Raw genomic sequence first — 288,358 nt, 5'->3', positions numbered from 1 at the left:
CATATGCTCAGCTTGTCCCATAAAGGCACAGAAGAGAGTCTGAGCTGCAGAGAAGAGCATTTGTATGTTTTTTCTTTAAGGAAAATTGGAGCTTAACACTGATACCTCCCAGCTTAGCTGCCAAGTTAGTACCCTGCATGTGCTTGGAAGAGGATTTAACTGGCAGCCTTAGTAACACTAAGGACTGTGGTTTAGTTTGCACTGTACTTTTTTGATGGTTTGATAATTACTTCTCAATAAATATACAAGTAAAAAAATCAATGGATTGTGAAAGCATAGTAAGAGTAAACAAGCAGGAAGGCTTAGAAGATGAAAACTCTTCAGCCAGGTCATAATTTTGTAGTTATTCTGCCCAGTGTATAAGATGAGAAAATCATTGTATCTTGCATGTGGTATTAGGTTTTTAGAGTGAAGAGTTTTTAATGTAGGAAACATTGGTTTTAACTATAAAATGGAAATCCTTTAATGCATGTGCTCTGGAAATTGCACTAACATTCAAATGGAAAGAAATATCTGTCAAGTTCACTCTGCTAAATCCAATCTCCAGACTAAGTTAGTGGTAAATTAATATATTTTTATCCTGGTGCTTTGCTAAATGTGTGCTCTTCTTGATGAACCCTACCCTGCATCCACAAACCTCACAAAACATGCAGAACATTTGTGTGAATACATATAGAAAAATAAGTACAAACATACAATTATTAATTTTTTTTTCTCTTGAAATAATATTGTAGCATGATCTCTGTAACTGTGAAAGGTCAAGAAAGCTTTCTGATTCTTCAATCCTTGCATTTTGTAAATATTTTGTTTGGCTAATTTTGGGGGGTAGAGAAAAGGATGCTTGGTGCAAAAGGTACTTGAGAATGAAAAAAAGCCCATAATGCAGATCCTTATCCATCTGAAACTGATGAAGAAAATCTTGCTGACAATAAAAGAAAATATAGTCTGGCTTTTTCCTTTAGGAGCAAATAAATTCATCTTAGTTCTCACTGTACAGGATAGACTGGAGACTGAGACAATCATAGAATTGCCAGATGGTCACAAGAAGAGGATGGAGTGGGCTGCTGTTGTGGGACTAGGGGATATTTAGTTTGTAGAAAAAGATGAGACACAAGTGAAGGCAGCTTAGCATTACTAATGGTAACTGTGCAAGCAAGTAAAAATGAGAAAGTATCATTTTATGCCCACTCAACTTCACATTAATTCTCACTGAGCATTAATAAACAGTACTGTAATGATGGATCATCATTATCAATCTCTGCAGTGGTGCTGTCAAACAAAACATTAGCATTGTAAACAGAAAATGTTCCAGGATGTTGTCAACATGCTTGACCCCACATAATTACATTTGGCTTTTTGGTATTCATGAATTCTGTGCATATGGCTCTGCTCTGCCACTGTATGGGCTCATAACTGAGAATTAAGAAGTTTAGGTAAGAGGTAGGGGAGAATGAGAGACTCCTTAAACTGGCTGAGTATTTCTAGTCTGCTTCAGGGCAAAGTGTCAAATCACTGGTGAGGGTACACCTGAAATTCAGGTACCTTTTCATTGCTTCTTGGCTTTGGGTCTCATCCAGGAGCTGATGGATGCCGTACCACCAAATCCTTCCTTCTGAAGGAACCTGTGGAAAGGGAATGGGCTCTTGGAGGCAGAGATTGGCTGCAGTGTGAAGGCAGAAAGTGTAGGATATTGCTGTGCTTGCAGCTCTCCAGGCTGAGTGATACCCATGGAGGTGATGGCTTGTGACTGGGAAAAGCCATTTTCCAGTGAAGGAAAATGCCATCTGCAAGATGGTGGCAAATCAATAGCTGAGAGCAGTGGGTGCCTGCTGCCTTCCAGGTGGGGCTGGGGTCAAGGACAAATGTTCTCCCTCCATCCAGCATCACCCATGGTTTGGGGTCCAAAGCCTCATGTGTGCTTTTAGTGTAGTGGGACGTTGTCTGTTTGTGCATGCATTTGTTTTTTTGTCATCTTCACTGCCTCATGGCAAAACTGCAGTGGGATGGAGGGATTTTGTACTGTCTGATTCTCTCCCAGGTGTGGAGATTTCTGCTCAGGGAGGTACTTGCATCCTGTTACTGAGGGGTAGCAGTTATTGAAGCAGTTTAAATGCTTTGTTCAATATTTGATGAATAATTCAAGCTAATCTATAGCTATTTTACCATGACATTCTTTAGATTGCTGGTTAGACTTTAACTGACAGATTTTTTTCTTGAGGTTTTTTAGGGAAAATAAGCCAGTTTGCTGTTGATGATTCTATTTAATTCTTTGAAACTACCTTACCTCTCTGGATGCTATTTCTTATATGGCTAGCCCTCAGTCCTAGGGATAAGGTGAGCACAAGCTATTTCATATTGTGTTCCCAAGTACCATGAGGAATTTGCTGAGCAGTTCCCAAGCTGGATGAAATTTTCTTATTTTTGTTGGTTACCCTGACTTTTGAAGAAAGAAAATGAGTTTGTTTGCTTTTTACAGTCTGTTGAAATCTCAAGAAGCGGACAACATGAAAAACAAGCACTGGTGACTCAATGTGTAAACCAGATGCTTCCTTGAATACCTTTCAGAGAATATCATCAAGGCACACTGATTGGAATGCTGCTGATATCCTTAATGGTCTTTAACCTGTTTTCTGTCTTTTCTGACCTACATTTGTACTTAACAGTTAAAAATAATTTTGTTGATTCACCCTCTTGGGGCTTTTTGTGAGGATCAATGCAAAATCGTTACTTTATCAATCATTATTTGTTCTGTCTTTCTAACAAAAAGAATACCTTTAGACAACTGGAGAGATAAACAGCTCAGTCTCGTAGCAGGATAAGATTTATGGTACATTTTCTACTTAACTTTCCATGACACCTTAAATGATGATTTTTCCCTGGCACTTTTACGAATACCTTTTCCTTGAGTATGCACCTGGTTTTTGTCCCATTTTTTTAGACTGTTTTTTCCCCATCCTTACATATGTATTTAAATTTCTGGCTGTAACTATAGCATTTCTTTCTCATGTTCTACCTTTGCATTGGAATAATTTCTTGCTCTATGTTGAAAACTTACTGGTTTGTTTAGCTCTAGCCTCTGTTGCTACTGACTTCACAGGAACTGACATTTTCCACCTAAGTTTTTATCTGGAGTGAACTCTGTTCCTGGTGGTTGTTAGGGGTGTGTGTCTATTCTTTCTTTACAAATGAGAAAAAAAGGAGATCATTATTTAAGGGTGCTACTTCAACAGAAGTAAATATTTTGCTTCACTTTGCTTAATTAAATTTATGTTCATTCTCACTTAGATTGATTTGGGCTGATAAATGTGTATTGTACTCTACATCAGAGGTGATTTAACTCTACTGGTGTTTGAAGGGGTTTTGACAAGAGGCTGGAGAGTGTAGAGAAGTTCTTTATTGTGGAAAGTGCTGTATAATCTTAAGTGATCCCAGCTTTGCCTGGACATCTCAATGCCTTGGCTGTACTTTATAAATAGTCATTTCCCAGAACTGCAAAGTGCATTTTCTAAGAAATGTGAGCTCAGGAGAGGTGAGTGAATTACTCTGCTTGGAATAACGTGAAAAATCTAACTCTTCAAATTTTGTGCACCCTCAGTTTGGAGGAATATGTAATGCCATGCTCTCCTTAAGCTGATACTTTGACATTCCTCAAGTTTCCTGCCAAATTTTTGCATCATCTTCTCTGTATTCTCTGTATTTCTCTGTAATTAATTTCATTAATTACATACCTTTATTTCAGAGATCCATTGAAGTATGTTTTGTTGATTTTGGTTTAAATTTGAAGACCCAAGTCTTCACTGACTTTGAGTCTTTGAACATTATTCTGGTCACACACAAATTTGTATTTTTGATGCACCCTAGTGAAAGTCTTCTGGCACCTTGATTTCTGTTTGTGTGTAGAACCATACAGCCCAGTGAAGCAAAGGTATTTCATGGTTTGGTGAAACTGCTGTGTGGTCTGTGGATACTAACAGTGCCCTTGGACATGCACGTGTACAAAGGGATATAAAAATGCAGAAGAATTATCAAACTCTCTACAAAGGAGTCTGCAAAGATTAAACAGTCTTTCTGTTACCTAGCAAATTTTAGAGGGCCATTCAATTTTATTACCTTGTCTCCAAGCAAAAATGGTTTAATGAGGAAAATAAATAGGTTCTGTTGTAGTGACTGTGTTTTGTGCACTCGTTTGACAGAGGCTTGCTGGAAAAGGTAGCTGTTAAGTGCATGGTGATGAGTGTATTTTAAACATCTGAATTCACACATGCAGATGAATCCACATATTTTCTGATGTACCTGGCATACTAAGATTAGCAGAACAGCTAAATAGCTTGTGCTTACACCTGTGGAATTTAAATCAGCTTTCTAAGAGAAGAGAGAAAATACAGTACTTTATTCTTGGTGTGGTGAAAGCAACAAATGACACATATTTAACAGCTTTTCACTAACTGTAGCACAAACAGTTTGATATATGCAGGCATATGCAGAGGAAAAGCTGGATCCTGTTGCTTCAGAGAGGAGGGATGGCAAGGGATGAGATTTGTTGCAAAGGTTTTATTTGTGTAGGAAATTTTTGCCTATGCAGCCTCCAGTTGAGGTATGCAGAGTTCTGAATTTTGAGCTGGGCTCTCTGGTATAGAAATAGTCCAGATTATCAACTCTCTAACACAATTTGAAGTATTAGAAAGCAGGCATTCTTTATTACAGCACTGGACACATTTGGAAGATTTTTCCTCTGATTGAATGTGTGTTGTGAAACTTTACAACAGTATTTAATCCATTGTGGTCATACACATTCATTACAATGTACTTCGTAGCTGATACATAAAAATCCCTTTCGTAGAAGTAATTTACATGCCTCTGCCTCTTACTGGAAGTCTTTTTATGGGTCTAGAGGGTCATCTAAAGGGGTCTAAAGTGGTCATATTTACTGAGCCCCTAGTTTTGCAAATGACCTTACCTTGAACTTCTATTAGGGCATGCACTGTTTCTTGTTATATACCTTTGCCACAGAAACCACTTAGGTTCCTCATGATCTGTTTATCCACTGCTTCCAACTACATTTAACATCCTGTGTGTCTACTTCTACATTCTTTAATCTGATTTTTCTAGCTAGTCTTTCAGCTTTATTTCATAACTCCAAAGGAACTAAAAGTTTTTATTCTCTGTGTTGTCTGTCAAGTCCCCCCTTTTCTTGGGACTGTGTCTCTTTCAGACAAGTCTCAATACTTCATTTTCCAGCACAAAGTGTTACATTATCTATAACATTGAACCATAATACAAGCAAGTACTACAGTGATTACAGTGACTGCCACGACTGCATTTCTAACAGTCTCCAATTTGGTAGCCATGAAGTAAGCCAATGCCACCAAGAAGAATATTCCTCTCTCTGCTAGTCTTCTACTGCTCTTTCTGTTGGAATGATTCCTGTCTGTTGGGCTTCAAACCCATCACTGATGTAAGTGCAAGACTCCTGTCCTAAAATAGCACACATTGCTCCCTGGCTAGCAAGCCGTTAATCTGAGGCTGCGCAGTTCTGTACAGCCACCATTCATGTTTGTTGGAGCTCTAGGATGTGCTATTTGATATTTTAATAATACTGTTCACCATTTCTTCTAATAATCACTTTAGCTTGTTAATATAAATTCCATAGTGCAAGGCAGCATGCACGGGACATAGAGTGAACCATAATCTTTTGCTTCCCAAAATCAAAGGAGTTTATTGTGGCTCGTCCTGGACTCCCTGGATGGAAAGTGTTCACCTGGCCCTAAGTCTTCCTTGTGGTTGTTGCCAAAGTTCCTTAAGGGGAGGCATTAATACTGCTTGGAAACAGGAACCAAGCCATCCTTTATGGGCATTGTCTTTGCATATCCAATAGGTCCCATTCCCAGTATCAGAGGTCTGATTTCCTACGTCCCACTATTGCACTGCTGGTGGATCTAGGGCTCCTACGTGGGCTTCTGTTGTGTGCTTGATGCAGTGAGGCCAATGGAGTTTCACATGGCATTGCAGCTGGGAGTGGTATAATACTGACACTGATTTGTTTCAGCACAAGTTCCATTTTCATTTTGAATAAAATTAAAGCATGTAAGTCGTTTCACTTTATGACCCCTAACTACAGCAGGTTTAGGTTTCTTCTTAAGGGGAATGTTACTAAATCCTGTTCAATTGATAACTGTGTTTCTGTGTTCTGTTGTACAGTTCTCTTTTACTATTCCTTCATTGACTCCATTAAAAGTCATAGCCCATTAACAAAGTTCTTGCCAGCCCATAAGCGTGGACCATCCAAAGGAACTCTGTTCCTCCCAACATTATTTGGGAACATATTCAGCAATTAGTTTCATTTAATATTTTAGCTAAAACTTTAATAAGAATTTTCAGGACTAATCTCTTGATGAAACTCTTAAAGTCTCTTTGGCAAGCAAAGACTTTGATTAGTTATCAAGGTACAACTCATAGGTATAAATAATACTTTAGGTAAAAGGTTACTCATTCTCTTTCCTCATTGTTTGTGTTGGGGACAATAGTTCCACTGTCCATGGAGCTGACACCTTTTCGATTCTAGAATAATATACCTGAGGTCCTTTACTGCTCAGTTTTATTGTGATGTATGTGGGTAACAGTATTTGCTGGTGTCCCTTTGGCTGGAGAGGTGCTGGATCCCTGTCCCTAAAGTACACCCAGTTTCATGGCTGGAATTTGTGTGCTGGTGCCTTCATTCCCACCATTCCCCATCTGGTGATGACAGCTGCCTGTCATAAATCCTGCAGAGTTTTACCTGAAGATATGAGATAATTATTGAGGTCTTGTCCCACCTTTAGCATGCATATCCCGTGTGATGTGTGGAGTTTGATAGGGCTGACCCTAGAGCAGCTTGTAGGGGCTTCATTTTTCCCTGCCCTTAGGTTGGATCCTAATTCTCTACAATGCAACTGGGAGAACTTGAACCCAAGTCAATGAGGTTTCTTGACAGATTTTATTGAGTTGCAGCTTAATAGTGTAAATCATCCTTTCTGCTTTTCTGATAGCTTGTGGTCAATAGGGAGCATGTAATTCCCACTGAATTTCTCTGTGTTGTCTGTCTCATCCAGTGTAAGAGGTGGGAGAAGTAAAGAAAATAAGTGGGGAAAAAAAGAATTATTTTGTTGATGGTGTTGCTTATGCATTTTGTCTAATGATTGTTTAGAGCACAATGAGCAATTCCTGGTGCAGAAATCGGGACTGGAATATCTGCACCTCTCTGGGTAATGCCCTAGCCACAGACTTGTTTTTTTCTTGCATATTCACTCTTTGTATCTCATTTATTTTCTGCCTGGTGGCAGCCTGGTAACAGACAGCTGGAGCACTCCTCTGAGAGGCAAGATATGTTGGTCTCCCTGGCAAAGAGCCTGACCTCTACCATTTTGTAAGCAGAGAGTGACAGTGCTATTAATATATCCCTCTTCTAGCTGTGTTTGCAGAGGAGTATATAGCCTGCCTGTTGTGCTGCTGAGCCTAGATACCATCAGCACAGGGTAGGTGTGTTGTGAATATCAGGAGTGAATTGGGCCCCTGAGGGGAGGTGAGTTCAGAGCAGCTTCAGGGGGCTCTGCAGATCCTTATGAGAGGAGGCAGGAGACACAGCCATCTACCACCCAGGAGCTGAGCTGTAGGTACTTAACTCTAGGTTGTTTTGGTAATAACACTTAGGCTTCTGCTGTCAGCAAAATGTTTGGGGTGCTGGTTTAAACTTAATGGTATAACCAGTCTTTTGGCTCTTGGGTCATCTGGAAGCTGTCCCATTTCCATTCTGATCAAAGGCAGCTCACTGGTAGTTTTGCATTTGACTGCAAACAGGTGGTGGTAGGCAGGGTTTCTTTCTTTCCCCGATACAGCTGGAAGAAAACTCAACACAGCAGTCCATCAGTAATGAAACTTTTTCCATTAGAAGGAAATATTATGATTTAGATTAAAATTTCATTTTAAATAAATGAATCTCTTTGAAAACATTAGCTTCCTTGGAAGAGTGAATTCAAAATGATTTATTCAGTGTTCTGCAGTTACCTGCCCTTTGACATATGGACTCGACTCATTGTTTTTTGTCTTGAATGCAAGGGAAGAAATGTACTTTAAACACTTCTCAGTTTTTTGGTAGGAAACTTCACACTCAATCTTTGCTGGGAAACATGCTAACAGTTATGAAGTGAATGAGAATTCAGGTCGTATTTGTAAAGCTGAGTGTTCTTGCATATGAGTATTCTCATTAATGCTTTGTAAACCAAATGGACTTAATTTCTCATTAAACATTTTTGTGGTAATGCAACAAGACTTGCCTGCAGCCAACATCAGCTTAAATATTTTAAAGGATCTGCATTTGTCAAGGTCTCTAAACATCAGGTTAAGCTGGTGAGGTGAAAGAGTCTCTTATAGAGCTTAAAAAGCTTTGCCAACAGCCAGCAAAATTGCTAGGCTGTGAGAAATGGAGTTTAACAGAACAAGGCTTAGTCTCCTAATGAAAACTTTGCAAAATGGTATTCCAGATATCTCTGGTTATTTCTTTATTTCAGGTGCAAATATGAATAGCTCAGTCTTCAAAGTCATGTTTATGGGAGATGTTTCTGTGATGTAAAACAAATTATTCCTGTAGGACCCAGTCTTGCAAAGACTTAGAGGTGTGCTTTATTTATGGACTTTGAGTAGCTCCGTTCAAGTCAGTGTCAAAAGTGAAGTGACAAAACAGGAATCGTGAGAACTCACCCAGAAGGAGGAATTTGCAGAGCTGCACCTGACACCTTTTAATTATGCAGCAGAAAAAAATCAATGGTTTAAGGCCATGAAGAGAGTATTAAAACCAAATGAATTAAGGAAGCCCAGCACCAGCATAATGCTGCCTGGACAAGATTCTTCACATGTGTCCACAGATGAGCACCCTCCCTGTACAGAGCCTCAGGTGCTTTCTGGTGTCAGGATGCAAGATGAAAACTGCATTATTGCTTTTTAAATTTTTGCTGTGTTGTCTCTGTAATTGCGCAATTCAAAACCCTGTGATGGTCACACACTTAACCCTTGAATGCTTGAAACTTACAGAGACATTGGAATGTTCCCTGAAATAAAACACAAAATCCCCATATATTAATTGTATTTACTTCACCATTGCAAGCAAATTAACTTTTTCTTTTTTTCCACATTTCACCTCATTCTGGATTAGATGTTCCAAGATCAATGCCTAAGAGAGGGGAAAAAATCATGTATAGCATGCACCTTGCTTTATTACCTTACTTCAGGAGGAAGTTCAGGCACATGTTGAAGAAAGGTCCTGGACAGAGCAGCAGTTAAATGGGTGCTTTACTTGCACTTTCTTCAAAATTTAAATATGTTTAAAATTACATGTGCAAGTAAGAGCAGTATGTGGAGGTCTCAAGGAATAATAGCCCTCCTGAATGATTCTTAACTGATTAAAAATGCTTGTTTTAGAGGTCTTCTGAAGTTACCAGAATAAAAACTTTATAATGTAGTGTGTTTTTCAAGGCAATGCTTGTCAGATCTCTTATGATTGTTCTGGAGATTACCACTTCAAGAAAACTAACAAAATGGTTATTGGATTTAGAAGGTATTCTCTGTAAGTAAATGTCACTTTTAAATACTTCAGCTATTATGTTTGTGTTTGCATTACTGTAGGGATTTAAATGGTACCATTTGCATATTTTATCCAATTCTCTAATGTTCGCTTAGTGAGTTAAAATGAAGATAAGTTGTGTAAATGAAACAGCTTGCTGGCTGTGGATAAGGTAATTTAAAGTGCTGTACCTGGACTAAAAGTAATGCACTTTGGGAAAAGCACATTCAAAGGATGCCTTGTTTGTGAAAGCAGCATGTCTGATTGCATGTAAGTTTTAGTTTGAAATCAAAAGAGAAATAGAAAGATAGAAAACACAGAGATATGTTTAAGTCTGACATCTTTGCCTTGGGAGGGGAAGGCTAGGAATGTATGTTTGGTCATGTCAGGTATGGGGGTGTGCGTGCGAATAATTTTTACTATATAACATTCTCTCAATATTTGTATTTATGTGCTTCTAACACACCCCAGATGTTTTGAGATTCTAATGACATGGAGTTCTCTTCCCCCTTCTCTCCATGTAATATGCATAACTTTTTCTTCTGACAGCATGAAGTACCTTCCCTTGTTGTCCTTAAGGGAGGTCTGGCCAGCCCCAGCCCAGGGATGGTTGGCAAAGCCTGGCCTGAGGTGTTTCCATGTTCCCCTCTGATAGTCTGCCTAGAAATTGCTGTTCCTTCACCTTCAAATTTCTCCTTTGAAGCTCTGGCAGTGACTGACTTTTGGCCCCCTAAGTTAATGTTTTATTTTTAAATACTCACCTAGCCTGCATTTTTTTGATACCAAGCATTTTCCACAGGTCTAATCTTCTTGTCTGTAATTTTCATGGATTTTAAGGGGCACCATTGCTGGCCATCCCTCTAACACAGCCTGGAGGGACATGACCAATTACTACCCTCAAATCTACTTAACTCAACATCCTTTTCTCCTTGCGAAATATTTTGCTGCTTTCCTTTGTTAGTCCACTTTTGGCTTATTTACCACCAAGTAACTGCTGAGTTTTCTTTTTCTGCATGTGAGTTAAAATAAATTTGTTGTATATTGCTGCCAGATTTTTCAGCTTTTCTGCCCTCCTTACACTTGTAGAATAAATGTGTCATCTGTTCAAGACCTGTTAAGAAACTCTACTACAGGGGTGTTCCTTTGAGTTGAGTTAGGCTGTCATGAGTACCCATGGTTACTTTTATGTGCTAATAGACTCCAAACCAGGGATTTTGAACTTCTGTGTGGATTTTCTGTGATTAGAAATGGGAATAATCTTAAAAGCTGCATGGAAGCTTAAAATGAGATATTTATGTAATGCTGTTCTACTTATGGTGCAGCAGGTCAGCATGTTCTACAGCAACCTCTCCATTTGTGTAAACCCTGAGTAAAGTACAGGGTTTACAGTACAGAGGGACTGCAGGGAAAGATTGCAGGTAGATAGAAGCATTGGTAAGAAGAAGAAAAGTTAGGAATCATGCAGATATAAAAGACATTGATTTGTAGTAGCCATTACCCCTTAAACTCTTTCCCTGCCTCCTTCCTTCCCTCCTCACAGATTTCCTTACTAAAGTGGAGGGCAGCACAAGCTTCTGAATGCACTGTAAGAGGTTCCTTTTCTTCCCATGGGGAAGGGTGAACGAGGGGCTGTGTAGGGTGTAGGTGCTGGACAAGGTTAAACACACCAAATTGTTAGTTACAAACTGTGTGTTGTGTTGTTGATAATACAGAACTAATATCTTCTATCATCTGGCTTAATAATGCTTTTCCCAGGGTTATTCTCCCTCACACTTAAGTGTTTGTGCAGCTTTTTGTAATCAAATGAGTATTCTTCTGTGTAAACACACAGGGGAAGTATAGAGAAATGAGATTCTCAAACTACCAGGTTGCTCTAAAATAAGGAAAATGCATCTTTGCAGCAAGGAGAGTTCTGGCATGGTTGTTTTGCAGGACAGTTTTGGCTGTTGGAGTGTTTTGGTAATGAGAGAGCACAGAGTGCCTGGTGTTGAGCCATGCTCTGCCCCTGCAGAGTTGCCATTGCTTGTAGGCAAGCCTGCCAGTGCAGCAGGGCATGCACACCTACATCACTGCCTGTGATGTGCATGGATGATAAGGCAGCAAATACTTTTTTCCCCTGACGTGTTCTGTAATGACTTTTTCACAAGATTTTCCTGAGTGAAAAATACTGAAACTTACAGAATTGCTCTTCACTCTGTTCAAGAGAAATGACTCAACATCTATCAATCCTTTATAATCTCTGTAAAACTGCCCTGACAGGGGAAGGCAAGACACATGGTCTGAGAGTGGCCACTGCCCTTGTGACAAGGAATGGCAGCCAGCTGCCTGTCCAATTCCACGTGGCACTAGCAGGGAAGGAGAGAGGCTTTGCTTTCTGCTTTCCATTTCTCCTCTGGGCAGGGAGGCAGGCTCTCCACAGTACTGGAGGGGAAGGTCAGAGTGTTAGTAAAGATTTTGTTATTCCTTTTGCCTGCTGTCCTTCTCCAAACAGGTTTTCAGGTAGTGGATTTTCAGTTGCACGTTTGCCATCAGCCTCCCTACAAGCTAAAACTTCACTAACCTTTAACATTAATCAGAATTATGAGTTGTTGCTGCTCAATTATCTAGCTGCTGTTGTCAAACACTAAGAATCAGAAAATAGCCTATTTTTCTCTGCACAGTAAGTTGAAAGCCCTTCAGGCCAACCTAAACTGAGCTGCAATTGGAAACAAATGTGTTGATGCTGCTGAGCTCTTCCTGGCAATGCCATTGCCAGTGGAGGCTGCCTGTGCAGCTCTGCTGTCTTTATCCTCTGTGTCACAGCCCTGCAGGACACTCACTGCCTGCAGACTGCTGGGATAAACCCCTCTGCCATTAGATTAATGGATTGCAATTGCAAGTGTCTCTTCAAACATAGGAAGGGGGGAGAGAAGAAAAGCACAACATAAATAGAAGCTATTGATCTTAATTTCTATTTATTTTTCATATGCTTAGTGAAAAAGCACACCTATACTGAAAAACATGTAATCAGATGTTCCCTGTAGCAGATTGAATTAAAAAGCTGTATTGATGTTATGCTAAGAAAGAATTTAGAGCATTTGACACTTGTTTTTTAATGACTTTTTGTTTACCCTTTAATTATGTTCATCACTGTATTTTTCCCCATTATTTATTTTCTTACTTCCTAAGATTAGAAGTAAGCAGTGTGTTAATTTCCCTTTTAAATTTTTAAAATGATATTTATCCCTGAATATGAAAACTGATAACTAGAGATAAAAATTTCACTGGAAAATAAAAAATCCCTGAATTACCTTAGTTAGTAGGAATAGTCTCAGATATGAGTACAGACTTTCATGCCAAAGGAATGACAGCTGAGGAGAGCTGTCACTGGTGGTTCTCAGATACCACATCTCCTTGCTGGTACCCATGAGCTGGGTGGTGACTCCCCTGCCTGATGGGCTTCTTCAAAGTGTTGACAGAAATATGTAACTCTTTCAGACAGTGTCTGGCCAGTGGTCATGCCTTAATCAGAAAATGATGGGAGTGGATGTAGCTCTTCAGGCTGGAAGTGAAATGACCCACAAAATAGTGTCAGCTTTCAGAATCCCATTGCTTCTGATATTTTTTCTGAAGCAGCACTGCTTTCTGGACACTTATAAGCATCAATTAATGACTAAGGTTATGACTCCTGAGTTCATTTTAAATGCAGAATATAATTGCATGGAGAGTGTTTCATATGGGTTTCCAGGCGTTTTTGGTACGAGTCCCCCAAAGGTCATATGACTGACATGATCCTGAGAGTGTAATAGAAGAACCAGATAGGAATTATTTACAGTTCACATAATTTTTAATGAAATATTTCAAAGGAAAGAAATTACAACCTTTTAGTAATAAAGTATGTTTGCATGCATCTACATTCCTGACATATGGGTTACAGTCGTCTATGGGTTGTGACTGTATGTGACTTTATATAATGTTTTAAATTTTTTGTTAATAATCTTATAATTCAAATTCACATGAAGATTACAGGTAATTTCTGTAGCTGACTTACAACTATTCCAATTTAAAAAATTGAATATTTGCTAATTTCAGTTTTGAGAATATAGTTTGTGCTAAGTATTTGCCTAATGCAGAGTTCCCAGGACCACAAAATTGTCCTTTTGCCAAATGGTACATGCACATGTTTCATGAAGTGATCTGCAGCTTTGCAGAAAATAGGGCAAGCTCTGTAAATAGAACACATCAGGTAGTTTTTTCACATTCTTTTTTATGCTACAAATTGACACATTTGTTCTGTGGTGGATGTTTTTCTGAGATTTCTGTGAAATCTCTAACAGCACTGCATATTTGTCATTTCACCTGCAGGTACATTTATGTTCCAATGGGAGGATCTCAGTCCAGTTTGCTTGGAACACTGTTATCTACAGCCCTCACTTTTGCCTTTGTGAGCTACTGGCACGGAGGTCAGAGTTATCTGTGGTACTGGGGTGCACTTAATTGGCTTGGAGTAATTGTGGAGAATGGCACCAAGAGGATACTTTCCATTTCACTTATTCAAGATTTAATTGTAAGTTGAATCTTTCTCCATTTCATATTCTTGTTTCCTGGCTCCATGCTCATCTGAAGTTGCTGGTTACCAGTTTGGTTTAATCAAGATTAAAAATCATGGATAACAGAATTAGGATTCCCTTGCCCACCCTCCAGTATCTGAGGTAATAATAGTTCATATCACTGGAATTTTGCAAAGTAGCAGCAAAGTAGATGGTGAAATATGCATGGTCTTAAAAGCTTCCTCTGCAGTCCTAGAGTAAGCAAATGCTTGTCACGTTGTGTAGGGATGAACAGAAGCCAGTTTTAACATTTGTATTCCGATTTCACTCAGGATGGCCTTAAAATATTCATCTTCACTAAAATTAGGAGTGTATGTTTCTAACCATGTGTTTCCTGGACAAATGTGTGTGTAGCAGCTGCTTGCATCTGGGAACAAGCTTACACTGGGAAATCTTATGCCACTAAAGAGCCAAGTAAAGAAAATGTTATTTTGCCTTGAAAACCTCTGATATTTTCGTTTTACTTATACTTTTGATCTTCATGCTGTAATTTCCAAAGAGCAAAATTGACTTTGATGTGCAAATAGATGCAAAAACCACTGTTTTAATTTTGATGGTCATTTTAATCTGCAGGTTTGCTCACTACTAAATCCCAAATCTTCTAATAACTGTTTGTAAGACTAATTTTTAAGTCTTGCTTCCTTACTAGTGATAATTGCACAGAATTCATAATCCCATATATTGTTGTTTTGGTGGGGATTCAGTCTGCAGCCTGATGGAGTCCTGATGCTCAAGGAATGATGCTTGTTGTCCATCCCTACCCATTTCAGTTTTCACTGTTGTGGCATCCTGTGTGTAGCAGCTGATGCAGCTCAGTAATTTAGTAGCCAGTGCTACCTTACATCACCCAATTGTCCATCACTGCAATTTCAGTGATAGTCTGGAAGCAGATTTTTACCTTCCTAGAGAATGAATTTATCAGATCTATAAATCCTCCCTCTAGGGGGAAACTGAGCTTCACCATCTGACCAGCTGCACATGTTTGTCTCTGGACTGCAAGACAGCACAGTTTTTTAGGCATCCAGCTATAGGAGGAAATAAAAGTGTAGGGGCTTGCTTTTTGTATCTGATGTCATTGTATTACAAATTTTAATAAAACTCCTAGGGAATTAAGTTCTTAAATATCATAGAAATTATAATGATAATGACATTATAAAGGTGAGGTTATATATGTTGGATTAATTTCTAACATGTAGTTCTAATTATAGTTAACTGATGCTGGCAGTAGGGTTATTTTTGTATAAATTAAATCCCTAACCAAGTGCATTTTACCCTTTTCCTCCACCTTATTATCATCCCTTGTTTTTAAAGGCCTATCCAGTGTCTTCCATGTCTCCTTTGTTTCTCATTTCTTTTGGGAAATATGGTTGTAGACCTACTTTAGAAGATGCTTTCGTATCTTTTCCTGAAATAATTCTGAAGCCAGAATTTTTAATATGCATAGTTTTGGCATCTACATTAGAGCATGAGGCAGATCTCACTGCAGCTATGGCTGAGTTATGGTTTGCCTTGTGCCTTGAAGGTTTCTCTACAAGAACATGAGCTACAAACCACTCATTGTGGCTCTCTCCTCACTTTTCTAACTAACTCCCATTTTCTCCTCGAATGCTGATGCTGGGGGGCAGATGAGTGGTTGGACTTTGCATTTTCCTTACCAAGGGGTGGAGTGATATGACATTTTCTGAGATGTACCACATTTAAAAGAAACTGAAAATTTCCCAGTGCCCTGTATAAATTTCATCTTCCCCCTGTTAATCTGTTTTTTGGAAACATTCTTGTAATCCTTCTTGGTGAGGAGTGTGCTGCAAGTCCAATCACTGTGGTGTTGAAGACTTTTTTTGGGGGGATGGGTTTTTCACTTAAATTTCATCTGTTGGCAAGCTGACATCCTTTGCATTCTTGTGCTTCACTCAGTTGCTTTGTTGGCTCTTGAGAGCTATTTTTGAAAAGGAAAGTCTATTTTTGTCTTCAGAATAGCAGATGAGTTTTTGAAAAAATACAGAGCACAGGTTTATGCTTTTTTTAACCCATTCTGTTCAGCAAACCTCCTCATATATTATTCTTAAAGTTGAGATATATAATTCAGTTGAGCAGGAGGTGCTTAGTAACAAAAAATAAAAATCTAGAGGTATAAGTTTAATTTCAATTTTACTCTGTTTTTAAGACTGAATTGATCACTAAGAGTACCAAGAATGGTATCAAAACTGGCTCCTTTTTTTTTCCTTACTCAATATTGTTTCAATTCTCTTGTGAAGGGAAGATTAAAAATCAAAAAGAGCATATTCAGCTCTCATATTTCCCTGAATTCTTGTGCTAACTAAATATATATATATATATGTGTGTGTGTATGTGTGTATCACCTATATTTACGCAGATTTTACAGTAGTTTCAGTCCCAGTGCTTGAGACCAGCACAATATGAGGAAATGACACTTCTGTAGCAGTCTGACAGGTTTAAAATATTATCTCAGGCATATTGAGCTAGAATGAACAAAGCAGCACTGTCATTATTTGTGAGAAGTAAAATCAGCATATAAACAAATATGTACTGAAAACAGTAAATTCCCTGACCCAAAAAACTGGTTCGAGAACTTTTAATTTGAACTGGTTTCAAACCGGTGCCTGGTTCCTGCATTCAGCTCTAGAAGAGATGATGAGCTTTCTTACATCCTTTTCAGCTTCCACTCTCCTGAACTTTAGTGTTTCAGTAAGTTGTCTGAGGAGAAGTTATCTCCATGCCTTTTTTTCCTTATTGATTACTTGTTAGTTCTCAGTAAATTAGAGGTGAATTAATTAACATTTTCTTTTCAGCAAAATGTTATCTATACAACAACAATAAATTCTAGCCTTCCTAAGGTAGGGTGAATCTATATTATATTAAATGGGAGAAGTTTCATTGTGTTTTTGTCAGATATTTTTTCCTTTCTTTTTCAGGTGATATTTAGATCTGTACTGAGCAAGGTAGTTCTTTGCTTCACTGTTTCTATATTAATTTCTTACAGTAGTAACTCATTTGAAATCAATGACAGAATTTATATTAATTTTTAATAAATAATGTGTCTGATTTATAAAAGAAAATGCTAATGGCTAACATTGTCCTAGTGATTTCAAGTTTTTCCCTCTCTTTCCTTAAGGAAAATGATCTATAAAAAAGCAGATCTATGAAAAAAATTAGATCTTGGTATAAAAATATATTTAGAATGAGTTACACCTTAGAGTAGCTGGCAACACCTTTAAATCAATGGCTTTTTGAAAAAGAAATATTTGGAGATTATCCAAAAGGAAGATGTAGCAAAGGGAGTGAAGCTGGCAGATTGATAAAATTAATGTTTTAATCTAAATTGAAATAGCAACATTTATCTTTTTAGTTCTTCAGTTAAGTGAAAACATGTCATTCAGTCTAGTAAGATTTTTTTAAATTGAGACATAAAGATCTCTCTTCTCAAAATCATACTATGATGAAGTTCTAGTTTAAGATCTTATTTTTAGATTTATTTGGTAAGAAACTCAATACATTATAAGCAATTCATTTTGGGAAACCAACTACTTTTAGATATGGCATATTTTAAATTTTTACTATCCTTGTGAGTGTTTTGCTTTTTTAAAATATAGAATACTTTGATTTCTGCATTTTCATTTATGGCTGCAATGAGGTGCACGAATTAAGTCCATTTCAATATGCTGTCATTTCCTACTCAGCCCCCCTTTGCAAAAGGGGAAGCATTTTATATGATGTCCATGTTTTTCTTAGTGGTTTAGATTTGATCTCGTTAGTGTGTTAGATTATTATTTTCCCCAGAGGAATGAACTCCATACATTTGTCTCTGCAGTTAAAAGATCACCATTATTTTGTGCACCAAAGATGGGGGCAATGACAACTGGTATCCTCAGCTTTCCAGAGAGCAGAATTTTAGATGATTTCCATAGTTTGGGTGGGGTGAGGCATTTTTTGGCTTTTTTTTTTTCTCTGCCTAATTTTGTTTGCCCTGTTTGTTCTTCTAGATGCATTAAAATTTCTACATTTACTCATAATAAGTTATGCATTGTCCAGTGATCCTGCAGACAGCTAGTGTGGAGCATGGAAAGGTTCTGACTGGTTAGCCGGACCTCTGGTTCCGCAGGGAATTAAGCTGATCCAAAAGCTCATTGCTGTTGAAGGGGAAAGGTTTAATTTCTCTTTCCTGCCTTCCTTGCAGTCTCACCACTTCCTCCTCCTCACACCTTCCTGCTGGAATCTTTGCTCAGCTGATCTAGCTCCTTATGCCTGCAGAAAGCTCTACTTCCTTGGGTTGTTTTATTGCTAGATGCTTTAGCTCATGGAGAGGGATCTGAAAAGCACCCACAGCAATACAGGGTAAGAGACAAAAGCCAAGGAAGGGAAATGGAAGGGGAGCAGCTCAACTGCTTGGAACCTCCCCCTTGTAAATGTGCATAAACAGTGTGGGGTAGCAGACTGAACCTCTGTACTCAATAGCAGTGAAACAAAGAAGCCAGTTGGGTTCTGCTGCATTAATCACTCAGGCTGTGCTAGGGTACACACTCAGCCTGACCAAGATGAAAGTGCCTGTGTATTTCACAACCATGTACATATTCAATGTATGTGTCCTATATGTATTGAAAAATTAGTAATTATTTCCTTTTGTTCTTTTTTTGCAAGTATAACTGACTTTGAGTTATAGAGTAGTGAGACAAGTAAAGTTTCCTTCTTCAGTAGAGACAAGATCTGACTAAACATTATGAAGTCATTCAAGGGAGATGTGTTTGTTTGTTACCTTGGAAGATTAAATCATTAATAAGATCTCTGCAATAAATAAAGATGCTAACAGCTGTTCTTCAGCATGCACTGGGCTTTGATCTTCTCTTCGTTCATTTGGTGGAAAAAGTACTTATATCTCTTGTATACTATTGTGAAGCCAGTCTGGCCTTTTCTTTTTTTCCAATAGTTTTGTGTAATTCTTACACATTTTTATTACAGCATGGTGATTTGGTTAAGTGACAAGCATTACCAATGGTACTTTCTTCTTAACATCTTTATGTACTTGCTGTAGAATTGTGTTTGAGTTTGTTGCTTCACTTTCTAAGAATGAACAAATTCCCTTAAGCAGACTCTTATTCTCTAATGCAGAATTGATTTTTGAGACTAGGTACCAACCATAATGTCAAAACCCAGGCTAGGGGAAGGGGCTTGGGGCTTGCCGCTCACTCCCTACTGCCCACCGGACCTTGAGTTCAGCCTTATCATTGCTGCAGCCAGAAATCTTTACTATCCAAAGTGGACATACTCTGACTCAAAATAGGTGGAAACGTGTTCTTCTAGATGTGAACATAGGGCAGATTTGTGACTACTGGTCTTTGATATTCAGAAGCAGCAGGCTGAGTCAAGGTGCTGTTTTGTACTGAGATTGTGAGTGACCATCAAAGATAAATATGGGTTGCCTGATGTATCCTAGTCAGTTCAGTGATGTCAAGCTTTGCTAACAATAGTTCTGAGTCAAGCAATTCTTGCTGTGTTTCTGCTTTTGCTTGATTTTATTTTCTTCTCTCTTCTCCACCCTTTAGTGGTAAGGTTTCATTTGTCTTAATGGAAATAAATCCCATAACCTTTTGAGTGCCCTACTCAAAAGTCTCACACAGTCTCACACTTGCACTGTGGCACTGATTTTCTTTGCTGAGGGATCTTCTCATCTCAAGCTCAGTAACAAAGACTGGAAATGTAGTAGAGGGGCAAGCATATGCAATGTGATATGGAATTCTGTGTGGTGAATTACAAAAATGGCTGCAGAAATAATTCAGAGATAACATTCTATTGTTTTCTAGCTTTTGAGGCTTTTTTGGTCTAATCTTTGCAAGAAATATTATTTTTGATGCCAGAAGTGGAGAAACCATTGTGATTTCTCTGATATGATTACTGCTCTGCTCCAGACAACAATGTCAGCTGGGAAGCCCCTGGCATTGCTGCTTGGTTGTCATAAAAAACCCCCAAAAACCATTTATCCCACCTACCAGCATTATTTACTTCCTCTTCCATTTTGGAGACATTGGGCAATTTTCTGGTGCTAGGTCATAAATGCTGTTTGAAAAGCAACTAAATCATGCTACAGTGTGAAAACGAGGCAGAATGATGCTGGTTATGTGCTTCTTTGTTACTGTTACATGAATACAGCCTCCCTCTGTGGTTTGCCTCAAAAATTAGTCCAGGCAATGGATGTCAGCAGTTACAGAAATACGAGTTGAAGTCCTGAGGAGTGGTTGCACTCTTTTCTTCCTGCTCTGCCTTGAGCTACAGAACATTGCTGCAGGGAAAGAATGGTCTTTATTTGCTGAGAGTGTTTGTCAAATGTCTCCATAGGGATTATTACTGTGTATTATTTATTTGGTAACAGTCATAACAGGCAAGATCAAAATTCAGCACTAATGATTGGTGAAGTTGGATCCCTTCCCAACTGGCTTACAATTTAAAGGTAAAAATCCTAAAATGTGAATGAGAGAACTGAGAGAACAACGTGGGCAGAGTGAGAACCCAAAGAACAAAAACAGGGACGTCAAGGACTTGGAGACAGAGAAGAGTGCACAAATCTCTCGATCAGTGAGAGCTGAGACACATTTATAGGAGTATGTACACTGTCATTACTTGGCTAAATTTCCTGCTTTAAACATAAAACAGAAAAGAGGATGGTGAATTTCAGTGCTGTTCACTTTGCACTTTTCACAAGCTGCCACTTAAAAAAGAACAAATGGGCAGGTTCTTTGAGAGTGAAGAGTTAAATGTAGAAGTACAGAAATCTCCTTGTGTGTATGTCAAGCTTCCACACATGCATCTGTGAGTGTAGTGGATACATACGAGCTGGTAGGAGGCTTTCTTCAAACAGAAGGGGGAGTTGGCTCTTTGCTGAGAGATGCTATAAATGTAGATCTTTTGGAAAATCTAAAAATGAAATGGTGCTAGTGCAAGACAGCGTTTTGTTGAGTGAATGTTTAGTAAGATATCAATAGAGAAGATGAGTATCTTCTCAAATACTATATATAGCATTTATTCCTAAATTCAGAATCAAGTTCTATTTGTGAAAATAGATCTTAACTGACAGCTGCTTGATTTTAATTGTGTGGTCCTCTTTTTATAGGAGTTATGTAGGGAATTACAGGTTGTTTGCATCATCCTGTCTCTTGGAAAAATGCTGTCAGTTCCTGCTTTTGTGTGTGAACCTTCCAGGAGCTAATTTTTATCTTTGCTTTGCAAGGAAAGTATATAACTTGAAAAGAAATGGGATATGACCTCAAGCCACAGTTCAGGTTGGGCAGAAGGGAGGGAAAAACTGCAAGCAAGATGAAATGCCAGAAAAATGAAGCAAACTGAAGTAAAGGGGATGTTTCTGGGTTAGAGTTAGGTGAAGAACAGAACAAACAGGATTGATTGCCATGATTACTGAAGGGTACAGTGTATGTTGATGAGGGAGTAAATTTATTCTTCTGCTTAGTGTGGAAGTTATTGATGGATAAGATCTGGTAGCACATCTTGTTCACTTTCCTCTCGCAGACCTGTTCCTTTCTTGGTACGTTGCAGCCCTGGGGATTCCACAATTTCTTTAGATGATTTCATAAATTAATATTTTGTACATGCGTTCAACCAGAATTCTTTATTTTTGTTGCTCTTCTCTTCTGTGCTACAGTCTCTACTCTTACTCTGTTGAACATCTGTCCCTCAGCTTCAGAGTGCAGGAATGTGTACCATATTGAGGTGTCAGGCTCTCATGAGCTGCCTTTCCCTGGCTCCTGTTGATCTTCGAGCATAACTTCTGTTATCATTAATGAGCACGTGTAGTCCCTCCCTTTGTTTCTGCAGTCTCCCAAACGCACTTCTGTCGCTATGACCCTCTGCCGACAGCGTGTATTAACAAACATAAGATGCTCCATTGCTTGGACCCAACCCATCTTTATTTCTACTGCTCACTTTAAAAATTAAATAAATTGACATTCTGTTTGGCAGAGCTTTGTCACAATTTTCAGCCTTTCCTCCGTCCCATCTGCTCCCCCAGCTGCTCAGTCACACCCTGCCCTCCATTTTCAGTGTGCAGATAGATAAAATAGCCAGGAACTGTTAGTCAGGATGTGTCGCCTCCCTTCCCACTGTCCCATCTGCTCCTCGCTCTCTTTCAGCTTTTCACCCATGCTCCTGGTTTCTGCTGTCCTGTTATTTTTGGCAAACGGCTGCATTGCGGATGACCCAGATTCAGGATATGTATTGGGGTGTTCACTCTTGCCGTAGTGTGGTGATTCGTGGGGTTCAGGGCATTGAAGAGTTGGCTTGTCATTTACCTGAGCACATTTTCTGAAAGAAAGCACTTGAGGAGGGCTGCCACCTTTAAGATTGATTGAGTGGTATCCCTTCTGTCAAAAAGTATGGATGTTGTGAGGGGGGCTTAATTCTTTAGTGGAGGGTAAGAACTGAAGCTCAGAATATTGCACTAGTAAAAAGAACTTTGAGGCTTTTTCCAAGCTCTTTGCTGATATGCATAAGAACACCACCTGTACCCTTCCTGTACTGAGCAGCTTTACTCCCATCCATCCATCCATCCCTCCATCCCTCCATCCATCCATCCCTCCATCCATCCATCCATCCATCCATCCATCCATCCATCCATCCATCCATCCATCACCCCCCGCAGAAATCCTTGTAAACCATAAATAACAGACTATTGCAACGAACATTTAATTTTGGTTTCGTGACGTAAAGATGAGTCAACCTTGCATCAGATTTTAAGCATTGTTTGTCTAATAAAAACCTTGAGGAAATTGAAAGGATGGAATTGTAGGAAGCACACTTAGTCTCCTCTCATACACCAGGAGAGGCAATGAAAGATAATGCAGGACTAGGTGTTATTTTCATGGGAGTTAATTTGCTCTATTTCTTCAACACAAAAATAGTGCCTTTTCTATATCTTATTTGGCTGATAGATGTGAGTGGGAGAGAATGAAGTCTGTAGAACAGATAGTAATAAAATATTGTATACTTTTAGAAGAAGAAAGTTGTTCTAGGTTATCTTGATCCTTAAAAAACAAAGGCAGATAAAAATAGAATAATGTAATCTCTAGTTTGCAGTTTGTAGTATCAAGTATGTTTCATGTCACTCTGGTCATAGTATCTGGCAGTCTTCTTCCACAGTGCATATGTTCACATAAGAGATAATTCAGCTGCTTCTCCAATTTTATCACACACTCTTGTTTTACCATGTGCTTGGATCATCAATTGTCTGGATGGGTAGTTCATAAAGATATAAATGTAGTGAATCTCTGTTTTACTCCACGAAGATAGACTCTCGCTTAAATTGCAGGAAATTTAATTCCTTTACATGGGACTTGTTAAAGTATTTTCAGTATAAGCAAGCTCAATAACGTCACTGACTTAATGGTGAAGTTTTCTTTAATCTGTCCCAGAACAGCTCTATAAATGAGATGTTTTGCAAATGCAGCACACATGGATGTTTAATGTCTTATGAGTGTTTGCCAAGAAGGTACCAGCTAATGTCTGTCAGGGGAGACTGCCTGCCACTTGTCACTCTGCCACTGAGCTGGGTTTGCAGCGTGGTGGCAAACATGTGCCCCTGTTCCTGAGCCCTCCCTAACCCAGTGTGCTGCTGTGGACCTGCTCCCAGGCCAAGCCCCTGCAGTTGGATTTGGGAGCTCTCTCAATGAAAAGCCTTTGGGAAATGTCAAATCACCATGATGCCACCACTTCTGCTAGAAAAAGTTCAAGAGTGATTGGTGTAGGAAAATGTGGGCTTGCTTCCCTGATAAAATACTGAGGGATCTATTTCTGTAAAAAACTTCAGTGTGATATTGTGTATGGGACTGCCTACTTTTGACTGCTGTACGGAATTCAGTCTTAGGTGTCTCCTCAACTTCATAGAATTACAGAATAGTTTGAGTTGGAAGGGACCTTAAAGATCATCTAGTTCTAACCCCCTGCCATGGGCAGTGACACTTTCTACTAGATCAGGTTGCTCAGAGATCCATCCAGCCTGGCCTTGAACACTTCCAGGGATGGGGCATCACAACTTCCTGGGCAACCAGTGCCTCACATCCTTACAGTAAAGAATGTTTTTCTGATACCTTATATAAAGCTATGCTCTTTCTGTTTGAAGGCACTCTGGCTTGTCCTGTCACTACCAGCTTCCATTTGGAAGGCTGGATTTCTTATCCTGGTCAGTCTTCCCCACAGCGTTTTCTCTGTTGTTGGCTAGCTCCAAGAAATAAATGCATTTACCTGGACCCTCACTTTAATCTCTCCATGCCATTCAGTGCTATCTTTGTGAACAGTCCTGTAAAAATGCAAATTTACTGTCGGTAGCTCTTAAGTGACACTAGAGAGAAGTTCCTTTAAATTCTGCTCTGCTGCCTGAAGCCATGTCTTCTACCATGTTTGTGTATTTTGTGCTCATAGTGGTGTAATTAACTTGCATAGCAAATTAAATAAGTATTTTCTCTCTAACTCAAAATTAACTCAAAATTCCACCATGTCCTTTACCTTAACTCTTAATTCTCTCCTATTTATCTATTCTGGTGTGTGTTATCCTTCATCAGCTTTCTCAAGAGACAACCATTATACAAGCTTCCCATTTCTAGCTTGGTTTTCTCTTAGAGGCTGAATGTGACATGCATGTGTAAGTGGAAATGGATTTAGGAATGGAAATGTTTGGACTGTGCAGTTTTTTTTCACGCCTGTCTTCCTCCTCCACTCTCAAACGCGTAAGATTTGCTTGTCAAGGTACTCTACTACATGATACTGCCATTTATTTTTGTAAGATAGCTGCAAAGGCTGCAACACTGGGAGAGCTCTGATGGCAGCCAGTTTTGCTAGACCAAACAGTGTGCAGAGGGAAGTTTTTCCCAATGTCTGGCAAAAATGTCCGAGGCTGATCTTCATGAACAGCAGGAATGGGTTTGGAATAACAACCTGAACTCCATTCAGTTCCAGAAAGGTTGCCTGAGCCAATGTTTTACAAGTCACTTTCTATGTCATGCTGCATGCAATTGGGATGAGTATCATGATAGTATGTCTGTTTTTTGGGGGGTTTTGGTGCAGTTTAAGTGCTACAGTCTATTTATTTCACAATGTGTGGGGGAGGTGAGGATGCTGGTGATTACTAAAGGTGAAGTATGGTAAAGTATTGATGTGAGGTTATAAGATGAAGCATTGAGGAGGGATGCAAACCAGGGTTTCAGCCAGGCAGCCATGGTTTCATTGTCATTTTAACACAAGATTGCCATTCTTCTGGCTGTATTTCCAATAAGAAAGAGGAGAGAGAAAGAGACAGCACTAAAATCCAGAGAAATGCCACAAATCCATAGCTGTAATGGAACATATTGTGAAAAGCATTAAATGGCATAATGAAGAGTTATGGGTGTGGAGAGGTTTTTTTAAGTTAGCTTTGATGTAAACAATTTGCTGTACATTCACAAAATTTACAAGCTTGTAAATATTTAAATAAAATTGTTGTTATGGGTTATGTAGACCTCTGTAATTTCTTTTTCATTGCTAAATAATGCTTTCAGTATATTAATTTGAGCACACTACCTGCTCAGGTACTTTCCCAGTTAGCTTAGTCTAGATGGCTTGAGATGTTTAAGGAAAGTTTTCTTTTTTACTTTTATAGCAGCTGAGCAAAATCTGCATTGACATCAAAGACTGTCAGGAAAATGTTTACTGCTTTTTAGATCAATGGCTAGCCAAGCTAATGGAAATTAGCTACAGCAAAACCCAGTGAAGATTCAGTGCTTGTCTAAACTGTGTCTGTCATAAACTGCTCCTTTATACCCTATAAATGGCGAAGGGCTTTTATGGTCTATACTACATTTAACTTGCCTTGTTTAATGTGCAGCACTTCTGTAAAAGGTGATGTACTATATGTGACAGTTTAGTTTTTTAGTAACTCTACTCATTAAAACAAAAAAAGGTAGCAGAGCTTTTTTAGCTATTTATGTTGTTTTAGTTGTACTGCTTTGGGTTGTAAAACAGGCAAACTTTAGAAACTTAACAAGTCTGATCATTACCTTGATGGAAAATGCAGTTAAACACCAGCTGTCTGATGGGCTGTCCATCTCCAACTCTTTCTATTGTTTAGCAGAGGATTTTTTACCTATCTTAATTAAAACTTTTTAATTAAGTTGTTTTTAACTTATTTTTCCTTAGATTTGACAAGTAAGTTTGATAGGCAAAGGGAGAGTGAAAGGTAGATCTGATGATAGAAAATGCCCTATTTGAGCTGTAGCTTAATTTGAGCTACCATGAACATAACTTGTCCTTTTTTAAACTTTGCTGTTAACATGGATTTCATAGCAAGATTTCAAATGTTTTCTCTGTGTGCCTACACTTACACATTCTGAAAAGACATACATTTTTCATGTGTGGGACCATACATCGAAACTATGCCTTTCAGAAGGGACAAACTTAAGTTGTCCTCTGTCTGTGTGTGAACAGAAGGAGAAGGTATTGGAAGTCCTTGGATAGCTTTGGAGATGTGAAGTACTAGAAAGGGAAAAAGTTCTTTCACTAACTCAATTGTTTGTGTCTGTGAATATTTATATAGTTTTTATATTCTCTACCTCTTCCTATCATGCCCTAGTTTTCATCCAGAATTTTCAGAGAAAAATCTCCATCTCTGTTTTCATTCATGACTATTCTTCATAGCATTGTGTGGAAGATTGGCTATTGCTCTGTTGTACATACTGACTGATATGGAGCACTTGTCCTTAAACCTTATCTGTCCTCATTCTTGTGCTGACTCAGGCTGACTCATATACTAGATATAGTTCTGACCAAGGCTAACGTTCAATTTCCCAGAGATTACTTTGCAGTAATATTTTGAAATTGTATTTCTATGCCTGTAACTGTCATTTATTTTAAGATTTGTCTCTATAATCAAGCACTTGAAACATTTGTTTTGATGCTTACAGAAGAAGCAATTTAATTGTCTAGAAATGTATTTTTAGGTGTGTTTTGAGCATGTGTTTATGTTGTTTCAGGTATCTGAGCATGAATTCTGGACTGCCTGTAGCTATTAAAGATTAATTACTGCCTTTTTTTTTTTGGTGCTGCAGTCACAAGACTTTGCTTTCTGCAACGTCACCATTTATAAGGTGAAGGCTGAGCAGTCCCTGATACTTCCCTTCTTTTCCATGCCCTGGAAAATGGTCATCACTTCGCACAAAGCATTCAATCTTTTGTAAATTCAAGCACCATGTACAGAGGCTTTCAGCCTGGGGCCATAATGTACAGGATATTTTTCCTTGTGTAGTAATGAGACAATATTTCTTGGTGAAGTGCTGTAAATGTTCTTTAAATTTTCCTCTAGCAACTGAATAATGGAGGAAGCTAAAACTCCCTCATTCTTCTTTTTACCATGTTCTTGCAGTCCCCATGCTGCACTCACACCTCAGGTGATAATGCAAAATACAGATTCAGAAAAATGCAAACTAGTAAATAGAGATCTCCTTTATTTGTGTCATTGGGACAACAGTACCAAAATCTGGATAATTACGCTTCTTGAACATGAGCAGTAACATTTGCACTGAAAAGAAAATTTGAGATTACATGTATATGTGAACTTTTTTTTAGAGGTATCTATTTGTTAAGAGTCATTTCTATAACCAGATCTAATCTGATCCTAGAATCTTTCAATGATGTCTTATTAATGAACCACAGGATTAATGACTTCTGAAGTTGTTTGGTGCTGTTTGCTGTGCACTGAAGGGTTTTAACTCTATACTGGATCCCATTGGAAGTATCACCCACCCTAGAACATTGCTACTGTTCACATCTGTCAGCAAAAATTCATCAAGGAGCATATTTTGTAAAATAAGAATTAATCCACTGAATGTATGGAACTGTGTCCTGTTCTGGGCTGCCCAACCAGGGACATGGACATGCTGGAGTGAGTCCAGCCAAGGGACTGAGAGTAAAGGGACTGAAACCTCTGCTGTAAGAGGAGAAGCTGAGAGAGCTGGGACTGTTCAGCCTGGAGCAGAGAGGGCTCAGAAGAATCTTAACCATGTGTATAAATACCCATTTTCTAAGTGGTACTCAGTGAAAGGACAAAAGGCAGGGGGCACAGACTGAAATCCCATTTAAACATAAAAAAATACATTTAAACACAAAAAATCTCTTTTATTGTGAGAAGCTGCCCAGTGAGGTTGGGCAGTCTGCATCACTGGGGATATTCAACACCAAACAGATATTCAAAAACCAAACAAAACCCTGAGCAGCCTCTCTAGCTGACCCTGCTTTGATCCTTCAGAGGTCATTTCCAGCCATAACTATGATTCAAAACTGCTTTTAATCAGGAAGCTTTACTCAAATGGCATTGGTGAGAGGTTCTGTTAGATATTTTAAAATCTTTGGGACCTGTTCCATAAGGAGTTGAACTTCTGTATGAAAGTTGTTTGTTGTAATGGCAATGTCTTTTTCTAGTGCTGCTTCAAGATTTGCAGGGATTGTTAACTTCATGTGCACCTTTTGTTTTGCCCCTCAGGAACGTTTCTTCTCGCCAAGATTTCGTCGTCGACTTCATGCTGTCCTAGCATCTGTTAGCACTTCAATGCTGATTTTATCAAATCTAATATTTCTTGGAGGAAATCAAGTTGGAAAAATCTACTGGAACAGGATCTTTATGGAAGGTAAGTTTATTTTTATGTGCTTTCTATATAACAGAATGTTCCAAATGTTACCTTGGGTGGGCTGAGCCAGGTTTGTCTCTCAGTGCACTAACTGGGAGTTAATTTTTTTCTGGTCAAAACTATCAAAAAATCTGAGAAAATTCAAATAACTCTGCAGGCTGCATGACTACAAAGAAACGTTGCTTTTCTCCCATTCAAGCCTAGAAGGAGGGCTGTCAGGCTCCTCTGACAAGAGAAATCACTGAAGATCAAGTAATAAATGTGCAACAAGTTACCAAGCTGAATTTTTTCCCCGCTCTGCATTTCACACACGTCTGTAAGGATGGGTGTATTAAAGCCAACCCCATACATTCTGTGGATGGCTAGTGGGTAAGATCTGCATAGTGCAGCATAATTGAACAAGCATTCATGGCTTTTTTTTTGTAGTGAATGTGATTTCAGGCTGGGGACCTGCTGACTATTGAGAACAAGTGTGGGGACAGGAGAACTTGGGTGACAGTGTCAGCCTGTGGTGCTGCTGAATAAGCAGTATGGGATGTGCTCTGAGCTGACTCAGGAGACAGAGGGAGCTTTAATTGTTTCGCCAGAGGTCAGCATAAGTAGGACCAGTTTTCTTTTTAGGTTCTTACTGCTGCCAGGGAAATGAAGATCTTGTAGAGGAATATTGCTTCCTCAAGAGGGAAGTACTAATAGGCTTCTGTGCCTAGAAGTGTTCTCTTAAAAAGACCACCACTGTCTATTGCAGTGTTTTCTCCTCTTGTTCCTTTCAATGGCTTAGAAGTCAGCTCTGGAGTTCCAAGATCCTACTTAAGCATCCCAAAATAGTGAAACTCTTAAAGAGTAAGTTATGTATATGAGTGAAGCGATTTATCTTCTGAACTAAAGGAGACAAACCATTCCATGAGCTTAAAGAAAGGGACATTTTTAGCATGAAATATAGTGAAGCTTTTTGTTAATCCTGGGAAGGAAAGAGGGAGTACCTGATTTTGCTCTACAAAGCATAAAATGCTTGTTTTCTGTTTTTTGAAAGGCTTTGTTTTCTCTCTTAAATGGTTTCTTTCCAGTTAGTTGGCCAATAGTAGAAAATAAGCTGAGAGAAAAAGTTGAAAGTAAATTTGAACATCTCTTCTTATTTATTAAAAGAAAAAAAAAGGAGTAGTGAAGTTACCTATCTCAGCCTTACAGCCCCATACAAATTACTTCCATAATGTAATCTGTGTATTAAATGAGAATATATATCAAGTATGCCTTCCTTGTTAGAAGGGTTAGTGGTTGTGCAGGGGTTTGCAACTGATGAAGGATAATGTTTTATGAAGTATAACAATATTTAATTAAAACAGAATCAATCAATTATTGATTGTTTTTCTAGGTTTGTTTTTTTTTCTTGGTGGGGGTGTAGTTCTTTGGTCCATTCCTCCTGCACTTGAATATAAAGAGTTACTTAAGGATTAGGTACCAGTCATCTAAGACAGGAATAGGAAATTAGTTTAGTCATTTGCATCTTTGTTTCCATGATGTTTTAATCAAATTAACTTTATTTTTAGAACATAAAAGCTTTTGCTTAGCACAGCTCATACTCCAGCAGTAGAAATCTCAGTGTCTCAGTGTTCAGCTTTGTGAGCTTTGCATGCCTCTAGTATTTGATCACTCAGAGGCCTGTGAGTAGATTGTTTAACTGCATTGTTGTTCTGACAACTCCCATGTATAAACTGAAACATCCATGAAAATTTTATTGCATCTACACACCTGATCCATTGTGGTTTTCTTACTGTGGAGCAAATGGGGTGAACTCTGGTGTCACTCCAGGCTGGGGATGAACAGACCAAGAGCAGCTCTGCAGTGAGAGGCTTGGGGGTGCTGGTGGATGAAAAGCTGGACATGGCCCAGCAATGTTCACTGGCAGCCCAGAGAGCCAAATGTGCTTTGGGCTACATCAGAAGGAGCCTGGGCAGCAGGCCAAGCAAGGGGATTCTGCCCCTCTGCTCCCCTCTGGTGAGACTCCTCCTGCAGTGCTGTGCCCAGCTCTGGGGTCCCCAGCACAGGAAGGACAGGGACCTGTTGGAGCAGATCCACAAAAATTAGAGAGATGGAGCACCTCTCCTGTGAGGAAATGCTGAGAGAGTTGGGATTGTTCAGCCTGGAGAAGAGAAGGCTTTGGGGTGCTCTAATTGTGGCCTTCCAGTATCTGAAAGGATCCTACAAGAATGATGGAGAGGGACTTTTTAGAAGAGTTTGTAATGACAGGACAAGGGGGAATGGCTTCAAACTGAAAGAGGGTAAATTTAGATTAGGTACTAGGAAGAAATTCTTCCCTGCAAAGGTGGGGAGGCTCTGGAACAGGTTGTCCAGAGAAGTTGTGGATGCCCCATCCCTGGAAGTGTCCATAGTCAAGCTAAGTGGATCTCTGAGTAACCTGGTCTAGTGGGAGGAGTCCCTGCCCATGGCAGGGGTTGGAACTGGGTGGCCTTTAAGATCCCTTCAATCATTGAATGGCTTGAGATAAGATAACTCAAGCCATTCAATGATTGAAGGCCAATCAAATCCAGAAGGACTATTCAAAACTTCGTCTTCAGTTTCAACTAAATTTAAGTGCTGGTCTGTAAGAGAGACAATAAAAATCTACATTTGCAGTGTGCAATGCTAAAAGCTAAAGTTAGATAAATTTGTTTGTAGTCTGCACTGTTCTGGTGAATCCAATTCATCAATATTTACAGACTAAACTAAACACTACAAATATGTACTCTTTGATCATTCCTTTGTCAGCCCAAGAATAGATGAGATGATCTAGCTACTTAGCTTGCACTCAAGATTTTGTCTTCACCTTATAAAAATTCAGTGGGGGTATGCTTGACTTGTTAGAACTAAGGGTGGTGGTGGTGAGTGGGTGTTCTGTTAGGCAGGAGGGCATTTGTGTGGGTTTTTATCTTTGTACTTCATTTCTGGTGTTATGCAAGCAACATAAAGTTCCCAAGAATTAAGATTTTCTTTTGTACATTACGATTCTGTAGAGCTTTAATTAGAACAGATATTTATATTCTGTCGTTGACCTGGGAAAAATAGTCTAGAAATCTGGCAAAGGACCCCAGTGCTCTTTTGTGTGTAATACCCAAATCTGAGTCATTTCACTTGGTAGACAAAGCAATGTTACATTGTCCAGTAGGCTACTGAGATCTGCTGAATATGTATCTAGTTGCTTTGAGTCAGTAATTGTTAGCTTTGGGTCAAGAAGAAAGAAGATATTCTGTGAAGTTCAGGTTAAAATATTAGAAATAATGTTCTCTATTTAAAAGCTTTTTGATCTCTTTGAAATTTACCTTGGTTTAGGAAACCTAAGCAGGGTTTTGCACCACTCTAAAACCAGAGAATAGACATTGGCATTGGGAGGACATCTCAACATTCTCAAGAACCCCCCAGCAGGACTTGAGATTGGCTGACTGAGGTGGCAGAGGGCTCTGCAGCACTAGTGTGACATGAAATCGCTCTGAGGTCAGGAGCAGAGAGATGTGGAAACAAAACTGCCCACCTGAGCACTATCAGCTGCAAAGAGTAGTCGGTTCCTTTCCTTTGTTCAAATGCCACAGAATTATCTCTATAAAGATCTGTACATGTATGGGTAGGAAAAAATAGGAGAACAGATGTGTGCTTCACAGTTTGTTAGTGCAATTGGCATTTGTAGATCACTAAAAAGCAGACAAGAACATATAGGCTAAATTCCAGCAATAAAATACATCTCAGAGCAGAATTCAGATCTGCAGGTTTAGGTGCAACATAAGATGTTGTGTGTGGCATTTTCATGTCTGGCAAGTAAATGAACCTCAGAATATCAGTATTGTAAGGCCCTAAATGCCCAGCCTACAGCACTTCATAGTCAGAAATTAGCAGTTCTGTTGTATAATGCTGAAAAACAGAACACTAAGGAGCATCTTCCTGCTAGCATGTGTGTGACTGATGCAAATTTAAACCAACCAGCTCTTAAAGGAAAGTTTTACTGAAGCTTAAGATGTAAGAAATGCACTTCTAGTTTTGCTCTTTAGTTACTGGAGAGAATCTAGTCTGTTCTTTTGCAAAGACTGAGAATTATCAAAAATCTCTACAGTTTTGGAAAGCGAAGAAAAGATATGGATGTGAAAGCACTTAAACCTCAGGGCCAGCACAGTCAGTTCAAGGAGAACCATGCAAGTGGGATACCTTTGTTATCAAAGGTTTGTGAATTGCATTTGAAGAACAGGATTTAGATGAAGTTTCCTGGGATTCTTGTTTGATACTTGTTTTGAAGTGCTTTGGCAGTGTTTTCCACAGTTCCCGTACCACAAACAAGGAGAGTTAATACCTGAGCATGTATTCTTTAGTATTTTTTTTTGTTTCCTCTTGTGAAAAATAGATTAAATGTATCTGACTTTAAAAATAATTTTGTGCATCCTTAAAATCACTGGTGCAAAATTATGAGAGCAGAGGTCTGTGTGTCTTGTGTGTATATTTGTTCTTAATTTTGTTCTGAAAAATCTTTCTGTTCTTTCTGTTCAGACCAGCCTTGGTGCTTGTTTCTAAAATGTAATTTGGCCCTGTTATGTGCAAAGAAAAAAGTTCCTATAGCAAGGATTTACTTTGATCTTTCTTAGCAAAAATTTTCTCATGAGGAAAAGTGTCACATGTTTAATAAGGAAGTGGGAGAAATATCTTCTATGTAACAAACCAATTTTAATCCTGTATTCTCCATAATTCAGTAATGCTTCACTTCAAAATGAGATGCTCCAACAAGAAAGGTTCTTTTTGGAAGGGCTCACCCCTGCAACCAGCACAGTGCAGTGCTTTTGGTTAAGAGACTGAAATATTTTATCAAGCATGGATGAAGGCATTGGACTGGGAGGGGACGTAAGTGTATTGGGTGATAAAAGTCTAAAATTCTTCCTGTTCTATTTCTGGTTTACCAGGAACTGTGTCCAGATCACTGAGGAGAGCACACAGTGCATTTCAGGTGTATTTTGCTTTGAACAGCTGTCTGAAAATTGGACAGCCATGATTTAACTTAACTGTAAGCCAGTACTTTAGCTATCCAATTTACCTTGCCAAATTGTGAGGAGTGCCTCTCTGGAGGGCAGTTCAGCCCATGTACATCTGTCTTAGCATGGGATGAGATGCACTGTCACTCTTCACTGCATTCAGGGGCATTTTGTGCAGCCTAGTTTAGATTAGATTGAACATTCAACCTTTGAGAAGGTGTCCTTTAGTAGACATCCAGCAAAGAGTGAATTTCACCCTCACTTAGGAGTGATTTACTGCAGGGGTACAGAATGGCTGGCTGGGCAGAAGTCCTGCAGGAAAGGATGTCTGACTGCTCTACCAGATTGTGAACTTCCTGCATCAACAGCATTGTACCACCTACAGCAAAAATAGACCTTGTGCAAAGATGCATTGACAGCAGTGCAAAATGCATAAATGCTCTTCTCCTACGTGATGTTCTGAAGGCTAAAGTTAAAATACGTGCACTTTTGGTTACTGCAGTTTAAAAAAGCAGTAAGCTGACAATTAGGAAGAAGGAAATACAGCAACACAATTGGAAGTCTAGAGCCATGATCCTGAATAAATGATATTGCTATGTTTTGAGAGAAAAGTATTGAGGGGAGAAATGGATACTTAAAAGTTTCTGCGAGATGTTCTGATCACCGGTGGGTGAGGAGAAGGGAAAAAACCCTGTAAAATGTAGCAAGTACTTGCATTTTGGTGATCCTTATGGGTCCCTTCCACTTCCAGCTCTGGATATTCTATAATTATATGACATTACCTAGATAAACTGTTGGATTGCCAATTTCAGGGAATGGTCTTCAGGTGGAAAAAAATCTGTCCAGCAATGCAGAAAATACTGATGTCATCATGATGTAGAGGTAATCTCTTAATTGCCTCCAGACCCATTCCAAGCCCTATTTTCATTAGGCAGTTTATCAGCAATTAGAGATGTTTAAAGCAAAACTAAAATTTATTTCTCCAGGTCTAATATTTGTTCACTAAATGAAGATGGTGATGCCTTTATTTTGCCTCCAGTTTTCCCTTTCTGGCTTGCTTTGAAGCAAAATCAGATCCTCTGCTAATCAGAATTCAGATAATTGATTAATTTATAGGGAAAAGAAAAGATGTTCTCATTAGCGCCTTACCTACTTTACAGAGGGAGAAAGCGTTTGGACTTCTCCCCAGCTGTGCAGCACAGCAATCTCAGATTGTGTTTCAGGGCATCTTAGGCACTGATTTGCAAATGGGAATTTCCACAATCATGGCATACAAGATTCAGAGGTATGAGTGGAACAAAAAGTTTGGTGTAACATATTTGATGTAACATGCCTAAATGTGGATTTTTTGGCTTACTTTGACAGAAACAGTGGACCATTATCTTATGATATTAAAATAAAATGATGCAGATTGATAATGACATTGTATCTAACACAGGACTGAAAATTATTCCAACAGTCTCTATTTGTTTCATTTTATGGAAATCACCTTGTGCCTGAGTTGAGAATTGCAGTGCTATCAGCATCTTTCAAGGCATTGTCCTGACCTATTGTTGCCTTTCAAAGTTTTGCCCTTGGTTGTGAAGACAGCAAAATTAGGTTGTGGCTGTACAAAAACTCATTTCTATATTAGTAGTAGAGATGCCTAAGTTCAACATGTAAATAATTAAAAAACTATGAGTTAGTTATTGTGCAGCTCCACTGCTGTGTGAGATGTCAATAACAAAAAAGGGTGAGAGATTCCTGTATTGGTTGTTGTATGTTCGAGTCTGGCTCTTGCAAGATCATGTCTTCCCATCAGGTAAGTTGTTGCCTGTATGCTTCACATGCAGGCAGTGTGGGTAGAAGGCCTCAGGATAATCAGTGCATCCTTCAGAAACTGAGTGCTGCTGTTCAGATTAGGTCATACATTTAACACATTTTAAGGGCTGAGGGAAGAAGCTGAGGAGCAAAGTAGTTAGAACTCATTATCCAGCAGGGTTTAGTTGGACATTTTAGCTCTGACGTCTTGCCAGATAATATACAACAATGTCTTAGGAGCCATATTGCTTGTAAGAACTTCTGAAATGGGTTGCAATGATAATGTAATTATCTAGCTGTGAAGGGGCTTAAAGGTGCAGGAGGAATGAAATCATGCAGCAAAGGAACTCAAAGGAATCCACAAAACCTGTCAGCTGTGGCATCCCTGTGAGTGTGTGATAGTTCACTGTCTATTCTTGCATCTCTTGCAAAGTCATTGTTCAAATTTCTTTGCAGCTGAACGAAAAAGGAGGGCTGCTTATTGGCAATTCAGAGTTTCAGATGGCCCTTGTTTTGGTATGGAAAATTCTGTTGTAGAGTAGCTGGCATATGGCCTTACAGCATTCTTGTTCTGTGGAAACTCCCCCTGAGGATTCCCCTGATGGGGAGACCCCTAAAAAAGTTCTGTGCCAGGATTGAGAGATGAACAAGACTTTTTGTTTTTTTGGTCTTCAGGTTGCTGCTTGTTTTTCTCTTATCAACAGTTCAGCACACTGTCTACATACCAGACTTAATGTATGAAGAGAAAGGCACCAAAAGTCACAAGACACACAGGTTCAAAGTCTTTTAAAACTATTTTGTCCAATTAACTCTTAGAATGTATTTTATTTCTACCTCTCTACCAGTAATTAATTATTTGTCTGATTGTGGCACTTTTTAACCGATCACTCTGTGATACCAACGCTGCAGAAAAGGGAGTAGATGAAGAACAAGAACGAGATCAGACAACACCTGAAATCTTCCATCTTGTTTTCCATCTACCTCCACACTAAAACCCCAAAACTTTGAAGTTTTTCACCCTGTAACAAATGACAGTACTATCTATTTCACACACTCATGGATTCCAGTTCATCCCAAAGTCTTGAAAGGCCTCCATGGACGAAGGTTAAAAGCAGTGTTTCCCTGGGGATCAGGACTTCTCAGGACAGGCAGAGAAATATTCCCTGTGCCCTGGGTTCCAACATTGTTCCTCCAGATTTTCAATTTCAGTGAGAAATCCCACTTGCTGCTGTTATGCAGAAGCTTACTTAGGGTTTTTTTTTCCAAAAATACATTTATGAATATTGTATTGATGAATTGCATAATTTAGAGTAATATTGCATAGTGGCAGAAGTATTACTGAAGATGTCACATTTTTCTAAGTGATTCATTCTTCTTCATGCACAAAGGAAACTCGTTTTCGCAATCGTTTATGTGACCTTGCTTGGTGGGTGCAGTTCATTGGGATGTGAACTGGCAAAATACCAAGAAAAATTAATAAGCAATAAGGAGGCAGTATTTGCCTCCTTCACCTCCCAAAGGATGACAGCGGTATAAAAGTAAATATTCACATATTTTTGGGGGCATTTTCTTCAGAGTTGAAACAGTAAAGTGTGCTCTGCCATTTTCTGTTGAATCATGTTTGTTTGAGACTGTTCTATGTGAAAAGTGTTGGAGCATTGCTATGTTTAAATTCAACTCTTGCTGTTTAATCTCAATAGTTTACCATTTGTCTTTGTTTTAGATTGTTAGGACCTCATCCTGTAACCAGATCAATACAGGAAGATTTTTCTGTCTAGAAAGTTCCAGAATATGTGCAGACATATCTGCTGGGATCAATATGATTCCAAGGACAGAATCAGTCATAAATAACCTATATTTCATATATCTTATTAAAGCCTTTATTTATTTATTTAATAAGCTTTAAAGGCTTATTAAAGCTTTTATCTAATTAAAGCTTTACATAGTGCATGTGCAAGTGAAGAAAATGTAGGGCAGTGCACACTATGACTGCACATAGAGTTCCCTGTTGTCCATTGTGCTGTATCTGACTTACAGAACTAAATAAGCTACTCTGCACACAGAAAATGGGGAGTTGTTCCTACATTGTGCTGCCTTCTTATCAATGTGCAGCTCTTTCATAAAAATACAACTTAAAAATACAATATAAAAATACAAAAGCTACTTTGTGAGCTTTGCTGATCACAGGCAAAATGCCCCCAGATTTTCAATGACTTTGGCAAGGTTCATACAACCTTTTTCAAATTGTTGTGATGTTGCTAGTGAAGTACAGTATGGTCTGATGAGCAGTTGTTGCAGTAGGTTGGCCAAGGCCATCTTACAGATGTAACCTTGCTGGTGGCAACATGCTTAGTGTGGGGGCTGGAATGAATGATGCCACCAAACACACTTGCCCTGTTGGTGTGGCAGGTCAGCATGTGCTGGTTTAGCATAGTCTTTCAGAGGCTGAAGCAGTTTGAATGTGTGGACTCTTTATGCCTTAAACATAGCATTTACATAAAAAGAACAAAACCAATTTTTCTGTCAAAAAGCTTAAAACTGCCCTGACCTCATGGCTGCTCATCAGTGGGTAATTCAGCTTTGCCTTCTCATTCCCCTGTATTTTTGCCATACATATCAAAAACCTCACAGTGGCCCAAAGTAACATAGCTGGGTATAGAATACTTCAAGTACTGTGGTTCCTGTGCTTATTGGGAAATTTATACATAAATGAACTCATGGTTGTGGTGTCATGTATGTGACTGATTAGTAAGAGACATTATTTCTGCTAATACCTGCAACAATCAACAAAAGTTTTCTGAGGAATGATGTAATCTCTTTCTTTTCCTGTACTCAGAAATTTCCAGGAGTCTTGTAGGTGCTACTTCTATCTTGTCATTGAATCCTGTTTCTTTTGTCTGTCAGCCCCTTTCATTTGTCCTCAGATTTGAGCTAGTCCTGACTCGCACTTTTTTTTAACAAATGCTTTTTGAGAGAACAGTTCCTACACACACAAAGTAACCTTCTCACAGCAGGAATTGGAACACCAGCTGTATTTATCTTTGCAATCATTGAGACTTTCATGACAACTTTCTAAGTTGTTTATTTCCTGAAAATAGTGTAAAACAGCATTGTGGTATTCCACAATTACTGCCACTTGGAGCCTGCTAGATCAAATTTTCTCAAGTTATAGCAAAAAAAAAGACACCTTTTTGGTTTTGCCCCAAATGCCAGCTCTGCATATCAGCTTGATATTGAGAATTCTAGCAGGTTTCATTCTGGTTCTTGCACCTCTACCAGTGAAGTCAGAGGTGAGAACAATCCTCTTGTAAAGATGCATGGGCCACAGAGGAGGCTGATCTGTTCCTGAAACTAGTGTTCGCTGTGCACAGGCATGAGAAGCACTTAAGAGCTTATTTTTCTTACTGAGGAAGTCTGAGAGGATTTTTACTATGCTATAGCACAGTTCTGCTGCATTTTTACACTAATGCTGTTTTGCTTATAATTTCATCTAGGTAAACAAGCAAAAATTGTTGTCTCAGACTATTTTAGCATCTTTTCTTTTTAATCTCTGAATGAACTTATTTCAGCCATCTCTAAATAGCTGCTGCTTTAAAGAAAAGTGAAGCTAGAAGTACAATAACCCAGAAAAAAATGAGTTGTTTCAGCCTTGTTGTGACTGTTAGGTTTTGGGGGAGGGTTTGTTTAGTGTTTGTTTGGGCTTTTTTAAGAGGGAGAGAGCAAAGCCTTGTGTACGTGTTCAATAAAATTTATAGACTTACACCCTTCTAAGTGCTGGCAGTTCTGTAAAATGACTTCTACCTCATGTCATTCCATTTACTACTAAATTGCATGCTGGGACATGTTTTCTTCAGGCACTTTGCACCAGCCAGCAAAGACCTGGAACTCTGCAGAGCTGGGATTTGAGTTCATGCTGAACTTGGAATGCAGCAAACTCTATGTGAACATGATCGAACCCAGTGAGAAGCAGCACCATATGGTGGAACACACGGCTCTGCTGTCCCCAGGGAAGCACCATGAGGCAGAAGTGTGTCTCCTGCCTAAACAGCTGCATTTTTTCCCTCAGTGCTACACCAGTCACTGATAATCTCACAGCTTAGTGTGGTACCTGTAAAGGATGGATGAGCAGGGAAGCATGTGGCTCTGCTTAGTTTTTAATCTCTTTGGGCACTGTCTTCCCCTGAGACAATGGAGAGATATCTGTTGTCTCCTGAAACCTTGCTTCTGTCTCCTGCAGGGGCTGCACCCCTGGGGTACAGTGCTCTCCAGTGCTGTCGTGGGGGTGACTCCTGATGACCATTTGGATACATGAAGTGCATGGTTTGACTCTACCTAAGCTCTGTGAGATCAGATAGAATTAGAATACTAAATGGGACAGTTCCCAGAATTGATTTAATAATCCCAGAAATATTACAATTTTCTGTTAGTGCATATACACCCATCTTTGAGTAACGGAATGTACCTGAGATATTAGGCTAAATAAATGCAAGAAATATTAATGCCTTAAAGCCAGTCAGAGATCATCATAAGCATTTCCAGTTATTGTTGCAAATTCCATCTGATGCTTGCAGTTCAATCGGCAGTGAAATAATGACAATTTTCAGAGCAGAGAAATTCCTCAAGAATATTTCTTCCAAGAAAGTAATGGATTTCAAATACTAGGATAGTTTTTATTTAATACACTGTCTTCCATTTTATCTTTTTCATTTCTCATTTATTGCTTCTAGATTTCCTGATCTAAGGTGAGCATGCACTGAAGCCCAGTAGTGACCTGGTGGCTTGTGGCTGTGTTTGTAGGTGTTGAATTTTCACTGCTGGTAGATTAGCTTAAAAGCCTGTTACAAATGCCTTGGCTATCCATGCTTTAACAAGATCCATTTTATTTCTGACACTTGTTGAGATACCTGACAGAGATTTTCCACAAATCTCTGTCAAGCTGCCAAACTTGTGTATTCCTGCCCATTCTGAGGGCATGCAATAAATGGTGTGATTCACTTGAAGCTACAGAGCCCAGCCTCTGTTTAGGCATCTTAAGCAGAAAAAATGCTCTGTTGTTAATAACTGATTCATAATTGATTTTTCTTTTAAAGCTACTTCCTTATTTTTGCAGCTTGCACCAAAAACTGGTAACTAACACAATAAGTTTTTTGTGTTGTTAGCATCCATCCTCCCAGTTGTGTAAGAACATTGGACTATTGATTTTTATCCCTTCTGCCCTCTTTCATGTGGTTTTTATTAGACCCACAGCTAAGCCCTCAATCAAATATAATAATCCATCTGCAAATTCTAACTTAGGCTTTAAAACAATCCTTGGAGAAGAATGACTTCTGTATTATACTAAAGTATCCATAAAAACTCTCCTTATGGTGGGACTTTTATGTATGAATAAAGATTTATCTTGCATCTAGATTGAACAGAATCTCAAATCCTTGTACTTGTGTGGAGTGTTGTTGTTGAAGAGGGTTTTTTTGCTCTTGGAAAATAGTAGCAAGGTGTTACTGAAGTAGTTGTATTGTTCAGAAGGAAAAACATCTTCTTTAGTAGTCCTTAACATTGAAGGAAAACTCTAGGTATACTGTTCCATTACCTGCAGGTTAATATGTATTCTGCAGTGAGAAGTAGTTTGCAAATAACGGCAAATGTTTTAAACTTGAATCTTCTGACTATAATGCTCTGCCAGTCCCTATGTCTATTATTTATAGTGAAGGTATCTTCTATTTAACAAATAGAAGATTAAATAGTTGAAAACTAGCTTATCAGAGAATCTTAATGTTGTCCCAGTTGCTATTAACTATTATCTTTGTTTTAAAATGGTTAAAACAGTGATCCTTTTTCTAGCATGTCTGCTGAACACAGTTTAGAATGTTACATATATATATATATATATGCATACATGCATACACATATATGTGTATATATATATATATGTATACATTCACTGCTGCGTATAAACACTGCTTCAGGTACTTTTTTACTGCAGCAAAAAGGAAATTCAATCCTATATTTGCAACAACATAATCTTTAACACAGGGGCACTATTCATGACATCTGAAGTCCAACTTGTGGATATCTTATTCTTCACCCAGCATTGAGACAGGTGACAATTTGCACAGTTCTGGCCAAATGGCATGTTTAAATGTTTTAAGAACTGTCAACCTGTACCAATGTGGAAAATGAAATGCTGAAAGGCTCTGGAGAGCTGCTAATAGTACATACAGACTTTCACCTTTGCTTCACTTTATATTTTTCCAGGTCAGGAGCACCTGACAGTTTGTACCACCTGATAGTTTTTTCTGTGCCTCTGATATACAACTGGGAAGAAGGGATTGGAGAAAGTTGCTGTTGTTTACACAAACTCAGCAATATCATGGTGGGTCTGCAGATTTCTCTAGGAGTGGAATAAGCTTGGAGACTGAACTCCTGCTCTTGTCAATAGTTTGGTCACTTGAAACCACAGCAGCTTTCATGAAAACTATGAAAAATATCCAGAAAAATGTCCATCCCATCTGGATGTGCCAGGAGGCGAATTTACATGGGGTTTTGTATATTAGTTAGAGTAGCAAAAGCAGTGTCACTCTAGTTTATTGTATTCCAACTCAGGATAAATATATCCTAGCAGAATGAGATTCTCTTTTCCATAGTTTTCTTACCCAGAGTGTTACCATTTCATCAGATGTAACAGGAGATCTGCAGGACTAGTGCAGGAAAGTGCCCTGTAATTCAGCACATAGAGCCAAAACAAGGGTCATCAAGACCCTCAGGGTAAAACCATCAGTGGCCTCCAGAAGGCCTCTTAACATTATTTGACTCAAAATTCTATGAGAGAAGACTGCTGTATTGGTACATTTTTAGTGTCCACATGCCTAAAGCCCTCACAGTGTTCACTGAGGTGTGTCAACACTATTGTGACCAGTTTAATACAATCTTCAAAATGTGATTTGGCCAGTGTTGCATATTAAATTAGTGACACAAATAGATGGAGAAATCAGCAGTCCTGGGTCCTATTCATTAAATCCTCCTTCCATGAAGACATAATGGGTATAATTTGAGCTGTGTAGTTAATATTTTGCATCAGACCAGCCATGTGATACACTGATAGTGGCTCACCTTTCCAGTCAAGAAGAGGAGTTTCCTGCTAACTATGGAGGGTCTGTGCTCATTTTCCTTGGATGAGCATTCAGAAAAACAGAGAAAGCAGTATTTGTTAGTTAGATGGGACTCATTCAAGTTTTACAACCAAGCTGTTGCTGAAGACACTCAATAGTCTTTTTAAAAGTGCAAATATTCTTTCACCGTTGGGTCAGACCAAGTTTTAGTACATGGTCACTCTTGAAGGTCAGTATTCTTGTGGTCCCGGGTATCAGGGTAGCTGCCAGAACCAGATGTTCAAGGCAGAAATGCAGAGGGAATGGACCAGGTCTGGAGAGTTCAGGACAGCAAAAGCTTTCATTACAGTGAGAGCCATTGCAAATGAGATCAGTGAGTGTGGTGCTGACAGTGACTGCAGTGAATGTCCTTGTGCACAGGGCAGGACATAAATGCTGGGAAATACTTGATGGTGCATAATGTTATACCTCCCAGAAAGAGCAGGATTTCATTTCTCTTGTAAAACTGAGAAAGAAGTCATTATTTCTTTATCTTATAAATATGTGTTGGGTCTCTGCACTCCTCTGCTGTTGACAAAGGTCTCAGATATTTTGGCTTAACTACAACTAAATTGTGAGAACAACAAAAGACAAACACTAATTAGTATTCTTTTGACTGCTGTTCCGAAGAAATGGAGCTGTATTCTCAGCTCCTTCTTAAGCTCCAATGGAGATGAAAAGAAGCCAATGACTATGAGGGAGGACCAAAAAAAGAGAAATGGAAGCAAGGCAGATCCAGCCAATTTCTCCACAACGTAAATTTATGCAAAATGAACCTTGAAGAGAGACCCGCATTGAACCTACTCCATCTTTGCAGATGTCCTCCATGGCTTGTGCATAGGCTCTCACTCTTTGCTTGGAGAAAAGCTGTTGTCCAGTTCCTCTTACTGGGCTGGTTTGTGGAGCAGAAAGTCCCCTTGCAAAGCAGCAGGAGGAACAGGGATGGCATTTTGTGCAGTGCAAGGTACCAGTGGGATTGGCAACTGGCTGCAAGAGCACATTGTGTTGAATGAATAAGTTATACCTGCTTAAAAATGTAATGCAGACCAACATTTTTAATTTGTAAAAGCAGAGTTGAGATTCACCTCTGCCTGTGGCTGCATTAGCTTGTGTGGCTGGCACTGCCACAGCTGCTGAGGATCCCCCCAGCAAGGTGCCTGGTCTTGGCACTGGAGGGCAGCTCACACAAACTGGAATTCCACAAAGTGGAATTTCTGGCTTTTTCTTGGGGATTTTTGTTAGAGGGACTTAGCAATCAAAGCTCACATGCTGGAAACAGAGGTTTTTTTTGTCCAGGTTTTTCTCTTGAAAGAAGTTGGATGAACAGGAGACAAACAGCTTTTTGGACTCTCCAGTAATGAAGACAACTTTTTCCTTGGTGATAGAGGTTAGAACAGCTGTAAATCTTTTTCATTTTCTGCAGAAATGTGGAACAAATTACAGCAGTTTTCAGCAGGCTGAAGATTGCAGGATGCAATAGATTCTACTGTAATTTAATGAAGTCCAGCTAAGGCCTAGGAAAGATGTAAAGTCCACTCACTCTGGCTGTGCTACCTCTGATAATTTGTTCTTTTCCTTGATTTCTAAACCGAAAAATACTCATTTATCATGCGCAGAATGACTTTTTCTCTGCTAGTCCACCATTTTGAAGAGGAACATCAGAAAGTATAACACCTTTTAGATGCATTTCTCTCTAATTTCCCTTTAAAAAAAAATCAAAACCCTTAGAAGAAATTAAAAAGTCCTCGCCTACAAATAGTGTCATCTGGAGTAAAATCTAAGCCATATTCAGTCATCTCAGATTTTTACAAACAGGTAATGTCATTAACAATGTTCTTCCCTGTATGTTCTCTCCCTAATTCCCTGAGCAAATAAACCAACTAGTGGGTTGAGACTTTATTATCATTATTATTAGCAGAGCTGACTCAAGAAAAACATACATGAGTTTGACTTCATCAACACCTACATTTTACTGAAATACCACAAGACATTAGTGGAGCTCTGTGTTTAGCAGGAACTCTACTTGCAAGGCATAAAAGAGGCAAATTGCCCTTATTTTGTTCTTTTTGGTCATATTTTAATCATTTGAAATCATTTTCCAAAGTCATTCCCAGGGAAGAATTAAAGGCTTGACTACTTTATGACTACTTTTATTTTTTAAAATTCTTTAATGGATTGCCCCTTTTGACGGTTTTGGATTTTCCTCGTGGCTGTTGAAAGGCATCAGGATTCACTCTGGCTGGAGGATGTGTGATGGGTGCTCCATCTCTCTTGGCTGACTGGCAGGCTGCCAGGAATATTGCTCTGCAGTAGCTGCCACAGATCTGTTTAGGATATCATGACCTCTATGGGTCAGCCCTCCTAGTCCCAATATCACCCTAAGTATCTCCTTGATACAAAAGAATCAAAATAGTTTGAGGACATTGAAGAGTAAACTGCCTGAAGAGGCTGAATAGCATACAAATGAATAATGAAATTACTTATTTGGCACTACTGGCATTATTTTTTAGATAATGTATTCAGGAGGAAGTAAATCAGTAAAGGGATTTAAGAAGCACAAAAGGAGATTTCAGTATAATGAATTTCATTCTCAGAGGTGATACCAAGTATCTATAGATGTTATAGGGAGGATTTTTGTGTGAAGCACAAATAGCTTACTCAGATTTTTAACTCTGTTGGATTGGTACAGTATCTGTTGAAGATGGCATTAGTGCTTTGTATTACTTTCATCATTCACCCTGTTTCTGTTGGGAAGTGAGTGTTTCCTCACCATGTAAGAAATAACAGGACTTCATTTAATCCTTTGATGGCTGCTTGAAGAAGCTGATAATTTTATAGCAGCTGAAATTATAAATCTCATTCCTCACCAAATTTGTTTCATTGAAGCAAACAGCACCAGTGTGAAATCTTCAAACTAGTATGCTCACATGTTCAGTGGTGCTGCAGAATGTGCTGTTAATATTTCATTCAAAACCCTGTGATGTGATATGGCCCCAGTTGCAATGGGGTGATTTCAAAGTTTCCATGTTTTAAATTGAAATATCTACCCATGCAGAATTGGTTTGAATACAACTGTCTTATCATTGACTAAGGGAGGGGGGAGAAATGTTTGCCTGACATCATTTTATTGTAGGCTAATTTCAGGTGAAGTGATAAAGCAGTTTTACTTTATGAGAGTAGTCCAGTGCTTGGTTTTGAAGAAGCTCCTGTAACAGTCCCAGAGCTTTTGTACAGAGAGGCTGATTGAACATTTTGGTTTATGCTGAACAGTTTAGGAACAGGTTTGGTTATGCCATTGTTGTACTGAGCTAGAGTAGGAGTGCTCACATGGTCATTGCTGCTTTTACTTAATTGAAAGGAACTGAAAACATACCTTTTGATTAGACCATTATTAATCTGCAGTTTTGTTTAGGAAAAGCAACATTAATAGGCATTGAATATTAGCACCGATGTAACCATGATCTAAATAGATGCATATGTTTATAAACACACAAAACCTTAAACTGAAATGGCTCTGCCATTTTTCCTTTTACTTACCATAAAATGAGGGAAAACTCATGAGGTAGCTACCACACACTAATTTATACACAGCAGCTTTTCAGAGTTGATCAGGTGTCTGAAGTTACCTGTGTGTTTCAGTCAGGTAGAAGTTTCCCTTGAATATTGTCTGAAAAATTTCTTAATGCTCAAGTTTTCAAACAGAGGAAAGGAGTGTTAAAAAGCTGAAAGTGTTTTATAAGATGCCCTGGGGAAACCTTCTTGTACATAACTTTTTTTGAATTTGATGTGCTGGAGCTGCTTTTAAAATTTTGTTGGTTTTGTGTTTGGTTCAGTTCTGGTGGCTGTAACCTCCTGCCTTAGCAGTGCCCTCTGTGTCTCATGGAGAGTGGTGGCCAAAGGTGAGTTCACAGGGCACCTTGCTGTTTCCTGATAACTTATCTGAAATGTTATGGACTTATTCCAAGAATTCATCTTTTTCCTTTATGACAGTGATTACTTTTCTGGATTTATCTCTTAATTTGTGATGCTACCAAATTTCTGTTTCTTAAAATAATCATTCTGTTGCAATGCTTCTAATTTCAGTGATTATTACAGCTCATCTGTGTAGAAAAGTAGTGGCAAAATTCCAAGCTAAGGGATCTTCAAGTTAAAGTGCCAGAATTAGTACAGAATAGCATATTCCTGGTCAGTGTTACTGAGCAGAAAGCCTCTCCATTTTGGCCTCCAGAACATAAATGTGCACTGCTTCATTGGCAACTGAGCTGTGCTTTCTTTTAATCTAGTTCTGATAGCATGGCATTTTTCCCTTGAAAAGGGAGGAGAAAGCAGCTTGCTGGAGACATGGCACTGAGCTTTTCAGCCCAACAGAATTTTTACCCTGTAACAACAAAGGAGACACAGAACTGTTGTGTGAGAGATAGCCTGGATGCTTCAGCATGTGAAAAAATAGCTTGAAATGTTAAATGTGAGTGAGGGGTGGACAAATTACAATTTCTGAAAACCCATATGTTTTGAAATATATTTCATTAGAAATATTAGAAATTAGAATTTCTAATTTCCACATTATAAATATATTTCTGCCACTTAGACAGAGGGCAAATACATTTTTCTAAAGGAAACAACATTCTGACTTTTGGTGAAATAATGAAGAAGCCCTGTAGCTACACAAATCAACACCCATGGTAATACAGTAGATTGGTTTGGTCTTTGGTTCCCCTCCCCCCACCCAGATTAAACTGTGTTAAAAATCTGTCAAAATCTGGGTTTTTTTCCCCTGGCAATTCAAATTAAAATATATAGATGAAACTTTATTGAAGCTGAAGTAGGACTTGCATTGAGGGACAAGATTTCATTCCATAACTTAAAAGAAGCAGCAGAGAAGAATCAGCCATACAATTTTGTGTAACAATGTGATTATTACTGTGTTAGATTGCTCCAGAACACTCTATCAGCATCTGAATTTTGGAGTGCCTGTCATTTATTTCCTTCAGTTAATGGCAAAGTTTAAGAGGCAAAATTCGCTTCCCTGTTGCTCTTCCCACCATCCTGCTATTTGGTATAGTTTTGACCTGCAACAACTAATTATAGTTCTTTAAGGACATTTAGGAATTCTTCTTCCAAGTTTTGTTGTTTGCATTTCCTCCAGAATGTCAAGTATAACCTTGTGAGGATAGTTTGACATTTCTGCAGCTGCACTCCATCCCGGTATGTTTTGCTCATGACCAGATTTAGCAAATTTCCTATGTTCTTTTTCCAGAAAGAGAATAGATTTATTGGACATAATTAGTTTGTTTTAAATCATGGCTGCTTATCACTCTTACCTTTGTCATCACAGAAGTTGTTTGTAGTTTTTGTTATCTAAATATTTGTGGCATTCCTTTAGTGATTATGCATGCCAGCATTTACAGCTGCTCTCCATTAAAATGAGCCTGACTGCTCTGCAGCTACTTTTTCACCATTTAGGAAAAATTGGCTTGTGGTTTGGAAGGGGGCTCAGCTCATTTGGCATCCTGGAGGTGTGTCATGTTTTTTGGATGTGTCAGTGGAGATGCATTGGGTGTGTTAGCAAGGATGTGCCTGTTGGGTCACAGGCTGGACCAAGCAGACAAAGGAGAGCTGCATTTCCACTGCTCCCTGTCCTGCTAGTCATGAGTGCACCTAAAAAATGTGTACAGTACAGAGTTAAGAATGCCCAGCAAATGCAGCCAATTCTGTGAATCTCAGCTTTACTGCAAAAGTAAATAAATCTGGTATTGTAGAGGATTAGCGGTGGAGTGTGTTGCAGTTATAAATAGTCACCGGGGTTCATGATTGTGAGCTACATTTACACACCTTTCCTCCCAGTGACAGAAATAAATTGAAAGGTGACAGGAAGGTGATGGATGAAGAATTGATGGATGCAACTGTCCTCTCTTGGCTTCTTTTTCAAAAGGGAAAGCACTGTTTTGTATTTCTGTCATGCACAGAACCAGTACCTTTCCTGAGGACCATGGAAAAGGTAGCACAGAATTCAGCTTTGTATTTGCAGTTCTGGAGCTTGGGGATCACTCACTGCTTCATTAGTTCATGTGTAGGAGAAAGGAGATTAGTTTCTATTAATTACTATAAATCCCTTACAGCATCTTCTGTGGTGGAATTAATAAGCAATTAGTTGCTGCTGGAAGCTATTGAGATTTCAAATATATAAAAAAGTAATGATGAGTCAGAACTGTATCACATTAGCTTTGTATGAATGGTGAGGTTGAGGATGACCATGAAATGGTGACAGTGACAAAATCCCACCAGCCATCCAGACAACTGCCATTTCAGACTGGTGTCTGTAAGATCTGAAGCATTTTTAATTCTCCTTAATTCCTATTCAGGACCAGCTCTGAAGGGATGAGTTTGTATTCAAGGGCGTGTTTCTTGGCTGTCTGCTGGAAGGGTTTTGCTGAATGACTTATTTGGACTAATGTAATTAAGCTTCTATCTGAGCCAAGCCCATACCTGAGTGAGTGTGCTGTGGGGCTCCTGGGCACACTGTCCTTGCTCTCCCTTCTCACAGATGGCAGGGCAGGGCTGGGGCTGCACAAAGCTCCCCAAGCAGCTTTGTGCAGCACAAGCAGCAGGTGACACCAGGGTCTGCTGATTGCAAAATGCTTTTGACAAGAAAATTGAAAATGTTCCCGTGGTGTAACACTGAAAGCAGAAACTCTATCTCAGGTGCACATGCAAAATTTCAGGCTTGAGGGGATCTTTCTGCTCTCTCAGATGTCTAAGGGGAGGGTGTGGATAAGACAGGAACAGAGTCATCCTAGGGTTGCAATAATAATAAGGACAAAAGGCAAAAGTCACAAGTTGCAAAAAGGGAATATGCAATTTAAATTTCCTGGGGAAAAGTTTCAGAACAGATTGGCCCGAGAGGTAGTGGAGCTCTGCTGACAAAGCCCAGAGCAACCTAAACTGGTGGTGATGGCACTGAGAGAAGATAAGAGACCCTTCTGACCTAAAGTGTAGTCTGTAGTCCTAGACTACCTTCACAAGTCCTTGCATAGTGTGCTTTATGAAGAGGTTACTTCAAACAGGATTTTTTGGTTAGCATTGGAAGGTTTTAGTTTCAGCAGAGAGAAATCCACTGCAGGCAGATTGTGTTGTTCTGTGATGCTGTAAGCAGAGGCAGGCAGAGGATTCACTTCCAAAGCATATCTTTTCATTTTTAGAGGGACTTTTTTTTTTTTTTAACTCTCCCTTATGCATTTTGTCAGGAACATCCAGCATGAACTAGATAAGTAACTCTTACACAGGCTCAGATCTATTGTTTAAAATGAATCACAAGTGAAAAACTGTTGTTGCAGAACCACTCTGTGTAACAGTCTGGAGCAGATTGGAAAAGCTCCAACTTGCTTCTCATACTCATATATTTTTATGGTCTCTGGTGCTGTGATAGATTTTTGGTTTCTGAGATTTGAGTTTAGCTTTTAGATTTACTTGAACTGCTGGAACAATGAAATGTGGTTGTGTGGTGAGGCTGGCAGCTGAGTATAGCAGATAAAAGGCTTATCTGTCTTCTAGTGCATTGTTCAACATTTTTAAAAGTTGCTTCTAATTTCAAATGGGAACAATACAGAGAGGATTAGCTTTGTCTTAACAAATGCAACAAAACAGTACAAATTATGTGCAAAGGCATCTAGGCTGAAACTGTTACTTGTACCTCTAAGGTGCGTGCAGTGTATGGATGTTGACACACAGTTCAATTTTCTTCTTTATTCTGGCTCAAATATCTGCTTTTTAGACTTTTAATTTCATCTTTGTCTCCTTTTCTGTTTTCATTCTCACTTTCCTTTTTCCTTTGTACAGACCATTTCCTTATAGCCTGTCCTAAGCTATGTCCTTACCTGCCTATCCTGCAGGTACTTCCTCCCTTTTCTTTCTTATCTCTTTTTTGTAACCTTTTTTCTGATACCTTCTCTGCCATCCTTAGCATTAGTCATGCACAATCCCACTTTCATTCCTTAGTTATTGTTACAAAATTGTATATTCTCTTCTTTATGCCCTTTCCAAGGGTGGAAGGATGTGATTTTGCTTCTGCAGAAAAACCTCCAGCAGTTCATTGAAAAGGCTCTTTGCCAGCAGTAGTGATCCCACAGACCCCAGGCCTCCCCCCTCCAAGGCAGCACTGGAACAGAACAAGCTTATAACTGGGTGCAGCTCCTGGGGGGCTGTGGAGATCTGGGGGTCTTTGGAGCAGACTGTGAAGTTTGTGCTGTTGGGCTTTCCTGAGCTTGCCCTTGCATGCACACTCAGCAGAGTGCTGTGCTGATGCCTCTGTAGGCTTTCTCTGGTGCCTGCCCAGGGTGACCTGTCCCAGGCTTCCTTTCCAAAGCAGATTTCTTGTCACCTCTGATTAGTGTGATATAAAAAGATGTTTCTTCAGTCTTCTGTCTGCCACTGATTTATTCTGGTCAATGGCAGCCTCTTGAAAGTTTCATTGCCCAGCTTCATTTTTGCACATTAACTGAGTTCTGTAAATCACTGCTTCCCCTGCCCCCCAGTTTTTCAGTATTTTATACTTTTTGCTTGGGGCAGTTATCTACATGACAGATCAGCAGCAGACCTTAAGTGAGTTATGGCTTTGACTCCTGAACCTGGTGCTTAGAAATGTGGAAGCAGAGAGGCACAATGTGTTCAGCTCCTGGTTTTCTGGCTGGTGTTACAGCCATGGTGTGGGCTGAGTCAGTGTCAGGTCTGGAGCCAATACAGTGATATTGAAAGGTGCTGGAATCCTATTGTCAACAGTGCTTGTCCTCCTCTTTGTGAGTTATATGGCCTTGTATGCTAGAAAACCTTCTAGCTTTTGACTTGAATTTCACATATTAAAAAGGAGAAATTGAAGAAATGTTTTATTTCCCAAGTTGCCTTTCTTTTTTACAGTAAAATCAATGATGAAGTGAACACAATCTACCTGTCTTTTTCCTCTGCTGTTTGCCAATGATGCATCAAGTTACAGGGGAGGAATTTAAGAGCAGCTCATGGTGGCATCCAGCCAACTCAGTGAGAGAGGCTGCCTGCAGAATTCTGTGGCTAATGAAATGGCCTATTTCATTGATAGGTATTGATCAGCATTGGTGTGTGTTTCTAGGGCTGATTGCACAGAAAGGGTCTTAGGGAAGGAAACAAGCTGTACACTATGGTGATTGACCTTGGTGTCCACCAAAGCCACTCTGTTGCTTCCCCTCCTCAACTGACAGGGAAGAAAATGTAACAAAAGGCTCGTGGGTCAAAATTAGGAGTGGGAGAGGTCACTCAGCAATTACAGTCATGGGCAAAGCCCACTTAACTAGGGGAAAAATTAATTCAACTTACTACCAAACAAATCAGAATAGGGTAATGAGAGATAAATCTTAAAAACACCTTCTCCCCATCTGTCTGTTCTTCAGTCTTGATTTTTCTACCTCCTCCCACCCAGCAGTGCAGGGGGACAGGGAATGGGGGTTATGGTCAGTTCCTCACATGTTGTCTCTGCACTCCTTCCTCCTCAAGGGGAGAAGTCCTCACATCCTTCCTCTGCTCCAGCATGGGTCCCTCCCATGGGGACAGTCCTCCATGAACTTTTCCAGTGTCAGTCCTTCCCATGGGCTATAGTTCTTTGTGAACAGCTCCAGCCTGGGTCTCTCACAAGGGGTACAGTCCTTCAGGAACAGGCTGCTCCAGCCTGTGGATCCTGTGGGTTCCCTCTGGTGTCCCCTTGGAGTCACAAGTCCCCTGCAAACCTGCTCCAGCATGGGCTTCTCTCTCCATCATTCAGATCCTTTCAAGAACCTGTTCCAGCATGCTCTTCCCATGGGGTCACAGCCTCTTTTGGGCATCCACTTGCTCTGGCATGGCATCTGTAATGTGATGGAGGTGGATCTCTGTTCCCACATGGGCCTCCATGGCTGCAAGGACCCTCACCATGGCCTGCAGGGGAAACTGCTCCGGTGTTGGGAGCACCTCCTGTGCCTCCTTCTGCACTGACCTTGGGGTCTGCAGGGCTGTTGTTCTCTCTTGTTCTTACTCCTCTTTGTCAGCTGCAGTTGTGCAGATTTCCCCCCTTCTTAACTGTGTGATCCCAGAGGTGCAGCCACTGTTTTGGGCTGGCTGGCATTGGCTCCACTAGACGCAGGGAAAGCTTCTCACAGAAGCCACCCCTGTAGTCCCCTGCTACCAAAACATGGCTGTGCAAGCCCAGTACACACCCAGTACACCTTGGGTTTGCATCTTGGGCTTGTGCAGACTGTGTTGGAAGGAAGGCTGAAGGAGCGTAAGAAGTTGTGAGACAAGGAGGAGCTAAATGCAGGTCTGTTATGGTGGGCAGTGACAACTCCTAATGTTCATATCAAGTCAAGTGCTGAGGACAAGGAGAGAAATCATGGCAGAGAAGAAGGTGCGGGGCAAGCAAGTGACCCTTGTGTCCTTTAAAGGAAAGAGCTGAGGAAAAGCAGTGGCACCAAGTGTCTCAATACTGTTAGGGCTGTATTGCTGTAAGTATGGCATACTTGCTGGCAGGAATGCTGCTTTCTGTGCTTGGAATCAGTAGAATGCAAGCTCGCTGTGCTGCAGGACTGTAGTGCATGCCATCACCCTTAAAACATTTCATTGAGAAGTCTTTTGTCCCCATCTCAATTGTGTCTTGCCATGAGATACAAGTGCAAGGTCATAAGGGTTGTTCCATAGTCCTGTGCCTGACAGAGGAGATGAGCCTTGTAGAAATTGTTCCTTCTTTGTAGAAAAGCAACTAAAAAATGCATTGACAGTGTGTAAGCAGCACATTGAGTGTCTTCCTAGACAAGGGGCTGGGCATCTTCGTCCTCTAAAGAGTCTCAAACTGCAGAAGCTACAGATAAGGGGAGTTCACAGAGTTACTCATTTATGACCAAATTCAGCAAGTTATTGGGTAAAATAGAACAAGGCCACACTATATTCAAGGTATTGAATCCAATTGAAACACCTGATAAAAGTCAAGGAAAGAAGGACCTCACTGTAGCACCTAACTAATAAATCTATTCTGAGAGAAAGAGCAGGAGCCACAGGAGTTTTGTTGCTGAGATTCACTGGATTTTGGACATGGAAATTAGTGGGATTCTGCTCATGCTGCTATCGAGTGACAAGAATTTGCCTTTCATGTAGGTAAAATAAGGCCGTGCTTTGTAGTATTTCTGTGTAATGATGGGCTCCCTGCTTCTCTTTACTTTGCTGTATTTGAACTGGTTATAATTAGCAGTGACACACATTTGGCAGGCAGTGGGGGGCAGGTGGCCATGCCACTTAGCAGAGCTGCAGCTTGGGAAGCAGTGAGTGCTGGCCCAGCCCTGCTCTGCCAGCTCAGGTGTAGCAGCTGACCCTGCTGAAACCCTGGCCCCCCCAGCTTCTGGTTTTTGTGTGTGAATTCTGCTGCTGAGCCAGACTTCATATCTTTTTTTATAGTATTTGACAATGGCTTTCCAACAGCATTCAGCACATCTGTCTATTTGGGCAAAATCAGGCTTTGGGACGAAAATAGCTGTGTCATGATGTACAGAGGAGTTTATCAGCTGGTCTGGTACTATTTTCATTTTGTCTGTCATTAACTCCATTACTTCTTGTTGCCATGCAGTTTTATTAAAGGGTGATAAAGAACATTATCGTTTCTTAAATCCAGTACTAGTCAAATTTGAATAAACTGTAGTTAATTATACATTCACTTGGAAACCTGATGTGATGTAAAACAGAATTACATAGTTCCCCTTCCTCTGTTGTTGTTGTTGCTAAGTGTTTTTCCTACTAGTCTGGTATTCCCAAAGAACAGTGTCTCATTTTTCTGTTGTTTTAACTTTCCAAAGTAGTTCCCTTGTACTTTCAGAGTGGTGATTCAAAATAAAGGCTAAAATTTCAGGAATTATTTCAAATGTCTGAGGCAGTCCCTGTCTATCTTCCCCCCTTAATTGAGCAAGCATTGAATGTTAAATTATAATAATAAATGTTAAAGGGGAAAATGTCACAAAAGAACTAATTTGGTCACAAATTAAGATATCTCATGTTACAGTGAGCTGCAAACTGGTTTCACTTGGATCTCCTCCTCAACATTGCCAGATGTAAATATCAAAATACCAAAAATCTGATTGCACAAGGTGTGTTAATATCTTGAAAATAATTTTAGAGCTTTGTTTCATTGGCATTTTCTATCATGATTTTGATTTCTTGGCCATTGGCTTTGGTCCAGTTGTGTTTCAGGTAGCTTTCAACAAATATCATGGCTGAATGCAAACTCTAGTTTCAGTGAAAAGCTGAGTTTTTTATGCAATTCCAGCACCTGGGGCTTTTTAAAAATCTAGCTTGCCCAAGATAGGAATTTTGCTTTCTGTAACTTTAGCTAGAAGTTGAACATTACAGTTTCTTTTTGTCTCTGTGTTTGAGCTGATTTTCAACTCAAGAAGGAAAATAGAAAGTTGAAGGTTGAAATAATCATATGAGGAGCACTTAAATGGACTTAGAGAGGCTGTGGGGGAAATGCATTCCTTTCTATGTGCCAGTGTTAAGTTCTCACTTTCCTAAGTACTTGTTGGTTTTTTGTTTGTTTGTTTGTTTGTTTTTTAATTCTTAGTGCTATTTTGAGAGAAGTAGAATTTCTTTGCTTTGGATTTGGTTTTGGGCCTTTTTTTCAGGACAATTATGACCTGCAAATTTTGCTTTTCTAAAAATGTTTTGGTTTTTTTTAATCTGGTCATTTCATGTTAAAATGAAATCAATAAATGAATTTGTAACTCTTCCCCTGACCACTGCCATAGTCACTCCACCATGGAAGGGCACTGGGCTGGTCAGGCAGTACCTGCCCTTGGTAAAGCTGTGCTGGCTGTCTCAAATCACTCCCTGTTCTCCTTGTGTCTCAGCAGAGCTTCTCAGAGGATCTGTTCCAGGATCTTACCAGGCACAGACAGGTCACTAGTTCCCAGGTTCCTCTTTTCTATCCATTTTAAATCTCTGTTTCCCTTTTTCCAGTCACCAGGGACTTCACCTGATTCCATGACTTCTCAGATACCCTGGAGAGTGGCTTGGTAACTACAGCCACTTCCCTAGGACTCTGGGGTACATCTCTTTAGGTTCCACAAAATTATGTATATTCAGGTTCTTCTAGTGAGAACAAACATAATCTGCTCTTAGAGTGGGAAGGGCTTTGCTCCCCCAGTGCCCTTCTTGTGGTCCCTTAACTACAGGGAACTCTATGGAAAACTGGTAGAAATGTTCTCATACAGAACATCAGTAGAATGCCACATGTAGAATGGAAACTAACCTGTATTCATCCCTTGGCTTTGGTTGCATCTAAGAAAATGCCTTTTAAAGTTATGGCACAAGCCACAATCATTCTGAAGAAAATACCCTGGAAAGGCTGTGTAGAAAAAATCCCCACGTGGATTCTCAAACATGCATAACAAAACTCACCTTCTGAACCTGTGCATTTTATATATTGTGATGGCTTTGCTCTTTTGTCCAAGTAGCCTGTGTACAGTGCAGCAAATGTGACCATATGTTATATTGTTGGGTTCTAATAAGGTTCTCCTTGAGATGAAATACTTTAAGCAGTAATAAAGAATGATGGGAAGCAAATGCACTAAATAAATAAATGGGGTTGTAACAAAATTGTCATGCCACATCCATATGTGTGTATCTATGTGAATTCAAAGGAAAGAAATAAGTAAACATGACATGCTAACATCCAAAGCTTGTGCCAGATGTCTGTTCTTGAAGTCCTACATGAATCAAGAAAAGCTGTTGAGTTTAATTAAAAGTTGATTCTGATCTACTTAGCTTGTTCTCATGCTCAGTAGAGAGCTCGTCAAGCAAAGACTACATCTGTGAAAGTAGGAAAACCTCTGTTGTGTTGTCCTTGGTGTGTGGCTCCCAGTATTTAATTCCCACTGTACTTAATGAAGTAGAGGGAAAAAATAGACCTGATTTTAGTTTTCTCCAATTCCTGTTGGTATCCAAGGAATTCTCTGTGCTGGAGAATATAAATTCTCTAATACCTAGAAATGAGAAGTTAGGAAGCTCTTGCTGGAGCAGAGAGGGAGCTATTGCATGCTTGATATCACACATTCAGCCTTTTTGGACAGAAAAGGAAATTTCAGGGCTGATCTACAGACTGATGTTGCAAACAGGGTAAATCAAAATGCCAATGTGTTTGAATACAAATGAGAATGACAGTGAGGTCAGCTCTTCATGGTTCACATTACCAGTGTTCATTGCCATTTTTTCCTCTTGAGAGATACTCCCAAAAACCAGATTAGAGCTCTCAAAAGTGAATGGGAATCGTGGTAAATTTGGAAATGTTCCAGGAAGAGCAGTTTGTATGGACCACAGCATATATGGGATTTACTGTAGTTTGATGTTTATATCTTACATTTCATAGAATCATAGAATGGTTTGGGTTGGAAGGGCCATAACGACCATCTGGTTCCAACCCTTTTGCCATGGGCAGGGACACTTTCCACTAAACCAGGTTGCTCAAAGCCCCATCAGTTCTACATCAAGGACACAAAACTTCTAGCTGGTGCAGAAATAATTGGAATATATAGTGAAATGGAAAATTCTTATCTTTAATTTCACAGAGGAGGAAACAATGAGTTATTGGTCTGAGTGTTGCAGAGCCAGAAAGAAGACATGGATTGCATGTTCTGGTTTTCCTCTTTGAAGTACTCAAATTCTGCTGGGCAACTTTGAAACAGAATTAAGAGGGCAGTAGGTATTTGAGAGCAATTTAAAGTTGAGCAGGTGTGGTCTGGGTCAAGGTACATGAGTGATTCTGTTCACAGGTCAGAAGGGTAGATATCTAGTTTATGGTACTGTGCTTAAAATTACAAGGTTGGGTAATGGGAGAATGAGAAGAATTTTCACGGTTTTCAGTGATGTCACCTCAAACAATGGTCTCCAAAGTAGATAGGCAAATACTAAATTGGTTAACAGAATTGCAAGATAAGTATTTCCACTATGAAATTCAGCAACATCCACTGGAGTCAGTTCCCATTAAAAGGCAAAATTACTTTCTTTGATACTGGGGGCTCAGCTCCCAGAGAAAGGGAATTACTTTGGGGGAGGCTGTACCAGTGTGGGAGTGTTTCTTTCAATCACCTCAAATGACTTCCTTAGACAATCCTGCTTCCTATGATGAAAGTGCCAGAATAAATATGCCTAAATTAGATGCAGGGATGTATTTCAAACAATGCTCATTCAGAAATCCTGCCTGGTTTGTTCAATGTGCCATTTGTTACAGCAAATATGCAGGATGGCAGGAAACAGCTTGCTGTGCATTTCTTCCCTGCTTAAATGGCTTGTTGAGCTGATAATTAATAAGCAACAGGACATTAGGTTTATTGTAACTTTGCTGGATGGATGGTTAATCACTGGAGGTAGAAAGTACAGGAAATGTCTTATCTATTAAGGCTTTTCACATCTGTAGGAATGGCAGCCACTGATGTATGGAGTAGTACACTCCCTAAGAACTGTGGTATGCACATGAATTATTAGTGTGTGAAAATCCTACCTGCGGTTCTTAAAGTATTCTCATTTTCTTCAGCTGAACACCAGGTACAATAGTTTAGAGAGTCTTAAAATCACAGAGTCTTAAAATTACAAAGTAAGAGAAATTTGGGCTAAATAGCAGTCATATGTGGCTTCTGTGGATGCATCTCCATTGACATTCACTTAAACATAAACAATGATTCAGGACTACACAGAGATTAGAGTATTGCCTGCTAAATCCTTGAAAACCAGAAGCTTCTAAAATATCCTCCAATTTTCCTTTGCTAGTTCTGCTGGAATCTGTTTCTGTTCAGACGCAGCGCTGCAGGGAGGCTGCGTCTCCTGCACACGTGCCGAATGCGCGGTGCAGGCAGTAGTACAAGGCAGGCTTGTGTTCAGCAGGACAGGAGGCTGACATGCAAGGCATATCCTGTGGGTAGGTCCTGCCACAAACAGCTGGGTGCTGGGGAGGGCTGCTGAGCATGGTCCTGCTGTGTGTGTGTCCTCCAGGAAGACGATGGAGGGGGAGCAGGTGCTGCTGACTTACAGGATGATGAGAGTGTGGATGCTCATCATAAGCAGCTGGCTGTGAGTAACACTGCTGCACAGGAAGCTTTGCTGTGCCTCTGGCTGTCTCTCTTAGCAGTTTCTGTTCTTGTTTCCTCTTAAGGTCAGCTCTTGTGTTAAGGTGATCAAAGTGAATCTTCCAGACAGGGATGAGAGAAGCTCGGGGCGATGAGCGCATTGATCGCGCATGCGCCTCCCGCTTGTGGATGGCAGTGCTGGGCCTGGACTTTAACAATGGGCTGCATCAGGGACTCCCTCGTGTGCTGATGAACCCACCTGCTCCTCAGAGCCCCCTTCAGTGTGCACACAGGTGATTGCTCATGCTGACAGTCTGTGCAGTGCGCTGGGGCTGCCTCGCCTTCTGGATTTCAGTTAAAGCTGAGAGTCAGGGCATTGCCTTGTTCCTCTGTTTTTGTCACTGCACTGCAGCTTGTGGGAGCAAGTTCTAAGTGTTGTTCCCACTGAAAATACAGTCCTAGAGTCTAAAGGTGTGTAAATATAAAAGGCCTGGTAAAGCTAAAACGCTCTACACCCATTTTAAAATCTCTTTTTGCTGCTAGAGATGGTAAAATAACTTGAAGGATTTTCAGCCCCTTATGAGCAATATTCACTCCCAAGCTTCTGCTGGGGCATGGAGTAGCAAGGGCACAGCTGCATATTGAAGGCCTTTCTCAGTTCATGCTTACTTAATGTGAGCATCACTAGGGAGTAATGAAATTTTTGCATTTGAACTGTTTAGTTCTTTGAAGAGGCACTTTTTAGTTCATCTTCAGAAGCTTGAGGGCATTTCTTCATGGCAGTCTGCTAATTCCAGGACAGTGCTAACAGGTTGTTTCTAAGTGCTTGTCACGTTTACTTCTCTGCTGGGGCTGCAGTGTCAGAGGAGTCAGTGAGGAGCAGCAGGGAAAGAGCTCCATGATCAATCAGATAGGACAGTGGCAACACTTCATTGTCTCTGCTTTGGAGAGCACCAGATGCCTGGCTGCTTGGATGCACTTCAGAGCAATGGCAGATGCTTTGACCTGGATGCAAACAGCAAGGTTTGTAGCAGTTAGGTGGTAACAGCTTGGAATTCCCTTCCTCCTGAGAGGCAGCAGGCACTCTTTCACTTCAAATGGAAATTATTGGCCAGTGTCCTGTGCTGGACTTGTTCTAATCCAGAAGATTCTTTCTTGGAAGCCAGAGCAGGACAGGAAGTGGTTTTCTTGTCTCAGGGAGGTATTGAATCTCCAAAAAAATCTCTGTCATAATGTGCGTTAAAACTAGTCAAAAAGCAGTTAGTTTTCCTGACCTGTCAGATACGGTCTAGGGAGGTGAGTTTGCCTTGGATTTAATCTTCATTTACATTTGAAATTTTTAAATTGAAAAATAAAATCTTAGCTTGCATTTCAAAACAAACATTTGTGGGCAGGGATTACTCTTTTATCCTGATGTAGGAAATGGTAAAAGGTTTTCTTTCATTGGGATTTTTTAAAATGAGAGACCACCCACAGAAAGCTTATATGAATTTGGCTCTCCCTGTCTAAAGTTGCAGCCCCAGTGTGCGAGTATATTTTGGGTGAGGAAAGTTCTCAGCTCATTACTAGTAACTAAATACCTTGTGTAGAATATCAGGATATTTTGGTGATCTCCTAGTGCAACATATTTTCACATGTCAAGTTTGAATGTTTTGTCCTGTAGGCTCAGCATCAGGTTCTTTAAAGGGAGAGAAGTTCAGTCAGGACTGCAAAGAATTAGAAGTCCTAGATGGAGACAGTAGACTGCAAAAACCCAGCAGGTGACCTACAGTTCTCCTCCAATTGCAGTTCTTCAGCAATCTTTGCCTTGTCAACCATTGGCAACCAATGCAGTGCTTTCCTCCTGGTGGTATTCAGTCTGTACCAAAATGTACGAGTTGTGAGTAGCTCTTTAGAAGATGCAAGATTAGACATTGGTCCAGTTATAGGTACATATGTACTATAAATATATCTGTTTGTAATTGGTTTCTTACTATCTCATGCTTGGAAATTTTTTGTGTGGCTGGTGAGTGTTTCCACTCTGTGCCTCCAGCTCTGACTCAAATTGCTGGATGAATTCTTACCTGCTTAAGGCATTAAACAATTATTTGAAGAGGAAGGATTTCAGCAGGGCTGAAGCTCACTGCACTCTCTCTGATTCTTACATCTTGTTATCCTCACTTTGCTAATTGTCTGGCAGGCAGATGTGCTCTTCTCATGCTGTCTGCATACAAATATTTAATTAAAAGAGGAAGTGGTAATGCTCCTCAGAGGCAGCTGCTGTCCCCATCTCCCAGTGCCGTGTCAGTTTAATAATAGCTTCAAAATGCTGAGAACCAAGGGGTGACCTGGTCAGTCTGGCATCTGGTGCTGTGCAAGGCAGGACCAGGAGCAGTGTCTGTCCATCAGTCTGTCCATCAGGGCGTTTGGCAGCGTGGCTGGCTGCAGGCAGCCTCAGGTGACCCAGCAGCAGCCAGAGCTGTCCTGTGGAGAGCAGGATGCTCATGGAGGAGTCGGGCTGTCAGAGAAACAAAGAACTTGGGGGTGCTGCAAAGCTGGCCAGACTTTCAAAAGCAGAGGAGCTGTGATCACTCAGTAGTGAATACAGGGGACAAAAATCAGTCTGATGGTTCTGCTAAAGCCTTCAGCTGCCCTCCAGGCCCCTTTGATGAGTCATCACACTCAACAGCATCACGGTGCTAACTGGCATCAAAGTGCAGTTTTCCTTTACCAGAAAGCAGCACAATGAAAACTGTCACTAATTTTATTTTTTTCGGTGCAGCAGAAGCACTTTTGGTGTGTGAGGGCAACAGCACTATGCTGACTGCTGCCTTTCTTGTTAGAATGTCTTGGCAAAGGTTATTGAACAGCTTCCTTGGCTTGTTCATCCCACAAGCATGCAGGCAGGATATTCAGAAGCAGGATATTTTTTAAAAAGCCCCACATGGTATATTTTTTTAATAATGAGAACCATTTTTCTGGGTTATAATCAAAACTTGGTATATTTATATATGAAAAAGTTTTGTATAATCATCACAGAAAAGACTGAAAATATAAAGATGCAGAGAGGAAAAGCCATGAGGGGAAAAAAATTCCTTGATTATTGTCTTCTTGCTTTGATCTTGGATTTTTTGATGTTAAGAAATGTTTCAGTTAAAAGCAGGAATTCTCTAGAAAATGTATATGTGCACTAATTCATTAACTAGCCAGCAGGTGAACAAGAGCCATAGCTGGAGAATGAGTTGCCAGTTCACTGTATAACCTGTTGGTTTTACCAGAATACAGTATTCCTGACAGTGATGTAGAAGAATGACAGTCCTTTCCAGGACAATATGTTCCATGCTGCAGGTTTAATAAAAAAAATGAAACTGAAAGGGAAAAAAAATGTAGAGAGAGAGAAAAACCCACACTCATTGAGGACTAAGAGGCAAGTATATGGAAATCAGTTTCATAATTCCTGTTTGTCATTTTCATACAAAGTTTTGAAAGAAAAGTAATTAAAGTAATTGAAGTTATTTCTCTTGGATTGGCATCTGTTAACATCCCCTTGAATATGAAATGAACGTAGTTAATATAATAAAAGATCTCTTTTATTCTGTCTCTCACCTTACCACTTCACCCTGCTGTGGAGTGCTTGAAAATATTTTTTTTCTTCATCTAGTAATGACTATACAAAGCATTTGTTACAGTTCTTCCTTTAAAATAGAAAGAGAGCAAGACTATTTCACTTTTCAGGTTTGCTGGGCATGCTTTAAAATCAGTAAACATGGTCAGATGTTCTCACATAGCAGAATGTGTTTAGCTGTTCAGGTTTAGAAGAAAATCTCCTCTTGCAGGTGTGTGTGTACACGTGCACACACTTGAGTGAATCTGGTATTATGATGGATTAGATGCAGCATCTGATTTGGAGTCCACTGATGAGAAAGCAGCTCTGCCTTATTCTTTCCACTCCTGTTTGTGATGAGATCTCATTCCAGTAATACTGATTAGTATCAGGTAGAGTTTTCCTTTAAGAACTGGAGAGCATCCCTGGCTTATTCCCTACAAAAATAGCCTCTAGTTGGTAATGAGCTTTTGCACAAGCTCATGAGAAAAAAAAGAAAGAAAAATTCTTGATCCAGCTGCTTCTTTTTCTTTCTGCTCCTTTATCTGATTGAAATTCACAATACAGTTTTGCCCAGAGAATGCACCTCTCTCACTTTTGCTTCCACTGGTTTTTTGGTAGTTCATTTTTAATGGTGTTAATGAAACTCACATTTTAAATAGATGAATTAAATTAATAAAAACCTTAACATTGCAAGTGCATAATAACTTTTGATCAGTACAGTACCTTGCTCCTCAAACAAGATATTTACGCAACAGATTTTTAAGGAATCAGCCTCAAGACAAGTAACCCTTTGATTTGATGCCTGAAAAAGAAAAAAAAAATTCTGATACTGACTTTCTGTATTTGCTGCCATACTTCAAAATTTTCATTCTATAAAAGCTTTACTCTTTACATAGCTCTAAAGTATCTGTGAAATTAAGCATCAGGACAACCCTGCCTCCAGCAAATACTTTAATGAAAGTGCCTTAAGAGAACGAGGACAGCTGGGATATTTCATCCTTTTATAATCCTTTCAAATCCATGTAATTTCTCTTCAGTGAGGCAATTTAACTACCAGTGTTCTACGAAGTTTGACATTCCAGTCACAGAATTGACTGGTTGCAGTAATGCTTATTGGTTGGTTCCATTTATTATAAACAGAATTCTCCAGATTTTCTTCATAAAAATTTTCTTCTGTCTGACATGGTAAATCACAATTTTGGAAATTAAATGCTAAGATTCAGATTTTTAGCTGAACTTTTCTTAAAAGGCAGTTTTCATGCAGAGACTGCATTTAATTGTATGAGTTTTGTCAAAGAAACATATGCAGTAAGCATTGATTGCAGAGCTCTACTCATTGTTGAAGCAAATAGTCTTAACTAGGTTTGATTAAAAATATCTTGAAGCTGTGTTCTTGGAAGTTATGGATGTCTGAGCACTATCTTTCAATTCTTGGACTGTTTAATCAAAATATAATCATGGGGTTTAAACAAGCTGAACAGGAAGTTTCTCTGCATAAGTGAATATCATGTATCACCTCCTAGAACATGGATGGGATAAACAGGTTCTGTTTTGTCCTATTTACACATCATCACTCAAAAAGAACTTCTCTGAAATGATTTTGTGAAAAAGCTTCAGCTGTTTTTGTAAGAAAAATTGAGCAATTACAAAAAAAAAGCAGATGATGATGATTGTTGTTGTTGTAAAGTGTGACAGTAGATGATTTAAGGGGATTTCCAATAGCCCAGAAGAGCTGACATTACCTTTGGATATTTAAGACCTTCAGAAAGTCTGGCCCGTACTGAGTCCTCTAGTGTTGAGAGCTTTACATCTCTGCCAGTTTTCCTTTCAAAGAATCATTGCATGGTTTGGGTTGGCAAGAGACCTATAAAGCCATGTAGCTTCAACCCCTGTGCCATGGGCATGGGCTCCTCCCACTAGGCCAGGCTGCTCAGAGCTCCATCCAGCCTGGCCTTGAGCAGCTCCAGGGATCCATCCACAGCTTCTCTGGGCAACCTGTGCCAGTGCCTCAGCACCCTGAGAGGGAAGAATTTCTGTCTGCTGTCTAACCTGCACCTGCCCTCCCTCTGTTTAAACCATCCCCCCTTGTCCTGTCGCTCTCTATCTGCCTCCTCATACTCTCCTTTCCTGCAGGCTCCCTTCAGGTGCTGGAAGGCCACAGTTAGGTCACCCCAAAGCCTTCTCTGCTCCAGGCTGAACAATCCCAGTTCTCCCAGCCTTTCCTTGCATGAAACGTGGCCTACTACATTGTAGTGTCTACATTGTAGGTACTTTGTAAGTAAGAGGAAGATGGACACCAATTTTAGATTCACATTGTGTTTCTAACTTTTGGCTACTTTTAAAAAATATCTTCCTGCATATTTTCTGAGAAAATAGAATCTGAAAATTAGTTAGGACCAAACTTCCTCATTTTCATTATCAAAATAAAAAATACTTGCAAAACACTTTACACAGGGCATGAATTCACTTAGATACTTCTATCACATTATTTACTGCATTATTCTAGAACTTGAATTGACATCCACAGCTACAGCTCTTACTTATTGCATTCCTACATTCGTATAAAATCATCACCTTTTAACTTATTAAACTTTACAGCATGATTCACTAATGCAGTATTTCTTATACAAATTACTTCAACAGATTACCAGAAATATCAGGTATTCAATAAATTCACCAGTGGTTCCTATTAAATTTTAAAGGCATTTGTTTAGAAGGCAAAATGCATTAAAACAAAGGCAAAATGCATTAAAACATCATTTACATGGTAAAAATTAATTAAAAATTAATTCCTTCATCTCCATGCAATTGTGAATGCAACTGTTAAAAGGGATGATTCTTGAGTGTTGGACTGTATCTTTCATCAGCAAGTGCTGGTGTCCACTGGTTTTGCTCCATTGGCATCTCCAGTCTGAAGTCTACACTCTTCCTCCTCTGAATCTCCTTCCTTCACTGCTCTGTGTAAGTTCTCCTCTCTGTTACACCTTGTGCCTGCACCTCCTCTTTCTGCTTTCTAAGATCCTTCATGGAAGCAAATTCCAGTAAGATTCTCTGGCTGCTTTCTGCCAACGGATGTCCATGTCATACATGTTCATTGTCCATCTGGATGCTCCTTCCACATCCACATGATGCTTCTGCACACAAAAATTGCTCAATTAGGTACAGTCTGAAAGATTTTTACAGGGATATTGGTGAGATAATGAGCAGACCTCAGGGAAGCTGCTGCAAGTCTCTTGACAGGGAGTACTTACTCCAGAATTACTGACAGGTCATCCTGACAGAGGAGCATTTTATATTCCCCAAGTCTTTTATTGCAGCATATGTGGGGTCTGTAAAGTGCTTTGATGTTGGAGCTGTATTTAAGTGCTGGGCATTTATTGTCTTGAATCTTTTGGGTTAAGAGTTGTGGACATGGGAGGCTGGTTTTTGTTAAGCTTTCTGTTTTATCTTCTTCACACATGGTCTCCTGCTGCATGGACTTGGCTTAAAATTATAAAATGCAGAATTAAGTATTAAAGAGGATTTTGGAAAGGTCACTGGGTGACTGATGAACAATCTGGACTTACCATGTAAAATCACATGGAGGAAAAAATCCTCCTAATGTGAAACTGGAAGGACTCCTCTTCCTTGCTCAGCTCTGGCATGCCATGTGCCAGCCTGAGGACTCTGCCTCCAAGGCGGGGGCTGAACTCATGCCTACCTGAATTCACAAAACTAACAGAGAGCACCTCTTTTTCTCTAAAACAGAAAATACAGTTTCCATTTTGACTGTTACAGTATTGCTGTCATGTTAATTAGTGGGAAACAATCCTGGGTAGAAGTTGCTTTGTATACAATTTCCTGATAATTCCTGAAAAGACCCTTTTCCTTTACTGTGAGCCATCTTTTAGTTCTGTGTTTCCAGGGCTGTTTGTGTCCATGTCTTTCTGTGTTCAGCAAAACCTCAAAAGCCTGGAGCTGCTCATTTAAGAGAGTCTGATGGTGATTGCTCCTGCCACCTCCAGAGATCTTCTGAAGTGGAAGGAAGATTGGAAAGATCAGAGGGTAAAAATTAGGTTTTAATGGCAGTTCCAAGAGCACGTAGGAGAAGTAGATGTGAGGCTCTCTGTTGTTTTTAGCTGGATTGTGTGCTTTGCATGCAGAATGAGGGGAAAGCTGGGTTCACAGTGTTGTGTGTGCTTGGTTTTCCAAGGCTATCCAATCTTCTCCACTGCTGTTTCCTAATCAGTGACTGATTCATGTGATAAAAAAAATTCCAAGGAGGCTGCCGATTTTGGTTATTGGAGAATTACTTTTGGTACTTCTTTTCCAAATCAGAAGTACCTCAAGCACCTGAAACTTACTAAGTTTTCAGGCAAAACCCTGAGTGCAGGTGATGCCTAAATAGCCAGGAAAGTCAATGAGTGGGGACTTGAAACACATCTCACTGGCTGAATGAGTCCTGCTTAGGCATTCTGGGACAGACTTCCCTTTTGCCATATGAAGAAACGTTACCAGACCTTTTAGAAGTCTGGTGTCTTTCAAATCTACTCCAATGGGATGAGCTTCAGTGAGCAGTTTTCCCACCTATTAGTAAAAAACAGTGAATAAGAACTGATAGGCAGAATAACTTTGAAAGAATATGTTTAACCTAAATATTTCTATACACTTCAATCCTAAGCATTTACTCATGCTGAAATAAGACTTCATACTCTTATTTTTTTTCCAACAGTGATATTAGAAAGCTGAAGAATAACATTACATTTCTGTATTATAATAAACCTTTAAAAAAATTGAATTGATGTATTAGTATGGTTAGGACCACCTCACATTTCTTGCTACAAGACCATTAATTGTTTATTTGCTTTTTGGGGTTTTTTAAAGTTTTTATTTCTCCTTTCCCTCAGGCCAATTCCTAGAGAAACCACTCAGACAAAACCCTTCAGGCACCTCCAAGTGTGGGGTTGGCAGGCTTCTTTCAAAGGCTAGAGGCAAGGCTTGACATCGAGTTGGAGATGAGGAAAAGTAGAAGGGAAGTATGGGGAGCACTTCAGATTTGTGCCTCAGAGGTGAAGAGCAATTGCCTCTGTCAGCATTTGGCTTTTTGGCATGTGGAAATTGACTACTCTTTCCTTACTCTGAAATTCCTGCTGAAGTTAGCAAGGACTGTTGTGTTCTTTTGATATGTAAATGTTATTTAAGTTATTTACAGAGTCTGATCTGAAACTGTGTCAGGATGCAGGACAAAGCCTTAATGCTGATGAATGCTGTGACTTCTTTGCATCCTTCTGTCTTGCTTGTCAGTGCTTGCAGGTGATGCACTGTGGTCTAGGCAGAGATGCAGCCTGGAGCAGACAGCACTGCACTGTAAAGGTGACTCTGACTTTGTCCTGCTCTCTCTCTGGTTTTGGGGAAGAAGAAATCTTTGCCTGGGAGGCACAGATTGCTGCTCTGCTCACATCCTGTGCTTGGTGGTGCACTTTGTTCATGAGAGTAAGAGTTAATGGCAAAAGAGCATGCAGCAGAGCTTGGCAGGTTGTGGAGAAGAGCAGGAGGGTGGTGAAAGGATGAAATGATTTCCATTCACAGAATGATTCTGAAGTTAGGTAAATTTGTAGCTGAAAGGTTACCAAATTCTGCAGTGAGAAAGTCAAGTAGATGGAGAAATTACAGCAAAATTGGTTCAAGTGAAATTTGCAGATTCAGAGCAGACACAGATGTCACCTTTTATTTTCTAAATGCTTTTCATGGAAGTTAGGAGATCTAACACTTTCCAGAAGTAGTTACTTGTTAAACAAATTAATTTGACAGAAGTATTTTGATCTATGCAAAATCATGTCCTGTTTTCACTGAAGTAGACAAAAAGTTGTTTATTTTCCTGTACTCTACTCCAGCTGTTTTACTAGAGAGATACATAATTTTAGAACTCAATTGTTGCTATTTACTAAAATATTGAATGAACTCCTTTTCTCAGATGGAATGGTGTGGGGGATAGTTTGCAGGGTGGGGCAGGAGAGGATTGTGAGAGAAGGTGCTGTCATATACTCATAAATGAGAAGTCCTGAAATGACTCTTGCAAGCAAGTAGTGCATTTTCAAGATGAGGTAGGCATCAGTGTTTCCCTTACTTTCATGCCAAGTCCCTCCAATTACTGAGTGCTCAGCTTGCTGGGAGTGGTTGTCACTGTACAACAAAGAGCATCACACCCTGGCAACCCAGTCATATTTCCTTTAAAATTGGTAGCAAATCCCCACTATTTTGTCAGTACCAGATTTAAATGTCTGAGTCTTCTTTTGTCAGGTAAGCTCATTTTCTACAAAGACCAAAGGATTTAAATCTGAGCCTTATTATGTCATATGAAACTTTTAGTAGGAGCCTATCCTAGATATGTTAAACCTTCCATTTACTGCAGTCAGCCTTGTTTCTTTTACAGACACTTTCATAGCCTTGAGAAGCACCATCAAGGTGTTGTTTTTAAGAAACCTTCTCCAAGCTGTGAGGCTGTCTCACAAAAAGCTAATTTGGGTGAGCTGCATGCTGAATTTTACACAGCCTGCTTTCAATACCCTTGCTGCTCTGTGCTGGCCTGAAGAGCTCTTGCTTGACTCCAGAAGTGAGTCCAAGTTCTGTCACATCAGCTCTCTGCAGGAAGTTGCTGTTTTCAGCTATTGAGCTGCTTCAGCTTGTGTGGTGGCAGTTGTGTCTTTTACCCATAAACAGTTCAATGCCTTCCTTCTATTCTGGGTCATGCTGCAAAACAAAGCAAACAAAGAAAAAAATCTAAAGGAGCCCAAAGTTAATTTTTACTTGATAGCAGCATGACACTGCTTCCTGGGGGACATTACTAATGGCTGCCCTTGGTCTAAGGGGCAGAGGCCCTGGTTAGAGGGAGAGCTGTTGTATTTAATTGTGTAAGTAATTAAGCTCTGGTCCATGCACTTAGGAGAGGTAATCCCTGAGTGATGCAAAGTAACCTGAAGATGCCAAATTTCTCAAGGACTAATGGCTTCCTGAAGAATGTCTGGAGTGGTCTGGGATTCCTTTGGAGGACCACTTTTCAAAGAGGGTAAAACCATGAAGGGATTTCTGCCAGAACCCAGCTGAGGTTTGGTTCTGTGCCCTCACTTGGTGTGTTTGGGGCCATACCTATGAAAGGTCACCTTTGCAAGTGCAGGAATGCCCACAGACTGTACCACCAGGACACCTCACATAAATCCATGCCTTGTACCATTTCAGTAAAACTCTTCCTTGGGCTGAAACAGCATATAATGTCATGTATACACTTGTAGCTTTTACCAGCACAACTATGTAAAACCAGAATTGAACCTTTTTATACTGGTGTACAGCTTAGTCATAAGGGACACAGAGCTTTACTAGGGCATTTGATGCCATCTTTCTGCTTTATGCTGAACATAAATGCTGTCCCAATCACAGCAACCACAGTTAAAACCCTTTTCTAGTGGCAGCAAGATGATTCTGTTGTTTCTCAGGCATCCTTTCCAATGAGCCTGATGGTGACACTATCATGAAGCTCCGTGCACATCACTGTGTGAGCTAACCTGTTTAATGATGCATTAAACATTAAATTTGCATTAACCTGATAATGCAAATTTTACATCATGATGCTGTTTCTGAAAAAAAAATTAAATAGCACCTGTCTTTATTTCAGTAAAACATCTCTTGCACTTAGCAGCGTTAGACAAAATTGCTGAAAAGTGTGCCAAAAGTGTGACACACAAAAGTGTGCCAGGTTTATAAGCTGTCCTTATAAATCTGGTTTGTCAAAAATTGTTACTCCTGAGGAGAGAGCAAGTGAGCATGGTTTCTTCTCCTATCTTCATTTGAATCTGCTTTGGTCACTTTGAGGTTACAGTAGATTGCCAGGTTTCTTAGCAGCAAAATATGGTAACAGATGTGTGTATCCTCTTGTTGTCCACTGTTGTACTTTTGACCTAAACATTTGAATAATTTTGTGATTCCAGTTGCTTTACAAATAGCAGAGGGAAACAAAGGGATGGGGAGAAGTAGTAAGTCAGTAGTGGAACTGGGAGTAGATTTTGGCTCCTGTGCCTGATGTCAGTCAGTAGTAACTCACATTCATTCCTCCCTGTGATGTGCTTTTTCACAGCCCTGCTGGGACACCACATTCTTTGGGGTTTGTGAGTGGAGCTCAGTAAGCACAGAGCAATGAGCAGGAAGTGGTCACAAAGCAGCAACTTCTGACACTAAAGCAGTGTTAGAAAATCCTTTCAGTGCTTTGGGTTTTGTGCTTCTCGAGCTGCCAGTAGTCTTCTGTGGCAACAGTGCATGAAAAATCCACTGTATTGTCTATAAAAGGGATTGCCATGAACTAGTCATTTCTCAATTTGTTTGACTTATGCCACATTTAGAAAGGTCAAGTCCTTGTTAAAAATGGCACTAATGCAAAGGTGTCTTCTTTTTCACTGGGATAAGCATTGCTGCTCTGTCTCTCACTGAAGCTGGCTCCTGCAGTGCAGTCAAACACACAAGATCTGTCTCATACCTCTTTTTTAAGTAACAATATTGCTGATGAAAGGTTGTGAGATGAGGACAGGAGAAGCTAGGAGATAGAGTCAGCATTTACTTGCTTTGACAGTCTAGAAGAATTGTCAAGATATATCTTGTGAGATGAAGTAGCTCTTTTGGTTGCATCCCTCTTTTTTCCCTCCAGGATTGTCTGTCTTAGTGTGTTTGTCGTGCATAGGTTAGGGGTCCTTTGTGATGCTCTTGGTTTTATTTGTGTGGTTTTTCTCTTCCTCTGAAAGTCTGCCCTCACCTTTCCTGCCCACAGCTCAGGTAATGTGGAATAGTGAGATGTTTTCCCCATGGTCTGGGCTCTTGATGCCTCCTGGGGAATGCCAAAGACTATCTGGAAGCATCTGTAGGGATGTAATTTCTGCCAGTTCTGGGCCAGACTGGAAAATCTGATTTACTTCAAGCATTTACTGGGTGGAAAGCAAATGTAGTCTGGGGAGCAGGGAGAGGACCTCTCTCTTCCATTTTGCTACAGTAGAGTGTGCAAGCTGTGAGGTTACAGAAAATGCTGGGGTGTTTATGCAGTGAGTCTAATTTCCTTCCAAGGGAGGCAAAGAGATGAACCCAGCACTGGGGGCAGCTCCAGAGGGAGCCTCCAGCTGAAGCTTCCTGGGGAGAAGCATCTTTTCCTTTGGGAATCTAATCCAATATCACTACTACCCCATCAAAAGCAATGTGCATTGTTACTACAACATGGTGTGCAGGTGCTACAATGAGCGTGGCTACTGACAAAGTTAAAAAAGAGGGAAGACCTGCCACAGGCCCAGATGTCACATCTTGGAATGCTAAGTCTCCAGCATGATTTTGAAAAAATAGGGAGTGTTTTGGAATTTTTTGTCTTGCTTGCACTTTGCACTTTCTGTACCTTCCCACTGTCTGTGGTGCTACCTAATGTGTGATTTTATCTCAGGGCAGGCACTGTGGTGGATCCAACTGCAGGGCTCTGCCTGCAGTCACCTTCCTGCACTTGTGTTACAGGAGAAAGTGCTGACCCATCAGCTCTCCTGAAACTGAGACCATGGCAGGGCTGTGCTTGGCCAAGGACACACAGTTTATGAGTTTTAATCACTGAAGTTAATTACATCAAGACCTTGTATTACATGTAGTACTTTGACAAATTTGTACTGGGTTTGAGATGACACAAATTACTTCCATGACAGTTCATAGATTATTCCAAATTAATGTATAGTCTGATTAGGTCTCCATTAGTCAAAAACAGTGGTTATTTTGTTGAAAATGTTAACATTTACTTAAGACTTTTTACAGAATTTTTCTACCATCGTGTGAGTTCTGCAGGAGTAATTTAATTTTTAATTCAATTCAGCTTTATGTTACTGCTGCCTTCATCAAAAAAGTTGGCTACTGGCAGCACTTGTATTTAATGTTCTGGTAAGCCTGATTGAGATACAAGATTGAGCCCACTTATATCTCCAAGAGGAAGGCAATAAAATTTTTCTGCCTTAATGAGATGACAGCTATAATTAAGCTGCTGGTCACCCTGTGCCAAGCCTACAGCTTCTCACTGTCTTAAGTCTTCAGACTGAAACAAAACTGGCATCATTAGCTCTGAAAGAAAACTCAAAGGACTGGACCTGGTTTTTTATCTGGTAAAGGCCACCCTAGTTAGTCCTAACTTGGTATTACACATTGATCATTTCTGGGGGTCTCTTTTGCCACCTTTTGATACCTTTGGTGTCCATTCTGCCCGTGTGGGATGCAGGCATGCACTAAGGTCACGGGGCAAGCTGAGCTGGCTGCTGTCCCTGCTGAAGGCACTCTCAAGTGCTTGTGTTGACATACAAGCTTTCTTTACTTTTATGACTAAAAAGAACCAATTCAGATTTGAAAAAATATATTTTTATTGAATCTTTCTTACAGTCTACTTTTCTAAAGAGAGTATTTTTTTAACATGAGTACTTGAATGTTTTAGTCTCTCATAATGTTCTTGATTAAGATAATTTGTGATCTGAGGTGACATGTAGTGCCCATTCTTTGCCCATATTCTAAGTGAACTGTTAGATCAGTGTTGATGAGCTGAAGAAGCCTCTTACGTCTTCTTTTTTAGTGCAGAGATAATTTTTTTTCAAATCTGTGAGTTTGATTCTTGCTTCCCATCTTTTCTGTTGCTGTTTCCCTAGTTTTGGTCTCAGTCCACCTGAGATGTCTTCCTTTTTACTGAAGATTTACTTGATCACTTAAACACTTAAGTGTTTCATATTTTTTGTCTAGAGTGATGCCAATTTGAGTCACCCTTCTGCTCTTGTCCTTCCATTATTGTGTTTTAAGATCTCCAGTAGCAGATCAAAATGGAGACACAAATGATGCCACAACTTGTCAAGTATTCTACCCAACAATTACAATATCTGTTGTAGTTCAGGTTAGGATTTAAAACAAATTAAGCTACAACACTCTCTGCAGAATAGAAGAACAGTTTATTATTGTATTTATTATATAAGCCATAGAAGCTACAGGGACTTCAGCAGAAGGGAAGGTAGAGATGTTAGTAAGTTGGTAATGACCTTGCTACATCTGCCAGGGTAATTTTTATCCCTTGGTTATTGAAATGTATTCAAATGTGATTGAAAGGTCATCAAGGATGCAAGTCAAAGACCTAAGCACAGTTTCTGATCAAAACATTTAGTATTGTCGTCGACTTTTTGGCTGAAGGACTCTGCCAAATGGTAAATTTCACTTATTTAATCAGGCTTCTTTGTTACAACAAACTTTGACTGCAGCTGAGCTCTTCACTTGAGGCCAGTACTCACTGAAGGACAGACCAAGGTCTTTCATCCATGGTTATCTTGCTGTTCTGCAGAAAAGTGAACACTGAGGCAAATCCCAATGCAAAGTAATTCTTCAGAGGGAAAAAAGGACTTCTTATCAAGAGCAGTTTTGACCCATATGAATGATGAATACAGTGTGAGCAGATGTGAAGAGTACTAAAACTTGTGTTGCAAAATTTGATCCAAACAAAACTTTCAAAATCTATCCTGGATGTCCCAGTATCTGTTCAAAATATTTTTTTGAAAGGAATTTGTAAGGTGATATATGATGGCTGTGCAACCAGATTGTGCTTTTGAGATTTTCAAATAGGGAAAAGAACCAGTAAAACAAACTAATACTTTTCTTTGTAAATGTCCATTTCCTGTGCAAAAATCAGCTGCATTCAGTGACCATGCATAAAATTTGTGAAGCTTTTCCATTTCATCCAGAATATTTACTTCAGCATGCGGCATTGATTTTTAGTAATAATTCATGTCAAATCAGTAGAAGAGCCAACTGAAAATAAAGGAGAGGGGAAGAAAATGAACAAATGAACCCTCTGTCCTCTCTGTTATGTATGCTAATTATTGCCAAAGAAATTGGCATTACTGTCCTTGTCAAGATGAGGAGTGATACTGCCTTCAGAAGAAAACCAGCCTATTTTGGCAGGGTGAGTCATATACCCTGTCCCCCTGCCCCCAACCTGCCAAAAAAAGGGCAATTTTTTGGTTCTCCAGCTAGTCAGGGTAAATTATGGAAACTGTGCACTCTATCCTTCTTCAACATTGGCTTTGCCCATGCCCAGCCAAGCTCTGCTCTCTTGATTGGGCATCTTGGTGTTTCAGTTTAAAAATGAGGATGTGGGGAAGTGTTGTTCTGACATGTAGTGATTGTAGCAAAGGTATTTGATCCCAGTCTGGGCCTGCTTGAGCCTTCATTAATTAGCCCAAATTTATCTGTAAAATGACTAATCCATGTAGCCACACCAGTGCACATGAGCTGTGATCTGAGATCAGATCCAGCTCTGTTCTCTTGGATCCTCTGAGCTGATGTGATGATTAATCAATTATTCTGGTTGTGTGGCTGATCCCATAAAGGCAGCGAGCACCACACACGCTGGGGAGGGATTTGCAGAGATGATTGTTTAGCAGAGACTGTACATATGGAAATTTGTTCTCATTTCTTCCTTTGTGCTAGCCCATTCACAAATGGAAATGACTGCTTCGTAGCCAGTTCTCATTATATTTCTCTTCCAGGAGATGTGAAATTAGCTCTAGGAGAAATCCCACAGTGGTTGGGAGTGAAGCCCAGTCCCTGCCATGGAGGTTGCCCCGCCAGGATGGGGGGAGCAGGGAGTCAGTGAGGCTGGCAAGATCCTGCCTCTCCAAAATGTCTCAGGCAGTGACAGAAGAAGAGGAAACTAGTTGGAGATTACAGACCTCATGTGTGGAAATGGATCCCTCCAGAGAGGTGTGGGTATATGCTGGTTTTGAAAGGAATTAATAGATGGTTTTGAGCAAGATGTGTATATTGGTGTTATTAACAGTCATGTTAAAGATTTGCAGCAAGTGCTTATGCTACACTGAATAGCAGAGCCCAGGTGGGACAGAGGGTATAGCAGCCATGCATCAGATCACATTCCTTGCTAGTTTTAGTGGGCTAAAGAAGCACGTGGAAAGATGATATCTCATTGCCCTAAACTGCACTTTGTTAAATAAGGCAATTTAAACATAGACAAAAACTTTCTGGCAAGGCATAGTAATTCTAGAACTTTGTTGCAGTTTAATGAAATTGAAAGGTTGTGAGGGGTTTTTTCATTCTAGAAAAGGGAATATGCTGGTAAAGATATATCAATTTGAAAAGATGGGGTTCTGTGAGATCTTTTTGTAGTTGCAGACTTGTTTCTGTATATGGTTTACTACGCTAGTGCAGCCATCTGACCTGAAAAGAGCATTTTGAATGATCCCCTTCAGCAGCTGCTCAGGAAGCTTGCTTAAAACAGGGAAGCAAGGAGAACAGCTAGGCTGTTACAAGATTTAAATCTTTCCATTCCCATTCTCTACATTCCCCTAAGCCAGGTACAAGGCACAGAAAAGTTGCTGTCTCAGCATCAGCTTGGGTTGGCAGAATGGTTTTGATCTCCATGACTATGCTGGTAGGTAACTCCTTCAGATTTGTGCTGATCAGATTTCCTCCCCTTGGGTGGCTGCTTGCTGGGCTGAGACCACATCCCAGAAAAGCAGAGCAGGGCTTAGCGAATGAGATCCCTGTCCTTGGAAGTGCTGGCAGATTCTGCACATTGATATAGCTGCCTGGGTGTTTCTAATCTGTGTTTTCTGACACAAGTGATGAATGGTTTAGCAGCTTTTGCTTCTGTGCTTACACAGCTCACCAGGGAGGCCTGCATTTTCAGATACTCTATGGGCTCTGTTGCCCAGCTCACACAGAAAGCAGAGAATAAGGTATTCCCTCCCCAAACTCAGTAGATGTACTCTTGAAATCCAGAATGTGTTTTCTGAGAGTATACAAGCAAGTTGTCTAATTTTGTCCTTGAATTCAATTAAATATTGACATAAGTCAAGGAATTTTAAATTAGTTTTTTCTTTGTTTCAAGTGGTCTTGATGATGGACTAACACAGATTTGTTTTCCCCTCAGAATTAAAATGAATTTACTCTCCTCCACAAGCTGTTTATAATTTAACTATTTTACTGATAATTCTTCTATTTTCTTGCTATGATTCTGTGGGCTGTAGCAGGGTCAGGTCAGGGTGCAGATTAGTGAAACAATTGTTGTATCAAAAATTGGTCAACTGAGGCAATCCTGTATGGGCCTTTTGCTGCAGATGAGTTGTGTGCAACAATTCCATCTCATGGGATGTGCCACCAGTGGGATGCATGAGACCACACTTACTGCCCAAAATACCAGGCTTTTTTGCACTGACTAGCTCTGCTGTCAAGGTTTTCTGCTGGCTCATGACCACCTTCAGGCACCACCATCTCTCTGCCTCCCTAAATCTGCATCAGCCCTCTTCTTTGCCCTTTGGTGACACTGTGAAAATGAGACACAAGCAGAAGGGGAGTAACTTCATCCAGCCTGGGAGCAGCAGTTCCAAATGCCTCAGTCCTGCATCGATTGCCACAGCTCAGTAACTGATTGCAGGATTGCCTGGTTACCTTATCTGTGCACTTGCATCCCTCAAGATATTTGTATTTCTGTTAAGTGAGAACTCAGCTCAATGACCTCGCTTGTAGTGTTAGCTTTACACTGATAGAGCAATTATCAAATGCAGTGTTCATGTAAATTAACACTGTGCTCTCAGCCCTTCTCTTACTGCACTCTAGTAGTTAATATAATTTTTATCCATGGAGCATTTCAGCTACAAGAGCTCTGTGATAAGGAGCTACAGTTTGTTTGTTGCTGGTGTAGCTGGTTGTAAATAGTTGTTAAATTTGTCGCACTGTCTGCTTTTTTCCTAATTCTTAATGCTGTGAAGACACAAGACAGCACCATGGAATAGCTGCAATGGTTTTGGAATATGAGTGGTTTTGAGGATGACAAGGGAAAATGGCAGATTAAAAAATGGGTTGCAGGTAGGAAGGGCATTGTGAATAATTAATCTTTAAATCATTCTTCATATTTAAAAATTAATTATTTTATGGGCATTTAAGCATCTTATATTCATGACCATTTCAGGGTACCTTAGCCAGAAATCCTGTTGAGGAAATAAATTATAGTGCTTCACCTTTTTACCCAAATGTTTGCTTGCTGGTGATGGATGGCATGTGTCTTAATCCCTGGTTTAAATCCTCCTCTTTTGTGAGTATAGAGCCTTGATTTCTCAAGAGCTCCCCAGCACTAAAAGGCAGGAGAAGGAGCTTCATTGTATTTGAAAAGCCTGACACACAAACCTAAATCCAAGAACCCCAGTTAGACTGGTACAGAAATCTTCCTGAAATTTGAAGCTCTAGTAGAGGGGAAGTTAATTCACCTTTCTGCTCAGCATGTGTGTCTATATATAACATGGGCATCTCTCTGCTCAGTGAGAGGCAGATGCTCACCTCAGGATCCTGCCAGGCAACTACAATGTGCCCAGCTCTGCCTTTGGGGTGTTCATGTTCTCCTGGGGAGTTAACTCTTCATTCTCCTGTTTCATCTTAAAGCTGTAACAAAAGGAAGCTCCCTGCTCTGGTGTTTCCATTGGTGTATTTAACACTCAGCAGATAATTACAACTGAAAAATGCCCTAAAATCTTTTCAAGTCTCATCTTTATGTACTTGTTCACACCATATTTAAGGAAGTTCTGTTGGGAATACGTGAGTAGACATTTAATTATAAACATAGTGCTGTCCTAAGCCAGATGTATGACTGTAAAATGTTTTCTTTGCAGAGCACTTCATAGAGGTAGCTCTTTTGCCTTCCTTCGGGGTGAAGATGGATCTTTGTTTACAATAATGCTTTTAGAAGCTTTTCTCTCTGTTCTAAAAATAAATGAGCATTAAGATTTCATATTTTGTGGGCTTAGATTTCATATTAGCTGTGTGTAGGTCTCAGTTTAAGACATGGGAGGAGAGGGAAGGTTGCTTCTGATTTACAGATTCACCCCTTCATAATCTGAAAACTGAAGCTGGTTGGTTGGATTTTTTTTCCTTCCTCATTAGCAGTTTTGGCAGGAAGATTCCAACAGGCAGTTTTCATCAGTCTTCCTTACTGTTAATTCAAATTCAGCAGTAGCATGAATATGGTTCTTTTGATTTTAGTTGAATTACTCCAGAGTCAACTTGATATGCATGAGACCACAATTACTGACTAAAATACCAGGCTTTTTTCCACTGACTAGCTCTGCTGGGAAAACTACTAGAGGGTGAAGATTTATTTTAAAGTGTGAAGCAGAAGGCATAACTCCTGTGAAATTTTTTTATGCTTTATACAAAGTTTAGAAGTATCACAAAAACACACCAAGAAATAGAGAGTGAAATTATCCTGCTTGTATGAGGTGATACATACTGGGGAAATAATTTTTCTAGTCTACATTGTGCAGCATCTGGAGAGCTGGTACTGGTCATGGTATTTAGCATTCAATGAGGTTCTAGCTCCAAAGACAAAACAGAATCTCTGGATACTTGCATCCAGAGAGCATTTACCAGCAAATAGCAGAGCATGGTGGTAGTGGGATTTTTTTTTTTTTTTTTTTTGTTTTGTTTTGTTTTTTTCTTTCATATGCATACTTAGTGCAATGAAAATAGTTTTGGCATCATCACTGAATTGTGTTCATGGGTGCCTTATAAAAGCTAAAGGACAGGCCAATCTTTGGAACTCTACCTATGAATTTGTTTATTTGCAGCTTATCTAATTAACAGGATAAAGCATTAAAGCATGCTCAGCAGCCTTAACCCTGACATGGGTTAAATTGATATCTTGTTGCTTAACAAAGTCTTTGTCAGCACACAACTTTCTTCCAGCAAACATAAAATTCTTTTAGCTATGGTAAAGCCTGGTTCCATGCACAGTAAGGACACAGGAAAGCCACAACTTTTGTGACCTCTGTCTACTAAATCCAACCTATTTATATTATGAAAACACTAAGAGACTTCGGCTTTTTGCTTTCAGTAACGCTGATTTGAATGATTTGTTGTCATCCTGTGTTGCAGCTGATGGTCTTGGACTGTTATCTCTGCATTTTCAGTTTTTCACAGCAGTGCTAAATACTCAGAAAGCCACAGATGTAAGCATTCTTTGGGATGGCATGATTTAAAATTCACATAAGCAGATTACTGTGACACATTTGTTAGTGCCTTTTGCTGGAAACTGCTTCATGTCTACTGAAGAGGCAGCTTTTGTGGTTACTGCCAGTGTACCTGGCTGAGGTTCATGTCCAGGCCTGGGAGCTTAGAATTTTGTCCTTCTCAGTCATCTTTCCAGATGCTGCATGGGACAGAGCTGAATTATTCCATGGGCTTCCTTTGAAAATGACCTATTGTACAGTAATATTTATTATTAATATTTGGACCTTTTCCACACCTGCCAGCTAAAGTGCCTTCAGTGCCTGGAAATCTGTAGGAATAGGTCAGGTCAGCCCTACCTGATCTCCCAAGCTGGTTCCCAGTGTTTGAGCTGCCCTGCTCCCAAGCTGCACAGTGGGTGGAGAGGGGGAAATATGTGAGAGCTGTGAGCTGGGGGCGCATGATGGGACAAAGTGACATCTTGAATTTCCAGACCCTGTGCCTGTGTGCTGCTCTGCATGGGCTGGGAGGATGGAGATGCCCAGCTGGGACTTGGAGAGCTGTGTGCTTGCTGGCAGAATTTATTGTCTGTCCTTTGACACATGTGCAGTGTCAAGGCTGAAAGCAGCAGGAAAAGAACCTGCTCTGAATCATGTTAGGGCTTTGCTACAACACAGCTGAAAACGGGTAGAGTTTTCTTTTCCCAATATCTGAAGACTAATTGGGTATCAAACTGCAGCATGTTTGTAACACATGCTGTGTGACATTCCCTGCTGTAATGGTCAGACAGGTCCACCTGGAAATGACAAAAAGACATGAAATTAAAATTTAAAAATGCAGAGTTTATCTAGCCCAACGTTTGGAGATGCTTCAATGTTGGGCTAGATAATAGGTTTCTTTCAACAGAAAGTAGGAGATCTGCAGTTTGGAATGTGTTATTTTTCTGAAAAATTGATATTTTTACTGAACCTATAAGTATGTTAGTAACTGTATGTAAGGGTTGTCTTGGCCTCAAATGCTGGTTTGCTTTGGCTTTTTATTATGCTTGACAGACTGGTGCCTGTTGCCCCTCCTTCCCACCACTGTGTCTCTTTAATTCCACTTTACAGAGGAGTTGCTTCAGTGTCTTTGTCACATTTGAACTTTTGTTTAAGAATAAATTTTCCTGAGTGCTAAGCCTTACAGCAACTTAGGTAGTTCCAAATCAAAGTCAGAGTAGATGTATGCTCCTCCAGCCAAGCTTTTCAGGGAGATTAGTTCTTCTGACTTCAATTGATTTAATAACTGCTCTGCACTTGAAGACTTCTGAGGACTGTGCAAGCCAAGGCACTTCTAAAAATAACATTGAGGTCCAAGAGCCACTAAGGCAGTTTTAGAAAATGCAAAACATAACTACAGCCCCCTTGTCTTACATCTCACTGGTTGGAAGGAACAAACGACTGTTTCCTTGTGTTTTCATTATGGTGTGAAACCTGGCTATGCCCAAAACATTGCCAGTGGGTTCCTTTTCATTACTGTGGGTGATGAGGAAATTTGAAAGAGCTTCCTTCTGGATACATGATTAAATGTTGGTTCAAATGATTTGAACTGAGGTAATAAGGACATAACTGGTCTTTTGAGAGCTGTGATCCAGCCTGTTACTTTTCAGTAGAAAGCTTAGTTTTACCCCATTCCTGTCAAAATCCAGAGTGTGCTAGAAGCATGACCTTTTCTAGTCATTTGCAAAGTATGCAGAAATATTTTGGAATGAGAGATAGGAAGTTGAAAGTGTAACTCCAAAAGCTGTTCCTGTTTGTATCAATTCCCTCTTGATGATGTAATGAAAACAAATCTCCTGCTCATTAGGCTGAAAGCTGAGTACATGACATACCAAAGTGTGGTTTTAACCAGCAAGGCTCCTGGGAAGTCCATGAGCTGTGTTGGACAGAGCAGTGCCTCAGGCCCAGCTGGGACTGAAGAATTCTCTGGGAGGAGGTTGTGTGATAGATGGATCAAGTGCTGCTGCTGCCTCTCTACAAAATTTGCACTACTCCTCCTCACAAAGGAGCTTGTGTTTGATGTTCTGTGGAGCAGCACACCTTGGTTGTGATTCTCACCCAGTGTTCCTTTGTTAAAAGTGATCCAGCTGTCTTAAAATGAATTTCTGCCGGTAAAGCTCACAAATCTTCCTGGATTTTCAAACAGCATATGAATTAGTCCTTGTTTCTACAAATAGCATATGTTAATATACACAAATTCATCTTTCTGTGAAAAAAAATTATGACAAACTCTGTAGTCCCATGAAACTCAGCCTTCAAGCCCAAATCAAATCACTGAAACCAGTCAAGAAACTGTGAGATTTAAAGTGGTATGTGACATGGTTTTGAATAAATAGACTTAGCTCAGTCATTTCCTAACAGCCTCGTGCTTGGTCTGACACCAGTAATGTTTTGAAGAGTACATTCTATGTATGACTTTACAGAGAGATGCTGATCCAAAATGCAGGCATGTGTGCTTCCAAGTAGGGTTTGGAGACTGGTACAGCACGGGTGAGGGTGCAGGGGTTTAGGGGGATAAGGTAAAGCTGAGGAGTCACCAAAAAGAGCCCCCTGAATGGTGTCTGAGAGTAGGAGCAGAATGAGAGGCAGCAGAAGGCCTGAGGTACATACATAAGGTACAAACATACCTTAAGATGCTGGCCAGGGTAAAAGGAGGAAATTTCCTTGGAGCTGTGCGTCCAAAGCCATTGGTACTGATTGGTTGCTTGGGTTTACAAGGAGAAACTGTGGAAGCCAGAAAAGGTTTCTGTGACCTTACATTGCAAGAGAGCAGCTCGTGCTGCTGTTGGACTGTGGAGGTCACCTACAAGGAAAACACATGCTGGGCAGAATTTGAAATTGCACCCTTGCTGGATTAGCATTGCTCCATGTGTGCTTCCTACAGCATCACCTTCTGGAGAGCAAGTTCCTTAGACTTTTCAGCAACTTTATTGAATATCCTGTCCCAAAATGGGGAAATTAGTGAAAACAATTTAGAGGTCCCCTACTTGCTTCAGGCTGTCCTTGGGCTGCTTCTCGGATGTGGATGCACCTGTGCAAATCTGCCTTGAGTGGGCTGGAGTAATCTGGGATTGCCAAGGGGCAGAACACGGTGCCTTTGCCTCACTCAGTGCGTTTCCCCACACCCACCAGCACTGCACGTGGTTCCAGTGCAGTGCAATGGGCAAGGTCCCCTCACCCCTGCTTGGAGCTGCCTCCTCCTTGTGCAGCAGGAAATGCTTTGGGGTTTGTGCAGCACCTCCTAGGAGAACTATAACAAGATCAAATTTTTTAAAATCCCCTTTTCCTTTGCCCATATTAAGGTCACTTTTTCTTCCCCCTTCCTTCTCACATTCATTAAATGAGAGGGGATGATGTGCTGAATGCCACCCCTGGCACTGTACAGGACAAACTCCCTACATTCCAGGAGGATTACCACAAGCTTGATTATTGTGGTTAAAAACCCTGTGAACCCAGGTTCTGGGCACTATGGAGGGATATTATCAGAAATCCAAGACATCTAGAAAAGATTTCCAGTGCATAACTATGTATTCTGCCAAGGTCTCTAATATGCTGGTTGGGGAGAGCAAGCAAGTCAGCTATTGTTAGCACATTTTCTGTGTGCCAGAGCTTTACAGTATTTAAAAATGCAAAACATGTAACTAGCAAATTTCCAAAGTGCCCCTAAAACAGAACAATTCTAGACTCTGCTTTTTTCATTTTCTGGCTCTGTCTGTATAAAGCAGCCACCACAATATTGCTGCCAGAAGAGGTATGTTTTTATTACATCTATTGACATACTTTCACATGCAATTTCAGCAGAGACAAAGCACAGCTGGGCTTTAGCTTGCTATTGAAGGTGAAACCCAATCTGCAGTAGGCTAATTTCACTGAAATAAAACCAAGACTTTTATGGTTAAAAACGCCCTTGGAGATGCCTCAGCCAATTTGTTTTGTGAAACAAATAATTAAACAAAAGTATAATTTCACTTCAGGGGGTTGTGAAGACAAGGGATTAATATTTGTAAATGTCTCCATGAAAATCAGTCAGGTTACAGGACAGTATTTCACCACAAAGCAAGGCCAGAATAATTAGAGGCTCATGAAACAAGCACAGCTATTCATAGCAGGGGGATGCAGCCTTTTCTGGAGCTGTTCCAGGATGAAGTGTGACCCTGCCCAGCTCTTGGAGCACAGGGGAAGGGTCCCAGCACGGGCAGGACTGGGCTGGGGCTCTGAGTTCTGCTGAGGGCAGGGTATTGAGCCAAGGCTCAGCTGGATGGGAGCACAATTAAACTGTGCCCTGACTGGAATTAGCTTGGAGCCTGGACAAAACCAGCCTACACAGCACCTTGGAAATATAGCTCCAGAAAGAGCTCCTCCTGGAATATCACATTGTGCAGAGCTTCTCTCCATCCCTTCTTCCAGGCCAGAGGGGCATCTCCTGTCTGCCTGTAGGTTCCTTTAGATCAGAGCTTTCCCCAAGAGGGGCAGATTTTCTTCTAGAAGCAGATGTTGGTAGTCCAAGGACAGCATGCAGAAAACCATTCATGCACGTGGCCAAAATTTGTATGTCAACAATGGCAACAAGAAAAAGCCATTAAAAAAACCTTCAAACATTTTCCTCTCTGTCCCCTTTCCCCAGACAGCACACAGTAAAACACAACAGGGCCTAGCATTGAGGATTTCAGTCTCTAAGATCTAAATTTCATAAATTCTAGAGAAAGGAGGAGAATGGACAAAGGAAATAGAAGTGTCAGGAAAGGTATCAAGGAAAGCAAAATCATTTACTTGGTTACTTTTCAAATGATTTACAACTCTACTGGAAAGCAATAGACCTTTTGGCTTGTGACCTCCTGCTTACTGCTCTTTGCTGTGATAAGTTTGAATGAAAGGATGGTAGCTTTTACTAAAGAGAATTTGAAATAGTAATGAAACATCATTTGACCAGCAAAGATTTTATATATTGGAAGAGTCTTTATAGTTAAAAAATAACCTGGGCATCAGGCAAATCAGGCAGAGAGGTCTGTCTGTTCTTCACTGGCACACATTGGCCGTTAGTGGGCTGTAGAGGGGTACATCAGGCTTTGCACCCAGCTGCAGGATATCCAAAACAACCTTAATCAGAGATTACCCCAGACTCCTTTTGCAGAACAGGTAACTGGACTTGTTCAGATTTTTAATAATCTTCAGTGTGGCTGTACATCCCTTTGTGCCTAGGAATCCCCACAGCCAGCTTAAAGCATCAGGGTTCACTGGGGGAATCTGCTTGATAGACAAACTCACTAAAAGGAGAGGATCAAAACAGACCTTTGAAATTCCACAGGAATAAATCTGGTCCAATTCCCTGAAAATTGAGAAGGAGAAGAACTGCCAGGGGGTCAGGCAACCCTGGAGCTTAGATAATTTTGCTTTTCAAATTTTGTGGGTTGACTCTACTTACTTATGAAGCTGAATTGCTAATAAAATTAATTAGAAGCATGATAAGTTAGCCATCCCCAGAGTATTTCTACTTGAAGCAGTCATTAATTATTCTGACCAGGATTGTCTGTCTTTTCTATTTATAGGCTGGCCATGGGCGACACTGACTGTCCTTGGGTTCCTGTACTGCTATGCTCATGTTGGAATTGAGTGGGAGCAGAAGTGTGCTGCACACTAGGAATGATGCAAACCATTGTTCTTGAGGCAGGTTGATGGTTTTTCTACACTGGATATTCTATCTGCACAAGGCTGAGCCAGACCAAATCTTCAGCCTAGGTATTAAAACCAAGAGCTCATGTAATTGATTCTGGATTGCAAATGCGGGAATTGAACTGCAGAAACACTGATGGGCTGCAGCAGGGGGTGGGGAGAAATTATGAAGCATTTTGACTTATGTTTTTTTTGTAAAACAGCATCTTTGTGACTCTGTGTACATCAGAAGTGTGCATCTCAGAACAGGAATTTTATATATGTTGGGGTTGTTCTCATGTTTTGCTGCTCATTTTGAGATATGAAGAAAAAAAATTTCTACCTTGGAGAATTCAAAAAGCCCAGTCTCTCACAGATGGGGTCCAGGGGCATGTAGGGCTGTGCCCTGCACTTACACTACTCCATGAAGGGCAAGATGCTCATCAGTTCTTCTTGACTGCTTTCCAATATAAGCTAGAACATTCTGCATTCTCACTGACTGGAGTAGTTCTGCCTTAAGCTGCTTTGCCACCTACTGTAGCAAAGCCTGCTTTTTCTTTTTAATGTCTTCTTTTAAAATTTTGCCTTTAAAATAGCACCTTTTTGGTAACCTTAGAAATGGTTTTGTTTCTTAAAAAAGAGAGAATAGGAAGCAAGGTCTTTGCTTAAGGAACAGTTTTCCTTTTTAATCAAATAATCTTAATCTTTTAATCTTAAAGCTCCTTGGACTTTAGATGCTCTCTGCCTTGTCTTAGAGCTAAAGCATTAAACACTACCTTTATTTTGGGGCTAGTACCACCTTCAGACTGTTCAGTCTGCCTCTTGTACTGCTCTGTTACAAAAGGAGATATCTCCAGTCTGCTTTAATGGTAAATCTGTTCAGTCTGCTTCATTCTCTGGTGTCCAAGCAATCAGCTCCTGCAATGTATTGCAGACACCCTGGGAGGAACTTTTTAAGGCCTTTAGAAAAAAACAGAATGGTCCAATACAGTGGCCTCAGATTAGCTGGAGCTCCATGTCCTTTGGCCACACAGACCTGTTACAGCAGCATCTTTGCCCAGGGATTGTGCTGAGAGGTGAGAGCATCCCTCCAGAGCTGGGCAGGTCACACCTGCAGGTGTCCAGCTTGCAGGAGGGCACATACGCTGTTTTCTATGGGGAGACCCTTCCCTGACTGATACTATGGGTGTCTCCTACACTGTTCTGTTTTAAACTGATACTGAAGAGCAGCCAGAAGACCTTTAGTCTTTCTAAAGTTAGACATTCCCCCTAGGCATGGTCAAAAGGCCACAAGTTCTGGAGTAGACTTCTTCCAAAAGCAGCTTCCTCCACCCAAAGCATGTCAAAACTTGTTCCATGCCCCTGGCAGACATTTCAGCCTGTTGGGAATTAGTGTCCTACTGTCCATCACTCCTGCAGCTTCAGCCAAGTCTGATATAATTTATCCCTTCAACAAGAAATTCAGTTCCTGAGACAGGCTTCTGCTTATTGCCTGCATTTCTGATGCCTCTGATGCTCACAGCTGTGGCAGCCTTCTTGTTACCTTCCATTTATTCCTGAAGAAATAAGGGCAGAGCCTTCAGCTCTATCCATCTCCTGCTGTTTCAACCAGAGGCTCCAGCCTTTTATGTTGAGTCCCCCATGTCCCCCACCATGACAATGCCATGATTTCCCCTGGAAGCCATTTCTAGGAGACACCATGGCTTGGTGAAAATAACTTATCTTGAATGCTGCCTGGCCAAGACATGGCTCTCCTGACTGACTGGATGGGGATTACAGGGATTCTCTCAGCCACAGAGTGCATGGCTCTAAGCTCTGAATTTTCTAAAAGGATCTGAGATTGGCCTCCATTTTGGGGCAGCACTGAGCTAAGGGCAAGAACTTTCTCAGACTTTGCTCAAACTTTGTAATTCAGTAGAATTAGCATAAGAGCAAATGTCATGAATCTGTTCTTCAGTCTTATTGATTAGCATTATTACATTTGCTGAGGTGCTACTGAGTGATTGGATTCCAATTTGTATGCATGCAAAGCTTCCAGCTCCAATATGGAAATGACCCTGAAGGTCATCTAGAGCATGCTTATTTCTGAACTAAAATTGTTTTCTATTTTTTTTGAGTGCTTTATATATCCTTCATAATTTTGTATCTTTTTCTGTTTCTATAAATAAAGCTGAAATGCACTGTTGGCTTGAGAGCTGTGTCTTGGAAAACTATAGCCTTGTGTAAAAAAAACAAGTGTTCCACTGTTGTGGAGAAACACCCCTATGCACTGGGAGCCTGCAGGGTGGGTGCAATGCAGGCTGGTCACTTTTATCCCTGCTGTGCACTGCATGGAACATGCCTTCCCTAATGGTGGGAGTTTAAAAAACAAATCAGCCTTTGGTAGCCGGGCTAAGGAAATACTGCAGCATGTGAAGTTTCTGAGAAGAGCAGCATGCACAGAAAATGGTGCTTCCCACTCACAGAGTTCCTTCTCAGTCCTGCAAATACAGCAGTGTCAGCATGGGGCACATTCAGTCAGACAACACACAGCTCTACACCTGAAGCATTTCAAACTTGCTGCTCAGTTGCTCCTTCAGCGTGGAGACACATTCCTCAGCATGGCCTGAGAAGTGACTCTCCATGTCGCACCTCATGTTCATTGTGTGGCAGCCCAGAGTGCCACCCTCCAAGCAAGGCCTCTGTGACAGTCCTGGGTGGGGGGAGGAGACTTGGAAGAGACTGCAGTAGCCATGCCACTTCCCAAAGGACAAAAATAGGTGAGGGATGTGTGAGAAAGAGACTTCCAAACACTGAGAAAAAGCTTGCTAAGGGGTGTAGGAAACAGGTGACAAGGACAGACATGGCCAAAGTAACACACTGGCCATTTTGCACCAAAGGGGAGCACTTTTAGCCACGGTGAGGGGACCAGCAGAAACTGACTACTACTGCTGTGAGACCCTAAAAGTCACAAAAGGGCAATGAACAAAAAAAAACCCCAAAGGTGGTGGCTCTGAAAACAAGGTGGACAGCTACACAGCAGCTACTGACAGCAAGAGTTCACAAGTGATTTTGCAAAGCTGTCCAAGTGACGAGCAAGCCTAATGTATAGTGATATAATATAATGTATAGATGGCTGTAATGGTTACCACAAAGCTGTAGTAAAATCTCTTGCAAACACATACACCCACACAAACCCCCACCCCCTTGCTCTGGCCCCTCCTTAGCTAACAGAGCCATCATCATTACTGGGTAGGATTATACTAAGTGGCTCTTTCTTTAATTCTGCATTGATTAGAAGGTGAGCAAGGCTTTGCTCATGGATCTCTTTCACATCTGAGAGCTAAAAGCAGCTTAGTTGGAATATCCAGCTTACCAAGGGTCAGAAGAAAAACAGCTTAAGTGTGAAAACCTGCAGCAATTTAGGTATTAGTCACAGCAATAACACAGGGCCTGTCCTTTCTCTTGCACACCCACCTAATTGCCTTTGTCACCACAAACCCTTGAGCTGGTCTCAGTTTGCACTTGCTGAGGGGGGAGGCTCTGCTTCCTCTGCCTTGGCAGCAGGATTGTCCTCAAGGAGCTTGCTATGCATGGTCTGTCACAATTTCTCCTCATGGCTCTTTATCGTTTCCCCCCCTTCCACAAGCAGTGCAGCTCATTATTGCTTTCCAAAATAACTCCCAGCACACAGGCACTTGTTAGTCAAGGCATATATTTTAATCCAGCAGGGATAGCTGAAACACTGCTCCATGCAAAGCCTGTCTGGAGAGCGCTGTGCCTGTTACACCTTGAGGAAGAGGGGAAATCTGCATTACAAGAGATCATCTCTTGTCTTATGGCACCTCTGAGAGCAACCCTCTCTGGTGGGTCCCCATGGATGCCCAGGGCTGTTCTGTGCACACGCCCTGAATTCAAGAGTCCAACCAGGAGCTACTTGTGGAGCAGCTGCTCTGTTAGTTGTGTCTAAAAGGAAGAAAAAATGAAAACAACTTTGTTATTTTTTAATTTTCTGCTTCATGCAAAAGCAACCACATCCAACACAGGTCCTGCCAGAGCATCTGAGAGTGAGTCCCAGCTGCCTGTGGCACCATCACCTACATCCATCCTATGGATGGACAATGGCTCAGGCGTCCCTATCCTAGGGGACATGCATTGGCAGCTCCAAGCTTGAGAGGCTTTCACAGGTGCCACCAATGCCCAGGAGGACAGGAAAAGGAAAATTCCAATGGATATGACACACTTTAGACACTGCACAAGAGATGGAGCTGAAGGGTGTCAAGGCTGAACTTTGAGGCAGCCTCAGCACCATTCCCTTTATTTCCCACAAGCTTTAGGAACTGCTCAAAGAGGAAAAAGGTCTGTGCACTCTGTACCCACTAGAGATAATGCCAAGATTAAAACTGTGCTCAAAAATCTCCTCATTCCTTATGCTGGGAATCACAAAGATCTGGCTGAGAACAAGTTAAGCTAGCATCAGTATCTAACAGGCAAATTTGGATCACAAATCAGGCTGCACCACCTTTCTTAATATCCAGGGGCAGCTCAATGTGTAAATAGCTTTAGGTAGCTCATATCAGCACCTTTCAGGAACAGAACAAATTAAATGGGCTACCTGCGCCTTCCCCAGCAATGGTCAGCCTGCAGGTAACAGAAATGCATTCTGTCCACAGGGATTAAAGAAAAGCTTTATGTATGGTTGGGTAGCTGAAGTGAATCATTGCAGACAGGTGCATCAGCCAGCCACTGAAAAATTAAAGTTTACTGAAAGTAGCACAGAAATATAACTTCAGTTACAACCTGTGGCATTTAAATTTTATTGGCACTCCCTCTAGAGCTGATCTTTCTTGACAAAATTAATTAATTTTTATGGACCATAACATTTTCATCCTTGCACTAGCACATTTGAATTTCCAAAATTAGGTGACAAAAATAGAAGAACTAGAAATTATACTGGAAGACCAGAAACAGCTACACTGTTCATAAATTAATTAAAATGCGAGTCAGGGAAAAAATTAGGTCCAGTTGATTTTTTTAGACTACTGCCAGAAGGGTTAAGGTTGCTTCAGGGGCTCAGGTATGTGGGAGGATTACTGCATAGTAAGCCACAATTCAGAGATAAAAATAAGCATTTATGAGACAGTTCTTGAAGTGATGGTATTGCTAATTTATAGTTATGTGTTTCTTTACTCTTGCAGCAATAGTTTTGTGCTGAGGTGGTAATTTATTATGAAATTGCAGACTAATAACTTGTATTTGGTCATGTATTTGCTCCAGACCACTTCAGTGACCTCTCCACTGCGTTTCCCCAGATCCTGGCATCCTGTCTCAAGGCTACCCTTGGATCCAGCTCTGTTGACTCACACTTCACACACCACTGCTGGTGCCATCTGCCCAACCTTCACTCAGGTTGTTCTTCTCAAAGTTCCTCAGTTTGATCAAGTCCTGCCAAACATCACTTGGTAAAAATCGGAGACCTAAAAGGGTCTGAAGATGTCCTGCTTGTCCTGAACAGTTCTGCCAATAACCACTGACACCATGAGCAACTGCAGTTTGGGTATGAGGCCAGACATAGGTGTAAGGCTTTAAAAAGCATGATGGCCATTCAAAATAAAATAACACACTGCTTTTGGAGTACTTGGGGGCTCTGAACTTGGGGGCTCTTAGTTCATGCTGGTTGAGGAAACTTCTATTTTAAGAAAAATGACATTTTCATACTAAAAAGGTTCCAAGCTAAATCTTTAAAATTTTAAGGCTGCTGGCAGTAACAGAAGGGCTCTCTCTGACACTGGCAGAGGCAATTGAGGCAGGGTAAAGAAAGTATCTCACAGCTCCCTCCAGCAGGCAAATGGTGACTCAGAGGGCTACAGCTCTTCAGAACCTCCAGCCAAAGGAGCCTCCTGGCAGTCAGTCCCATTTACCCTTGGGCCAGTGTTGTGCTTCCCTTTCCTGCTCCCTGCCTATGTCTGCCCCCTCAGTGAGTGTAACCTACAAACCCCCTCTCACACTTCATTTTCCAAGGTTTTCCCTGGATGCTTAAGTTACACACAGACAGGTTTCCTCCATAACAGATTTTCCTGGGTGAAGGAAATGCAGCAGATTCAAGCTACAAAGACAGGTATCCAGGGCTGTTCTTCTGCTACATTATATGCTGCTTCCCTTTGCTGCTGTGACCTTAGACTCTCCTCCCTGGTCTACACTGGTCAGAGCAAGCAGCCTGCAGCCTTTCAGCACACCTGGCCATAGCTGCTCTATTTGCTGCTCCCAAATGAGAGGTGCCACCCCCATTCTACAGAGCTATTTACAATTTGTGTTGGCAGAATTGTAATTTCATGCAGTATTTCATGCACACTTCCTGCACACTTCCCTAAAAGATGCTTTTTCCAATTTAGCTTCCAGCTGAACGGCTTTACTTTATATTTTTGACTGTCCACTTCCACTAGGCAGGTTGCATGTGCAGTATTATCATTCTAAAGGAAAACAAAAATAAATACTTTATTTTGACTTGGTGCTCCATATGGATTATCTTAGCTTTCTTTCCAGTTCTCACGCTGAGAGTGTTCAATACATTTTCCTGTTATCTTTAGTTCTTCTAAAATACCTTCTGCTTAATGATAAAACTCACCAAAAAACATTGCTGGAGAGCTTTGAAAGCAGTCTATTTCTCCTCTCTAAGCCCTGCTTGCAGGGAGCCATTGCTTGTTGAGCTGTCTGGGTCCCCTTGCTGAGCACACAGCAGCTCCCAGGCTCAATGGTGCACTCCCTGTGCTGCTGCTGCTGCTTAGCATTTCCCCCCAGTGGCAGCCCCTGATGAAGAAGAAGCCATAAACTTCCTTTTATAGAAAATCCACATGTGTAATAGATACTCCGGCAGAGTTTTGTAAGCTGGGACATTGGGAATGTGGAAGGAAATTCCAGTGCAAAAGCACAACCCCCTGGGATGTGCACATAGAAACTGCAGTGACATTTACAGGTGCTCTGTGTCCCCCCCCCACCAGGTGGGAATTAACAGCAAAGCTCATACTTTCCCTCATCCACCTGAACAAAAACATCTTCAAGAAAATCTCTACAAGTGAGCAAGGCTTAAAAAGAGCCAAAACATCTTCAAGGTTTCTCAGACACTCCTGCCTCCATAAGTACTTAAAGTGAGGCGGCAGGGAGAAAGCTTTGGAATTGGGAATGATAGATGGAGCTGCCAAAGTTAAGCTTGTTTTAAACCCACACCTGTGCCATGGGGCAACTTAAATTTGAATTTGGCTGTGCTACATAAGGACTTGAACTTAATTAGGAAGGGGAAAGCAGGAATGGAAATGGAAAAGGAAAGGAAAAAAAAAAGCAAAAAGACAAGGCTTGAGCACATGTATTTTACAGATACAGCTGTGCATGAGCATCTTGATAGCTACTTCTGACAGACTCCAGAAGTTCACTTTCCCTAATGCCTTTTTTGGATTTCTCACAGGTTTTTACTCATCCTGTCTTTCACAAACAGGAGAGGTTAATTCCCCCAGCTGCCACATACCAACACAGAAGTTGTGGTGAATTAGAATGAAAGAAGCACAGACTCAATCTTCTAGGTGAAAAAGACTTGTATTGGCTGAGATTCTCTGTATGTGTGTTGCAATTAAACCCCTGACACCACTGGCAGCAATAAATACCATGGCAACACAGCATCCTTCCCAGCATTTTCTGGTTGGATGCACAGCCTCTCTAACCAGCCCAACTCCTGGAGCAGAAGGCAAGCACCGAGAGCAGCTCATCAGCCAGGGTCTCCCCAGCCTCAGGGTTGGGGCACAGTGGGCATTTCCCACTGGGTGAGGGGCCCAGTGCTCTCCCTGAGTTTGGGTGGGGTATTGCCCTGCACCAGGCACACGCTGAACAGGAATAGGTTTGATGTTTCCTCAGTGCTCTGGGAGCAAATAAACCCCATTGCTATTGCACACATGTGTGAGGGGAGGGATTTGCTGCAGTTCAGTCCCACTGGCTCTCACAGCACAGAGGAGCTGGTTTATGCTGGTTGTCTTTACCCCATTGCTATTGCAACCAGAGTCAGAGTGCTTCCAAGTTTAACACAGACACTAAAATGCACCACAGAGCAACTAAAGAGCCTCCATTGCCAAATGCAGAACTTAAAACTGTGTAGGCAGCACCCACCTCCCCACAAGCTGATGCATTGCTGACTGTCCCCACGAGTTCTGCTGCTGCCCCAGGACTTCACACCCCCTGGCAGGGGTCCCCAGCAGCTGCACACTAATTCACCACCAAACAGAAGAACCTGCAGCTATTTCTGAGAAAAACCAGAAGCCACAGCACCCTGCCTGTGCTTTAGAAACCTCCTGTCCCTGCTGTGGCTGTGCTCCCAGGTGGAGGGGATGAGGAGCAGGGGCTGGTGCAGGTGGCCTGAGGCTGCTCACAGCTGCTGGGGCTGCTGCTGCCCAGCTGAGCACAGGGAGATGGGCAGCGTGCACAACACCAGCCCTTGCAATCTGGCACCTAAATCTGGGCAAAAATCTAGGTAATTACCCTTGGTTTGAAATGCTGGGGGGAGAGAAACTCTGATGGGGAACTTTGTGTGGCTGGTGTTACCCCTCCTGTGCTCACTGAGGCTTGGAGCACTGCCAGAGAGGCTGCAAAGAATGCAGTAGCAAAGAAAATAATAAAGAATTCAGAAAATGAGCACAACAGCCTCTAGAGACCTCAAAAAAAAAACCCAACCAACCAACCAACCAAAAAACCACCCAAACAAAAAAAAAAAAACCACAACCAAAATAAAACAAAACAAAAAATACCCCACACAACAAAACAAAAAAACCCAAGTGAAAGTACATGCCCTCACTATGGTAATTTTCCCTTTTCTAGTGAGGATAAGGACACTGTATAACATGATGCAACAGAAAGCTGGATTTTCACCCTGGCCAGAGAAACAATGCGAGTGACGAGAGCTCCTGTCACAGCACACAGGACAGTGGATGCAGAAATGGTGCTAAAAATAGCTCCTCATTGTGCTGCTCTCCGTGCAGTTCCACCCCAGCTCAGCACTCTGACAGCTCCCGCTGCACTGCTCTTCTTGTGGACATGAGATTGACAATCCCATGGAGGGTCTTGGTACAGGTGACAGCCACATTCACCAGGCCCTTGGGGGAGAGGATGGACAATGAGCCACAGAAATGGCTGCAAAGCTCACAGGGCCCAGGCTGACACCCTGAAGACTAAAACTTTGTATGAACTTCCAGCATGGCTTCTGGCCTGCAGGAATGACTGCTGGCTGGGATCCTGTCTCGTGTGTCCCTCCTGATCTGAAAGGATCTCCCATCCCCATGACCTTTGGTTATTGATTCCTTTGCTGAGGTAGCCAAGAAGATAACATTAATTGCTGCCTGTTGCAGCAGTGTCACTGCCAGGGCCTCCCTCTGAGGGGTTTGTCTTTGTGTAGGTCCATGGTGAGGTCACATTCTTCTGCAAGCAGGTGACAGGAAAGCAGAAGGTTCTTTGATCTCTGGTTTCCGTGAGTTTTGTAAAAGTTCTCAGATACTGCAGCAGTGAACACAGTCTAAAACACAGACCAACTACAGACACGTGTGCCTTCAGGGCATGGGATAATCATTTCAGACAGGCCACAGCCTGTGATGATCTCTGGTGATCTCTTTTTGCTCAGCAGATACCTGAGCTATACTGAGGTCCACAGCACAGGACACTGCTTGGGGTGTCAGGATATTCACTTTAAAGGGCACCTGAGTTTAGTTTACAGTGAACCTGGAAATGTGAATCTCTTTGCACTGATACACAGCAGAAAGAAATCTGAAAAACAACCTGAATCATTTACAACCAAAGCAATAATATCCCACTGCTCCATTGATAACACTTGAGATACAAACCAACAGCAACAAAACTGCTAGCCAGAAGTTCCAGAGAGTAATTTAAAACAACCTTGCTGATCTTACATATTCAACACAGAGAAAAGCACACCAAAGCAACTGTAATGTATAAAATAGTTTATTACTATAATAAATAAAATTAAACTTCTTTTTTTACAAATATTATTTGTGCTTGTTTAAAAATGTTGACTAGGGATATCATTAATGGAGGTGGCTGCATTTGTATCTGAAACATTCCCAGACAGTGTGTATACATACATACATACACACACCGTCTATCTACTGGCAGCTGCTTTGCTGACCACAAAAATAGTATCTACTCATTCTCTGTTTCTAGTCATGCTTCATTGAACAAAGTGACAAATGCAAAGAAAAAGAACTGAGAGTATTTGGTGGATTTCTGAAAGGATAAAAACAAGTGAAGTACATTGAAAAGCGCCAAAGCAACTGCATTAACTGCATATCAATCAAGTGTCCATGCAGTGGTGGCTAAATATTGAAACGCAGACAGGTCTCCAACAGATGTACAAATATTGATTGTATGTAGGTACAGTAATATAACACATTCATTGGAAAACTTGGTATTTCTTTATATAGCAGTTCATCCTGATACAAGATTATTGAACTTCTTTCATCTACAGCTAAAATGATTCTTTTTCTATGTTAGTGGTCACAGATTTAGTGGGAAGAAGAAAGAAACCCGTGAGCCTTTCAGAACAGTTAGTGAAAACCCCAAACTGTTTTGTTAACATTAGGCATTTGGATCCAGTTACAGAGATGTTCTGGGATTACACATCAAATATGTTTACACAACACTCAACAATCAGCTTGAAACAAATTACAGTTGCAGGTAAATTCACATTAGCTTTGTTAATCTGTAAAAAAAGCCTCTAAAACACTTTTGCAATATGACAGGTTGGCTCCCTGATATACAAAAGTGTTTAGACAATATCTATGTCTCTTTGTTTTATGAGGGGAGAGGGCAATTGGAGTAATTGATTATCCTAATAAGAAGGCAATAAGTGGAGAAAGAAATGTGATTACCAGCAAGTGATTTCCATTAGATTTAGAAAGCTAATCAAAGTGCTTCATCTTTAGGCAACACTGTAAATACTACAGAACATTAAGAAGGAAGAAGAATGGAATCACAGTTTGAATTATATCACTTATGAAAGGGTCTTAAGGCTAAATGCTGGATATATCTTATTGCAAAAAAAGCTTTATTTTTATTTAATTGAATCAATGCTTCCCACAACAATGTGGTCAAAATGATGTCAGATTGGAGGATACAGTATCCTACTGTGCCTCACCTCAAATTTCTGGAGCTCCCCCTGCATGGGACTCTCTCTAAAAGGTTTGTCTTGATGTATCACAAGTGCAGCAAAAACACAGACTTTGTTATTGCCAATACACCCACAGGAGACTATGTGGAAATGAAAAATTCAGTAGAAGATGCTTTTTGCCGCGTAACACCAGGACAAGAAAGCAGAGCTGCAGCAACCATGTGTTATGCTGCCCATGAGAAGAAGGATAGGCTCAGCACCTTTGAGACAGCCCCTGGTACCAGAAAAAAAAAAATCCATCTATTCCACCATCTCTCCTGCAGGAAAAGCCATGATGAACACTACCAGGGCAGCTTGGCTTCAGAGATACTGTGAGCAACAAACACCAGCTTCTAAGCCTTATCCCCACCAACTGGACACAGCATTTTTCCTATTTCACAGGGATTTCTCTTTCCTGACTATCATGACCCTCACCAGATCTTCTCTTAGTCACACTATTTACCAGACTCACAGTATGAAGTTGAGGCCAGCTAGAAAAATCAAAAATCATGGCCTTAAAAGTTCAACAGTTAACAAACAAGACACTAACAGGACACTCAGTGGATGTCTGCTGGGAAGATTTAAGCTCCCTTCTTGACTGGAATCAATGAGGAATGTGCTTTTACGTAACAAATGCAATCCATAGACTTATCTATACACAGATATTATATATACGTGTGTGTATGTACACGCATCTGCACAAGCGTAACCATACACCTTGTTGTTTATATAGCAAAGACAAATTATGTCAATTTTTTCACAGATTGGTTAAGAGTGATTGAAAATATATCACCAGATAGTCACAGTAAGTATCTTGTTCAGTTCATTAAGGGAAGTGCTGTAGAACAGAGCATCGCCTCCGGAGCTGTTAAACAGGGTGTTCGCTGGGGCTCAGGGCAGAACTGTGGAAGAGATTTAAAGGAAGAATGGTGTTTTCACAAGTATACTTGTAATACCAGACAGAAGTAAATGTATCTGAACAAGGTAGGGGTGAGGGCTGGGGTTTGCTTTTTTAATCCTTTTTCATATGCTGCATATTTTTATTCTTTGTAACCATTTAAGCATGAACTTTCAGAAGTTCCCATTTGACCAAATCATAATACAGGCTCCTTCCCTCAACTACCTTCTTTTGGCTGAAATTTAATTACACCATCTAGTCAGAATGGAACACATCATCTCCTTTAGAATGATGCAGGTCGTTTAGCAGGTTGTTAAATGGTAGAAGCACTATGCCAGAACACAGTCAAAACTGAGGCTTTGGTTTTTGTTTGGGTTTTTTCTTTATACCATCTACAAGCATTTCCTTGTGAAGGGGCAGAGTCTTATTTTCAGAGATCCTTCAGTTCTAAGCTGGAAAATAATTAAGTGAAAAGGCTTAGCCAACACGTAGAGAGGAACAAGAGAAAAAGGAAAAGCTGACAAATAAAATCAAAGAACTAATAACAATTCTGATGGGTCCACATGCCATCCAGCCATAGGCATCTGTCTGAGTGTAAGGCTCAGTGGAGAAAGACAGATTTGTAACACAGGGGCTTTCAGCCACTCTTTAAAGGAAAAGTGCTGCATCAGCAGAGCCTGAGCACCGTAGCACAGGTTCAGATTAGCCTGGGGTTCAAAGGAGTGGGCATGGATTTGTTAATTTTTTAACCACTCAATAGTCCAGGGAATCCAAACTCCAAAACTCATCCTAGACTGTATTTTTTTTCAAATTCTCTTACAACAAATAGAGGTTGCTGAGGGATGATGTACTCTTCTACAACCAGTGTTAGTGCCGGACAGTTCATAATGGCCTAATCTCAGTTACAGCTGTACTGGTCTGACTGGCACTGACTCCTGTCAGGGCTCACCTGGAGCAGACACCCTGAAGTGTCATTGTAAGGAGCAAGCAGAGTTTCTCTGCCATTTCCTGACCATAGCAAAGGTAAATTTGGCCATAATCTTCAAAGACATTAGGTTTTAAGTAGAATTCAGGTGTATGTTACAATCTTTGAAGGCTTTACAAATAATAAATGTCTTTATAGGCCATTGTAAGAGCCTGAAAAAAGCCTTAGAAAAGGACTGGGTTCACCCAAACACTGTTATACAGGGTGGGGAGGAGTTTGGTATCATTCTGAGCATCAGGCTACACAAGGAGCATCCCCAGAAAATGGTGACTTGTCTGCCTGTGTTCACAGCCTGGGCAATTATTACAATTAGGGGTCTTCTGGGGCTGGTCCTGGTGGGATTCCAGGCTGGGCAATCAACAACAGCAGAATAACCTTTGACATATCCCTGAGGGCACACAAAAATATCACTGAGAAACAATTCAATTCAGTATCAGCAACAAAGGGCCGGTAACCTGCAACTGCACATTTACTTTTAGGTTTGCAGTGCAGTTCTGGAGATACTAGGCACATACTTGGGAGGTTGTAAACATTTCCTCCCTTGTCCACCTGGGATAAGCTCAGGTCCATGTTTATCCAGCTGCAGGTATATGGGTGACACTTTCACAAAGGACTTGCTAAGACCTTCAGCCTTTCAAAAACTTCATGAAGAGAAGTGTCGTGAATGTCATGCTGGTGAGGAATTTGCCTGGATCAGGAAACTGACTCCAAGGCAGTCTCTAAAAACTTGCTGGAAATCAGTTACAAATCCTTGTATATCAGTACACCTGGGGGTTGCTTAGGTAGTAATTACTGTCTAAGAAGACCAGAAAGAAAAAAAATCATGACAAAGTTTTTCACAGAAACTGTGGATGGATGAGTTTCTGTGGCAGCCATGCCATTGCTGTTGCAGGTACCTGCTGCCACTTAGAGTGATTAAAGCACCAAACACAAAGCGTGGCTTTGGTCAGAGAGTGCCTTCCTCAGCACTGCAGGTCTGCAGTGAGCAACTGGAAAAGACACCAGGTACCACTGGAAAAACCTAAACACGGAACCAGAAATAAGTTAAGGAAGTACCTTCTTGGTTTCAGAGCAACTCATCTCCCTGCTTGCATTTCCTTGTGGGAGGGAAGAAGGTAACCTACATATATGAACCTGGGAGTTGTTTCTCAGGAGTATTTAAATCCTTGGGTATGAATTCACAGTCTGTGGGCACCTCCATACCAAACCAAGGAGAAAGGCAATAAAAGCCAATCCTAAACCACCTGCCTCTGGACTAAGAAATGGTGGTGCTGGCTTGGAATAATTGTTATCTTTGAGAGCAAGGGCAGTTACTGCAGGAACAGGTAGAAACAACCACTCTTGACAGCAGGACCTGAGCTGGGAGCTTTGCAAGGCACAGCCTCACCACTGTGCCAGTCATCTGTGGACGTCCCAGCTCCCCAGGGATGTCTGGCACTGTTCTGCACTGCCTTGTGCAAGCATCAAGCCAGCAGAAATCATTAAAATTGATCGTGTTCCATGCTCTTCTGTACTTAACATGAACAAAAATCTTCCCCCCAAAAAATCCTGTGTTTCTTTGTAAATGACTTAGTACCAAGGAAAAAGAATGAGATTTAACACACACAGTGTTAAGACCTGTTGACATGAAAGATGAAAACCCCTTAAAGTGTGGTATGGCACCATGCTTCTGAGATCTAAGCTACTGTTACCCAGTGAACATATCAGATCAGTGGAGTGAATGTACTGTGAATATACACCTGTATCCCAAGGTGAGAACACAAGTCATGATACCATCTATGCTACCCTATATGAATAATGAAGAATAGTTTTGGTAAAGTGCTTCAATCTTCCTCTGAAAAAAGTTATGAAAATATAAGTTTTGGAAACATCTCCTTCTTTAAGAAGCAGATCTCTTTGTTTCCTTGCTACAATAGCACTTGCATACAGTAAGCACTGAATTTCTGCCTCTACTATCCATTTGCTTCCAAGCTAGATTAGATCAGGAACAACACATCTGGATGTAGAGGAAAATGCCACTGTCTGGCACTGTTAAAAATTCTGTGAAAGCCTTTGGCTTCAATGAACATTATCAAAACAGAAACTTCTGAATAATAATTTAACAAGAATTAAAAGAGCAGATTCATAGCAGAACAGGACATAAATGCCACAGTATATTTTCATTGGGAGGCAAATCTGCAGGACCTGTTAGTGATGTTTCGAATATGTTGTGCTGAGGGCTGCTCTCAGGTACACTTCACACCCAACCCTCCAGCAGCTGGAGTTGAAAGCAGAAGTATCAAATGTTGAAAGACATCTGAGACAGAAGAGAAGTTTTTTGAAAAAACATAAAAAGGTTTGAAAACACATATCTTTGATTCAGTGAATGATTGTGGAAGATCCCATTTATTAATAGATCTGAAATACTGTGGCTATTTTTGAAGATGTTGCCAAATGTAATTGTTTTAGCAGTATGTCAGTTTGAAATTAAAAAGCACAATTTTTTTTTCATCTTATTAGCCCTTCAATGACTACCCAAAAGAAACTCAAGCACACAATAAAAGACATGTCTCCTACTGCTCTTTGCATTATTACAGCTTTATGAAAATATACTGTGACATCCAACGTGTTGTAGAGGTGACTGAGACAGTGACAGCAGCAACAAAACAAAAAAACAAACAACCCACCAAACACTGAAAAGATAAGCACCCTGGCAAGTGCTTATTCATATAGGCATAACCCGAGCTAAGGACATAAGGCATGCTCCAAAAACCTCAGAGATCACCTGGGGCTCACGGGGATGGCTGCTGCTGTCAGAATTCTTATTCCAACATCCCGAGGGAGAGAAGGGGGCTGGGGGGGGGAATGAGGACAAAGGGAGGAAAGAAAAACTTTAGAAACTGTACCCTTGCTGTCAAAAAGGCTTCAAAGTCAGCTGCCATCTTGACATGAGGTTGCAATTCCTGTTACCATACCTTTTTAGACAGAGGGAACATGCTTAGTGAACGGATCCCTCATTTGTTTTCAAGAAAGATTAAATGTAAAGTGTTAGGGGGCTGTTTCTTTGTTTGTTGGTTTGTTTGTTTTTAAAAAGAAACACCTCAGCTAGCTCCAAACACGTCTTTTTCTGATTCTGGAGACTGGGGCCTCGATATTTCAAACAACTCCTGGGGTGACTGGGAGCTTCTTCTTGAGGTCAATATCCTAAGTATCTCAGCAAGCTGGTTTTCTATATTGGTCATTTTTGTGTTTAAAGCCTTGATGTCCTCTTTCAACTCATGCTTCACTTCTAGCATGGTGGCCTGAAGAGTCTGTTCTGGGATGGGATAAAAGGAATGCTTGACCTCGGTGAGGACCGGGCTGTGGTCCTGCGGGCTTCTCGTCTCCCCCGCGTTATCCAAGCGCAAGTCACTTTTTGTAATGCCACTGTCACAAGAGTCTGTCTTCTTCAGGGTAGCTTCTCCTGAAGCTTTAGTTCTCTCAGGTAAAGTCTCCATGGACTCTGCTTTAGAGACCTTGTTCCAGTCTTCGCCCTTCCCACAGGCCTCCTTGAACTTGGCCCAGCCTTTGCGCCGGGGGTACTCCCCCGAGGCCTTGCAGGCCGCGTGCTCCGCCGGCGGGGCCTGCAGCTTGGCCTGGTCGGAGGCCGCGGAGGTGGAGGCGGGCTGGTAGGACACGGGCGTCGCCGGGCTCTCCCGGACCGTCACCACGCTGGCCTTGACCACGGCACGAGCGGAGGACTGCTCCCCGACGGCATTGCCCTTCTCCACATCCAGCTCGTCCGGATCGCGGCCTCTCTCCGCCGCGAGCCGCGCTTCCTTCTGCTGCCTGAACCGCTGGAACAGCCGCCGCACCGGGTGGTCCGGGGGCAAGATCAGGGGCGCTTCGTTCTTCCTCTTCATCCTCTCCTCTTCTTCCCGCTTGACGTCGCTGATTTTCCGGAACACAATCTACAGGGGGAAAGAGATTTCACTCTGTGATTAACTGCACGCTTGTTAAGGGGGAAAAATTGGAGAAAGAATTGTTTGAAAGAATCTATTTTAACTGAGACTTGCACAACCTCTGCACATTTATAGCAACATTTTCAAATGTCTTACGTTCTGTGGAAGGTGGCTTATTTCATTATTTAAGAGCAGACACCATCTGTCTTATAATACCAAAAAGAAAAAAAACCAGAAGAAAAATACTTCTCCAGCTCTGACAGTCAGAGTAAGGCAGTGCCATTGTAAATATAATGATCCCAGGAAGATACTTGTTCTATTTTGTGTTAAAAAGTGACTTCTTGTATTTGTTTTCCTGACTATATGATTCAGTACCAAGTTTCTAATGTTACAGAGCCATTCCCATCAGTCTCATCTCAGAGCTCACTCACTGCAAATGATCTGATACTATTTCAGTGCAGCTTGGCCACTCGTGGTGCCAGTACAGCAGAGACTACTCTGGACTCTTCAACAGCAGTTTGCAAAGTGCTTCTTGCCCTCCCTTCCTCCCACATATCCTCTTAGAAGCAACACACAGTTTAAGGATGCAAAGCTTGAGTCAATCCCAAAGCCAGGGGCACAAGGACAGTGGGAGATGGGCTTGGCAAGACATGGGGTAGCTGCTCATGGCTTGATTACCTCAGAAGCTTGTAGAGCTTCATGCCTTAATTTATCTCTTTATTTCTATGCAAAAGAGAACATTTTGCACAAAGAAGCATTAATTTTCCATCTACCCTCCTAATTCTATCTTCCTGAGCCTCTAAGGCTAATTGATCTCTACAGGAGCAGCCCAAGGATCCCTCCCACAGGTTGAGATGCTGTGAGGCTTCTAATGAAAAAAGCCTCACATCATCTCAACCTGTAGCCAGGCAAGGTTTCTTCCTTGCATGTGATGGAAATACATTCCCTTCAAAAAGTCTGTGCATTTTACATCAGTATTGGTATTTTTCAGGCCAACCCAAAAACTCCACTCTGGCACTAATGAAGAACCAGTAAGTAGCCTAGTTTGAAAATGAGAGGTCCCCAAAGCTGAAGTTTGCAATACAGAAGGTAAAAGATGCAGCCCACAGCTTCTACTGAACATTGATATCTAATCCCTTTAGCTGCTTTGGGGAAAATCCACTTAAAGACCTTACACTTCAATGCAGAAATAACTTTGAGATTCAAATCATTATTAGGAAATGTGTAAATAAACCCATCCCTCTGTTGCAGACAAATTTAAATTAAACTAAAGTTAATAAGCACTTCTTCACTGGCACACACAAAATGAATGTTTCTCCAGACTCCAATGCTTCTTGACAGTTTTGTCATTGTGGAGCAGGGAAAAAACCATCTTAACAGTGCATCTTTGGAAGGAAGAAGTTGTCAGACTTGGCAGCATTTCCTAAATACAAAAGAATAAAATTAGCAGGAAGGATATTTTATTTCCAAGCTGTAATTAGGAAACTAAATATGAGATAAGAATAAGAAAACAGGGTACTTGACAGTCTTTTTTTTCTTCCCTCCAGGAAACTCACTTTGCAATGAGCTCAGTAGAAAGTGGACAAAGCAGTATAATCCTTAGAAGTGAAAGAATAGCACTCATAGGAATTCAATGCAATCCTGAAGGCCAATAGCTTCCCACACACTGGCAGTTTCCCACTTTACCTGAGGGATGATGAGTGCCAGCCCAGTGTTAGGGCAACTGTCCCTCATGCTCTGCTGGAGCCAAGTGATGCCAGGCAGGGTCCCAGGGGGTCACTCAGCAGCATCCTGAGGCTGGCTCTGGGGGGACAATGCCCCAGCAAACCAAGGCAGCTACCTGACCAAGCCAGGTCAATTTGTCCCTGCAAAACTCTGTGTCCCTAAGCCTTCCCTCTCCTGGGGTTTGTCTGTTAGGTGTGGATAACTACATCTGTGGCAGATGTAGCTAACAGGGCTCACTCTGTACATGAGCATGTTGTCTTGGTCTGACCTATGGATCGGGACTTGCCTTAAATGCTCAGAAGGGATGTGTGACTGACTGATGTAGTGGTCACACTCACAGGGATCATCAGGGAAGGCTTTTCAGACCCAGAGGCCAGGATGCTTTGCAGAGTCCATGTCTAGGCCAGACCCTGCTCCACACAACCCAATCAGCACTTGTCTGGAAAGTACTTGAGCATCTCTTGCTATTTAATGCCTGGCTTTTGCAACATAAATGGGTAAGTTATGTAACAGAAGCTGTCTCTGCTACAGCACCCTGCAGGAGAGACAGCAATGACCAAGTCTCAAGCAATCAATCCCACATTAACAGCCTGGCCCAGTCCATATTAGCCCCAGCCACTGCACCTCAAGCAGTTAATAGCATGACCTCTGTGGTGGAGGACACAATAAATTTACCAGCAAATGCAGAAAGGTGAGCACTGATGGACAAGCCGTTGGCAGCACTTACCCACCCACAGCCCCCACTGCTCTCCATGGCACTGCCTAGGTAAGCCCCCCTTTGGATGCCAGGCACACTTGGCCATGGAGGAGCTGCCATCAGCCTTCCCACCATGTGGTGGCCAGCCTGAGAGACCCAAACACACCTTCCCTGCTTTGCCTTCGGGAGATCCCACTGCAGCAGGAACAGGAGTGTGTGTAGAAGGAGATGTATAAACCTTGCCTTTGCCATGGGTACTGCCACCACATCCCTGATTTCCATTTTCCACAAGGCCTTACACCAGCTCCAAGGGAAGTGCACCAGGGCAGCAGCCACTGCATGAATGCAGAAATGCAGCCCTTGGGTCTCCCACCCTGCCTGACATCTTCTAGAGATGCACATTTATGTGGCAAGCTGTGCTCACACAGTGCAAGTCAAACATACACACATTTGCCAGGGGACATCCCTCCAACTCTTGGGCTGGCTCTTTTTACCTGACTCCTGAGACAGTGGAGAAAAACCTGTCAGACAGCAATTTCTCTTTGGGAAGCTCAGACAAAGCTGTCCCTTGTCTCCCTTTCTGCAAGTTCCCCAATGCTGAAGTTTCTCCAGACAACTCCATATTTGTGTTGTAAGCAAAAATATTACAGCTATGCAAAACTCTGCAGTAATTGAAAATGCATTCATAAACTCCACTTTGGATTTTTTTTCTGCCTTTTTTTAAAGATTAAATGCTCCTTATAAATAAAAATACACATAACTTTAAAGTTGACTTTTTTCTTATAAATGCTAAGGAAAATATCGTTTTCAAGTGGTTTATTTTCAGCAGCAGCCAACTTATTCAGACAATCTGGCTGGTATGCCAATGGATGTACACCTGCTCCCACAAGCAGTAAGAGTACAAAGGAAAAGAAAACAGATTTCATTTGTTATAAGGAAGAGAAGTCTGGACCTACTTTTTCATATGGAATTTGATAGGGCTACAAATATGACCTTACTCAAAGTTAAAACCCAAAATATTGTTGTAAAGATCCCAAGCTAGCTTTTAGAACCGTACCTCCTTAACCCTTTCTCCAAGCATTCATGTCTGTCTGGGAAGGTACAGAGCTTTATACCCTCAAAATCTCCTAGACTGTGTATCATACACTGCTCAAACACAGGGGACTTCACAAGTTATGCAGTTCTCCAGAACACTGCACTCTTCAAGACCTAAGCACACAGGTCCCACAGAAAAAACCTAGTGGGAGCATTTTAACAGTATGTCAAAACCCAAAAGATGGACCAAGAACCTGAATTGAGATGAAACAACATGAAATTTAAACACCAGGCCTAAAGCTGCATATTTCACACCTCCAATCTCAAGTCTCATTTCATAATTCTGCTTTTATTAAAAAGGTGCTGAATCTTGTACGTCCACAGGGAAGCTGCCCAAGCTGCAAGAAGTTGGAGTATTGTGGAGGTATCAGCCTAGATTTGCCAAAACCTTGAAAAATAGCCCTGTTAGGCACAGATTCTTGCAATTGTATGAACATTTAACCAAGACATGCAGTGATGATGGCTCTACAACAATTTCATTTTTTGGAAAATTCACTCAGAAACAAGTGGAGAAATGCACTGACACGTTCCTGGTGCACTCCTGCTCCTCTGTATCCCTACAGACCTATGACAGAATGCTCTCTGTGACCATAATCCTGCCTGTGCAGGAGTCCTGTCCAAGAAAGAAAGACAGAGTTGCACCAAGCACTTTTCCCTTTCCTCAGTATTATCTAGTTGTGAAGTCTTAAGTGACTTTGGGTAAAGTCATTTAAGTCTGCCTCTTTTGAATCATCACAGAATTTTCAAGTTGTATTTCCAGAATAAATGTTTTTACAAATTAAAGTCAACATATTAAAAAAATGAAGTAGACATAATTGAATACTTGGTTGTCAAATGTGGATTGCCCAGCAACTGTTACAAGTATTTTACTGTGCTCAGCACTGAAACCCAAGCATCGTTTAAATAACAGAGTGTGGACATTATTTGCAAATATGACTTTCATAATTTCTTTATGATAAGACCAGGAGAACAGATGGCATTGTGACCCCCAAGATTAAGGCAGGCCATAGGATTGCTCTGAAGGGGCATTCCCTGGAAGGAATCTTGTTACCACTAGATTGCATCTTTTAGAAAAACATCCAGTTTGATGGCAATAAGGAATCCATCATGACATCTAGATGAAACATTGCTTCACTTTTTGATTCAAGGCTAAGTTTCATTGAATAATAGAATTATAGAATCATAGAATGGTTTGGGTTGGAAGGGACCTTAAAAATTGTCTAGTTCCAACTTCTCTGCCATGGGCAGAGACAGCTTTCACTAGACCAGATTGCTCAGAGCTCCAGCCAACCTGGCCTTGAATGCTTCCAGGAATGGGGCATTCTCAGTTTCTCTGGCAACCCTCACAGTGAAGAATTTTTTCCTATTATCTAATCTAAACCTACTCTCTTTAGTTTGAATCCATGAGTTGAGTCCTGTCACTACAGGCTCTTTTAAGAAGTCCTTCTCCATCATTCTTGTAGATTCCCTTCAGGTACTAGCAGGCTACAATGAGGTTGCCCCAAATATTCTTTTCTCCAGGCTGAACTTTTCAGCCTCTTACTTCTCTCGGCCTTTCCTCATGGGAGAGGTGTTCTACTATGTTGTCCACTATCAGTAGCTGTTCTTGTCACGAACTGTTGGTTGTTCACAAACCCCACCAGAAGGGTGCTGCCTGCCAAGTCATGGCAAGCCCATGTTCTTTGCCTCTCCTCACATTGCCAGAAAGGCAATCAACAGAAGGGCAAGGCAGGAATGATGCATTAGCCACTAGATTTTGGACTTGCATGCCAACACTGCATGAGACAGACTTAAAGATCAGGGGATGCTACATTTAGACATATTGTGAATGTATTGAAAACCTTCCCCTGAAAATGCTGAAAGAGGCCTGCCTGCACCTGATATGAAAGGAACTTTTAGTCTTGTGCAAAAACATCCAAGGTTTTTTTCAACTTTGATTTGTAAGGACTGATCCAAGGCCCACAGGAATAGATAGAAGTAGGATTTAGAATAGATAGAAGTAGGATTTCATCATGTTTTGAATCAGACTGTCATCATGGAGTTACAATTATGAGGCTTCTAGCCCCAAAGCTGCTGCTATTATTAGCTCTGCCAGCTTCCCTTCTTTCCACCTCTATAGCATGCACAAATACTGCAAGATTTGGCAGGTCTTCCTCAGCATAGCAGCAAGTAGCATGGCATTTTTCTCTGGTGCTTAATAATTCTCTTTCATAGATACAGAAACATTCCCAGAGTCTGAAAGTGCCAAATATCATAAACAATTAAAAGCTGAAAATTTCTTCATACAGTGCTCACAGAAAATGAACTTAAGCGTGAGGAAAACAATCATGAAGAGGCATTCATTATTACACAGTCCATCCAGGATCTGCCAAGAACTGATGAAAATATCTTCAGGCTGATGTTAGTCCGATGAAAATTGGATCCAATCTTTCTTCCTTTTTTATTTTGTTTTTTTTTTAAGAAGCAAAAGGGGAGAGAAAATGGAAAGAGACAGAAGGCTCAACAATAAAAATGCTTTTAACACTGATGTCAAAGAAACCAAAGCTGCACGTGATCAACGTAGAGTGTGATGATGAGGAATCCCTACAGCAGTGTATTAGCAGGTATCAGGGCAAAAGAAGCCTGTGTCTTTTACAAGTTTATGGGATGGCTTGTCAGAAAGGAGGGAATCACTGGTCCTACCTTCTCATTAAATACAGGATCAAGAGAATGTGCAATAATGTTGCAGATGTCATTAAGTTCTCTCTAGCTTTACTGTCTATAACAGCAGAATTTCATTTCTGCTTGTGAAGAGGAACAAGTTTCTCTCCAGCTAAGGTCACATGCCTTCTGGGCACTCTCAAATATTTCTAGTTTTGATTAATTATCTGAAAATTCAAAGCAAACTAAGATTCAGGAGGTCCTGGCAGTGGGGCTGTACAGGGGTGCTGGTGTCAGCAAACCTCAGGGATCCCTGGGAGACACAAAGCCCAAGGACCAACATGTGGATGGGCACAGCCCCTTGTGCTGTGGGGTGTTATCACCCTGCCCTTCAGACAGAGCAGTACCCAGCTACTTTCCAAAAACCAGGCTTCTGCACACTTCACTAATAAACAAGTGCTCAGAAGAGATACAACTTCATTGTTTCATGAGCATCCAGGCTACCCAGATGAACAGAGCAAACAAGGCTTTCAGTCTCCACAGAACAACATCTGGGCTAAATGTTACTGTCAGGAGCATGATCAGCTTCAACAGTGCTGAAATTCTTCTCTGTGACAGCCTGCTTTGTAGCCTGATTACAAATTCTAGAAATATCAACTCAGATATTAGTGTTTAATCATGTCACTATTACTTATTTAGAAGTTCTACACAACTCAAGGCTCCACTTTTCTATGTCAAACTCCTCGTTCTAATTCAGGTTTACAGGCTGTGCTAGTGTTGAGTGAAAAGGGAAAAGCTTTTACAAAAATACTACTGAAAACAAGACAGAACTATGTCTAAAGCAATTAGTGGAAATAATAAAAAAACCCTGCCTGATCTGCAACAGACTCCCTAGCAGGTTTTGAGGCATTAAGAGATGTGTCTTCCCCACAACAGATTTCAAAACACTGTCAACAGTAAACTTAGACAACTGCACAACTAAAAACCACACAGGTCTGAATAGACACAATTACAGCACATTATAGCTCATTTAGCAACCTCCTTCACTAATGTAGAAAGGATGCAAGAGAAACAGGGAAAAAGAAGCCATTGAAATAGATATCTTGCTAAAGATCTACTAGAAATTCATTATTCTGAGATGAAAAGTAGCTGTCACAAGCAAATATTTAATGTGCAAACAAGAGCTTAGGGAAATAATGTCGGATCTGAGTGGTGGAATGTTATACCCCCTGAGAACTACTATGTCCATCAAAATGTGAAATGCTCTGCAGGACCTTCTTGTTTCTAGTTAATAAGGAAAAAAAGAATGTTTATGGGTTTTGACAGCCAACTGTCAGCAGTTTCTAGCAGCAACTCCTATAAAATATTATTTTCATGTTCGTTTGGGTGGGGGGGGGGTTGCATTGTTTTGGTTTTTTTAATCTTCTTTTTAGCACATGGGGTGCTTTTCTAGCTGTGGGCAGACATCAAACATGCTACCAATTCATGTAGTGTCATCTTTTATTCCAGATCAACATACTACCTGCATTCTTGGGCAGACAACACTGCGTCAAAAACTGCTTTAAGGAGAGCCCAAGGCACAGCAGGAACTCACCTCTCTGTCACCTAAATTACAACTATACAAAACATCATCTAATCTGTACAACGTGCTTTCTCAGGACTCGGAGTCTGTTTCTCCAAGCTCCCTGTGGCTTGCTGCCATTTACTAAGTGTTTTCTGGAAGAAACCAGGCAATTTGTGAGAGTCAAGGATTTGGGATTTTTTCCCCATCTCTAACTCAGACACAATTTCACTTGAGATCTGAAATGGATGCAGAGGTCGTAGAGCTGAGAAAAGCAATGATGTGTTGAGGGAATAGTTAAATTGTATAGTTTGCTTTCTGTGATTACATTTGGATACTAGCTTGCCATTAGGATAATTTCCTCTTAGCTAGTGTCTTCATTCCCTTGTTTTTCCTTCTGCTTTCACTTATCTGCTTTCTGTCATTAGGCTTACAGTGACTGACAGGTATTTTACTTTCCAAGAGAGGAATCAAATGCATTTTCAAATGTATTCAAATTAATCAGAGCTTACCAAGAGCTTACAAGTCATTCAGCTACCTTCGAATGCCCACTCACAAACCAATCCACACAAACACAATGAATGCTCTGTGCTCCCAATGTACAAGGGTTGCGCAGCTCTCAAAATTATAAATTGAGAATTACACTCAGATGAAAGTTGCCTGCATAAATTGCCTAAGATAACATGAACTCTCTTTTAATGTGTCTCTCTCTGAGCTGACAGGCCTGAAGTTCAGCTATAATATTGAAGAAACACAAACTAACCTGCAGCCCTGCAAAGAAAGAGAATAAATCTTCTACCCAAGTAGTTGGCCCAGTATGGCTGCAGTCATGCACAGCCAAGCACCCAGTGCCACCCAAGTGGTCTGTCCTTTCCCTGTCCAAAAGCCTGGATAACATTATGTGAGAAGGAAATAAACCACCTATAACTGAATGAGAATCAGGAACAGAAAAGGTGCATTGCTCACCAGTTCCCAAAGCAGCCATCAAACCCTCTCCGCCCTAACAGCCAGGAGCTTAAAACCTTGAAGGGAAGACAAGAACTGACTGTAGTGAGGTGTTTCAGACCTTTCCATTACAAGAGCTCCTCTAAACTCTCAGTTCCTAGAAACAATCTCTGCTGGTTTCCCACAGCCCAGTTGCAGCTGGTGATGGGAAGTGATGGCCCATCTCCCTTATCAGTTGCCAAAACTGATAGCTGTCTCCCATCCACTAAATCCATAGGTAAGCTAATTAAAATACCCAAGGACTGGCTGGTCCCTCCAAGTAACTTGACACAGAATCTTTTAGAGCTGAATTTCTTGATTTTGTTTCAGGTATTTTAGTTCTGTGAAAGCAGACAGTTATGTCCCATGCTGAATGTAGATTCCAATACTGGCAGAGGTAGATGATTTCTATCTATCTTGTCAGTATATTTCATTCACACTTCTCCAAGAGTTTTACAGCAATTTCTCAATCCTTCCAATATGACCAATGCCATTATTTTTTTTTACTAATGTGGCACCAATGCTTAGGGTTCTATTGGCCTTTCAGTTTATACACACACAGAGCAAAATGTCATTATTCAATGAGGTAAAATGGCCTTTCATGGGAAGACATCACAGGCCCAGCACATAGTGTCTCATGTCACATAGTGTCTCATAGACACTGACATAGTGTCTCATGTCAGCCACACAAGTATTTATCAGCAGTTTGAACTGTCACTTGTGCAAGACATCCTTTCTGATACAACTGGTGAGAATTCACCCTTACAAGTTTCAGATAAGAGATCCTCAATACAATTTGTCCGGTGATTTCAGACATGCTAAACTTTCATGAATTTCTCATGAAGAAAACGCCTGCTCTAGAAGAGGAAAACCAGGATAATTCAGCAGGAGAGCATTGTTTCTTCACAAGTAGACTGAACCCTAATTTTTAAAATATTTACTACAATCTGTATTCAAAGAATGACAAAGTTAGAATTGAATATTGAAAACCTCTACACACCTTCTACCAGGAGCAGTAGGAGCCACAAACTCCAGACTCGCTGAGTCCATCAAATGAGAATCTAAAAGGCAGCTTTCACTCAACCTTTGTTTGTACCACGCCTGTCCCTCTTATACAGACAGGGGCAGATACACAGTGGTTCATTCATCCCCAAATGCCTTTTCAATCATAATTCAGGCTGCATTTGCAACCAGTTTTGTTAAAAGACTTTGCTTAGAAAAAGTGTGTGCTTGCATCTGACTCTTGGGACACTATGGTCATGGTTTTGTCTACCTTCTTTTTCAATGAGTAGTTGGAAAGTAGCTGACAGTACCCATAGAAATTCCCTTGTCCCCTCTGCCAAAAGGATTTGAACACCCCTTTAGGGAGCACAGCTCTTGTCACCACATTATGGGGACAAAGCCTCAGTTCAAACTCCGATGTGCACAGAGATGCCATGAGGGAAGCTCTCCTTCCCCTCCCCTCCCTTGCCAGAGCTTTGCCCTGTGACAAGGTGACTGTGACGAGACTCCTGCCCACTGCAAGGGACACACAGGCCAGGGTGGCTGAGGTTACCCCAGGGAAAGCTTCTCCAAGCCTCCCCTGTGTTTCACTTTGGAAACACACACAACAGGACATCACCAGGAGGGTGGGACCCCCACATTCTAGCTCCTGCTTCAGCAAATGCCTCCACCACTGATTCAAAACAGAAAAATCTCAGCTGGGGAGACAATGACACCTAATCCCAGAATCCTTCCTGTACAGCAGTTTTACCATTCTCTTCCATCTTCTCAAATCAGTAAAAAAAATTAACTTTCTGAACCTGAAAACTATCCCAGTTTCATCGAATAGTGCCCTCCTTCTGCTCTGCAACTCTAACCCTTCATTTCCCCGAACGAAAATGTTTCATTTCATCTTACAGACAGCTTTTCATTTAAGCTTTCTCGTCTTCTCCTATTTTTCCACTTCACTGAGACAATGCAAAACATTTAATTTTCACTGGAGAGGCAGGCAGGCTTGAAGAGTTCAGCTTCAGTAGCTGAAGTGAGGAGAGCACAGAGTGTACACTGCCGTGGTTGGTGCTTTTAAGAGATCAATAAAATATTGATTGTTTAACTATCGTGCTTTGCCATCTCTACCTTCCATGTCCTAACGTCACACTGGGCTAAACTTGAATGCTTCAGGTGACATCTCCTTGCTTCCTCCTAAGGAGCATTGTAAAATCAGTTTTCTCCTTGATCCCCTGTCTGAGATAAGAGAGAGACGTGGCACAGAGCTCAGCCTTGAGCAAACTGCTTCTCTTCCACTGGTAGCACTGGGACATCAAGCCTTAACCTCTAAGCACCACTGAAATGTGATATATTCAAGTTTCAGAGAAGCCACCACCAATGCCATATCTCAGATTAGGAGTGCAGTGAGCTTTGTAATCTCAGTTTAACTCCTCCTCACACTGCATCACAGGCTCTTTAGTTCCCCATGTGCATTTATGGTTTATATTTACATAGCATAATCTTCTTATTTTTAAAAGAAGAGAGGCATCTTTCAAGGAGCTTGTCATATTATGTTTTGTTACCCATTTCTAGTCTAATCTTTCACATGAACTGATTCTTATCCCAAGTGTAGGAATGTAAAACACCACCACGCTGATCAGAAGTAAAGTCAGTGAGCAGCACGCTATACTCTCACTTCCCTGAAAACAGGAAGAACTACAGCCATGGAGAGGTTGGAGAAGCTGCTGGAAGTCAGGTGGGTTTCATGTTGCCACAGACCCATTCTGCTTTGTCACCACCACGTTGCAAAGCTCTGCTTGAGGAGAAGAAGGAAAGGTTTGCCACATCCCTCATACAACCTGGGGGACACAACCAAGGCCTCAGGCACGTGAGATCCAGTTGGGAACAGTTCCCAATGCAAAGCCTTACCTAAGAGTAGACATTTCAATGGTGCTGTAAAGTATTTCTGTTATGACAATGATTGTACTTGACTACAGTGTATAAATTTGTTTAATTGCTCAGAATTAAGCAAAGGCAAAAAATCCCTCTCTTCCTGTCTCCATGAGAGCTCTTCTCCCTTTTCTGTTTTCTCTTATGCCTTTGTAAGACATCCAGTCTGCAAGAATTACTAGTCCCAAAATTCACTTGAATTTGTCCTGGTGAAAAGATGTATGATCCTATACCAGAGGCATAGGCTGAGACATTAAAAATATTTATCAAGGGAAGGAAACTATTTCCTTAGCAACTGAAGAGTGCAGCAGACACTTCAGCAGTTAAGTAAGCAGATTCCACAGAGTATTTCAATACAGTGGAAACAGTAATTTCATGGAAAATGCTATTTTGAGATCCAAAAAAGACAGTGTTATCCAAAATAATGTTAGTCATGGATCTAAACTCCAGGAAAGACAACAGCAGATGTGGCCAATGCATCCCCCTGAATCTGAGTAAACAAGGCTTAGATCAATCTGTTATGTGTGCACACCTGACAAAGACACAGCTGAACAATCTAACAAAGAGCTCAGAGAAAATAAAAGTGTTTGCACAAACAGCAAACCCTGCTGAAGAATCTCTGCCTGACATTGTTTTCAACTAAGAGGTTACAATCCTCAAAAACACAGAGCAGTCATCATTATATAACCAGCACCAGCAACTGAAAGCTGGATTTTGGCAACAGCTTCATCATCCCACAGAAATGAAAAGTGCTCTTAATTTTTTACATAATGACTAATCATAATTCTAATCAAATGAACTGCTTTTAAGACCATCTCCCTTACTGCATAATAACCCCATTTCTCATGGGAACTCTTTCACCAGTTTGAATTTGCCACCTAACTTCTGTGTACCCACTTCCCTGTGCCATCACAGCTCACAAGCAGGTGGCCCCGAGCCATTGCTGTGTTGTTCTAATTGCAGATTATCCCAGGGCTGGGAAGGACTGGCAGATTTTAGAGGACTCAGAGGCTTGTCAAAGATACATCTCATCCTCCACCCCTGCTGTCCTCTCAAATGCTCCTGAACTCTCCCAACATGCATCTTCATCACCAGTCTGCCCACAGCATAGATTTATATCAGGCTTTATCTGGCTCTGTGCTACTGATCACACAGGGGCCTTGCTGCAGAGATTTTGGCACCAGATCCATAAAAAGAAGCTACAGTGCTTTCAGGCTTCCAGCAGGTTTTTCAAAAGTCAACAGGACAAAAGCATTTTTATCTTGAGATAAAACAGCACAATTCCTACAACTCCTGGCAGGGGGACTCCACATTGGCCCTGCTGAAGCAAGCCTATGGCACATGCACACACCTGGGTTAGTCTGCACAAAGTGCGCATGCTTTTAATTTATCCATTTCCCAACACTTGGAGCTACTATTATATACCAAGTAAAATCTGGAAAAACTTTAAAGATGTGGCTTCCAACCCTCCCTTCATGACTTTTATCTAATGCTGCACTTTCAAGCAAATACTTGACTGCAAAGGCACAGAAGGGGCAAAGAGATGGTGCACTCATTACACCAGCACACTGGCAAATCTGCTTCACATTCAGATGGAAACCATTTGGCTCAGAAGCATCATTGCATAGTAAATCAGCTGTAATTTCCATTATTCTCATTGTGCTACAGGGGCATCCAGCCCAAAACGCCTGTTTGGCTGAAGTGGGTGGAACCACCAGGCAACTGCTGGATCCAGCTTTTGTTCTTCAGTGACAGAAGGCTCTAGAAAATGCTGTCAAGGAGGGTATGGCAATGCTGGCAGAGACTATTTAATCTCCCTAAACTCCAAAACCTGCTCACTTACAACTTGGATCTGATGCCAGCTCTCAGGACAAGAGTCCTCCTGGCAGGATGCCAGTACTGGAGCATCTCTTGACGTGCTGCATGCTTTCATTATGTGGAAAAGCTGTCCTCCAGCTCAGTGGTGGGTAATGAGCTCCCCACTGTGCTCCTCGCCTGGGTGCCTGTCCCCATCCTCAGCAGAGCCCTCACAAGCACCAGCCCCACGAGCAGAGGGTGACACATCAACATGTGGTGTCCTTGCTGCAGGGCAATATGGAGAGGGGGAGGCAACAAGCTCAAGGGCTCTCACTGCCTCCAAGAAGTGTCTGAGAACAGTAAATACACCACCTACCTTTGCCTTCTCAAAGCCAGGTCTTGCACCAAAGGAGGTCAAGAATTAAAATGTTTGCCAACAGCCCTCTCTCTGCTCCCCAAAGCTCAGAAGCACAACAGACAGGGCACAAAAATATTTTCCCAGCACACAGAGTTGAACACACAAAGCCCCTCTCTCATGCACAGACAGTAGGGAGTGCTGAAGATCACCAGTTTCACCTGCAGCCCATTTATCTCTAACACTGTGCCAGGCCTGAGACTTCTTAGAAGAGTTGGGAAAAAGAAAAAAAAAGGAGTTTTGAAAAAGAAAATAATTAAAATAAATATATTTGACCTCTCAAATCCTAGAGGGCCCATGGGAAGATTTGTCAGCAATGTCCTATGCTGTTGAGCATGGGCAGTGGGAGGAGCAGGAGCTGTCTGCATGGCTGATGAGCAGGGTGGTGGGAGGTCTGCAGGCAGAGGTGCAGACCTCGGCAGCACATGAGCTCAGCTGAACAGGCATTCCTGTGCACACAGAGGCAGTAACTTCCCCAGCAGCCCCAAGCTATAAACTATGGTTCAGCCATGACGTTGGACTAAATGAAAACATCCTTTGAACAAGTGGTGCTCAGGAATCTTTTCAATTTTAGTGGCAAATTCACTTCCCCCCCCTCAAATAATCTATCTTACCCAGCTAGAAAAAGCCCAACCCAGCTGCTATTAGATATTTTTTTAACAGGAGAGTTTATGAGATCTGGATTTTGAAACAGATTTTGTCTTTAATATTCCTTTTACTTAGCATTTGCTGTTTCATACATTACTTCTTAGGAAATGGGGTTTATTAATAAAGAGGATTATTTCTAGAATATTAGTTTGCATTAAACCAGCTAAAATTCAAAGTGCTGCTCTTCAAAATCACCATCCTCAGAATACTATAAATTGAAAAGCTGTTGCTTCAGTAAGTCATGCAATTTTTAGCATTTATCTTAAACACGACTATGTATCATCACCTGTTCTGCAACCCAGCTACCCCCAGCACACTGTCTGGAACTGAGTTTCCTAAAAATAAGAGTCTCAAAACCTGCAGGTTTATCTTGCTTAGCTTTTTTTTTTTTTTTAATACACATTTTTAGCATCTGCATCCAACCTTCCAATCTTGCTCAGGTGCAGGAGTGATTAAAAGAAGATCCTTTAAACTTGTTATTAGAAGTTGTCCCCTGTGAGAGGCCCAGGTTTGCTGCTAAAGGATGCAGAGCTGCCTGTGAACAGCTGGCTGCCTGCTGCTGCTCTCATGTGCAGACCCAGAAGGACTCGGCAGAAGCACAGGATGCTGCTGCCATCACTCCCTGTTAGCTGAGTCAAATTACTTCACAGGACATGTTGAAACTAATCAGCACACAAACCTCATCTTTGCCCAACTCAAGAGAAGAGGATTCCCCAGAGAGAAGAAGTTTTTCTGTCTTGATAGATGTTTGGCATATCATATTGCATTTTATTATCTTCTTAAATACATCATTTGCTGGATACATCTACCATATCAGAGCTTCAAAGAAGCAGTCATCAGGCAGATGAGACGACTCAGATAAAGAGGAGAATACTTTTAGCCTGTACCTTGGGGGCAAGGAGAATCTAGGCTCATTTCTGCTTTACAGACAGCTCTGAAAACACTTGGTCCTTGTGCCTGCATTGATTATTGAAAGTGCATCTTGCCAAATGATCTCCAGCACTGGTGCTAAAGCCGTGATTCACTCCTGATTGCCCGAGATTTTCCAAGGCATTTACACACTTCAGTACAACATTCTGTTCTGGTTCTCAGAGAGGCTTCTTCACACTCTAACCTGTTCAAGGACAAACCTACTCCAGCAACTACCGACAGCAAAGCAGTGCTGAGACACCCCAGAATTTGTAGTTGCTGTTGGCTTTGCAGTTGGTTGTATTTGTCACAGACAGGTCAGAAGCTGAGCGCTGCCCTGTCAGTGCCGCACGCAGGGCTGGGCTGGGCTCAGAGCCCCGAACAAACGGGAGGCAGGGAGAGGGAGCAGTGCAGGGCTCTGCTGCCAGCTTCCTGCAGCAATTCACTGGCCAATCACCTCATCTCAGATGGGAATCTCTGCCCAACCCCAGTGAAGTGGGAGTATGAGACAAGGCTGTTCAGTATGATGGCAAGGGTACCTCAGGAGAGACAAAGAAGCCTCCTGAACTGCATGAAAACATTTTGATGGCAGTGGGGACACCTGCCAAAGAGCTGAAATCAAACTCCAAACAGACCACATTATCCTTTCTCTACACACAGACCATTAATTCTCCAAGCTGTAGTCTGGCATGATGATGCCATATCTATTTTACGGAAAGGGAACCAAAGACAGAAGAAAATAAATTATTTCTTAAAGGCTGCCAGAGGCGGGTTTTTGCAGATCAGAGACGTAGACTGGTATCTCTCAAGTCTCACATTAATACACTGAACAAAGATTGTTCTTCCTCTTGCAGGCTTGGACTAAGTGATCAGAAGCATTTATGATACCAGGCACTTATTGATACCAGGCACTGCAGAGGTCCTGCAGGACCTGAGTGCTGCACAGTGGCTACAGACTGAGGCACTGACAGGGTGATCCAGCTATGCCTCACTGGGTTTGTAGAGAGCCACACACACAGGAGGCAAACTCAGAAGGCTTCTGGCTAACCAAAATGCCTCCAAACACAGCCACAATTCACAGATCAAACACCCAGGTGGAATACTGACTGGCCTATGTTCTCACTTTGCAGGAGTAAATCAGGCAACAAATTTGCGAACGCATCACACACTGCATTGAGATGTGTTTTGCATGTAAGGGAACAAGGACTGGGATTCTTCAGGCTCCCTGTGGCTGATGGCAGCATCTCATCTATTTTTGGGTTTTGTTCATTTGCCTCCTATCCATGAGGGTCAGGAGGCAGGACAGAGCTGTGCTCACTGCTGGGCAGGTCAAATACTCCCGGGCAGTGCAGAATGCAATGGGAAAATTCATCACCTCTGACGAGGCCATTGCTCCAGTGAGGTCTTTTAACTCTGATGGCTATAAAAAGAGACCCAAATGCCTGAACAGGTGAGGGTGGCAGTTCTACTTTCTCCTTTATGTTCACAAAGCTGAGATAGGGTCTGCACTCTGCTGCATGTCCTCCCTCTGCCCACACTTCACCGCCAGATTGAGCCCTGAATTTTGAGTCTAACTATAGCTGATGGCACCCTCTCAGCACTGGCAGTGTTAGGCAACAAGCAGATGTCACTGTGCCTTCTAACACATTGGTGGACACAGCTTTAAAGCGTCATGACTTTTTTGAAAAGTTCTCCAGTTTGCATTGGTATTACAAAACCAAGCAAGTAGAATAGAGACGAAGTTCAAAGAGTTTAACAGATAACAAATTCTGCTTCACAACACCCAGGAAATAGATATCATAAACAAAAGGTTCAGAAAATCAAAGCCTGGCTTCAGCTGAGGAACCATCCATACCATTTCATTTCCTGGTCACTTTCTGTCAATTCTGTAAATATCTGACAGTCAAAATGCCTCCTTCTTTCTGTCATCTATAAAAAATGGTCCCAGAATCAACAAAAAAAAAAACTGTCAGAAGGAAAACATCCCAAAACCCAACAAATAATTCAACTAGAGTAAGTATTGAATTTTTACAGGAGTTTTCATGCTGAGATGAATCGTCATACTTAAACCCTCTGCAGGACAATTACAGCATATCTCTTAACTTTTTAGGTCTTCTCTCCCTATCTAAAAAGATCCTTTTTTAAGATGAGATCTAGATTGAAGTCCAGCTATTGTGTCTAGGTCACTAAAGACATTTGGAAATGTTCCAGGAGCTCCAGCAATCACTGTGCTCCTCACAGAATACTCCAAGAAAAGAGCATTCAAAAGCTCCCACTGATGTAGTGACAGTGAGGAGGAAGACAGAAGGTGTATGTGAAGCTCTTTATTCCAACTGGAAAACTAAGCACTGTCAAAAAAGCAACCTTCCTGCACACACAAGAATCAGTCAAAAATCCCAGTAAAATCCATACCTTAGGATTTGATCTAAAATTTATAAGCAACAGCAGTGAATTTCACCTTTTTTGCAGGGTTTGTTTTGGGTTTGGGTTTGGTTTTTTTAATACTACCAATCTAGGCTGTGGAATAAGCTTTAGTCTCTCAAACACCTTTTGCCTGGGAGTCTTAAGAAGGTTCAACTTTGTAACAGCTTCTGAGGCAGGGAAAACACTACTTTTGCTGCCTGACTGGAGAGTAAAGAGAGTGAATAATCAGCCTAGCCTTTAAACTAGATGCCTGCAGTAGAATGAAAAGCAATCCTTGTTTTCCCAGCAATACAGGATGTTCATTGCAAGAATAAATGTTCAAAGGAGTCATACATGCTTGCAAAACAGTTACAGATAGTGCACTGAATTACCAGTGCAGTAAATAAATTACTTTGACTTGTGTAACACAACAGGAATAAGAGGTCCCTACTTTCAGTTCATTGTGATGGGCTGCTTCCAGGCAAAAAGAAAGATATGGTGGTAAAGCATCAAACTGCTACCATCTTAATAGAAACGTTAGTTTATCCAGTTTGATTTAAAAGCTTAAACAGCTAAATTCTCAATGGAGCTGAACACCCTCAACCTCCCCACTGCTCAGTGGCTACACAGAGTGCTGCTCATCACTGACCTGAAGCAGCTTCTCAGCCTCTGAAACCCCCCAGGCATCCCTCCCTCCCTCCCAGATTGTTTCTGTAATATCAATACATGCAGTTCAGTTCATTCTTTAACTTAAATCAATATGGATCAAAACAGGTTATAATTTCTATACAACAAAAAAAAAGGAAAAGCTTGAGACAGTGTGTGAACAGCTGTATGGATTTTGCTGAGCCTGAAGGATGGCTTTGTTAAAAGCATGGAAAGTTGCACATTTTCAAGTAGTCAGAAAAGGATGGAAATGTTGTCAGCTAGTGTCAGTGCAAGTGCACCTCTCAGGAATGCCAGAAACTAAGCAGGATTGGGGAAATGATTAAAGCATACTGCAGTGCAACCCTCAGCCAGACACCCCAGCCCATACTCCATTATATGTGAGAATTTAGGGAGAAACCATCGAACTATGCCATGATCCGTCTTCTTGTCAGATAGGTGTTTGTCTTTTTTCTAGGCAGCTCTTTAGGAAGAGCCAGGTATGAGGGAGAAACAGCAATTGAAGCAAGAGATTTCCTGAGAATAAGAATTCTATTTTCATGAAATCTTAAAAACATCCAAAAGAAGTAAAACTGTAAGTGCACTGACCTTTTTTTTTTTTTTTGTAATGAGAACCATCCCTTGAAAATAAAATAATTTAAAAAACATTCCCCAAAAGCCTTTGCACGCTAGGCCAGTAGAGATTTTCCTTAAGTCTAAGGAAAACTGAGACAGAGCACAGCTATTACTCAAGAAGATGTGGCTTCCACAGTGTCTGCTTTACCAGTTTGATACATTTACATTGAAGAATGCTAAAAGCCCTGCGCAACGGAACAGAAACATAAGAGGCATGAGTCAGCAACAGGACAGGATCATCTTTCTTTTGATTTAAAAGAGCTTGAAGAAACTCTGAAACACAGAAGCATTCAGATGTAAGCAATTTGAGGGAGATTATAATTTTTTCAATCTATACAGCAGGGACTGACCGGACAGAATTAATGGGTATTTTGCAAAAGCCCTGCAGTCATCGTAAGATGATTCATGCTACATTGTTCTTATACAGCATAAGTGCATGGAAATCTGTACATCATATTTAAATGCTACACTATATTCACATTGCATGCAAGATTTCATGGGATCAGAGCAAGAAAGCTTTCCCACACTGAAAAAACATCATTTGTGTTTTATTTTAATAAAAGTGATACCAAGCAAAGAACAGTCTGACACGCCCGTTCTGTGTTGTGCCACCCTTACCCTGGAAAGAAGGAATTGCCAGCTTTCCAACAGGTACCTGCTGCAACTCAGCACTATGGAGATATCTAATGGGGATTTCATTCAGTGAGATGGCTAATGGGGATTTAATTCAAAACAGGCAGTGAGACAGCACTGATCTCCAGTAAGGAACTACTTCCACTGCTGATGACAGGATAATGGAAGAATATCCTGAACAGATCATTTTTTGAGAAGAAACTTTCAGGTAATCACATAATGTGGAAAAACCGTACTCAGCTCATTTCAGATGGTACAAAAAGGCCAGATTTCTGAGACTGGCCACACAGACCACAGGTTTCCTCAGTCTCCAGACTAGCTCCACGCCAGTGGCATTCATAAAATCATACAATCATAGAATAGTTTGGGTTGGAAGGGGCCTTTAAAGGTCATCTAGTCTGAGCCTCCTGCAATGAGCAGGGAAATCTTCAACTAGGTCAGGGTGCTTAGGGACCTGTTCAATCTGACCTTGAATTTCTCCAGGGATGGGGTATCTGCCATCTCTCTGGGAAACTTGTGCTAGTGCCTCACCATCCTTATTGTCAAGAAATTTCTTCCTTATATCTAGTCTGCATCTATCTTCTTTTAGTTTAAAACTATTAACACATGTCCTGTTGCTGCAGGCCCTATTATAAAAGTCTTTCCCCATTTTACAAACCCCTATTCATACTCTCCTATTCTTAGTTTTAGAACAACATAGTGGGAACATCTCTGTGAAGCATCGCAACACGGTTGTGATGCTCCTAAAAGAAAATTGCAATGTAGACATGGAACAGAAGCCAAACTTTTTAAGCCAGAGTGAAATTAAATGTCTGACAAAATGGCTGAAGTGAGGTACTGAGTCCTCAACATATCAAGATGGCAACTTGATTGTTTGGTGCATTAGAATTACATTTTCAGAAGTCAATTCAATCCCTTACACATGTCATTGCTTTGTTTTGGTTTTCCTGCTAGACTGAAATAAGTTATTTCATACATTTTTAATTATTTTGTCCAAAACAGGACTTATTCTCCATTGGTTCAATCACTCTTTACAATGAAAATGTTAAAGGAGACCATTTTGCCCTGGCTTCCCTTATTTTATTCTGTGGGAAGGATGAGGATGCTGAAAAGAGGCTTGTAAACCTGCTGTCAGCAGAGCAGGGTCTCCTCTGGTGAAATGGCCAATTTAGGAGGGGCCAAGCCCCCAGTCACATCCTTCAGAGGTGGAAGTTCAGCATAACTTCACTGGAGCTACTGGAAATATCTAAAGATGAAAGCAGATACCCCATAACTGAAACCCCTGCTTTCAATAGTAAGAATAAAATTATACAAAAATCTATACATGAAAAAAAGAAAAAAAAAAGAGCAATTTTGGAAGATATTCCACTCTTATCTCACTTCACAGCTTGGCACCATCATACTTCCCTTACCAATTTCTCTAAAAGAAGTTTCACAATATTTTTGCTGCCACAAATATAAATGTTACAAAATATCTTTAAAGCTTCAGTTGAAGTCACTTCCACAGCAAGCTGGAATCAGGAGGCCAGGTGCTGCAAGCAGCTGTAGCTGAAGCCACGCTGGAGTTCTCAGGACACCTGAGACACAGCACTCACAGGATTAAGATGCTACAAGTCATCAGCACGTCTGTTGAAGTGCTACATACCTTCACGGCTTTTAAAGGGAAAAAAAAATTGTGACAAATTAAAAGATTAAAAATCTCAAGTATCTGACAGCATCTTACAGTGATGTTCAAAAGTTGCCTCCATGCAGTTATTATTCTGCCTTTATCCACTGACCCACATCACTTCCTTACTGTGCTGGATTTTAAAGCCAATGAGAGCACAGTCTTTTCACATTAATACTTTGCTCAGTCTGAATCTTTAAATGTCCCTATTTTACCATTCAAAATAAGTAAAAAAGTCCAACTGAATAGCAGTGCACAAATGAGTGATTCTGCTACTTATTGAATTAATCTTTAATTTATCTTTCCCATCTGAGGGATGCTTTAAAGCATCAGTCTAGGCTCAGACCTGCAGTGCCAACCTGCTACAAATTCAATACACTATGGTTCAGTGCAAGTATGCAGCCCAAGCCTGCATTTTTGAGAGATGTAACTCTAGGGAGTGAGAAATAGTCAGGAACTCACCTAACCCATTACCATTCTGTCCTGCCTTTAAAATCCTATCAAAGCTGGTGAGGAAAGCAAATGTGTGCACGTGAGTGCTGTTCTGGGTTTCTCTTCCCATTCTACAAAGGAGCTCTTTTGAGGTTTTCTAGTCCAAAGTATAGATGCAGATGTTCAAAATTTCAAAATTGGATGGGTTTCCTTGGAATTTTTAAAAGTGCCGACATGGAGGAGTTTTGTTGGGTTTTGGTTTTTTAATTTTTTTGTTGGTTTAGTATCTCTGTAAATCAGGTTCAGAACCAAAATATAGCACTAGAGATGCATATGGATTTATTATGGGCTTATGGGTTCAGAATCCAAAAGATCATATTAGAACATTTCTCACAGGCACACATTGGGTTTCTTTTGAAGTAGATAAAATCTTATTCCACTACTGTTCTGGTGACTCACGAGAATACAATGCCAATTTTCTTTATTTCAATGCTCTGGCATTTAAGCAGGTAAAAGGTACTGCTCAGGCTCAATAAACTGGGAAATACAGGCCTTATTGCTCATCCTTATGAGATCAGCAGAAAGGGTACAGCTTTTTAACTTTTTTATAACTGCATTTGTTCAATTGCTGCTGAAAAAAACCCTCCCGTGCTTAAAGTAGCAGATGTTTTTTGCATTATTTGTCCTCAATTCACACATAAGATACAAGAAATGCCATTGGGAAAAAAAAAACCTCAACAACAAAAACAAAAACAGCCAGGACAGAGCAAAGTGAGGGGACATCACAATTGAAACAACAAGATTATGCCTTGCGTGCATGACCCTTGTGTAAAAATACTTCATTTGTTTCTGCACGATGCTACCCCATAAAAAGGTCAGATCTACTGTATTACCAACCTATAAATAATTCAGGGTTCTAAAGCTTCTTAGCTGATGTTGAAAATGCAGAGGGCACACCAGAGTGCTTTTTGAGCAAAGTCTCCATAAACCTTGTGAGCAGAGAACATTAAACCGCCCAGCCCTGAAGAGATGCACTGCTCCCTCAGCCTGCATGGAGCGGGTCCTGGCTCCCCAAGGTGCCAGGGAAGAGCAGCTCAGCCAGCCCAGGCTGGGCTCAAGAGACAGACACAAGCCTGGGATTTGCATGGGGGCTCCTTCCCACCAGACTTTGGGCCAACACGAGGGGAGAGCCCAGGTTTTCCACAGTGAGTTTTCATCTAAGTGCCTGGGAGAGGAAGATTCACTTTCTACCATCACAGTCCAGAGGCAGGTATTTATCAGAAACCAGGCTAATATTAATTCCATATGTCCATCTCCAAACCCACACACTGCTGCACCTGAAACATGAATACATTCTGCTGACAGCTCTAATGCCACTATCCATACATTGCAATTATCAGGTACTGTTGCCACTTGCTTTCACTGGTTCCTTTCATAGAGAAATTTTAGAGTAGCATCAAAATTTTTGTTTTCACAACTATTCCAAATATTTTAGCAAACAGTTCTTCATTTTGATGTTAAACATCAAAAGGCTAGTCATTTTAGAGTATTTGTCATCTTCTGAAAATTGCTAACAATAATTAAATCCTCTGTTTTTTCCTTACTTGTGACTTAGAAAATTCATTCTGATTGTGTATAAAACAAGGAATTAAGGAGATGGCTTTGAAAATGACTGGACTTTATTAGCTAAAACAAAACTAACTGCATTTCTTTCTCGATGATGCTTTAAAATATTAGCAATAAAGCAAAAATACGCCCTTAATTTATTTGAAGCATTTTTCCCCTGTATATATTTTCCCACTGTTTTTATGGATTAAAAAAACGCATTGAGATGAAACATCTGTTTGACCTTAAAGCATACAATCTGTCCATTGTCTCCTATGGAAACCAGAAGTTATATTGATTTTCCAGGTTTTTTTCCTTCTCTAAAATGAAAATGGAAAATTACTTCAGCATGCTTAGACCTTAGCCTAGACATGGAGGGCCCAGCTGGCAATTCTGTAGGCCACACTGATTCTTCAGGATTTTTTCTACCTGTGCAGCTATCTTTTCCCCAGAGGAGACTGGGAACAGCTGCAGGGGATGACTGCTCAGCCCTGACAGGTGACTGTGTCTGTTCCTACACCCCAGACCACAGCCACACACCCACTTTGGGGGCAGGAGTGGGGTTGTGATGCACCTGAGAGGCAGTGCAGCACCAAAGAACACATCAGTGGGATATGGGGGGAGATGGAGGGCACCATCCATCTCTACTAACTCATGGGCATGGATGTGCAACACTTTTATCTGAATATGCCACTATCATGACTGACTGGGTAAACAACTGCTGCGTGCTCTAGAGGCATGCAAAAAGAAAAATCCTTGGTTTAAAAGAAGGTGTGCTGTGCTATACAGCTAGCCCAGATTGAATTGAATTGCCTCCTCATATCTTTGAGCACACATGGAGAGAAATGAACGACCTGCCCACCTGACCAGGGGCAAAACATGAGGGAGCCAGTCCCTGCCTCCTCCTCTTATGAACCACCCACCCAACACAACGGGGAAAACTCCACTGGTAGGTCAAGTAACAAACACAATGCTTCTCCTGGAGGCTGCAAATTACAATCTTCTCGGAACAAAGTGTAGAGGTGATCATTTTTTTTTTGGACGGCAAATCCTTTCTAAGGTGCTGTGAGGAGCAGCACAGCTACATACTGCAATTTACAGAAAGATGATGAACTGTGACCAAAGCCCATAGTCCCCAGGTTAAATCACTGCTTCTACAGGACTGAATTCCACCACAGACCTACTGCAATCAATCACATTCTCATAGAGTTACAGCCCCAGAACGCACAGTGGCACAGCAGCATCTCAAGTGGGAAGAGGAAAAGGAAGAAAGTCCACAAGTAGCAATTGTCATGACTTTCATTTTCTCAGTATTATGCTTCCTTTTCACTTGTTTATCTTGTTCCAAAATTCTTATTTCTCATACAAAACAGGAAAGTGGGTCCCAAATGCATTATATAAGTGCCTCAATAATATAGTCTTAAAAATTTAAAATGAGTGCTTACAATGTTGTTTTCATTTTACTTTGGTGAGAGAAATAATTAATATTAATGCAGGGAACACAGTATCATTTTACATTCATTTTGTTAGCTGTTAAATTGCTGCACATTCCCCACTCACTCTTATTACTCATGGCTGTTTTCCTGCTCCCGTGGTAGCTGTAGGAGTGAACTCCTGGCTGCTGCCTGTCCACAGCACGTAGCTGTCTCTCAGTCAGCTTCAGAGCATCTGCAGTCATGCTCTGATAAATCTGCCACGGTAGGAACAGGATTTGGACTTTGTTACTTTAGCAGGATCAGAACTAAGCCTTGAATCCTCACATATGTTACACACACAACACACATACACACAAATGTGCCAGAAAGCAAAATACCTGCAGTGCTTCCAGAGCCCTGTAGCACCTCAGCTTTGCAGCGTTTGTTATAAAGATTATTGGGCAATTCCATGGACAGGAGCCCTGTGTTGTGAGAGTCATGGAGGTCAAATGAGTAGGACAAAGGAGTGCCACCGTGGTGCCATGGCAGAGCCAGGGACAGCGGGTCTGCCCAGGGAAAGCACAGCAAGGGATGCTGAGCACGAGGCACCACCCTGCCAACAGCCTGGCCTGCCCCTGCCAACAGCCTGGCCTGCCTCACTGGCTGCTGCCATGCCCAGGGAATGGCTGAGGCACAGGTGAGTGCCATGCCCAGGGAATGGCTGAGGCACAGGTGAGTGCAGCCATGCCCAGGGAATGGCTGAGGCACAGGTGAGTGCAGCAATGCCCAGATAATGGCTGAGGCACAGGTGAGTGCCATGCCCAGGGAATGGCTGAGGCACAGGTGAGTGCCATGCCCAGGGAATGGCTGAGGCACAGGTGAGTGCAGCCATGCCCAGGGAATGGCTGAGGCACAGGTGAGTGCAGCCATGCCCAGGGAATGGCTGAGGCACAGGTGAGTGCAGCAATGCCCAGGTAATGGCTGAGGCACAGGTGAGTGCAGCCATGCCCAGACAATGGCTGAGGCACAGGTGAGTGCCATGCCCAGGGAATGGCTGAGGCACAGGTGAGTGCAGCCATGCCCAGGGAATGGCTGAGGCACAGGTGAGTGCAGCAATGCCCAGATAATGGCTGAGGCACAGGTGAGTGCCATGCCCAGGGAATGGCTGAGGCACAGGTGAGTGCAGCCATGCCCAGGGAATGGCTGAGGCACAGGTGAGTGCCATGCCCAGGGAATGGCTGAGGCACAGGTGAGTGCAGCCATGCCCAGGGAATGGCTGAGGCACAGGTGAGTGCAGCAATGCCCAGGGAATGGCTGAGGCACAGGTGAGTGCCATGCCCAGGGAATGGCTGAGGCACAGGTGAGTGCAGCCATGCCCAGGGAATGGCTGAGGCACAGGTGAGTGCAGCCATGCCCAGACAATGGCTGAGGCACAGGTGAGTGCCATGCCCAGAGAATGGCTGAGGCACAGGTGAGTGCAGCCATGCCCAGGGAATGGCTGAGGCACAGGTGAGTGCAGCCATGCCCAGCCAGCAGCTGAAGAGAACCAATCCTGTGAAGAGTTCTGCAGGTGGCAGCTGTGGCAGCAGCTCAGACTGGGTCCTGCCTGCACAAAGACCCGAGGCTTTGCAGGAGGCTTTCCCCTCACAGTCCCTGTGCTGAACAGCCTCTGGCAGCCCTGGCCAAGCCTCCTTCCGGGTGCATGGCAGAGGAGCACAAAGGGACACATCCTGCATCAAACCCCTTGTGTGCATATACCCATAAACCACAATTTGGGGAACAGGAAAGCCTCCCATGCTCACCATAGCCCACATGTTAATCAGTTTTGCCTTAGAGTGCCAATAATCTCACTTATCCAGCTGCAAAGACATGGCCCCTTCCACACACTATAGAAATGGTGTGAGAGCAAACAGTATGTTCTTGAGATCCCACAGCACAGGACAAAATTTGCTTTGAGGACTTCTATTCAAGTTTCCTGTCATCAGTCTCCAAAGACAACTGTGGCTTCATGTCAGCACAGACAACTGTGACCCCCAGGTGGGGCAGAACTGCAATTACAACGTGAAATCACAACTAACTGGATGTACCTACAGCTATCTCTTACTCCACAAAAGCAGAGTTAGACAGAGACAAATTATCACAGCAATATATAAAATGGAAAAGCCTCTTTTGTGCAAAACACACAGCAAGAGAAAGATGTAATGGGCACATCTACTGCTTTGTTTTCAAAGGAAATCTAATTTTTTGACATAGTAAAGTATTTCAAAAGACAAAGGTAAATCCTCTGTCTCCTCTAATCAAATGCAGATGCAACTACAGAATGAGCAATGACACCAATGAATATTAAATCTAGAGCAGTTAACTGCTTAGCTGAGTGGACAGTCCACTTGAATATTTGGCAATCATACTCTTTTTTCAAAGAGTAGCTGGTAACAGGCACATAGGCACACAGAAAAATACTGGAGAGAGACTTCCCTCAGCCTTAGATGTCTGGCTAAGCTACTCAGTTAATAATAATTCTGCAGTGACTTGTGAAACTTAAGATATCCGAACAGCTAAACTTTGCTGCAACATTACAGTATTGGGAATTTACTGTTTCCTCACTCTAAGGAAAAATATGATTAATGCATTTTCAAAATAAAAATGGAATAAACAGATGGAAGTAGCCATTGCAACCACTACTTAACATGTTGCCTTAATTTGTCTTAATCTTAAACCAGTCATTTATGAGAAAAGAGGGAATGCTCTTAGATGGCACATCCCAGGCACAGCTGGCTTGGGGGCACATGCTCTCCCATAGGCAGTGCCTGACCTCTGTTTTCTCTATTAAACCCTAAAATTGCCATGCAGCTAAACCAGATACAAGCAGCAAATGCCTGATGATCCACTTGCAGTTACACTTTGCATATTAAAGGAATTATTAAAGAAAAATAAACAGTCAGAAAGGGGCAAAGTTTTAGTGTAGGGCAAATGAAACTTTTAAGCTTTCCCTTCCCCCTAAAAAAAGCTATTTCTGGCTTTGCTTTCAAACTGGCTGAAAGATGTCAGACATGCAAATTCCCTCCCCCAGCATCAGCTCCAAGAGGAGCAGAGCTGCAGCAAAAAGAGGAGCAGAGACCAAAGCTGAGCATCTGCTGCGTTAAGTGGGAGTTCTGCAGCCTCCACAGCTCTCTTCACTCCTTCCAAACCCCTCTGCCCTGCACCACCCACCTCTCCTGTGAGCCTCTGCTGTAAAACATGGGCCCTCATCCTTTATTTCTCCTTCCAGTCCTGCAGTAGCTTTCTTGGAGCAGTCGACTCCTCTGCTGGAAGGTGTACTGCTCTTCTGAATTAGGAGCACCCATATCCCACATGGCTGTCAGACAAAGCTGAAATATTCCAGGTACTCTTCTCAGTGAGAAAACACTGAGCAGTTGGCTGTCACTGCTGCAAAAGAAAGTGCTACTGGATTGGGGAACCATTTTGGGAAACCTCAAAGGGTCAGCAGAAAAAGGGCAAGCAGAAAAGAGAAGCTCAGCTCAATCTCATTTGTAAAGCCCTGGGCTGAGTACTGCTGTATTCACTGGGTTCTTCTGGGACCTGTGTGTGTGAAAGGACAAGTCTGTGACATATAGGTACTTTTTTTCCAGAGAGCACCTTTCCAAGAAAGATGCTCACTGAGCTCCAAGTTAAGAAACTGTGACTTCCATCACTGTCCCAAACAACATCCATTAAAATGTTTGTGTGGTTTGTCACATCAGCCACCAGCCGAACATCCCCTCCCACCTCTTCAGAAAGCAGGAGAACCTCATTCTGTTTCTGGGGAAAGCAGCATCAACATTTGAATTCATCATCAGCAAACCACACTCATTCCTCTAGAAAAGCAGAGGCAAATCTCTCGTGCCACCTGTGTAAGCATGCAACACCTATCTATCCATGAGGCAACACACTTCCCTCAGTGTGTCCCCTCAAAAAACCTGGAACATGTCCCTGCTTTCTAGCAAACCATTCTGCAGGCTCTGGTGAGATGCTTCCCAGCTTTCCCACAGAACATGCAAGGGGTTTTCTCAGCTCAGTGGCAGGGCTTTAGAGAATGAAAAGGCTTTAGACACTGCTTCTGTACAACAGAAAAGTCCATCAGTGTCCTTCTCCACATGCTGGCTTCTCATATATATGCTACAGAGGTGATCTCAATAACTAAAGACTGATGTATTTTGCTTCAAAAAAGGAATGAAAAATTCTGATGAAAATTTGTTTCTGCTTCTCACAGGATGCATTTTCAGAACCACTGCGCTGGTATGGCACAGCTGCCCACAGTGAGCTTGCAACAGAAAGGCAAAACAACAGGAAAGAGAACGTACCAGTAGATAACCTTCCACAATAAGCAATATTCATTTGTATGGGAAATTGTAGCCATCCCTTTAGTGCAGACCTCAAGGAAGACAAGAACCTGGCTAGCCTTAGCTAGAACTAGCCTGGCTGGAGAAAACTGAGTACCTCTCTGCAAGGTCTAGAGGAAATACCCACTGACACATACCTCAGCACAGAGTCAGTACCTGCCACTGAGATTTCATTCAAATAATTTGATAAATAACTGTATATACATCACTTCTGTTGCATTAGTCAAACTGACAGCCCTTGCTTATAAAATATAAATAGGATAGATAGCAACAGGATTAGTTCAGTTTCATCTAACTCAGCACTGTTAATATCTTTTCATAAAAATGCACTCAGGAGTCTGCCTTGCAATCATCCAGGCATAACTTTGTTATCATGAACTAATTATTATAGACAGTTTGCAATGGCTACACATTTCTGTCTCTAGTAAACAGATTAAATCACTGAAAGATGTCTACAGCAATAATCATGCAAGACTGTTATGGTGAAAACTCCATTTGCTAATCTTTTTTCTTAATGCTCTGAATATCACAAGCAACTGATTCACTGGTGAGGCTGCCTGTAGGACTGTTCATACAGTGAATGTAGGACTGTTCATCTATTCATACCAGTGAATGCTCCAGGAATGTCATGGGGGAAAATGCTGACATCGTTCATGGAAGAATGGGAGAAATGTAGCCTGAATTAAGCAATTTTTACCTCACCATGATAAAATGGTATCTCAGTGCTACAAGGCACACTAAGTTAAAGAAAGTACATTGTCTACCACTACACATATGATCAAAACCCACAAATATCAGCTGACATACAGGACAAAAGAGAGTGGACAGCCCACGGGAATGCAGCAACTGCATTGCCAGTGACCTACCTACCAATGTGCCATGATGTAAATGAAAATCCTCATCTCACTGATGGTTAATTTTCTACCTGGGCCTCACCACTCCCCTATAAATTCTTTCCTGGAATTTACTGGAGTTGATAACCACCCAAGAGGCAGAAAGCAGGCACACCACCCATACAAACCTTTTCCAAAGCAATTCTTTGCTTCTGGTGTTTTGGCAGCTCCAACTGAGTGACAATAAATCACAGCTGTTGGCTGAGTCAAGTGCTGCTTTAAATGCCATTGTCTGTAAAAACTCATACCAATTTACTGGTGCTATGCTCTGATGAATGGAAGACAGCAGCGTTGAAATCCACTTCAGAGTGACACCTTTACTGTCAGTATTTTGCAAACAATGTAGAGGCTGATCTGGGTATCAAAGAGGAGCATGTAAATATTATGTTACAGCATTTGTTGATGGCATTTTATAGATAAATAAGTAAATTTTTTGAATGTATATACATAGAAATTGAATTTAAAGGTCTTGGTTGATTTTGTTCAATCCCTTTGTTATTTGAAGTAAAATTCAGTCTTGTAGAAACCTCACAGTATTGTGAGCATTTGATTGGAAATGGTTATTTTCCACCATTTGCTTTGATTATCTCCCACAGAAGTTTTGTTCTTCTGCTGGTGATGAAATAAACTTGGTGCAAAGTTCCAGACATTAGTGACACATATCTGCAGAGCCTGAATTATAGATTTTTCCAATATTCAAAAAGAAAAATACCAGAAGTGGGTTGTGTACACAATGAACAACTTTTTACCTTGGAATTCACCTGAGGCTTGAAAACAGACTGGCTCAATAATCCAAGAGTTTCCCAGAGTCACTTTTATGAAGAGGACAAAAAAATGAACTTAACCGAGTATAATGCAACTTGGTTTTATCACTCAATTGTCTAGAAATTACCAGGTACATTCCCACTACTGTTGGAAAACCATTATCACTAACAACCATATCGATTCTCACTTACAAAGAAGTCTTTGAAAAAGATAATTGCCCAGTGTGACTAGACAATTCCCTTTTAACCACACACAGAAATATGTGGCGTTGCGAACCCCCTACACAACAGCGAGTTCTCTACCTTAGCTGTGAGTGAGGATGCAGTAAAGCAGCACACTGTTCTTTAGTGATCTATGGTATTATTCAAGTGATGGCACTGCTTTCTCCTTCACTGCCCTCCCAGTGGCACTTAACACTTAGAAGAAGGTATGTGGTACTTCTATCTGCTCAAGCTTTGTGCCAACAAACGACATCCTTAAACCGACAACCAGCTAATGGCTCTTGCCTTGGGATGTACAGTTCCCCTAAAAAAGGGGCTCTTGGTATTGCTCTGCAGGTCCTTTAAAAGAAGAGGCTGTGATGGCTGAGGTGCTTTGCTGAAAGGAACACTTTGTGTCACTTAGGGGTCCTGCTCAGATTTCATCAAAAGCTTGGAACGAATGGTTTGGTTCTGCCAAGAGTCTGGCAGCGTGGTGGAGCAGACATCCAGGGAGGAGTGGAGCTGGCCAGGGGTGCTGAGCACCCACACAAAAAGGCAGAATCTGTTGCTAATTTTGATCTTGTTGCTGGTCTTGTGCCCACTGCCTATTCCTCAGATCAGCCTGTTCTGAACCACCCGAGGGAGGAAGAGCAGCTATCAGGCCAACACTTGACCCCACCTACACGAAATCGGCAGGCAGGATATGTTCTTCCCAAAGCAAGTTTTAAAGAAATTACAGAGCTCCCTGTGACTATCTCTTTCCTGGAAATAAAACTTCTGAGCTACAAATGCAAAAGCATAGACCAGTAACAGTGTCACCATCTTCAACAGGGATCACTTGCCAGCAAATCCTAGACTCCTAATTTGAGAAGGAAATAACATATTTAAATTACACTGCAGGTTCAACAGTTCATAACAGACTTCCCTCAATTTCTATGAGAAAAAGCTTTTCTCTTTAGTTCTTTTATAATGCTTATTTGCTTTTAACTAGTTTTCCTGCAGGCATATGCTATAAAGCCATAAAAGTGGATTTTTATACTGCCATATCTTAAAAGTTGTGTGTCTGCAGCTACCCTAATGTTATTCTTTATTGAAGTCAGCCCCACCAAATTTATCCTTTCATCATTTGTAACCCTCATATAGCTGATACCACTGCATGAAGATCCAAACACATTTATTTCCAATGCATCTACTTTTAAACCATTTATTTTGCTTGACTGCTGACAGTCCTACACAGTAATAGAAAACATTTTTGATTAGCTGAAATAAAGCACCCTTCTAGCAAATGAAGTCTTGATGAGGGTGTCATTTTCTATCATCGACTGAATTTGTTGAAGTTCTCAATATTTAAAGTTGTTTAGACTGGTGGTTCATTTGGCCTGAAATTTCATTCTTTTTACCTATTCGTGCTACAGTTTATAAATTACTTTGATCCTGAATGGAACATCTAGAATGAGGTAACAGAAATATTTCAGTTTTTGTAGATTCAAATGTTTACAGTGCCTGCTTCTGTGTGCAGTATGGAGTCAGAAAGATCTTACCCATTAGAGTTTCTGGGACTACATTTTTTACCTATTTTAAACCAAGATCTTAGCTTCTGCTTTTCCCCTGTATAACGTTTCCTACTCATCCTCTTATCCATTAGAGCCCCTCAAAACTTACAGTTACTGCCCACTCCATCACCTGTGTTGATCCTCTCTGGTGAGGTGACACAAACCAAACATTCTTCCCTTTTTCTTTTCTCCAGATTAAACATCTCCAGCTCCCTCAAGTGCTCCTCATAGGATTTAGTCTCCAGACCCTTCACCAGCTTTCCTAAAGACTACACAGAGAATCAGCAAAAATCTAATAAACTGATTGCTTAAATAATTCTATAAAGGTTCCTGTTCTGTTCAAAAATGCAGTTTCAGCTAAATACACCCTACATATGTTGGGCCTTACCCTCTTACAACAACTCAGCACTGAGATCTGCATTGTCATCAGCCTCTGCTGCAGCCTTCACACTTCTTCCTTACTGTGCACTGGAGAGGTTGTGGAATCTCCCTAACCGGGGATATTCAGGAATCCTCTGGATGTATTTCCATGTAATGTGCTCTAGGATGACCCTGCTAGTGACCCTGCAGGTCACTTGGAACAAGAATGCCCTTTTCTCCTTCCCTCAGAGGAAAAGGAACATTTCAAACACAAAGCAGCAGAGAACTTCCAAAATCCCCCTGAAAAACTCATGGCCTCTCCCTGTTTCTGTTCATCTTTTGTACTGTCCCTGACAAGTACCATCAGTGAGTCCAAAGCAGAGGAATCATATGCTTGGTGGGCTGCTGGTGCATGGTCCTCAACTGAGGTTCCTTGACAGTTCCTTGACACCTTAGGGACCAACGGAAGGAGAGATGACATTCATGATTATGGCATATTTCAGTTTCCCTTGGCATTTAATTCCCCACAGTCATCTTTGCTCCATCCTGACTGCTATTCTAAACATCAGCTCCTTGTTGCATTGGATGCCTCTGCATTCCCAGCACTGCAAGCTCCTGCACTGAAAGCACAGGTTCTGTCAACTGAATGGAAACAAAGAGCAGATCTGGAGTGCAGGGATGGAGGAGGGAGCAGGGAGAGGTGTTCCCTAGCAAACAGCTCTGTGCTCTTCTATCTATAACTTGACAGCCATGCTTTGGGGAGCACTAACAAGATCACTGCTAAAAATGGATTAGGAACAACATCACTCTTCTTTGCTGGGTCGTGCCTTAAATATGCTAGATAGAAGTAAATTTGTTTTGTAATTAATGGAGAGTTAAATCACAAACCATCTTTTTATCATCTCTTCATCAGGAATACTTTTGCATTGACAAAACATTAAAGCATACACTTAAAGTTAGCAAACAAAACCTGACACTTGTAATGAATGTTGTGCTAAGACTGATTTTTAGCAGGGCATAATCACCAAGATAAAGACCCTGTTACTGGAAGCCACACTATAAAGCTGAAATCCCTTTAACATTGACTTTTCCAGTCATGGATAAGTGATAAAGAATCATTTAGACTTTTAAATTTCTGCTTTCTTAAAGCCTGAACTGCAGTAATTTTGTTCTCTGGAACATATTTGAACCCTAATGCAATAAAGCCACGTTTAAAATTAACTAGCAACACAACTTTTCCATAGAATTGTAAAATCGTGGAATGGTTTGAGTTGGAAGGAACCTTTAAGATCATCCTGTTCCAAGCTCCCTGCCATGGACAGAGACAACTTTCACTAGGCCTGGTTGCTCCAAGCCCTATCCAACCTGGCCTTGAACACTTCCAGGGATGGGGCATCCACAGCCTCTCTGGGCAGGCTGTTCCAGTGCCTCACCACCCTCACAGCAAAGATTCTTTTCTTAATATCAAATCCAAACCTATTAATTTTCCTTTCTCTAGATACAACAAATTCCCACTTTGCAATACTACAGCCTTGGCAACAAAGCTTATTTTTACAAAGCTGTTATTTTTGCTGTTTTAAATCCATTAACATCACCATTTTAAACCAAGATACCTTATTTTTGCATTTTAATATGCTGCTTTAAAAAAATTCATTAGGTTATTCTTATCAAATAAGAATCTAGCCCAGGCTACAGAATAGACTTGAAAAGCAAAATGGCACAGAATCAAAACATAGTAATTTAACTTTCTATTCTGTAAGAGAAAGATTTCACTTATTTAATTGTCATAAATGAAAACACTCATAAAAAAATATCCCTTATTCCCTTGTGGTAAGGAATCACATTAGAGGTTGATGGAGTGTTTCCCTCTCACTCTATTTTCAGTGTCCAGGCCAGACAGTCTATTGGCAAGAGGCAGATTTAGCACAGGGGGCGATTCCAGTGACTCACAGACACCTCACCATTGTATAATCATGCAGAAGAAGATGCAGAGGCTTCTGCACAAATTGCTTATTTGTGGAAGCAATTTCAACTAAGAGCAGAATAAGAGAGTTGGTAGATACATTTATGCAATTATTCAGGGGTGATGGATGCAAAAACACAGGCAGGACATTTGCTGCCCAAGTCATTTGACTGGTGTCTCAAGACTGATAAAAACAAGGAATGAGATGTAAACAGAAGAAATCAATTCTGGAATAAACACTAAAAGTGAAGGAACCATAGACCTCTCAAGCCAAAGACTGTTGAACAAGTGTGTGTGTAAACGTTTGTACACTCTGACCTGTCTGTGTAGTAGCAGCAAGAGTTGAGAGGGCAAAGGGAAGGGAAGAAGGGAAATGCCAGACATAGCTTTTGGTCCCTTCTGGCTCTGCCGGCGCCTCTGGCTGGGAAATACTGTGAAACACAGACCTGACTCAGCAGCTTTCAGACTTTGCACCTCCAGCACAAATACCCTCACATAGGCACAATCCTAAGTGCCCATGTGATTCCTCCAGTAACATGGAACAAGCACAGCTATAAAGCAATTCTTGCCAGCAGGACAGGGAACACAGGCTTGGGAGGCAATGACACCTCCTCCAAGTCCAACTGCGTGCTGTCATAGACAATTGGAACCTCTTCATTGACTTCACAAGTTCTGTCTTTGACCTAATTTGACTTTTACTCATATTTAAAAGCCAGTTTTAACATCTCATTCTTTCCATAATAAGAAACCTGATTTTGAATTCCATCTAAATTTATCCATGATCAATGTAGATCTATTTGGCATAAGCTCACTCTTTTTTTAGTAAGTAGTGGTCATAAAGTCCCATTTTATTTCCTCTTAGAATCCACCACTATAATATTTTATATTAAAAATGAGACTATGCCATTCTCTGCTTTCCAATTAAAGAAAACATATTGTCAGAAAACTATTTGACCACCAACTCTAAAAGAGTTGGAAGAACAGTATGTCTTAAAAGCCCAGCACACGAAAAACAATGATTAATGGCAGATGCCATACTGACCTTGTTGCAGCCCATGGAGCATTCACTGTGGCCAGGAAAATGTTTTCAAAAAGCCAAATTTGGCAGCAAAGGCAGCCTTCCAGCTGGCTGGGAGGTTGCTCTGTACCTGCTCTGTACCCTATTTCCTATTATTTGGAAATTCTCCACAGTTTCTGCAGGTAGCTTTTGATGGGTTTTTTTGCTTTTGTACTATTATTATTATTATAAAAAAAGAATCATATTCCTAAAACCAGTTTGTCACAATATGTTTGTTGTCAAGTAAATACAGTAGGTGGAATTAAAAACAAAACAAAAAAGGTTTAGGGCCTTTTACTGAATATTAATATATCAATAAAGTGGAATTTCTATTTAGTGCTGTAATCAGATGCCTACAAAGCTCAACTGCCCATGCATAAATAAATATATATATATACACACATACATAAAATATATAAAACATACTTCCTCTATATGAATGTATGCCTACATATCTAGAACACAACAACAAAATATATTTCTGTGAAAACTTTCTCATATCCAAAATATTTAATTAAAGTCCTTTGTCTTGTGACTACATTATTTTTCCTGTCCTTTATTTTAAAATGAGATTGCTATTTTATAAATACCACAGCAAACAAATATATTTTTTCACCATTATTTTAGTGATTTTAAATGAAAACCTAATTTAAATAAAAATAAAATTGATTATTTAAAATATTTTGGTTATATACAAAACAGAGGATCAATATAAGACCTTGGAGAGTAATGCTAAGATGGGTATAAAATAACCTTGATGCTTTTTTCTTCTTCAAAACCAGGAGGAGACTATGGTATCAACACTAGTATTGCTTATCATGCAAGTAGGTTTGGAATTCACAAGTTTAGGAACCAAAAATACCCTGCTTTTTAGGTTTTGTACTACACATTTCCATGTATTTATAACTGTGGGATTCCTAAATGTATGAGTTGTGTTCCTTGCTTAGATGCTGGTATCCAGGAATTGCGCCATCAGGGGAAAAAACACCAAATGCAGCCTTTTCACGAAATTACAGGAGCTGGCAAGCGCTGCAACTCTTGCTATTTTATTGTGAATCTTAAAATATAAAGTGGGGGGTTTTGCAACAGCCTAGTTCTCAGAACCAAATGGTGCCTGCAAAAGAAAATACTTCCAATAAGCAGAAAGAATGAACTTGCTGTCGGTCTGTAACAGGAGGCTGGCTGGCACTCTGAGGTGTTACTTTAAATACTTGGTAAAAGAACTCTTCACCATTGTGTGAAATGAGATTTTTGGCACATCCTGACCCCTTCATCTTACACCATCTGCTCTGCCTCTCCTCTCTTCTGCAGGCAGCTCCATCCCCACCTTCAGCCTCAGCGAGGCAGAAGAGGTTTGTGCTGCTGAACATTGGGCCTGTGCACCTTTTTCTTCTCCAACGCTTCCACCATCAATATGACTGGTTTTCCGAACACTGTAGTAAAGGAAGCAAACCAGTCAAATGCAAGCCATCCATCATCTGGACAGAAAGAGTGCTGAAAAATTAAGGGGGGAAAAAGAATAAATGGGTTTTTAACAGAGGTAAAAAATAAAAGTCCTTCAGAAAACAGGGAAACCATTGAGAATTTTCATAGCTTCGCAATCTGAAAAATTCAAAGCAACCAAAGGGCAAAAAGGAAATCATTTGGAGAGTATGTAGATTCATTACACTTCATTTAAGCTATTAATGCAGCCTCAGGTGGGTTTAGGAAAGGGAAGTGTACCTCAGAGTTAAAGGCTGTTCAGAGCAGAATGCAGTTCTGCATTAGGATTAGATTCCGTGCAGCATTCCCATCTCAGCAGAACCTGGAGGCAAAACAGTGGCAGGCAACAGAAGCAAATGGAGAAGGAAGAGCAATAAATGAGGAAGAGCTTTATGCCATGTTGCTGGAGTGCTGCTGTCAGACTCTGCCTCACCATTTATTTGGCAGATCTCAACTAGGAAGAGACTTTTCTAGAATTCCAAGTATGTTTTACCTTTCCTTCAAATTAAAATTTTAAAGCCCATGCCAAAAAGCAAACCATTTATACTGTAATATTTTGATTTTATTCTCTCCACTTTGGGAGGTTCTCAGTACTGAGGCTTTTAAAGCAGTATCAGAGACATTACAACAATATAAGGAAAATCGTGGGCTTTACTGCAGAAAAATGAAGTCAATTAAGCACCTGAAAAATGACCTGAATGCTGAGACACTGAACTGCAAAATGAATGGAACCAGAGTAAAAAGCATTCATTGCTTTTAAATGCCATGATGAGGTACATTTGGAAAACCAACAAATTAAAGCCATTTCTATTAACATCAATGACTTACTTGAATTATAATGAATTACTCAGACCAGTTGCTTATCCCCTTCCCCAAGACTAATCAGTAACTTATCTAGAGGGCACCGTGGAGAATCTTATTCTAAAGACAGATGTGCAAGGAGGGAAGAGGGGCTGGGAATGGAGGAGCCAGCACTGGAATTGCTGTCATTGTGAGAGAAGGAGGCAGAGCAGGGTCAGGCCACAGTGAGCAATGAAGGGTCACCTGGAGCATCAGGTCACCCAGGGCCCTGGATCTGAAACCTGGAGCATCAGCCTGAAAAGGCATCAATGTGAATAAAGAGTGCATTCCAATGGGGCTGGGGGGAAACTGTAAAGCACTGATCAGCCAGAGTCTTCCAAGCAGCTCCCCTGCCACTTCTGGTCGTACAGCAAAGTGTTAACAAGCCTGCACTCCACACAGCTCTCTGTGGCCTGGGAGCTGACCATTTTCCATCAGAAAAGCTAATTTACTCGGACTATTCTCTGAAAAGGCTTGAAGCAGCTTGTTCCCATCATCTCACCCCTTCCCTGTGTTCAGCAGCTCCCCAGAGCTCCTGGTTGAACAACAGCAAGAAACAGTCCAGGTCACTGCTCATTTTGTACCACTTCTCTCAGTATTGTTGGCAAAATAACACTGATGATAATATTACTGATTGCAACCAAATGCAAGGAATTCATTACAGATTTCATTTCATAAATAACTATTTTGCTCTTGCATTCTTTAGATGCTTTCAGAAGTAATAAATCAATTAATAAACACAGCAAGTCTCATCTTTTTCAGTGCTGACAAGGTACAAATTTTGTTAATTGTAAATGTCAAAGTCTGTCATTAAACTAGTAGGCATACTCTGCATAATAAATACCAAACAATCACCCTTAATTCTAATTTAATTTCTGCACTACGACACTGCATTTACATTTGAAAAAAAAAAAAAAAAGAAGTTGAAAATTATGCCTGCTGTGACTACATATCCTGAAAGAAATGAGAGGGGGGAAAAGCAACTTGTTATCAGATTGTTTAAATTTCATTGTCTATTTTTTAATAATTCTACTTTTTCCAAACAAAACATTGTTTCTCTCTGGAACATTCTGATTGGAAATAATAGAACACATAAATTGGTCAGAAAATTGTAAGCAAATTAGAAAGCATTAGTAAGAAAAGCAACAAATAGGCAATTTAATTAGAATGCCTGCTAACTATGAACTATGAAACAACTGTGTGCTTTATTCTGTCTGGAAGTCTTGATTTGCAAGCACTGGGGCAAGTAATATGGTTCTAGAAGGACATTTGTGTCTCATAGCAAAATGGATATTGACATTGTAGCAACAAAAATATTCTTTCTTTGGTATCAGAGGTAGAAAAACTGCAACCTAAGCACTAGAAACTGGAGGGAAAATAAGCAGACTTGGCCTTTTTAAATGTAAGCCCAGAAAATTTGAAAAAGGCCATGTTGGGAGGAAAGTGCAAAAAGGCACCATCATGTAATACTGAAACACATTGGAGCCCCTTGTCCCATGCATCTGATTCCAGATATGTTTCAAGAAAGTATTTTCATATTCTCAAGGAGCAGAGGTTGAACTTAGCTTTTAAACTTATTACTCTATAGCGAAGAAAATGCTTCTTAATTAAACACTTCTAAAAATCACCTCAAAAAATTTGACACTCATCTGCAGCATGTTTACCCTCTCTGCACAAACTAATATAGGCAGAAAGCTGATCTGATGCTTTTGTTTCTGAAATGCTCAATGGTATAACTCAAATGCAACCAAGAGAAACATGGAAAGCAAGTTTGTCCATAATGAACATTTTATGATCATCTGAATTTTGTGTCACTTTACAGGCCATGTACTTTTCAGAACTGAACAAATTAAATATGTCAGATACATTCAAAAATATTGTTAAAAATTTAATTAGCCCAGAATTAATTTCGGGAAGAAAGGAATTTTTTTTTTTTTCATTTAGAAGTCACAATAATGAGTATGTTTGGGAAAAAAAATCCTGTAACTTCCAATGTTTTGGTAGTTTTGGAAGCTGTTCCCTGTGAGTAACTTCCTGTAAAATTTCTGCCATGCTTCTCATAAGATTTACAAAAGCAGTCTGGATTGGTGGGTTTTAGGACAAAATGAAGATTCATATAACATAGCACTGTCTAGCACTTCTACATGCTAACTTCAGTAGTAAGGTTTATTTTTAAGTTACTTTTCCAAATTGGGTCATTCCCTAATTTTACTGACTGGAAAACCATGGAAAGAGGGGGAAGGACACTTAATTTTCCTCCTTCCAAGTCATTTTTATTTCAGTGTTTCTTTTGTTTGTTTTCTTTAACAGGATAATTCTCCAAAGGAAGCTTCTAAGGAGACACCAATCTTTTTGGTCATTTGCAGTACTGAACACCTGAAGGAAATGCAGGTTACAGCTCTAGCTCCTCTCACAGCTCAGAGCACGTCTGATTTCTGATATCTGCTGATAAAGCACTGACTTCCCAAAAGAGACCACTGCTTAGCACTACACTGTTGGTCATCTCACAGGTTTTCAAAGTGCTGATTGAGCTTTCAATTTAATTAATGGTTACATTAAAGCAATAAATGAAGGGAGGCAGAGCATCTATACCCATAAGTTCTTCAGTGTATGCTCTTCAAAATAAGTTGTTCAAAAATCACAATGTTGCCAAAAGCAAAATGATGTGGAATCACAAATGAAGGTGACTGCAATGGAGGGAAAACAAGCAGACTTGGCTTATTTTGACAAGCTGAGGCCCCTTGTCCCTCTGTCCAGGAGCAGTGCAGATCCACTGCAAGGGGGAGAGGAGGCTGACTCAGGTTCTGCCAGTAGGAAGCACACAGAATGATCTGGGGGAATAATTTCCCATTGCTACCACCATGGATGAGGTGCCTCAAGGACACACAGCTCCCCTACAAGCAGTAAGCAGAGCCAAATGGCTGCTAAACACGACCACTGTTGGCCATATATTTGTGCCAAAAGCACATGACACAGCCAAACTTTAAATACAGGTAACTGTGTTCACCAAGAATAAGATTAACAGCAGTGAGGAAACAAACATTTTATGTACACTGACCATCTCACAAGTTTTGTCACCATGCTATGGAAAATGAGGTTCACATATTCACTATAATTTCAATTCTCTGCAAATACAGCTCTGGTATAGAGCTGTGATATTCCCACTTCAGCCTTCACATAGACAAAATGAGTTACGCTGGCTGCCACCATGATGTTAAAAATGGAAAAGGGAGAGAACTGCCCAACCACCTATTCCACTTCTGAGCCAAGGAAACATTTTTGTTTGCTTAGTTTGGTTTGTTTTTTGGTGGCTTTTTTTTTACAGTATATACTTCAGTGATCTGCCAAGAATAGATGGGCAATGTGATTTACATTTCTTTTGTCATACTTTTAAATGAACTAATTAATTCTGGCAGTAATGACCTAGATAGTGCTTGAAATTCTTCTTGCTACAGGAAATAATTTGCATAAAATAATAAAACTAGAGGGTTTTTTGTCTTGTTGGACCTGCACTGAAATATGGCCCACAGAAAATCTTATCATCTACCATGTTGCAGAGGAATATCTATTCATCTAGGAAATAATACCGACCCCACAAAGCAACAAGCAAAAGTGCTTGTCCTTTGCCACTATTGCTATTTGTGAAAAAGCAAACTGGGAGAGACCCAATAGTTGCAATCTGCTGGCTTTGAACTACCCACTCATTGCTATTCACACAATTACCAGCCAATATGTGCATTTCAATTTCTCATTTCTTCTTGGAACTAATCTCTGAGCTGAATCATAACCACATGAAAGATGACTTTTCCAAGACAGCAGCATTTCAAAATTTACTGTGTGCATCAAATATGGCTTGCTTATTTTGATCACATTGCTTTTACTGAACACTCTCTGAATTACTGCAAATAACACCCCATCCCCTGCTGCTCCTATAGTCAGTGGACTCTCTGCAAACCACATCATAATGAAAAAAAACTAGGAACGTTTTGGTAAAAAGGTACTTTTTGGGCAGTCTGTCAGCCTTCCTCAGCTACAACAAAACAGACCTGATTCCCTATATTCTTTTCCCAGGCAAAAGGAGCCACATGATGAAGAATATCGTGATTATGGAGGTTTCAGGCAACAGTGAAAATGCTTTTTAATTGGAAAATCAATCCCAGTATCTTAAAACAAATGAAATCCAAATGTTCCAGAAAGATAGAAGAACTGTAAGAAGTTCTTATGAAACGCAAAGGAAGGTCTTCTCTTTGACATACCTACACACACATCTCACCCAGACACTCCCATCTCCAATGACAGAAGGTCAGTCAGGCATAATCCAAAACCAGATTAGGATATCCCTCTGTGTTCCCTCCCTTTAAAAGATGCCAGGCATTACTCTAGAGCTTTATTAGGCCTACAGTTGTACTACCCATGTTTTGGGCTTAAAAACAAGAAGTAAATTAATAAAAACATAAATCTGAAAACAACAGTGGGTTCCAAAATCATTCACTGTTATCCAGCTGGCACACAGATTATTTGTTTTTAATTTCCACCCCGTGAGCTGAAAGCACTACGCTCTTCCAGAATTTCTTACACACACATCCAGCATGCAGCAGCTCACTCCTCTGAGTGACTTTGCATTGCCATCTCTTGGTTTTCAAAATGCCTCTGCTGTGTGAAAAATAAATAGCTTCCCTCCTCCACAGCACTATTCACTCAACATTGTGGTGTTAAATAAATATTAATATAAGACTAGGCTCGCACTGCTTTATTACGAGTAAGTGGTACCTTACTCTGCAAATATTTCCATTCCCTTTACCACAGCAAGGTATTCCTGTGCACAAGTAGAGGAGGCAGAGCCTGGCTCAGCCCAGCAGCACCATTTACTCCTCTTGGCCCAGCTCAGAGCACCAGGACACCCGAGCACATCGACCCTTCCAGCACAGCACCGTGCAGAGCCCTCCTGTGCCTTCCTCCCAGTGCATGTGAGCAGGGCCAGGGGACAGCAGGCTGGGCCAGACATGCCCAAATTCAGCTGGCATCTAAGCTGGACCCACTTAACAGCCAGGCACAGAACAGCGTGGCACAAACATGCACTTTTATGCACTTGTACCTTTTTTCTCTCTTGGGTTACAGGAAAAGAAATCTGCTTTTTGAGAAGGGGACAAAATACACTGTGGAGTCATGCAGGCTTATAGCCACTCACCCACCTAACCAATTCACCTGGCTGCATATTGTCAGTTTGTAAAATATTCCCCTTGCTTCAAAGACTCATCTACTCTCTCCAGTTTTACCCTGTGGTACTTAGAATGAAACACCAAACATTATGTTACTCTCTGACATTTCTCCACAGTAAAAGAAATTCAAAGCTGCAGCTTCCATTGCTCTTATTTTCTGCTGTTTGATTTTTGTTTTCTTTCTTAACCATTTGTATTTTAATGCATACTGAATTTATTGAAAGACCATATTTTTTAAAATAAACTGTTTAAAGGTATTTAATCATTTGCCACACTCTGAATTTCCTTCAGTTTGTCTTCCTACATTGTTCTAGTAACAACAACATACCAGCAACTAAAAGTAATACTTAGTTTCATGCTATACACAAGTCACTTTTTTTTTAAAAAAGCACATAATTAAGAGTAAGTTTGAAAAACCCATCATTTTCATATCTGTATCCCCCATTTAGTGCTATTTTCAGATTTTCTTCCCGGTTTTATTACACTAACTTCTCTAGAAGCTGTTGACCATATGTTTTTCTTCTTTTAAACAGTGGTCTCCGACTTGCCACTTTAAGCTCTTTTATATGCCTGTGCTGCTTTGGGCTGGGATAGAGTGAATTTTCTTCCCAGTAGGTGGTGAGGGGCTGTGCTTTGGATTTGTGCTTAACACAGGGTTGATAACACAACTTTTCCACAGTAATATCTGTTTCAACCATTTTAGACTTCTGATTGGAGACAGGCATAGATATGTTCCAGCTCACTGAAAACAAGGTCCAAAATATTCCAATCAGACAACCAACGATTTGGCCACCCAAAAATCAGAAGTATCAGGCCATGAGTGTTCAAGTAATCTTTAGGAACACCTCTGCCTTAGTAGCTAGGAACAAAATAATGTATTCAACTGCACAGTGTTTCAGATTTATTGAGAAAAGTCAGATATCACAGTTAATTAATTCTGCAGAGTAATAGAGAAGGTTTTATGATTCTGCAGGTAAGCTATAAACACAGATTAAAGCTAGCTGAATATACTTGGAGTTTCTGAAGTGGACAGTTTGGATGTAAGAAGACTAAAATTGCCTTGTGTACATATTTGTCTGGAGTTTTGTAGTATTACCACAAAAATAAAAACTGGGGAAAAAAAGAGCAAATATTTAAGCTGAGGGCTCTTTGTAGTTTATTTTTAACTTTCCAGTAAGCAGTCAGACTGAAACTTTCATAATTAAACTGATGATTAGATCACAGTTAGATGTTAAAGCAGTCAGAAGAGGAATGGCTACAAATCAGACATGGCAAGACCAAAACTCTTTGTATCAATATCTGCATAAAGGCTGCAGGGAGACCAAATCCTTCATTGTGACACCTAGTTCTGAGCAGACCCTGAGCATCCTGGGTTTTGGCTAGAAGATGGTGTCCCACAGCTGGGGTGGAGCCAGCCAGTGCTGCCAGTTTGACCTGGCTCCCACTGTGGAACAGGTCTGAGAGCTGAAAAGCTGCAGGGCAGCACAAGGGCTGAGAGAGACAATTCACTTCTTCAAAAGAGAAAAGAAAATCCCTGTTATCTGCTATGTGCACTCAAAAAATTGAAGTAAGCTCCTGAAAACATCCTCAAAAGATGTACTTTGAGGCAAGAAAAATGTTTCATTTTCTTCTCAAGGTTTTTTTCCCTTAATTATATTGTTTTGTGTTTTAATGTGTTTCATGGTTTAATTTAACCATTATTAAATGAACAGCTGACTTTGAAAATGTGAAAACAATTTTGCATCATAATTTTTTTCTCATCACGCTTTATTAGTCAAATTCAACATGAAGCTGTGAATGACAAGTAGTCTCACACCTACCTTGGGGGTGAGGGAGAAGAGGAGAAGAGAGGGAAGAAGAAGGAAAACATGAAGGTGTCTACAGAGAGCTATAAAATCATTAGGGTCAAATTAGAGGATGGCAAAATGCTGCTGACCCTCTCTTCTGATGATGAATTAAGTGGTATTGAATGGTACTAGCAGGTTCAAAACAAGAAAGGAGAAAGGCAGCTTTCTTCACACAGCTCTCTAACCTTCTGATCTCCCTGCCATGGACCTTATGAATTTTTAAGGCTTAGTTTTAAGAGGACTCAAAAGGTACCAGGACAAAGTCACAGAAGAAAAATACACAAAGGATTACTAAATACAGAGTGCTTCTGACCCTCTCCCCTAATTGGCTGGGTGCCAGGAGATTAGTCCAAACAGCACAGTGACATTTCCCTCCTGTACTTGTGCTGTCCCCTAGGCAGTAGTGCTGGACATTCTCACACCAGACACCCAGCTAGATGGATCTCTGACAGGAGCAATCTCTCCATGCTTGCAGCTATGCTCCTAAGCCAGTTGAGTAAATACTTGTTTTAAGGCACCAACTCAGCCTGAGCCCCATAACTGTGTGTTACCGTCCTGGACCACACTTGTTTCCCCTCATTTTACATAACCGAGAGGAAAGCAGAAATTCCACTGGCTTTGCAAAACTGCCTTCCCCCCCCCAGATGAAGGTTTAGAAACCACAGCATGCAAATACATTCTCAAAAGATGTGCTGGTAAAAATGCAAGCACAAGCACTCTCATTTTTCAGGACAAGCTGAACGACTGCATGCATAGCTCTGGAGCAGGAATGAGCCAAAGGCATCCATGGGAATGCTTGAACACAGAAAGGACTGTGGAGGAACCCTGGAGCCACCTCCACCACCAAGTGTGGATAACAACATTGTACATCAGCTTTTCACCAGGCCAAATCTGTATACCTTTAGATGTTTTAGGGCAAACAGTTATTTGCCCTTACTGTGTTCAGGCAGCGTTACCTTGTATAACTGACAACTGACAATATTCTTCGGACTTAGTAACAAAGAGTGCATATTTCCTAAAAATATGATGTAAGCTTTTACTAAGGTAGCTAACATAAAACCCACAGACGTCAGTTTCAGCAAAAAATGTAAATTAAAAATTTTAAGAAGTCACAAAAAGGAAGGAAAGAACTGTAATTCGGGATTTATACATAACAGACTGCATCTTGATGTGCAAAATGGCTTCTATTATGTTGCTTTGTAATCTTAAAATTCTAATACAACAACACAAATCCTAGACAAGAGCTGGAGGTGGGCAGCATATGTCCCTACAAGATCCTTGGACTTTACTCCAAACCTATTTCTTCTGTGCAGAAGCAGGAGCCAGAAAGAGATGTGAGTTATTTCTAACAGTTTACAGATCTATTAATTCTTACTAAGCAAACATGTTACTGAAAAGCTACATGCAGCCTGCTAACCTTTATTAAAATCCCTCCTTAATTCAGTGCTTATAGGCAAGGCACTGCCATCATGCTAAGGTCTGAGAGAAAAGCACAAAGATGTTTGCAAGAGGCACAAGATTTATACAAGCAATTGTTATCTGCACTACAAAAAAAGAGGCTCAACATAACAATGACAGATTACAGGAGCGTCCATTGTGATTTTTGATAGAATAGAATAAGAAACGCTTAGTATTCAATCAGAGATCTGTACTGTAATGCAATAGAAAAATGTAACAAAGGTGCAGAATCCTCCACTATTCAGGCTGATGCACAAGGCTAGAAAGAAAATCAACATTTCTATTTTTGGTGTCTGTGACGTTGAGTACAGGAGGTGCACGTAAGCCTAACAGCCACCATTTACTGATTGAAAACATTTAGCAGGCATGCTGGCAAACTGTGGCTCTGCAGAGACAATGCCAGGAAGGAGATTCAGTATGAGAAGGAAAAGCTGGAACTGAGAGAAGAATTGTCAGGACCCAGGACATCCCTCTGGCTGTCCTGAGCAGCCAAGACCCCTGCCAGGGGGCTCAGAGACCCTGGCACAGAGCCCAGGATGCCTGTGGTTTTGATTATGACCTGTGGAGCAAGTTACCAACCTTGCATAAAGATCTGCAAGCCATGACAAATTAAGTAGAATGATAGTGAATTTATCACAAGGTGAAAAAGTAGATTTTGGGGTTTTTGGTATGGGGGTTCAGGGGGCAAGATGGAGGGATCTGGGCATGTCCAGCCTTTCTCCTTCTTCTTCTTGGCCTCCATCATTTGCTGTGATGTTGGCACTTACAGATTAGTTTAGAATAGAAGCTCACTGTCTAACATAGGTGATAGGTATTGGAAAGTAATTGTAAACATTGTATATGTACTTTTTTAGTATAAAGACATAACACTGCCCCGGGAGCAGGCAGAGTGCCTGGACTGTCTTGCTGAGCAGACCTCAGCTGGACAGGTGAAAATATTTTATAGATAAGGAACAATAAACAACCTTGGGACTGAGAAGAGCTCTGATCCCTTCTTCAAGTGCCAGGCTGGGAAAAGAGACTTTAGAACGCATCTCGGGGTCACTCTGACAAGCTAGAGACCCCAACAAAGAATCACCAAGATACAAAGGATGTTAGCACAATCCCACATGCTGTATCTGAGCCTGCTATCATAGATGCAGCTCAAGGCACCTTCACACACCAGAGAAGAGTGGTGAGTGGAAGCTAAGCATGGGGAAAACCCATCCAGCCCTTATTCTGCTGCTGAGGGAAACAGCTGGGTACAGCACCAACCAGACTGTCCTTAGAGGTTCACAGGTTGGACACTCCTCCTCCAGACAATCCATTTGCAATCTCACAGCAAGAATTTAAAAAAAAAAAAAAAAAAAAAAAAAAAAAAAAAAAAAAAGGATTTTAACTATTTTAATTTAGTGGCTGCACTGGAGACAGCAAAACTGTGTTGCTTGGAGCTCTCTTAGGGTGACAGAGCTCTGCCTCACTGTCTGAGCTGTACCCAAAAGCTGGCAAGAGACTCTAGCTCCAGCCAGCTCACAGAGAAACCTCTAAAGGACACGGTGCCCCACTACATCTTGAGGCCAAAGTCAAACTGCCACAACAGCACAAGGGACAAGTGAAATTAAATTGCAGTCCCTCACTCTCTGGAACTTTACCATCAGATAAATGACATCACCACAAATTAATCATTGTAAATGTATATAATTAAGTCAAGGTCAATCGTCTCTAGATTGGATTGTCTAGCTAAGCATAGGACTGTGATTAAAGTAAGACTCAGAGATTTCTATAATTCAATATTTCAAATGGTATCTTTCAATGATGTGTCATTAAAAGACACACTCATGCTGTGCAAAAATGGCTACAAATGCAGGTCTGCTTTGTAGGTTTCTAGACTGAGAGGCATTATGATTTGTAGAACTGCCACTTGACCTACAGTCTCTTTTTTGGGATCTAGCTTACAGAAGAGCCACCCCAGAAAGTGCCTAAGCACCTGGAAAGGGAATCTGGCCATCTGGGTTTAGTACCTGGGTCTGTCAGAGATTTCCTGTGTGAACCTTGGCAGGCCATTTAATGACAAGGGACGAACAATAAGAAATATGTAGAGCGAAACTATTAATAAGGTTAACTGACTTTTATGGGCAACTGGACCCTGACAGGCTTAGGAAATCCCACAAGTTACTGAACTCTTTTCTAACTTCCAACTCTACAGAGAGAGAGATTAATTCCCCATCACTGCAACAGGAATAATGCATCCTCTGCCTTAACCACTCTTGCTTCAGAGCAGTACCTTGGACATGGTGACTGCAATAGCAACTCTGAGGGTCTCAATTTGCTAAAAACATTTTTCTGTTACTGAGCTGAAATCATGAAACATCATCATCACAACCACTGTCCTCAGCCCTCAGTGAGGGCACAGATCAGCAGGAACTTCTCAGCACCCTGCAGTAACATGAATCACTGCCCAAACCCAACTTTTAAAAATGAAATCTGGAATCAGAATAGTGTCAGACAAGTAAAATAGCCCTCACTGGCATATTTTGTGTTCTAGGACAGATCTCTTCAAGTTGAAAAACAAAGTAAGTCTGTGGTGGTTGGCATAGCAAAGTCAATTCATCTGCTCAGGAGGAGTCTGTGAACAACAGAACTTTGACCATCTCAGCTGTCTGACAGAGATTCTGTCCTTTCCTCTTCGATGCTGAGCTTGTTAACTCATCTCAATTCATTCTTAAATAGATTATAGACTGACACAGTTTCTAATTATTGTAGACTACCAATGCAAATCCTCAATACCACAATCTTTTGTGATAAAAACCTATATAATCTCATCGTCTCACTGAATTTTTAAGGAATGTAAAACCTTGCTCAGTTTCCCATTTTCTCCCCAGCTCCATAACTTCCAGGGCTGTGTTAGAAGCATATCAGTTCTAGAGGAAAACACTTACAAAAGTCTTGTGTTTATTGGTATGGAACTACTTTGTGCTGTAAAGGCAAACTGAACTCTCCCCCAAGGAAGAAGAGAGAGAGCAGGCATGTTGGGCACACCCTGCTCTAAAAACATAATGCAAGGAGCTGCCCAAAACCTGAGAAAAGACACAGGAAGGGCAGCATTACACACACCTCACTGCAGGACTCCACAGAGCTGGCAGAGCAGAGAGGGGAAAAGGCAGCAACAGACAACAAACCTTTTTTTTCCATAGAGAAGATCACTGCAACAGATGAATCTATCAGGTTGCTGCTGCCAGAAAGGGGGAACCTCACTAACCTTCTTTCCACTCCAGCAGCTTCCTCACCCCTGCTTCCCAGCCACCTTGTGTCCCTTTCTGATACCCAATGGTGCTCATCAGACTGGAATTCCCATGGCCCATCCTCTCTCTTTCTGCCACTTCAGTGACCTGAATGTGGCTGCAGAATGGGTCTGAAGAGTGTTGGAGCTGCCAGACACAAAAGAAGTGGCAGAAGCATGCACAGAAACAGGGAGGAGGAGACAGCAGGGGTTCCTTGCTATCAGCCACTGAGATCTACCACATTCAATCAAGTCACCTCATGCAATTTTAAATTATTTGGAACTGCTCAAGCTTTTCAAATATAAATTGTCTTTAAAGAACAGCCTGAGAAGGCCTCTGCATAACTTTCTGCATTGGTGGCACGTTCCAGAATCACACAGAAGAGAATGCATTTTCAGAAGATTACAGGACTGCTGGAGTGCAGAAAAACTATCCCTCTGAAAAAGTATACAGAAAATCTCCCTACAGTCCTGAAATGTAATCCATTCATCATTGTTCAGTGGAGATGCAAAGTTGTTTTTATTGTGAATTACTAAGAACTTTATTTTTATATATACAGAAAAACTCCATTTTTCTTAATACTCACATAAGCTCCTCAGGTATGAGATTTCATAGAAGGAATTGCATGAATGGCTCCTTACCTTTCCCAGAAAAGTGGAATGCCTAAACAGGTCATAAGAATGGTAATAGGTCTCAAGCACTGAAGAAATGATCACAGCTAATGAAGAAGAACTGTTCTAGGAGAGGAAGGCAATTCAGAGTAGGCTTCAAAGTGACTTCCTGCAGTTCCCAATACTATTAGGGGACGATAAAAAAGAAACTTGAGTAACGGTAAGACAGATGAAACAAAGAGGGTGAAGATTAAAGAGTTATTAGGAATGGAAAGGACAGGAGCTATAAGCAAAAAGAAGAGTGATTTTCTGGCTTTCTTAATGCACAAAGTACCGGGACATTGAAGGAGGTGACGTCTAAAAGAAGCCGTTCCAAGGGACAGCACCACGGCTGCGCTCCCGCAGGGACCCGGCTCATCAGGAGATGGAATTGCATTGGGAAGGGGATGGAGGAAGCGCCCCGAGGCTTCTCCCTGCCCGCCTCGGCCAGTAGGTGTCACAGCAGTCAATGCTATCGTGCACAGCCACTCCAGGCCACAGAGGTGCCTAGTCTGGAGAACGCTCAATTACTGTACTTAAAATAAATCGGCTTTAATTAAAATTAAAGCTAAAAAAAAAAAAAAAGAAAAAGAAAAAAAAAGGGAGTCATTAGTCATTTCGATGACTTTCTATCAGATATTTCAAGTATCCTTAAAGAGTTTGGAAAGAACGCAAACAGATTGCCAAACATGTCAGCAAATACCACAGCTCTTACACCTGCACTTAGGGCTTTAGTGAGGCACTAAACACTCCGCGCTGGCACAGCTTAAAAGAACAGAGATGCTTGCTGCCCCCTCCCCAGGTCTGTTAGGCAGCCCAAGCAGCACACACCGCTGAGGTTTGTTCCCAGACACGCCTGCTCTGAGAACACAGCCAGAAAACATGAGGCTGTCACAGCACAAACACACAGCCAGAGCTGTACAAGTTGCAGAAGCACGAGAATTTTAAATAATTTTTAAAAATTTTCTACTTCAAAAGAAATTGAGAACAAACATATCTAGGAGAGCTCCTTGGGTTTAGCTTCTTTTGTCCTGGTGTGAATGCTCCAGCAGCAAAACTTCAGGCTGAGTGTTTTCCTACCCTTTCCCAGCGCCAAGGGAAGCAGATGGGCTCTAATCATGCTCTGATATAGCACAGAGAAGAAGAGCATATGATGGCATTCCCCATCATGACTCTGCCTTAATGCTTGCCAGTCAGCTGTGCACATATAAAGCAATCATGACTTTGTCTGGCATTTCCTCTGGAACATATGGTGATTTGCTATGCAGTTTCCAGCATGTATTGACACTGTTTTGAATCGCACTTACATCCTTCCCTACTACACACAAAAACGTAAATACATGTGGTTTATGTTCAGGGTCATGTCCACCTGAGAGCAGAAGGGTCCTACCAACAGCCCCCTGCCCACAGAGACCAGAGATTTCAGTGGGGAAAATGGCTTTGTTTTGGGGGGAGGCTCTGACAAGCTGCCGCAAAGCAAGACAGCTTTAAACAGAGCACCTGTGCCCAGAGGGCCCCAGTGCCTGCCTGAGCACACCAAGTGGTGTCTGTTTGTCAGCATCCAGTCCTGCCCTATCCTTTCTGCCTAGTCCCACTGAGTAGTGGGTTGCATAATGATCCAAAAATAGATCACTAAAATATGAAAATTATTAGACATACTTAATAATAATCCCTGCGGCTAAATTTTTCATACCAGGCAATTGGCTGGCAGGTTACACAATACAGCATCCAAGATGTGAGTCAGAGCAAAAAAGAGAGAAGCTGCAAGAACATCAGTTAAAAAAGCCCCAGAGACTTCGGCAGTGCTCTCAGTTCATTACCAAAATACATCAACTGTGGCAACTGGACCTTCAAACCCTGTGCAATTTTGAAACAAGCAACAGTTTTCTCTGTAGTTGAAGAGACCATGCAATAATTAATATTCTCATGTGAGGAAACACACTTTTTTCTTCAGTAGCACTGGTATGAAGAACATAAGTCATATTTAACAGAGCCACTTAAATTTTGTAGAATCAAGAGAAATACCAAATAAAATGCCCTGTGAAACACGAAGATTGAAATATTTTTAAGTGCATGTTTTTCTTAAAAAAAAAAAAAAAGGAAATCCATTGGCTTGCCATAGTGTCTGCTGATCTTTGCACAGTCATATTTGTAACACTCTTGAAACACTTAAGAGAGGAAATATTGTCTTCTAAAAGACAGAAGTCATTCCAGTGAACAACCCTTTAGCCCTTCACTGCTAGGGAAAATAACCATACTGCCCACAAGATGCATCTCATCAAGAAAATGTAATTAGGTGTAATTACTTCACCTTGCTTTTGAGAAGCTATTACCATTTGCTGTTCTTGGTGCATAGGCTCCACCTTCTCTAGTATATATGTACTAAAAATCCTAACCAAAGTAAACCAAGATACTGAATATACATTTACTTCTCCAAGGAAAAGAGATGAGAAAGAATAAACTACATGAGGCAGACGTTCAGATGTTAGTGGGTTTGCTTTGTGCTTCACCAAAAGATCCTGGAATAACACAGTGATAAAGGCAGTGAAAGTCTTCATATACCGGGACAGAACTAAAAAAAGAAGACAAAAAAAGCAAATATTTTATTGGTACAAGAACTGAAACCAATCAGGTGAGAATAGGTTATTTATAGCACTTTTAGAGCCTGAAAAAGTGCCATGCAAGCAAGAAACCTGCCTTTAAACGTTTAATCTTGGATTGCATTAAGCAAACCAGATAAGAAGCACTCAGGATCGCTCCAGGCACTTGGGTGAGTGGTTCGCTCACCCCAAGCTCCCACCCCTCTGCAAAAAGCTGCCACTGCTGCTTTCAGTTTTGAGAAGACCTACAAAGGCCCAAGAGTGACCTGAACAAGAGTTCTTCACAGTATCACACTCAGTCATCAAAACCTTGGTTTCAACAGTGGCCTTATCAAAACAGGTTTATCAGTTAAAATTGCGCTATTGTTGTTTCCCAAAGCTCCAGGCTCACCTAATGCTGCATGCAGGCAGATCCCTAGCTAAAGGGGTAAAAAAAAGCTTGGCTGTTCTGCATTCAGTGCTTTAAATTACAAGCTTTGTAGAGCCCCGTAACTCCATCCCTCACAATGTAACTCACGCCAGGTTGTAGAGGGGAGATGTTCTCTGGAAAGCACAGGTTTCAAGGGAAATCAAATGGGAGCTCCTGCCTGGGTGGCAGCACTAGAATCATAATCAAGGAAATAAAAGGAGCTTGATGGCACCCTCACAAGCATGAGTCAATGTATTTCATGCTTGTCTGCCATCAGGAAAAGCAGAGATGCTTTACCAGTGCCCAATAAAAAGAGCAGTTTAATTTCCAATGTCTAGCAAGCAGCTTGTTCCAAATCTGTTGTTTGTTTCATTGGAGTATAAAACAAAATCAAAATTAAATCATTTGTCTGTTTCTCTAAATCACTTAGGATGTATAAAGGCAATTGAAGCTTTTTAATGTGGAACAAAGAATATTTATGTCACAAAACAATCTTAAACAATTAATATTATGCTATTAAAGTGTTACTCTTTTTCTGCATTTAATGAAAGTTGCCATATCAATACCCTAAACAAAAAATAAAATGGGAAGCTTCCTAATGCAATCATGATTAGTATGTCCTAAGATAAGCACACGGGAACTAAAGAGTCATGGATCCAGCAACAGTCAAATAATGACTAACATTAGCTTTCTTTACATTACAAAGGTAATTTGTTTAGTTTATCATTATCATTACTATTGCATCTTTGCACCCTACTCCCATCTGCTCAGTCTTGCCTTACTGAACATGCAGAATACATATTCAGCATTTACAAAATAAAGAGACTAAAAACCTCTGGTTAAAGAAGGACCAGGAATTTCTTCAGTAGAAGTGTTCACCACTGGTGTCAGATCCATTTGAGGAGGCTCCCAGACATAAGAACTACTCCTATTTGTTTTTTACTACACAGCTCCATAAACCATGAAATACCCTGCACTGAACTGTGCTAGATTTCAAATCAAGAGGGTTTGTTTTGAACAGTTTGTGCTAGAAACCTCCATATAGCTCAGAAGAACAGTAATGTTTGTAAAAATCTTATTTTCTTCTAGACCTACTAGCTTTGACACTTCTATGGTAAAATGACCAATATTCACTGTCAAGCTGCCCTTTCAGAAGATCTGCACATGCCAGATGGCCTCAGGCTGGAGCAGGAATATTGTCTTTGCTGCTGCCCAGCCTGGTGTGTCCAGCAGGCTGTACCTGCTCTTCACTGCATCCCTGAGAGGGCACCTACTGCCCGAGACCCCACCACCCTTGGCAGCTAAGGCAATCTAGTCTGATAACAGATTGGTTGTCCACAACACAAAGCAGTTCTATGGAAGGGATCCTGCCTAGCTCTGCTACCTGCCAGCATCTCTTCAGGCAAGGTGAGGGAAATGGAGAAAGAAATCAGGAGAAATCCAGATCTCTGAGAGGTCAGTCCTTCTTACCTGACTCCCCAGGCTCATCAAGGACGTGAAAAGCCAACCACCACTGATCTCTAGCTGCTTGCTCCAGCAGACCTGTTTGCTCATGGGGAACAAAACCACCCTTCTCCCTGCTTCCTCAGGCTCCTGGTTCCAGCCCTGTCCCCTGAGAAGGTGTTCCCACAACTCAGAATATGACTTGGTTCATGGAGTGTGAGATGTCCCTCCTGTCTGAAGGGACACAGCTGCCCAGGTCACCCTCAAAGGCTGCTCAGAAGGTGTGGGGCTCAGCTGCTGGTGGGCAGAGCACAGCAAATCCCACATGCAGAGTAAATCTCAAAGGAAAACATGACCTGGCATTGTGCTCAGGCAGGGGTAGGCAGTGAGCATGGTGTGACAAGCCACTCTCAAATCCCACAGTTGCTAAGTGAGTCTGGGGAGTCTCAGCAACCCACAGTTGGCACTCACCCAGCAACCACAGAGCAGCAGCTCGATCACATGCTGTTTCTCTAAACTGGGAGGGCTGCAGGATGCAAGTGTTATATCTATTCTGGTCCTTAAAGCAGCTTTGTCACTCATGCTCACACAGGAGGAGCAGAAGCACCAGGATCAATCATGCACTATTTGGGTACCACGTGGAAATACCAATTAAGATTGCTTTAGATGACCACTGTGGCAGAGGCCCAGCAGCACAACCTGTCCAGTGGGAGACTCATAGCCATGCCACACACACCTTTTGTAGCAGTATTTTTTACAACCAAGTTTGGTAAATCATGGGACCAGGTTGCCCAGTGAGGTGGTAGATGCCCCATTGCTGAAAACATTCAAGGTTAATTGAATGGGACTCTGGAGAACTGATCTAGTTGAAGAGGTCCCTGCTCACTGCAGGGCAGTCACACTAGATGACCTTTAAGGGTCCCTCTCACTATTCTATATTGGGCCCTGGCTTAAGGATGTGTTATGGAGCCATAGGACACAATGCAGTGGATAACACCATGGTCTCGTGTCAGACTTTCTAAGTCTTAGGTACTAGAGCAACTTTGGATACAGACAGCTGAAAAAGGACCAGTAATGTCACCAGACATCTTCATGTTCTTCTGCTGGCTGCTTTAATAATATTCCTTGGGGATCATGAGAGTGTAGATGTTGCTGTATTGCAGCTTCTGCTGCCAGAAAGCAGGGGCAGACAGGCTGTCAAAGGGTGCAGTCTGAAGGGTTTCTTTGAGGGCCAGATAGGGGAAAAGTTGGTGAGGTAATTTGAGGTTGCTCTTTATTGTTTTTATTGTGTCCGCCTGGTGTAGTAAAACTGAAACACTGAGCTGTGTCTCTCCCCAGTCACCAACTGCTGTCCTATAGCTTTGTGGATCACAGAGCATCAGCTGCTCCATTCATCCAGATTTCTTTCACCCACCTCCATGGAGAGACACCAGATGCTCCCCTTATCTCCTGCCTCTTTCTCTGTTTAACTAGCTTCTCTGCTGAGAGGCTCTCTTGGTACATGCAGCATTCGACAAGGGGAAGAAGGCCAAGCCTGTGTTTCAAGCACTTTTTTTCTGGCCTCTCCTGACAGCCCTGTCCTTGTCTTTGCTCATTCAGCTGCCTTCTTTAGCACACTTGTATGCACTATTAAATACTTACAGCCTGGGTTTTGTTTCAAAGCAGACACAAGGCCCTTAGCAAGACTGCAGCACAAAATCAGTCTGCTCTTCCACTACACAAAGCATAATTTCACATCCTATGCCACGTGCTGCAGACCTTCAAAGGTCTTCTACACAAAGTACAGCATATGACTACAAAATCCTGGTTCCATTCCTCCTTGTCACTGAGGATCACTGTACAAGACAGCAAGTCACTTAATCCTCTACATTTCAGTTTCCCCTCACATAAGGAGAATAAATCATTCAGTATCTTATAAAAAAGGAACTAAAGAAATATAGCCCCATATGAGCCCTCTGGAGGAAGTACTCCATCTGTATACCTTAAAATGTCCAGAAAAAAAATTCCAATATGTAATAAAATGAAAATATTATTAAAGCTAATTTGGTAGGGGCCTTATAATTCTACAAAGTGTTTTTTCTGAACAGTTCTCTGAAGAGCATGATGGGGTTTGGAAAATCTTACTGATTGGAAAATGTGATGAAACAAGCAATATGCAATATTTAAGGAGATTCTCAGACAGCATACCAAGAAACACCCCCTCAGTATTTCTGAAGTTATGCCTTCACATCACTAACAAATATGCTACATAAATGACAGAGTAATTGCAAATTTAGGCAAATTTTATAAATTTTGGGAATATACTACCAACCAGAAGCCACAAGTTCTCCAGACTCCCTTCATGGCTGCATCTGTGTTACAGAACAGTTTGGGTATGAATGCTGAAGGTCATTTATGAACTATTTTGACTGTCAAACACAAATGGCCATTTTCAAGGTTGCTGAAAAAGACCACTATAATGCTTTTATGTTACAGGATATAATTGATCCCAAATGACATTCCATTCATTATTTCTTCTTCCATTCACTCCATGAATTTGTCATTGGACTAAATGGGAATCTCCCCTTTCAGAAAGGGTACAGGATAATTCCTGAGAACATGTAAGCCACTGAAACTTTTACTCCTACAAGATTTGCTGCTTAAGCAATTTGAAAAATGCAGGCAAGGAAAACCAAAGGTTAATATTTCTGGCCTACACCAAATTTCTAATGGCAAAACCAATATCCATTTGTTAGAGCTAACATTATTTTCTTCCTCTGTTATTGCTTTGCATCTTAGCATGACCAAAGGTTACAACATCCTCATATTTCCACTCTAGCCAACCATCTGATCAAGTATGTGATGGAAATCAACAGCAATTTTGTTTTCATTAATCAAGATAATAACTGGCCGTAAATAACATCTTTGCAGTTACTGTGAGGTAACAGCAAAACCTTGAAAAACAACAAATTGCACATCTCCCCACTTAGAGGATGACTGCAACAAGCTCGCTTCTACAGCACTACAAAGAATGCTTCAATTTACACGACATTTAAATTTTATACTAAATCCAGGCATCAGCCTTGAAGGTGGGAGACACAGATGTATCTATGCCAGTCAACCTGGGTATAACATTAGATCCTTTTACAGTATTTTGTTTGGGTTTGGTTTTTTGTGGGTTGTTTTAAGAAACAAAGTAAAAAAGAAGGTTCCAAAAGGGGAACATAATTCTATATTTTCACACAAAGAAAATGCTTTTAAAAGTACACCATCTGACGTATTGCAAAATTATTGAGGCAGAAATTTTCTTGGATTCTCTGGCATCAGCTGTGTAAATGAGTAATGAAAAGATTTTGTTGTGTAGTATATTTATTACAGAGCATATGGGAGAAATGGCCAACCATGAACTACATCAGAGTGGTGGAAGCACATCCTCTGAAATTTTAAGATGGAGGAACAATATGTTTAAATGAATTGCAAGGTAAAGCCAGGTTGGGAAATGCTGGGGAAATGTAGATGTGGTTTGCCAAGTCACAAAGAGTTGGAAAAGTGCATGTGTGGAATGCTTGCTTTCTGTGTTTGGAAAAGACCCCAGGAGATGGCAACAAAAAGAACTACAAAGGTATATGGTGGTATTACAGTCCAAACACTTCTTTAATTGGGTATTGGGTTTTCACATTCATAATGCTGTACTAATTAAAAATGGATTTAGCAGACTTAGCCCCTGATAAAAACCTGGTGAAAACATTATGCATTCTCACAGCTGCATAGAGAGACAGTGGGTTTGGACCTGTGGTTAATTACGATCCCTTCATGTCCAGCTGCATGGCTGTTTGGGGATAGTGAAATTCCCATTCCAAGTCCTATAAGGACAACACTTGGGCACACTGAGTATACTCAGAGTAGCCTACCACTGTATATATATGTGTATATGTATATGTATATATATATGTGTATATATATGTATATGTGTGTGTGTGTAGATATATATATATAGTGTGTATGTCCTTATATTTTTATATATACACATATATAAACACACAAGATGCTAAAGTTCACACCCCATTTTGTAATGTAAAAAGCAAAAGAGAAAATTAATTGGAACAACAAAAAATAACCACTATAAGAGGGAGAATACTAGTATTTTCAAGTGGAGCTAAGACTCCTCTGCAGTCTGCTAATTTAGAAAAACCTACTCAAAAAAAAGCTTAGTACATTCACTTTTATAGGGATTTTACATTCTACATCAGTGTCACATTTCTGTTTGAAAATCTGAATTCAAACAGATGTTTGACATAGCACATTCCTTTTGAGGAAGGAATCATACACAGTTTGAACAAAACCCCAGTTGCTGGCTGCAAAATTAACACCAAATAAGAGGGGATGATTTGTGATCCTACTCTCAATGTATTTCTCAAAGTTTTTACATGAGGCACCAACACACTCCTTAACACTAGACTAGCTGAAGGAACAGTTGGTAGCCACAGTTCCAGCAGATGACTGGCAAGGTGCCCTATCCAGTTTTGTTTGCAATTGGTTCATTCCCATGAGGGCAAAGCGTGCTGGATTTCAAATTCAGAAACTCTCACAAGGCCACGCCTTGTTGTTACTCCACTTCAGATGCAGAATCAAACACTCCAAAGCCTGGAATGGCAGCAGCCTGTAGAGCAGGCTGACATCAGACACCCAGGTACCTGCGTGACTTCTGGCAGCAGGCCTGAGGCTGAGCAGTGTGGCACGCTCCTGGCTGCTCTTCCCCAGCAAGATGCTCATCCAGAGGCAGCTCAAAGGCTGATTCTCAAGGATGGAGACAGGAAAAACATCAGCTGTCTACCCACACAGGTTAGTTTGACCTCTCAGTGTTTGCTGTCAAACTGGGAAACTGCTTTGGTTCACACAAAATCTTAACAGGATTTTTTTGTTGCATTTAAGGTGAACTATTTCTTTTATGCCCATCATGTGGCATAGCAAATAGAGCCCTTAGAGGAACTATGGAGACCTGGCTGAGGCACACAGAGAGGGGAAGGACCTCCTTTGTCTTGTCCAAGAGCTCATAGTTATGACAAAGTCTCAACATTTCAGCAAGAAAACAGGACAGAACATTTCAGCAAGAAAAGAGGACTGGGAGGAAGCATTTGGTCTGGAGCAAGGATCACAAAGTCTCTATACAACCTAGCTGCAACCTCCAGAGCTTAGTTTCTTCTGCTTTCCTTTTTTTTTGTTTGTTTGTTGTCCCATAGGGAGCAGTTATTTCAGCTTTCATTCCAGTGCCAAAAAGGATCAATTGGATCACTTAGATCATAAAGTTTGATTGCTCAAACATGTATGTTAGCCAACATAACTCAGCTTTCATATTGCACAGTTATCTGCATTTTCTCTCCTTCATGGAGTACCTTGAACAGGTTGTGTTTGGATCTGCAGTCATATGAGTTCAGCCCTTAGTGACCCTAGAGGAGACCAGAAGGTCAAAGCTGTTATGCCAGGAAATAATTTCCTTTTAATAAGTTTTGTCCTGGACCCAGCTGCTTCCCAGACCAGAAAAAATCATTTTTAGAAAAATGGAGGGTATCAAGTCACTGTTCTGTCATTTGCTTGGTCAGTAGTGCTTCACAGTGAAGCACCAGGTTATACCAAAACATAAACCCACCAGGCCACAGAGGTTACCATGACATAAACATAATTAGTGCAATTATAATACATGATAGAATGTGGCACACACATGCAAAAAAGCCTGGGCAGCAACATTAATATTTAGAGAGTATGTGTGACATTGGAATTACTTGGGAGCTTCAGCAATAAGTCAGTCACTGTATATAGATATATTCATATATATGTACACACACACACACACACACACACACACACACACACACACACACTCTCTTATACACAGACAGAGATGGCAGGCACCAAAAAAACCTTGTACCTTGTTTTTTAAATTGGAAACACAGAAAAATTTTCAAACTCTCACCATTCAGTCATGGTAAGCAGATGATTGCTTTGGAGAAAGGGTAGGAATTCCTTGAATTCCCCTGGAAAGTCCCTTCTCTGCAAGCTTGGTGGAGGGTTGGACTAAAGGACCCCATTCCACTTGACTGCGAGCAGGTGGTGGAGCGCATGCGCATACTGAACACACCATGCAGACTGACTCCACATATTGCACTTCTACTTCTCTAAATCAACACATTAGTAAGGAAAAGTATGAGTTTAAAATTGGGATTAATCCTTCCTTTCACTCTTTTCACAAGGAAGACTAGATTCCCAGACTGTGTAAGAGCAGCTACACTCTTTTGGATTATTGTCTTCTGTCCCTGGTGGTGGGCCAACATTTAGAACTTCCTCAATTCCTAGGAAATGCATTTTCTATTTTAAAAAGGCTTGGGGGAGCTATTCTGGGGAATCCTCATTCACTCTGAATAACCTTTCTCTGTATTAAAATTATTTCTACGCTTTAGTCTATGTGGGTGGAGGAGGGTAAAAATCAAAGTAATGCATTTTCTTCTGTTGGGATAAACAAGTTGGTGTGGGTGTGCGTCTCATGTTTAAATGAGACAAAACCTTTTTTTAACGTCAACTTTCTATTACTCATCTGAAAATAGCTTCACAAAAGCCAAATGTGTCTTTTTTAAGGATTAAAACAGTATGAAAACAAATTTTATTTTAATTCACCATCAACCTTGTTAAGAGCATTTTTCATCTATTCAAAACAGCTTTCTCATTTATAGAAAAACTTTAAGGACACTCGACAGATTTTTAAAAAGTCAGAATTTTTTATTTTATATTTAAGACTGAGTATTTTATGAGTCACTGACAAAAAAACATTTCAAAGACAATTCAAGCAGATGTCCTCAAAACGTGATAAAAACAAACCAAGCATCAATTCAGTTTCTGGATTGATGAATGAAGTGCTTAACTCTAATTTCTGGTTGACCAGAACTCTTTCTGTTTACTGCATTTTCCTTCCAAGTACTGACATAGAATTGGAATGTCTTTATTGACTTAACACTAACATAGTTTTCCATGTTTTTATGTTAGAAAACACCTTGTCAAATAGTCAGAATTCTGGGCTTACAAATTTAGTCAGCACAAATTTATTTCCTAATTCAGTGATCAGAGTGCAAATGATAGTAAAGAATTTAGTGACAGCATGGGAAAACCTATAAATCTACAATAGCACAGAATAGGAAATATTCTCTTAACTGAAGATAAGTCAAGGCAGTTATGGTTTTAGCACCAGCTTCATAAAAGAATCATATTCTTCCATTTTAAGGTGATTTGGAAGTTGAATTTCACCCATACCAGCTCTTCCATCAATTTTATTGATGATTAATAATATCTATTGACGACTGCATTGCTTTTAATGGGATTTGCTAATGAATGGCCTATCAGAACTTCAACACCTCAATATTTCTATGAAGAAATACACAGCTTGCTCTGCATGGCATACTAAGTTACTTCTTTATAACAACTGTGCAGACATTATACTACAGCACCTAAATGTATGAAAATTACTCATTATTCATAGTAGCAGAAGGCATCTCAAACATGTGATGAATTCATTAAATCAGTTTAGAAGGGATTAGTCATTTAAGAGCATTCTGAAGAAGCATTTTGCTACTTACCCACAGAGCTTTATCTAAGCTAAAATTTACATGACAACATGGCATGCAGTGAGTAACAGAACAGCTTTGTTGTGTGGTTTGGGTCTGTGTGGTGAGGGTTTGATGGCAGACAGGCTGCAGAGGTGGCTTCAGTGAGAAGGCACCAGGACCTGTCCCCGTGTAGGACCCAGCGAGTTGTGGTTTGCTCCAAGGCTGACCTGGCTGAGCCCATCAGCAATGGCAGCAGCACCTCTGTGGTAACACATTTAGGAAAGAGTAAAAAAGCACTGCTGCACTACAGCAGCTGAGAGAGAGAAGTGAGAACATGTGAAAGAAACTCTGCAGACACCACGGTCACAGAAGAAGCAGGGGGAGGAGGAGGAGGCACTCCAGGGGCTGGAGCAGAGATTTTCCTGCGACCCATGGTGATGACCACGGTGGAGACTGTGGAGCTGCAGGTTATCCCCTGTGGCTCATGGAAGCCCCTGGTGGAGCAGACATCCACCTGCAGGCACTGAGGGGGCCTGGGAAGGAGCAGGTCCTCTGGCCAGGACCTGTGGCTCCCCAAGGGATGCATGCTGGAGCAGCTCCAGAAGGACTGCTCCCCCTGGAAGGGACCTGCACTGGGGCACTTCCAAGAACTGCTGCCTGTGGGAAGGGACATACATTGGACAAGTTTGTGAGGGACTGTCTCCCTTGAGAGGGACCTCATGCTGGAGCAGGGTGAGTGTGAAGAGAAAGGAATGGCAGAGAACACGCATTAGGAACCGACCACAGCCCCCATTCCCCACCTCCCTGTACTGCTCAGGGGAAGGAGACAGAAGACTTGGGAGTGAATTTGTGCGTGGGAAGAAGGGAAAGAATGGGCAGAAAGTGGTTTTTAGATTTTTTTCTTATCTGTCGTTATCCCAGTCTGATTAATTGGTAATAAATTAAATTAATTTCCTTCAGTCAAATTTGGTTTGCCCATGATGGCAACAGGTAAGTCATCTCCTTGTCCTTATCTCTCAACTCACAAACTTTTCATCTTATTTTCCTCTCCTGGTTCTGTTGAGAAGGGGGAAGTGATTGAGAGGCCTGGTGGGCACCTGGTAACCAGCCAAGGTCAACCCACCACAGTGTTTTATACTTCCTAGTCAATTATGTTTTCTACTGTACACACACATCCTCACTATGTAAACTATTTGTAGCCAGATCTTCCTCTCTCTAGGGCTCCAGGCCATGAGCATTAAATAGAACAGAAACAAGTTTAGAATTCTGGAACTTTTGGAAAATAGACAATGGAGTTACTTTGGCTTGAACACAATCACATACACCAACAATCACTGTAGGTGTATGAATGTTAAAAGCTTGCAGCTCATCAAATCCTCTCTAAGGGTGGGTGGTAATGCTTTACCTGAACGGGTCCAACAAAGTACAGAGGAGGAAGAAATCCGAGGTCCTACTGAGAGCACGAGGCTTCAGTTCATTGACAGACATAGCACTAAAATCATCCACAGAAGATGTGCAAACTTTATGACACACACAGTGCCTCAGAGCATTTTCAGTACAGAGTGTAAAGTCTATTTGACCAAAAATCTGAGGGCCAGCGAGACAGTTCTCTGTCAGAGATAGGAGTTAAGATGTCCAAGGCCAGAGAAAAGATTCAGAAATGCAATATGGAATCTAATAATGATGAACCAGAATAAAATACATTTTGTTTAGACTGACATAAAGAAACTGTGTATACGAGAGTATCCGACTCCCTGAACAGCTTTTAAAAAGCAGCATGGGAAAGAACACAGTGCTTAACTGTTAATTTACATTTGGACAGTTTTTTTGGAAATTGACAACTTTGCCTCCTTGGGAATTTGGCATAATTCACAAGCCACAGGCCCTTCCAGACATCTCAGTCATGTCCAACGTCCTCAGTTTTCAGTGCTGTAACATGCATGCCAGTCAAACATCAAAATCCTCTTCCCACAGGATTTGGGATTTGTGGGATTGTTTTGGTGAGTACAAACACAAGAGAAAGAAGCAGGCTGTCAGTTTGACCATTATGAAATCCATCATCAAATGGGACAAGATTCTAAAATTAAAACCTTTCTCTTCTCAGTGTAAGAAAGCTTTGTTGAAACCTTCCAGCAATTCTGGCTTTTGTGTACCAGAAAAAATTCTGAGATACCATTTTGAACCTCCATCATGAAAAAGAATTTTAAAACTTGTCATGTGAAAAGGCAGAATATAAGGCCATGGACTGCCCCTTTGAAAACAAACTGCTTCCAATACCCACTGAGATTTAAAATCAGTGTTTGAGGCACTCCTAGCTGAAATTTAGTATTTGAGAGAGGTTCTCTCTCTAGTTAGAGCTTACACTATCAAAAGAAGAAAGATTAAGCTAATGCTGAAGAGGAAAGCACAATTACATTTCAAAAATGCTTTCTGAAAGAGATGCTGGGAGTCCTGTCCACTGGCACAGTTGGAATACCATAGAATACACACACCTCTAAATGTACAAAAGCAAGTACTGTTACACTGCCAAGGAGAGAGACTATTCTGTTACAATCACTGCTCTCTCAAGTATGTTCAGACTAGGAGCTTTGGCTCTAACTCACTAAATCATGTTTGATTTGTAAAAATGCAGAATATTCTTTGCCACTTTCACTCCAACAAAATCCCAGTAACATACCTAGATCCTACTGCTCTCCTTCTTTTATATTAGGATACAAATTTCAGCTTCTGGGAAAGCTACTTGCGCTTTCTATCATGACACTCCAAAGTATTCAGAATTAGTCATTTAATCTCTATCCAGGCTAAAATGGCTTACTAGAGAAATCTCAGCTTAATAAATTATGTATTAGAATTCTCCCATTTATGTAGTGTGAGCAGACATTTGAGCTATAACATCATTTACGGCTGCAGCAGAATGAAATGAGCAAATGCAGGGTGGTACAACCCAGTGGAAGTTAATATTGGTCACAAAGCTCGTGCACATGGAAAGAAGCAACTGCCAAAGCCAGAACATTTGCCAAAGGCCTTTCCCATTCTTAAAGACAGCAAACTTGCACCCCACCACAAGGCAAAGACTTGGTAGCTATGGAGGAAAATTTGCACCCACCACAAGCCAAAGACAGGTAGCTATGGAGGAAGCTTTTCTCTTCTTATAGCTCTACCAACCTGGAGCTATGACATCCAGTTTGGAAACCCAGAAGTGTTTAAATATTTGGTGGGAACAACCAGATCTCTTCCATCCAGCCTGTGAATCCTGCTGCCCTCCCAGCTTGCAGCATTTCCTTTGTCCAGCACACCCTTCATGAGGGTTTGTCACTTGAATATCCCACAATACCCCCAGTGTCTACACTCTCGTTCCCCTCAAAGATTCCAAAAACAGAGAGAAACACCAAGTTAACCTGCTGCTTTAATTTCAGAACATTATTACAGCAAGTATTGCTCTGAAAAATCTCTCTCAGTTTCCTTTCAGCTGCTAAGTCTTCAAATCCAACACACAGCACCTGCAGACACAGACTGCAGTTTCAGTTTCTTAGGAGGGTGGAAAGAGAGATGCAGCAGATGATAATCCCCCTGTTCCCACTTAGATGAACATTTCAGTGACTGGCAGCAGAAGGAGTTAATTAAAGGTCTGCTTTCTCTTTTCCTTTAGGAAAAATAAAAAGTTTTCTAAGTCTGAGTTCCACTCTGAGGTAACTAGACAACTAATAACTTCAGGAGGGATTTTAGTCACTTGAGGAAACTGCTCAGGGAGTCACCTGACAGCAAGCTGACACTTTCAGAAAAGAGGATATTTCGCTGGCATTTGTTGAGAAAGTGAGTGAAAGGAAACTGCTTTCACAGCACAGACAGGGACAATAATGACATGCCAAGCACAGAGCAATGGAAACTTCTCCCTTGGCCACAAAGTCTTTAAGTATCACAGGCAGTAACCTTTTACACCTGCAGGCCTGTTCTATGGAAGGCATAAAGGGGATACACAGACCAGAGGTGTCCTGCCCTCCCAGCCCAGCTCAAACCACATTCAAGACAAGTATGAAGAACAGCACAAGGCGCGTTGCCTTTTACTTTGCCTAAATCCAGCTCTAGGTTCAGCTAAGGTAAAGACCAACTGAGCAGTCTGGGTGCCTTCCAATGTACCTCCATGTTTGCTTATTTCTGTCACAGCCATCAGCAGAAATGCTGCGAAAGGAGTTTCAGCAGGTTTGTTTTTACCCCAACTGGCTTCAGCAATGGTATTGAAACAATTAGATCGGATTGGATGTTCGTAAACAAGCCAATGCCATATCCACTGCAATCAGTGATATGTTGACAGATGTTAATAGTGTTACACATGCTACCCTTCAAAATAGAGCAGCAATTGATTTTCTTTTATTGGCACATGGACATGGTTGTAAGGAATTTGAAGGATTGTGTTGTATGAACCTGATCATTCTGAATCCATCCACAAAAGCATACAAAAGCTGAAAGATTTGACAGCTCCAATTAAAGATGATTGTGGATCCTGGTTAGATGATTTGTTCCAAGAATGGAGCTTTGCACCTTGGCTGAGAGAACTTTGTAAGATAGGTTCATATGTGTTGGGTGTTTTGGTAGTTATATTAGTAGTAATACTGTGCATACTTCGGTGTGTGTGACAAATGATGTGTCGCAGACATTTTTTCGTAGAAATCCTTTCTTTCAGATTTCTGCATTTTCTGGGAAGCTGAGGGCCCCAGAAGAGAATGTAAACACTTGTTATCAGCTGCTGTGAAATGCAATAGGATGCACCTGTGATTAGTTCATGTTCACATGTTTATAATTAAGGGCCAATCACAGGAGCAAGCTGGGGACAGAGTCCCTGGACACAACTTTGTGATAGATTCTTTCTTTCTATTCTTAGCTTAGCAAGCTCTGCAACTTCTCTCTTTATTCCTATTAGTATAGTTATAATGTATTATATATCATATATCAATAAATCCAGCCTTCTGATCAAGAAACAAGATTCTCGTCTTTCTTTCACCACCCCATCGATCCACTCAGGTCGCTGTAATAATGATGGACAAAACTATCAAAGTTTTTATCACACAGGAGAGAGACGTAAGAAATGGATTCACAGAGAGCTTTCAAAATCTCACAGAGATGGTGGATGAAGGTGTAGACATGGAGGAAGGTTTTGAATTAAGGCCTTGGAATCAACGAGACTTTTTCAAACAATGACTTGTAATTGTTATTAGACATAATTTATGCCCTTTGAACTGACTGGACTTCCACAGCATTAAAATTGCTGTGTTGTGATACAGCAATGCTTAGTGGAGCAAAAAGATGCTTTAAGAAAGTAATAAGCAGATATACTATAATAAAGCTACAAAATGCAAAGTAGCAATAAATGAAACAGTTACGAAGGTTTCTTTTTAGGTGAACTGAGAGGGGGAATTGTGGGAATCCATAAAATCAGAGGGTCTTGAGAAATCTACAAAAGGCAGGTCCCAGAGACAGTAGAACTGTGATTAGAGCTAAGCAGCAGCCATGAGATAGGTCAGCAGAAAAATTATGTAAGAAGTAGAAAAGTAAGGACAAATACAGCAATGGTCTGTATATTAACACTTGTCTAGAATAACTCCCTAAGTTACAGAAAAGTTATCTAGCAAGATGTTAGGAAGCTCTAAACTTGATAATGGAGCTCTGTGCATTGTATCTTAAGGCTTACAAGTAGGTATTGTATTCGAAGTAAGCAGGCATTGTTTTAACCAAAGGTACGTGAACTTATAGTGGTTGGATAGAACTACTGTCAATATGCTTTTGCTTTGTGTGATTGGTCAAAAAACTTATAAAGCAAGTTGTAACATTAAGTACTTTGTCTGCTGCCTGTGATGTGAGCTGCTGGCACCTTCCCATTGTCATAACCCTGTAATGAGACTGATGCTGGAAAATAAAGCAGCTCAAGGGACGTTCCTGGCAGTCCCATCCATTGGTGATTTGTACATAGACCCTGGCCGGGGATAAAGCTGAGTGAAATCAGGCTACAAAAAAAATCACCCAGCCCTGCATAGTGGCACTCAGTACCACAACCAGCTACAGGCATATGTGCCCTGAAGATGGGGACACCTCACAGGAGTAACTGAGTCTGGAAACATAAGATCTTTCTGAAAAAAAAAATCCCCAAAGCTGCTTTTTCATGTATTTGGAATCTGTATTAATATATCTGGGAGGAATATACAGTATCTATGTTTCAACTAATTGAACGCTTTTGGAGCCAGAGATGGAACTGTTTATTGAAATGAAAAGTGTAATTCTGGTATTTATACTCTAAAGGATATGCAATACATCACAAATGTAACCAACAGAAGGTGCCAGTTCATCTTAATTCTACAAAATTCCATTTGCAGAAACAGACCAGAGAAGTGTTAGAAGTGACAGGCTGGGGAGCTATTTCTATAAAAAACCAAATCACAGATATTTAAACCAGAATAAATTCTAAATTCTAAAAAGTTGCCGTTTAAAGTGCATCACCTCAGATCGCTAAAGTATTGTACCTTCCACGCATTCCCAAGAGCATATATGATTCACATTATTTAACATTTGCATTCTGATTGCAATCAGCCTTCTTTTAATAAAATAGTGTTACAGTCTGTTAACTTAGAACCATCAAATTCTCACTTCCATTATCAATCAATGCCACTTTTCTGCTGACTGCAACTCAATTAAAATCCAATTATTTAAATAACTGGGTGGAAATTGCTATCATAAGATGTACATTTTTATTAGGAACATTTTGTATAGAAAATTGACAGCACAGAATTACTGATGCTACAGTTAAAAAATATTTCGTAACCTGGGCTGGGAAAAGCAATGCTAATAAATATGGAGGGACAGTGGCACAACTGGAGTAGGTATTTGATTCTAAAGCTGGGCCTTTTGGCTCAGATCAGGTCAAAAATAATTGAATTCTGCTAGCATTACTATGAGTTTTGAAAAAGTTGGTCCTTCTAAGCCTCAAAGCTTGCTATTTCTACAGATTTTTGAGAAAGAAAAAAGTAATTATATATTCTGAGAGCATCTTACCACATTAGCCACAGAGTTAATTATAAAATATGTCAGTCAATCAGTCAATGATACTGATTCTTGAGGTGACAGCAATGTCAAATTCCTTCATTTATTTTATTTCTTACATTAACTGAGACTGAGTAAGGAGCTGTTTATTAACAGGACATCTCTCTTAATATGCTTGCAGCTGTGTACCTTCACTTGAAAAAAAACTACTTAGGAGGAAATCCCCAAGTAAAAATTTGCTTCTTAGTTTTTAATCACATCAATTTTCTACCAGAGCTCTGATTTATTTCACCAAAGTGTGGATCACACAATCTTCTTTCATCCAACACTAAAAAGCTGAACTCTTTTATACTGATAACATATGGAGATAAAAAATACCATCATACTACTTTACTTTCTGTATGCCAATTCTATATATTAAAAAAAACCTTTAAAAATATCTAGGTGAAAAGTGTAATCTTATAAAATAGATTTAAAATATTAAAAGATTTCTCTTTTTTCAGGTCTAATTATCTAGGACTCACTTGGCACCTGGAAATTACCATAGAGAATCATTTTTAGGAACAAAAAAGTTTCCTATCAAACATATTTCTTTAGCTGATCTCAAATACCCCTATAAAGCAAGTACAGGTTCTCTAATGTATTTCTTTTCAACGTAATATTATTGTATTCTACCTTGCATCATAAAATCCTGTCATCTGCATTATACCCACTACAGTTTTAATAAATTTCTGCAGAGGTTGTTCACTGAAGATTACACAGAGGATTTAAACTGGGCTATTAGATTATGATTACTTGCATTTGACAAAATAACTTGAAACGGCACACAACAAGGAATGAAAAGAGCCAAAAAATCAAGGATAAGAAAATGGAAATATTATAGATAAGCAAAGTAATTCCAAAATGTGACTTATAATCAAAGAAACAACTCTTGATAGAATGTCATGTTCATATTACTTTTCCATCATGTCTACTGTACTTGACTTTTGTTCCATATATTATATTCTATATCTTCCCTGTCATTTTCCTTGTGATTTCAGGCAACACCTCTAAAATATTTTTAGCTGCTTTACAAACTGAAGTTGCATTATGTAGTGAACACTGTTTATCTCAAGTGCATGACAGTTTTCATAGATGCTGGAACCTGTTTACTTCCTGGAAATGTATAATACTTTCACATACACACAATCTAGCTCCCTCTGAAGCTAGCACGGGAATAAATACTCAGAGCCTTTTGACTCTATATGCCAGCAGGGTATCCCAGGCACGCTTTGAAAAGTCATCTTATAAAAGGGTGCACAAGAAATTCCAGAACTCAAGTCATTCCATTTTTTTCATGCAGACAGTCCTTAAAAGTGAGATAATTTACATGATGTATGTTAAAATCACAGCTACTTACCCTTTTTCTCAAGTTGTAGGTCAAAATGAGATTTCTGGAGAAGGAGTGTGAAAAGGCAGTGTAGAACTCCAGCACTTTCTGCAAGGCATCTCTTTTAATCACATGCAGATCACAGTAAGTCAAAGCCCTCACATTAGCACAGGACTGGGCGAGAGTCGATTCCTTCCAGAACACATCACCAAAAACGTCTCCTTTGCCTACAGAAAATCAACAGCATTGCTTTCATTAACAGCACTATTTCCATCAAAATTATAAAAGAACAAACATCTCATTCATGCAGTCAAGTTTCTTCTACTTTTGCACTCAGGAAAAAAAAAACTGTTGGGGAAAAAACCAACTTTGAAATATTTAACTGATAACTTTTTTCCATTATCTTTTTCTTAATTACAACAGCCTACAAAACTTCATAAGAATAAATCATACTTTAAAAGAGTTCTATGTGACAAGTCTCCTTTAAATATCAATAAAGGTCTTTTTCTTAAAATCAAGAAAAGTGCTTTATTCTCGGTGCATATTTTCTTCTGATCTCTTTCAAAGAAATTAATTAAGAGGAAATGGTTTTTCCCTTCCTCCTTTTAACTGTCACACAAATGATCTGTTTCTTACATCTGTGTTGTTGATTTTTCTTAATCTGGCTAACATTTACCCACTGTTGTGTCAATAAAATCATCCTGTATCACACATCAGTGTAGCTACAGGCTGCAGCTAAACTGAGTCCAAACCAAGAAGAGCACAATTAGTTATCCCCAAGATAACAATGGCAAGGCATGAAAGTTCAGCTGTTTCTCACTGGAAGGAAGAAAAGAGCCCTTTCCTCACACCCTTCCCATGTGCATGTCTGTATGAGCTTGGGGCAGCCGTGAATACTGTGGGATACTGCAAGGATGGCATTTGCACCAGTCTGGGCACTACAGTGCAGGGCATGTACACCAAAATCCAGCTGAGGAGCGATCCTGAAATTGTCAGAACTTAACTGGCTGAACCCCATTTCAGACTGGGCACAAATGGACTGTGTAGGAGAAAGTTACAAGTTTATTTACAAGAGTAATGGTCTTTTTCCCCTCTGTTTTCCAATACATAATGCTAACAAAAAAGGAATATTCACTTGTTCCCTTGATAATGAAAAGCTATACTTTCCTTGTTTTGAAATTAGTTTTCCTCCCAAACTTCTGCTGTGCTATATCATCACTGCCCATCTCTCTAAGGACCAATGACATGGAAATACACTCATATCTATGAAGTTGTGATAGGAATGGTACCTTGTCTTATAAGTAATACATTGTCCATAGCAATTCTTAAATCCAAAGCCTCAAAATATGTATTAGTTTACTGACTTCACCCAGATTCTTTTAGATTCCCTCCCTAAATAAATCATCATTTTTGAAAGCCTATATGAAGTCAAGAGGACTATCATGAGTAAAGAGCTCAGAAAGAAAACTTCTAAATCAAACTCAAAATTGACATCTCAGTCCTTCAGCTGTACTTCCACCCTTACCTAATCTCTTCCACTAGATGATAAGTATTTTTTCTTAGGGAAAAAGCTATCAGCTTGATGGTAAACTACCCTAAATTGCAATAAGTTGTTATTAACTCTGATGTGTTCCCAGTCTTCCACAGAAGACCTACACCATCCACCTCACATGGATCAGTTTAGATCCTGACCGCTTTGGACTTTATTTTAATTTTAAATGTGTCTATACACTGAAACCACCTGTTCTGTTACCACATTTTTCACAAAACTAGGCAAAGGCACCATAAAGATAACCTTTCTTTCACCTCTAGTCTCTTGCATAGGACAATGCCAACACCTGGAAAGAGTACAAAAGCCTCATATCACCAAGCATGGTGGTAATCCCACCGACCAAAACAGTAAACACCTTTTCTTTTTAACAGCAATGACTTTTCACATTTTCAATTATTTGTATGGTTTTTGTTAGCAGATACATTAAAAATGGCTAACGAAAAAAAGCTTCCATGCAGTTGAAACAGATAATCTACAAGGCTTTCAGACAAACACACAATATATTCAAAACTGAAATGAAACAATTTTTACGCCCCATAAAAACCGATATGCTTCACTGGGTAAAAATGGATTGTTTGCCTTTGGAATAAATATGCTTTTATTCACAATCTTCCAGGCAATTAGCTAAACAACTGTTTTAATTAACGCTCTAGAATCTATCAAGCATTGAATTGTGCCATCACTGATGAGCAACAGTTAGAGCTGGTAGTCCAAGCACAAGGGAGAGGAATTCTAACTCATTTCTAAGTGCATTGCTTAACATCTCCAGACAAGTTTCCCTACCCTAAAGTGACAGCCATTATGTTACTGCCCCACAGTAATGTGATGAATAATTAGCGCAATCCAAGCACAAACACCATGGTGCTGCTGTGCCTACCTCGGAAACTAGGTACAACAGAAGATAGTTATGTCTTACTCTTCTTGGGGAATTTAATTCTGCTTTTCCCATAACACAGAAAGACGCAACTTTATCCCTCACTTGTGGCAGCAACCACAGTTTTCCCTTCAGTATTTCTAACTCTTCCCTCTGAATAAATCTCCCTCCTGCAGTGTGCTGCCGCCTCCCATTAGAGGCAAGAGGAGCACAGGAAGGAGCTGGGTCTGCTGGGTGCCCGCTGAGCCAAACCAGAGAAAACCAACACATGAGTGACAAACTCAAGTCAGATCACAGAAGACCCTGCTTTTAAGAAACAAACTAAAAAACCAAAAGAAATTGTGCTCTTTTATTAAAAAACTTCCTAGAAGTTAACAGCCAGTGATCTAGCTGAAAACAAATCCTACACTGTGCTTCAGTTTCCAAAGCAAGGAACATGCAAGCACCTCATTGCTTTATTTCTGTCAAGCCCATTTTCTAAATGATGCGTACCAAAAGTATCAAATTTGATTGCCAGATTCTAAAAAAAACCTTGTTTGGCATTTATAGAAAAATGAGGGGGGAAGGAGCAGTAGAAATCTACACAGCAAGGAGGAATTAAAAAATTCCACCCAGAATTACCTGCACTGCATTAGAACAATTGGCCTCTTATGCATAATAAGGAATTGCATACCATCTCCCTTTGTCTATATGTTCTCCACAAAGTAAGATCAACCGCTGTGGAAAAAGGAATCAAAAAAAAGGGGGGCAGACTAAGTGGGTGTTTTATCAAAACCTTTTATCAAAACCATCTGTAGCTGGAAAGCAAGAAGGGTATGGTGATACTTCTGAGGCAGAAGGTGCTTGGCAAAGTCCAAGGGCTGCCTTAAGGAACCTGAGCCAAAAGCCTCTTTTTATACATAACTCCAGGCTTTAGGTATTTCACTTTACCTTTGAAAAAAGATTAGAAAGCCAGAGAAATGCAGATGGCCGTTTGTTTGTCAGTACTTTGCATTTCTCATTCCCAGCTTGCTGAATTCCAGATGTTTGCCAGGAACATTATCTGTCAATCACACTTAAAGTGGATGATCTAAGCTTTTACCATCAATCATTTATATTCCCTGCTGGATTTATGGGCTGAGGACCTTTTCCACCATCAGCTCAGCATGCATTGGAAAGCCAAACAGTTTTCTGCCTTTTATGTTTCCTTGTTTGTTTTAATTATAATAACAAGTCCCCAAACCCAGATGTATTTAAACTGTGAAGAAATATTTTATAAAACTGTGTGTTTCCATCTTTATTCTTTCCCAGTTTCTTCTTTACATCAAACTTGCTGGTTATCTTACAAGTGAAAAGATGATTTCTCTGCTACCACTGCCAATACATAGATGATTTCTCTGCTACCACAGCCTGAGTCAGGCATAAGGTCAGGCCACATCCTGAAAGCAGCACCAGTGGTGAAGATCTGATTATTGCAGCTTAGTAAGGTGTTCTGCTGGTTCTGAGCAAAGAACCTCTCACATTACAACTGAACTGCCTTGATACCACAACAACTCTTGGCCTTTTCACTCTTACAAGGGGAAAGACTGAAGAGCTCTTCTCTCAGGCAGAAGATATTCTACTCCAAAAAAATATGACTCATGTGGAATATGTGTTTGGCTGACAATTTTTGGGTTCTGGGTGTCTGGAAGTGCTGGTGCAGTTTTGGTGTGATAGCTGAAGATGAAGCTATGGATTCATGTATTGCAGGTCTTCCAAGTCAGTATGGATTTTGAAGGCATTCAGATGAGCCCATGGATTTTCAGGATATCAGACAAAATATTCATGGTTTGAGCCATTCTCAAAGCAATAGTAATCATTTTTACAGCAGCCACTAGTAGAATCTAGGTCATGTCCCCTCCCAATTTGCCTTCATCTGCATGTTTGAACAATAGAATTAGGACCTGACAGTGCCAGCAGATCCAAAGATCAGACAGAATGACCAAATATTGCTTATGGTTGAGCAATGAATGACCAGACATTGCTCACCTCAGTGGCAATGCAGTACCAAGCATATCTTGGCAATCAGGTGTTTAGCAAACACCGTTATCTGTGATGGTGATCCACAATGATTTTCCCAGCACAGCTCCCCAGAGCCCCCACACTGGCCTGCACCCTCAGGATCTGCTCTCTACCTCCAAGCAGTGGGAGACACCAACTGCTATAAAAGCAAACACACTGATTTTCTAGGGTCAAACTCCCCCTGTGATCCTCACATGATTATTTGGCTTCAACTGAAAATCCTTCCCTTCTCTCTTCCCCCTCGTTTCCTCCAAATCTAAGGCATGCAATTTAAACCTTCCTACTTTACAGGGAGAAGAAAGATTCAAGGAAAGTAAAGATACAGAGCAAAAGTAATTTTCCCTCTTGGTGCATTAATGCAACAAAACCTGGCAGCCAGAAAAAAGCAGAGCTACCATTTGGCAATGAGGTGTATTCAGTGTCTGTCCTACAGATAAATTGCACAACTTGACAGCCACTCAATAGCCACAGTCTGCCTCTCCAGCACAGTACAGCTGGCAGGAGATGATGCATGGAAGTTGTCTGCTGCTTTGGATTCTCTTAAGCTTTCTCAAGCGCAAACTGAGACATGTAATGAAATGTGAATGACCAACTGCACTGCAGAGAATATATTATTTTTCATTAACCGGAGGTTTCAACTACTCTTTTCCTCTAATTAGACCTCCAAAACTCCTGAGTATCTTTGCCACAGAAACCAAAGCAAGTGTTACAGAGGTAACAAACTGAAGTTGCTCTTTCAGTGATTTGCCTGGTTCATGAACAGAAACACAGAATATCTGTTTATGCTGTAAACCACAGTCTGGCAACATTTTGCAGACAGTTTACTACACAACTGCATCAGTTTTCTCTGCTGAAACACATTACTGTACAGATAAAATGAAAACATTTATTTTGGAGTTGAGTAGCAACAACATGATTAAGTTACAGCTAAATTTTCTGTTATTGTTGCTGTAATTAAGGTGCTTATTTGTCTCACGAATACAGAATATAGAATTATATTTCACTACTTGATGTACTGTGAAGAAGAGTTTTAAACATCAACTGGGCCCTACCAGGTTTATTCACAAAAAAAGCCAGGAGGCTTCACCAGAATCTGCATGATTTATCCTTATTTGCATTTTAATGGTTACTATAAAAATGTTATAAACATGTGGGCAGTTTGTACAAACTCAGAGGATATGGAGTAGCAGGTAACTGGAGTAATAAATATATTTGAATGTATTTGCATTGGTTAATAATAGGAAAAACACAGCTCAATCTGTGTTGTCATTGCATGGGGAGTGCTAATTCTCTGACAAAAAAAAAAAGAACAAACCTATTTAAGAAGTTCAAATTGCATTATCCTCTGAGTTACTTCCCTGATTACTCAGGGACAGGCTTTATATTCTAGGTATTGCTTTAAACATACATTAAAGCCCCAAAATTGTATTATTTTATTTCAGACAAAGAATTCACAGGAGTTTAAATAACAAGTTTTGTGGTCTGAAATATAGAAAGTAAACGTTGAAAACCTCATGAAATTTGTATCTACCCTACCAGAAAAAAAAAGACAAAAAAAGACAAAAAAGACAAAAAAATTAGCAAATTAGTTCAGTGGTTCAGTGGTTCACCTGCCAGAAATCAGGGTCTTTATAGAAAGCTGACTTCCTTGCTAAATTATAATTTCTACCTCTTCACATCTCTTGTTGCAGCATGCACACAAATATGATGTGATGATGTGCAAGCCTTCCTAACACAGATATCCTGAGATATCAAGGGACATGCTGGAACCGAGAGCCTCATCCCCACCAGATCTCAATTTCAGCTCCCAGTGCCCTGCCAGACAGTGCCAGCTTCCAAGGGGGACTTCTTTCACATGCAATGCTGTTGGACTGTTTAAGAGCACATTATGCAAAGGTGTCTAAATTCAGCACAATAAAACATTAAACACACCCAGAAGTTCCCTACTGAGGCCTCTGAATACTCCTCCTCTTCAGTTTCTCCAGCAAGTCATCAAATGTTTTAAAAATCTGTTTTTCCAATACCCTGTGCAGTCTTAAACCATCTACAAACAACAGTGGACAGGAGCTTTGGCAATTCATGCTTTTAATGTCTGTCAGAAATTAAGACACAGAACAAACAAAAAGTTTCAAAAATGGCAAGTCCTTATATCAGACCACCCCAGATGTCTGGAGGACAGGGATAAGGAACAGTCTGTCTGAAACTACCATGTGCCATGTGGGATAAACTATATTTCTGAATAAGAGTTTTAGTGCTGCTCCTTCATCCACCATGAAATTAAAATTTTATATTAATGTAGACCTCTTTATGCCATGTCCTTTTAAAAAGTTTAGCTGCCTCTCCATCTGTAATGCTTTCGCTAAGTGTGCCTGGACACTCATTGAGCAAATCAGACTCGGAAAATTGTTCCTTCAGTTGATGTTTATTGAATCACTTCACAGAAACATGCAACTTGCCCAACCTGCCTATATAAATCAATCTAAAAAAAAACTTACCTTTCAACTATAAATAGAAAAAGCACAATGGAACTACTGAGGATAAAGATGGATTTTAATTTCAATCATTCCTTTGTCAAAGCACTGCTGGTCATGTTTCAGTCTTATTCAATAGCACAAACAATGCTGAGATGTTAGATACTGTCAGAAAACTCTTAATGCCATCCATAATCCGGCAACCATTTCTTAAGTCTGAGAGCTCAGGAGCTTGGCATTTTTAACACAGAGAGGTGTACCTAAATTTAAAATTCAGGTGAAAAATGAAGCAGACAAGTATAGGACTTCTTCAAGGGCTTGGAATTAGGCTCTAAAATAACAGAAGGCTCTAAAATTAGGCTCTAAAATAACAGAGCTAATCTTTGAAAATGGAGTACAACATAGAGGAGTTCAGGGAAATCAGAGCTAGCTCAGGTACTAGGGACAGGCTAAAGATAGCAGCCTGGAGTCAGTTAACTTATCTGCCATCTTCAGGTCTGCTGAGAAGCAGTTTTCTCACGACTGTGTGGAAGTTGCAATGTTTTCCATGGAAAGGGTCTAACACAGACAATACTTCTGCACTGCTATGGTCCCTCCTCTAAAAGAGACCATCCCTGTGGCACAGCTGCCCTTGCAGCTGGCACTGTCCTATCTGGATGCAAATCTGTCCCACCAAAATCCGAATCAATCCTCTGGTGTCTACATCTGAACAAAATGCTTACGGCTAAATGAGTAAGCTAAAGCAATTGTAAAGAAAACAAACAATTATTCTTATAACATTTCTTTAAGACTGCAATTAGATCAAATTAAATCAGCAGGAATTTCTCCACACAAAGCAAATGGAGCATTTAATATCCTGCTGAAACAAAACACGGCACACCAAAGCCCCCCACAACGTCACGTTAAAACCACAATCTCCAATCTTGTCAACTTTGTAGCTTTGTAAAAAACAATAAAAGATCTGTATTTCAGGGTCATGCAAATTTCACCTCCTCAGCTCCTGTGTGTTCTTTAATGAAAATCTGTGTGCATCCTTTGTACATTCCCTGCCCCTCTCCCAGAAAATCCCATTCTTGACATTGTGTTACTGTACACCTGCATACCTACATAACACCCCCATGCTGTTATTGCTTTTCAGCTTTGATAGCAGCAAAAGGAATAGTAAAAGCAAACTGACCTGTTGGAGAAAAACTGTATTCCTTACTCACAATAAATTCCTGCCCTGACTTCCCTTCCTGTCTAATTCACTTTACCTGCCCTTTGTGGAGCCAGGAGTTGGACTCAACAATTCTCACAGATCCTTCCAACTCAGGATATTCTGTGATGTTAAAACAACAGCCAAGAAAAAGGTTTATTCTTTTGAATTTTTTTAGCTCAAATAAAGATAGCAAGAATATAAATGCAGAACAGCCAGAGTGTAACTCCTGGGACAAACTGTTTGGTGGGAGGGTGTTGCTTTTTCTTTTTAATTAAATCTTCTAATTAATGCTATTCTTCTCATCCAGCCCTCAGCTCTGAAGACCACAGTGGTTTTCAGGGCTTTAGACTTCAGTTTTTAAATAAAAGCTTCAAGCTCCCTGTCTCTAATCAAGTCCACAAAACTAACCTCCAGTCTTACCATCCATACACACATTGGCTCCTTGCCAAGTGTCAAGACCATTTCAGCAGCTTTGAACATCTCATACAAGTAAAGATCTACTGCTCAGTCAGGCCCTCTGGGAGCCATTATTGACAAATTTTGCAGCAGTCTGAAAATTTAAGTACAAGACACTGCTTTCCCCACTGCTATCTAGAAAAAAAGTTTGCCACCCTAATTTTCAAGGGTCTTCTCCTAGTTTTGTACTGGAATATTTTCTTAAATGTCAAAAATTACCCCAATTTCAGGCAGAAAGACTTTGAGCCAATTTGGCTACTAACAAGGTCTCCTACCCAGCCCTTCCATGTATTTCTAGAAAATACATACAAAATGTTATTTTGGCTGCTAATGACATTTTCTGTAATTTTCATTGAATTATCTAAGCACACAGTTGGAGACATAGCACAGGAATCAAGCACATTGTTCAAGCAATGGTGAGAAGAGATTGAAAAGGTTCAGACTAAATGACTGGAGGACAGCAAAGTGCCTTTTCCCTTGCATATTCCAAAGAAAGCTGCAGTCAGACCTTATGGTCTGTGCCTTGAACACAGTTAATTCAGGAGGAATATTTTTAAGAAGGTATTTGAGAAATTAAAACACAGCCAATCTCTTGAGCATGAGTAGGTTTTAACTTTTCAAAGACCTGCAGTAAAGTCAGGTTTTCAGATTTTCAGGATCTTAGCCTGAAAGATCTGCTCCAAGACAGAGAAACCAGAGCTGCCAAATGAAGTGCACATAAACACTTGAATGTTTTTAACAGAGAAAACAAACCTTCTTATTTTTTCTAACCACATCAAGATAAATGGCAAAGTCTTTAAGTAAGAGTGGTTCAAAGAGACACCGTCAGTCTCAGGTGGATAAAGCAGCATCAGGCCAAGTGGGAGGGCTCAGGGAAGTTAAAAGCAAAGCCAAGTTGAAAACATTCTCTTAATGGAAGCCCTGCCTGACCTGTGCTTCACTCAGATCTCTTCAGGGCAGGGACTGTGTGATTTGTCTCAGTCTTCCTCAAAGTGCTGAGTGTACGTCAGCACTTCATCCCACACAGCAACAGCAGCGTCACTGCAAGAACAGCAAACTCCCAAAACCAGAATTTATTGTGCCTCATCCAGACAGCTTCCCACCAGCTAAACTTCCCTTCTACATAATCCCACTCTCATACTTACACATTAACATAGAAAACATAATAAGAGAGTGGCTTTTCTTGCTAAGTCTTCTTTTTCTGACTCATTTGTGTTGGAATAAATCACAAATAAATCAATCACCTGGCTGAGAGGTCATTTTCTACATTTTGTTTCTGTTTCTTTGACACACCAAATCCAAAGATTGTGTTGTGTGAACACCAGTAATTTCTGTATTTTGGTATAAATTTTGCATAGAATTCAAAACACGTATATTTCATCCCAACAAATCAAACTTCATACAAAGTGCATCAATTTCTTTCATTTTTTACTAAAACAGGCAAAAGTTTGGGGTTGATTTTGTTTTGAATTTGCATATTTCTGTATTTGTGTCTCAATTTAAATTAATGGGAAAGGCAATCTTAGGGGACACACAAAAAAGTGCCTTTTTTCACTGCTGGCCTATGTGCAATTTCTTCCAACTCAGGACTCATATTAATCGAAGTCAATCAAAGTCAGTGCTTTGTTCTAAGAACATAAGCCTGAACTGAGAATATACCTGTTTCTGGGGTATTAAATGGAAATTATTTGTAAGGATATTATGCAAGTGTACACAATACACTCCAGGGCTGCACAATACACTCTTATATGCCAGTCTGCAAGGTTAAATGATTTCAGAACTCAAAAATGTGTCCTATGAATTGGATCTTTCACGCATTAAGTGCAGTTTGCCTTTGGTTTATGTAACGCTGTACAGCAGTCCCACAGACTGATTTAGAGTTAAAATTCATTTCTCCACTGTAAGGAAGATACAGGCTACAATGCAAGCTATAAAAGCTGCTTTATTACATGACAGCCAGAGCTGAGCAAATAATTCACCTTGAATAATTTGTGCACTTATTTTTTTTCATTTTCATTTCCACAATGCCTGAAAGAAGATTACAGTCTCTGTAACATACCTGTCAACTAAAATTACCCTATGGAATTCCTCACATGGGTTTCTGTTATGTGCCTGATATTCACAGCTATGCTTGGTTGGGACTGGTAAACAAAATTTATGGCATACGTTGCTCTGGCTGAGTGATCAGCAAAAATCATGTTTCTTGTACAATGCACTTTTTTTTTCCCCCTTGTAGTGCCTTGTTTTTTCTGGTACACATTCATCAAGAACTTGGCAAGTTTAGCTAACTATGAAAATAAAAACAAACAAAAAAAACCCCAACCCCCCCCCAAAACAAACAAAAATCACAGGAAAAACCCCCACTCCAAAGCACTTTTTCTACAGATAAGAAAACAGAGTACAAAGAAGTTAGAGAGGAAACCCTGACCCATCTCCTGGCATATCCTTCAGAAGTGTGGGGATTAAATTACACAATGTTGAAGGAAAAAGAAGTGCAACTGATTTAGAATAGTGAAAAACTTAGTTAAATACATAATTTCTTTTCAGAATAGAGAAACCTTCAGCAGAAGTCTTCAATGCCTGGAGGAGGAAAGAACACACAAGTGTGGAAGAAAAGGGATTCCTTAGTCCAGAAACAAGCACAAAAATTGATGCACATCCAAAATGAAATCTCACAGAATCCCAAAAAGATCCCACTTCGTTTTACTTTCCTCTCCACTTAAAATATTCACAAAGAAAATGTGAATAAAACTCATCAACTTTAGTGAGAGCCGGAGAACTGACTCCAAATTTTAAAAAAGAAAAAGAAAGAAAAAGAAGAAAATAAAAAGTTGTGGTGGGAAGAGAATCGATAGTTACATCCCAGGAGAAGAGCAGCAACAAAATACTTCTATTCATTCAGATCCCAAGGGAACAGCCTCATTTATCTGTAGCTATCACTCTGCAGCAGCAGAGATTAGGAGTTAGGTTTCCTTAACACTGATTCCTCAGGCAGTCTTGGCTGAGGGTTTTCTAAAGTGAGTGTTATGATAAAATGCAGGAGTTAGCAGGAAAGATGAGGAGAAAATTGGTATCTTTAAAGAACATTTTAAAGAAATTTGATCTTACTGCTTTTTTACCCATACTCAAATAGAGTAGCAAGATGTTTTGAGGTTTCTGCTCATGCTGAATCCAGGTGGTGGCATAAAGGTGCACAAACTGAGGCGTCTTAGTTTGTGTTCTACATTTATCATTTGTTAATTCACGAGAGTTCAACATGGCAAAAAGTAGCAAGTTCTTGATGTGCAGCAGACAAGCAGAAGTTACAAATGTCACTTAGCACTGAGCAGCACAGGTGAACAAAAGGGAATTAGTTATCCTCCAACTTCTCACGTTTTTAGCTTCCTGAGTGGCACAAAGTGTTACCAACTTGATTCTCCATGACTCTAAATTTACCCTGTGTTATACAAGCAATCCTATTCAAAAGTAGAGAAAAATGAAGCTCAGCATATTTATTAGCCCCCTCATTTTTCAGTAGACATTCATCTTAGGAGAGTTGAGTGTATGTGTTCAGAAAAAAGTAAGATTACCAAGATGTTTTATTCTCTTTTTGCAGGCTGCTATGAATGACAGTTACAGGATTAAGCCACCATGAGAATTTACCTTATCACAAAAGGGCTTGACAGAATCAAATGATAAATATCACCTCCTCAATGCTTCAGCCACCCCATGATTCATCTACATCTATTGAGTTATCACATTCTTTTATGTTAGCTTTGCCTCAGAATGCTGTTTACACCCCATCAGTTTATTTTCAATGCCTCCAACCCAAGTTAACACAAATCAGCTCTAAATGTTTTAGACTATTTTGACTTTAAAATAGATAAATAGTATTGCAACATGACATCTTAAATAAATCTAACTGGAAAAATTCCAGCAAAAGTGGATTATTAGGGGGTGGGGGGGCGGGACTGAGGCAGGCACTTCAAATTTTCTGAAGTTCTAAATGGAATTTTTAATTAGAAGGTGTAGGAGTGACAGGGGGCAGGACGGTGAGGACAGAGGGAAACAAGAGATCTCTGAAGCCAGGTCTTGGAACTTGTGGTTTACTGCAAAGGGCCAAGTGCAGGGCCCTGCTTGCAGCTGCCAGCTGCAGAGCAGGCCCAAAAGAGGGAGAGAGAGGTAAAGAGAGCAGTAAAGAGAAAGAAGGCAAGAGTGTGGTAAGGAGGATGAGAGAGAGTGAGGTTCCTGTTACAATACAATAAATCTTCTGTGTTGAATATTCTAATTCTTACTAAACAATCTAGTACAATATAAAAATCCTGTAGCATTTACATACAGCCTATAAGAATAATTATATTATCATACTGTGGTACATTTTAAACCCTAAAAACTACTCTTTGGACCCCTTCTGCCAAGCTAGTAGGGTCTGCTCTGACCCTTGGACCTGTCTGCAAGCAGAGGGAATTGTTTCATCAAAAGAGGATTACCTTCAGCTGGCCACACCATTGTTTTCCAGTTGTCCAGAAACTAAGGTATCTCAAAGCTTGCTTTCATTTCAATCTCACTTATGGTTTCCATATTCTCAAAATCTTTTGCCAGGCAATCATATTTACAAGGCTTTCCTGTTTCATCTTCCCCAACAGAAGGGATGTATCAAGACAGGGAAAACCCCAAGAATGACCAGAACCCCATGCAAAAATAAGGTTTCCATTGACCAGATGAAACAGGGTTGAAGCAATCTGGGTATTAGATGGTTGCCCTTTAAACCTTTCAGTGGAAAAACAAACTTAACTGAATCTCTTTAAAGAAAGAGTAGAGGAGGCTATAAATTGCTGCACATGTCACGGACATATTTTACAAAAAATCCTTTTGCTAGGATTTTTTCGCCTGAGAAGCTGAGAGGCCTCAGAAGCAAAGTGTAAACAATGATTATCTGCTGCTGTGGAATGCAACAGGTGGATCTGTGATTGATCTCATGTGGTTGTTTTTAATTAATGGCCAATCACAGTCCGGCTGTCTCAGACTCTCTGGTCACAAGATTTTATTATCATTCCATTCCATTCCTTTGCTTGCTAGTCTTGTGATGAAATCCTTTCTTCTATTCTTTTAGTATAGTTTTAATGTATCATTTTAATGTAATATATATCCTAAAATAATAAATCAGCCTTCTGAAACATGGAGTCTCATCTCTTCCCTCATCCGGGGACCCCTGCGAACACCACCACACACATATTTGTATTTATGCAAATGCACATTACCAGCTCTGAAACTCACCTAATATAGCAACGACTTCATCATCCTGGATCACTTCCAAGGAGCCCGAGACCACGAAGCAGAGGCTGTCGACGCTCTCCCCGGCGTGGTAGATGAGGTCTCCCGGAGCGCAGTGCACCGTCTGGAATTCCATGGCCAGCGCCCGCAGGCACCCGTCGCTGGCCAGCCTGAAGGCAGGGTGCTCCTTGAAAACCTTGCGGTTCAGGTGAACGCAGATATCTGCTCTCATGTCCTTAGGGCAGATCTGCAAAACCTGAGAGGGAAACCAGGGGGGCAATCAGCTCCTGTGCATGGCTTCTACCTGCCTGCTATGGCTAGGTTCCCACGCAAGGTTTAAGAACCACTTTCCTCCTTCTTATTTCTAATCTCAGAGTTTATTTTTATATTATTTATCCACATAAGCAACAATACTAACTTAGTCTACCTTACAACATCTGAAGGAAAACACAGTTTCCCTCTCAACAACATACTCTGCTGGATATTGAAGACCTAAGGTTTTTAAGACAAAAAAACTTAGAGCCCAGCAGTATATAAAGTGTTGAAGAAAATCTTCCAGAATAATTGTTTCTAGAGGGTAGGTCATTTTTTTGATAGGCAGATTCCATGAAAAGCCTGCACAAGTCATATGCTTTAATAACAAAAACAAATTACTTAAAGTTTAATTAACTCATAACATTGAGAATTGCAGGTATCCAAATTTACCCCCGAGTGGCACTAACAAGTTTTTTGTTTACACAGGAAAGGGACTTTAAGGTATGATGCTGTTTTGGGCAGCTTTTCATCTTCCAAATGGAATGTTCCTCACGGCAACTCATGATGTGTGGTCCTAGGAGAACACGAGCTGATGGAGCTGATGCTCAGCACAGCGGGTACCAGCCAGGGCCATTTCTGAAGGGTTTTAATATAATACAAACAGCCAAGTGGAAAGAATACCAAATCACTGCTGCTTGTGCAGATTAAAAGTGGAAAGAAGTGACATGAGCAGGGTTTGGGGATAACAGAATCCTTGGGGGATGGTCTATGATGAAGCACGTCTAGGGCATATTATTTGAGAAGAACATCGAGTAGTCTGAGTCTGCCTCTTTTTTTATTATTATTTTCTTAGTAATAACTACTCCATCCAATTAAGGAGCACTCCCAGTCAAGCTTCAGAGTTACTCCCACACATTTTCCTAGGTGGAAAGAGAAGACTGTCTCACTGCAAACACTCCTGAAAAACACAAAAGTAACACAGGAAGCACTATGGCTATGCCTACACTTTGAAATGGGGTTCTGTGCAAGATCTGAGCAGAGAATCAAGCTATTAATTCTGTGCATGGCACTGGTTTCAGATATCATGCCTGGTACTCCAAAAGCAAGTAACTCCACCACCAATATCAACATCTTTGGCCCACCTCCAAACAGACATTTTATTACAGATATAACTTCTTAAAAGAGATGTATTTGTATACTGCTTAGGTGTAGGGCACTCGGGGATGATTTTTCTTGGCTGCCCTATACAGAAGAGCTGCCAAACCTGCCAGTTCCCAGTTTTCCAGGCTCACAGAAATTGGCTGGGGCAGCAAGGCCAGCATTTAACAGGGAACACAGGCAGCGGCCCTATCTGTCTTTTCCATTATCTCATTTACTCTGGTGATAAAAATACTCTCTAGTGGCATATTCTTGCCAAATTTTACTACCGGAATTACACACACACTTTCCAGTTACCTGGATATCGCACACAAAAAGGGTTGTTGCAATAGAAATAGCAGCAAACCTCCCCAAGTATACAAGAGAATATTTGAAATAATGCTATTATCCAAAAACTTTTTGGTATAGCAGTCTTAGAGGAAGTTAACCAGTTTTCCATTCTCCATTTAAAGAAGTTGTCTCCAGACTTCACAGAAATGAAAGCAATTAAAGACATTTGAGATCTACAGATAAATGGAAGAAGACTTTCATTTGTAAGGGAGGTAGGAAATGTATCTTCATGGATCAATTTTAGAATCTTTCAGTAGCTCTCGGTTAAATTTTGTTGTACTGGCATTTTCTAGACCAATAACTTAGCGTGTCTGCAGTGAACACTGAACTGACAAATTCGTGGCCTACAAAATAGTGACAGGACCAGTTCTGTGCTCAGTTCATATTTAAGTCTCTGCCTCATCTGTAGGAAGCTGCATTGCCTTTCAGAGGAGCACAAGTACCAGTGTTCTGCCTCATGAGCAATACATGTTTTATTCATGACAAAACATCCCAGAAGTTATGCACAGGCTTCAAAACAACAGAGCTCAGACCTGGGAGTTTATGGATTGGCACAGCCCACCACAGCTTTTGCTGTGCAGATGAAAGCTGAGTTCTTGGTTTAGCAGTCATGGCCAGCAGCAGCTCAGCTATGAACACATCAGTTACTGAAAACAGCACTGTATTAAGCACTTCGGTGTCCTGACAATTGGAGACTTCTTTCCTTCTTATTAAGATAATTCTCAAAGGCTACACTGAGTATTGTTGTGCTTGGTTTGGTTAGTCTGCTGTCTCCAAATGCATCCTCTTAAAGCATTTCTCTCCTTATCAAAGGAAGCCAAGAATGAACTTTGAAGATACGCTAAAAAAAAAACAACAACATGTTTTACATAGCAAATTTTTCTTGTTGTTTTGTTAAAATGATGACAGGAGTTTGTAATGGGGGCTGAATGAAAGCACCAGCACTCATTACACTATGTTTCCTCAGATGTCTCTCCACCTTCTCCAAATGCACCTACCTCGAATCACAACCCCACACAAAGACAGATTGTGAGAAAACATGCAGAACAGCTTCTAACCAGTGCTATCCAGCACTAAAATATAATTTCTTTCTGAAAGCTAGTATGGCAGACAGTGCTTACAGAATCATGTCTGGGATCTAAAAATGGCAGATTGGCTGAAGACCATTTAGGAAAGCAAACAGTGCCCTGTGTGCCCCTCAGTCTCCAGGCAGCTCAGTGCAAGGCCACATCTGTTCTCCTGCTTCATAACGATGCTGTAACAGCTGTACAGAAATGACACTGTTTGCTCTTTAACTGCATCATCCACAGTTCAGAATGCTAAATTAAGCTGCCAACCAGAAGGCTGGTGACCAGAGCATTGGTATGATTTCCTGAATGATCCACCCCACAAATCACATCTCTTTACAAGCAGAAGAAAAACTGTCTATCCCCACAAAAATTGGCAACTAATATGAAAGCGACAAGGAGCTACATTTGTACATTTGTTCTGGTGAAAGGCCATCTGTTATTTTAAAAGACACAATGGGAATTTATTCATCAATTCAATGAATCAGAATGATAACACTTGCCTTACACAAGGTAGATTTCAAGCAATACGTTATTAAATACTTCCAGCTTTCATTAATATCTTTAACCTGCACACAGAATATTACATTCAAACTCTCCAACGACAAAAAAAAATTACCTTGTTTTCAGGCCCACAGAGCTGCAAGCAACCTCACAAGAAATATTGCAAAAAAAATCTCATTTGGAAAAACTGTGAGGTTGTGTTACAGTCTGGAACTTGCTATTTACTTATCACCTTTATTTATAGTAAACTGAGCTTTTTCTCTTTATCATTTTTATACTATTTCACTAGCAAAACATACATACTTTTACCACTATCATATGTCAGTATGACAGAATAGCTGAAATACTGCATTTAAAAGTTAAAAATTAAGGGAAGCTGCTGCTTAGAACTATTTAAAGAATATTTGTCTCCTTTACTAAGACAGTACCTCCTGTTTATTTTAATGGACTACTTTCAGGATGTGACTTCTTTCCTTGCAGTTTAATTTACTTACCTTTTCAGTATCTATTCCCCTGGACATTGACCAGGTGGAAACGATGTAATCCATCACACGTTCACTCAGTCCTTTGGGGACCTGGTAGAGCTTCAAAAAGTCCCGGACGCTGTTCAGCATTTCATGGTATCTGTTTGTGTTAGCGTACATCTGCTGAAATATGGTTGTCACATTACCAAAAATGGTGGCATACAGAAGGGCTGTGAAAAAGAAGAAAAACCACAGAGAAAATACATGGTAAGATGTGGTGATCAGGCTGTGTTCCACTGGGCTTTAAGGCTGGAAAGGCTGGGTCGTAAAAATGCATGGAAATATTGGTGCTTTATTAGGAAGGCCTGATGAACACAAGCATTTTATAGGTCACCTTCAGCACTGCAAACTGAGGACCACCACCTGCTTCTGTGAGAGCATGTCCTGCATCACAGACCTCCTTATATACGACTGTTTGACTTTGTTCATCAAACAACTCAGCAGTACCCAAAACCTTACAAAACCACAACAGTAGACAGAAGAACTTTAAGAGAAATAGCTTGACAGCAAATACTTTAATTTTTCATCTCAGGTTTATAGCACCTGTGTTGAAATACCATCAGTGACAGATTTCCAGGCTTTAAGTGCATTATCACAGCAGTAAGCTGAGCCATCGTTACCCACCTCGGAGTGACAGCAGCAGTGCATCAAAGCAGAAGATGGAATATGTAATAAACAGCTACCATGGGTCAGTAATTTATAGACATAAGTTTAATAATACATAAAAACTCGCATTACATTTTACATTCTTCAGGCAAAAGAACAGCAAGGCCTGAGGCAAGAGCTGGAGCCCTGAGAGGCAGACCTTTGCACAGCCCTCCTGATTTCACACAACACAGTTGTGAAGCCAGCTGGTTCATCAAGATGGGTTTAAGAATAAACACCAGGCAGAAAAAAAGGCAGTGTTCCCAAGCGTGGAGAGAAGCAGATGAAAACACACAGGACTTGAGAAGCTCCATCTGCTGAAGGCCAAGACAGAACAGCAGGCTGGTGGCAGCCCCAGCAGCCAGCTTTGATGGCTTGCAGAGGCTGGGGCTGAGGCTCTTACAGCCAGTCCAGCCCTGGATGCAATGGAGAGACAGGAAGCCTCAAGCGGAGCTTCCCTACATCATGAATCAGATCAGTGATGTGTGACAGGTTGGCTGTAGAGGGAGAGGAACAGTCAGACTGCAGATGTGATGATAACCACCCGTAAGTGCTCTGGCTTGCTGAGTAACTTCTTCCTCTTAATCATTTCCTGCCCCCCAAAACAAGCACTAAATTGTGAGCATCATATCTCTTACACTTGAAATAAAAATAAGTCAATGAGAAGACATATTTTTAAAAAAAGATATTTTTCTTTACTGAAGTACCCCTTTTTACTGTTTATTTACTCCCTCACCAGCTATTAAAAAAAATCACCCCACTTCTTCCCTTGAGAATGCAGCTACTTATTCAGGGGAGTGTTATAGGCAGATATCCTTAAGCCAATTAAGATGCTGTAGGGTTCTATGACCAACAAAAACCTTTGATATTGTGCAAAAGAAACTTATGGGACTGTCTTTGCCCTGATCATCAAGAGATGTGATTTAAGTTAAGGTTTGCTCAAGGCCTTTACACTGCTGATTTTCTGTAGAATTCCTTCTTGATGCTGCATCACTTTCCTTTTTATGAGTTTCTGTAGAGAATAGCTCTCCCTTTTTCCATCTATTCCTCTGTACAAACAGCTATAAAAATATGCAGAAAAATGTGCTCTCTCAGTGGGGAGAGCATTATTACAGTGACCAGAAACATATATTTTCCATGTTTAACCTAAACTTGGGCTTGAACAAAACTATACCGGGCAGTCCAGTGAGTAGTGAAGAATGTTAAAATGCTTTACAAAACTGATTTACCATAACAGCTCCTTTATCCATGAGTATTTTTGTATTAGAACAGCATTACCTATCCCTGAATAAGTCCTGGTTTGCTCTCTGTTATGCAGATGCAAACATGACCCTACAGGAGACTGCAGCAGCACAAGGCAGCCAGCCCAGCACTGAAACAGGTGACAAATTACAGAGAGGATGGCAAGCAGATTTTTATCTTTGCTCTCTGGCAAACAGTGAGACCTGGGGGTTCAGTACCTTGGCACATACAGCTCCAGGCCAGCAAAGATAAAATGCAGTCCCCACCCTGTCCCATTAATGGCCAGCTTTAATGTGAAGCCTAAAGAAAAGCCAGAAGTTTGATTGTATATTTTGATTATTATAAAGAAAGGAATTTCCACTGTAAACTGCAGTTCCGGTATGACAATTATCTTGGCAAGGAAAATTATTCCTGCCTAGATTAATTTTTTTAATTCCCAAACTTACATCCTTAATTTATCATTAGCCAACCATTTTATTGCTATTAAAGACACATCAAAGCCAAGGATTTTTGCAGCCTAATATTGGGTAGATACATTAGCATATTAAACCTTGAACTCTTCTGCACAGAAGAAGCTGGCTGTGTGCCTCTCCTTACTTTCAAAGGAATAATGAAATGAACCCACTGCAGTAGACTGCAGCCCCAGAATGATTTCAGAAACACACACTCTACTAAAGGAAGAAAGTTGGGCTATTAATGACAGAGCAAAATCTCCAGCATTTCTTCTCCAGGAATGTCAAGATCCCTCAGAAATGATGAGGCACTCACCCCCTGACGCAAATATTATTTTCTTACAATAAAGAAAAACATGTTGTCTCCAATAATGTGGCTGCTCATTTACACTGCAGTCATTTAAACCAGTGTTTAAATAACATCACAGACAGGACCATAGTAATTGCAGCAGCAAATTACCCGCAAGTGAATCATGAAGGTCAGACACAGGTTGCTAAGGTCACCAAATCATCTGCTATTTTTAGTGATGTAACAAGTAAGAATAGAGAAATAAATACAAACCAGTGTAGGTCCACAGTAAAAGATCTGGGGTCTGATTTTAGAATTATAACAGGAATAATTTCTGTCTGTAAGAATGAGAGGCTTACAATTACCCCATTTACAGATGTAAGTGCTGCATTTGGTTCCTGAGATGAATCAACAGATTGACGATGATTTGTTCAAAACACACTCATGCAATGGCCTGGCACACAAAAGGTGTGCAGAACTACGCAGCAACAAGTGAGACGAACATCAACTCGTGAACAATCTCTTCTATCCTGCCCCCAGGACTTGCAGTGCTTTCTGAAAACGAACTGCCCTCACTTTTGCTGCCTGGAAAGCTGGTCAAAAAAGTCTGTATGCATGTAAATTCCAGTTTAACAATTAAAAAATCAAAATAAACCCTTTTTACATACTGCACTAACCTAAGTACTATCCAAAGAGCAAGCACCTGCATTTGCAAAGAGTAGATGATTTAAACGGATAATTGCACTTCTGTTTCACCAACAAGTTCCTAATATACAACAAATTTTTCAGGTCATAGAAGGTTGAAAGCACAGCCTTGAAAATTTCTTGCACTGTATCCCTCCTTACTGAATATGAAACACAACCATAAATTAACCAGAAAAACTGCAAGTCTCAAAGGCATTTTTCAGATAACACATTGTGAGGTCACACAAAATTAACACTGATCAGATAAAAAGAAAAGCAGAATTTAATTGTATGGATCATCTCATAATTACATGAGAAAATGACATTATTTTCAAATGTGCAATTAGAACAATGTAAGAGCTTATAATTGCTTGAGATTAGGGGTCTTGATTAGTGGTAATTATGCCTACTGATGGGTAGAGAACATGCAGTTAAAAGAAAAGCACTGAACTGTAAAGTACAATATACAAGCAAATACCAAACTGAACAGGTATCTTAAAGAATTGTTTACAAAGCTAGTTTTGATAAAATTGTTCTTTGTAGTCTTGCAATCTGATACCAAAGATTCTGAAGCGAGATGTACTCATCAAGTATCTACACAACCTTCTAGAACAGTACAGACAGACCCAGAGCTGCTTAATTTGCTTCTTCTTAGGAAGTTTTGTGTATTATAAAGTTTCCTATTTGTAAGCTTTTATCTGCCTTTTGGTTTTTTTGCTAGCACAATGTATAAACATATAATTCCATTTAGCTAGTAAAGAATAAATGTAAACAACTTAGCCAAAATCTAATAGGTCAATTAATTTTCTGCACTTCGTGACTTGTCACAATATATATCCAGAACATTTTCACCTGTTATAAAACAAATTACAATTGCTAGTCTTAGCATGTACATCACTTCCTGAATTTCACAACCTGGGAAAAAGGCATTTTTTTCAAGTGAAAGAAAACTCCCAGAACAGCTCTCCCCCTTGCTGTCCCAGTAACTGGTAAATCCTGCTCTTCCCACAGCTCTCTGTTCTTCTGGACAGAAACAATACACTGCTCCACCTCCCTCTTTCATGCCACCAGCTTCTAATTTGCACCTCTGAAGCAAGGCAGCAGCAATGGCAAAGATCAGAGAACTGGCACACTACTGAGCAAGTCTGAAAATCAATTTAATGGCAAGGAGCAAAGCAGGAAGCCTGAATAGGCTATGAGGGACATGCACATCAAACCATGCGGTGCAAGCACTTGACTGCTAGGATGAAAGAGGAGAGACCACAGGCAAATTTCATTAAACTCTTAGTTGAATCCTACTGCAAATCTTCTCACTCTCATCATCACATTTGGTGAAATCACCCTGCTGACAGCAAAACTGGGACAGAGAAGGACAACTCTGGGCTCCAGCTACGATGGAAATGTCTCCCCTGCAGAAGGGTAGGACGCCACTGATGACACAATTGATAAAAGCTAAACAACATCAGAGCATCAGCACATGGGGTTTTTTCATCTTCCCACCACCAAAAAAAAACAAGAACTGCAATGAAATGAACGTCAGAGACATAAACAAGGGAACAGCTGCTCTAAGAAGCCACTTAAGCAACTACCAAGGACTAGAGTAGTAGAAACATCTGTGCACCTTAAAATAGGCTGTCTGCAGTGTGTGAGGGCAGAAAGGGAAGTTAAGAACAGCTATGGAGCAAACACCAGAGGCAGCTCCTGCTGCTTCTCTCCTCACACCCTTTCCTAACTCTACAAAATAAAAGCAGCCTGCTACTACAGCAGCACAGCCATATAACCTCCTGTTAGCTCATGGATCTGCAATGACTTATATTTTACCAGTTTAAGACTTAATATGGAAGAATAGAGGCAAGTGTTGCTAAATTAACAAACCTTACAAAGATGCTAAACTCCACCATCCCTTAGGATGCTTCAAAGCTTTCCTTTTTTTTTATTTAGATGTTGATCTGGAAGCACCCATACAGCTGACAGCAGCAATCACAGGTGTTTTGGCTGGCGAGCAATACGCATAGCACAGCTCTCTAACAGGTTCTGCTTTTGCCTTCAGCATGTTTGGGCTAATACAAACAGCATGGAAAAACACACAGAGCACAACTGATCAGAGGAGCCATCAGAGCCACAGTGAGTACAAGCCAGCAGAACAACCTTCAGCATCAGCCCTGTGAGAAAGCTCTTTAACATGAACAGCTCTCTCCTGTCAGCTGACAGTGAAGGGCCAACACCACCCTGCTCTCTATGAAGGGCTGCATCTTGCATCCAAGAGCCTGCTTATGAAAAGAGAGGATGAAGCCTCCTGCCAATCCAGAGTGGTGGCTATTACCTCCCTGGCCAAAGCTCCTACTTCTGCACAGCAGCACCTGACTAAATTAACAGTCCCACTAATTAACACTGTAAAATCTGGATTTTGGCAAATTGAGACATGTCTAAACAAGTAAAATGGCAAGAATCCTGATTCACAAAACTCATCACTCATTTGACAGCTACAGTTTAGTATTGTATTTATCCTGAAACGTGCCAACAGTCACCAGAGGGGGATTTAAAGGCAGCCACAGACTCTCCTGCAGCCAAAATGCTTGCAGGAAAGCAGATTACTAAAGTAATCAGATGCAAAACAAGTCACAAGTAGCCCGTGAGGACTTAAATATGTTCTTGGTTGTGAAATTAAGGAGTAACAATCTGGTCATACACTAACTTTCTGCTGTAAAGGGACACCAGCAGAAGACAACAGAAGCATAATGCTGAAAGGAATTAAAGAGAAGAGCATCTTGGATACAGTGAGACTTTAAGCTGATAGACTTTGAAATTCCTAACCATGAGCATCTCTCACTTTCAGGGAAACAGGATTGCACACTCTTATTTTATAAATAAACAGCACTTACAGACCAATGAGTTCACCTGACTCTTCTTACTTAAATTACCTGATGGCCTCCATATCTCTGCAAGGCCCAGCACTTCCACTGACTAAAGTGAGTCCCAATGAGGGCAGCAGTGTTTTACATTCAAAAGTGCATCATAAACCAGACTGGAGGATATATGTTCTGCCTCAACTTACAGGTAAATTCTTAAACCTGACAGAAAGCTATGACTAACTCCAAACACAGTAATATCTAGTCATTAATTGAAATTAAGGCCTTAACCCTTGATAGCAAAAAGACTTTCCAAGAACTTGCACAGTTTAATCAACAAGTCCACAGAAAACTCCTTGCAGAATCAATTTATTTCAGAGAAAATATAACAACATGGGACAGCAAGATCAACAGGCAAGATTTGAAATAGTGATAATGATAAATCAAAGGTAAGACTAGAGAAAAAGGAAGATTCTACAGAAAATGGCACTTCTCAGTCACCTCTCTAGATTTTATTCCCCAGAAGATAGGTTTATCTCTGATAAGGTAAAACAGAATGGCAAGAAAATGTACCAATTTTCACAACTAGTTACAGCAACTACAGTTCCTGTAAAGAGCAGTATATTTATCACAACATCTTCAGGAATGTCATAAGGGATTAGTCTAGAGCAACACTGAAGTACACATGCTCAAAACATGGAGCATCATCAAGATCTTGCTCAATGTGCCAATTTGATTACCAAGAGGAAAGTAAGTGTACAAACAGATAACAGCTGCAAAAACTATCTCTGTTCCAAATACACCAGGGCAGACTCCCCAGTGGGACACTTTACCAACATAGGATGAACTCAGCTCAGTGTCTTCACTAACAGGTTTTACCATGATGAGAATTAATAAAATGCCAAATCTGATTAAATCCTCTGCAATTTGTAAGAAAGGACACTCTTTTACTGTTTTGTAGAATTTTATGGACAATAAAATTTAAATTGTCTAGAAAATTGAAATGGATTTCCATTTCATTTCCCAGCACTAATGAACAGATCACCATTTAAATGACGACTGAGCCATTTAAGGGCATAATTTTTCTTCTACAGTTTATGCAGGGCAATGCATGGCCATTTTCAATTACTTGGTTAAAATTAAATCTCCAGATACTGCTTCTAGATTTTTACTCATTTGCACCCATATGAAAGCTTTTGCTTTCAAAGCTCGGTTTTATCTACTCTCAACTTAGCTCTAATGGTTTCCCCCAGTTAAACACCAACTCTCCTCATTGTAAAATCTATTGCTGAAATAGAACTACAGAAAGAGAAGAACAAAAACAAAAATCAAAAGCCACAATTAGGAAAAGTTCTCTTCATGAGGAACTGCTTACCTACGTAGTTGTTAGCATTCCTCTGTTCATGCTGTTTCCTCTGTGACTGGTATGATCCTTTCTACATGGCCTTGCTGGAGGGAAATCTAAGGACACTCAAGGAGATGACCTGTTATCCAAACCTTCTGGTCCTTTCCCTTCATGGTTGCCACACGTTCAGCTGGGCTTTGCACTGCTGCCTCAGGCCTGTTCCTGTTGGCAGCTATTGGGCCTCATTTTGCAATAACCTATCTGTGGTCTTTGAGGGTCTAGCACTGGATCTGAATTTTGCACACCAAAGCCACCATCCAGCACTTACACATATGTATTTCTGGACAAAACTTGCCCCTGTCAGTGATGCAACACAAAAGTTTAACGGCTAAAGTCACTTGCAAAGTTCAAGCAAAATTCTCCTGTCTGATTCCTTTTGGTCATTGCTTCAACCTCATTTAATTAAGGAATCTTACATTTAGAGTAATTTGTTCCAAATGATAATTGGATTCAGGTGGCTCCTCTGTACTCCCACCAGAGCACCCATGTGGGAAGTTCATAGCTGGATGCATTCCTTGCTGATCATGTTCAGGTCTGAAATGACCAGTGAGACCACAAGAAGGAAGGACCCAAGGTTTCCCCTGAGACTGCAGTGATCTCACTTCTCATTAGGCTTAAAACCTCTGTTCAGCTGTGCTTTAGGCACTACTGCAAGGTGTGGGCATGTCTGCCTGTGGTGAAAGTTAAGGACACAGTTCAGAGAAATATCAAGACAATGCATTTCTCTTCAACCCCTAACTTTCATCCAATGACTTACAAAAGCTTCTGCTGTCTATGTAGCAGTACAGCACAGTCTTTTTTTAGGTTTTGTCTTCTCTGAGAACAAAAGAAAAGGTAAAATTTTAATGCCTATAAATTACCCCAACATAAAAGCAGAGTGGGATGGAGGTACTCTGGTGTCATTTTGAAGAGAACCAAAGGTGGGTGGTAGAGTGCTGGCCTCAACCAGACAGCTGATGGAAAAATTGCATAACCCTTGTCTCACAGACTCTAGAGAGAAGACACTTCTTTGGATTAACTGTATTGTCCCCAAACCCAAAACTAGTCAAACAAAACCCTGAAAAGAACTCAAAGAGGGTACCTGGAAGCCTGTGTTTTCTCTAGCTCAACTACTGCCGACTCTGCTGACAAGCAGTCCCACTGTGAAACCAGCAGTGACCTCTGCACTGCCCAGACACCAGAGAGGCTGTGCTCATCACCCAGGAGCTCCAGCTCTGCCCAGGTGACAGGCCAGCCAGCAAGAGCCAAGGGCATGGCTGCACCTGACAGGATTAATGCATGCTGGCCATAAGGACAACAATTCATTCTCAGTTCAGGTCTCCTCTACTGTGAAATTAAGCCCCTAGAGCTAGTACATTTAACTGGACTACACTGCACCTGTGTGCTTTGCCTTCTGCAGCTCAGTCTGAAGCTTTTGATGCTACCAAACCTTGGTAAGCCACCCTGGGGTGTTGTTACTTCAATAGCCACAGCCAGACTGCAAGGGGCTCATCACCCTTCTGCCAATCCCTTCTTGCACATGCACAGCTTTTACTTCTGGGTGCAACAAGTACAAACTATTATGTGACTATTTTCTACACAGGGCTTTCAAACGCTTCCCAAACAAACCTAAAGACAAAGTGGTCCAAAATTGTCGCCCTGATTTTTTAAGATTTTCTAAGCCTTCTGATGTTTACATTCTTGTAACAAACTTTCTCACACACCTTCTGTAAATAACTTATTGTTTTGCATTCCTTTATGGAGGAAGAGAAATTTGATAGACTGTTAGTTTGTCCAGTGTCATTGGAGAGATGGCACTTTCACCCTCCAATCCACTGCCACTTTTAGAAATCTATAAATGTTAGAGTCAGAAAATAAACTCCACTTTTTTCACCTTGAGAACAGAGGTGTGTACACTCGTGTTGTTTCGTGTCCTATAGTGACACAAAACCTCTCCTCTTCTGGTATCACTAAATAGTTACAAAGATTTAATACTGTTCATAACACAAGTAAGAATAATGAAGTTTGGAATTATGTTGACTAAACCAGTGAGGCTGGAGACAAAGATGCCATTTACTGATGAAGACTAATTTGGGGTGCTTAAAGAATAATTGTCACTGGAATGACTAGGTCTGAGTCATGCTCCTCCCACACACTAATCACAGGTGTGCTTGCAGACCAAAATCAAGAGGTTCACACAGTATTTACAGGAATGTGACATGGGAATCACTCATAGACAGTGCCTTCTCAAGGGGGTTATGCTTTACTGACAAGTGAAATGATAGGCTAGTGAAGACACAGAGGGTTCATCAAAAATAACTGGAACCACTGTTGTGTTTTTAATGACAAACCATGGATGACTGCGTGTGAGAGGAACACTTGCCTCTGGAGAGGTGAAGAGGGTTACAGCCTAACTTTCTGAAACAGGTATTCATTTCTCTTCCTATGGCTCCAGTCTTAAAAGTACTTTTCTTCCAGGCTGAGTCTGCTCTTTTATTAGAACTCAGCAGGACTAAAAGCAGCAGTAAACATGCATACAGCTGGGAGTTCCATACCTCACTTCTAAAAAGGATAATCATGATATTCAGGGGTAGATGCTATTGGGTAAGAGATACTGCCTAAATTCTTTTTAAAGTAAATATTACACAGAAATCATTTGACATCTAAAATATATCAGGCAGCTGCATTTTGTGCTTTGTTAGCAAGTCACCACAAAATGCAAATATATTTGCAGATAAACAAACATATCCAGCCAGAAGTAAGGATGTGTTACTATCCCACTGGGACCTTTTTAGAGAACTATTCTGCCTGTGCAGTACCTGCCAGGCACCCAGAAATGGCATTTGCAGATGCTAATAAGCTAAAGCTGTCCAACAGAAAGTACAGAGGACTCTCAAAGGCAATGAAATATCTCTGTCAGTAATTTGCAGCTACAAACCTCATCCAAGAGTTAGGCACACAAAGCTCTTCCTTGCTTAGGGAAGAACTATTGGGAAGGTTATAGTACAAGTATAATGCCCTGCAGTCACTGAACATCTGGGATACAACAGGCCTGTTTCAAATATCAGTGCAGGAGCAGTGACCTCAACTCAGATCTTCCATTTTTCTGAAGAGTTCCGTCACCTAAAGGTGACTGAGTATTTTGAATCAAACAGAAAGGAAAGGAAACGAGTTTTTACTAGTAGAACTGTTCCAATCTCCATAAATACAGCAGGGGTGTGTTCCCAATATTTCCATATCCTTGAAGCCTTTGAACCATGAAATAATGGATTAGAATGGAGGAGGCAAATATCTCTGGACACAAATCTCTGTGCTCTCACCTCTCCACAGTGAGTAATGTGTTCTCTGGCAGGCTTGCTCAGAGAAGCTTTACTTGACCAGCCACAGCAGGTCAAGTACACCTGCTATCCTAGCACTCCCAAAAGATCCTAGAAAAAGTAATTTCTAAGATTCATTGAAGTGATTTCACATATGTGCATGAACAAAGTCTTAGGAATTACAAGGAAATGAGGCACTTGTACCAAGTGGTGAAATCTCATCATAAGTAAACCCTAGCACATCATCAGGAGTCAAACCTCAGAGAAAACTTCATCACTGTGACTTGGGGTACACAATGTCAGAGCAAGGGCTCCTCCTGAACTGAAATTCTGATCTTTGCATTCCAAAAGGAAAAGTGCCCCAGATGCCCACTGTCTGCTGACACAACACTGGATGCAGCTTAACCCTGCAGCAGTCCTAGGGCAGTCACTAAGGTCACATTCCCTGAGAATTCTCACAGATCAGGGAGAACTTTCACAACATCAGAGGACTTCCAGAAGAGTTTTTGCAGTAGTCACAAGTCTTTTCCTTGTTTAAGCACCGAAGAACTTGCCTTCTGTAATTCAATTTTCTGCCACATACAGGATCACCTAAGTAGCATCTTAAATCTTCCAGATCTTAAATTCTTCCTTCCCACTGATGAAGGCAACAAGAAAATCTTACAGCTCATTGGAATATGAATAGTGAGATTGGAGATGAATAGTAAGATTTGGGCAAACGATTGTGGTAAATATATTCCATGTCATTTACAGGAATTTAAGTTGTCAAAGTATAAAGAAGTAAAAAAGCAGGAACTTATTTTCACACCTAAACTGTGGTAATAACCTGCATGCTCATCTTTTGAAAGCTATGTGAAGTGAAGAACTGTTTGTAAGCTGTGTGTGCTACCATGAATATTCATTTACTGGTTTTCAGCACAAGGCAAGGATAGAATGCTTTTCAACAGCTTGAATTTCTGATATTGCATAGCTACTACTGGCTGACAGATATTAATGATTCTTGACAGAATGCTTATCTTTGAGCTGTTGCTGTAATCAATCAGCACAAGAGCAGCAAGTTATTAAAATATTTTTCTGTCAAGCTCTCTTGACATGCTTTGAATGGTACACAGCCTTGATGTTGGGTTTGGATTTCTTTAGGTGTTTTGTTTGTTGGAATTGGTTTGTTTGTTTCTGGTTGTTTTTTCACAGGTTTTGTTGTTGTTTTCAATTGCTTTTTAATAGGAGAATCTACCTGAAACCACACAGCTGGACTTTCTTGATCAGAATCTCTTGAAGTTGTCCTTAAATATCAGCCCTGATGCTGAGCATTCAGAATCCAGTCACCATGGTTTCAGCTCCTTCTGACAAATGTCCCTCTGTCTTTTTTCTAACCTGCCTTTCTCCATCTACACGTGCATACACACTCTTCTTTAAAATGATTTCGCCCTGTCAGACTCTTGTCATCTACCTGGCCCATAATTACTCTTCATGCTTCCTTCCAGAAGTTCTACCCTCCTGTTTTCTCTCACTTCTTCCAATTTTCAATTCAACCCCCTGCCTCCCTCCAGCCTTTTAGAAACCTGTCATGGGAGCAGTGATTTAGCAGTCTCTCTGCATCACAAAGCCTGTAAAATTTAAATCAACAGCTTAGCAAACCCATCAAAGAGGTTGCCAGACCTTTTTGGCCTCAATAGAGAAGCCTAATGACTAGGAGGGAATAGAAGTTAAATTAGATGGTCAGGAGAATTGGGTCTCTTCACAGATTGAAGGAGGGGAAGAAGGGAAAGGACAGGGATACAAACCTAAACATGTAAGCACGGGGTGAGAGAGCAGAAAAGGAAAGCAGGTGAGGTTAGGAACACAGAACAAAGGAGCAGCTGATAAATGAACTTGTGAAAAAAGCACAGAGAGGGTTTAAATGTCCAGTTTTCTGCATAGGCTTGGCTTTACTGATATCAATTCTGTCCAAGATTAAAAGACACTTCAGTGGCACTGCAGAGGGAGGGAACAGATACACAATGGTATGGTGCATACAGGGCACAGTGAAAGCCACTCTGCACTAGTAAGATGTGAAGAGTTAAGAGTGGCAAGACAGGCAAAGCAGAGACCTGGAGCAGTTTGTAGATGGCCACAGAGGAGTGTGTGACAGAGCTGGGAACTCAGCCCAAGCCTGCCAGCTCAGGGCCTCTCCCCTGTCCACCAGCCCCACACTGTCAGCACTGAAGAGACAAGCAATAGGGGTTTTCCACCTTTTGCTTTGCTCTTTGCCTATCAGCTTATTTCCTTTGCAGGAACTCCTGTTTGCTGTATCCAGAACCTTCTGCAAATTCAAGAGGGCAGCAAGCACCAATCCCTCTGAATGTTTGGTAAATTCCAGAAGAAAAACACTGTCTCTGGCTGAATCTCCCTTTCTCCAGTAAAATGAAAATGTACCAAAAGCCTGCTTAATGAAGAAACAGTTTGAGTTGGGACCACGTTCACCAGGGTCAGTAAGTGAAATGCAGCAGCAGAAGGCTGAGCTGTGGCTTACATGCATCCCTAAAGTCTTTGTTTGAAGAGTGTGTCAGCATCATGACTGCCATGCAAGACTCTTTAGCCTGAGCAAGTCAGACCAAAAGAACACAGTGCCAGTGATAACAAACACTTCAGGGAAAATGCTGTCTTTGCTAGAGGCTAATAAATATAAATTAATCCCTTTTTATATCTTAAAAGCAAATACTCTATGATTTTTATTTGCTTTTCTCCATTATTTGAATGATGAAAGCTTAGGGAACAAGCCAGAAAGATTTTAAAACACCACTTTAGAACAAGCCAAGGAACACTAGACAACAAATCCAGACAGATTATTGCAAAGGACACTACAGAGGACAAAAACATTGAGTCCTAACAATATCCTTCATACAAAGCCTAAGTAAACAAGTTGTCACAAGCAAGGTGAGAAAGAGAGGGATGCAGTCCTTTGTGTTAATCTGCAGACTGACAGAAAAGAGCTTCTGCACAGCCATGAATGTCTTCAGAGCATTTTCACTCACCCAAATTCTCTTTCTCAGTGTGCCATCAGAGACAGTATCCATCCCATCCACTCAGAGACCACTGCTCTGCAGCTGGGAGGAGAGGAGACAGTGGTTCTTCTGAGCATGCTGCCAACATTTTGCACATTCAACCACTTCTCCTCCCCACCTCTGGGGATCTGTCCCATTTCCATTATTTTTCTATCAGTGACAAGCTAGAGGTGTTAAATCCTGAGCAGTTCTAAAGGCTACCACATACCATACATGTTAGTGTTGTTTGAGAAGGGCACAGGAAAGAGGGAAATTGCTCAGAAAACCATTTTTGAATGGTACCACTATGAGGATACCCAAAATAGAATAGACTGTGTTTTCACATCCCTAATCCAAATGCTGGAGGGGAAAAAACATACTTATGTACCACACAAAAGGCAGAAGATTCTTAAGGGCAACCTTTTTTACTTTACCTCACACATTAACAATATGTTTTTGCTTCCAGATGATGACCACTGGGACCTGAAAATTTCCAGCATTTAATGGCCAGTCCTGACTCCCTCTGCTGGTACTTCATAGTCTCCTCTTCCTCAGCCTTAGCATAAGAGTAATGTCCTTTTAGCAGTTCCAACAGTAGTGCATAGTGGTAACGTCTTGTCACAGCACTTTCATTAAAATGTATAAATATTTTGTTAAGTCATAAAAAATACTTTGGAATCTTTGAGGGTTCATTATCACAGTTTTTATCTTCCCTGTATTATTCTGCCCTTGTACTTACAGTCTAGTACATTTAGACTTCCAGTGGGATTCAAGTTAGAACAGAATTAAGTAGTAACAAACATAAAACCTCTCCTTGCCTAAATGCATGGTTTCACACTTCACACAAAAAGGACAACTGCAAATAAAAGTCTTAAACCCAATTTATCAACACTGCAATAAGAGTGAAGCACAAAGAAAGCTTTAAGTACTAAAAGTTGCAAGCTGGCAGTGTGGGAGCTCATTAAAAAAGCACTGCACAAGAATGCTCAAGGCAAATGCCATTCAAACTTTTTCAACTCTGGAGTTATTTAATCGTCACAGCAATCACAAGGGATGAGGCATTGTTTAAAGGAACTGGCTTCTGTAGGCTTGGTGCTGTTCAGTCTTCTGGAAAGGTATTCACTGTAAATGTGCCATCAATTTAAAACGTTCCTCAGTTCTGAAAAGCAATCTTTCTGACCTGAGCTTGATACTTCCAGTTGCAGAGCACCATCAGCTGAAACAATCCAAACAACATGGGGCTTCTGAATGCCCCAGAAGACCAAAACCACAAAATGGGGGCAATCTGAAATATTCTGCAAGTAGAAATACTAGTTTTACACACACATAAAGCTAAATTCATCCTTCTGAGAGTGTTTGTCACCAATTTCAATAAACTAGCATTAAGACAACATAATTTCTGCATTAGTACTTTGTATTCATTCCCTGAGCATTAAAAGCTATGGTACCAGGGCAGTGTCAGCAAAATCTATGTTTCCATATAATATACATTTGCATGGAACTGCCCAGTTTCCCTTTTTATTGCATTTGCAGTTTCTTAGATTGTTCTGACTGGATGAAAGCCTGCTAAAAAAGCAGCATGGAGATTATTGCAATTGCTACAAAGCTGTGGACAAGCCAGTCTGAAACATCTGCTTACTTACTCAAATTTAAAAGCTCTGAAAAAGGTGCAGCAGCATCAGTGCTGCCACACAACTCCCTCCACCACAGTTACAGTCTTTTCTTGCTGAAGTATTCATTTCCACACTGTTTTCTGTCAGCTAACAATCCACACAGAAGATCCACTTCTCTCCTTGCTTTCAGGAAAACCACAACCTGGCCCAGCCTTCCCAGCTGCATGTTTAGTGCACTGCTGTGGTTTTGTCTCATGATCTTTGTATCCAGCATCCATTGGCATCCCATGAAGTGCATACATGCACCAAAAGGCAGGTTAGCATAAGCAAGTGCCATAGGCTCTCCCCCATCACCTTGGGGAACACTTACACTTGGAAGAACTTCCACAGAACCACACTACAGAAGCTGACCAATGACATTTAAATTTTTACCATAGGGTTTTAACAAGAGGAAGTTTAAAATTAAAGGGAAAAAACTGAGAACAGGGTTGGTACTGACACTGTTGTTGGTATCACACACTCAGTACTCAACCCTGCCAACACAAACCAGCAGGTTTCAGAAGGACCCCAGCTGAGGGAGAGCTTGAAGACAAATGCTTTAACTGCTGCCATGTGGGACAAGAGTTTAATTAACATAATCAAAGCTATTATTAGGTTAATCACCAATTAGCACCACCAGTTAACTCACTTATGGCCAGTCCCAAATATCTAAAAATCAGTGCCTGAAATGAAGCACACACAGCACCCTGTGGTATCACACTGGACCAGAGTGAAACACAGCAGAAAATAATTTACTCCCCAAAAGAAGACACAAAGGAGGATGCTTTTAAGGATCTCAGCAAACAAAACAACTTTAAAAGCCTCAACTTTTATTAAAAAAAAGCAACAAGTCACACTTGGCTGAACACCAGACATGCTAAAGAGTACCTGTGCACAGCAGCACAGCTTGGGCAAGGTCAGGCACAGAACCTCCGTGCAGAAAACCCCAGCTGTGCTGTTTGAGGCAAGCTTACAGAGGCAGAGCTTAAAGACCAGCCCAGCTCATGCAGCAGGTACATACTACCCACTGGCTAAAAGTTCCACCTGTCCATCACCCCTCACCTCTTCCCAGGTGCTCCTAAGCCTGCCCTGGGCTCCAGCAGCACCATTTCTTCAGCAGATGCTCCTGCTGCCACAGCTGGGGCCAGCCCACACTGCTTCTTCCAGGGGGTGCTTCCCCACAGCCCAGGAGGGTGTGGGCTGGGCTGTGGGCACTGGCAGCTAAAGGGTGCCTGCATGTCCTAGCTTGTCCCCAGAGCAGTGACTTTCAGGTCCTACACAGGCCCATCTTTTTCCATGATTCATTCTCTTGGGTTTCATCCAGAGAAGGCAATACATATAATTTTCATGTCTATCCAGCACTTTCACTGACATTAAACTATGTATATGGCTATCTCAATAACTGCATAATTTTGTGTATCTTTCAAATCAACACTTTCCAGTATGTGACTATTAAGTGTCCTTAGATTTTTGGTATCTTTCTTGAAAGAAGACTTGGGTTTTTTCTAAGAATTCTCTACTACGAGTATTCTCTTGCTGTCAAATTTTAATATCCAGCCCTGGTGTTTTATATACCTGCTCTGAAGATCAAAATATCATTTTTTAAAAATGGATAAACACCACCCTTGCTCTCAGAAATAGCTGACCTTGATTATCTCAACTTGAAAATTGAAAGATTTCAAAAGTTACAAACATGAGTCAAATGGAAAATAGAGAGAAAATGTGTAGACAACCCTAATTATAGAAGTTGTTACATTTTGCTCTAATGCTATCATGATGACAGCAGACAGATAATAGCAGTAAAATCATAAATAGTAGGAAGGACTCAGAACATAAGGAATAACACAATGCACATCATCAGCCTGTGGAATGAACCAAGCCATCAGTTAAAAAGCTCTTTGTTTTTGGGTTGTGTTTGTTTTCCCATTCTAATGAGAAGACACGGGTTCAATCAAGCTGTATTGAACATGCTCATAAAATTGTTGAGGTTGGAAAAGACCTAAAGATCCTCAAGTCCAACTGCCACCCCTGCAGTGCCATGTTCACCATTCCCCAAGTGCCACATCCACGTATTTTAAATACCTCCAGGATGGTGACTCCACCACTCCCCTGGGCACTCTATTATTCCCATGCCTGAACACCCCTTCCATGAATAAACTTTAACTAATATCCAATCTAAACCTTCCCTGGTGCAACTTCCTCTCATCCTGTCACCTGTTAGCTGGGAGAAGAGACCCACCCCCACACGGCTACACCCTCCTTTCAGGCAGCTGTAGAGAGGGATAAGGTCTCCCCTGAGCCTCCTTTTCTCCAGGCTAAATGCTCCCAACTCCCTCAGCTGCTCCTCATCAGTCTTGTGCTCCAGACCCTCCACCATCTCTGCTGCCCTTCTGTGGACTCACTCCAGCACCTCAGGGTCTTTCTTGTAGTGAGGGGCCCAGAACTGAACACAGAATTTGAGGTGCAGCCTCATCAGTGCTGAGTATAGGGAGATGAACATTTCCCTGGTCCTGCTGGCCATCCAATTTCTGATAAATAATTGTTATCATAGCTGTTATGCTCTGGTTTGCTTATCTGAGTGTGACTTTTAAGGTCCACAGTCTGAATTACAGCAGACCCAGTGTATTCACAACAGAGAAAGAGCACAAGAGATCACACACAAGGAGCACAGTATGGTTTTGTTGTTGCCCAGATATCAGCACTAACCTTATCTGTTGATACTGGCAGACAGTGCATATCTGCAAGGTGCAGCCCCTACCTGACAGCACCAGAAATATTAGTGCCAGCATTGAAAGTGCAGTTGTTTCCACAAATAACTAGAGGGTTTAAGATGGCAGGATTAGCCTGTGCTGCTAGGCTTCTTTATTCCAGTTTTTAATTCCCATTTTAACTTTTAAAGTTCATGTCCATTTTCTCTATTAAACATTCTGCTTAAGTGCCATTGATATACAGGTATGTGAATCCTTAATAACTTGAAAAATCATATACTCTTATGTCTCTCTTGTCTCCTGTTGTCTAAGGTCAGAATTTTCCAGTGGGTCAGCGACACAGTTAAAATTCTTAATGCCAGGTTCATTGGTTTTTATAAGTGTGATAGTAACAAAGGTAATAAATTATAAATCTATTGAGCCTCAGGGGCATAGCAACATAAAGTCATCAGGTTTGCAGTGTACCAAGTAGGGAAAATCTGAAGCTAAACCACAAATTATCAAGCACCTCTGAAAAATACTGAAAAAAAGACGATGTGAAAGCACACAGAATAGTCTCTAATTCCTCCAACAGGCAATTTCTTCCTTGAACATATAAAACTGACAACATAATTATAAAATCTCTATGAGGAAAGTAAGTGCATTTGCAAGCAGAGATTTTGAGTTAAGTTCAGAAGAAATTCAGCCCTTTAATGAAAGTTGTTTTACCTTCCTTTACTGCAAAAGCTCTCGAAATACTGGCACTTCTCATGCGGTCAAGTCTTTGCAACACTTCCCAGAACACTTGAGGAACAGCATGGCCGAAGCCACGAGAGGAGAAATTGATGCAAAAGTAAAATCTGATCCTTGGGGTAAATAGGTTTTGTGGACTGTGTGTTATTTTCTTCAGCTGGAACATTTCTGTGCTGTCCTCCCTCTCCAAGGGTACCTGGCCATTCAGAACTGGGGCACCAAGGAGCACCTTGCTTCCCCTACCCTCCCTGGGCTCAGCAGAGACTGGGGGAAATCTGCTGTTCCTCAGCTGTAACTACAGTAAATGCTCTTTTTTCACTTTAGATGAATCTACAGCCTGTTGAACCGAGAGAAGCAAGAAATCCTGTGGCATTTAAAATGCCCAACAACCAATCCGGTGGCATTTAAAATGCCCAAGAAACCATAGCAAGAAATCCTGTGGCATTTAAAATGCCCCAACCAATTAAAGAGCAGGTTGTTTGGGAAAGCAGCCCTGCTTTACAGGAGTGCCCTGGTTCACCAGGCAGCTGGCAACTGATGGTAAAGCCCTCCAAAACTGCTAGAACAGAAGTACTGCTGTGTAGCTACTGAAGGACAAACTTTGCCATTAGCAACCAGCAGGAAATTTGGCTGTGTGGCCTCGGGCACACGTTACTGTGTATCAACCATTTTGTGCATCGCTGCATAGAAAATGGTACAAAACCAGATACTCCTCTCTTAAATGCATAAAGCAGTATTCTCTGTCAGGTTAAGGCAGCAACTGAAGGAGGAAAAAGCAGCACTAGCAGCACACACACATGCACAAACACAGCAGTCTCAGATTTAAGTTCTTTCCTTTCTTCAACCCATATTGCCTTCTTCTGGGAAGCAGGTTGTTTCACTGCCCATTTACCCAAAATGAATCAAACTCTTCAGCCATCTCCAGTGCTACCTAAAGTGGGGGCCTACAGATCCTGCCCCCAGCCCCTGACAATAACCAACATCAAGAGCTTACAGGAAATATTTCTCATTCACATGTAGTTGCTTTCCCAGAATTCTTCCCCACTGCTCTCTCCCCTTCTGACACTGTCTCATATTAAAACTCTGGAGAGTGAGTGGAGCCATGATGTTGCTTACAGAACAGTTGTAGGAAGGAAAACATGAAACTACTGCCACAAGGGTGGGATTTGTGTCATCAACACTGATTCAAGATTCTGTTTGTGCAGAGTGTGCAAGGCTGGAGAGTTAGTTCTGTTGCAGACCAGTTCTACCACAGCTAGGCCCCCAAAGCAAGAGGAGACAAGCTTCACAGCAGCTTGTTGTCCTTCCCAACTGAAGGCAAACTGCTTGAGAAAAGTGGCTGCCCTCACCTTCCTCAGTTTTTGCATGTCTTACCTACCCCAGCATTTCACTGCTGAACTGCCCATTTCATTGTGCTTTGGACCCTTGCAGCTGTACCAGAACTCCATGTACTGAGCCATTCATACCTTTTTGGATATAGCTGCCTGCTGTATCATATTTTCCATTTCAACCCAAACTGGCAATGACTCAGAGCATTTTCTTCTGTGTGGCTGCCCAGTGATACAACACAATGGTCCCATAAAACAGTAGTCTTCCCTCCAGTCTTCTGTATTATTGAAGGCTGAGTATGAATAAAAGATAACTGCATTCTGGACCTGAACTGCACCCTCATGAAAGGAGATATCTTCAATGTTGGCATAATCACAATCTGAATATCATGTACTTTGTACAGTACAATATCAAACCTGATAAAATCAGCACAGTCAACTGGCCATACTTACCTCACGCCCAGCATGCATTTTTCCTCACGTAAATAACTCTCTCAAACTCCCTCTTAAAGTCTTTGCTTTAAGGCATCATCACACTTCAACCCACACTCTTTCAGCCACGAGGGCCAAAGAAGAGAAATACTGCCCATATTTTGGACTACAGGTCTATAACCAGCATGAGGAAACAACCATCTTAAACATGTACCATGTTAGTTTCTGGTATTTTTGGAAAGCAGTCAAATAGAAGTTTAGGAGTTTGTAAAGGAAAAGGAGAAACCTTAGTGTCAACTTCAAGTTCTATTTCTCTCTCTCAACACTTGCTCTTCCTTTTGCTCGCCCACACACACCTCACCATAACAGCAAAGGAAGCAAGGGAATCTCAGCAACCTACATTCTTCCACCTCACACCTGTCAGTGCACTTAGGAACTGACCAGCAGAAGCCCAAAAAAGCAGGCAGTCAGCTCTACTGGCCTGAAAGGACCTTCTGATGCCATCCCTGGAAAACAGGAGCATCCAGCTACTTGGCAACTTCCAGTCATTCCCCAGAAGGTGCCTGGCAGTGTCATACAGATCTCTGCTCACAGCTACTGCTGTTCTCATACTTCTACACACACATGGAGAAGTTTTGATTTGACTCTTGCAGTTTTCACAACAAGTGGGCTGTCTTCTCTTATATCAGTGAGAGGAAAAAAAAAATCTGACTCATCTGCCTCTCCCCTTTTCCTTTTTTCCCAGAAAGCTGCTCTCTTGGTCAGATGGCACATTGCAGTGCCAAGGCAGCATCCACAGGTGACTCTCTGTTCGCAGGTGCCTCTTGGAAACACCTACACCAAAGCATGCAGCATGGGGAACAAACAGCAGGACCTGGAACATGAGGCAGGTTCCTCCCTACCTCCCTGCACAGACTCTAAACACCTAACAATGGCAAAGAAGGGAAAATAGGTCATGGAAGGTGACAGCACAGCCAACACCTCACCTCGATGTGGCCTCAGCTCCCCCGTGTCACACCACAGGGCACCAGCAATGGGATTGCAGTGCCCCTTCCAGACAGCACCTGGCACAGCCTCCAGTCACTTCAGTTCACCAGATACACGAAGGTTCAGAGCACTATTAGACATTGTGTTCACTGCATGAGTGGCTCAGAACAGCTTTATGGGCCAGGGTGGCACATTAATAGGTCATCTTCTCCTTTCCAATGCCCACAGTCTGTGCAGCACTTACACAACACCGTGGCTTGCTCCAAGTGGTTTCCCTGTTTGATAATTCCTCTATGATTTTGACAGGACGTTGCTAAATTCATATGGAACAAGGCTCCTTTCCAGAAAAATGCCCATTTTCCCCCTCACACATTCTGTAGCTGTCATCTCATTACTAACCTGCAGTCAACTCATTTGCAAGGAGTGTGAGAAAGACAGTTCCTAAAATCTTTAGTTCTGGCATACTTAGTTCCTGATAAAATTGATTTTGTAAGTTTCTAGGTCATGAAAAGAAAGGTTTTTATGAAGAAAAAATAAGTAGAATCAAAAATATTCAAAACAGAAGTGAATCAGGCAATGAAAACTTATTTGCACTGTTGCAATACAGGAAATGACCTTCTTTTCCCCTCTCCTCCTTCCCTCTGGATTTAAATGCAGGAAACTCAACAAGAATTTTTAAGTCCAGCAAATGGTTAGGGAATGAGAAGCTCAAGGAATTACAATTTATAACAACTTCCTTCTCAAAAATCAAAGGGGCAGAACAAGTCAAATTGAGTATCTTTTCTGGTTCCTTGTTTCTTATTAAATTTTCTCTATGAGGAAAAAAAGAATAAAGCCAGGATGCTGCTGCTAGTGTGGGATGGCAAAGCTCAGAGTGGTGACAGGCCCAGAAATGAAGGTTTATAGAGAGAAGTGAGAGGAAAATGGTGGTCCATTTTAGGAAAGAGAAGTGGAAATAGGCCACATGAGATTTAGGGTGCAGTTCTGTGAACTATTCTCAGTGGATAGTGGGTTATTTCCAAGACCAGATCAGTGCCAGATCTGTGTGTTTGATGCAAAAGGACCTGTCCAGGACCACACACACAAAGTGCCACAGCAGTGGCATCTCCATCCCTTAGGAGATGAAATTGCACTCCTTTGCCTTCTGAATATGAAAGAGGGGAAAGGTTTTGGAAAGGAACATTAGGATGGGGTTGGTTCAAAATTGGAGCAAGTGTGCTACTTCATATTTTGCAAAACTTGAAAGTACAAACTGTCAGTAATTCATACAACTGTAATAAATAAGCTCACAGTTTTCAGAATTCACTTGATGAAGTTTCTAGAAGCTCTGAGACTATTTAAGATCTTTGTGGACCAGGATGACCCAAAAGCTCCAACATTATTTTTCATGCTTTCCTAGTAAATCTTAATTTATCAGAAAATAATTTGCAAAACAAATTCTTCATTCAAGTTCAAAGACAGAAATTAATTATCTTAAGTCAAATTCTGTCTCCTTCCATTTGGCCTTGTTACACTTAGAATATATTATCAATCTCCAGTTCCCTCTCATTTTGTAGTGAAAATCCTGTAGGATCCTTCAAAAACAATGAAGAAGTACCAAACCACAGCCCTGAATCATCCCTCTCACCTGCACCCATCAACCAACACATATTTGATTTTGGGATGGGGGCAGGGGAAGGCAAGGTTTGCCTATCATCTCACCAGAAAATTGAATTCCACAACACTTGGTACAGTTGCTGGTTTGATTTTAAAGAAGGAAAAAAGCATTCCTAATCATGTTGAGGTGAGTCAGAAAAGTCAGGCCTTTATACCTCAACTGTTTCATTCTTTACTCTAAGACACTTGAGATTTTAGAACCTACTGGCTGCCAAATTCCTTGGTTAGAAGAATAAATTTTCTACTTTTCTTCCAGGCAAAAGGACCTATTAATATGTTACTTGTCTCCCTCCACATTTTTCACACCAGTAGCAGCAAGAGTTGCTGCACAGTGGATAAAAGATACTGATATTTTTACATATATTCCATATTCTCTCAGTAGATCAGAATTTCTTCCAAGAGGCTGCTGCTTATGATAGGATATGGCTTCAGATAATAACTCAAGTTCAGATCTAGTGTATTTCAGAGCTTTCAACTCTGAGAAATAGACTGAATATGACCCACAGCAGCTTCTTCCTCCTCTAAAACATTCCCTATCACTTTTATAAACAGCCAAATCTTCCTTTAAAATATAAAAGCAGCCAAATGCACTAAAACTAACTGATCTGGTAAGCACAAGTAAGCTTTATTCATTCTTAAGATGTCATGAGATCACTTATCCCAGTGGTTAAGGTCATAGCATCAACTATGAACCACTCACACATTCCAGCCAGGCAAGCTATTTCCACTCCAACACTTTGTAACCTACAGCAGGCCTGTTTGGCTCCAGCAGAATGTAGATATTAAAATAACTATACAACAATGTAAATATTAAAATAACAATACAATTTTTTGAAGCTGATGCAGAAGTGAAAAGCGCTTAGAAGATGCTTCAGAACTTCCATCATATTCCACACATTAGATGACAAATGGCACAAGGTGTCACATGGGTGGATGTGCTATTTTACTGGTTTTCCCCCATGCCAATCTAATTGGGTTTTTCTCAGCCAGAAATGGACTTGTGTAAAACCAAATCCGTGCCCAGCGTTGCCATCCTCCAGCACTACAGTTGGCTGCTTAAGGAAAGGCCTCCCAGGAATGCAGGGACAATGAAAAATCTGTGCTTTTTGTATGTTGCATATGTTTAGCCAATTGCACAAGTGGGAATCCATAATATAGTTCTGACAGACCTACCATGCTCTTCTAGATTGCACTTGTGTAATTCAGCAATTGAAGAATAAATTTGTATACTGAACCCCAAGGTTTGGTGTCCTGCACAGCAAAGCACTGTGTCTCTTGCAAATTCTTTGTTTTATTGAAGGGAACAAAATATTCATCTTGCAAATTATCCCCCGGTTCCTGCCTGAAATATTCTTTTTTTTATATTCCTCTGCTCTCTCAGTCCATGTTCTGGATGCATCACACCTTTCTCTCACAAATTAACTTGTGTTAATCATGTTCCTTTAGATTTTAAAACAAGTTGGTTGCACACTCTGATTGAAGTTTGATAAAGCCAGCATATATCAGTGTTTTAAATCTACTTATAGGAAGTAATGTTAGAAATGTCTAAAGAAAGCAAAATGCTGCACATGATATAAAGACATCAGGTGAAAAATAGAAGATATCCACAGCTGGAACACCTAGTTATTTTCCCTATCCTTCTCCTTCCTATTAAAGAATTAAAAGACAAAATTTAGAAATGCTGTGTAAAAGAAAGAGAAAAGTCAATTATCTATAACATTACTGTAGTGTGAGCTCTCCTCAAATTCTGGAAAAACCAAACTATTAACACTTCACAGCTTTCATCTTCTCTCCTGTCAAACAGAACTATTTTTTCTCCATTTGCATTTACAATTCTTTCAAAAGTTGTCCAATATCTTGGGGAGCAATGTTAAGCTCTGCAGGAGAGAAATGGACTGTAAAAACCTTGAGAATTAGAAATTTTTTAGAAAAATCTCACTTCAGGAATTGTCCTGATTGGATTTGCAGAGTTCTGCTAGAGATATGGACTATATTCTGGGACTATTCTAGCAACTAAATTCTAGTATATTCTAAGGAAGGGTGATTCTCTAGTTCTATTAGGCTGAAGTACAGCCTGAAATTTTTAGCCATTATGGCAAGATAACATATCAAGGGACAATTCATAAAGTATAAAGGTATGTGATATGTAGCTCTGCAACATTTATGGTTTTTTTTCCCTACAGCCATAAGTACACAGGCAATTTACCCTTGTCCTTTCCAAATTATAGTTTGCCCAAAAATTACTGGCAATAATTTATTCTAGCTTTAATCTGGTCATAAATGCTTTAAACAACAAGAAAGGGAATACTGGTTACTCATTTTTGCCTTCTAAGAAATAACATCTCACAGAGAATTAATTTAAGCTTCCCCAGGCCAGGAAACAAAGTATTACCATACTAATACACTGACAGAAAATACTTTCTTACTGCTTGCTTGGAAATGAGTTGGGGTGAGGAGGGGACTAACTCCTTATGAATGGGCCACTCCTCATATGGCCATGGTCATTAGCTAAGACAGATTTATTACAGCATCAGCACTTGTGTTGTGAACCTGAAAAACAACTTTTGAGTCCGTCTTTGCCTGGAGACAATTGTAGAGAGCATTCTGAGCAGACACTGGATAGAAACAAGCTGCACAACCCTGCATACGTGCCTGATAGCAGAGACATGCTGCCCTTGGGCAAACAATATAAAGAAGCTTTGCCAAGATGTACCCCAGGAAAAGGGATGTGAAGCAGGATGTTCTAAGGATGTGAAGGGAAGATATGGAGCAGAACGTTCTGCTAACAGTTTCGCCAAGCTATGCCAAAGATATGTTAGCTCTTTTGTCTTATAGATAATACTTTGTAACTAGTTTTATGCATTCCCACTCACAAGAACCCTGTATTCCCATTTAACATACCCTCAGATTTGAAATAAATCGAGCATCGATCACCACCTCTATGAGGATCAATCTCTGACCTGGAGGGCTCCTCTCTCTATCACCCCTCTTTTTCCCCCCGTCTCTCTCTCTCTCTCCCATATACCCTTCTTTCCTTTATCAATTTTTGTAGGAATTTGCTATTTAGATAGGCGTCACCTAAAGGTTTTTTCTGATTTTAACATAAGTGTTTTATCATAGAACCAGAGAATCATTCAAATTGGAAAAGACCTTTAAGATCATTGAGTCCACCCTTAACCCAGCACTGCCAAGCCCATCACTAAACCCTGTCCCCAAGTGCCACATCTACATGTCTTCTCAGTACCTCAAGGATGGTGACTCCACCACTCCCCTGGGCACTCTATTCCCATGCCTGAACACCCTTTCCATGAAGAAATCTTTACTAATATCCAATCTAAGTCTCCCCTGATGCAACTTGAGGCTATTTCCCCTCATCCTGTCACTTGTTAGGTGGGAGAAGAGACCCACCCTCACCTGGCTACACCTTCCTTTCAGGGAGTTGAGGAGGTTGTAAGGTCTTCCCAGAGCCTCCTTTTCTCCAGGCTAAACACCCCCAGCTCCCTCAGCTGCTCCTCATCAGTCTTGTGCTCCAGACCCTCCACCAGCTCTGCTGCCCTTCTCCGGACTCACTCCAGCACCTCAGTGTATTTCTTGTACTGAGGGGCCCAGAACTGAAGACAGGGTTTGAGGTGTGGCCTCACCAGTGCCCAGTACAGAGGGGGAAATCCCTGTCCTTGCCCTGCTGGCCACACCATTTCTGGTACAAGCCAGAATGCCATTGGCCTCCTTGGCCACCTGGGCACAGGCTGGCTCATGCTCAGCCGCTGTACCAGCACCCCTGGATCTTTTTCTGCTGGACTGCTTTCCAGTCACTCTGCCCCAAGCCAGTAGAGATCCACGGGGCTGTTGTGATCCCAGGGCAGGACCTGTCACTTGACCTTCCTGAACCTCACCACTGGCCTCAGCACATCAATCCAGTCTGTACCAGTCTACTCTGTAGATCTCTCTGCAGAGCCTTCCTGGCCTCCAGCAAATCAAGACTGCCACATAACTTGGTGCCCTCTGCAAACTGGCTGAGAGTACACTTGACCCCCTCATCCAGAATATTCAGAAGGATATTAAACAAGGCTGGTCCCAATACAGAGTCCTGAGGAACTGGGTTTCAGTACAAGCAATCCTGAAAAAAACAAGCAGGTCCTGGATGTCCTTACCCAAAGAGGAGGCAGCTTTTATGAGCTAAGACTTTGGAGCTTGCTGAGTTGTGAAGCCTGTCAGCACTGATGGCATCTCTCCTCCATGTCCTGTCTGCACTGAATGTCAATGATGTGACTCTGTGCAGGCTCATCAGTGGGGCTGGAAGTGCCACCACGACACGGCACAGCCCACACTTACCAATGAGAAATACCGACACGCTCCAATGGAAACTGCATCCCTCGGGACTCAGATGTCTGAAGGACTGTTTATTAACCCAAAAAACCAAAACCAACTATCTATCCATTTTATTTCTATTTGTCACAATGACTTTGAGGTTTTGGTAGGTTTTGTTGTTGACTTTTTGTTGGGTTTTTTTTTTGTTTTGCTTGGTTTTTACTCATTCTTTACTCTGAACATGAAAAATTGAGGTATTTTCACCTTTAGAGATAACCAAACCAAATTCTGCCCTAATAGTTAAACCCTCTTCTAACATACAGAGAAATTCTACCCACTTTTCTGCCAGCCTTATCACTTTGCTGAAACTTGCACAGAAATACATCCAGAGCACTTCTGGTGGTTTGTTCTAGTGGAGAAAGCATCCAAGCAAAATAACATTCAGAAATCCTAAATAGTTGCTTAACAATTACAGCAGTAATACACCATCTCTTCAAATATCATGACTCTCATCAAATAAAAAATAATAAGGCACAGCACAGAGGAGTGAAGGAACAGAACTATAAAGACTGGCCATAGTTATTAAAAAGAAATTTTAAAAAATTAAAATCCAGTCCTTTAAATTAGGAATTAACTGGCTAGAGTAGTGTTGCTGTTGGCTAAGATAGATGAGAATGAAAATTATTGCAAAACTATCAGCCCTATAGAAAGCATAGAGCTGCCATCTGCAGCTTCAGGAGCCTGCAAGAGGTATGCGACATCTGAGGGATTTTTGTCATCTTGCCAGGGATGTGACAAATACCAGGAATTCAAGAGACAGTTTTTGCAAGCCAAGGTTTCTTTTTCCTTTCCCAGCATGTCCCAAAACCCAAAACACTGCACTGGCAATACCCATGAACATAGAGCAAGTTGCTTTGGGTTTAAAATCCCTTAGGCCTTTGTGCTGCAGCCATTAATGATACCCTCAGCAAACCTAACACTTAGCACACAGCTGGCCCTTAGTTTCAGGCCACCAGCTTCCAGCAAAAATGATTCCAACACATTCCCCCACCACCTAGAAGGGGTTCTAGGGTTAAATTTGTTTCTCTTGCCATTAGATACATGTTTAGTAGATGGCCACATCCATTTGCTTTTCAATTGATGACCTGCTTTATGAGGGGGAAATCGTGCCTTAGGAAGATCACCAAACATGATGCTGCCATGCCTCTATAACTTGTCCAGGTGTTTTGATTACAACAGTCTAGTTTTTATCAGTTGCTCACTTTTCTTGTTCACAAGAGTCACTAAACACTTCTTACTGTGCTGGAGGTCACCAAAGCACACCAATGCTCTGTGAGACTGTGAAGGAGTAGCACTGACCTGTGCATCATGATTCCTGCCACCAAATTTTTTTTAAAGCTCTCAAGGATGGTTACACTATTGTTCCTTTCAGCAATAGTGCTGTAAACAAAACTGCCTATGTTTTCACATTTACTGAAAGTTATTCTCATTTCTGGATTGTTTGGGTGTTTTTGTTTGGTTTGATTTTGGTGGGATTTTGTCTAATGAGCAAGAAACTGTTCACAGACAAAGCTGATCAAAGCTGAGACAGCTACTCCATTCTCCTGGGACCTGTGTCTACCTGAATCAGAAACAGCAGCTGAAGTGCTGCAGGACTGCATGATGCTTGGGTTGCACACCACATCATGCAGAAGAGGAGTGGCTTGGGTTTCTGGACTGTTTTGATTAATGAATTCAGTGGCTGACAATTCATCACAGTATGCAAGCATGCATGTTCATGAGTCTGACCTTTTAACTCCTACTTTTGTCTTTTTCCATGATCCCTCTCACTGTCTGCTCTTAGTGTTTCACAGGGGAATTTGTGATTTCGTTTAGCATTCAAAGATGTGCCTTTTCCTTCGTATTTTGGATGTGTCCAGCCCTGTAGTTCCAGTAAGCCCCTACCCAACAAAGGAGAATTTAGCATAAACAGGCACCAAAAACTTGGAATCTTTTAATGCAACTGAAAACATCAACAAAAGGCTCCCCAAATGATGGATTTTGCTCCATTGCTCAAAATCCAAATAGGCAAGAATCCATCAGTATTATTTTATGTCAAAAGTCAAGAATGCCAAGCATTTTTAGAACTGCTCATCCCTACTCCACCTGCATAGTGAGGGGATTGCTGACACAGTGCCCAGATACAAAAACTGCAAATGAAAGTCCTCTGATTTTTGCTAGTGCTTAGGAAAAATAAACAATACCCAACCCAACCTGACAGAATCACTGAGAAAAATATATAAAGACTGTAATTTCAAGGCATATGTCTCCACAGGGAAGAAATCAAAAATTGAAACAGCTTTTTTTCTTTTTTTTTCTCAAGTATTAAAAATGGAAAATATATGCCTTTCTGCAGACCCAGACAGTGGTTTTAAGCCAGGTTTTATGTAATGTCAGCCTCACTGAAAGATCTGTCTGTAGACATCTTCCCTAGTAATTAGCAATTTACTGGCCATCTATGGAAAGGGATAAGCAAATATGTTTTTCATTTAAAATGAAGCTGAGGAATTAACTGCTTTTACTTCGCCTAGTAACTCATCCTTCTCTCTATATATACACACACGTACACTCAATAAAGAAAGTGAGGCAAAACCATGCAGGTCAGTTCAGAGATGTGAAGATATTTTGCTTTGCAAAACTACAATTCAACATATGTTCAGGAAAAGCAGCTACACAGTAACAAGAAACACAAGCTTCCACAGAAAAGAAATCATTAAAAGCAGCCACTGGGTATTTCATCTCTATTTTAAAATAACTTGATCCTCCCAAACAGATGTGCATTATTTGAGGTCAAGAATCAAGAGCAATTTTCACCTACCCCTCCAGTGGAGCTGACGAAGTGACAAAAGATCCCTGGGGTTATGAGTGTGCCACAGCCCCCCACAAATCTAATTAGGGGCTTCACCTTCCCACATCAAAATAACCAACAGCAAGACACTTTCTCTCTGAAAACTGCAGCCACAATGAGGCCAGCAGGACAGCATGTGCATCACTGCACTGGAGAGCACAAGAACACCTCCCTGCAGAAGGAGGCCCTGAAGCAGAGACCAGGGCTGCTGACGCAAGGCCAGGCTTCCTTAAACTTTGTCCCCAGTGTAAACACAACCAACAAATCCAGCCCCACAGGCTCAATGCTCACACACAGCTTATTCAGCTCTATGATGCCTTCCCAGTGTCTGTGTACAACTAATATCATGTACCCACTCCTCCTACAAGCTACATACATTACACTTTTTACTGGGGCAACATTTGCATTCAACTCAGCCAAAATTCCCACTGCTTCAGGACAGCTTCACTAAAGTATTTCTAAATTTTTCATTAAAAGCTACCTGGATTTATTATTTACCATAATGAAAGCTTGAATAAAACAGAAAATGGAAGTGGTCCTGCCTACTTTTTTAAACAGCTATCTGGTATCACAGCAAAGTACTACTACTGGTGGTCAGTGTATCTACAGAGTCAATGCAACACAAATGAAATTCTGCCACAGGATCAGCTTTACAGAGGGAGTAAGCAGTGAGCAGAAAGGGACATACCCATGGCTGAGCAGCAGAGCAAACCAGATTTTGTCTTATGGAAGATGGAATTACAGTGTTAACTCCATCCCTCTGGGCATAAGCATACTAAAGACACATGGAAAGACACTAATAATGAACTGCTTATGCTTTCAAATATCTCTAATATTCTGAGCCTTTCTGGCACAAACACCCCATTTGGATGTCATCACAGGCCTGTACTTACTGTAGCACAAAGCCTTCCGTCAATTTGCCAGTGGAAAAGACAGCAATGCAAGTCTTAAAAACACTTGTTTACACAGCAAGTCCTCTTCAGAAACACAGGCTCAACAGACAACAATCCAAGATCAAAGAAAAAAGTATCACTACCATTCACATCTTTCTTCTTCAGAAACTATTCAAGCTACAGATCCACTAAACCAAAACAAAACTAGAAACCAAGTTGCCAGAAACAAGGACCTGAAAGCCTTGCAAAGCCACCACACACCTGGCAATGCACACACCACGACCAGCCTTTCCCAGAGGTACAAGAACTTTGCACAATCAAATCCATTGGATTAAAAATAATTCTGAGCAGGAAGGACTCACACTTCTAAAAGTAAACTCTTCCTTTTCCTCTACCTGACGCCAACATCTGCACTCCAGGGAAGCAGCTCTTGAGTGCCCCTACCAAACCATGGAGGCACAGCTCATGGAGCAAACTGAAGCCAAACCATCAATACCAATAATCAGAGGGAGGGTGCAAAGGCAGTGCTGCGACTTTGAACCGATCCAGGACCCACAGAGCTGCAGCTTCTGTGACAGCCACCAGTGGAGGGCAAGCCCCTGCCAGGCACTGCACCCTGACTTTCTGCAGGATAGCCTCACACCCAGCCCATGCAAGAAAGGTGGGGCTTGAACACATTTTCACACATGTTCACCTTCTCCATCACCATTTCTAGAAAACTAATTTTCTTTCAGAAATAAAAATAAAGTAAAAATTTCAAAGGTGATCTTGCTAATGAAATTGTGACTGTAAGCTTAGCTGGCCACAGTATTGTCTAAGCCACTAGTCTTTTGATACAGCACTTATTGCTATTCCAATGAGCAGAGGATAAAATACACAAAAAGAAAGGTTATCATTTTCTCTCTGCTCATCTAAATCAACATTATTTATGCATAAATTCAGTTTCTTTCTGCCACATTTTCATATGAAGAGCTTGGAACAGGTGCAAGTCCAAAATAACCCCATGTACATTCATGACTTTTTGAAGGTTATGCTTAATCATTATTCATAGTACTAAATAATAATACTGATTAATACTAGCTGTTCTTGTTCTAGCTAGTATCATGGTCATAACAATAAGCCAAAGATCAGGATATTTCCTGATCAAATGGGCACCTTTATCAGGAAACATGCTTGGAAGCCTGATTTGTGCTACACCACTAAATTGTCTAATGCACCTTCTCATGAGAAAACTGCAAAATTTTATCCATATTTTATATAAATTTCCCTTCTCCTACAGGGTGTTTTATTAGGATGATGGGACTCTTGGCAGATGAAAAAGCTAGAAAAACAAAATTAACAATCTTTATAGCTCAAATATCCCAATCCCTGTGTGATCAACAATGTTTGTCTTGATAGTTTTTTTCACTAACCTTCAGCAGACTTAACACTACACACATAACCTCAGTGTGTGACTTCAGTGTTGCTGTAAAAGGACACATCAGAATCAAAAGTTCACATTTCTGCAGCAGGCACTGTACTGCTAATTGAGTTTCATTATGTGTTTGGTTTTAATTTTTTGCTTAGCAAGGATTGACTTTCTCCTCCTCTGGATGCAATGTTACCATACAGAAGCTTCTATCTTTCTCCATACAACAGCAACTTTTCCCATGGACAAAGCAGATTTTTTTCCTTAATTTGGTTCAAGCTCCACCCTTATCTAGAAAACCATGACCTGGTTTAACAGTGGCCACCATATGGTTAACTCCAAGTAGCTCTCAAGGCACTTTGAATGCAGATCCTGCACTGAAATGACAACATGGCCAAAAGCTGGACAGCTTGGCAACATGTACCCATTCTAACAAGGATGTCTGAGCCAGAGGTGCCCAAGCACAGCAGCAACCCCCTTGCTTTAGGATATGTCTCTGTGCTCAGCCCACGGCAGAGTTTGTGGCTCCTAAAGAGTCCCAGTTCTCTCTCCCTCAGAAGATGATGCTCCCAGACCTCCTCCCACTTATCAAATGTATACAGCTCTCAGACATGAAAAGTTTGCCACATACTAAAATGGAGGCAAAAAGGTGCATTAATTCTTAACACTGCAGTCTTTAAGCATTTTATGGATATTACAAGAGCATATTGAGATGATACGGACAGAATATTTTTTCCAAAATGACTGAATTTTTACTAGTCACAACAAAACTCCTATTTATGATTTAAACTTAACCAGTAAGGAAGTGTGTAATGCTTATGCTGCCACCAAAAATACTTTTAGCTGCATCACATTTACAGGGTTCCAGATGTTCTTATGAAACCAGCACTGATGACATGCAGCTACTTGGTGTTGAGTACTGATGCGCAGAAGCAAACAAACTCCACAACTTTGTGAAAGTTGCAAAGCTGGTATGTTTATTGCAGCCTGGACACATGTGGGGACTGCTCCCCTCAAAAGACATGTTTACCTCAGGGAACTCCAGTTCCTTTTTCATCCCCCTCTCAAATACACGTGCATGCAATTTCACAATGGGTTCACACGTATTCATTCTACTGATTTCGTGTGACATTTGCCACTAATTCCTCTTTACCAGAAAGAATTCCTGGGTCAGTTTGCCCTCTCTGTGTCTGCTCCCCCATCTCTTGTCCTTTGGCTGAAGCAGTTTCTCCCAGCATAGGCTTTTTATAAGAACAGGCAGTCAGACTAAACAGCTCTGTTTGCAAGCTTACAGACCTAACTCAAAGATGTACATCTCAACTAAACCTAAATGGATTTCTACTCTGGAAAATTTCCACTCTCTCTCAGTACGAGAAAGACAGAATCTCTAATACTTACAGCCAATCATCATCATAGCCACGGCGAAGATCTTCTCCCCATCCGTGGTGGGAGCGATGTTCCCGAACCCCACGCTGGTCAGGCTGGTCATGGTGAAGTAGAGCGAGGAGATGTAGACGGAGTCCTTGCTGGGCCCGCCCTCCCACTTGCCGAAGCCGGAGGCGTTGAAGCGGTAGGGGGTGCCGATGGACTCCCCCAGCTGGTAGAGCCAGCTCTCGGTGCGGATGGTGTTGGTGTCCTCGTCGATGACCTCGTAGTCGCCGATGCTGTACCAGATGCAGGCCAGCCAGTGCGCGGCCAGCCCGAACACGCACACCAGCAGCACCAGCACCGCCGCCCCGTACTCGATGTAGTGGTCCAGCTTGCGGGCCACGCGGCCCAGCCGCAGCAGCCGGACCACCTTGAGGGAGCTGAACAGGCTGCTGATGCCCTGCAAGGACAAACAACGGCGCCCATTAGGATTCCGTGTGAAAGCAACAATACTTATAACTGCGGCTTCCAAAGAAACAAGGTGATCCACAAAAAACAGACAGTCACCAGATAACTGTAAAACACAAAAAACTTAGTGACCCTTTCCAGGGATGAATATATGCACCCTTGCCTTCATCCACTACCATCTTGTGCATTGCTCTCTGAACTCCATTTTCAGATTATTTGAACGGGTTTACCAACACCTTTGTAAAAACTTCAAACGACAGGCTGTCTATTCCATATCCAGCTGTGAATTCTTATGCAACGTGTCAGATGTAACGTCTCAGATATAACAGAGATTACAATATTTAGCTCAGACATATCAGAAAGATAAAAAAGGCCAAAAAATACTGGCAGTACCTGGCAATTTGTAGCTTTCCTATTTCCTACAATGCATTTCCTGTGACTTCACTTTCCTATACAAATTCATGCACTGATAATCAGTCCTCTGACATTTCTCATATGAACTACACAAAGCTTAAATATTTCAAATATCTCACTAATCCCCAAATTATATCCTTTTTATGACAGCTTTGATATCAATGCAGTATTTCTGTACTGAAAATAATATGGCTCCCATGAAACAGAATTAAGCCAGCATGCAGGATTTTGTATTGTTAACTTTTATACAGATTTGCACAAGAAGTCAAATTAAAAAAATTCAAACCCATTTGGAGCATGAGAAGATCTGAATAGCTTATCATAAAAATCCTTCCTTTTTTTTTTTTTTAACTTCCTCTTATCAAGACTGTTTCATACATAGAAGTCTGATTAAAATTTAAGCAGACTGGTTTAATGAGTATTTCTGGAAATGCATAATTGCATACTTCTGGTCACCAGCTTTTACTGGAAGTTTGTTTATTCCTGCATAAATACAACTGCCTCAGTATCTTAGGCTGCTTCAGTGCACTAGAAAAGATGTTTTATTAAATAATTACATAAAGTATATTGACTCATGTTCCCCAAGACTGCAGCAACATATTTTCCCTTTATTTCATGAATTTGTCATGATTACATTGACTCATTTTCAGAGACAGATGTAATTTGTTACCTGGGAACACACTAGCAATTTCTATTAAGTATCTGGACAAGATCTAATGCAACCAGGGGGTGGGGAGTAAAAAGAGAGAGAGAGATTAAAAAAAGAAAATAAAAAGCAGCCTTCTTTTAAGTCACAGATATTTCCAGAAATCTAGAAGAGAGCAAGTGAACTATTATTTTAATGAATATCTAAGCCAAACTTTTCAAGTCACTGATACAAAAATTGCTACACAAAGTAAGTTAATTTCCATTTCCCATTCATTCCATACCCAGCTTTGTTTTGTAAACACTGGAGCAAAGCCTCAGTGCCAATTCTGAGAATATGACACAAAAGACCTTAATTTCCATGGGAGGGAAAGCAGGTACTTCTGAACACTCAGTATGGAGAGGAAAAGCAAGGAAAATGCAAAAATTATAACCACATATTAGAATTGGATAAAGTCCTGGACTGACAAGCACATTTAGTCTCTGCATTTTAGATATTCTGACATTACAATACAGCCTTCTGGTTTTTTCCCTCAGGGCTCATGCCCACTTCTCCCTTTTCTCTTTGCAAACCTTAGCAGTGAAACACTCATTTTTTTCATTTTGAGAGGTCTCCAGCAATGGTGCTCTTTTAGCTTCAGTCTTAAAACCAAGCCTTTTAATCACACACTGCTTCAAAATCTCCACCCCAACATCCAAAAAAACGGTTTTATTTATGTTCAAAAGCAGTGGTGCAAAACCTGTTCTTCAAATTAAACATATCTCTGTGATTAAAAAATAAACCCAAAAAAATGCTGTTTGTCAGCATGAGTCCTACCAAAGCCAAAAAATAATAATGGTTTAGGAAGGACTTAATAGCTTAGAGTTTGATTAATTCTTAATTAAAAATTAAGAATTAAAAATTAAAAAGAGTCAAGGATTAGAAATACTTGGGGAAAAGAAAGAATCACAGAAGAGGAGCTCAAGAAATTGGATATGAAAATTGGGAATACTAATTAAAATACCTTAAATCAGATTTTAAAAGTCTAAGGCAAAATACTTTTTTCAAGCATTCTCTTATCCTAATTTCCCTTGTGGAATTCACTAAAAGAAATTTTATTAAAAAAATTTAAATGGGATTGAACTGCATCTTTTGAGAGAAACTGATTCTACCAAATTCTTACCAGAGATAGATAGAATTAGGCTTTTTGTACAAGAAGAACTTGAATATTTACATGAAACATATACTTGATTTGGTGGCACTGGAAGGATACATTTAATATTCAAATGACTCCTAATACTCACCTGACTGCATTGCCAATGAGATTCTAAAAGTTCAGAAAAAGCTCTATTAAAAAAACTCCAATTTATTTTTATTTCAGTGTGAAGAGTGTTCTCTCTTTGCTTTCCTCAAAGGAAAGGATTTGTCTATCCTAAATGGACGAATATCAAGAGCAAGAACTGCACAGGGAAATGATTATGCATGTAACTCTTAAAAATTTCTAAGTGAAAGAATTTCAAATGGTTACAAACAACTTAAACTTAATAGACTGTTTCACAGATTATAAAGTAGGGAAAAAATCAGATAGTCCTGCAATACTTTAAATCAGTACTTTCTGGCCCAAGATTTAGCAAATTATATTTTAATGCTCACTGGAATAGATCTGTTGGATTGAAAAATTGACAATTTTAGATTACTACTTTCCAAAATAGAACTGTACTTTTAGATTATTGTCCATTTTAATGCTCTTATCAGTGCAGATTATTTTTATGCTTTTATCATACAGATGGCTCCATGATGTCACGCAAAGGAGCCTGAACTCAATTTACTTCTCTTGATGTGTGTCCCACCCTCTTGGTCTGCTGCTCCTGCCAGCTTTGAGAGGCAGATGAAGAGACACCCAGAGATCCTTGTGCCCAAAGGAAACAGAACAACCTCAGTTCATGAAGAGCTAGAAATGGCACTGCATGTCCCAAGCAGGCTCCCTCAGATGCTCTGCTCTAAAAGGGTCACCATAAGGAATGTCCATGTGGCAGCCAGGGAAAAGACAAGGCTAAGTAATATTCCATGGAGTTCTACTGGATCTGATTTACCCCAACAGTTGCAACTACTGGTACTCTATCCAACAGAAGACATTCCTTGAGGCTATGCAAAAACAAATTTTTAAAAATCTGTTATATGGCTAGAATAGATACATAGTACATTTTTACTGTATTTTTTTACAGAGAGAACTTGGGTGCAGTGCTCACTTCAACATGCAGCATTTGGTCAAGTATGTCAGAAAATACTGAATTTCACACACACTTGTATTTCAAATGTTTTGAAGCGACTGAATGAGACAAAAAAATTCTACTGTTGATACCTGTGTATTGATGTTGATAAATATTTCATAGGTTGGCAGGTTTACTCTCATTGCCAGTGATGGCTGCTGCATAAAAAAGGAAGAAAATGTAGCCAGTCCCCTCCAAACCAAAGGGCAAGCTCAAGGCACTGAGACACTGAAGAAATCATTCCATAGCCACTGACTGAGCAGACTTGAATGTCAAAAGTTCTTAAAATAATACACACAACCACTTCCCCTCCCTCTCCTTCTACACATTCTTTGCAGAGTAGAACTGTACCCCAAAAACAGAAAAACAGACCAGTTCAGTCCCAGAGGAAAGCAGTGCCCCTATTTTATATTCAAAGCCAAGGCTTCATAAGTTTGTCCATTAAGTACTGCCAAAAGTAAATTTCCATGTATAATTTGTTATTAATTAGACTTCCTCACTATATACTCTGCATATTTACACAGGTTTCTCTTCTGTATTTCCTTGCTTTCTGCAAGATCTAATCTACTTTGAGTGCACCTCTGGTCTCACACTGATACCTCAGCATGTAAGCAGCCTTCTTCCCAAACACAGGATCCAGGACATCCCTGTTTTGGCTCTACCTCTCAATCAGACAATATAAGATTGGTGCTGTTACTTCCACACCCAGACAAACAGACAGAGGCACTGTGAAAACACAAGGGCTGTATAAGCAGAGCCATTATTGTTCCTTGTGTCTGTGTGGTCCAAGAACAGTAACAGTGGACACACAGTGATAGATGCTGTACAGATAAAAGCAGTTGCTGCTGTTCATTTGCCATGCAAAATTAAATTCAGCTCAATTCATTGACTAATAAAAGTCCACCTAGAAAAAAATTAAAATACAAATTGTTTAAAGAACACCCATAAAAAGTAACTGAGGTCACCCCACCTGCCCCCCCAAAAACGTGAGAAATACTTAATTTTCCATTCCAAACAAGATGCAGCATGAATAACTGCAGAAAATAACTAAAATGCTGCATTCACCCCACCTCCTACAGCTGCAGTAGCACAAGTGCTTTAGTAATAGATTCAATCTACATGACAGTATTCACTTTTTAGGCCATTATTCACTTTCTACATGTACAGAAAGAAAATGCACTTAACCCAAGCATTAAGATTTTTTTTTCTAGGCTCAAAGGCAGGATAATTTACTTCCTACTTACTACCTATTTTTAAAAAGAGAAATATTCGGTATTGGCACAAATCTTTCCTAAGTTCTTCAGCACTTTTCTCTCATATGGAACTGTAAAGTTCAGGCTTCATCTCAATTAATGGGAGATGCAGGAGACTAAAAGCTAACCATTAAAAGAAAGAGAATTAAACAGACAAAAAAAAAAAATTATTTATTCCAAAAGTGGAGGCAATGAACCAAATTTATCACTACTGTGAGGCAAAAGCTGCAGAAAGCACTCCCTTCTTTCTTGACACTTTGCTTGAAGCCAGCCATGCCACAACCTGGCTCTGCCTATCTGCAGTAACCTGGCAGCTCTGTCAGGCCATCATTAGGACTACACATTTCCATCATTTGTCTCCTCTGGTTTTCTTAATTAGGTCTGAGAACATGACCTTTCCTACAGATGGCCATATTTAGCAACCAAGAGATGAGATAGCGTTATGTGCACAGGTAAAAATCAATATCTAAGCCCTCTGGATACTGCTGTGGTTTTCAGCACTGAAGAAAACAGATCTCTAGACCCCTGAAGCTTATTTTAGCCAGACGTTTGTGAGCTTGGTTAGAAATGGGGGAGAAACAGCAATAATTCATGTATTAGAGCACAGGGTGTGGGAAGAGATGGGAAGGCTGATTTTTCATTTGTAAGACTATGTCCATGTTTGCCTTACATGCATACATGCACACTCAGGAAAAAAAAAACCAGAACCAGGAAACAAGCTCTATTTTCCTTTTACTTTGAGAGGAAGAACAAGAATAAAGATAACACATAAGTAACCTAAAGAAATCCTACTTTCTGTGGTAGCAAATAAAAAATTAACCCAAACAGACAACAATCTGCTTCCCTATGCTTCTGATTCAAAGCAACAGCCATTTCCAGAGCTTTTTACTTATCTCAAAGGAGCAAAACGCCCAAACAATATTTAGTGTTACTAGCATTTAATATCTCTCCATCTTTTCCAATTCTAATTCCATCCCTACTATGAAATAGACTACAGAGCAACCACTTAGCTACTCAAACAAATACCCTTTGTCATCTCATCTGACTTTGTGCCTCAGATCGATACAAGTGTGCTGAATGGGGGGAGAAGAGGAGTAACTGATCCCTGCCTCTGGAACATGCCTCCCTTTATACACAGTGTAACTCTCGCTCTAACAGCAGCTTTTTGAAATAATTCAGACTCTAATATATTCAATTAGCTCTCCCTCTTGGACAAAGGCTATCACCATACATTATCACTGAAAATGTAATTCAGCGTTTTAATTCTTTTAGCCTGATACAGATTGAATAGCTTAGGCAGACTACTATTCTCTCTTTAAGAGAATGATAAATCATGTCAGCCTTTCAAAGCTATGAAGAAGTAGCCCTGAAATCCAGTAACACCCTTACTTATCTGTGACTTAGCAAAAAGACTAATCTGAACATTTGGAGTGCAGAAGAAGAGTCAACCAACGTCTCAACAGCCTCAGTAGAACCTACAGAGAAGGTCAAGACCAGGGCACAGGTCAAGACCAGGGCACATTCACCAGGGGCACAGCAACACATCCTGCTCTGGAATTCTCCTTTGGTAGGGGCTGTCCATCAGCACACAGAGCAGATGTCTCTGAGCCACCACAGTGTATGAGCCTGGGTAAGACATGGGAAGGCAGCAGAATCAGGCTTGCAGCATGGGAGAGAATTTAACCCTGAATGCCTGCAGTGGCTATATATATCAACACAACTTGGAAAACTGAGGATTTTGGGGGAAAAGACAGCCTGTCCCTTCACAGGGCAGCATAAAAATAGCATGTGATGGGTAGGTAACGTGGAGGTTGGGTTTGTAAGGAAGGAAGACAGAAAAACTCCTATTTGACTGGAAAAGAAAATGGGGCAGGGAGGAGGTGAGGAGATGTGGAACAAAGCAGACAGAAAAGAGAAACCCCTCACTTGAATCCCCAAGAGTGTCTGAACAGCAGGTGCTGCTTTTGCCTACCTGGTTTATATCCTGGCTGTGCACTTTAACCCAGGAATCTGCTTTGTACCATTTGCATTTCCCCAAAATACTCCTTCCACCTACCTATCTGCTAAGGAGTAATTCCAGGCAGGAATTACTGCACAGCCCTCTGGGGCCGTGCTGCAGAACAGAGGCACTTACAGAAGTCAGACAAGCAGCCCTCCTCCACCACCACTGCTCTTCCTTCCCACTGCACTCCCCCTTTTCCACAGTTCAAGGCTGCCAAGCTCCTTCTGGAGCTCCTAGGAGGCACAGCAAGGACCTTCCTATGCTCTGAGGGTTTCTGGCAGGTTACAGCCCCCAGCCACACCTGCCATGGGTGTGTCCTGTTTCTCAGGGAATTCTCACACAGGGACACCCACCAAGTAGACCTCCTTCATCATCACACCCCCAGCCCAAGGCCCATGTTCCAGCTCTCCCCTGCCCCACCTGGGCATAATAATCCAATTTCTCGATCCTTCCCCAGAAGCCCCAGTAGGTGTCACCCAGTCCACAGGGTCTCTCTCATCCCTCCTGGTCTACCTTCATCTCATCCAAGAACCACAATTTGCCAGCATCTCCTCCTCTATGCCTGGAACACGCTCCATGATACACAGCTGGGGTTTTTTGTTAAGCATGACATAAAAAGTAGGTTATGACTGCTTTAAAATTTCAATTAGCCATAGAAAATTATTCATTCACTGCTAGATTTAGCAATAGACTCACATGCAAAATACAGCACTGCCTCATTGGACAGATTCAAATAAGAACGGTGAACTACTATTTCAAACAGATTTCATATTACTCAGCTGTTTACAGTTTAAAAATACTTTTAAAATTACAGTTTCCAGTTTGCAAAATTTATCTAACACAAAATCTTTATAGGTCCCAGTTTATTCCATAAAACTGTAAATATGATAATTTATTTCCTTGCCCCTTATTGCATGCAGTGGTTAAAAAAAAAAAAAAAGGGACGCTGCATGCTTTCCAGTGTAGCTGCTTCAGTAACTCCTAAATAGCTAATTTGTATTAGCATGAGAGATTATTCCATTAACAAGGTTTAAATTAATCTATTGCAAAAGTACTGCCTCAGAGAGTTGCCAACAATTTGACCAGCAACACATTCATTTTTTCCTCTCTCAACTCTCTGTTTACTTTCCAGCTACACCACACTCACTCAGCACTAATTATCTTCATTTACTTCTATTATTCCGTATTGTATTTTTTTCTGGGACTTCGTTTATCTTCATAAATTCTGGCCTTTCAAAGCTGTACATCCTCTTTGCCTACATGCTAGCTCCTCTCCTATTCATTCACTTAACTGAGCACAAGATCATTTATATTGAATGCATCTTTCCTAATGATCTTTTACTATGCATTTATTTCTCTTCTACCTCAACTAATTGAGTGATACATGGTTCTCAATTTGGCATCAGCCAGCAATTGATCACAGCTCTCTGCTCAAACATATATAGCAATTACTACTACAAACTCCCTATTTCAGAGATTTATATGGTGGTGACATGACTGGATTCCACTCCTGCCATGAGATTTCACAACAGCATCACATGTAATAAGTTAAATTTTTTCCAATATAAATTATATCTTATGGCATTATGGATGAAAACCACAGTATAAAATTGCACAAGCTGACACTGCAAAAATATGCTTTGGAATTCAAGGTCTTAAATAGCACTGTTCTTGGCAAAAATTGTGGAATTTTCTTTAAGCCTGGTTTTTGTTAAATTTACTGATTGATGTCTGAACACAAAAAGATAACATTATCCCCCAAAGTAGGTGGTAATTCCTTAAGTGAGGAATAATACTAATTACAGTAAAGAATTACTGACAAATGCTATTTTGATCATTCAAATTTGTAAGAGACTAACATCACATGTTTCAAGGGCTGTTTAAATTTTAGACCAATATTTTCTTTTCTTACTCAGACTAAATTACAGCATGATGTATTCTGTTAACAATAGAAAGTTCAAGGCTAGCATTAAGTTGATTCATCAATCAGTATGAATATGGTATATTTTCTTCTGTTGAAATTCTGTCAGGTCAAGAAAATAATTAGTATTTAACTGTATCATTTGTTTTCCATATATAAAAGGCAGGAGAAACATTCATAACTCTACTTTCATTTGGGTAACAACAGAAATTTCTCTACAGCTATTCATTTCTTCATTTGTTGAATTCTGCTCATGTCTGAATATGAAATTCTATACTGTCTCTTTGAGCACAGCACTTGAGATCAGTCTCTTATATAATTATATGGCCTTGAACAAAGACATTAATGTTTTTTCTTTCCTCTTTCATCTGTAGAATGTGGCTATTCATACTTAAGTGCCTCTTGAATTAATTGTAGTTATTAATAGTTGTATTGATTAATAGTTAATGAATTCAAATTATTTTTATGGACAAAAATATTCTCAACCATGCAGAGAAGAGACTGGAATTTCGATAATATTGAAAAATGTGAATTGAAAATATACTAATCTTCCAAACTGCAACAAACCCAAAGAATTTTGAAATTGTCTGAAAACCACAGAATTCACATTCAATTTTGTTTCAAGAAAATATTTTCGGTTATATCTTATAATGGAATAATGAAGCAAATTGCAAAACAAAAAGTTACTTCAAAATAGGAAAAAATATCCAATACCAGAATTTTTTCAATTGAGTATCTGCTTGCCAAAAATATTGATCAACTCTAGTTTCATCTATTACAATTAGTGGATCATTTTAAAGATGACAAAAATGGTTTCACTATTAATCTAGAGATAAGTAATGGGACAGTCCCAAAACTGCCCAGAGCAAAAAAAAATCTCAATACCCTATTATACATTTTTTTACTTATTCAGTGCTGCAGTTCCTGTGTCCCTTGCAAATCAATTAGTCTCCATCACAGTAATTACAACATTCTGAAGTACAAATTGACTTGTCAAGTTAGTTCCTCCATGACATTCTCAGAGTCTTCAGTGTCTTTTTTAAACAGAAAATGACAGCAGCCAGCAAAATAAGCAAGCTTCTACCTGTTCCAATCCCCCTTCATTATAGGGACTGCAACAAAACCAGGATTCTATTTCTTCCTGTTTGAAATCATATATGGAAAACATCAGATTGGGGAAAACAACATTCATATTCTTCATCTCATCTCAGCACACTGTTGACACTGGGCATCATTTCAACTCTGGCCATTTTTTAAGAATACTCTCACTTGGACTTCCAAAAAAAAAAAAAAATCCTGCAGCAGCCATGGCCAGCTCCTGACTCCATTGCCACGGCTCCAAGGGAATTCCCTCCAGCAGAATTAAAGTGACACAGAGATAAGAGTTCAGTTTGGTTGTTTGCACACTGAGCAGGGCAGCCTTGCACCTGACTTAATCCAGCTGTGAAGTCATATGGTGTATAATCCAGGGCAAGAGAGAGGTAAATTTGAGCCAGCAAGAAAGGAAGGGAGATGACCCACAAGGGAATGCTCTACACAACAGAAAAGAAAGATAAAAGGCAAAGATTTTCTGCTTTCAAGAGTCCTTGAATGTGGCTTTTATTTTTTTTTTTTCTTCTTCACTAAAAGGTTATCTTTCTCTCCACAGGCAGTTCTTGAAACAGTGATCAGCAGATACTGTCCCAAACCCCCTCCTGATGTGCTGTGTTATTCTGCTGGCATTGCTGGCAAAACCCCTCAGGTGCCACAAGCCAGCCCATGAGCCCTCAGAAGAAGCATGGCAATTTTCACCAGTGGAAACTCTGCTCTAATGATCCTATAGCAATTTATACCAGCCAAATGTCAGAAGCCACTATGGGAAATGCAGATGAACGGTCTTGAAAGGACAGCATCAAGAAAAATCTTGATTTTTTTTTTTCCTCCTTGAGCATAATTGTAAAACTAACACTGTTACACTGATTAAGGAGACTGTTGAAGAACCAGGGGAAAACTGAACTACCAATCGGCTTCTCATTGCTACAAGGCAACACTGAGATGGAGAACCTGCAGAAATACAAACCCACACAAGAATTTCTCTGCAGAATTGCTATCATGAGTCCAAAATCATCTGTGCTCAGTTCAAGGGCTGTCACAGCCCCTGGTACAGACATTTTCCTCAGGGATGTTCTGTAGGTCACATCCCCAGTCTGAAGTCAAAAAGTGTTCCTTCTGCAAAATCTTCACCAGGCTGCTTCTATCTGCCCTGGGTGAGAAAAGCTTCCTTCCTGGTTTGTTGTTTTTTTTGTTGGGTTGGTTTTTTGTCTCTTGCTTTATTTTTTACTTTTATTTATTCTTTTTTCTCTTTCTGTCTAAATGTCAGAACCTGACATATGGCCACTCCTCCCATCGCTCTATCAGTGTCACAGCAAAGTAATTTGTGAAAGCCCTGCAGAATAATCTACAGCCTGGGTCTTTCATATGGCAAACAAATACTTAAGAGGTCTCACAAGGCTTTTTTTGCTTGATCTAATTTGTGTTATTTCAGTCTGCAGCTTGATATAAAATGAAAACATCTCTAGGGAATTAAATATCAAATAACATCATATTTTTTCCACTGCATTTAACAGTTTGCCTACCTGTCCTCAAGTTATTGAGAAAACCTCTTGAAATTTTATAAAAAACAGTGTAATTTTTAAAAAGAATTGGGGTTTGGTTTTGCCCATATTTCACTTGGCATAGTTTTCTTTTGATAGATAGGCTGTCCTTTGTAAATGGACATATTTTAAAGGAAGTAATAAAATTTAAATTTTACAGGCTAAAATTTAAATATCAAGCCCTGATGAGGTAGGAATGTAAATTCCTCTCCTTCTCTGGAAATATTCAAACCCACCTGGATGTGATCCTGTGCAACCTGCCCTGGGTGAATCTGCTTTAGCAGCTGGATTGGACTAGGTGATCTCCAGAGATCCCTTCCAAGCCCAGCCACCCTGTGATTCTGTGATTCTGCATCTTACAGCTTCAGCATGTGTCACAGATAAACTCAGAGACATAGCTAGTTGATGATTTTATAACATGTAACCAGAAAGCAGACTTCTGGAATCCTCTTTAAGATTTTATTAAAAATTCATTAACTCTCTGAACTATTTATGCAGGGAACTCTTATGTATTTACCTTAGGAATATTTTCTTGGCAGACTGATCTAAAAAAACAAGCAGTTAAAAAATACCAGTTTTCTGGATTTAAGTGTCTAAATGTTAGTTATTTTGCTAGATTGTGATCTACTCCCACAGAAATTAAGAACTAAGGAAGAGTCTAGATTTCCAGATACCTCCCCACTCTTTCATTTAATTATGAAATCACCAAACAAGCACCTTCAATTGCTTCACCTTCCTCTAAAAGTGCTGTTGCCAAACAATGCTGCACACATCACCACGCATCCATACAGCACTTTCTGGTGCTCTAAGAAGATTCAGTGAGTCACTGCCTGCCTCTCTGTCACCTGCCATAGTGTACTAGAAGCAGCTGAGAAATGTGTATTTTACTTCCCAGGTGTTCCTGTGCAGAACTGGCAATAGCAGAACTGTCCTGATGGGTCATCAGTGAAAACAAGCACGGCCCGCCCCAGCAAACTGTCCTGACACACAGCTCAAACTACTCCTGCTAATTCAGATGGAGCAGCTTTCCTCACAGCTGTACAAATGATATCTTATGGCATTATGGACAAAAACCACAGTATAAAATTGTGGACAGCAGCACCTGTACAAAGGTGCTGCTGTCTGCCTCTACCTGTCCTCCTGAACCCTGAGGGTGCAGAAAGAAGGAAAATAAACATGGATTTTTAACACCAAAAACTACAGCAGAAGTTAAAGAATGGGCCTTCTGGCTAGGATTCATAAGCAAACTTCTGTGCAGGATGTGGGTGGCTACCAGACACATATGTACAGTAATTCAATAAATTTAAAAACATCCATTTCTTCTGTCCTGCACCTCCCCCCAACCATCAAGTAATAATAAATGGAAGTGGAAGTGGTGTACTGACCTCATCAACATTCTCAAATGCATTGATGACATCATAAGGCAGGCAGGAGAGCAGGTCAATCACAAACCAGGTCTTCAGGTAATTCATGCGGATCAGCTTGGGGTCAGAGATCACCTCCCCTGCCGGCCCCACAAAGGTGGTGTGGAAATTGAGCACAATGTCAACCAGAAAAATGACATCTACAATGCTGTCCACTACTAGCCACGCCACGTTGTTCTGCTTGGTTTTAAAGGAGACATTGTAAGGGACCAAAATAGCAGTGTAGAAGGTTAAAATCAGGATGATCCAGTCCCAGGTAGTCTTGAATACACAATAATGCAAAATTATATGCGGTGGAGTCTTTGGTGCCTCTTGTTTGTACTGTGGGAGGATTTCAGAACCCAGCTGCAATACCTGTAGCCAAGAGAGATTTGAGAGGAAAAAGAAAACATGCTTAATTTTTCACACTAGATTCTCAAGCTCAGTACAATAGTTCATAAAAATTCATGTCCATTAACTCCTTTTATCACCATCAAATGGTAAGCAAGCCAAGAAAAGTATTTTGTTACACAAATCAGCATCAAACTAAGAGCAGTTGCCTCTTTTAATGCCATTAATTATTTTTTGACACTAAGTCTAACGTGTGGAGTGTCCAAGACAAACAGAGAAGAGAGAACCCCTTCAGCTATCTAGACAGCCGAGACAGAAAAATGATGGGCAAGAATAGGCAGGAAGGCCAGGGCAAATAGAAATTGATGGCAAAACCACAACTGAGAACCACCAAACTGGAACAACTGAGCTCCTGTCCAGCAGCAGAACCACTGGACCACATTTTTTTCAACACTGGTTATTTAACTCTTCACTACACCCTGTCTGAAATAGTCTCATACTACAATCTATCATCAGTGCACAGCCCTCTCTTCCTCTTCTCTGGGCTGTACAGGTCCAAAGCCCACAGATGTAGCTGCAGTTCTCTTCATAGAGAGCAGGCAGGCACAACTCCCCAAGGATACTTCCTGAGAATTGCAGCGAGGAACCTCAGAGAAAGAGAAAACAATTCTTATCTCTATTCTCTGCCCCTGTTGTTTTTGGACATGTGGAATGTGTTAAGAAGATTGTTTACCTAAAGAGATTTAGTAATTAAATTCTAGGAATAGTTGTTTATATTAATTAACCAATCACTCAAAGCTGTGTCTTGGCTGTCTAGAGACAGCCACAAGTTTTTTTTAGTATGTATCTTTTGTATAGTACAGTATAGTATAGTATCTCTATAATATAATACAATACAATATAATACAATATAATACAATATAATATAATATAATATAATATAATATAATATAATATAATTTTAATAAAGCAATTATTCAACCTTCTGAATCAATAGAGTCAAATACCAATCATTCCCTGCATCAGGGGCACACTACTTTTCGATACACAGATATCTATCATTAGCCTTAATAAAGTCATTTTGGACTTCACCTTTTCATTCAGAGAAGTTCAGTATCTTAACTACCTGATGGTGTGGAATCATAGAAAGATAGAGTCATTAAGGTTGGAAGAGACCCCCCCTAAGATTGTTGAGTCCAACAATTAACCCAGTACCATAGTGTTCTCTAACAAACAAGTTGGAGAACTTCTCCCAAGTGCCACATTCCACACACCTTTTGAACACTTCTAGGTACAGTAATGCCACCATTCCCTGGGAAATCTGTTCCAATGCTTGACAACCCTTTCAATGAAGAAATTTTTCCTAATATCTAATCTAAATCTCCTTTTGTGCAACATGAGGCCATTTCCCCTGGATCTGTCATTTGTCACCTGGAGGAAAAGACAGATCTCCCCCTCACTACAACCTCCCTTCAGGCACTTGTAGAGAGGGGCTGGTCCCCCCGAGCCTCTTTTTCTCCTGGCTAAACAATCCCAGCTCCTCCTCATCAGACCTGTTCTCTGCACCCTTCACTGCCTTCTTTGCCCTCCCTCAGACACGCTCCAAGGCCTCAGTGTCCCTCTGGCTGTGGGGCCTCCAGACCGAGTGCAGGATTTAGGGGACCTGCCAAGGCACACTGCTGAGTTACACTGCAGCTAGGTCTGAATTCAGAAAAGCACTTCTGCAGAAGATGATCTGCCAGCGTGTGTTTTAAACCCTGCACCTCAAGCTGAGCACATGCTGACACCGAGCACTGCTTTGCGTAACTGCACTCTCAATCAGTGCTGCCCATTTTATGTCTGCTCTCTCTCCAGTTCTGCCCACTGCTGCAAAAACAATATTATCATGTATGTAATTCTTGGGAACTCAAGCTTCTTTCACATACCTATGAATAAAAATGTGTTTGTTTATATGTACCTGTATTCACCTGCTATACATGAGGGTGAAACCAACATCAAGAACCTGTGTCCAAATAAAGAGAAGTTAAATTTTAAAGCAATTTTTACCCTGGATGAATTATGAATGAAAATTGAAAGAAACATGAAGGCTTGCTTGATTGAAATGTGTTTGGTAATGCCAAACTCACAGAACCTGTGAGAAGTATTTAGGAGCATGGTTCCTTTTTCACATTTACACATAGTTCAGAGCAATAGGAAGCAGGAAAGGAAATTAAATGTCTGTTTTTCTCTGGGAAAAGATAAGACAACACAGCTAGAATAGAAGGATGTCTTCCTTTCATTCTCCTTATCTCAGCTTTTTTAATGTCAGTTATTTAGACGTGGATTTTATCTCCAGGCTTTTCTGAGTGCCTTTTTTTTCCTTTTTTTTTTTTTTTTTTTTGGTGAGCTGGTGAGATTTTTTCCAACAGTTTCAGCCAAAGGGGACAAAAGAAAACGATCAGCTAAACAAGCTCTACTTGGACAAAACAGTCTCAGATGAAATTCCCTGCTGCTTTGAACCTCACATAAACACTTAACTCGTGTACACAACAGGGGTCAGACACTGTCAGAGCACAGCTCCTCACACATGTGTAAATGAGAATGGGAACTGCAAGCCTGCTGACCTTGAGCCCAGTACGTTCTCCTTAAGGGAATTAACATGACCTGCCCTGACAGACCTGCATGTTACCACAGAGGCATAAAGAGTTTGGAAAAAAAAAAACAATTAAAAAAAAAAAATAAGAGGACTGTATTTTTGTTAGTGAGTGTCCAGAATGACAGCAAAAAGGAGAAAGGAACATTTTTCCAGCAGACCCAACTAGGACTCAGACATGTTCACTGCAGTATTACACAGTCTGCTGATGCTGACCCTCATTGATGCATGTTCTCCATACTACCAAAAATAAAAGGGAATTAAGCTGTCCTGTGCTGAGAGGAGCTGGAAGCAGCACAAGGCACATGCAGTCTCTCTGCCCTGCAGGAGCCACTGGCCAGCCCATGCAGTCCCCAAAAGCCCCTGGTGTGATGGAAGAGGCAGAGGTTGTGTACTGAGTCCATGTGTGTACTCAGAGCATCATTCCCTTCAGGGCTTTTTGGCAGTCCCAGTGACAGATTTTGGGATGTCTTTTCCCAACAAAAGCTCTAGTCCAAATCAATATTGCAAATATCTCCTGCCCTCCCTTTTGCACATTAGAGCTGTACTTGAATCATTTGGAGAGCAATGAGTTACTACTGGTTTTCATGAGGTTTACTACATGAGCAGCAGCTCTAACACAGGATCCTGAGCCTGAAATATGTTTCACTGGGCAAGGAGAGTCCTCTGCAACCCTCACTCACTGGAATAACTGATCAGCAAAACAAAGCACCTCCATCACACAGTATTTCATTTAGAATGATTTCAGTTCTAGTTCTGAGATTTTATTGGTGTGGGGAGACAGCATCACCCTTCAAATGCAGCAGGAAAGCATAATTGCTTCTTCTGCAATCACAGGCCTACTACAGCTTTATTTTTTAGCCCCTGGTATTACATGAGTAAGTCCAGTATTTTGGTAACTGTTCTAATCAGCATAGGAACCTCAACCATGAAAAACTGAAAAAAAAATCGTTTGCTTTTGTCAGGTGGTTCTTATCTATACATACATAAGTTATAGATTGAGAATTGCATAATGCACTCAGTTTTGGTCACTGCTGCTCTCTTTGTACACCAAGAATTTGTGAAATTTTTGCATCAAAAGAACTAAATTTCCTGAAAAAAATACTAATGTATACCTGCATACCCAATTAGGGGAAAAGGCAAGAACAATCTCCATTTGGCAAAAAAGAAGGGGCTAAGTTGTGGTGTTCATTGTTTTGCTGTAAATCGAAAAAAAGCCATTAAAATAAAGCCAGTGGAATTGTAAGGATGTAAAACTGAACTGAAAGCAGAAAAAACAGACTTCTAGTTTCCAACTTGTAAAGACAATAAACTGCTGCTTCAGTGTTTTAAAATGGCATCACCAAATACAAAGCACTTTCTGCTTACTTGTTTGAGATTCAAGGGCTACAGCACAGGAAAATAAAAGGATTGATGACTGATCGATCTCCTTCCCTTCCTATTTAGAAAGTAAACATACTCTAAACTATCTATCTGAATAGCTAGTGACCTTATAAATAAGTCTTTTGAACTTCTGCTACCCTCCTGGAGTCTCTGGAGAAGCCTCAGCAATGGTTATTTAAAGAGACCAGTGGCTTTAGTTGGTCTCCAGCAGAAGTATTGTGGGCATGAATCCTGAATGGAGGGGCAGGAGACAGGCACCAAGGAATGACACAGGGATTCCAACCACTCACCATATGGGGAAAGCCACCTGCAGAAAGCCAGAGGTGCCTCCAGTCCTCTTTTTGGGTGGGATGGAGGTGACAAGTTCTAGCCTAGGCTCCCTCTCACTACATCACTAACACACACCTTTGTAAAACCAGCCCATCTTGCTGGCACTGCTGGAGATGATTTCGCAGCCTGAGGTGAAAGAAGGCACTGCCCCAGCTCACACTCTCTCTCCCAGCAAAGGCAAAAGTCTCACGGTGCCTGGCAGTGCCAGCCAGGAGCTCTCAAAAGCACCAAATTCTTCATTTCACTGAGAAGGGAAGCATGCCTACAACAAAGCTCCATCTCAGAGAACAAGCATGTGCCTTTATCATAAAGCACAACAAAAGAGCTCAGTACTGCACAGAAACCATGGAAGGAGGTCCACAGAGCTTAGTGCTAAAGACCAAGGTTTTGTTAGATCACTGCACTGGAAGCTGCAAGAGCTCCATGCTCCACTTCTCACACCAAGGGTCACACCAAGTCTATTTCCTCACCATCCTTCTCCACACACACCACTCCTGGGTCATCTGGAGATTCAGAGCCATAAACCCCACTCTCTCTGCACCATCCATGCAAACTCAGGTCAATGCAAAGCTCCTTCTGCTCTATTCCAAGGTGCTCCTGCTGCACTTCAGCCCCTAGGGAGAGCAGGGCCAACCTGAGACAGGTTTGCTGAAGTACTCAGCTGTGGTTACACACCCACACAAACTAACCACATTCAAACTGCTTCTAAAGCTACTTCTCCTGGAGAGGGAAAAAACCAAACCCCAAGAGACTGACAGCAAAGTAATCAAGAAGAAAATGCACACAACTATATAAACCAATATGCTGAGCTTCCTTTCATGTGCACTGGGCAATTTGATTACTACAATTTTCTGAATAATTGAAACAGCTCTGGTTTTGGAAGATTTTTCACTATTATACAATTTTATCATGGTAAAAGAAATATTTATTTCTGAAACTTATTAATGAAAGTATCATTTCAATTAGTTATTATTCATCAGATAATGCAGCTCTATTATCTGCATTTATTATTTGTGGTAATGATGCATGATGCTTTAATAGCTCTCTAACACTGGAGAATTTTATTCCAAGAGCAGAAATGCCAAATTTCATCACTGGCCTTACGAGACTGTGTTCTTTTTTAAACACGGTGAATTTTTATTTAAATCCTTTTTTTTTACAAAAGGGTGAATATATCCCAAGTCAGGAATCATAAATTGCATCAGATGTGGTTACAATGATTTATTTATTTTTATGACAGTATGACTGGGGGGCAAAAAAAAAAGCTAACACAAACACTCACTCATTTCCAGCTTAATCTCTCCTTTTCATGTTTTCAATTGCACCTATTTGCTTTCTCTCACTCTCCCTTCCATTTGTTTTCCCAAGCAGTGACACAAATTGCTCCCAAACTAAGGGCTAGGTGCTACGGCTCAATATTTTGATTGGCAGTTTTAATGGCCATGGTAAGTTCCTGGTAAATAATGTTTAAAAAAAACTGGCAGAAGTTCCATTCTTAAGCAGTGCTGCTAAGCACCATTATAAATTCTCTGCTTTTATTTCTCACAACTATATATATTTTTTTTTAATTTTGACAGTCTTGTTTGCCCAGAGCTGCCTGGCAAAGGTGCAGAACACATCAGCTAAGACCACAGGTGCAGATGACACATTTACTCATTCAGGTGTGACCAGGAAGAACCATCCCTACAATCAGCTCCTTGGTGATTAAGCAACGGAAGTGCATCAGTTACTTTTACAAACTCCTATTGCAAAATGTTGTCTCACAGTTACCTAACACCTTTGTGTTAATTGCATAATTAATTTGAGTAGTGTTCTTATGACTGCTATTAGAGAAGTCAGGCTAAAAAAAAATCTGTGCCTACTGGCAAAAGTCAGAGACTGAAGCTTCACAGACACTGCTTGTATTATCCATGGCCTGTTACTCTGTCACTAACACCTTTCTTAAACTGTTCCATAAACAATAAAACATTGTAAGCTGTTGTGGCAGGCTCCAACACCTTGCTCTACTCAGGTTCTGGGACACAACAGCCTCCCAAGACATCCAAATATATAAGTGATAAATAAGTAAGAGCAACACAAATAACACTGCAATAAACGTGGAGCTTTCTCACACAAACAAGATTGATGTGAAATGCCATAGTGAGTAGCAAAAGAAAAAGGATGAGGTTTAAAAATTCACATAGGCTACTGCAGAGATGAAGAAAAAAATATTTGAAAATACAACAGGGAACTGTTAGAGATTCCATATTCAGTATTATCAAAAAACCTTTGCAGAAAAAGAAGCCTGGCACCTCATATATCTTCAAATAAAGAAAGGTGGTCTTGTCTGTATGATCATCTGCACTTTTCTTTTCTCTGTAGTGTAGTTTTATTGGCTTAAATGGAATTACAGCAGGAAAAAAAAGCTACCTAACATCACAGCTGGGGCTAATGTTCTTTGTAAAATTATGACTGCAATATTCAGTCAGCAATTAAAGAAGCTCATTTCAGACATGTAAACTATACACTTGCCCTTTATTATTTGTAATGAATCAATTGGCTGTGCCAGTAAGAATACTTGCAAAGACTTGTTGAGCACATGGACTTGCAAAAACTTTCAGTAACATGTAGTCACTGACGGCCATACTGTTGCCAAACAGAATAATCTCAGACCCTTTGTCTTACATTTTGCTGCCTACATTTTAGCATTAACTAAAATTCAAGGGTAGAGATCTAAAGAGAAGAAAGGATTATTTGATATGAAGCCTTGAGTAGGATTAGGAGGAAAACTGTTCCAAATTCCAGCACACAAAAGTAATCTCAGGGTGGACATGTGTTAATCACACGGTGCTCCTGCAGTACGTGTCTGTGGGAATGTCCCCTGTGCTAGCATGATCCATGTTATTTCTCTGCTCCAACAGAAACTGGTTTCCCCTTCTTGAGTCCTTCTGTATTAAATACTGGCTAGGCAGGATCCTGTCTGCAGAAATTCTGCCATTATACATGGTAAGAAGACAGGTGACTTTTAGTTTGCATAGGAACTGACACATATACAACAGAACCAGCAGAGTGTAGTACAGCTGACTGTATGGACACGCCATGGAACCCATCAACACCCTACACCTCCAGCTGCACAGGAAGATCAAGAATTATTGCCAAGTATAGCTGCTGCCATGGCATTCACAGCAGGAAGTGCCATGTGATACTGGCTGTGCTGTCATTAACACCATGTCAAACCTCTCCCCAGGCTGTTTGTACACCAGGGAGACCCTGCAGCTGGCCCAGGAGACAGAAACAGGAAACCTGGGACAGTCTCTCCCCCTCGTGGCGAAAGCCCTCAAACCCTAAGTGCTTCAAGGGGCCTTCTCTGCCTGCAGCTTATCTCAATCCTTTGAGAGGCTACTTAAATCACAAGGTTTCACTTTCCTAATCTCCCTGCAGTGCTGCTTGTGGCATCTTTCAACTGTTCTGTGCATAAAAGAAGTAACTTAAACACAGGTTTTAACCAGTTGGTAATGCAGGGTTGGGATCCCACTGAAAAGTAACTAGACATAAATTAATACAGAGAATAACCCTGCCATAGATTCTCCAGGATTTCCTTGTGTACTAAACTTTTTTCTCACCTCAGTTTTACATAAGTAGATAGTCCAAGATCCTACTTATTAAGATCCTCAGAAGAATGGAAACTAAGTGAGAAAGTATTATTTTAATAACACCTTTCTAAGACTTTGCTAAGATATGGAACACAACAGTGCAATCAGGTTACATGAAGTCTTTGAGACACCTGCTTCCATTCTGCTGTCACAGGACACATTTCACAGCACACAAACCAGATTCCCAGGACAGGGAGGACTGACAGTTCTTGGCTCACAGAGAGATGACATACCCACAAAGGCTAAAAACATTTCTTTACAGCCTCCTGGGGAAAGCAAAAATTACCTCAGCAAGTCTTGAGTGCTTGTGAACGTTCTCTCCTTTCTGCACACTGGGAGCAAGCTGCTGCAGCACCCCTCGGCTGCTCGTGAGGGCACGCGTCAAGCGGGCAAACTTCCCCCAACCTTGAGAAAACATGCAAGATTAGACACACATTACCAAAAAAAGCTGCAAGTGTACCTCATAAGACCTCTTATATGACCAAAGGGAGAAAAAGTTGTTAAAACAGAGCAATCTGCTTTAATACTGACCAGAAGGGAGTATAATTTAACCAAGTAGCAGATAAAAGCACTAAGTCAGAGAATAGGTGTCAGCGTGGTACAGTAATAAAACCCATGACTGCTGTGACTTTGTATTCAATGACTCTACAAAAGTACTGCCACATGAACTGCATATTTTGCAAGGATAAATGTCCACTATAGAATAATCTCATATTAAATCTAATGATCAGATTTGGATCTCACAGCACTGCAGAAGACACTTCAGACTAATCAAGATGTAAGGCTAGAGTCATGCACAATGAAAATTACAGTTGTCTGTAACAGAAGTGAATCTACCCTCAGATGCATCACGCATAGATCTGGAATAAGCAGAGAAATATATATAAGATAATAAAAAGCAGAGCAGAAAAGCAAAACAAAATCATTAATTTTACTCTCTCTAAACAAAAGGGGGAATATACTAATAGATTTTCTCAAACACGAATTAAACATTTAGCAGCTTCTGGCAGAGAAGTCATATGCTGAATTTTAATTCAGAATATTTTTTACTGTGATTTCAAATATCCCTGAAAATAGAAGACTTTCAATGACAGTCACAAGAGCTAGCTACAACTATAATCTTTATGAGCAGTACTTTGCCATGACACATAGGCAGAGTATACATCTGGATATTTTTGGTATACTGAAAGGAAGAAACAGCGTGTTTAGTCCCAACCTTGAAAAAATGCTAGCACCACCTGGGAGCTCTTGAGCTCCTACCCCTCATCACCAACTCCAACTAAGGATGGTCAGCACTTTGAAGATTCAGTTTATAATGAGAACCTGGTTCTGGAACACGTTGCCTACACAGCTTTCCTGTAGACCCCTTTTAGGTACTGGAAGGTGCTATGAGGCATCCTTGGAGTCTTCTCCTCCCTGGGCTGAGCACACCCAACTCTCCCAGTCTGTCTGCACAGCAGAGGTGCTCCAGCCCTCTGAGCATCTTTGTGACCCTCCTCTGAACTCACTCCCCAGGTCCTTCTTACACTGGGGGCTCGGAGCTGAGTGCAGTACTCCATGCGGGGTCACATAGGATTGGAGTAGGGTATTGGAATTAAATACCAATATAGCTGTATGGAACATGCCTGGACTCGTCTGGCCCTTGCTGCTTGACCAGAGGCAGCAGCTGTGGTGGTTTCACCCCAGACACACCTTTGGCTGGCTGGATGCTGCAGCTGGGTGCTTGGGACAGGTCCAGGCATGCAGGAGCTCAGGTTTACCTCTGGCAGAGAGGCTTCAAGGTGAGGTGAAGGAAAGGAGTCGGTTCTGCTGGAGGGTTTGATCCAGAGCTTTACTCCAGGCACACAGGCCTCTGAATCCAGCAACATCTCTTAATAGAACTTCCAAACCACATGGTTGCTGTGTCTTTTAACCCCAGGGAGAGGGGGAGGGAAGGGGTAGGGATCCCAGCAACCAGGTCAGGGAGGGGAAGTCTCAGGGGACAAATGACACCTGGATGGCCCAATGACCCCAGGGCTGAGAGGCATCTTTTAACTTTGCCAATCACACAACTCTTCTGGAATGTCAAGATTGACAGACAGCACTCAGCACGGGGCAAGGGAGGGGAAGGGAGAGGTGACTGGCACACCTGGGGAAGGAAGCGGGATAACTGAGACAGGCTATGACATCACACCGCAACAGCAGGGCAGAAGAATAATTTTCCTAGACTGCTGGCTATGCTGCCTTTGATACATCCCAGGATACAGCTGGCTTTATGAGCTTCAAGTGCACCTGGCAGAGTCACAGCCAGCCTCTCCCCGGCCCAGGGGCAAGGCTTGGCAGGTGCCGGGCCCGAGGAGGCCGGAGGGGGACGCGCTCCAAGGGGGCAGCGGCGATCTCCCCTCAGCGGCGCGGAGGGAGCGGCGGGCCGGGCCTCTGGGGCCCGCAGAGAGCACAGCGGGCCGGGGCTGGAGCCGGCCGGGGCTGGAGCTGGCCGTGGTGCTGGAGCCGAACGAGCGGGGCTCGCTCGCACAGGGCAGCCCCGAGAGAAACAGAACGGAGCACAAGGTTCCAGCTTCGCCCGGGAACTCGAAACTGGCCTCCCCTACCACGCACAAAATGTTTCTAATGCCAGATAACAGACAGCTCCTTTTACTAACTCGAACCGGACTGATGGGGAGGGAGTTATCCTGGAAGATGCGAAATTTGGTTCAAAACCTGAGGACAAACTTTCAGTGGGCATTTTCTTCCAAACATTGTTCTAAGATTTGGGCTATTTGGAGATGCACAGAGGGAAGATCAAAAGGAAGCACCTCACTTGAGCTTTTTTGTCCACAGCCCTGTTGTTCACACAACTGTGTAAATGTGAATAAATCAAGATTCCAGCAGTTCTTGCCTCCACTCAAGGCACTTTTGTTGCACAAAAGCACTGCCAGACAACTCCGTGCTATGATCTGTGGCTGTGAATGCTGAGCACCTTCGGGTGTCCCCCTTCTTCCCAGGAGCCATCTCCTTCTGAAAGGCACAGCTTAACCCATCCCTCTCTCCTCAGCATCCCCTGCAAGCATCTCCTCTGCCCTCCGTGAACATCTCACTTGTGGGTGCCTAAATGGCCCACAAAAGAACTGTTTCCACAAACTCTAGATCTCCCCCTCTACTCCAAGCTCTGATCTGAAAGCAATGTAAGTGTTCTAGGCAAGAGATTGTGTCTCTTTTCAGCTTGGCTTTTCAAAGCAGTGTGGACACAAACTGGGAATACATACCCTAATTCTCTCCACACATAGGGTACCACACCTGAGAGCCCAGCTAGGAGATGCTCCCACCACGGTGCCATGGTATGCCTAAAACCAGGCACCAAATCCATGTGCAACATGTAAGAATTTCATCTTTAGAACACAACACCCTCCTCCTTTTGGGGTTCTGGTTTTTGTGAAAGATTAAAATGTGCCAACTCCAACATACAGTTAGACCTGCAGACTGTGGCACAGGAAAAAGAAAATAAAAATTAAACAGAATGCCAGTACTAAACCTGTTGAATCATAACATCTCCAGTAATGCCTGAAAAGACAACAGCAGGTCAGCTATCTATCCAACAAAGAGAGGTCAAGTAATGGACTTAAGCCATAGGATTGAACTCAAACACTAAATTTTAAGGGTCATGGAGCTTTCCAAGATGAGGAACTAAGCTTCAAAATGTAAGAACATATTGGTGTCTGTCCTGCTAAAGCAGAGGGACCAGATTACATGGATTAGGAGTTCTCTTTCAACACAGGCAGTTGGTATAGCCCTACATCCACTGTTTTCCTCTACAAACAGAGAAAATACAAATTAAATTTAAAATCTAGTGATCCTAGGTGATTCTAATACAGGCATATATAATCCTCAAACAAGATAAACTCACATAGAAGAGAAGACAGCTTGCAATTCAGGAACCAAACATAAAGCTGGCTACCACCCCATGGTGGTGCTTGTCTGTGCCCCTGTCTTTGATTTTAACCCATTTTTATCATTGTTTGGTTTCTTTTCAGTTCTGCAGAAAATATCATACACAGACAAAGCAATAATGACATTAAAACATTTACAGTTCAAAAGAATGGAAAGCCTTCAAGATTAACAGCACTGATTTTAGCACTCCTGCATTCCACATTGTTCTTTCAGTTTTCCACCATTTCTTCGCAAAAAGGTGAATAGAAATTGCTTCTTATAACACTCAAGACGATTACACAAGCTGTCCCCTGAGATTTGTTTCATGTGGAAATATGGCATTGAAATATAATTTTGTGCTGCGGCATCAAAACTTTTCTTCCTTAAAGCATGGATTTCATTTAACAATGGCCTTAAGTTGAATTTTCTGTATTTTTCAGTAAGTTGATACTCAAGCACAAAGCACTTATTATTTATTTGTAGGTAGCTATTTGTTTCCCACCATTCTTCTCAATTCATTCCTGATAACTCCAGAATCCAAACACTGGGAACTGTGGCAGTTACAGAACCCTTGTTACCATGCTGCTGATCCATGACTTACACAATTCCTAGAGTCAGAACAAGAAGCCATTGTCTGCTAGAGAACAAGCTTGTTTGTCCACAGCCCTGTTGTTCACACAACTGTGTAAATGTGAATAAATCAAGATTCCAGCAGTTCTTGCCTCCACTCAAGGCACTTTTGTATTCCCACACATGAAAGATCCTTGCTTACATCCATTCTTCTCCTTGAAACCTCATGTCTAAAACAGTATCATTTTTCCATCTGGACTGGGAATGCATACTGAAGTTTTTAATATACTCACTACTTCCCCTTCATTTGTTTCCTCTTTTTAAGAAAACATTTCATCCAGATGAAAGCAGAGTATATCTTAATCAAAATATTTCAAACACTGGCCCTGTTCATATAAATACATCTTAAAAACAGAACAAAAAATCCCCAAAAAAATCCTCCAGAAACAAAAAGGAAAAAAAAAAAAGAGGAAACGTGAATTTTCCCCTGAATTAAGATGAAGGAGACAAAATATTTTTTGTGTCTGTGCCCCTGCTTGTTATGCAAAGGACAGCTTAGCTGCAACATGAAATAAAGCATCTTCTGCAGAGGAGATGGCAACTGATGACTGCTACAAAGCACAGAAGGCTACATCATCTTGGAGAATAACAACCATTCACTACTTGATTCAGTGATGCTAAATTTGACCACCTCTTTGTACAAAAATGAAGTATCAAAAGCACAAATTAGGTTCCAAAGCTTAGTTTTCAAGCTTTTATGAGACAGCATAGATGCTTCTGGATATGTTCACCTTGTATTCATATATTCAAAACCTGTTCAGGCAAACTTCTTACAAGCCACTCAGAGTGCAAGCAGAGTTTCTATTTGTCTGCATAAATAATTGTTTTGCATAAAGTGATGCATTCCACTTTATACACTATTCTCAAGCATCTCATACTTGGTGTGCTAGATCTCAAACCAGGAGAGACATTTACAGACAAAATGCATTAGTTCCAAATACAGTATAAACTTCAAAATTCAGCTAAGAAGGTGACCTAGCACTTGACAAGCCAAACTTAGCTATGCTATAGATTGATTTTGCCTTCTTCTATTCACGTAAACCTCTTTTACATTTCCCTGATTTTTTTTTGAGGGGCAAGCAAAGGGGAAAAAATGGAAAGAGGTTGTTTAAAAAAATTATCAACATCACTGACACTATTTTTAAGCGGTTTTATTTAGAATACACTATTTTTAAAGCTGCTGCATTTAAAAGCAAGCTTACTTACCTTCCATGGAAATCATAAAATAAACATATCTAAATTATCTGAATCAATTAAAAAAAGGCCACAATGAGAAGTCTACTTTTTATGCGACTTACTTGTTTCATCTATTCCAATGTCTGACATTACTAATCAATAAAAAAACAAGTAAGCATGAAAAATGGTAATGGGACCTTCTATTCCTCTGAGTCACCTTCAGGGGAAAGATGCCTATTCATCTTTGTATAGTCAAACACCTGCCATTACAGCTCTACACTTTTCACTCAAGGAGCTACATCATTTGCAGCTGAACAATCAGGCTTGAAATTGCCAGCAGGTGATAGAAAACCAAGATACACCACAGCTAAGCAGGCTTAGCCTGACAGATCAGTTGCTCCTTATGTAGTACAAGAACATGATCGATTTAATGGTTTTCTTTACATAGACATACAGGCACTGATTCTGAAAATCTGAAATGCTTTCAACTATAAAGTCCTGCAACTGTGCAAAGAGCACATTTTATTAACATATGTGCATCTACAGGCAACCTGTTACATACTTAGTACTCATAAGCATAGGAAACTGATTACACATACAAACACAGTAAAAGGAAAGTACTTGCTAAGCTGACTGAAGGTGAAAGAAGGAAAAAGAATTGATTTAGCAATCAATTTTCAGTTCACAATTTTAGTTTTTCAGATTGAGAGTTCATTTGGGTTGAGAATATGAGAAACATTCCTAAGAAAATTGCCCTCTTTCAAAAGCATGCTACAGAGTTCCTGTGTAACATTGCACACAGCACAAAGAACACGCCCTCCTCAAAGCTCATGTGTGTAAATGGTCCTCAGAACAAACTAGTACAATTTTACCTTTTTAGATCTTCCAAAAACATTTTTCCACTGTGTGAATCCCAGAGCCTACTACAGATGATTATCTAACACCTCATATCTGCCTTTTCTTCCCCCTCTCACAGCATGCAACTGCACAATGAGATCTTACATTAAAGACATGGACACATGTGTAAAATTCTGTTTGACAAATCAGCTCCTCCAAGAAGTTGCTCATCTAGCCATCAAGTGATTAATACAATATCACACAACAAAATTCCTACAGCAAGTATATTATGGAAGAAAAAGGGATAAATTAAGGATGAAAACAGAAATGCAGTTCCATTTATACCAAGATTGATTTGTGTATAAAGTGACAGAGAACTCTTTACTGGCATGAAACTTCTGAAACGTTAATAATTTTAGGAAATTCAGAAATAATATTTGGAAGACACATTTAGTGCTCAAGCTCTTCTGTACATAAAGACATAGCAGTCAGGGAAAGAGTGAAGAGCTGTGAACCAGTGGCCTCTAAATAATACATTCAGTTCTTCTGTCTGCAACCTCTGTTAGTTATTTTGCCAGTTTTCATGGGCCTGAGGGAGAAATTCTGCCCATCATCAACTCCTCTGCAAGTCCATGCATTTATGTGTAGGTTTAGTGCCTATACTGCTGCAGATGTGCAACCACTGAGAATGACCATGCTCACTGCAAGAACAGCATAATTTCAAGATACAAAAGAGACTTAAAAAGAAAAACACAACTATGATTCCCTTTCTTCAACATGCTTGTATTGAAAAAAAGAAAGTTAAAGTGTTTCTTTGTGTTGAAAGTGAAGGACAAACTGCCTATCTCTCCCACATTAGGGAACCCCTGTGAAAGCAGAGGACACAGCTAGCACTCCTGACTGAGTCCTGCTTATCAACTGACTAAATTAAGCAAGGGCCCTCACTACCAGCAAATAAATGAGAGCCAGCTTTACAGCATCATACTTATTTATCTGTGCTGTCACTCCTCATCAGTATACAGTGAGCACCATTAGGCAGGGAAAAAACAGACCCAAACTTTCTGACAAGCTAAGATTTTTAGTGTTATTAAAGCAATAAGGAACCAAACAAATAGCATTAACAGGAGAAAAAAATTATCCACATAGCCTGGAAGGGGGTATGTTTGTCAAGGTTGTACTTCCTTTTTCATGGTAACAGGTGTTTCCACTTTGAGAAACTATGTTTTTAAAGAATAACATTTTGAGAACAAATGTAAATCACTTCATCTTCACAGTAAGTTTCCTGTTTAATTTAATACTACAAATATTATTAAATACTACAAAAATGCAAACAACAGGAGAACTTACATCCTTTTTCACCCCAGAGGATGCAAGTCTCTGTAATCCTCCATAGGGTACAAAAGGTCTGTTTCTGACAGGCTCTGAACCTGAGTGGAAGTTTATGCTGCTGTCACAGCTGAGTTTGCTGCCAGGTTTCCAGGCTGCAGCTCAGCAAAGGGTTAAGAGCAGGACACTGCTGTGCTAGTGTTCACTCTCCAGGACAGCTTAAACCTGATTCCACTTAAGATAACTGCAATCTCTCACATAGGCTAAAAGAAACTAGAACAGGACTTTAACATAAGAAATCCCATAATAATGACAAATAACATCGAATCAGGCAGAATTTAATTATTCTGATCTTTGCTAGACTCAGCCAGGGTTGATTCCTCAGGTTTTTCATGCAGTTTCACACACAATTTGTAAAGGGCTGTTGTGCAACATTGTGAATCCTTGAGGGCTATGCTGGAGAGTGGGTTAATAGCGTATTTTAAAGGAAGAACAGTACCTAATTTACTATGTAAACTGGTCTTTCTGAAGCACTTGGGGCTTTCATTAGCAATGACCCTTTCCAGAGCAGGCCAGAACAATTTTACTAAAGAAATCAGCAACCATTTCTTGCACAAATGCCATCCCCAGTGGCACAGTTACAAGCTATTTTAACATTTCATTCTTAGCCTTGGGTATTTAAAGGACTTCAGCTCTTTCAAGACCAGGGCAAACAAACAAAAGCAGCATAAATATATAATTGTGAAAAAGACCAACCTTTACATGAATCATCCTCAATGGGCTGCTTGAAAGCCGTTATGTCATTGAAAGTGCAAAGAAATAAAACCACTTTATCCTGCTCATTTCGAATTGGAGCAATTTTCACAAAGAACCAGACAGGTGTTCCTGGAAACAAACACATCAAAGAGTTGGTCAATGGCAGGCAGAACAGTAAATGTGCCAGTTCAGATGTTTACATCTCAAATCAGCTATCTGTAAAAGTTACTTTAATGTTGGCTTTTTTTTACAAACACCTATTTGGAAAAATAACAAAGCAGCTGACAAGTCTGTTGTTTAAGTTCTCTGCTCGGTCTCTTCCTAGCTTTATAATCTTCCAGGAATCACCCTATTTCTGAACTTCACCTGCAAAGTTAACACTTGAACTTAACTGCTTTGTGATCTCCTGAAAGAAGAGTCCCATGTATGTGCAAAGGCTGCACACAACAGTGTCTTGCTGGCTCTTGAAGGATTTGAAAATGGGCCAGCTGTGCCTAGGACATGAGCATAACACAGAGTCTCAACTCAGGAATATGACCAGTTTGGTCAACTTTATAATTCCCTACCAACAAGGAATGCCCTAAAAAAAAAACATGCCCTAACTACTACAGTAGCCTATGTCTAGCTTCAGAGCTGGGCTCCAGAAGCTCTGGCCCAGCCTGCAAATTCCCTCATGGAAGGGAAACCCTTCACAAGCTGCTTGCCTAGGCCTGAGCCTGCTCCAAATCACTCTAGTGTGAAGTAAGACTCCCCTGAATTCAGGAGAGAACAAGCCATTAGGACGAGATCACATGATGCTGTGGATGGGATCAAGTTGTACTGCATGGAACTGCACCTTTCTAATTACTGCAGCAGATGAACCGCTAATTAAACTGCTTGAGAGATAAAGTCTGCACATCACAGAAAAAGATGGCCCCAAAATACGACCCTTCAGTTGCTGCTGCTGCCATTTCTTCTTGACCTCTACCCACAAAGATCACCTTGAGGTGAGAATCTATCGGTCAGCCCTGCCTTTCCATGTTTCTGGCAGTTCTCCTGACACTGCTGAGAAGACCCAATGAAGTTCCATGTAACAAGGCAGTGTCTACCACTCTTTTCACAGGACTCACACTGCTTTTAGTGATATTTGAGTATAAGCTGATTGGAGGGCTCAGAACAAAGCACTTGGCTCCTGTATGCCAGAACATGACCTCCCTGAAGGCACCATTTTTAAGTCTGCATCTTAACTTTAGAGATAAAAAGATGACTTCTCCAGCTCTGAGGTACATCACAGTAGGGACACTCCAGACCTCAGCCTTCGGGGAGTTTGTACATGGGTTTTCAGACTGTCCCTACACCCTCAGAGATGATGAAAACTCACCACTGCCTTTGCAAGCACAAGAAGTAAAAGAGAAGATTCAGGCTTTCTTGCTGTGAGCAACACTTTTTTTGTGTCCCTTTTGAGATTTGTTTGGAGAGACGGATCTACATACCAGGGGCCAAACTAAGATCAGCAGGAGTGTGACCCTCTGGGAAAGCCAGAATAAAGAGCACCACACAATCTTTTTCACTCATGTGGCAAAGCCTATTTCAGAAACAGTGATCTTAAAGACTATTCCTTTTCTTCCTCAGTCACAGGACCCTTCTCTATGCTAGTGATCAGATTCTCTTTCACCTGAATTGCTCAGTATTTTAACATGAGCATGACATGGTATATTTAATGCAATAATTTTTAGTAACAAGGGCAACTTGTGTTTTCTGGCTGTCAAAGGGTCACAAGAAAACCTCAGGTATTTTACAAGTTACTGTCCAAAAAAGGAAGCAAAGGCAGCTTTTTTCCCACCTATGCTAATATAAGAGAGATTGCTGTTACCAGTGCCTCACCTGGCTGTTTCCCAGCCTCAGTGCTGAGGAATCTTTTCTGGCTACAGAAAGGTAGGGCATCTCCAAAACCCATGGACAACTTCCATAAACCAAGTTCAATTCCTAAGGCTCCCACTGTGCCTGCATAACACACAAGCAATTTCAAACTCTGGCTGAGATTCCATGCCATATGTACAGCCACTTCTATAAACAGCAGGGCCTATGATGCATGGAGGCCTATGATGCATGGAGGCCTCTGCTCAAAAAGCAGAGAAATCCAGATGGAATCACTGGTGGCCATTTCTGAAATACGCCTGCATGGCAGAAAGTATTCAAGGGTCAATTTTTTTTTTTTTAAAGAGTTAACATTCCTGAACAGCACCTTCCGAAAAAGTAAGAACAAACAAACATGCTAAGTGTGAAAGAAGATTAAGTAAAGTAACTGTGCCAGTAAAATCATCACTAACTTGCTAATGAGCTTAGAAGACACTGCCACAAAGCAGCCAACAGCAATTTTCTAGACAGTAACACCCTTTACACTACTCTTTCTCAAGAGTTCCTAAAATTGCCAATCTCAATTTCTTCTTGCCTACTTGTTTTTCCCAACTTCACAAGTGAACTATTCTGAGGCTGATCAAATCCGTATCCTGCTTTTACAGAGATTCCTTGGTGACTAACTGCTTTTCATTTTACCCACTTCAACACCCTTCACTAACGCTGCAACTTTTCAATCAGCCAGGATCTCCATCAACAGCCTTGCTTTTTAATCTTTATCTACATGCACTTTTTTTGATTAGGGATTTTTTTTCCCTCCCCAAACCACTCTATATTGTTTTACTACTTCAAACTGCAGCTATTCTGCTATGGGCTGCTCACCATAGCACTGAGGCTGAATTACACACTCAGTTTCTTCTCTGCCTCTCATAGCTATAAAAACATAGTACTGTGCTTTTGAAGATGCTGTACTCAACACAGAAAGGATGCAATTCACCCTCCTATTCTGGCTATTTGTCAGATGCATGAAGTCACCCTTCTTTATGGTTATGCTATAGAATGTTGTTGCAGGAATTTCCTAACATGTTCTGAATGCAGCAAGAGGACTTTTCCCAATAACCTGTCAAAGGCAGCTGCAGGGCAAGGAGCTTTTATCAGCAGGGTTTTTACTTTCTGGCTCCCTTGACTCCCACTCATGTGTTGTATTATTTATAGGAAAAAGGAAGACAAAACACTTTTTTACCTAGAACCAAGTGTATAACTTAGTGATATGCCCCACAGGCTAAAAGAAAGAGCCAGATGTCCTTGACAGCCAAAAGTAGTTGTGTTTGATGAAATGCACTATTGGGGTATCCTCGTAATTTCCAGAGTGCCACCATCAGAGCAAAGTCCAAAATCAGGGTGGCATGCAGGGCCTGCAGAAATCATCTTCCAGTTTGTGTTCTACACAGTAACACTACAAAGGCAGAAATAAGTAGACGGAAAATTCTGTCTCTACAACATTGTATTTTCTCTGCAGTGCATTCCCTAACATCTTGTCAGTGCCTCTTGTGAATAGGAGACAAGTGAATATAAAAATACAGCCATGAGGTGAGAGCTCACAGTGCTGGGTTACATGGGCTTCCCACAGTGCTCTCAACCAGCAGCTCATTCATAACAGAACTGGGATCTGAAACATGGGAACACACCAAATGGCTCAGCCAAGAAGTGGCCATGCTCAGCTTTTGTCCTGCATGCTGGTTTAATTATCAGAAGAATTTTACTTCTTAAACAGTTTATTTAACTATTAAACAGGAAAGCCTAAAGTATAAACTACTTATAAATCAGGTCGGAAACCAGAATTTCAATGTCCTACAGGCAGCCCTCATGCTCTTGCTGTCAAAGCCAACATCCCTGCTCAGCCAGACAACCATGACTAGCAAGAGGCACAAAAAAGACCATTTTAATGAAAAATGTGATTTTCAGATTCAGCCTGTGGTTATTCAGGCAGTGAAACTGCAGCATGTTCCAGAGTTCTCACAGCAAAACAAGAGCAACTTCCCAGTCTGCACTGATGCCACACAGAAAGTGTTTACCAGTGTTTCCAACAATATATCTACTTCCATTTACATTTTGTCTTTAGTCCTGGCAACCTCTCTCCCTGGTAAAGTTCAGTGATAATACCAGTGCACAAACAAAAAAAGTAAACACTCATGAGCTACATTGGCTTCTGTTGGATTTGGAATCAGCAGTGAGAGAATCCAGCCTTTGTCTGGTGGCATAGCACTAATCATGCTAGAAAAGGGAATGTCCCTCCAAAGCTGCAGAACAAGCAGTGGGGACAACTGAGAGGAAATGAAAACCTACAGTGAATGCCCAATACCAGCCATAGGACCAGCCTGGCTTGTGGTACCAAAGTTACATAGCCAATCCAGAATTAACAGGGGCAACTCTTGATAGGCTTTTATGGCCTAAGCACAGTTCTTATGGTGTTGCCTTAAAGCAAAGACAATTTTAAGCACTGTCATTCAAGTCCCAAGTCTTCTCCAGACTAATACACTCTAAATGTCTGCTTTCCTTTCAATTTCCCATCTGAAAAACAAATACTACTGTCTCTTCCCTATCCTTTTCTCCAGTCCTGTGTCTTTCAACAATGATATGTTCAGCTTCTTGCTGGGCAGGAACACCAGCAATTCATATGCTATTTGACTTTGGTTGAAGTCTTTCAGAAATTCTTACATCATCAAAGTGAAAGAGATCTTAAAGGTCTATCCCAGCCTCTCCATGAGCATACCATTGAGCTCTCCTAAGTTTTGCTTCCTGCCAAACAAAAATAGGCCATATGAAAATAAAAACCAATGTTTAAATGTGCTCTTTGCCCATACCTTGAGCCATTTAACCAAAGAAGCCAACTGTTTTTCAAAACTACTAAAAGCATAGTTTAAATAAAACTGGAATACACAATTTTTCTTTCCACTAATTAAACCAAAATCAATTTTAAAATACAATGAAAAAAATGTTTTGACAATTTAGCTGACATCTACACTGCCATTAATAAATGGGGCAAGTTTCCTCTAAGCAGCACAACCTCTACATTACTTGATAATGTCTCAGTCAAACAGTCCTCAGACACCTATTGTCCTGAAGGGAAACAGTCTGGCAGTATGGAAACAGAAATGTGCCCTTTCTCCACCAATTCCTACATGCAGCAATGCAGACAGCAGGAATTGAGTTCTATTAACAGCATGGCTGACCATTACAGCCACCCCTTTTAGGGTTTCACTTCTTCCCAGTGAAACCCTTTATGGTTTTCACTTCTTCTTATACTTCTTCTCAGTATGAGATTGTTCGTCTCTATCACACACTGACTGAACAGTTTGTCCAATGTCAAACTAGCAACCAGCTGATGAGGTGTGATCAGAGAGAGTTTGGCAAGCCACTGTACCCACACAGATTTTAACCAGCCATTGTACTCACACAGATTTTAACCAGGTGTTCAAAGAAGCCCATGACATTTGACCATGCAAGACAAAGAAAAAAGTCTTCCTACAGACTCTAGCTTTGAGCAGAGAGTGTACCAAATGAGAACAGACCATTTCAGCCTGCAGCTCATCACTCTTTTAAAGAGTAAACCTTTAAAATACACTCCCAGCGCTTTTAAAGCTGTTATCTTCGTGTCTTCTCTATCTGGTGCTTGGATGTTGTGGCACCTAATGCTTCTAAAGGTCAGATCTTTACATGCTAAGATAAGGAAAATCAATTTTAGTCCTCAAAGGTGGAATTGCTGTTCACAAGGGTTATCCTATGACACTGAAACAGCACAGCAGAAAACAAGGTTCAGCACAGAGTCTGGTACTGCAGTAGTGCTGGCACAGTTCACCTGATTCTGAGCTCTCTGATGAACAGAACATGAGTATAAGGAAGACACAGTAAAGTTTTGAGATCTTCTTTCCATTTACTGCAGGAAAAATACTTAAGGATTACTACTGGGAATCCTGTACATATTTGTGGAGATGACAGCAGGCCTTGCTTGCCAACACATTTGAAGACAATGATAAATGGGAATTACCAGTTTAATTTGACCTTGCTGAAGGTAACTGAACTCACACAGATGGGTTTCACAGGAGATGCAGGTGTGCATACTGCTTGACAAATAATGGAGGTGCACTTCAGTGAGAGGTTGAGGAGGATACCTGTCACTGGACTCCAACACCCTCATTCTCTCCTGCTTCTGTTCCTATGCAACAAAATGGGTTAGCAAAGGTTTCCATCTGGAGACATTGCAGGCACAGCACACACAAGTATAAATGGGTTTAGATGGTTTGAACCAATAAGTGTTATGAGAAACTCCTTTCTCATAACTGGGGTGGTGGGCAATCACAGGTCTACCACCCTGAAGTGAATTCTGCTTCCTACAAATTAGGATGGGGTTGTTTGCTTTTGAACCTCTATAGAAAGCACTTGTCTCAAAGATAAATGCAAGTAGAATCTACCAAATCACTATTTTAGGCTGATTTGTCATTCTCTGACATCTGAAGGCTTTCTAATACACTGAGGGAAGAAGGGAGAAGGAAGGAAGGGAAAATATTGTATACACGTTAAAATTAAAATTTTAAAAATCAGACCATCAAATTAAAAAAAACACACACAAAAATATTCATGCTATTAAATTTTTTAAATGTTCAAGCACCCAGAAAACAGGGAAGTGAAGCCCAGCACAAACTGAAAGTGCATCCCAGCCTTTGGGACTCTCACCATAATATGCCTACTCAGCAAAGAGCTACTGCTTTGCAGCATGCAAAATAGTTACCTACAGCCAAGCCAGCATTCTGGCAAGCATTCTGCTGGTCCTATCAGTAGAGAACTTCTGAGACACAAAAAAAAAGGTGTCTTAACACTCTCTCTGCAGCAGAGCTGCAGACCATAAGCAATGGGAATGCCTCTGCTCAGACAGGGGACACTTGAAGACTCTTTCTAACTCTTGATGCACTTCACCTTTGATGAGCTCACCCCACTTCAAATATTCTTCCACTAAAGTGGGTCAAGTACTGCATGGAAAAGGGGGTTAGATTTCAATTGGACACCACCTCTTCAGGGGCAGATAGAAGCAAGTGAATTTTTTATTCTTACAAAAATATACTTCATCAGTAATGAAAGCAAGTGCATATAGAACAAGCCTGCTTCTGCACTGCTTGTATGCCAGGCCTACATTGTAGACTAAATACAAGACAAAGAAAATCCAATTTAATTTATTCAGCCATTTTTAACTCCTGAGGCTGACCATAAAGTGTAAAAACCTAACAAATGGCTGTCAAAGTCTCATAAGAAGTTAGATGTTTAAAACACATCAATTCAAGTAAGGTAAGATACGACTAAGGCTAGATATAAAATATTTTCTAATACATAAGGTGTTCCCTTCTTTGGAATAAGCTCCTTTATCTCCACTGACTTCAGATTTAGTGATATTTTCATTTTCCCATATAAAAATAAACAATACTTCCAGCATCACTGGGCGCTCACATCTAATTAAACAATGGAACTGAAGCTCTCATGTGAAATTACTGTCAGTCTGTCTGCTGTCATTTGGCAGTCCTAATTAAAGAAAGCTTTCACTTTGTCTCCTTCCAGGTATGACAATGAATCCCCACTGAATGCAACTGGATGGCATCAAAGCAACAATGACAAAAATCTGGTGGCTATGCACCTGTTTGCTCTAATTGCTTCCAATTATCCTGAAGAAGCTCTGTATTTCTGGGAAGTAATTCTTCCAGAGAATAACAATGATTTTTACATATCTGCTCAGTTATCAAGGGCCTAGCCCAAGGAATCATCAAATCTCTATCACATCTTAATTTTAAGTTCTGAAAACAGAATGTAGACACTTTTGGATGTGGGGAGGACTGGACAAAGGAAGGTAAGGCCAGGGTAGAGGCAGCATCCATAAATGCAAACATGATGAAGACAGGGAATTGTATGTTGTTTCTAGAGTTAATACTGTGAACTGGAATGAAGTTTGTGGATATACTGTACCTATCAACAGCTGGATGAGGTATTCTTATCAGGCAACCAAGTAAATAGTAATACTGGGTCACAACCATGGAGAGTGCTATGTTAAAAAAAAAACAACTATCACTTCCAGTAACATCATTAAATGTCTCAATCTGCTTTGGCATGTAAGACCAGGGAATAATTGTTTCTCAAAGAAAGAAAAAAATAGCTGCTCCGAAAAGTACAAGATTGACTTGCACTACAGACATCATTATTAACTCAAAACTCCTATTTTGTTTTCCTTTGTTCCTCCAAAAGGTTAGAGACTGTACTGTTAAAACAGCCAGAATTACATTAAATGTGCAGACTGTGGAAAATGTACCAATTATCCAACAACTCAAAACTGGGGGAAAAAACTGCTATTTGTCATTTCTGTTAGTTTATAAAGAGGCTGTAGACAGGTAAAGAACAAGAAAAATCTATTTTCCTGGCTAATTTGAAAAAGAAAAATAGAATGGGGAAAGAACAGAGACACCAAACAGAGGAAACAAAGAGCAGGAAAAAAGATGTCTAACAAAATTCGGGGTCCTTTCCCAAGCTTTCAAACTGAGAGCAGGTTAGAAGCAAGCAGGTTCATTGTCTGAACCACTGCCACAGTTGCAGGCAGAGGTAAGGTGACCACAAAGAAAAGGCCACTTAGCAGTCTGGGTGCTAAGTGACTGGTAAACAGGACAGTGTTTTTCTATGACTTACATTGAGAAAAAGTTCCAGGATGTCCCCTTTTTGAAATTTTTCAGTTAAAACTCTCTAGTGTTATTAGTCAGTCTCTGTAACAGTAGTTAATGTATCTCTAGAACTGCAAATCTAACAAACACTAGGTGCTCTGCAGTTTGTTAAACTTGAAAGCAAGCTCTGCGCTTCCCTTTTTCCCATGCCTGTGACCCTCTGTGTGCGGAGCAGAGCCGAGGCAGCTCCGTCCCTCACGTCACACGGCACAGCTACTGCACAGCCGGGCCTCCTTCCAGGCCACCTCTCCTGCACAGGAGCAGCGCACAGCAGGGCAGGAAACACTCCTCACTCCACATACAGCAGGGCAGGAAACACTCCTCACTCCACGTACAGCAGGGCAGGAAACACTCCTCACTCTACGGGTACCTCGCTCTAAATCTGCATACAAGACAAAGAGGCCCCAGGCTCCACTGCAGGCCATATGCTGCAGCGTGACAGAAGAGCGGCTGCATCGTCTCCCGGTGCCAAAACACTGATAACTAAGAGAGAATTCCAGGCTCTCCCAGATCCCAGCACTGCAGCTTATTTACTTGGGTTTGGATGCATACATGTGAGCTGGATAAGGTCCAGCCACAAACTGAGCTAGGAATAGAAATCAGCTTTTAGGAAATAGGTAAATATTGGAGGCAGGCAGCCCTAGGAGGAAAGCAGCACAAAGCAGAGCCATACAGACTGAGCATACAGGCAGTACCAGCTGCATTGTTAGAAGGCAAAATTGTTAAGAGCAAAATAAGTTACAGAATGCATTTTTTTTCAGCTTAACATCTGCCTAGGCTGAAGACCTCAGTGTATTCACACTTCAGGTGACACAGAATAAGTAGATTAAGTATTTTCATCTTCATTAATAGACGAAAATAACTGCATGACATAGTCCACATTAGTTGATACACCAACTTTGGGGCAAGTTCATCTGCTGATATGTGCAGTTACAGACAGACTGAATTTCCTAGGAAAAAAATCATGAGCCAATTAAGGATTTTTTGTCCAAAACAAAAAACATTTCATCTGAAAACATAAGAAGTAGTTCAGATTCTAAAACAAAAGATGGGTTCTTTTTATTCCAAAATTACTATATGACGTCTTTGCTATATCAAGTTGTCAAAAACTGAGAAAGTATCTTCTCTGCAGTGGAAACTTGCTTAAACCCAGCTTGTGTACTACCATTGTTGATGGAACCTTCAGTGTTGTCTTAAAGCATCACACATAGATTACTCTAAATGCCAGAACAAATTAGAAAGCTTCCTCTCCCTCCCTGAGTGACTTTCATCTCTTATGTTCTCATTTCTCCCTTTCAGATCAAGTGGCAGAACTGGGGCTTACTTAGCCCCAGATAAAGCACTGTCCTCCAGGGTGACAGAATTGCAGTGTACAGTACAATTAAGAACACCTTTACACACCTACATTAATGAACAAACCAATGGACTACTTACTGTTCTTCTTGTACATCAGGATTTCAAAGGAGTTCATCTCATAGTTCTCAAATGTTTGCCGGACCTTGTCGATTGTGTCTTTGTCTGTCAGCTCTCCATACATAAAACTGCAAATGAAGGGAGAAATTCCAGTCAGATACCAGACAAAGACACAAAGACATTTGTTTACTGTGTAAAAAGGACCCATTTAGAAATGGCTCTTCTTTGATTTTGTTTCACCTGGAAAGCATATTTGACAGATGTAGCCCCAGGAGACAAAAGACAAAACTGGAATAAACAGATTACTTTTCTCCTCAAGAACAGGCACAACACTACAAGCTATTTAACAGAAAATAAATCTGTTCTCAAATACCTGCAGGTGCTGCTTTTTTGCATAACTTCTGCTCTGTGATATCCTGATAACTTGCAAAATCCATCGTTGCTGTAGACAATGGGCCAATCCACGATCTGGGCATTACCCAGGACAAAATTAGTATCTGTTTGAAAAAACACATCATTTAGACATTAGTCAAAGCTATGGTTGCATTAGAGGAAATATTCATTTCAGAACCCAATCCCAATTGCTTCAGCCCCTGCACAATTTTCCCAGATATCATTCCCACTGCAGTCATCAGGATTGTTCCTGGTTTTTAAGTATTTTTTTATTTTTAAAGAAGTGTTAATTACTCAGAGCATAAATAAAACACATGATGGTTAAGCAGGTAAAATTTATCTCTTGACTGAGGACAGATCCACCAAACTGTTTCCCTCTGTGCCACGTGCTCTGATCCACATGACACTGAGTTTGAAGGTGAAGCCTCTGACAGGGGGCCAAACCAACCCATGAGCAATACTTCTCCCTGAATGCAGGCACAGGGGCTCCTCTCAACACCGCCCTCACTGCTGGCCACACAAGCTCAAACACTCATGTACAGCACTCCAAACTAAGGGCTACCAATTACACCAGCAGAAGGAACTCCTTGTTTGCAATACAAGCCAGAAGCAGTTTCAATCAGTACAAAAAAACCCAAAACAACCAAGCAGGATTCACGCTTCCATTCTTGCTGGGGCTGTGCGTGCCACAACTTTATGCTTGCCAGCTCAAACCTACACGTGTGCCAAGGCAGACAGCAGTGCTGCTCCCTGGGCACTGGCAGGCAGCAGGAGATGGTGGCTCCTGTCACAGCTGCAGAGACCCTCTGGCTTTTGGAAGAAAGGCTGGGCACTCACATGAGATCAAGAGGCACTCATTTTTAAGGAGAGCCCTTACAGGAGTCCAACACACTGCCTACTTTTCAGTATCAACTCCCAGCTGCTCACACATCCATACAGCTCATTAATGCTTCCTCCAAACAAATGACATTTTACCTATTAATTGCAGAGAGTTTAGTTTGTTTTAATTCCCCCTTTAATTCCCCCTTTCACCCCAAACTTCAAGTGGGTTTAAATAAAGCATCCTGTAGTTAGCTAAATCCACTGCCCAATTCCACAAGCATGATCAAGTGTACTTTTACACACTCTTTAGAATGAAATACATCAGTAACATAACTTCAGGGTATTTCAGCTCCTTTGTTCCTCACAGCCTCTTTTAAATACCATGAGTTTCGCTTAGTTGAAGCACCTTCTCTCCAAAACAATCCGCCTCTTTTACCCCTTCCTATGAATGAGCAAACCAAGTCATTTCTCACTGCTAAAGCAAGAGCTCTTGAGTGTCTGTTATAAACACTACATTAGACTGTGTTAGGATATTTTAAAATTTCATCAGGAAGTACAGAAAATGACAAAAAAAGAGGCAAATGCAAATGTTAGGTGAGGTCCTGCCCTGATCTGAATAGTGTTATTCCAAGAATGAATTGCTTAAGAATTCCTTCTGACTGCCTTCCCTTCTCAAAAGGTTACTTTCCCTTCTCTCCACTTCCTAAAGAGTTCCTGTTAAGAATTTGCCTCTCTTTCACCCTTAAACCTTATTGTTTTCAGATAAATAATCTCTTGGGATTTTTTCATTGGAGGCTATATAGGACACATTTCTGATAACCATCACTGTGATAATACTACTTTTATCTAGCCTTGCAAGGCTTCTGTGAGTTACAACAATGCTCTTATCTCCTATTTACAAGTGAAAACAAAGCCCTAAATCCACAAGGGATTTAAGTTCCAAAAGTTGAGACTGCAAGAGTCTAGTCCCTAGATGCCCAGCTATCAAGAACTTGGGAGCTGGAAGCTGTGTGAGCAGTGTTGGAGAGGAGAACTGAAAAACTTTAGCACAGCAAGTAGAAATCTGACCAAGTTAAACCAGAGAAAACAATGAAAAAGGGGATATTTTAAGGCTGTTTTTTTCCCCTTTCCCATGTTTGCTACAATACCCAATATTTTAACATAAGCCCAGTTCTTACAGTTAACACACGATTCTTTGCCATTATTGCAGGAGCTGAAGAATCATGTTCCCACTTATATTTTGGCCCAGCAAAGCCCAGTTTTTTGGACTGGCAGTTTCCAAAGGATGCATAGAGAACATCACACATTTCTGTCCCCCAGCAGCAGTTTGGACATTCTCCTAGAAGATAAGGCCACCTTAGGGCAGTGAAAGCTCAGCCATTATTTCAGCTCTCTAATGACTGTTCTAATCATCAAGCCACCACAGCAAATAGATGTCAACACCCTCACCATGTGAGTTTGAAGTCAGTATGGCTTTGCTGTTGTATTTTATGCACCCCTACTAGTCAGCACTGGGTGAACCTCTCTAGCATGCAGAGGTACAATGTTTCATGAGAGTCCAGGCTGGGTTTAGTTAGCTGTGAGTTAGAAAAGCAAGCTGAGAGATCATTATGTACCCATAAAGCTTTAAAGGAAAAATTTTGCACAACTATCAAACCACAGAACAAGTCAGAGATGTTGATGATCCCATTGTTTCTTAAGTGTCTCTCCCTTCTAGCTAATTCCAACTTCATGCATCTTGACCTTTCTTTGATCCAAGCTTTACACAGCTGACAAACACATCTCATTTCTTCAGAAGTGTCTCTGACAACACTGTTTTGCCTGTGTGAACGCTGGCAAGACACAGCATAAAATAAGGACTCCCACTTATAACTGCAGTGCCCAGCTTGCTCTGACAGACAGCCCAGGAGTAGAAGGGCTGTCCTCGTTGCTATCATTTACACTCAACTGCAGTGACATCCCTGACAATGTGCTGCTTGGGGACAGCTCATAACCTGGTCATTTTTCCTGACATAAGAAAATACTGAGAAACATCCACTGAGGCAAATACTGCCATTGCATCTGCAGGGACACAGGGTCCCAGGGACCAGGAAACAGCTGTGGCTTTGTTACACAACGAGCACCAGGGATGCTCCAGTGAACTCTGAGTATCACAGAGCAGAGACTCCTGGAGACTCACAAGTGGGTCAGCAAGGCCAGGAAAGGAGATGGCAAGAGGAACACCATGAAGAAATCCACTGCTAAATTCTCTTCAAAGACAGGGATGCAATGGACATAATAGTAATAGCAGCAGTATCAAAACTATTTGGTGACTTGAAGCACCACTTTGAAAGGGCTCAGTGAACTCCCCTACCTGGAAATCAATTTCTATCACAATGGCAACTGTGCTAGCAGTATTGCCTGGCCCACAAAGAAGCTGAAAGCATCACTGGCCTTTCTTATAAGCTAGAACTAGAGAGGGCAGGCTCATATAAGACCTGGGCTTCTGGCTTGTGCTGAATTGCTGAATTTGGCACAGTCTGAACAAGACCAAGAAAATATGCAGAGGTGCAGCACAGAGCACAATGCGCTGCAGAAACACCAGTAAGAGCTGTAACATCACAAAGGCAGCACAATTACTTGCATGAGCAGGATAGCCTTCTGCAGCATGGATTACTTTGTGAAGTGCATCACTTCCTATTTTCTAGCCTGCATTTTCCCCAGGTTAGTTCTTCTCATTGCAGTATACCCACGTCAGCATCTACACACTCAAATGTCAGATTCAGTTTGGGTGATCACTTTAAAGTAGACATGGCCGCTTAAAAGCAACAAGAAAAACATTTTAGCTCCTTCCAAATTACAAGAATGGATTTCACTTAGTCACTGAAACCAGTACTTTCCTCCATTCAGAAAAACTATCACAGAAGAATCAGAAAATGTCTTTCTAAATAACCTTGGTCCTTTTAACACTAACAATCACAGGTGTCTAGAGTACCCATCTTACCAAAACTACTCTATCTACTGAATCCCACTGTTATATTTAGTACTTTGTTTAACCAAAACCGTCCATCAGCTTCCAGAATTCCTGTAGATAAGTTGCACTCACAGACATTTATCTGGCCAGGACTAACTGGCTAAGGAGTGTTCACCTCCTTGCACGAACGTGGAGCAAGTCACTGAAATGTCTCCCCCCTACCATTCACTGCCCTGCACAGCTACATATTCACTCCCACTGCATCCCAGCCTCTCCTGTAACTTGGATCTTGCCAAGCTGAGACCACCTCCCACCTCTTTCCAGAGGCCAGCACATCAGTTCTACCTCCCCAGTCTCACCAGTGATGCACAGGTTCTCTTCTGGGAAACAGTGGCAGAAGGTCAGAGACCAACAGCCAGACATACTCCCACAGCACTGCCAGACACATCCCACACTGAAGGTGTTCCCTCACTGCACAGGGAAAGCTGAGGGGAAACCTCTGCCCAGGCAGCTCTAGTGCACACCTCAGTAACAGGAGAGGCTGCTGCCCACTGCATTTTCCCATGTTTGGGTCAATCAAATCCCCCAGGGTGCTTGGGTTTGTGTAGTGCACAAATGGGATTTAAATATATTAATATATTTCCCCACAGTCATCATACAAATGCAACACTCAAAAGGTTTGTTCCCGATTTATTCCCCCCTCAGTAAAAGGAGAACCAGGGTCAGTATGGTGGGAAGACCTGCTGCCCACCAAACATGCTTGTTCTCCCATGAGAGAGAAGGGAAGAGGGAGAGAAGAAGAGAAGGAGAAGGAGAAGGAGAAGGAGAAGGAGAAGGAGAAGGAGAAGGAGAAGGAGAAGGAGAAGGAGAAGGAGAAGGAGAAGGAGAAGGAGAAGGAGAAGGAGAAGGAGAAGGAGAAGATTGCCCTCCTCATTTGAGACCACGGCCTCCCTCATGCTGGGTGATGGCAGCCCTGGTTATTGAGACCAGCAGGTGTCTTTTTTTATCCTGTCTCAAACTCTTCCCATGGATCTTCAGGGGAGCAAGCCTAGTTCTTTAGCATTAGCAAGCACACACCACTCCTAGAGCAGAACTAACAGAGCTGCACATCACACGTGTCTCTCACCCTCCCCATGGAACAGGGGTGGAGGATGCAGCTACTGCTGCCTGGGCTGGGCACAGAACAGCAGAGATGCTGTGTCACAGCCAGGGTAAGAAATGTGCAGCAGGCAAAAATCATGTGCTGCTGTCAGAGCAGCAAAGATTGTATCATACAGCTTAAGGACAAGGGACACGTGGTATCTACAAACTTGTGACTTTGCATAACAAACAGCATCATTTGGATACTGGGGGGAAATGAGATTGCATCATTTCTGTCTAATTTCTTCCCAGAGCATAGAAATCAAACATTGTGTATAAGTAGGCCTGTCAAAATTGCTAACAAAGGATAGGTATGTATGAATCTTTGCTCATGTTTAGTCTTAGCTTTGAAAAAAAAGTAAACCAGAAGCACTTAGTCACACTGATTAGCTACATTGTTCAGATGTAATTTCCAAGATCAAAATATGGCCCTAAGTCAGTTCAAATAATTCACACTGAATTTCAAGTATTTATTTGATCCTTTCTTTGCAGACACATGATTTGAGACTTGCACTTCTGGGACCAACCACATTTTCATCCTAACAGAAGTGCTGTAACTGTAGTCAGGGCAAGTACAGACCTGCTCAAATGACAGAAAGACTATTCATGTGGTAAAATAAAAATAATAAGGAATAATTCTGCTCTTCCACCCCCACATCCTCCTGTGGAAGCCAGTGGTGTTACACCAATACTCACATTCACTCAGTATCCCCTTGCATTCATCCCTACAGTGGAAGTGCTTCAGTGCTTAAATATCCCATGGAATAACTTGATCATTCTATAGGATAATGATATAGTGGCCTCAAAATCATCCATCCTTAATACTGAGGTCAAAATTTTTAAGCCCACTGTAATACAAAAACCATAAACCCCTATAGATAGGTTCATTTGGGCTGTTTTATAGAAGTTTTATATAACTATTTATTTAATTTCCAAAACAAAATTGATTTTAAAAGTTCCTTGGTTGCTACAGCATGAACACAATTCCCTAAATACAGATATTTCGTGTTTATTCAAACATGACTTACACTATCATGTTTGATAGTGTAAGAGCAAAGTGCAAGTGCAAGTTGAAAAGAATTATTAAAAAATTTGTATCCTCAGTCTTCCCACAAATAACAAGAGACTCCAACTAAAGCAACAACTTCAAGTGAGTCACTCTAAATCATTACAGAAAATGAATGCTAATTGCAGCCAGCAGAACAGACAAAAAATACCTTTTCCATCTCAACATTCTTACTTTGCATTGTTATAGAAAATATTTCATGGCAGGCATCTACCATAAGAAAAGCTTAAATTGAAAATTATGCATCATTCTAACACTTGTAGCTATAAAATCTCCATAATTACCTATACTTTTAAAATAAAGCATATTACTGCAGAATAACAGAACAAGAATAGCTGAAATGGCACCAAAATTGTGCCAAAGGTGCTGTCCATTGTATTTTACGGACAGCATGATTTTTCACCTATCCTTGAAGTACTATCGATATTGAGAAACTAAAAATCCAACATACCCGCCCCCCCCCAAAAAAACCAAAAATAAACACTAAAACACAAATCCCACAACATTTACACACATGTGATGTTAGAATGAGATGATTAGGTGATTTTCAGAAATGAAAAAGTTCATCAGTGGGTAAGAGTCAGACATTGCACCACTCTTACTAAAGGACAAAACCACTGTTTAGCAGTGAGGGTTCATCACTCAGCTGGTCAGGGGGTTTGTTTTTCCCATCCCATATGATCTGAACACTAATCCAGAAAAGGCATACTTTAATTGCATTGATTATGAGTCTTTCTTAGTTTAAAGATGCCATTTGATTTACTGATTACAGCCTTAAAAATATTTGAGACAAGACCTAACTCCCCACTCACTTTTACCTATGAGTTACAAAAATGCATTAACCAATTCTCCAACGAGTGGGTTTCATTAAGATTTGTTTTATAATCTTGTTCTAGGATTTAATGTAAAACTGGATTGATACATTGAATTATCACAGGAGAAGTTCTTGAGCTTTCAGAACATTAATTTTAAAGCACATTACCTGTCATCTCTGTGCTGTACATTTTTTCCCTTACTATCTATAAAAGTAATTTTAACAAAATCAGGCCGTACATTCCTAAATGCATAAAGCTGCACATTCAAAACTAGACTTCTGGCCTAGTGAAAGCCAGTAGAAAAAAAAATTTACGTTCAATTCCAGTGATACTGAGAAAAAAAGATTGTCAGTAGTGAATTGGTATTTCAATGTACTGATCAACTGTGAGAAAAGCATGGATGAAAATGTATATGAAAATATATGTGTCTCCAAAGTTGTTAACATGGGAAAGAAGGAAGATCAGGAAGCAGTAAAACCCATTGTTTCATTCTCTTCTGGGAAAATGTCCTTAACACAGAACCTACAAACTGTCCGCCTGCAGTTTCTGAAGGTCTGCTGTTTTCATTCCTCATTCTCTGTTAAGTTTCCTTTGCATTTTTCTCTGGCTGAACACAAAAACAGTCTTTTCAGTTTCAGAAGTGTTTACAATAAAGTTAATTTCTCTCCTAGGTCTCAGATGATGGTACAAGGTTAGCATGCCCAGGATGCAAAATGTTTATTGTACTGGGAATTTTATAGCCTGTAATGAAAGCAATGCCATAAATAATGCAAATGTCTGTTATACTCAAGATCTATGTCTGAAGGTGCTTTTTCTTTCCCTCTACAGAGAACTTTCTGCATTCTCCATCAAAAGATGCAGGTTTGCTTCCATAACTGATGTCTCCTTAGTGTGTTCCCAGGGGATTTTGTGAAAGGAAAATTAAATTCACACAAGCCTTATGCCTTCTAACTTACTCTTCTTCCAATCTCCTTATTTTGTCCATAAATCAGAAAAGCACCTGTGACTTCCACTGAAATTCCAAAGCCACCTAAACACACACTTTTGCCATCCTTATACATGCACAATTATCACACATCTCAATGAGAATCCTGACCAAGGAAGGACTGAAGAATTTGGCTGACATTTACATAAATCAAAACCATTTTTTTCTGCAGATATTGATAAAGCATTGGAATACCACAAATAACCTCTACAATAAGCTGCACCAGTTGACTTGGGTGCCCTGGCCATGATCCAGGTTTATAACTGTTATTATTACAGTGCTTGTATACTGTGGATGTATTACATTACCAAGAAAAACATTAATATCACATTAGCAGTAACCATCAGGGGCTAGTGATTCTTTATATACTGCACTGGGTTACAGCATGGGCTCATTTTCTGTCCCACTGGGTGTTCTGGTCTTTAAATATTTCACTGCTTCAAAGAAATTTTTGTCAGCCAACCACTGCACGCAACATTTCTTTTTCTAGCTCTGCATGGCTAGTATAGAAATATATATTTTGAACATTAAATACAAGATGATCAGAATTATGGCGTCCCTCATTTCAAAGAGGGACAAACCTTAAGCTCACACTTTGTGCAGAAAGGTCTTTGTGTGAGAAGAAATCACAGAGGACCAGACAAGGTCCACAGGTCTAGAGGATGACAGGTTGCATGTTCTTTCCCATGTGTGCTACCTAAGCCATGGCATGCTCTCTTTACTCCAGAGTGTGGGAAGGCAGTGCTTTGCAGCTCTAACCCTAGCACAGCTCTTCTGGCTGGCATTCAGTGCATGAGAGCCTGTCTCAGTTGATTTGCAGCCTGTGAAGAAGCTCTCATTCCTAATAACTCTGGAGCAGACAATTCAGACCAAAGGAGCTGGAGGTGAGTCCTGCTGCAGAACGTGTGCTATGAACATGAGCCAAATTTTAACCCTAGCGGCAAAACCCCTGACCTGCACGTCTACATACACTGCTTTAGCCACAGAATGTGCATCAGCTCACCAGTCCCATAGCTAACATGACAGAAAGGCTGTCCAAAGAATTCCTTGTCAAAACTACTGGTAAAATAAAGATGTAATTAGTGCTGTCCTTAGAGCAATGCTTGCAAGAGAAGCTGCATGTCCATTCCTTTGTAACCACCATACAGCCCCTGCCACTGAGTTAACACCCCCTGCCCCAAAACACTCTTTCCTCTGTCCACCTATGACTGATGATACCCACATCATGTACAAGTTCCTTCACATGAAGCACTTAGTCCATTATTTCTGTTCAATGACAAAATTCCTCTCTTTCAAAGGGAATCCTCTGCAAATTAGGAACATTCCTATATCTGTATCACCCAATATCTGTTGGCATTACTCAACTTACTTGCATGTGCCAGCAAATACAAGCTTGACAAGAAGCCCAAGGTTTATTTGGCAAATCCCAAACGGCGTAGACAGCTTCATTGTGGGTCACATTACTGCCCAATTGAACAAAACCAAGAAAGAGGAGCCAAACCTCAAGCTTTATGGGACCATTTAAGCACTCATCCTGTGGGCATCCCAAATCACCTCAATGGCCAAGCAGGCAGGACAAGATGAGATGTGGCATGTTTCCATACTGCCCCCGTGCTGGTCAGCACAGCCCTGCCTCAGCACGAGAGAAAGGAGTCCATCCTTGTCTCTACAAACAGACTAAGGGTAGACAAAACTGATTCTTCCAACACGGGTATGTGACAGCACCACATTTCCAGCAAAGCTGGATTGGGTCCAGCAAACACTTGAAGGCACATCACAGAAGAAATAAGGTTCTAAACCTGAGTCAATTCCCTAAGCTTATCCTCATATGTCTGAACTGTGCATCACTTCCCACCAAGCTTAGTCTAAAAACTTGTATTGATTACAGCCCTCAGGACTTGCTGAGCATTTAGAAATGGAGTGCTGTCATTCTACCTGTGCTGTCTAGCACCACACTCTGTTATGACACCTTCTTAATAATGGGGGAAGAGAGGAAGAAACAGAGCACAGCTTCTGCTGCATGATTCCTCCCATCTCCAAGCCTCAACTGATTTTTTGCAGCGAGGCTTTGGCACTGAAAGCCAAAAGAGGAAATTGGTTTTTAATGAAGAAAATAATCTACAAAGTCGAGACAGTTTTGAGAAAAACCTTCAATAAGTGTTGTTGGAAGATTAGAGAAGCAGCCTGAATGTGATGACATGTAACATTCATTTTTAAAGACATAAAAAAAAAAGAGGGTAAGATTCACTGTAAGACTGGAAAGTAATTTTTTCAGGAACGCAGCCTCCAGCCCCCTTCCTTCTACAGGAAAGTTGCGGAGAGAAATAACCTATAAAAAGAGCCTCAGAATTTTATGTGAAAATATGCTCTTATCAAAGGCTAGTTCTCCAATAACACTGCCTAATTAAAAAAATTTGAAAATCATTCTTGGGATCATTTGAGGTTTTAGCTGCTTATCAAGAGGGTTAATTGTCTTTGCTTTATCAGAACAAACTGACTATGTTTTTAATTAATTAACTCATCGTGTCTTCAAAAGAAGCTTGATCTTCATATTCTCAACCATACTACAAGTTCTTAATCCCTGAAGTAACCCCATTGAAGTCACCAGAACATCAAAAAATGGCACAACTTGGGCTCAGGGCTTTAAAAGAAATGCACATGCCTAGGTTAAACAAACCCATGAACGCTTGCATGGTCGCCGGCTTACAGAGGGAGCAGCTTTTGGTAAGTCCCTAAGTGAAAGAATCTGGATAGCATTAATACATATTTGCATGCAATTGTGAAATTCGAGGCATTTTCCACTCCACAGTTTTCCAAGAGACAGACCTGGTTACAGTGCACTAGGAAAAAAAAGAACAAAAAAGCAATATCTGCCCTCAGCCCTTAAAATGGCAAACTCTCTCCTCACTTACGACAACCCTTCCCTTTCACCTCGGGCCGGCAGCCCCTGCCGCTGCCCCCGCACCGGGCTCTCCCAGCCCAGGGACCATCTTGAATCCCCGCACCCCCTCCCGGTCCGGAGCCGCCGCCGCCCCCGCCGCTCTCCGGACGCCCCGATCCCCCCGCCCGGGGCCGGGCGCTGCCCCCGCTGGCCCCGGGGCGCGGATAACGGCCGGCCGGGGCTCGCTGGGCGCCCGCCGTGCCGGCGCACCTGCAGCCCGAGCCCCGCCGCCCGGCCCGGGGGCTCTCGGCAGGACCCGGGCGGCGCAGCGGCACCGGCTCCGGCACCTGGACGCGCCGCTCCGGCGGAGCCGCCCGGCAGCGGCCGGGGCTCGGCGCCCCCCGCCCGGCGCTGTCCCCGGACGCGGCGGGCTCCCGGCGGCCGGCGAGCGCTCGCCCGCGGTGCCCCCTTACCGTTAGACCTTCGCACGATGTTCTCCAGGAACGTGTTCTGAGGCGCCACCAGCCCTCGCCTTCCCCCGGCCATAGTCGCTGAGCGGGAGCGGAGCGCGGCGCGGAGGCTCCGCTCAGGGCCGCGCCGAGCCGCGCTCTGCCGCGCCGCCGCCCGCCCGCCCCGCGCGCCTCATGCCCCCGCCGGGACCGGCACCAGCGGCTGTGCGGCACCGCCGCCGCCGCCTCCCGCGCACCGCAGCCCCGCGCCGCCGCCGGCCCGCCCCGCAGCGACCCCCGCCGGCCGCCGCCGCGCCGCAACGCCGGGGCTGCAGCGCCATCGTCTGGGGCCGCGCCGCGCCGCGGGCTGACAGCCCCGAGAGCGCTCGGCCCGGCCGCGGCTGGCGGCGCCTTCCCCCGGCCCCTGCCCCCGCTCAAAGGGGGCTGCCGCCGTGTCCGACCCCTCGCCGGTGAGAAACGCGGAGTGCGTAAAGACCGCTCACAGCTCCCGGGAGATACCGCTACGTCCCTCCCCGGGTGGGTCCCCCTGAAGCTCCGGAGCTTTGCTCGCCGCCCTCATCCCGGGTCGCGCTCCACGCTTGCCCACGATGATTTCTGTTAGAAGGCCACTTAGTATTAGTGGTCAAACTGATTTACAGCTCCGTGGGAGCAGCGAGGCAAACTGTTTGAGTATAACCTTTGACAGGTCTTGAACTCTTTGAGATATTTAACGGACACCAAGCTTTCATTCAGAGATTAATCGACTTTGTTGTTCCCCCATACCAATCTGTCAGTAAATGGAAAATACTCAGATATTTTAAATTTAAAAGGCATATTTTCTCTTGCTGGCACTGGCATTTACTTGCTGTAATGCCTCATTAAGTGTAACACCTTCAGGCTCCACAGCTCAAGGCATATTGGAGACATGGAGAGTATGTTTCTGCATGTTCATCTGCTCGAGGAAAAGCTATTTCTCACAGTGCCAGCAAATAAAGCATGGCAAACACCATGGCCTGTGTCAGCTGAGATTTTTAACCACTACCACTGTTCCCACAGAATGCTGGCACTGCCCAGCTCTCTCCTGGGTAAGGCTTGGGCCAGGACCAGAGCCAGGAACCACAGGCAGCTCCAGCACAGCCACGCACATGGTCCAGTTCAGGGTGTTTTTCTAAAAGCACAGCTGTGACCAAACACTGACTGTGACATGTGAAGTCTGATCTCCCTGCCACCAGCCTCCTGCCTCCTACAGCATTTTTAAGTGAAGAGTGTGAGACTCGAGGGGTGAAGGCAGGTGACAATTCCATTGCAGCAGCAGCTACAGATGGAGTCCCTGGGCATGCTGGTGCCATCAGCCCCTCACGCAGCTGAGATCCTGGGAACTCCCAGAGCCCCTTTGGGCCAGGCAGGAATTAGCTGGGCCACAGAAGCCTCTTTTAAACTGATTATCTGTATGCTGGACACCAGCATTTGCTGCCAAACAGAGGCAGGTTAGGGGGAAAAAAATTGCCTGAAGCTGCAAAAAGGCCACCAACTGTCCCTGAAATGCTGGGATTTAAAAGAGCCCATAGAAGCATTTATTTGCATCTTTACACATCTAAGTACCCCTAAAAACCATCCATGTAAGAAATGGATTTATAAAGAATTTTTAAAACTTGACAGAAAGTTCATATAATTTTGTATATTTGTATATAAACACTGAAATAAGGTGTGTTGATTTAGGAAGGTCATGGAATAGAGACAACATTGTTGAGAGAAAGAGAACTAGAAAAAAGTTTAAAAAGTTATAGTAAGTTTTAAAATATGGTTTTGTAAAAAGACTAGATATTTTAGACAATTAGAACTGTGAAAGATAGATTGTAATAAGACTACGTAGGGTAAAAATCTAGGTGATTAGTGTTAGAAGTAATAGCAGCATTGTGTGGTAAAAGCTAATAGGCTGAAAAACATTTATAAAGTATTGTAACTAGAAATTAAGTTAGCTTCTGATGGAATAGCATTGAGTTTTATGTCTCTTATGTCTCACCCTGCATCAAAAGTGACAACAGAATAAAATCTTTTAAAACATCTCTCAGTTGCCCCATCTCTATAAAAGCTAAGAAAACCAACAAATCCATTCAAAGCTTATTTAGTTCCTTCTAGCTTCAGCAGCACAGCCAAACCTGAAGAGATTCTAAGCTCTCTGAGAAAATTGTAAATGTAGCCTTTGACACTGAATTTACACAACTGCTAACAACCAAGAGTGAGATTTGGAAAACTGGGATGCAGAGTAGTGTTCCATTATTCCTCAAAGCCACTGTGCCAGAGGAATAAGTGCACACTGTATCTTAGCTTCTGCTGGAATATCTGCAGGAATATCTGTGACTTAGGAGACACCTGGCAGCTGACATACATTACAGGAATCTTGAGGTCTTTACAGGAAAAAGGTTTCAAACTGAATCAGCAAGTACAGAATCAGAAGTGGGAATGAGGTGACCTAAGAGTAAGAAACTGAAGACTTTTTCCTGGAACTCCATGAAGTTTAGGCTGGCTGCAGTTTATGTTGCACTGAGTGGTCCAGTCTCTGATTACCTAATTTTTCAGTGTCCTGCTTAATCCAAAGTTTCATGTCAAAGGTGCTATTTTATCTAAATTGGTTTTACATCTACCCTGTAGCATTGCAAATGACTAAAATGCTATAGCAAATTGTGGTGGATTGACCTTGGCTGGGTGCCACATGCCCATCAAGCTGCTCTATCACACCCCTCCCCAGCAAAATAAGATGGAAAAAAACCCTTGTAGGTCAAGAAAAGACATGTTACTACAGCAAAAGGAAAAAAAATGGTGTGCACACAAGCAAAGGAAAAAAACAAAGATTTTATTATCTATTTCCCATCAGTGAGTGATGTCTTGCCACTTCCCAGGAGGCAGGGCTTCAGCACACAGTGGTTGCTCCGGAGGATAAACACTGTAAATAACAAATGTCCCCCCTCCCTACTCCTTTTCCCTAGCTTCAGTATCTGAGCAGGCACCACATGGTATGGAATATCCCTGTGGTCAGTGGGTCTGCTGTCCTGGTTATGTTCCATCCCAGGATTTTGCCCAGCCCCACCCTCCGGGAGAGGGGAAGATGCTGGAGTGACAGCAATGTCACCGTGCCAGCGCTGCTCAGCAGCAGCCAGAACCCTGCTGTCTCATGGGCAGCTCTACAGCTGCCAGTGCACAGCACAGCTCTGGGGGCTGCTGGGGGGAAAATGAACTCCAGCTCTGCCAGACCCAATAACACATGGAAGAGTTCTCCTCTATCTTCTACCTCCTTTGGACTTTCTCCCCCTGCAAAACATGATTCTTGCTGGCAATACGAATTTTTCAACACTAGAGCAGAGGACACTGTGATAATGTCCTACTGTGATTATACTGAATTCTATACTCATTTTCTCACCATCACTGGTAAATTTTGCAAATGATACAGAGCTGGAGGTAAAGCCCCATTTGAAGCAGGACATGTACTCTGTCTGACTTCATTATTAGTGGCTTACCTCTCTCCAGCTATCATTTTTTTGAAATTTCAAAACTGGAGTTGCTTAATTTGCATGTTTGCTAAAGCCCACAGGACAGAACTAAATACCAAATACTCCAATTTAATAATATAAAACGTGGTATCTTGCTATAGAAGACATTCCACTGTCTTGCATTATGCTGTTGTTTCCTGAACAAGGCCCTAGGTCCATTTGTGTAGTATCAATCACCCCAATAAGTGACCATCCCTTGGCTGCAGAGCCTTAAGCTCCTGTTCCATGGTCACACTGAGCAGCTGCTGCTGCAAAAGGGACAGATTTGCCTTCATCTAAACTGTGCATATTTGTCACCCCACTGAATTGAAAACCAGCCTGAAAAGGGCAGCTAAGACATGTCCCTCTTTGACAGCAGCCTGTGTTTACATCAACCCACTTCCTAACATGACTGTCAACTTCCAGTGTTCATACACACAAACATCTTCAAAACATCAGTTCCAAGAATTAATTTATGGGAAGATCATTTAACCCCACAGCATTTATGAAATAGAAACACTGGAATTGGACAGAGCTCACTTCTTTCACTTTATCCCATGGTTCACACCCTTGAGACACACTAAGGAAACTTTAAAAACTTTCCCTTTGTCAGCCATTAGGGTTTCTTGGCAATCTATTCCAACCTCTAACATATCTTGTGAGAAAGCTTTTCCTAAAATGCCACTAAGTCATCTGGTCTCTGAAGCCAGTAAAAACTCTTCCTTCTGCAGTGACAAAAATCACCAACCCTTTTGCAAGTTTTCAAGTGCATGAAAAGTTGCTGTAATGCTCATCTGTCACCTCTTGCTGCCTCACAGTCTGGACAAACCCAGTTCTTTCAAAGTTCCACAAGGCTTTTGCTCTAAGATTCTGCCAGTACTTTGGGATTTCTCATTTCATTGTCACAGCACCAAATGGGTAAAGAAACATGGTAGTTATGGACATCTCATAGGCTAAGAATTTCGCTGTTTTATACTGCAAAGAACTGGTTTATTTAAGGTCTTTTTGATTTCTTCTCTGTTTTGCACACTTCCTTTAGCTCTTTGCATAAAATGAACTGTCAAAACCACAGTTATAACCAACTACCACCAACCCTAAAAACAAAAGTCCTTGAAACTAAGGCAAGTCAGTAGTTTAACAAGCATATGTGTCCATCAAAAGGAAAGACTTTGAGAAGATATCTGTGCATCTCACTGAAACTGTTCCATTTATTTCTACACTATCTTGAGATACTCACCAAGTTCAGCCTGAGGTTCCTGAAGGTCCAATTATTTCTGGGGTCTGAAATAAAAGAAATATCCAGTCACACAGCAGACTGTAGACCTAGGAACTGAGATATGTTAATATTTTTAAGCAGCCATAACATTTGCCTAACAATAAATATTAACACTTTTCTAGTTTTGGAATTACTGAATTTCCTCCAGAGTTTTTATGGGTAACAATTATGGAACAATAACTAAAAAAATCCAATGTTCTGAAAGTAAGAAAAAAAAAATCTCAAAATAAAACTGATGAGGGAGTACACAGCCAGTTTTTATTTATACATCTAACATTTGGAGTGTGGGCTAACAGGGAGGAACTGTTCCTTCTTAAAGAACACCTCAAAAGGGCACAGAAATTTTTTTCCCCATTTGGACAGTATGTCCATCTCCATTCTCTTTTCTCTTCAATGGGAGAAAGCATCTTGGATTTCCAGAGTAAGGGAGAGAAAAAAATAAAACTCCTAAAACCAAACATAAAGTCACCACACATCTTGTTTGGGACAACAGCCACTATCACCCTTCCCCTCCCTGCAGCTGTGGCTACTCAATCCTCTTGGCTCAACCCTGTCCTGGCAGGGCCACAGAGGCAGTGACCTGCTGGTGGTGTTACTCAGAGAGGGGATAGAGAATACCCACAGTTTCTTTGGTTCCAGGTTTGGTGGGATTTTTAAAAATATTTAAATATTTACACAATATTTACACAACATTTAAATATTGTGTATTGTGAAATATTGTTTATTTCACTGGCCTCATTTTTCCTGTGTCTCTTGATCAATATAAAACAAGGCAAAATTAAGCCGTTTGGATGCAGTTTGCTTGAATTCTAACAGAATGCAGGGCCCTGCTAAGTAATTGTAGCAAATAATTTTATCTGCATGCTCTGTTCACAATAAACCCAGGAACCTATAGTTCTGGGTGATTGTTTGTTGTAAAGTAACAAGGAGTTCTGAAGGCTGAATTATTGTATTGTTACTAATTGCATCTTTATCTCTCAACTGTTGTCTAGTAGTCTCTAATATAACAATATTTTTAAAAGCCACTTTTAATCCTATGTTTTCATTATATACTGTCCAAAGAATAAAACTGAAAATTAGATGGTTTAGGCCCAGATTCAGAAAAAATAACTCCTAGTTAGGAATATGCTTGTGCTAGCTAGCAAGTCCTTTGTTTTTTTCCTTTGTATTCTACTAGATAGCATTTTCCAAGAATGTAATAATATAAAGAATTCCCAAATAACACTGAGTCAGACTCCCAAGATTATACTCTTTGGTAAATTTTAAAAGCCCAACAGTCTTAAAAGCCTCATTGTTTGTTTTCTGGACAGAAGCATCCCACCTGTGAGGCTGAGAGTGGTAAAAGCAGTGCTCGTGCTTCTTTCCAAGCAGCCTCTCCAAAAAACACACCTTAAAGAGTACCCAGCATAAAACTATCCTCAGCACAGTGAATAAATTTCTTGCACAGAGCTTATATTTTATAGGTTTTGCCTTACATGTACTCAGAATTCCTGCTTTGAAGTCACATACTTTTTATTATAAAGTTTCTTACCTTAAGACTTTACCAAACCAGTTCCTTGTACTTTTCAGTTATGGAAGGTTCATCAACAGCCAGAAATCAACCTCTCCTCCAAAAAAAACCCCCTAGAATAGAAAAGTTAAAAAAGCAGACCAAACTCATGTCACTTTATTTCATCTTTTTTCTGAGTTTAGCATTTCAACACATATTTCCCACTTACTAATGTCAACAGGCTGCATTACTCACATTACTCACATGCATTACTGCTTTCTGTGTAGACAAAACTTTGTTGCATTCTTTGAGAGTGGGAGGGAAAAGCAGAAGTAGCCAAACAACTGAGGAGCATAAATCTGGCAGGGAGGGAGGGAAGGAAGGGCTCTGTAACTAGCATAGTACTGCCTTTTCTTCATTTAAAGTTTAAATAAAGTGATAACAAACTTTCTCATTCTAACTTGTGTCTTGCTGTTATCTCCAACAATTGCACTGAGAAAAAAATTACTAATTTTCTAAATTTGATCATATCTTAAAAGCAGTTTTTTCCATGGTCTTTATCAGTACTGGACTCATATTCATACCTAGGAACTAGTAACACATGAACTGTTGATTTTCATGATTTTCATAAACACTTGCATACTTGCTGGGAGGGAGGTTTGTCTTTTCTAATTTTGGTTAATTTTTTTACAAGTAGAAGGAGATTCTTTTTTTTTGCTTCCATCTATTATTGTGAAGCAGACTGCTACCAGTTAATTAATACAAAAGCTTCTTTATAAAGTCACACAGTACAGAGAGGTATCAGGACATTCTTTTAGAATATCCAGACCTATCTGCAGCTACCAAACTTAAATACAGCATGTGGCACATGGGAAGGTGAAATTAGGGAATGAGTGGATGGGGTGGGAACTCACTTGTTAGAAGTGTATGTTTACACAACAAACCAGCAGAACATCACATATCAAAAATGCCCTTGCCAGTTCTGCAGTTTCCATAGGGAGGGATCTCTGGCAGTGGGCTCAGAGTGTAACTCTGAAACCTGGGCCATCTCTTTGGTTTTGTAGAACAATATGAGTCTAACACAAATGGACCTCATAACAGGTTCCCAGACTGTAACATATTTCAAGTTTTAATTAGTTTAATTTAACTGAGGACAAAAGCCACCTTCACCAAAAGGGATGCAATTTAGATGGAAGATAGTGAACTATGTAAGAGCAAGTAAAAACATGATCTCCAGCAGTAAGAGAATTTAAAGCACTGGCTGAGAGTGAAGTTGAGTGGGTGTTTTTCTAAAAACTGTGTGGAAACCAACAATAGCAAGGTCCTGGTGGTATCCAACATTTTCACCCTGAAGTTGTGTATGCATGAGCTTTTGTTTTTCCTCTCAGTTTAACAAACACTCCAGCAGAAATTTTGTGACCAGTTCATTCTTTCCAAGGACAATTTTGCTACTGTAGATTAACTCTTTATGTACTGATCCATAGTCTCAAATGCAAAATTGCAGATTTCAGTTTTATATTTATGTAGTCATTATCTGCCTCAGACAGGAGAAGAGAGATCACCATTCCTGGAAACACTGTACAATACAACTTGAAGAGCCAGATACAGCCATATTGATCAATTTGTTGTTGAGCTGCTGGGTTTTTTAACAGGATACTTTTAAAAGAATCATTTGCACTCCTAGAAAATTCCAGTGAAATGGTTTTATAATAACAATTTCCATGTGGAAAAATAAATCTTACTTATATGATAAAAAATTCATTACTGATTATATTTTTGTTGCTTGCAACTCCGTCTTAGAGATATCCTCAAAATGGAAGTTCTTGCTGATCTTTCCTAAACTGTGTATGTGAACTGTGGATCATTACATGAGCCAAACAGTAGTTACAGCAGGAAAAGATATGACTCTTAAATAGCAGTAATGTTTTGATATCTACACAGTCCAGCAGCACTGACCTTCAAAATCCAGCACAGCTCCATAACACAGGGACTTCTAACAAGTGGTGTAGACTTTTCTATAGAAACAACAAGACAAAAAGCAGAAATACAAACTCTTGTAATACATCAGGGACCTTCTTTTGGCCCTAGACAGTGTTACTTTCCACTTGCCTCCTTCCCCCATCCTTAAATCACAAGAAGCCAGGTAGGATAAGCTATGAAGGACAAAATTTAGCAGAAGGTGCCAGTGTGCTGCAGCATAAAATGTTCTGACAGTCCAAGGCCTAAGACACACAGCAAAAAAATCTGCCACTTCAGGTTACTACACCATTCATTACACCTTTTTTCCACATGTAAAAATACATCATCTTCCTCAAGCGAAGTTCTTAACATCAGGTTCTTTCAGATCCCCCAAGATTACTCCTGCAATAACACTTCTCTTAAGTGGATGGGCAGTAGAGGGCTACAGTAATTTTACATTATTTGTCCAACATATTACTGATGTTTCCTTTATTCTCCCTTCATTTTCCTTTCCTGATTGGAAATTCAATTTCCAGTTACATACACTGGCTGGATCCCAAACAAACTGTAAGGTGTTTGGGGCAAAGTTCTCTCTTTTTCAGGATTAGGCACACAGAAATGGTAACACAGCAGAGCATTTTCTTTTCTTATTCTAGAATGTTTTAAAGAACATTTTTCTCATCAAAACAAGCACTCGGTACTATTAACTGCAAGGAGAAAATCTTGCACAGTGTATTCCTTTTGTGATGTTGCTTCAGGGAAGGAAAAGGAGGAGAGATCCATAGGAGAGAGCATAAACATCATTACCTCACAGCAAATGGTCACCTCTTCCAGTTTTGAAGTTAGCACAGGGACAGGCAACCTGACAAGAGTAAAGCCTAAGTTTAGCACAGTTTCCCCAACCACATGGAATCAAACTTGCTTTGCATTTAGAAAAACAAACAAAACTCCTCCCAAACCACAACAAACACACAAAATGTAAACATTGTGCAGGAGAACCAAACTACATTTCTTACATAAGTTCAACAGCTTTAAGTATCAATTAGGTGACCTCTGCTTTCTGCTGAACAGTCCTATGAAAAGTGGTTTAGGTAACTATGCAAAAGTGAAAGAGGACAAAGTAAAAGGACACTAGCTTACCAAAATAATTTCAATATATTTTTTCCTTTTTGTGGGAAACAACTGGCCCAAAACCCAAATTATTTGTGAAGAGGTGCTACCACTTCTGGCACATATACAAGATCTTCATATACAGTCTGAGAATCTTCACTGACAGTACTGAATGTCAATGCTCTAATTTAAAGACATACTGCCAGCTGTTACCAAAATCTCCTTTAAAAAGGGTATGCAAAAATGTAAGCATTTAAATGGTATCTGTAGATATCATTTAATAGATAATATAGAAATCTGTAGATATAATTTCTGAAATTACCTGTTGTCCTGAGTTACCTATGTAGCACAAGATGAAGTCAGCTACACTCAGCTTTTCCCACAGTGAGTTATCATATTCAAACAGACACAGAACCTCTTTACTTTCTGCAAACAGTACAGCTCACCAGATATTTAGATTAACTGAGGAGAAATGAAACAATGATACTGAAAGGGCTGAGCAGGAACAGCTGTCCCTCCTGTCAAGAAAAAGAGAAAATATTTTATTTTTAAGGCAAAAAAAATATAACCATACAGTGTCAGTAAAATTCACATGTAGGAAGTCACTGAAACAAGTCCACAAATATGTAAAGGTGGAACAGAAGTTTTCGTAGCACATCCATAGGAATAAGAATTATTTTTTAAAGATACCAAGCTTTACACTTCAGAGTTAAATCTTTAGAAGACCAATAGGCTTCTTGGCAACACAGAATGGAGACTATGGCACCCACTCCAAACTGAGTTCCTCTGTAGAACTGTCAGGATCAAAGTACTGGGCAAGATGGATGTTAGCACTAACCCTTTATGCTCATTCCTGAACAAGCCTTCCAACAGTGCAGCAAATAATTTATCTCAAAATACTATTTTTAACAGAGTGCCAAGTCCTCACACTCCCCACTCCATTCAATGTATCTACCACTAATACTGTGCAACACAGTCTGAGTCTCACATTTTGGCAATGTATGATACCTGGTGACAGGCATTTAAACAGGAAAATGAGTCTTCAGCTGCTGAAGTCCATAAACTTCTCAAAGGAACTGCAACATTACTTTCTTCATCTCCCAAGAATAAGTTACCAACTGTTCTGATGCAGAGGAATTCCATTCAGATCTGGAAAGCAGATAACTCTTGAAATCTTCAACTGGAAAACAGCACTACAAAAAGAAAGAAAACAAAGAAAAAAATCTCAGTTGGGAGATTAACAGTAGAAAGGCAGAAAATGCTTTGCTGTTTCATTTTAATATAGAACAAATTTTTACTCACTTCTGCCTTAAAAGATTAAGCCTAGAATTCAAAAATACTAATAAATGCTAGCTTGAGACTGAAGGCCTGATTTTCTAGAGCTGTAGAAAATCCACCATCTTCCACTTGTTCCACTAAAATGTGAAGTCCTTGAAGAACTCAAGAATGTTGAATGAAACACAGCATCAACCATCAGTGTAAAAGAACTAATAAATCTCACCCTGTCCACTCTAAGCCTCCCACTTAGCACCCAGCAGGCCAAGTTGTGTTTAATATAAAAGCAACACAGGATTTGATGGATGACACCTATATATTTTGCAGCAGAGGCGTGAACAGACTCCAAGCAGTGTAATTTATCTGAAATTACCTTGATCCCAGGCATGCTTTTCTTAATGTGGTAATGACGACAATGAGCTTACTTTCCTTTATGGAACAATTATAAACCTTCACATTAAAGCACAAGTTTCCAGGCTGGATATTGCCAAAAGGTTTCCATAGTCATCCTATTTTCTTTGGGTTTCACACAACACACATCAGCTATCTATAATTTTTCTGCAGAAGCATCACAAATCTGTTGACCTGTTTCTAAAAATATTTAAAGACACAGATTTTAAATGGTGTAAGGCAGCATTCCCAAGACAGGAAGCTGTCAAAATGCTCTTTCCAAAAAAACTGAAAGCATGAAACTGTCACCATAAGATAAAAAGGACAAACGTGTGATCTGCAATACTTCCCCTGACCTAGAATTTAATGAGTTAGAAACTTATAGTTGAGATGGGCATACAAGGGGTATGAAGAGCATCCAAAGGAAGCTGGTGAAAGGTCTGGAGCACGAATTTTATGAGGAGCAGCTGAGTGGGCAGGGGTTGTTAAGCCTGGAAAGAAGGAGGCCGAGGGGAATATTCATGGCTGTCTACAACTGCCTGAAAGGAGGCTGCGGCCAGGTGGGGATTGGTCTCTTCTCACAGGTAATAATAGGATGAAATAGCCTCCAGTTGCACCAGGAGAGGT

The 288,358-nt window shown here is 40.9% G+C and overlaps 2 protein-coding genes across 4 annotated transcripts in view; one reads left to right on the top strand and one right to left on the bottom strand.

Moving 5' to 3' along the window:
- Nucleotides 1–86,769, top strand: part of HHAT (hedgehog acyltransferase) — a 147,003-nt gene extending 60,234 nt beyond the window's left edge. The window contains exons 10-12 of one of the 2 annotated variants that reach the window (XM_054279692.1): nt 13,937–14,138; nt 28,706–28,850; nt 85,079–86,769. In XM_054279692.1, coding sequence (XP_054135667.1) covers nt 13,937–14,138; nt 28,706–28,850; nt 85,079–85,170 — 439 coding nt within the window. In that variant the 3' untranslated portion in view covers nt 85,171–86,769. Of the gene's footprint in view, nt 1–13,936; nt 14,139–28,705; nt 28,851–55,788; nt 56,483–85,078 lie in introns of those variants that run through there. The other variant, XM_054279693.1, reaches the window with a different exon arrangement.
- An 8,365-nt stretch (nt 86,770–95,134) lies between these two features.
- Nucleotides 95,135–276,877, bottom strand: KCNH1 (potassium voltage-gated channel subfamily H member 1). Of its 2 annotated transcripts, XR_008483197.1 has the most exons (12): nt 276,730–276,877; nt 265,575–265,698; nt 265,223–265,329; nt 255,201–255,329; nt 246,859–246,977; nt 238,227–238,619; nt 225,286–225,715; nt 190,982–191,181; nt 187,177–187,429; nt 173,360–173,556; nt 101,123–102,166; nt 95,135–97,256 (listed from the first exon to the last, which is right to left on the bottom strand). XR_008483197.1 is itself a non-coding variant. In XM_054279666.1 (11 exons), exons 1-11 carry the CDS (start codon nt 276,800–276,802, stop codon nt 101,318–101,320), a joined length of 2,874 nt encoding a protein of 957 aa, XP_054135641.1. In that variant the 5' UTR covers nt 276,803–276,877; the 3' UTR covers nt 97,529–101,317. The 2 variants fall into 2 exon arrangements, 1 of the variants encoding a protein (XP_054135641.1); XM_054279666.1 differs by lacking the exon at nt 95,135–97,256 and having other exon boundaries at nt 97,529–102,166.
- Between the last annotated feature and the right edge of the window lie 11,481 nt (nt 276,878–288,358).

The sequence above is a fragment of the Melozone crissalis genome, unplaced genomic scaffold, assembly GCF_028551555.1.
Source record: "Melozone crissalis strain CALT ecotype California unplaced genomic scaffold, PUWL_Pcris_2 ptg000027l_1, whole genome shotgun sequence".
NCBI lineage: Eukaryota > Metazoa > Chordata > Aves > Passeriformes > Passerellidae > Melozone > Melozone crissalis.
The sequence above is the reverse complement of the archived record's forward strand: the minus strand, read 5'-3'. Positions and strand labels throughout refer to the sequence as shown.

Excerpts from the sequence above, each read along its gene's own strand:
- KCNH1 (XM_054279666.1), bottom strand. The coding sequence starts at position 276,802 with ATGGCCGGGGGAAGGCGAGGGCTGGTGGCGCCTCAGAACACGTTCCTG. Across the intron at positions 238,620-246,858 it reads AGCACTCAAGACTTGCTGAG|GTATTGCAGCTGGGTTCTGA; the intron begins GTAATTTTTGCT and ends TCTTGGCTACAG. Across the intron at positions 187,430-190,981 it reads GGGGAATAGATACTGAAAAG|GTTTTGCAGATCTGCCCTAA; the intron begins GTAAGTAAATTA and ends TTTCCCTCTCAG.